Raw genomic sequence first — 288,358 nt, forward strand, 5'->3', positions numbered from 1 at the left:
TGCTTTGATCCCATGGTGACGGGGCTGTACGGGAAGGTACCTTAGGCAAACTGGGTCCTGAACAGCGTTTGTTAAAACCTTTGTGGTAAATGTCAACAGGGAGAAACACAATTTATTTTCGTGCTTTACCATCCCCGAGGCCCAGAGAAGAAAGGAAAGGAAGGCCTGTATTCCCCACCCTCCCCTTTTCCTCTGATGAGAAGACCTGTCTCAAGGCCTCTGTCTGATAGTCTGGCATTTGCTTCTATCCAGCTGTAGCTTAGGTTGATATTTCCACGGAACTGTCTGTTCTCTTATTCTCCAAAGCTGGGCCCAGAAACAGCTGGTAAACACACACCTTCTCCATACCTTGCTACTTTGCAGTCAAATCAGCTTGCTTCCTCCTTCTCCTCCACACGGCCTAGGGCCAGCAGGAGGAAGCTGATAGCTCAGGAGAGGCAGTCTCCTGCTCTCAGTTTCCAGTGCTGCAGCAGCAGTTGCAGGGGAAGTTCTGCTGAGTCCCTAGAGCCCCGGGATGGAGCATGCTCAGTGCAGCTGACAGCTTAGAGAATTTAGTTGCCAAAGTCTATCAACTCTCATATGAGCGTGTGCAAACTGCGAGTTGCTGACGGCTTGCCTTATAACTTATATCAGCCTGAACCATTAAAATCTGGTAACATAATAAGCAACTGAAAACAGGGGTTTATGATGGGATGCTGCTACCAGCCCTCCCTATAATAAGAAATAATAACAAGCTTGTGCCATTATTTGAAAACCGGAAAGTGACACTGACTGTAGACGCTAAATAAATTGAAAACATCCACTCAATGTGCAGCGACAGTCAAAAAACCAAACAGAATGTTGGCAATCTTTAGGAAAGGAATAGATAATAAGACAGAAAATATCATATTTCCTCTATATAAATCCCTGGTACACCCACATCTTGAATATTGTGTGCAGATCTCACCACAGACACCCTTGATTCCTTTGCCTAGTCCCTTCTCCTGCTTTTAATGTACCCCAGTTCTTTGGGGTAATAAAATGTTGTGGGCTGTTAGTTTATGCCCCTGGCACTGGGTGGGGGCCCTGGGCCCAATGAACCCAGGGCCCAAGGTCACCACGCCCCTGAGGAGGGATGAATAAGGGGACTCTATCGTGCACCAGGATCAGGGAGCCCCAGGACAGGGCTACATGCCAAAGCTGGGCCCTAAATATCCCCCCCCACCCCACTCTCTGGGCATCAGGAAAGAAAAACCACGGCAGCTTTTCCTGCTGCCCGCTGGCAACTGAATCAAAGTTGGTTTGGGTTTAATCATGTGACTGCAGTCACATGATATTGGGTTCCTCAATTGGCTGAGCCATGTGCTCAGGAGGGGTCTGCAGATGCCCCTGAGTTCTTGTCCCAAGCGTTGGCTCTGGGGGAAGATCTCTGGCCCCAAAGCGCTCTGAGTGGGGAGCTGCTTTGCAGTCCAAAGACACTGGCGGGGCATAGCAGGCTGGCATCCCCCTTCCCAGGAAGGCAAGAGCAGGGGGATGAGGAATTGTTGACCGAGGGCCCACTGGGAGAGTGTGTTCCTGTGGGGATGAAGGCTGCAGGGCCCGGCCAGCCCTGCTGTAGATGTGATAAGCGTCCAGGGGTTGGCATGTTTTATCTGAAGTGAACCACAAACCTTTGGAGGTCTCTTGCTTTCATGCCTATTTTTCATAGGTGAACTATCTACTGGGTTTTTTTAATGCAGTTTTGCAGTGGTAAGGCTGGTTTCCTGGGTGATTTTTCTCTAGGTTCTGCAAAGCTTAGGTGGGGTTTGTGGCCTGCTTTTGCCCATAGTCCTTCTGCATCGCTGTGGGGTCGCATCTGTGGTCCCCTAGAGAGAGGAGGCTCGGGCCCAGGGCATTACCAGTGTGCTTTGCTGAGCCACATGTGCCGAAGTGGTTAGCGAGCAGGCCTGGGGCTTAGGAGTCCTGCGTTCTGTTCCTGGTGCTGGCACTGACCTGCTGGGGGGACCTTGGGCAAGTCATGTCACCCTCCACCCCCCGTCTCCCCTGTCAGTGGGGTCAATCATATAATGACTTGGCTAGGGTGGGTCCCTGCTGCCCTCTACTGGACAGAAATCTGAACAGCTCATCTGTGTGTTATGGGCCCTGTATTGCTATCAGAGATTCTCCTTTAGCTTTAGAGGCAAGAGCCAGCGCTTTGAGAGGAGCTCAGTTCTCTCCCTCATCCGTGAAGTTCCTAGTGGCCATGGGTTGCCACACAGTGATGACCGCAAAGCACTCAGGGGGCCACAGCTTGGCTACACAAATGATCTATAATCAATGTCTGGAGAGCACCTTGAGATCCACAGATGAAGGAGGCTGCAGAAGGGCCGAGTATTATTGACATTGTCCAATCCTCTGGCTGCTTCGATTTCAGCATCGCTTCCTATTGGGCCCCATAGCAGAACAAGACCAGGACTGCATCTCCCAGTCCCCACAGTGGTGGCTTAAATTCAGAGCTGTCTGTCTCCCCCGACACAAACAGGCACCCACTCCTCCTTGGTGATATCTCTCAGCGAACGGACAGCTGGCTCAAGCAACCAGAGCCCTGCAATGCTCAGCTGCTTTCCCCCTCCGGTCCCGGGCTCCGGGAATCCCCCGTGCCTGGTTAGCTGCCCTTGCTGCTCCCCGCTTCTCCCTACTGAAGAATTATGTAGCATGAAGAAGCAGTTGCCACCATCTTGAACTGCCAGTGAACTTTGCTTTCTACATATAAATACAGATAGCAATCACACCCCAATCAGCGTGCAGGCTTCGGGGCATCATCTCGGCAACTCTAACTTTCCCATTACGATAATGTGATTTTCGCTCCGTCTATAATATCACCAGCCATGAATAAAACAACTGGCTCGCTCGCTCCCCCTTCCCCCGCCTCCTTTGGATCACATTCTTTGCATACTAATGACGGCTGCACGCCGCTTCCAGGATCAAGCGCTCGGAGAGCTTTCCCGGAGTTTCCCGAAGAGGATGGATTTGGGGTGTCCTCGCTCTCCGCTGCGGGGCTGGCCTGACTGACCTCCGCCCCTCTTTTGACGTCGGTCTAGGTGACATTTGGCCCAGTGGAAGGGCGGAGGTTGGGTCCTCGGCATGGAGCTGTACTGTTGGGGGCTGCCCAGCGGCCGGTGGCTCAGGCTGCGAGAGCGAAATCTCCTGCAGTCAGGGGCGTGTCCATCTAGAATGCTATGCTCCCCGGCGTCTCGGCATGAAACACTAGGAGACATACAGCCTGGGAATAGCCCTCTCCTGGGTAGGGATGGAGGAGTTGCCCAGCAGGTCTCTTCAGCCACTAACTTCTACAATGTGGAGTCCACCAGCTAGCAATGGGCAGGACCCTGGACAGTTTCTAGGCCTTCAGTTTGGATAATGGTCTGGATCAATGCAGACCATGCTGGGAGCCAGCATAGGAGCTGCCATAGCGGATCAGAGCTAGGGTCCATCGAGACCAGGGTCCTGTCTATCACAGTGGCCGTACCAGCTGCTCCAGAGAAAGGAACCCTGCAGTGGCCACTCAGGGAATAAATTTCTCCAAGGGCAGGTTTCCTCTTAACCCCAGTAGTTGGAGGTTGTGGTTTAATGAGGCTCGGCACCACCCAAGAAAAGGCAGTCGTCAGATTCCTAGCACTTCCTGGTATCCGCTGGAAAGGCAACAGTTATGTCTTGTGGTAGCCTCCAGAGTCTCCAGTCAGGAGCAGCACTCAGTTTCACCAGTTGCTGCTCAAAGAGCCCTAAGGATTTTGCAATCTAGAGCCCCTCCCGGGAAGACCTCATAGCAGGATCAGGGCCTAGGGAGTCAAGGAGGGCAGAGGGGAACAGTCAGGTATATGCAAGTGTTTATTTTTGTAATTAGCTAGAGCAAGCAGACCTGCCCCGCCATCGGTATCTGTCTGACTTCGGACCTGTGTCACTGCAGAGATGGGTCTTGAGATGGTATCACAACATGAGCAGGATGTCTTCTCCACTATACCTTGGACTCCGGCTCCAGCCCTAAAAATGGGGTGTGGAAAGGAGAGCAATCAGTTTGCTTCACACCTCAAAAAAGGCCCAGTTTGTGGCAGGAGACTTGCAGGTGTTTGGGGTGGGTCTTGTTTTCTCCAAATTTCTTTGACCAACCGTGCTACAGTCCCCAGCCTGTTGTGATCAGTGACTTCCAGAACAGGTCTCCCTCGGCCTCCCACAGGCTCTGGCCCTTCTTGTGAGTCAGCGGCCCACCTTAGAACCCAGGAGTCCTGACTCCCCTCGCTCTAACCAATCAATCACACTCCCCCTTTCCCCCCTGAGCTGCGAATAATAGAACCCAGGAGTCCTCCCTGTTCTATCCAATAAACTAATCGTATTCTCACCTATCGGCTCTTCCTTGATGTATCACTTGTTACAGGGCTGTCACAGGTAAAAGACTGTGGGCCTGTTTCTCATTTACACTGAGGCCTGTTTACAATGTTCCAACAGTGTAAAGGGGCCTTAGTGGAAACGAGAATCATGCCACTTTTAGGAGAATGCTCCCACTTTACACCAGTGCAAGCTGGCTGGCCCAAGAGGGAGTACAGGCTAATGCTTGACTCATCAGTGGCATAACTTGTCAGTTGCTAACTGAGCCACTGCCCCCTGGAGTGCCACTTGTCGTCCAATGCCTTCCCACAATTCCCCCTGTGTGCCCAGAAAGGAGAGAAGTTTTCCCACAATGCACAGGGAAAGGATCTATAGGGCAGCTCCAGCTGACTGCGGTGCTAAGAACCATGGGATATGCCCCCGGATGTCTCTGCCCCAGTGAGGACACAAGTGGTGCTGCACCGTGTGGCTGCCTGCTCCCGTGAGCCCGGCACGCCTGAGAGGAGTAACTCACGTTAAGTCTGCCGTGAAAACACCCTGAAGCTAGCCGGGTCCGTTTCCCTTTCTGAGCCACTCGCATGAGGCCGTGCAATCGGAGAGGCAGGAAAACCGGGGGCAGGCTTGGTCTTTCGCAAACATGTCGGTTAGGCTTTGCATTTGCAAACCTGTGGTTCAGATCTGACTTTTTTTTTTTTCCCTTGTCCTGTGGCCCAAAGCCTCAAAGGTTTCTAGGCACCTAACTCCCATGTAACCTACATGTGGGGCCGAAAGTGCTGTGATGATGTCTCTTTAATTTCTATTCACCCATCAGTTTGGAAGAGCTTATTATCTCAGGGTGGGTAATTAATTACATTGAATGTCAGCAGCTTGTAATAGACTTGGGCTGTGCTGGGAAGCGAAGTTGCAGAGGCAAAGATTGGGTTGTAAAATGCAGAAACACCTGTCCTTTCCCAGGATTTTCTCTCTGGGATCTGTAAAAGGTGGGACTGAGGGAAGGTGCCTGCTATGCAGTGGGGCTGGGGGAACTGGGCTAATTGGTTCCTCTGGCCCAAATGGGGTGCCTCTAGCTGGAGTTTCCACTTGCAGGTGATGAGGGGAGTGAAACTAATTATAGAGGAGAAGAATAGTCCCTTCTTTCCCCCAGATCCAGGGGAGCCGTTGAATAAAGGCCTGAAATGTCATGCCTTCACCCAGGATCATTGCAGGGGTATTGGTGCTGTGCGGAGGCTGAGGGCTAATGGGCCACGGAGCACCTGGCACATCTCGTGCTGGGGAGGTAGGCTGAGTGAAACGGACCTAGTGTCTCTGGTGAAAAGTTTGTGACAGTAAACGTATGCAGGCCACCTACACTTCTGGCAGCTGAGATCCAGCCCTGTGGGTCAGAAGCTACGCAGTGAGCGTGTCTGAGGGCTGTAGTTTTGCTGGCTGCGTTTCCAGCCCTTGAGTATGATGTGGGCGAAGGGTGATCCCAGGAGGGTTGTTGCCCCACCCTGCAAGCTACCAACTTCAATGACCTCTCCATTGTCCGGCCCAGGAAAAGACAATAGTGGACCATTCGAGTGAACGGCAAGACACTGAGACAACTGGGAATTTCCCCACTCTGAATAACCAGGAGCCACCAGGCCAGGGAGGGAAAGAGGAAAGGGAAAATGGCTTTTAAAAGCACACTTGTGTCTGAGGGGTTTTTAATCCAGAAACTGAAGGGCAGCCTCTAAGCGGGACGCTGTCCCGGAAACACTGGATTCCCCCTGTGACGGGGGTGGGGACGGGGGGACGTTCTGGAAATCTGTTCAGAGGCAATAAGTTACATATTAGAAAAGGGGATTTGTCTAATGTAGACGTGTAAAGGCTGACCTTGTGCCTTAGTTTTGATGTAACGGGTATGTGCTTGCTTTTCCTTGCTATTTCGTCTCTGAATCGGTGGTTTTTCCATTGAACTTGTTTGTTTTTCCACCAAGCAGGTCCCTAGTGTGCAAACTGGGTGGAGTGTGTTTGCTAAAGTGAACTGATAATGGGGCTGGTTTTACACCTTTGGGGGTAAGGCACCAGAGAGGAATAGTCCAAATGTCTGGTAGTTAAGAACTCAGGGTGGACAGATTTGGGGAGACTGAGGAGCGTCAGGGTGTTGGGGTCACCCTGCCAAGGAGTAACCAGGCTGGTGGAAGCCAGGGTGAGACCTTTCTGCTTGTGGGCTGGCAGCTAGCATCAGGGCTCTGAGCCAGAGCAGCATAGCGTTACTGCATCCAAACGGAGCAATGCTAACTTACATCCGCTGAGGGTCTGATTCTGCAGAGTTATACTGGTTGCATCTGAAGAAGTGGGTTTTTACCCACGAAAGCTTATGCTCAAATAAATCTGTTAGTCTTTAAGGTGCCACCGGACTCCTTGTTGTTTTTGTGGATACAGACTAACACAGCTATCCCCTGATACTGGTGCAAGTGAGAGCAGAATCCAGCCTTAAGCATTTGTCACCGGAGAGCACCCTACTCGTAAGGGCAGGGACCCTAACCCTAAATACCATCGTTACAGGGATGATCTCAGGCTATGTGGTCCAAAGCCAAGCTTCCTCTACGGTCTCGCTAATAACTCCTCAGATGCTTCAGCTGAAAAGAACTGTAAAGGCCTGATTCTCCCACAAATGCCTGCTCTGGATGCAAATTACACTTGTGCTTGCTCTAAAGACCCTCTGTCCTGCCCGAGCAGCGTGAAGGGGCCTTGGTGGAGGTGAGAATTGGGATTTAATACCCCGGTTGACTATTCCCCATTTATTCTTCTTCTCTTGCGGTGGCAGGTGGCTTACGCTTCTCTCAGCGTGGCCAATGGACCTGACATCAGAGCGACAGAATAATCTTGAACAGTACTTGTAAGATTCAGTAATGAGAGACTATATGAAACCCAAAAAATGACCGGGGGGGGGGGGAGGAGAGACTTAAGTAGCCCCTCTTGCTTCCCCTTCCCACTTTGCTTGCTAACAAACACATGCTTCCTCCCAGAGGAGAACTGAACAGGGCAACTGACCCTTGCCCGCTGGCGGGTCGCACTGCTCTGAAATGGATAGGACTGTAATGGGAGATACCTACCGGGGGGTTACCCAGGTGACGTGCTTATCTATCATCTGATTTATCCAGGTTCAGAGGCTGCGCTCAGTCACCAAGGTGGATTCATTCGGCAGTAAACAGTGCCTGAGGGTTTCCAGGACCTATTTCACTGCTAAGCACTCTCTCTTTCCAATGCTTGAATACTTTTGTTCCCTATGGAGCCATTGCTGACTGATATATAAAATATGGGGAGTCCCCATGACTCTTTTTATTTTTCCTCCCCGCTCTGCACAGCTACAAACCCTGTCTCGAATGCACCGAGCTGTGCAAAGAATGATCTGTCCAAGGCAACAGCTTCCTTCTTGTGTCCAGGGGCACAGCTGGCCTCTGCTACCCAGGACAGTCCTAATTACAATGAAACTGGGGCTGTACTGAGCAAAGTGGGAGGCAAGAATCAGGGTGTGGGGCGGGGGGGCTTTACACTCAGGCATTACTTCCCCCTGCACCACAAAGCCTGGAGCTTTTTGGGGATTCCCGGGATGGGGGGCAGACTGGGAGCTTAGTGAGATGGGCCAGAGAAAAGGCACGGGTGAGGAAGCATACAGATGGATGCTGCTGTCCCGGCAGTGCAGTAGTGGCCTCCAGGGGCATGCAAGGGGGAGGGGGGGCAAGAAGGGGCACTCTGCCCCCCCACCCCAGTTGTCAGGGGGCACAGAACTTCTCCAACCCTGGGGCTACGATGGCGGGGGGGTGTAGTGAGCTCCTGCTGGAGCCAGGGGAAGAGGAGGAAGGGAAGAGCGAGCTCCTCCCAGGCCCGGAGTGGCACAGAACGTGCCCCACCAAAAGGGATCAAAGTTAAATTTCTGCACACCCCACTTGTGGCCTCATAATGGCCCCAGTGCCGGGGGGAGGGGGGAAGAAAGGGAAGGCGGTATTATCAACCCAACCGATTTGGGTGGCCCTAATCCAGTGTTTACCAACCAGTGGGTCACCAGGGTCAAAAAAGGGTGCTGGGGAGGGTGGGGTGGCTCACAAGTCATTGGGAATTGCGTTACAACCTAAAGCAAAGAAAACCTTGTTCTCCCAGCCACCCTCACCCTTTAAGGTCAAGTACGCTGTCCACCTTTTCTCCTCCCCCCTCCCCCCACGCACTAGTTATTGTATTAGCATTGATAGAATTTATTTTTTACTCTCTTTTATAGTAAATATTGGTGTATGTGTGTGTGAGAGAGAGAGAATTTTTGACTTCCAGGAAGGGGTTGCCAACCTAACAATTTTATTACGTATTATAGAGCAAGTACCTCTTGTGATACATTTTATAGATTTCCAGAAGGCTTTTGACAGCGTACCCAGAAAAAGACTTTGGAAAAATATGGCAAGTTTTGAAATACCCACAAAAATAATTAGGATCATTAAGGACTGCTGTGATACTGAATGTGCATCCGGAGATGATGACAACATCCTCCAATGGCTTGCAGTGACAGCTGGAGTGAGGCAAGGGTGTATTATCTCCCCATTATGGTTTGCACTGGTCATTGACTATGTCATGGGGAAAGTCACCACAGCACGCAACTGAGGAATTTTATGGACACTTGATGAAGCACAATTGGATGACCTTGTTTTTGCTGGCGACATTGGCCTGCTTCATTCAACACAACACTTAATGGAAGAAAAGACCCAGACTTTTTGGGTCAGATACAGCCACACACAAAAAAAAATTGATAACCATATATTTTGTCTTCCCCTGGTTGATGAACAAACCAATGTCCCAAGAGTAACCATCAGGGGCACCGGACCAGGGAGGGGATAGGGGACCATGGCCCCATCACTTTTAAAAGTAGGAGGGCTATGCCCTCCCACTTTTTACCAGCCATAAGGGCAAGTGACAGGAGGGAGGGGGGAGAGGAGTGAGCAGGGAGCGGGGTCTTGGGGGGAAGAGGCGGAGCAGGGCTTAGAGGGAAGGGACGGTGCTCAGGTGGGGACTAGGGAGGGAGGGGCAGGGTGGGGGGGAAAGCTTCAGGTGCCGGTGGGGCCCCTGCCTTAGGGAGTTTCCCCCGCTCATGGCATTAAAGCGGATGAAGAAATGCTAGATGAAGTAATTTCCTTTATCTAAGGATGAGAGGTGCAATGTTGGTGACACCAGGCTAGATGTCAACAAATATAAAAAGCAGCCCACAATTTTCATAAACTTGAAAAGATCTGGATGATTGGCACTGACACAAAAATACAGATTTTTAACACCAGCATCACATGTGACCCTCCTTTATGGAGGAGAGTCATGGAAATCTACAACAGAAATTGATAAGAAGATCAGTTCGTTCCAAACTAAATGCCTATGGAAGATCTTCAGAGTCCATTGGAAAGAGTTTCTTGCAACATCAAAAAGTCTAAGTAGAGCAAACCAATCTAAATCCTCAAATATGGTAAGAAGAGGAAAATGGACATATTTAGGAGGCACTTTAAGGATTCCACCAGCACGGCTTCCACATCAAGTGATAATCTGGACACCACCTGAAAAGAGAGAGAGAGAGAGAGAGAGAGAGGGTGGCCTAGAGAAATATTACACAGAACACTAGAGAAAGAAGCCACGTCCGTCAACATGACACTCAAAAGCCTAAACAGACCAGCACAAGACTGAAATAAATGTCGGAAACTGGTGGACTCCCAAGGCACCTGAACGTGCGGGAAGACAAAACAACAACCCTGAAAAGGCTGAGAAGTACGTGCCCAGGGATTCCTAGCTTTCTGTGTGGCTCTGGGAATGGCTATCTAGCCTCCATGGTGTCACGTAGAGTCTTGTGGTTTCATGGCTATCCTACATCGGACGTCATGCGGACCTCTAGTGCACCATCCTCATCACCATGCTGCTGGCCAGTCAAAATGGCACAAATTTAGATGCCAGAGAATAGCACAAGATGCCTTGCCCTGATCTGCAGGCTACTGTGCACTGCCGGTGTTACACTGCGTGAGGCTAGTTAATAAAAATACTCAGCACATTTACAGATCTCAAAGCACCATAAACTCTCTAGGGAGAGTAGCCTCACCACTTCTGTGGAAGGCAGGTGAGTAGCATTATCCTCCTGTTCAGGCGAAGTTGGTAGAAGTGCTAGGAATAGAACCTTGGCGTTGCATCTACCCACTAGGTAATGACCCTTCCAGAATTGGGAATAGGAACCCAGGAGTCCTGACTGTTTTCTGGTCTAACACATCCCAACTTCTTCTTCGAGTAGGGTCCTCTGGGTGCTCCGCTTCAGGTGCGCATATGCCCCATCTGCCTTTGATTGGAGATTTTCATTAACAGTGTCCTTTCGCCCCATGCAGGCACTGCTGATATCCTCGCACCCCACACCAAGGCTACATTGGGCTGTGCGCTTTGGCCTGAGATGGAGCTTAGCATGTCCACATTATGCGTCTCTCAGCTGCTTGCTGAGTTTGTTCTACTTAGTTTGTGAGGAGGAGGAGTTACTAACTGGTTTATTGAAAGATTGTTTCATTTCCTCTGGGGAAATCCTCCCTGTGTGTTCACTGCCTGAGAGAGAAACTTTTGTGGGACGTGTGAAACTTCTGTTTAGCTCTCAAATTCAGGGCATGGAAGAACCGGGAAATCAAGCTGTGACTGTTAATGATGGAGTGCTCCCTTCATCCCTTTTCAGAGCCAGGTCAGGAGAACCCCTCCCCTGTACATCAGTCCCTGGGGGGTCTCTGGCACCCCTTCAACCTGAGCACAACACTCTCTGAGAAAAAGGATATCATCAGGAACCTCCTCTAAAGAACCTAAGAAGAGGTGCTTTAATTCCCCTCAAGGTTCGCACCTCAAAAAGACCTCACTCTCTGACCAGGTCAACAGTATCGGAGACTTCGTCCTCTAGGCTCAGTATTGGTACCATAGAGGTGAAGGGCTCCTCTGGAACCAGCGAGACCGGAAAATCCCGCAGCTCCAAGGGTAAACATGGCTCTGAGAAGGCTCCGGTACTGTCTAGCGGAGAGGGGTCAGCACAAACACAGGCGATTGATACTGTCGGACTTAACCCCTCTCCTGGTACCCTCCTCGAGCTCTTTGGTACTGTAGGAGACTACGCCTATCTGCATTAGTACCACCTGTGAAGCACTCAGAACCATCAGTACTGTCCTCCAGGGACAAGCCTACCGGTCTGCTGGTGCCACAACTCCACTCAGTGCCACAAGGACGTAGATATGCGAAGGACTGTTAGCAGTGACTGCGGAACCAGAGTCTCTATTGCTGGTCAGAGCGTGTCTCGGTACTGAGAATCTCTTGGTCTCCAGACCCTTATGCATCCCCAGTACCGTCCCCTCCCTTTTCAGTCAGGGCTCCCCTATTAGGGGAAGAAGAGGACGATGATGGAGACCTCCCTCCAGTATTATCAGGCTCTGGTTAGGGTTCTCCTACTTACCCGTACATGAACTCCCTTTCTCGAAGAGCCAGGGAAGATGTTCGGAGACCTCATCACTCCAGGTGGGAGCAACCCTGGATGCCACCCCCTTCCCTTTATGGTCCTCAATGGCCATATTAGGATGCCTGGACAGCTTACCACCGGCAGTTCTCCAGGGCCCCAACCCTCTTCTATCGAGATGATAGGGAGACTCAGGCTTCTCCTCCTCAGCAACAGGAGGAAACATTCAAGGATCAAGAGTCTAGGGCGGTTAAAGAAGCTACCCATCTGCCTACCATCTCAGCATCTTCACTGGATGAGGCGGTAATGGTGCCTCCTCCATCTGTGGCCAATGATTTTTGGCAGTTTCAAGACTTCATTAAACAGGTGGCAGACTCCCTACAGATACCTCCCGAGGAGGTCTAAGAATCCCAACACAAACTGTTGGATAGTCGTCACTCTGAAGCACCACCCAGAGTTGCGCTTCCTATCAGCGAGGATCTGCTAGAAACTGCAATACCCATTTGGCAAACTCTGGCTACCGTAACACCCATGTGGAAGAACCAATAAGAAGCATTCTGTTCCCACCAAGGACTGAGTTCTTATTTTCTCATCCTCTCCCCAACTCTCTGGTGGTTGACATGGTGAATGAATGGGGCAAACAACACCAGTATAAGTCCACCCTGTATGACGGAGACCAAAAGCTCCTGGATCGTCTAGGGAGAAAATGGTACCCATCAACAACTCTACAATTCCGCATTGTGAATTACTAATCACTGATGGCCAAATACAACTTTACAAATTTTGCAAAATTTCGCCTCTTTATTCAACACCTTTCTCCAGACCAAAGGGAACAATTTTGGGCTACCATTTGCCAAGGGACAGTTACTGGCCAGGACTTCTCTTCAGGTGGCTCTTGATGCTGCAGATACGGCAAGCCATTCCATCTCCACAGCAGTAGTGATGCATAGGGCTTCCTGGCTACAATTCTGTGGTTTCCCCAGAGAATTCCAGAATATGGTAGAGGATCACCAGTCTGATGACCTGAAGTCATTCACAGAGAATACAGACACGTCATTGCATACTCTTAAAGACTCCAGGGCCACATTACGTTTGTTAGGCATCTACGCTCCTGCAAACAAAAAAGAAATCGGTAGATCACAAACAGCTCAAAGATCTCACCCGAAGCAATTCTCTGGTTTTCAGAGACCGATGGAAAGAATGTTCCGGAGAAAAAGATCCTCTTACCCATCCAACACAAATTCATAGCAGGCTTCATCTTTGAAGCGTCAGTTTTGACAGGATGGTCAAGAATTTAGACACTCCTCTGTCTGTAGCCTGTTAGCTACAATGATTTGCCCAACTCCTCCATTTGGGGACTGACTTTCCCATTTCTGACAAGCATGGGTCCATATCATCTCAGACAAATGAGTGCTGGAAATAATATCGGACGACACCATCCATTTTACCTACTTCCCTGTCCTCCTTCATGGACCCTTGTCAGGAGCTCCTACTAAGACAGGAGATAAACTCCCTTCTTTGTTTAGGAGCAACAGAGCCAGTCCCTGCTCAGCACATTGGAAGGGGCTTCTACTCACGGTATTTCAAATTAGAGGATTGGGCCAAACAAAATCTGATGGAGGTTCAACAAAGACAAGTGCAGCATCCTGCACTTAGGACAGAAGAATCCCATGCACTGCTACAGACTAGGGACCGAATGGCTAGGCAGCAGTTCTGCAGGAAAGGACCTAGGGGTTACAGTGGACAAGAAGCTGGATATGAGTCAACAGTGTGCCCTTGTTGCCAAGAACAATGGTATTTTGGGCTGTATAAGTAGGGGCATTGCCAGCAGATCGAGGGACGTGATCGTTCCCCTCTATTCAACATTGCTGAGGCCTCATCTGGAGTCCTGTGTCCAGTTTTGGGCCCCACACTACAAGAAGGATGTGGAAAAATTGGAAAACGTCCAGCGGAGGGCAAAAAAAATGATTAGTGGACTGTGTTAGGATATAGATATTCAGGCCTGTCTGTAAAGGCCTATACTCTAAGTATTTAGGTGTATTCTTATCACTTGGCTAGTGATAGAGGTATAAAAGAAAGAATCAAAACCACTGTCTGCCAGTGTAAGGGCCTTCTCTTACTGTGACAGTTTGTGGCCCTGTGCTTAGGCTCAGGCCTTTGGCTAAGCAGCAGAGGCAGCCATAAGCTGGGAAGCGACCGGTCACATCCTCACATTCCAAACTAGTCACATTGAAATAAGGTGCTATTGGGCTGTTAGGCACTATCAGGACAGGATTGTATTCCTATCACCTCCAGAGAAAGGGAAGTGCCTAGAAAATGTAAAAGGAAACTTAGTTTGATGGCATCCTGTCTGGCAAGAACTCACTTATCAATAGCTGGGATGTGAAATCCTCACTTCTGTATTGTTTTGTCATTATAGTTCCCACTTTGCTGTTGTTTGTCTGTATAATCTCTGTCTGGTTCTGTGATTGTTCCTGTCTGCTGTATAATTAATTTTGCTGGGTGTAAACTAATTGAGGTGGTGGGATATAATTGGTTACATAATCATGTTACAATATGTTAGGATTGGTCAGTTAAATTTCAGGAAAATGATTGGTTAAGGTATAGCTAAGCAGAACTCAAGTTTTACTATATAAACTGTAGTCAATGAGGAAGTGACGGGGTGTGGGTGGGGGTGGGCATGTGGGTGTGTGAGATGGGAACAGGGAATGGGGGTAAGAAAATTGGAATCATGTTTTGCTAAAGGGGGAGATGGGAACAGGGAATGGGGGTAAGAAAATTGGAATCATGTTTTGCTAAAGGGAGAAATGGGAACAGGGAATGGGAGTAAGGAAGTTGGAATCATGTTTGGCTAAGGGTAGGAATGGGAACAGGGACACAGGTGTAAGGCTCTGTGGTGTCAGAGCTGGGAAGGAGGATACTAAGGAAGGAAACTGGAATCATGCTTGCTGGAAGTTCACCCCAATAAACATCGAATTGTTTGCACCTTTGGAGTTCGGGTATTGTTGCTCTCTGTTCATGCGAGAAGGACCAGGGAAGTAAGTGGGTGAAGGAATAAGCCCCCTAACAGACTGGAACACATGACTTATGAGGAGAAGCTGAGGGAACTGAGATTGTTTAGTCTGCGGAAGAGAAGAATGAGGGGGGATTTGATAGCTGCTTTCAACTACCTGAAAGAGGGTTCGAAAGAGGATCGATCTAGACTGTTCTCAGTGGTAGCAGATGACAGAACAAGGAGTAATGGTCTCAAGTTGCAGTGGGGGAGGTTTAGGCTGGATATTAGGAAAAACTTTTTCACTAGGAGGGTGGTGAAGCACTGGAATGCGTTACCTAGTGAGATGGTGGAATCTCCTTCCTTTTGAGGTTTCTAAGATCAGACTTGACAAAGCCCTGGCTGGGATGATTAAGTTGGGGATTGGTCCTGCTTTGAGGGGGGGTTGGACTAGATGACCTCCTGAGGTCCCTCATATTCTATGATTCTATGATTTCCTCATGGCAAGGGAAAGATGAGAGTGGAGACCAATCTTAGGTCTAAGACTCCTAAACGGATTTGTGAGGTCTCAAAAGTTCAGAATGGTGACTCTGGCATCTAGAATTCCTTCTGTAGATTCAGGGGATTTGTTTTCAGCCCTCAACCTTCAAGACTCATTCTGTATAGCGATACACCCATCCCACAGGCGTTTCAAGCATTTTGTCATAGGCCAGAATCCTTTTCAGTACTAGGTACTCCCGTTTTGGTCTCTCCTTGGCTCCAAGAGTTTTTGTTTGTTTTTGTTTTTGTTTGTTTTTTTCAAAGGTTCCAGCAGTGATGGCTGCCTACTTGCATCATCAGGCGATGGTAGTACTCCCATACCTTGATTGGTTGCTCAAGGGTGAGTCGTACCAAGAAGTTGTCTCCCACACAGAAAGCACTTTCTCTGTTCTTGGACTTGGGTCTTAATAGAACGTGGAAAAAGCCACACTGAGTCCCGTTCAGAACATACCATTTATAGGGGCATCCCTGGATTGCTTGGCCTCCAGAGCCTTCCTTCCCATGGGCAGATTCACAGCACTATTCAACCTTGTCAGAACTGTTCCAGGGAGCCCCCAGACTTCAGTCAGCAACTGTCTTCAACTTCTCAATCACATGGCAGCTTGCACTTTCTTGACAGATCCTGTGAGGTCACCGCTTCACTGTTTCTAGGGGTGGCTGAGATCAGGTTACTCACCAAACAAACACAGCGAGCCAAACAGCTGTCGGTTCCTCACAAGGTCAAACGCTCCCTAGACTGGTGGAAGGTTCATCGGTCACTGGCTGCATCTCTGTTCGGATGTGGGGGGGCACCTTGATGCTCTAACGGTACAGGGCAGATGGTCACCCCATGAATCCACCCCCCAAATCAACCTGTTGGATCTCAGAGTGGTTGGAAATGCCTGCCTTCATTTTCTGCCTCTTGTCACACACAGGTCTATCAGAGTCATGACTGACAACAGGGCCTGCAGGATCTACAGTCGCCAACTTTTCTTTTTCTGGGCGGGTGCCCCCCGCCAGGCTGCCCTTTCCATCAAATCCCTGACCTGGATCCGCCTCTTCCTGCCCCTCCCCCTCCTCCGCACCTCCCACCTGGAGCCGACCAGCTGGTTGGCGGGGGCCACCGGTCGGTGGATGGCTGCTAGGTGCTGAGCATCCCCCTTTTTTGTTTTTGTTTTTTGCCAGAGCACCCCCGGAGTTGGTGGCCATGCTTACAGTAGAACCTCCGCGTTAAGAACACCTCGGGTGTTCATAACTCTGAACAAAACGTTCTGGTGGTTCTTTCAGAAGTGTACAACTGAACAGTGACTGAACACTATGCAGAAGAAAAATGCTGCTCTCCCTTTATTTTGTTAGTAGTTTGTCTAACACCGTACAGTACTGTATTTCCTTCTTTTTTCTTTTTCTTTTTGTCTCTGCTGCTGTCTGATTACGTACTTCCAGTTCCAAATGAGGTGTGTGGTTGGCTGGTCAGTTCGTAACGCTGAGGTTCTACTGTATATCAATGGGCAGGGAAGAGTGAGATCCCCCTTCCCTGTGCGTTGAAACAATAAGGTTTTGGAACTGGTACATAAAACACTGCATAAGAATTTCAGCAATGTATCTCCCAAGCAGGCAAAGTGTCACGGCTGATGCTTTCAGCAGGTGTTTTTCTCAAGATTACAAACGGGAGTTGGATTCCCAGGTTCTTGTTGGCATATTTCAAACTTGGGGATTTCCAGAAGTGGACCTGTTTGCCACAGCTGTGAACCAAAAAATGCCATCTATTCTGTTCAGGGGGAGAGTTAGGTCGCCTTTCCTTGGGGGATGCCAAGAAGAAGCTGATTTATGCGCTCCTCCCAATGCCTCTGATTCTCAAAGTGGTGAACAAAATCAGACAGGACCATGGGTGCTGGAACTAGGGGTGCTGGGGGTGTTGCTGCACCCCCTGACTTGAAGTAATAACCCAAATACATGAGTTTGCACCTTCAGTACCCTCACTAAAAAAATTGTTCCAGCACCACTGGACAGGACAAGACCAGAGTTATCCTAATAGCCCCGATGTGGTCAAGGCAAGTGTGGTTTCCTTACGTGTTTTCACCTCGCTCTTTGTCCAGCAAGAAATCTACCCATCACTCCTCAGCTCCTTTCCCAGGGTGCCGACTGACGGCTGCATTCGAGTCTGAGCATTCTCCTCCTCAAGGCACGGCTCCTTGGTGCTGTGGCGGATTCGAGTCTGTCTGTTCTGCAGAGGGGCAACAGATATTATTAAACAGTAGGAAAAGAGTCTATCAGAAGTACTTACCTTCCAAAGTGGAGACGACTCAGTCATTGGTGTGAACTCCAGAATGCTGTCCCCGAATCTGCCTCACTTCCATTAGTTCAGGAGTAGTGGCTGCAACTAAAGAACTAAAGAAAAGTGGCTGCAACTAAAGAAAACTGGTTCTCTCCAGGTTCATTTGGCTGCCTTGTCAGCTTGACACACAGCTGTTTCTCGCTATTTGCTCACCCTGCAACCGTCCAGTTCATGAAGGGTCTGGGTAGTCTGTTCTCACTGCTGAAAGTCCCCACCCCACTTTGGGATTGTAATTTTGGTTCTTAAAAGTCTCTTGAAATCTCCTTCTGAACCGATGGCAACCTGCTCCTTACTGAACTTGTCCATGAAAACACCCTCCTTGGTGGCTATTCCATTGGCCCGCAGAGTCAGAGAGACAGGCCTTGATGGCAGCCCATCCTTACACAGTCTACAAGGACAGTGTTTCATTATGACCACACCCCGGGTTTCTTCCTAAGGTGTCTTCTGAGTTTCATCTAAATCCAATCATTTACCTACCCTTTTTCTTTCCCACCCCACACAATTACAACCTCGTGACCACCTTCCATACTCTAGATGTCAGGAGGGTGCAGTCCTTCTATCTAGATCGAACTAAATCATTTCGTAAATCTCCTAGACTGTTCGTTTTGTTTGCAGGCAGATCTAAAGGTTGTGCTATTTCTACCCAAAGACTCTCGCAGTGGATTTGGGGGTGTATTATAGCTTGTTACGGTGCTGCTGGCATTCCACCCCCTGCTGGCGTGTCAGCTCACTCGACGAGGCTGCAATCTACAGCTTTACTCTAAAATGTCCCCGTATCTGAGATCTGCAGAGCTGCTACATGGTCTTCGGCACATCTGTTCTCCAGGCAGTACGCCTTAGTCAGTGCCGCTAGTCCTGAGGCACCCGTTGGTAATGCTGGTCTTTCTTCTGCGCTGGACTCTGTTCCAAAGCTCCCTTCTCCTTACCCAGTGGTCCCCAAACTGTGGGGTGCACCCCCCCTTGGGGGGGCATGGAGGAACATTCGGGAGGTACAGTGGGGCCTGGGTCAACCCCCACAGTGGGCGGGGAGGGAGCGCCCTCCACCCCCGGACCGCGCCTTGGCCCTCGGCTACAGCTATGCCTCCGGCCCCGGCTCCATTCCCAGCCTCGCCCGCAGTTGTGACCCCAGCCTAAGCCCCTTTACCTCTCTCCGTGCCCACCCTGCCCTTCTCTGGAGCTACGGCCCCAGGCCTGGCCCTGGCTCGGGGGGGGGGGGGGGGGGGCGGTGCAGACAGGGGCAAGGGAGGGTGATACCCTGAAAAGTTTGGGGACCACTGCCTTACAGGGATGTTTCTCGAGACTCACTGAAGAGAAGCACCCAGAGGGACTCTACTTGGAGAAGAGAGAGAGGTTAGTCACCCTGTGCAGTAACTGTAGCTCTTTGAGATGTGCTCCACGGCCCACCCTCCTTCCCCTCTGCTTCGGAGTTTCCTTCTGAGACTCAGCAGTGGAGCAGGAACGGAGGGTGGTTTTCCCGCGCAGCCTGATATGCCCCATGCTGAGGCTATGAGGGTATCAACGGTGCATGCGCAGGCCGAACAGACGCGGCGAATGAAAATCTCCAATCCAAGGCATATGGGGCACGTGCACAGCTGAAGCGGGGCATCTATAGGACACACCTCTCAAAGAACTACCATTACTACGCTGGGTGAAGAACCTCTTTCTTCCTCTCGAACCTATTAAGAGAAGGGTTTCAGTGACTAGGCAGCAGTTATGCCAAAAATGCTCTTAGATGACAGCGCTTCAGACTCATTTCTGTGTTTAAATTCCTGTAGCTACAAGTGAAGGCCAGGGGATGGAGATGGTAAATGCTCTACCTTCTAGTAGCTCTTCTTTTAAAAACACAACAAAACCCCGACCACACTCACCTTTCAGGAAACAATGAGAGTGTCAGATCGGGAGAAAAATAGGCAAGAAACTTTTTTTTTTTTTTCTTTTTTTGCCACTATCGATTTTTAGTGCTTTGTGGCTTTAGTTCTCCATTATGTGTGAGAGCAGAGGGGCAGGTGCCAGGATCCTGTTGCAGTTCCCAGATCCTTGGCCATCCAGCCCTGGCAAAAGTTAGAGGAATAGGGGGTCTGCTGTGAATTCCACCCAGTCATGCGATTGGGCGTAGTGAAGCTCTGTTCCACCACTTCTGCCCATGCCCCACCCATGGAATACCCCTTTGCTTCCCTTCGGCTGGGAGCGAAGGATGTAGCTGGCATGGGAAAAGGCAGAGACATTCCCTGCCATGCTCTCCATTCTGAAGAGTCCAGCCTTGCAACTATTCATCTAATCAATGGGCTAGATCCTCAGCTGGGGTAAATCACTGGAGCTTTATTAGGGGCCTGCCAATTTATACCAGCTGAGGGTCTGGTTCTGCATTAGAGCTGGTCTAAATCTGTTCAGAAATATACATGAAAAGGGCTTTTCTTAAAACCAAAAAACTTTTTCAAAGGTTTGTTTAGGAGCTTTCTCCCCCCCACCCCCATCCCTTTTTCTTGAGCATCTTCTTCCTTTCTGCCACTGAATGCAATGGAGCGTTTTTTTCCTTGTTTCCATTTTCCTTTTGCTGCTCTGCAACTTTTCGGAAGGCAAGACAGCTTTGAAAAGTCATAGAGTAGCCCGAGGGAAAATGAAACAAGCTAACTACGCAGCTTGGATGTGAATTTGGACATGAAACTGTTTTAAAAAATTCTTTGAAAAAATGAGAAACTTCCATTTTAAACCCAGCAAAATGGAAAGAACTTCAAAAATGTTTGCAAAACTCTTTCCCCTCCCATTTTTGCAGCACTCTGTTTGATGTTTACACCTGAATTTGGAGGGGGGGAATCCCTGGGAAGAAGCCTATGATAAAATAGCATTTCCTTCCATTATTTTTAGCTTGTCATGATCCCTTCCCAATTAAAAAAAACCCCACAATGTATTGACACTGCCCAACTGTCAGTGATTCTGTAGCATTGCTCATCCTGGGATCCCAAAGCACTTACTGGCATCATTATCCCCACTTTACAGATGGGCAAAACTGAGACACAGAGGGAATGAATCAGTCGATGGCAGAGTTGGGAATAGAACCCAGGAGTCCTGTTTCCCACTCCACTGGACCATGACCCTTTGTATCACCAGGCCTGTAGGGCACCTGTTCTGCAAAGTGGATCAGACCTCTTTTTCCCGCATCGTCGCTTATTAAAAGAGTCACCTAAATGTGGATCCAAGTCTATCATCAGAAATGGGTTTGTTAATTTCCTCCCCCTCCTCCTGTCCCTAATTAGATGTAGAGTGAGGAGCTAATGGAGTATCACTACGAGTGACTTCATACGCTTCCCAAAGTGCTTACCTAAGGGGAAAACGCTTGGTGACAAATAGATACGCTTCAAGACAATATGTCCTTTTGATCCTTCAATTGCTAACGCTGTCGCTTGAGCCCAAACCAGAACTCCAGACCTCAGTATCCCTGAACCTTTGGGGTGGATCAGAACTCTGTGGCTTGGGCCCATGCCCAGGTGGTGGCTGAAGCTAAGCATTGCGGGGTAGGCTGACTTTCGGCTCCCGCTGGGACTTGGAAGAGGTGTAGCTTGGTGGGCGAGGCTAGGAGGCTGATTTAGGTTGGCTCTTGCCTGTTCTTGCATCGCAGGGAGGCTTGAAAATGGCATAGCGGGTGGGGAGTGACCAGAACTCTTCCGGAAGAGCTCAGGTCATGAGGCGGCTGATGGCTCATAGTTTATCCAGATCTTTCCTCCCGCCCCGGCTCTGCTCTCTGCATAAGGGGTGGTCTTGGCTTCTGCTGGTACCCTGAGCAAGCTAGAAAAACATTGGGCAAATGGTCTTGTAGTATCCTGAGTATATCCATCCTAGGACTGATCACAATAAACCGCTCCTGCCAAGGGTCAGAGGGAGACATGGAATCACCTGCTACAAGGGTCTCTGTGGGATGAGCTCCTACTTCCAAGCAATTGTTCCTCTGCCCTGGTGCTTTAGCAGGATGGGTCTTTGTTCCTTACAAGCCCATCAGCTCCTCCTGCTTATCCCCTCGCTGGGAGTCAGAGTCCTCTGGTGGAGAATAAGCAGCCAAAGCGGATGAGCTCCTAATACTTAGCATAACAGCCCCCTTTGTGAGTTGTCAAGGTTCCTCCCCCACTTTGAACTCTAGGGTACAGATGTGGGGACTTGCATGAAAACCTCCTAAGCTTACTTTTACCAGCTTAGGTTAAAACTTCCCCAAGGTACAAATTAATTTTATCCTTTGTCCTTGGAATAACCACTGCCACCACCAAACTCTAACTGGGTTTACTGGGAAACGTAGTTTGGACACGTCTTTCCCCCAAAAATTCTCCCAACCCTTGCACCCCACTTCCTGGGAAAGGTTTGGTAAAAATCCTCACCAATTTGCATAGGTGACCACAGACCCAAACCCTTGGATCTGAGAACAATGAAAAAGCATTCAGTTTTCTTACAAGAAGACTTTTAATAGAAATAGAAGTAAATATAAGTAAAGGAATCACCCCTGTAAAATCAGGATGGTAGGTACCTTACAGGGTAAATAGATTCAAAACATAGAGAATCCCTCTAGGCAAAACCTTAAGTTACAAAAAAGACACACAGACAGAAATAGTCATTGTATTCAGCACAATTCTTTTCTCAGCCATTTAAAGAAATCATAATCTAACGCATACCTAGCTAGATTACTTACTAAAAGTTCTAAGACTCCATTCCTGTTCTATCCCCGGCAAAAGCAGCATACAGACAGACACAGACCCTTTGTTTCTCTCCCTCCTCCCAGCTTTTGAAAGTATCTTGTCTCCTCATTGGTCATTTTGGTCAGGTGCCAGCGAGGTTACCTTTAGCTTCTTTACCCTTTACAGGTGAGAGGATTTTTCCTCTGGCCAGGAGGGATTTTAAAGGGGTTTACCATTCCCTTTGTATTTATGACATGAGTCATTAGTGAGCTTTGTACCTGGGAATCCTGGCACCCAATCTTGGACATTTACCACTTGTGCTAAGGGAGTAGCTCCATTAGCTTGTTATGGCAGTAGGCTTTTATCCTCTGGTGCAGACTGCCCCTACTGGAGAAGGGTGTAACAATCAGCATTTTATATTCGCTCTTGCATATATTTATTTTATATTCGCTTTTCATCTGTCAGTCCTTCTTTGTCACTAGTGATAAAGGACAAAAGGCGAGGGGAAAGGCAGCGGGTACATGACTGAGACGCTGAGTGCCGTGGAGGATACTAACAAAGTATCTGCACCTACACTTCCCTGGGATGAATCCAACAGTGAGCGAGAGCTTTGCCTCTCTGGCTCTTTGGGAGCATGGATTCTAGTCTCGGTACTTAGCAAAGCCAGACACCATCCTGAACAAGTGACCTGCTGGAGGAAACTGGCTCTTCTCAAGGGCCCCTCTTTGCTGATGAGAGCGTGGCCGGGAGATGAGTCTTGTGGGTGCTGCTCTGTGATGTCCTACCTGAAGCTGAATATCTTCAGGGGGAACCTGGGTAAGCTGTTCTGTGACCAGTAGAGGTATGTACCCCCAGCCAGCCCCCTCAGGCTGCCATCCTGCAAGCAGTGGTGGTTCAGGATAATTTTAACGTGTCACTCTTACACAGCGTTCTTCCCGACAAGGGGATGTCCTCTTAGCCTGGGAGTTTGGCACCTGGATGAGCCTAGATGGGGTGCGAGCAGTCCCACTGCAAAGCCCTGCCCAAGTTACTGCATCCTCATGGGTGCTGTGCTTTCCTACGTGTGTCACTAGGACGTCTGTGGGCACAAACCATGGGTCACTTCACTGAGCTGAGCTGCTCGGCTACTTTCCCACTGAACTGTGGGAGAACTTGTGGGCACGTGGGGGGAGTTATGGGAAGGCATTGGAGGACGGTCAGCACTCAAGTGGTTTAGCCTGTGTCCTCACGGCAAAGTGGGTGGGTTACCAGACCCAGTGAAAGTGGTACCTGGGCTCTTTCCCACATCCCCAGCTGGGCCAGCTAGCCTGGGGTGAAAGCACCAAACTCAGGTGAGAGGCTTTTGCATGTGGACGGGAGGGGGTCTGGGATGTCAGCGTAGCGAGAGCCTGAGCTAATTCCGCAGTGAAGACTAAGAGTCATCAAAGGAGAACCGAGGTGTGGCGGGACGTGGGACTGGGGGTTTCCTGCTTTGCAGGGTTACTTCCTTTGGATATCGCTGAGTTCCTGCAGAATTACGCCCTTCCTCTCCGGCAGGGCAGACGGAATTCCAAGACACCAGGGACCAGATCCTCAGCCGGGGAGTCAGCTGGGGCAGCTCCATTGAAGTCAGTGGCAGGCCTGGCCACAAGATTGGAGCAAAGGGGGCAAAAGTGTTTCTTACACCCCTCTGGTTTTCACATGCTGGTGTAACCCCTTTGGGGTTTAGAGAGCATGGCCCCTTTAAATCTTTTTCCTAGGGGAGAGGGGGAGCAGTGAGAGAAAGGAGGGAAACTTGGGGGTGGCTCTGGAGCTCCGGGGGAGAGAAGGGCTGCAGCCTGGAGGCCCTGACGAAGTGAGGCAGAGAGAACCTGCCTGAAGCCTGGGAAGGACAGGGCGGCCGATCGGGGACACCCCAGGCCAGGAGCCTGGAGGAGCAGTGTGCCAGGGAGGAATTGCCCGATACTGGACCCAGTATCACTACTGCCCAGAGGTGCATGGGGCTGTGAGTCCTGGGGCTTGTGACTCTGCATAGGGAAGAAGGAGGGAGGCTGCTAGGTAGGTAAGTGGGGAGGTGGTCGCTCTGTGTGGCTTTGCAGAGAGCGGCAGAAGAGGGCACCAGAGGGGTTTGTTGGGGAAAGTTCACTGGCTCCGAAGATGACCAGGAGCACCCAAGACTCACTGCCAAATTGAAACTTTGCTCAGGACTCCTGAACTCTGTATGCAGACACATTGCTCAGCGTCTGCCCTTTCAGACTGTGCTACCACTGGGCCTTGGGGCCTTGGTTTGGATGCAACCCTGTTCTACTGCTCCCCCTGTACTTCCCCTGGTTGTTTTTCTCCTCTCGTCCCTCTGTAAATAAATATCTCCCTTTGTTATATCCATTGTACTTGTCCTAGGGGGAGGGAGGGGGTTCACTCTGGGAGGTTTGGAACAGATGGCCCTGGGGTGGAAGGGATTTTTCCTGCTGCGTTCCTGCGCGTGCCGTCTCTTGGCCAGAGCTGCCTGCAGAGCAGACTCCATCTTGGCCACGAGGACGCGAAAGTTACACTGGTAAGTGTCCTGCTGTCATAATCTTCTAGCAGTGACTTTTGCCATCACTTCCACAGCAACTGGCTGTGATGTCCCAAACACGATTAGCACACCAGGTGGGAAGTAAAAGGATTTATAAGCGGCTGCGTATCTTGTTTTCATGCTACTCTCTCTAAGTGACTTTTTCTTTTTAAATACTTGGGGACGTCGAATGGGCTACACGATCTGATCTGTGCTGGACTTCGCTTCTCCTCAGATTTCCTGCCGTTGTGGCCACAGTTTCAGTTGCACTGGTGATGAACGTGGGGCAGAGGGGAGCAGTAACACTTCCTAATATCCCAGATCAATGGTGGCATTAAACCAGATTTTGGCCCCAGTTAGAACACTCAGCTTCTGACTAAGACTAGGGGCGAAACTTTGCCTCCAGTACTTGGTAAATGATCACTTTACCAGCTGTCAGTCCTTATTGCGAGCTCTTTTGGGCAGGGATCATCTTTTGTTAGGTGTTTGTACAGCTCCTAGCACAGTGGGGCTCAGATCCCTGATTATGCTGCTAGCCATTACTGCAGTACAGATAATAAATAGTAATGTAGAGACATCATGGTGTTTTAACCACTGGGTTGTCATAAGAACATAAGAACAGCCATATTGGGTCAGACCAAAGGTCTATCTAGCCCAGTATCCTGTCTCCTGACAGTGGCCAATGCCAGGTGCCCCAGAGGGAATGAACAGAACAGGGAATCATCTAGTGATCCGTCCCGTCACCCATTCCCAGCTTCTGGCAAACAGAGGGTAGGGACACCATCCCTGCACATCCTGGCTAATAGCCATTGATGGACCTATCCTCCATGAACTTATCTAGTTCTTCTCTGAACCCTGTTATAATCTTGGCCTTCACAACATCCTCTGGCAAGGAGTTCCACAGGTTGACTGTGTGTTGTGTGAAGAAATACTTCCTTTTGTTTGTTTTAAACCTGCTGCCTGTTAATTTCATTTGGTGACCCCTAGTTCTTGTGGTATGAGAAGACATAAATAACACTTCCTTATTTACTTTCTCTACACCCGTCATGATTTTATAGACCTCTATTATACCCCCCCCCCTTAGTTGTCTCTTTTCCAAGCTGAAAAGTCCCAGTCTTATTAATCTCTCCTCATATGGCAGCCGTTCCAGACCCCTAATCATTTTTGTTGCCCTTTTCTGAACCTTTTCCAATTCCAATGTTATTTTTTTGAAATGGGTCTACCACATCTGCACGCAGTATTCAAGCTGTGGGCGTACCATGGATTTATATAGAGGCAATATGATATTTTCTGTCTGGTTATCTATCCCTTTCCTAATGATTCCCAACATTCCATTTGCTTTTTTGACAGCCGCTGCACACTGAGTGGATGTTTTCAGAGAACTACCCACAATGACTCCAAGATCTTTCTTGAGTGGTAACAGCTAATTTAGACCCCATCATTCTATATGTATAGTTGGGATGATGTTTTCCAGCGGGCATTGCTTTGCATTTATCAACATTGAATTTCATCTGCCATTTTGTTGCCCAGTCACCCAGTTTTGTGAGATCCCTTTGTAGATCTTCGCAGTCTCTTTGGACTTAGTTATCTTGAGGAGTTTTGTGTCATCTGCAAATTTTGCCACCTCACTGTTTACCCCTTTTCCCCAGATCATTTATGAATATGTTGAATTGGACTGGGCCCAATACAAACCCTGGGGGACACCACTATTTACCTCTCTCCAGTTTGAAAACTGACCATTTATTCCTATGCTTTGTTTCCTATCATTTAACCAGTCACTGAGCTATGAGCAGATCTTCCCTCTTATCCCGTGACAGCTTACTTCGCTTAAGAGCCTTTATCCAGACTTGCTTTGGGCATGGTTAGATATCAGAGTGGTTGAAATGCCAGTGCCAGATCTAGGCTAGAGCTCCCATCACGGGCGTGCTTCACCAGTGGTAGCAATGGGGGAGGCCTGGTGTGGGGACAACCTAAATTAGATGCTTTCCATGAAGCTTCAGAGGCTGTTCTGTCCCTGCAGACTCCTTCCTGGGGGTAGGTTTTCCCAGCCCCTTCCGCTTTTCCTTTGAAAGTCTCTTGGGTATATCATATGGAGGCTGCAACTAAAAGTGTGGGGTGGCAACAGGAGCTGGTGCCCCAAACTGCATTCCCCCCTCTCTAATTCAGCTGGCGCGACACAGCCCCGTCTCGTTAGCTTTCAGAATATGCCAGCAAAAGAGGGGGAGATTTTTTTTTAAATGATTGCTAAAATGCAGCATCACTATCACAAACATCATCCGTAACCTTCAGCTTCATCTCCTCTGCTTCCCTGTGGGCAGTTCGCTGACATTTTAAACCCTGCCCATGACAGTAGTGCTCGGCGCGCTTTGGGAAGACGTGAATTCACTCTGACCTGAGCATGCGCATTCACAGACACGGGGATGTGTCTGTGGGCCCATAAGTGCATGCCGACGTGCAGATGTGAGCACGTAATTTAGCCCTTCTTTCTGCCCCTGAATCATTCACCAACGGGCCTTCTTTTTACACAGCAGCTTGATATTCGTAACCACTCGACTGTCTTTAAACCAGCAAATTTTGGCTGCTGGGTTGCTCTGGGGCTGTTCCTATGATATTGTTCCTGCTCTGGATTGGAAGATTGGAATGTCAGACTGGAGCACAGCGACTAGCCACTAATGAATAACAAATAATGATCAGTGCATGCCCTTTGTCTTACACGTAGACTGGACAGTTCAGGCAAAGGACAGTCATTCAGCCAAGAGTCATGGGAACAAACCTTTCTGGGTATGAATGTTAGCCCATTTCAAAAGGGCACAAACCCGTTTGAACCAAGCAGGTGCTCAGAACTTGAGTACAGGTGTAACCTACTGGGGCATGTGTGTAACCAGTGGGTTTCCTGGCTAAGATACTGATCTGGCCCCTATCCCCACAGCATCTGAGCACCTCACGCTCTTTATTGTAGGTTGCCTCACAGCCACCCTGTGAGGAACAGAGGCAGTTTGATGAGGGGGAACTGAGACACAGTAAGACTAAGGTCCCACAGAAAGTCTGTGGCAGAGCAGGCCCCTGGTCTCCCACACACTCACAAACATGGCTTTGGTGGGTTCCTCCATCTCTAGATGCACTAGAAATCTGACACAGAGAACAGGAGTGATGAACCACATGGTTTCTGGAGGCTGGCCTGAACCAAACCCCAGCTCCAGCCATCCTCGAGTGAGGCTTGGATCCCCACTCACGGGCTGGCCATGGCTCTGTAAAAGTCCAGATGGAAGGCCTCGCTCCCTGCCCCTGAGCTCTTGGGGAGTTCAGGTCCAGGCTCGTACTCAGCTCTGTTGTGGTACAAGGCTCTGAGGTGCCAGACAGTTTGGATCAATTGCTTTGGGAAAAGAACAGAAGAGGCCAAAATCTCTCTCTCTCTCTCTCTCTCTCTCTCTCCCTATTGTTAGGCTTTCCCTAGGAGGCTTTTCACTGCTGCCTCCGCCATTCCATCCCCTGCTGGAAAACAGACATGCCCTGTGCCTCCAGGGAGGCCATGCACATTCTCTCTTCCTGTCCCACCACAAGCAGGCGGGTCGCAGGGGGGACCTGCCTTCGGAGAACGTCAGCCCAGATTTGCAGACACAGGCTGTTTGGATAAGCGAACTTCTGGGAGCTCATCTGAACTGACCCGCCAGCTCCACGCCGTTGGGGATGGCCCAGCGCTAGTGTGCGTGTGGAGTGAGGGTGGTGGGCACACGCTGAGGGGGCCGCAGAAGCGGAGTGAGGGTGCAGAAGACATTTTATTATTCTTTTGGAGCGACAACCATGCAAGGGGCATGGCAGGGAATGCCCTGCAGTTGGGTCTCTGCTCCAAAGAGCTTGCAATGTAAATGGCGGGTCTGAGAACGGGATGAGGCTACAGCAGACTCCAGGAAGAGGGGGGAAGGAATGACCTGGGTCACAGGAAGAAGCGAGTGAGTAGCCTGTTCAGAAACCCAGAGGGGTGCCTGGGTGGCTCAAATGTGGCAGGATTTGGTTTCTGTTTAACGCTGCCGTTGCCTGGCAATAGCGAAACAGTGCAAGCAGCAACGTGACTGCCAGTTTTGCCATTGCTTTGCTGACCATGGGCCTTTTCAGGACATTCGGTCGCCAATTTGACGACATCCGTGGTGCATACGCACGGAGCGGAGGCAGGGTGACCAGATGTCCCGATTTTACAGGGACAGTCCCAATTTTGGGGTCTTTTTCTTATATAAGTTCCTATTACCCCCTACCCCCTTCCCGATTTTTCCCATTTGCTGTCTGGTCACCCTAAGCGGAGGAGACCGTGAGCAGGTTGTCATCTCCTCCCCCTCTGCAATAACAATCCAGACACTGATGTCCCGGGGCTGCAGGATCTGGGTGATCAGAAGGCGGCGAGGGGCCGATATTGGAAGGGTCCGGCAGGGTTAGAGGGCAGTGAGGGGCGCAGCAGACACACTTGGTGCAGAGCGATCAGTGGGCGCGCAGCGGACGTGGCTGGTGGGCGCAGGGCACGTGGCAGATGTGGCTGGCGCAGGAGAGCAGGTGGGCATGGCGGCGCCCCATTGCTAGCTGAGGAAGGGCAGACCACTCGAGAGGGCGGTTTTGGGGCAAGGTGTAAACAAGGAAAAGCAAGAGCTACCAGAGCCAGGGCTGCAAACTCGCGGCCAGCGAGAGTAGCACGGCCAAGCGTCCCTGCAAGTGAGGGGAACAATTACAGACGTGCTGCCCTTCCCCTACAGGGAGCAGTTACTGCTGCCCTGACCCTCTCTCTGCCAGGGTCCCCTTTCATCTTACTTTATGCTGCAGCTGGGGAGGGGTAGATCAAACCTCCACCTGGCCAGTTGCCACATCCCCCTGCCCCTCGAAAAGGTGCAGAGCAATCAGCGGAGCGGCTGGTGAGCCAGGGTCACTCCGTAGCGTTCCCACCAGGGTGGAATCCTTTCAGCTCTCCAGCAAACCCCTAGTGAAAGACAATCAGGCTCGCTGTCACCAAGCTAATTCCGACCGTATAAAAGCAGTAATGAAATTCACGGCAGGATTAGCCTCTCCATCCAATGGGCCGGTGCGGCGGTGACATATCTCGCTTATTGCCCGAATGTAACACACCATCTAATTTACGTCGTGTAGCGAGCGGGAATGAAATGTTCATAAAGAATTGCTGCATCTCGTCACCTTAACTGCGGCCCCGGGCTCTGAGGCATCTGTCAGAGAGAGGCGAGCAGAGAAGGAGACGCCTGCCTTGCAGAGCTGAGACCGGGGGTCTAGGAGTGTGAAGATGAGTGTATTAATCTTCTGGGGCCATGTGCGTCTAGCTGCATGTGTGCTACTAGGAGCGCAGAGGGCCGGGTGGATGGGGCATTAGGAAGCCGCGTGTGGACTGCGGGGTCGGGTGTGCGGGAACGGGGCAGGTGTGAGTGCGTGCGTGTGTCAGGGACTGCATGGATGTGTGTGTAAGAGATGAGAGTGTGAGTGAACATCGGTACGGTCACAGGTGTATATGTGTTTCCGTGCATCTGTCTGGCTGTGGGGCATATGTACGGCTGGGGGTTACCATGCATACGCCTTGGCATGCGTGTGTCCGGTATGCACGCGTGTCTGCGTGTGCAATCCCCTGGATTGCACATACATGTGTGGCTGGAGGATGCTGCGTGTTCAAGGCCCGGTGTGCGTGTGCAGTCCCCTTCTGCCCTCCGCTTTTGGCTCTGCAGTCTCCGGCGTGTTGATTTGCAATTAATTTTCCTGGATTGTAATGGCTCGGATCCTGCCAGGGGTTTCTCTTCCTTGACTCTTCAGCAAGAAAGTTTGCAACAGAAAAATAGCCCTTCCCGTTGTGTTTGGAGTAATAGCATTTTGGTGTCCGGAGGGGAGATGGCAAGACAACAATAAACTTTATTAAGGGGAAGAGATTGAATTTCACTGAGCTTAATTGAAACTGCACGGGTAGGCGGGGAGGGTCCTCGGCTTGGCCAGGCCTGCAAGGGGCTGCTCAGGAGGCATCTGGCATCTCCCAGGCTTGGGCCTGTGGTGTCCTCACAGCAGGATCTCATTGGCTGATTGTGCTCCGAGGGGGTGGCTCACAAATTAACCCTTTCAGGTGTGTCTTGTACGCTGCCATTTCCCATCTGTGCCTGTCTCTGAACTCCTTGGTAGTTGTGATCTCCCACGCCTCAAGCTTTGAACCCAGCACCTGCGGCTTCCCCACGCTCCCTCCGCCTCTCTGAGTGGAAGCGAGGGTCCAGGGCCATCATGCAGTCTGCCTTTCCCTCCAAGAGCTCCACTTGCCTGCTTGTAGATCCCCTGGGCTGCCTCTGAGGTTTTTGCCTATCGGTGCCTAAAACCCAGTGCAGCTAGTCTGGCTTCCTATCCAAAACGGACCAAATGAGGTGCAGCTGGTGGGCTGACAGCGTGCGGGGAAGGCAGAGTCTGGAGTGGATCTCAAGTTGCAAGAGCGTGTAGCGCAGGACAGCGGCAGATCCGTCTCCTGATCCGGCATTTTGGAAATACAGGGCCGTTCGGCACACTCCCCCATTGACGACGAGTGCGCAGCACCCATGCATGGGAGATGCAGAAGGTCAGATTCTGCCCCCGCTAAGCCGCTGCCATGGCAGGAAGAGGTCCACAGGCGTTTCCTCAATGCGCGCCCCGTTGCGGGCTCAATGGGGGAGTAAACGTAGCGCTAGGGGCTGTGCTTATTATGGGCTGTGGTGCAGCTGTTCGGAGGGGGAGGGCTGCCGTAAATTGAAGTAGCCCCTAGAAATGCCGGGGGCCACACTGGAGGCAATATAGATTGAAACCACCTTTGTGTCCCATTTCCCACCCCTTCCTGGGCTGTGTGGCTGAGGCACCAAACACAAGCTAGCCTCGAGAGTGCAAATTGTACCTGGTGAAGCTGTTCACTTGGCCTGGAAGAACGCTCCACAGAGTGAGCGGAAGAGCCTGTCTCCGCAGGTACAGCGTTCAGACAGATGCAAAACAATATGTGAATGCAGCTTTGTGGCTGAGAAATTAACTAGAGCCCGAAAGGTGAACATTCATATAGTGAACCCCTCGCTGCCTCCAGAGATACCCTTACCACTAATGACACTTCGGGTTGAAAGTGACAAATTTTAAACAACTCACTCTTTTTGCCGGCTTGCTGTATCACACTCATCTTAGAGAATGGAAACCGATGAGGCTAGCTGGTTTCACTTTTCAAACTCCCTGACACTGGCAAAAGGCTGCAGTGTTTGGGGGGTTGCAAACGCTACTGGGGAATATTTAAATCTAAAGCGCACACAAACCTGCTTTAACCGAAATGCTCCAGGGCTTTTGGGTTTTGTGAAACCCAGCTTTTTCTAAAAACCTCCATTTCAGGCTTAGACTGACCTGATGACTGACTAACTGGGGGTCTGTGTGCCCCACTGAACACCCAAAAGTCAGGAAATTCATATTTGCTTCCCAACAGCGACCCTAACTCGTCCCACTCACGAACAAGGTCAGCTCCCAGACTGCTGTGCTGGGCATCACAACATAGGGAATAGATGGCCAGCCCTCTGTGGAGAAAGAGGTGGTTAGGGACTATTTAGAAAAACTGGACGTGCACAAGTCCATGGGGCCGGATGAGCTGCATCCGAGAGTGCGAAAGGAACTGGCGGCTGTGATTGCAGAGCCATTGGCCATTATCTTTGAAAACTTGTGGCGAACGGGGGAAGTCCCAGATGACTGGAAAAAGGCTAATGTAGTGCCAATCTTTAAAAAAGGGAAGAAGGAGGATCCTGGGAACTACAGGCCAGTAAGCCTCACTTCAGTCCCCGAAAAAATCATGGAGCAGGTCCTCAAAGAATCAATCCTGAAGCACTTACATGAGAGGCAAGTGATCAGGAACAGTCAGCATGGATTCACCAAGGGAAGGTCATGCCTGACTAATCTAATCGCCTTCTATGATGAGATTACTGGTTCTGTGGATGAAGGGAAAGCAGTGGATGTATTGTATCTTGACTTTAGCAAAGCTTTTGACATGGTCTCCCACAGTATTCTTGTCAGCAAGTTAAGGACGTATGGGCTGGATGAATGCATTATAAGGTGGGTAGAAAGTTGGCTAGATTGTCGGGCTCAACGGGTAGTGATCAATGGCTCCATGTCTAGTTGGCAGCCGGTGTCAAGTGGAGTGCCCCAGGGGTCGGTCCTGGGGCCGGTTTTGTTCAATATCTTCATAAATGATCTGGAGGATGGTGTGGATTGCACTCTCAGCAAATTTGCGGATGATACTAAACTGGGAGGAGTGGTAGATACGCTGGAGGGCAGGGATAGGATACAGAGGGACCTAGACAAATTGGAGGATTGGGCCAAAAGAAATCTGATGAGGTTCAATAAGGATAAGTGCAGGATCCTGCACTTAGGACGGAAGAACCCAATGCACAGCTACAGACGAGGGACCGAATGGGTAGGCAGCAGTTCTGCAGAAAAGGACCTAGGGGTGACAGTGGACGAGAAGCTGGATATGAGTCAGCAGTGTGCCCTTGTTGCCAAGAAGGCCAATGGCATTTTGGGATGTATAAGTAGGGGCATAGCGAGCAGATCGAGGGACATGATCGTCCCCCTCTATTCGACATTGGTGAGGCCTCATCTGGAGTACTGTGTCCAGTTTTGGGCCCCACACTACAAGAAGGATGTGGATAAATTGGAGAGAGTCCAGCGAAGGGCAACAAAAATGATTAGGGGTCTGGAACACATGACTTATGAGGAGAGGCTGAGGGAACTGGGATTGTTTAGTCTGCAGAAGAGAAGAATGAGGGGGGATTTGATAGCTGCTTTCAACTACCTGAGAGGTGGTTCCAGAGAGGATGGTTCTAGACTATTCTCAGTGGTGGAAGAGGACAGGACAAGGAGTAATGGTCTCAAGTTGCAGTGGGGGAGGTTTAGGTTGGATATTAGGAAAAACTTTTTCACTAGGAGGGTGGTGAAACGCTGGAATGCGTTGCCTAGGGAGGTGGTGGAATCTCCTTCCTTCGAAGTTTTTAAGGTCAGGCTTGACAAAGCCCTGGCTGGGATGATTTAATTGGGTATGGGTCCTGCTTTTGAGCAGGGGGTTGAACTAGATGACCTCCTGAGGTCCCTTCCTACCCTGATATTCTATGATTCTATGATTCTATGATTCACTTATGTATATGCCGTGTCCTGGATTGCAATCTATGCTGTCACTCCAGTGCTTTAGTGCAATGTGGGAGAGTTAAGAATGCTGTGGGAACCTACTGTTGAATGTTCTGACATTTGGATATTTAAAATCACAACCTTCGTGTTGCATTAACACAGACTTTAAGGCCAGAAGGGACCATCCTGATCCTCTAGCCTGACCTCCTACACATCACAGGCCACAGAACCTCACCCGCCCACTCTTGTAATAAACCCCTAACCTCTGGCTGAGTTACTGAAGTCCTCAAATCACAATTTAAAGACTTCAAGGTACAAAGAATCCACCATTTATGCTGCTCATTTTAAAACCGCAAATATGGCCTGGATGCAAGACTTTTACCACACACTTCAGCGGGAGCAGGATAAACTCTCATAGGGTAGGATTTGGCATGCATAGTTTGAAGGAGTCTGGTATCTAAATAGTTCAAACCACCAAGTGACCCCGTGCCCCATGCTGCACAAGCTCTACCAGGGTCTCTGACAATCTGATCTGCAGGAAAGTTCCTTTCTGACCCAAAATACGGCGATCAGTTAGACCCTGAGCATGTGGGCAAGACCCACCAGCCAGACAGCTGGGAAAGAATTCTATAGTAACTCAGAGCCCTCCCCATTGAGCGTCTCGTGCCCCAGCCATTGGAGATATTTGCTAATAGCAGTCACGGATGGGCCATGTGCCATTGTAGGCAACCTTATCATGCCATCCCCTCCCTAAACTTATCAAACTCAGTCTTGACACCAGGTAGGGTTTTTTGTTCCCTCTGCTCCCCTTGATTTTTGTTTAGAAAGAAAAAATTTTTGCTCTTGTGGCTAAGGCAGTGGGTTGGGACTCAGGAGATCTGGGTTCAGTTTAGGGGCTACCCTAAACTTCTGACTACCAGAAGCAGGCAGGGGAAGACAGGAGCAGATCACTCCATAATTGCCATGTTCCATGCACTTCCCCTGAACCTCTGGTATGGGCCACTGTTGAAGACAGGCTACTAGGCAAGATGGACCGTGGTCTGACCCAGTACAGCAGCTCTTATGTTCTTAATTCTTGGGTCTGCCACAGATGCCCTGTGTAACCGTGGCCACATCATGTATTCTCTCTCTGCCTCAGTTCTCCATCTGTAAAATGGGACTAATGATCCATCCTTTGTCTGCCTAGTCTATTGACATCCCAACCCTGCAAAGACCTTCACTTCAGCCATGTGAGCAGCCCCCCAGGAGTCAATGGAGCATAAAGTTAACCCTGTACATAAGTCTCTGCAGAATGAAGGCCTTCAATCGTAAGTTCTCTGAGGCAGGGACTGTCTCTCCTATGTATTTGTACTGCACGTGGCAGACTGGGGCCCCATGCTAGGTTGGGGCTCTGAGGCACATGTGCAAATCGACGTTTACTGTGTGCTACTTAAACGTCCAATCACTGCAGCTGCTTTAATTCACCGTGTAGCTATCTAGATAGACGCATGTCGGGGCACAGATACAGCTGAGGCATTGCACCTTGGCAACTTGTAAAAAAACCCCATATTTTTTCAAAATAGCGTAATGTGTAATGCAGCTTTATTTAGACACCCGATTCCTTCATACCGTTCATGCCAAATCCTACCCAATGAGAGCGCATCCTGCTCCCGCTGAAGTGTGTGGTAAAAGTCTTGCATCCAGGCCATACTTGCAGTTTAAAAATGAGCAGCATAATTTTTAGTTGTCTGAAAGCCAAGGATGGGTCTGGGACTCTGAGCAAATGCAAGGGCCCACCTGCATGGAGCTGGGGATTGCAAGATTGGGGCCTAAATTGCACTTTTTTTGTTTTTTCACACTTAGCTAACTGGAATTCTGTCCACCTTTGCAAAATGAAAAAGTGAGCTTTGAGAGGAAAGCAAGAGAGATTTCAGCACAAACTATCTTGTGTGCATGTGTTGGGTCGTTATAACAGCCAGAAAATTCCAGCTTATAGTGGAAGTGCTGTCTTGGTCGTAACCAGAGAGGTGTGTTGTTCTAACAGATGGGGTCAGCAAGAGGCTGTATGCTGGCATGGGAGGATGGTGGGATTAGCAATGGTGTTTGTCTTGAGGCGTTTCCTCTCAGTGCCATTTGCTGAGATTCATCCCAAATCAGTGGTGGATGAAAATTGTTCCTGTTCTGTTCAGTCTAGATTCTTATACCGCCCTCCTCACCGTAGTCTCTGTGTGCCTGGTCTGTGGTCTGGCCTTTGTGTGAAATGAGGAGACGGTCTCAGTCTAGAACCTTCTAGACAACGATCCAGGCCACATTGCTACCAGCTCAGGTGGTAAAACCACCTCCTCACGGGCAGTCGCAGCGTAGAAGTAACGGATTGTCTGGGCCTTGGAGACTGAACTGCTCCCTTCCCTTGTGAATGGTCCTTCCTTGTGGAGGTTTGTTTCATCTCTGGCTCAGAGGTCTTGTCGATACATCCTCCAGTGGTGACCATAACAGCTGTGGGTGACCTTGTAAGGGCAGACCCATGATGGAGGTCATATTTAAAAGGCTGGTTTGAGGACCAGGCAGAGAAGGTTTCATCAGTGTGCTCAGTGTTGCTCAACACACAGAGGGAGACTTGGTGAAACGTGCTCCAAGGAATTCTGGTTCTAAACAGGGCAGATAGAAGAGTTAATACATGGATAAGCAGATGCAGCTCTAGACTGTGGGAGGTTTCCTCGGTTTTTAATTGTTGATAGCTGGTCCTTTTTTCAAAGAGAGATTGGACTTTTTCAACTGGGAACCCAGCTCTAGTTTGCAGGAGGATTTTGAATGAAGAGAGAAGGCAGTTAATGAAATGCACAAGAAAGGAAGACAGCAGAGGGTGGGTAACATAAAATCCCACAGGGCCCAGCCCTGAAGCTTCTTATTCAAGCATAGAAATTAACAGGAGTTTTGCCTGATTAAGGACTTTGGGATTGGGTCCACAACCTTGATCCCCTATAATGTCAAGTAACTAACTAATTCTTACTGTCCCAGTCATGCAGCAATTACTTTTGGACCTGAGAAGTATAACACACCTCCAAAGGATTCGGCAGAGATGTGATCACTGCATAGTGAGTGGGTATTCGCCAAGCAAACCCTCTTGTGTAGTTATGATGTAAGTCAAGAGTATTTACAGGAGATCTCACTGCCTGTAACTTAAAGCTTTAGCGAAACAAATTGGAATTGCCTTCTGGAGGCCATTGTTATAAATTACAGACCCAACATCTGCAATGTCTAGACAACCCGTCTCGGATACAAGAGTGAGTCTGGGAAGGGAGGGGTTGGAGTAACAAAGGGACTACACCAGTGCCATGTCAACCGCCTCCCCAACCTCCCCACTGAAACCTTCAGCTTCTGATCAAATCAGGGTCTGGCCCCCTTTGTGCCGAGTACAAGAACTCAGCACCTGCACCAGCCACGAATGGAAGCAATTTCACAGGGCTCAGAATGGGCGACATGGCCGGAGAACCCCCTCCACTAGCGTAAGATCCTTCCTTGTTGTGAGACCCACTGCAGTCGGTGCACCAAAACCAAGGATGGATTTGTCCTTTGTAGCCTCTGTTCCCTTATTTATTACATGTTTGGCGGATGTCAAGGAAGCCAGTCCTTCAGGCCGGCTTGTTCTTTCCTTCCCCTGGCCCCTGGGCAGCGCTTGCGATGGGACCGTCAGCTAAGCGAGAGTATTTTTTTGTTTTTTATTTTTTACAGTTCCTAGCACAAACCTTCTCATTTATATGTAAAGCAGCCATTAGTCATAGCTCCGTTCCCTCACACTGCCTGATGTACAATCACATTTTGCAGTGGATGAATCTTTCCACACAGCTGCTCTGCTATGAATAATCCGTCGCTGGGTCCATAAATCAGAAAAAAATCATGCCCCATCTTCGCCTGATCCTTACACAAAGTCATATATTTTACATGAGGACAAGCTAAATATTTATGAGGCTTTACAAGGCCTTTCTGACTCCTAGGTACTGGTTGTTAGGGTTGTTTTGTTCTGTTGGGTTTTTGGGGGGGTTCTTTCTCCTTTGCACTCGTCTAAACTAGGGATGGTAACCCTGTGCCCTGCCCTTGTGACTTTCATTGAAGGATCTTGGATAATGCTTGAGCTAACCAGGGAAGTGGTGAAACTGACTCAGGGCTGAGGTATGTCAGCAGAACCACATGTGAAGGTGGCCTGGGACTGGAAAAGCGAAAGGTGCCGTAGATTGGGATGGAGGGAGCGTTTACAGAGCTGCGTTTGGGAGACTCAAGCCTGGAAGACCAGGAAGGTCCTCGAGTTAGGATTGAGGTGCATCAGCAAACCTGTGTGTGTGTTTGTGGCACCTAGGATCTGACTAGCAGAGGGCTGTGGGTCAGTACCGCAGCCCATTGGCCATGCTATGTGTGGGAAGCTTATAGCGCACCCAGCTCTCGCCAGCACTATGACCCGCGCCCTTTCAGGGGCATTAAATTCATTCTCAAATGTTAAAAATTACAGACAGTGCCAAGGAGAGGGAATTTTACACCCCTGTGGGATGGTCAAATTAATTCAGCCTGAAACAGTCCTGTGAGGTTGGTATTCTCAGCCTCCCTTTGTAAATGGGGAACGAGGAAGAGACATGCTCAAGGGCACGCAATAAGGCAGTGGCAGAACTGGGACAAGAACACAGACATCATCCCCAGAGTCCTGCCTGAATCCTCTGCTCCTTCCGTGGCTCTGCAGTCACATTCCCCAGGCTTTTTCCCTATCATTTCACACCCCAAGGAGTTAAATCTCCAAGGGGTGCAAGAGAGAGAGAGATCACAAGTAACTGGGAGACTGTCCGCCTGGCTCTCCCTAAAGATCTCAGCCAGCAAGTCTGCTGGCTGACTGTAAAGTAGGCAAAACCCCAAAGCAACCCTTTGTCACCTTCCTCCCTGCAGCATCCAATACAAATACATGGCTGCTACAGCGCTGTGCTGTGCATGCCAGCTTCCTGCTCAGACCCTGCATCTGCTGGGAGTTAGCAGGCGCAATCAACTGCCCTGACAATAAAATTTGGTGGTGAAGAGGGTTCTTGGGAGCCTCCCACCCGCAATGGAAGCACCACTAACCTTATGAGAAAGCTGATGCCTCTGCCAGCCCAGACAATTGTGCCAATCCTGCAGTCACAAGGCACCTCTAGGACAGGGGGACCGCAGAGCTCAAAGACTGGTGTGCCACGTGCTGATGATTCTGCAGAGGGCAGGATACGCTGAAAGCTTTCTGCTACTACCAGCTAAACCCCTGGTGAATCAGGACATCTCCCCTGTTATCACAGCCCTGCCTGAAGCATCTCACAGCTTCCCCCCTCTTTTCTTTAACTGCTACGAGTCTCCTGTAGACACGTGTGTTGTTCCGGACTTTCCCTTAGTGCCTCTCTGAGCCCAGCCCAGTGGGCAGGCAGAGCTCTTTGGAGCAGATGTCAGGCGGAGGAGAAGTCTGCCCATGTAACACCCGCTCCTACTCAAGTCCGTGGGAGCTCTTCTGCTGAATGGACGCACACACTGGCCCTGAGTCTTGAAGCTCAGGGTAGGGGATGTGGCTCAACTGAATGGCTTTGCGGGAAGCCCCCCGACATATTTGAATTGCCCCGGGAGATTTCCAGCTCAGTCTCACCGGGCCCAGATCCTCCAAGCTCTGAGAACTGTGCTAGGCACAGAGCTGGAAGGGGGAGGCCAGAAGGGACCCAGGCCCCAGCACTAGAGAGGGCATCCTTCGTCCTTCATCCTGCTCTATCTTCCCCTGGCAGCCAACAGCCCTGTTCTGGCAGCTGGGGATCACTGTGGTGTAGGGATGCTTCGACTAATGCTCTTTTTCTCCTGGCAATGCACCCGGCAGCTGGTGGCAGGGGGCAGAGGAGCTACTATTGCAGGGCAATGACCCTGGAGGTTTCTACTATACAGGCAGCATCCAACTGGGATTACCGGTGCTTTGGGCAGCAGGGGCAGTGGAAAGTACCCAGAGGTCCCTGCAGAAGCAGGCTGAAGAGGTTGAGCTGGAAGAGAGGGGACATTTTGTTCACACTGCCCTTTTCAAGGGAGCGGGGGGCTGGACTTGATGACGTCTCGAGGTCCCTTCCAGCCCTACATTTCTATGCTAATCCATTGAGGCTTCCCAGGCCCGGCTGTCCAAGTCTAACCTTGGCCTCTCCTCCACCAAGTGCTAGGGGGCAGGGCTGTATAATATGGAACATTGACAGTCCTTGCCCCAAAGATCTTGCACGCCAAAGGGAATAACAAGGCCTTCTCTTGCCAATTTTCTCCTTCCCCCTCAATTTCCTTTATTTTTATTTTACTATGGGAATAATTAAGGCCAGGGACTGCCAAATAAGTCCAAACACACACAGATGGCAAGCCCACAAATTTAATTTAAAATCATCCTTTATTATTCAAAATATGAAAATTCAGACACTAATGCCCAAAGGAACTGCTCTGATTAAAGCTCCCAATGTCTCATGGCTGGCTCCTGCTGCTTCCTCCGAGGGTCACTGGGACAAGAAATGAAAACCCTCTGGAATGCGGAGAGAGGTAGTGAAATACCTGCGGTAGATCGTTTAACCAAACGTTTATTTACTGACCCAATCATCTTCACTTAAAGCAAAGCACCAGCTGTTCCTTATCCAATTAATGATTGCCGCAGCAAATTAACATGGAGTTACACTGTGGATGTGGTCCACAGAGTCTGCAATGCACAGAGCAATGTGACAGCACAAAAATAATCCCAATGATAACTTTACAGTAAAGCAGCATCTTTCCTCTAGAATGATCCCAAACTCAGTACATGGCCATGTGGCCACCATAAAATGCAGCCACCCCTGCAGCGCTCAGGACAGAATATTTTATCCCCTTGAAAACTGAAGTTGTTAGAGTTTTGGCCAGGACAAACATGCTGTTGTAGAAAAAGCCATGGGCTCATTGATCACAAGTGGCGAGGACCTCACTAACGGTGATCCAAACAGTATGTTATAATGTACTTGTTTAAGATTTGCTGTGCTTTATCTTCTTGAGTAATGAGACAGGGTGAGAAAGGAGGGATGAATCCGTTTTCACTTCCCCTTCATAACTCTGGGTCCCTAAATCAGGTACTGAGATCACTGTCTATCATGTTGCCCAATATTAAGAAAATAAGAATGGCCATATGAGATCAGACCAAAGGTCCATCTAGCCCAGTATCCTGTCTTCTGACAGTGGCCAGTGCCAGGAAATGAACAGAACAGGGCAATTATCAAGTGATCCATCCCCTGTCATCCACTCCCAGCTTCTGGTTGCTAGAGGCTTAGGTCACCCAGAGCATCGGGTTGCATCCCTGATGGTTTTGGCTAATAGCCATTGATGGACCTATCCTCCAGGAACTTATCTAGTTCCTTTTTGAACCCAGGCCTTCACAACATCCTCCGGCAAGGAGTTCCACACGCTGACTGTGCGTTGTGTGAAGAAATACTTCCTTTTGTTTGTGCTGCCTGTTAATGTCATTGGGTGACCCTCTGGTGCTTGGGTTATGTGAAGGGGTAAATAACACGTCCCTGTTCACTGTCTCCACCCCAGTTGTGATTTCACAGACCCCTGTCAGACCCGCCCCGTAGTCATCTCTTTTTTTTTTAACCTGGATTTGTGCAGGAAATAGCCCAACTTCATTATCATGCACATTGTGTAAAGAGTTGTCACTTTGGATGGGCTATCACCAGCAGGAGAGTGAATTTGTGTGGGGGGGTGGAGGGTGAGAAAACCTGGATTTGTGCTGGAAATGGCCCACCTGATGATCACTTTAGATAAGCTATTACCAGCAGGACAGTGGGGTGGGAGGAGGTATTGTTTCATATTCTCTGTGTATATATAAAGTCTGCTGCAGTTTCCACGGTATGCATCCGATGAAGTGAGCTGTAGCTCACAAAAGCTCATGCTCAAATAAATTGGTTAGTCTCTAAGGTGCCACAAGTACTCCTTTTCTTTTTAGTCTCTCCTCAGTGGAAGCTGCTCCATCCCCTAATCATAGGTGCCGACCCCATGGGGCTGGAGCACCCACGGGGAAAAATTAGTGGGTGCTCTGCACCCACCAGCAGCCAAGCTCCGCTCCTCCGCCTCCTCCCCTGAGCATGTCGCATCCCCGCTTCTCCACCTGCCTCACAGCAATTCCCGCCTGGCCACCGCCAAACAGCTGTTTGGATGTTCTGGGGGCAGGGGGAGGAGCGGGAACGTGGCACACTCGGGGAGGAGGCGGGGAAGAGGTGGGGCCAGAGCAGGGATTTGGGGAAGGAGTCAGAATAGGGACAGGGAGGGGGTGGGTTGGGGTGGGGACTTTGGGCAATGGGTTGGAATGGGGGTGGGGCAGGGGCGGGGCCTCATGGAAGGGGTGGGGGTGGGGCGGGGTTGGGGCAGAGGAAGGTCAAGCACGCACCGGTGGGAGCAGAAGTCGGCGTCTATGCCCCTAATCATTTTTGTTGCCCTTCTCTGAACTTTTTCCAATTCTAATATACCTTTTTTGAGATCTGCAGGCAGGATTCAAGGTGTGGGCGTACCATGGATTTATACAGTGCATTACGATATTGTCTCATTGTTTCCTTATATTCCCTCCTCTATCTGCATCCAGCTGTTGTCTCTTGTCTTATACTTAGATTGTAAACTCTTTAGGGCAGGGACTGTCTTTTTGTTCTGTGTTTGTACAGGGCCAGGCACAAAGGCATGTTGGGCCATGCTTGGTGCTTCTAGGTGCTACAGTAATACAAGTAATTAATAGTTTTAATAACTCACTTCTGCTGTCCAGGCTAAATGAAGTATCTGAACTCTGACTGTGTCTGGCATAAGCCCCATGTTAGATTCTAACTCTTTCTCCAGGTCTGTGTTTATGATGATCAAAAGAACTTGAGCTAGTGTAAATGACAGTGGCTACAATCCAGATAGATTAACCAGCCTTAAGGGCCTTGGGACAGTGGCATATGCTCCTGTAGTATTGCACTTTCCAATTTTCCTACAATTAGGCTTGCATCAAACAGCATTGTCACATAAACCACATGATCAAAATCATTGAGCCTTTCATGCTGTTGCAGAAAGGTTCTAGTTACACAGTGGCCAACTGCATCCAAGTTTGCATTGCGGCTGGAGCACTGACCCAGAGCTTGGGGCGCGAGGGCTCTAGGGCCTGATATGGTCGTGACCCCCTTGTATTACACCCTCATTCGTAATGACGATTGTTTGTATAATGCTGTAAGTGTCCACAGTGCTATACAGAGCCAGGAAAATACCCAGCCCCTACTTCAGCTGCTGAGTCTTCGCCACTGACAAAGATTCCCAGGAGTGGGTTTAAGCAGTGCTTCATTTGTGTCGGAGCTTGCTGGGGCTGAGCTTCAGCCCCGCCAGGCTTGGTAGTTCATAGCTCTGGCACCTCTGGGCCCCCAGCCAGCAGCCACGGCTCTCTGGCCACCCAGTTCTGAAGGCAGCACCAGCACCAACACAGAAGGGTAGCAATACACCAGACCAGGCCACCCTCACTTCCGCGCTGCTGCTGGCTGCGGCGCTGCCTTCAGAGCTGGGCTCCCAGCCAGCAGCCGCCGCTCTAGTGCTAAGCTAGTGCTTAATTTGTGCTGGGGCCTGTCGGGGCTAAGCCCCAGCGTCTCTTTCATTACAAATGAAGCACCGGTTTTGAGAAGGGGTTCAAAGAAGAGGGAAGTGACTGGCACACAGGTTGTTTGAGGCTGTTCAGCTCATAAGGGGAGGCATGAAGGAAAGCATGAAACTAAGAGGGGGAGAAGGAGGCAAAGGGCGTAGTTAGAAAAGATGATCTGGAGAAGTTATAGGATGAAGTGGCAGCAGAGAGCGATGAGGAGCAACCGAGCAGAGCAGTGCAGAGTTTTGAGAGCCAGCCAGCGTTGCACTGTGACGTTCGGGCTGCTTGTGTTCTTAGAGCTGTTGCTTTTAGGTCTTGTTCAGCCGACCAGATGTACCTACGATCAGCTGACAAGATGGTAAACGCCATTTGTCCCTGTCTACACCGACTGCAAAGTCATGTTTAACATCCTGTTACTTCTACTGTAAGTTCTTTGGAGCACAGACTGACTTGTTCTGTGTTTGTACCGAGTCGAGCACAATGGGGTCCTGGGCCATGACTGAGGTTCCCAGGTGCTACCTCAGTACAACTAGTAAGTCGTAGCTACCACACCTCCTCAAAGTCGTGTTCTAACAGGATGTAGTTTTCCAGTGAAGACAAGTCCTTACACAAGTAGTTAACAACCCCTTCTTCTTCCTGTTTTTTTAACTGGGGCCAGGGCAAACTTGATATGCTACTCCAGGAAACTGACCTTCTGCATCCTGAAGTTCTGGAGCTCTACTTCTCCTCCTCCACCGTCTCCATAACAATCTGGTCTCACCATTCAGTGCGTGTTGGCTGCTGCTGCTCTGAGAATTGATCGAACAGGAATACCTGACTGGCATCAAAGCAGGGTTTCTCCTCTGGTGACTTCCTCTGCTTGCGATTGTTCTAGCTGGTGCCTTGGGGCCAGTCCAATATAGCAGAATCTGACCTCATAATGAACAGGAATGGTTATTCCTCTGGGCCTCATCCATACTGGTGGGGAACAGTCTGGAAATGACAGGGGCAACAGTTCAGTCCTAGGATACTGGGAAAGAACAGGGATGATGAGTGTGTGATGTCTGCTCCCCAAATTCCCTTGCAAGTCAGCAGGTATCCCACAATATGCCAAGAAAATTGCCCAAAATCCAGGGAGCCTGGAGGCAGTGCAAGGGACTCTGGGATACCTACCTGCACTGCACCCTGCTTACAGCGTGGCACTGTGTGGACGCAAGTGATGTTGCTTGCATGGATGCAAACACAATGGTGTGAAATACTGAAACGAGGGTTTCATCAGTGTATTACAGGGGTAAGTCACAGCAGGACAAGCACAGTTTTCCACCAGCGCAGTCTGCCTGCATTAGCTACATTGACAGAACTGCTCAGCTGTGTGTCATAGGCCCTATACTCTTCAGCGACCAATGGAGATTCCCTTTTAGCTCAGATGACAAGGCTCTGGTTCTAGCCATGCTGTTGCAGTGAAGTTCTCGGCAGCTGTGGGGTGCACCATACTGCCATTGAAATCCTCTGCGGCCTGGCACTAGGCTGCAGAACTCATCTGTAGGGCCTTAACCATCCCCCCCACAGGGGCATCATTTCAGAAAAAATCAGGTCAAGGGGGGTTAGCGGGCTGGTCCCATCTCAGAGGGGGCAGGGAGGAGGCAGCCTGGTCTTATCCCTGGGAGGTGGGGGGCATTCTGGGGAGTGTCTCACTCATGGCCAGCAAGGGGCAGAGGTCAGGGCTTAACTCACGCTGTAGTCAGCTCTGGCCCATGCTGCTGCTGCAGCTTCCTGCCTGCCCAGGGGGAAATGAGGGTGATGCTGACACTGTGGCACTGCAGCATGGGCTGGTGAGGAGCTATGAAAAAGCAACTGCCTCTCCCCACCCTCTAGCAAACAATGCTCCCAAGCACTCCACCCATTCAGCCATGGAGCAGGGAGGCCCTGGGCACGATGTCGTACCCCAGTGCCATGCTGGGTCACTTGCAGCCACATCCTCCTAGGCAGCGGCAGCTACTTGTTTTAGTTTGCAAGGCCCTTTGTGGTCGATCCCCACCCCACCTGTCAACTCCTACACGCGACTGAGAGATCAACTTCTGCCTCTGCTCTGCCAATGCCTTGAGCCTTCGCCACCCACTCGTTAATGTTTTCAGATGAACACCTTCACGTTGTCTCCTATACCACCTCTTGCAGTCGGGAGGAGCACGTCATAAACCTCTACCAACCTACTCACCGCCCTCCTTTAAAATCCTCTTTTGCTGCAACAATTCGCTACAAATCACAACACCTGCTGCCCTGCGAGACAGCTGCCCAGCGCTCCGACCAGCATCGTCTCATTGTTTCCTTCTGCTCCCCCTCAGTCTGTCTGTAGCCACCCGTTGGCTGTCGATTGCAAGCGGTTTGGGGCAGAGACCAGTTCTTTGTTCTATGTCTGTACAGCGCCTAGCGTAACTGGGGGCTGGGCCCTGCCGAAGGTCCTAGGCTTTAGCACAGTGACGACAGTGAGGATAATGGGGAATTGCAAACTTGGGAGCATCAAAAATTCTCGAGTCAGACCTGGTAAAACCCAAAGACAAATGTTGGGCTGGCACATGAGCCACCAAGCTACACCTGGGCCCGCTTCCAACCTCCCTCTGCAACCACCAGAGCTAGAAACTTCCTTTAAAAAAAAAAAAGAAGAAGCCAAGGGCCGCCCTCATCACATGACTCCAGGAGACGAGCCTGTCAGAGAAAGATCAGCAGACTAATGGGACTCCTCGCAGTGATACTGCACAGGCTTGCCCACCTACAGCCCAAATAGACTACAACTCCCATCAGCCACCGCTGCCCGCCGTCCGGCCTGGCATGCGCAGAGCGGCTGCGGGGCGCGGATGGGCGGTCGCCGCGCGGCATGCCGGGAGCTGTAGTGCCTCTATGCCTCCCAGGCGCTTGCCTGTGCCGCCGCTGGGGACTACGTTTCCCGTGGGTCTGCGGGCGGCGCGTGCGCCCTGCCAGGGGAAGCGGCGGTTCCTGCTTGCGCTGGCTGCGGCCTGCCTGGCACTGAGGGAGGGGGCGGCCCAGGCCCCGGACCGGCGGCGGCGGAGCGGGGCTATGGACCCGGCGGAGGCCGTGCTGCAGGAGAAGGCCCTGAAGTTCATGGTGAGGGGCAAAGGGCCGGGGCCCCTGGCGGGCTGGAGGACGGGTGTGGGGCCGACTAGGGGGAGGGGCAAGTGGGGGGGCGTGCTGAGGTTGGGGGGCAAAGGGCTGGGGGCGGGGGGCGTGCTGAGGTTGGGGGGCAAAGGGCTGGGGGCGGGGGGCGTGCTGAGGTTGGGGGGCAAAGGGCTGGGGGAGGGGGGCGTGCTGAGGTTGGGGTGTGGGGCCGACTAGGGGGAGGGACAAGTGGGGGGGCGTGCTGAGGTTGGGGGGCAAAGGGCTGGGGGCGGGGGGCGTGCTGAGGTTGGGGTGTGGGGCCGACTAGGGGGAGAGGCAAGTGGGGGGCGTGCTGAGGTTGGGGGGCAAAGGGCTGGGGGCGGGGGGCGTGCTGAGGTTGGGGTGTGGGTCCGACTAGGGGGAGAGGCAAGTGGGGGGCGTGCTGAGGTTGGGGGGCAAAGGGCTGGGAGAGGGGGGAGTTGGGGGGGCGGGCTGCTGAGTTTGGGGTGGGGGGAGTTGGAGGGGCGGGCTGCTGAGCTTGGGGCGGGGGGGCCTCCTGGGAGGGAGGGGTCAGTGTTTGGGGGAGCCAGGCGTTGGGGGGACAGGTGAGCGCTAAGCTGTGGGATTCCCAAGGGTGGGGGAGGGTAAAGGGCTGGGGAACAGGGCATGGGGGGGTGCTGAGCGGCGGGAGGCAAAGGCCTGGGGAAGGTAGGCTTGGGGGAGGGGAAGGGATGGGTGGGCACCTGAGGGGGTAGGAGCAGGTGGTGATGGTGAAGGCAGTATTGGGAGTCTCAAAGGGTGAACACCAGAGTGTTGAAGCACGGGGGGCACTTGGGGCAGAACTGGGTGGGGAAATATGCCACGGTGCTGAGTCAGGAAGGGGGCAAGTTCTGGAATATGCGAGGCAGGCGCCTTGGAGGAAGAGTGAGTGCTGGTATGGGGGGAAGGCACCTGAACAGTTGTAAAGTTGGCCAGTGTTGGCAGTACATAGTGAGACAAGTAGTAGAGCTTGGGGTATCTTTTGGCTGGGTTGGGGGATGCTAGTGATGGGAATAGGGCTTACCTATAGGAGGTGGGGTTAAATGTTGGGCTTTGGGTGCAAGAGCATGTGGACAAGAGACATTGCACTGGGGGACAGGGGGGCACCTGCAGTATGGTTGCAGTTCTCTGGTGGTCCTAGAGATTCTAAACAAGATTTCTAGCCTGATTTGGTGGTACGAGGTGACCCATCAAGCACTGGTGCCTGAGAGAGGTGAAGATTTTGTTCTGCATGTAGTTTGTGGGGTGTATTAGTTTCATCTGCACATCCGCTCTCCATAGTGGGGTTTCTTTTTAATTTTTCCCTTATGCCCCTTTTTATCTTGGGTGCGGAATTGTATATAATGATGTTTTAATCGGTTATGTTTTCCTGCTACATATCCTTGTTAATAGAGTGGATGTAAATAGCCATTATACTGTCTTGGTTTATAAATGGGCCTGTGGCACAGAAAATAGCTTTGGGCATCAGTAGCCAAATCAGTTTTCAAATTTGACTGTTTAGATTTAAGATAATATACTAAATGAAGCAGTTATATTCTTTTTTTTACCATTGTTGATATTTCTAGATTTTTGGTTGGAAAATAGCATCAAGAAACTGAAGCAAACAGTGATGCCAGCTTAATTAAATGCTAATTTTAGATGCTCTAAACTGTTCTGCTTCTAAGAATACATTTCAAGTGACTGGCAACATTTGCTGAAAGTTTATTTGTTGTGGATTAATGATTCAGTGGCACAGAATTAAATCTTTACTCATAAAGAGTCTAAAATACAGCTAACGTGGAAATATTGAAACACTAGATACAAATCTTGGCTTTCATTTGCACTTCAAAAGGTAGTAGAAAGTCTAAACTCTTAATTAGCTTCTATTTTTTTGTCTTGTAGAATTGATATCGGTTTTTAAATCTCTTGTTTCTGTTCAGATCATTGAATTCTTTTGCCAGTTCCTTGTATTTTTGTCAGGTTTATGGAATCTCAGGTTGAAGAGGTGAAAAAGATATTGGATGTCAAAATATCTTTGGCAGCAAAAAATGCCCTCTCCATATGTGATTGACATGAGGAGTATGCCATATCCCGTTGGATATATATCTGGCCATAATAATCCACTCATCTGTGACCTACCTCTAGGCTTGATAATTACAATTTATTGTAACTAGGAGTCATGAAGTCTTGCACCTTGAAAAAATTCTAGCTGTCTACTTAGTAGTACAGAGCACCATGTTGATGCTCCTGATTCCACATCGGCTCCCAATTGAATAAAGAGTCCAGTTCAAGGTCTCTGACCTGATATTTGGAGCCCTCCATGGTATTGACCCTAGGTATCTGATGGAATACCTGACCTTCCATGACCACAGCCAGGCTATGTTCTGCTGGAACAATGAAACGTCAATGAATTGGGAGAGGCGAGTCAGTGTGGGAGAAAGAACTTTCACAGGAACAGGCCATAGACTGTTGAACTCACTCTGAGTGTTGAGTGACCAAGGACTTCACTGAATTGAGGAATAAATGACAGAGTGCTTTGCTTTTTAGTTTTCCCTAAAAGAGTTCTTTACACACAGACATGCAAAACACACAAAGAAACAAAAGCAATCAAATAAGAAAAACGATAAACTAAGCATTTTATTTTATAAACTGGAAGGGAAGAGAGAGAGTCTTTTATTTGAAGATTTGTGAGTGCTGTGTAGCCTGTCACTTAAATCAGCTTCTGTACCAGTTGACTGGAGGATCACTAATGTGATGCTAGTTTTTAAAAAAGGTTCCAGAGGTGTTCCTGGCAATTGTAGGACAGTAAACCTAACTTCAGAAGCAGGCAAATTGGTTGAAACTATAGTAAAGAACAGAATTATTAGCCACATAGATTAACATGATTTGTTTGGGGAAGTCAACACAGCTTTTGCAAATCATGCCTTGCCAATCTATTAAAATTCTTTGAGGGGGTCAACAAACATGTGGACAAGGGTGATCCAGTGGATATAGTGTACTTGGACATTCAGAAAGCCTTTCACAGGGTCCCTCACCAAAGGCTCTTAGGCAAAATAATCTGTCATGGATAAGATGGAAGGTTCTCTCATGGATCAGTAATTGGTTAAAAGATAGGCAACAAAGGGTAAGAATAAATGGTCCATTTTCAGGGTGGGGAGAGGTAAATAACGGTGTCCCTCGGCGATCTGTACTGGGACCAGTGCTGTTCAACATATTCATAAATGATCTGGAAATAAGGGGTAAACAGGTGGCAAAATTTGCAGATGATACAAAATTACTTAAGATAGTTAAGTCCAAAGCTGACTGCGAAGAGTTTTGAGGGGACCTCACAAAACTGGGTGACGGGGTAACAAAATGGCAGATGAAATTCAATGCTGATAAATGCAAAGTAATGTGCATTGGAATACCTAATTCCAGCTATACATACAAAATGATGGGGTCTAAACTAGCTGTTGCCACTCAAGAAAGTGATCTTGGGGTCATTCTGGATAGTTCTCTGAAAACATCTGCTCAGTGTGCAGCGGTAGTCAAAAAAGCTAACAACGTTATGAACCATTAGGATTGGGATAGATGGTAAGGCAGAAAATATCATAATGCCACTGTATAAATCCATCGTATGCCCATACCTTGAATACTTCCTGCAGTTCTGGTCACCCCATCTCAAAAAAGATATATTAGAATTGAAAAGGTACAGAGAAGGGCAACAAAAAAGTGTATAGAACAACTTTGATATGATGGGATATTTAAAAGACTGGGACTTTTCAGCTTGGAAGAGACAAATAAGAGGGGATACGACAGAAGTCTATAAAATCATGAATGGTGTGGAGAAAGAATAAGGAAGTGTTTTATACCCCTTCCCATAACAGAAGAACTGGAGGTCACCCAATTAAATTAATAGGCAGCAGGTTTAAAACAAACAAAAGGAAGTACTACTTCACACAACACAGTCAGTCTGTTGCCAGGGGATGTTGTGAAGGCCAAAAGTATAAGTGGGTTCAAAAAAGAATGAGATAAGTTCATGGACGATAAGTCCATCGATGGCTATTAGCCAAGATCATCAGGGATGTGATCCTGTGCCCTGGGTGTCCTAAACTTCTAACTACCAAAAGCTGGGAGTGGATGATGGGATGGATCACTTGATAATTGTCCTATTCTGTTCAATCCCTCTGAAGCATCTGGCCCTTGCCACTGTCAGAAGATAGGATACTGTGCTAGATGGGCTGTTGGTCTGACCCAGTATGGCCATTCTTAAGTTCTTATCTTATTTATATCTGTTTTTGGGGGGGAGGGGGAGGATTTATATTGGCACCCTTCACTATAGTTTCTGAGCACTTCCCACTTTAATTAGATTGGCAAAGCAAGGTCCCTAATTGGATTTCTTGGGGTCTTCTGCTCTTCTCACATCCCTGATTATGGGGGCTCTGCATAGAGCAGATTTTGGAGTAGGTACAAGGGGCAATTGTACATGCCAACCAGGTCATGTTGGAAAACTGGTTTGTTGATTTCTCTCTCTAAATGCTTGGGAGTTGCTTAGGTATCGTGGTGATGGCAGCCATATAAGTATCTACATAGATCTGGAAAGATGTATTGTAGTTCATCCAGTGGTGGATCATCCACAGTTTACTCTCCCATATGTCCACATGGATGATATGCTTGGTATACCATCACTCTGACTGACTAAGTGGGTCATAGATTGGGCCGAAGTGGGATATGCAATTAATTATTGATTTACATGGCATCTTTCACAAGAGCCAAAGTGTGCCTTTCCATATCAGATATTGAGAAACTCTTCATATCGACCAGACCCATTATCTATCTGGCTTCTGGTATTTTCGTTTTTACTACAGAGTCACATGTAATGACTGTTTGAAAACAGTTCAGTAGGTGGTGGTATCTCTGTCCCTGTCTGTAAGATTGTTTTTCATTTTTAAAATGTTTTGTGACTAATCATCAGTAATGACATTGGATCAATTGCTAAGCCACTAGATGTCAAGAAGAAATGCATGCTAATTTTGTTGTTGGTGTTTTCTCACCTAGCCAGTGATGGAAAATGTTATATTGAAACCTCATCCAGTGACTTAATGGATGAAATGAAGCCTTGTGTAAAAACAGGAGCTTATTCTTTTTCTGTGTGTCAGAAATCAGTTTATAGATTTGACATTTTGAAAAACGAAGTGGGCTCATATTGGAGTTGTTTTTTGAGCAGATGAGGATAGCAGAGGAAAGGAAGCCCTTGTCCCTGCTAGTTGGTAGTAGCTTGATTACCTGTCAATGATATATTTATGTTGCATCCAACCTGTATCTCTCATCGATTTATTAGATAAGTCTGATCATATGTAATACATATTATATAATTAATTTTAGGTAATGACATTCTACCTACCCAAATTACTCCTACAGTTTCAAGTAGACATAATATTCACTTACAATCCTAAATTATTGTTGTACTGTTAAGCAGCTCATCCTCAGAGATATTTTAGTGGTGAGTTAAGTGATTCCCTCTGTGTAGTTTATGCATCAACCTAATCTTGTAAGGATTCTCTTGGATCCTTTTGGATGAAAACTACTGTATAAATGTAAGGTATAAGGCAGCATGAATTGTATAGGCCAGTGCTCTGTAGCAAGTGCAGGAGGGATTTTATAGCACTGCAATCTACCTGTGTTCCCATCATCCATTTTGTGGTGTTTCTTAAATACCCTGGATAAAACAGCAGTCATCAAAAGGTTTAAGTTATAAGAGATATGGTGCCCTATTAATGCATAAGCTTAGAGGAGAATTACATATGCTCCTTTAGTATTTGAAAAAACGTCTTGTTTTAAATAAAGCTCTGGGTTTTTTTTTGTTTTGTTAAAGAATATGGAATTTTATTGTCATAACCATTTTCAAAAGTACTAAGAATGAGGAGTTCAATAAGTAACTTCCCTATTTGAATAAACTGTTTAAAAATGTAGATACAGTGCTTAAAGAATAAATGTAATAGGCTCAGCTGAGACTTTGATTAAATGTCATATAAACTAAACTATGTACGCCTGCATAGAATAGTAGATATTTTTTTCAAAGTAGCTTCAAATGGTTCTTTTAAGTGTATGAATGTTCTGATGATTATCTTTTTAATTAAAATGAGAAATCTTTGTTTAAAGTGGCATTCTTTTTTTTACAGCCTGTTACAGTCTCCGTAACAATCATTTCTTAAGTCTGAACGTTTTTAATTCCAGGAATCCATTTATATGAAACTATGTTGAGACTTAATTAAGGAATGATTCTTACAAAGCTTGTAAATAGCCAGGAAAAAAGGGACAGAAAATAAAACTGACAGTCACACTTAACAAAATGATTGTTACAAGGTATGTAATATGCTATAAAAATACAATAAAGGCCTTTTTATAAGAGTTCATATTTTTGATCCTCATTCTGAAAGGTATTTAAGAAAAATATCAAGGCTCTGTGAAGCAACATCTGTTTTCCTGAATGGACTAGTGACAACTTCAATTGTATTTAATTAGCAGTGCATGGAGCTGTACCTGATCAATTTAGGATCCTGTTTAAAATGCCTCTGCAGGCAGTATTTTAATATAGATTTAAGTTTTACCTTCTGTTTTTCACTATATGTGAATGAGGCAATCTCTGCCCACCGGCATTCCTGCCGTGGTTCATGGATGGGAAGATGTTGATACTGTCATTCTTCACTGATATAGTCTGTCTTCCACATACAAATTTACATTTCCCTTCCCTGGAATGGAGAGATATAAGGCCTGATCCTGGGAGGTGCTGAATACCCTTTAGTGCCATAAGAATGTCAGGCCATTAGCTTTTTCAACAGCTTCTGCCTTTGTGAATCTTCCAGTACTGTTTAATAAATATACACATTTGTTTCATCCCCCATTGACTGTATTGGCATTGATCCTCCAGGACTCTAAAGACTTTGAGATCTATGGATGAACAATGCTATATAAGAGCTAGGTTTATTTGTTGTTGTTAAGGTGCTATGTAAATGCAAAGTGTGTTATATTCCCTTGCCCATCGCGTATGGTTTACAGCAACTATGGGAACATGCTATCATTGCATTGCCAGAAAAACCCTGTGTTTCCTTAAATTTCGTGATTACTAGATTTGTAGTGACTTTTGACCTCCTCCTAGTAAGCCAGCCAATAAGCTAAGCAGGATCCAACATGATTTGGATCTTAAAGGAAAAGTGAATCCTGAGTTAATTAACTGTTTTTCTCTGGCTGCTTTAGTAAAGGCATTTGCAGTGAAAACAGACATTCAAATTCTTAGCCTCTGTGGTGGTCCAGTTTGTATTGACTACTTCTAGCTTGGGTGTTGGTAAGAACGAACCTTTAATATCCCAGAACTTAATAATTGTTTTAATAGTTATTTTAGATAAATTGCTTTTTACAGGTAATAGTATGCTTGCATTGCTTTCATTTTGATAGAGAATACCAAGTATCCAAGACAAGGGAAACATAAGGAGACATGTATCTAAGGAATAAAGGAGTTCAGGAGAGCTAGCAGTTTCTCAAAGAGACTGTATTAAAGGCACAACTGCAAACTGTGCTGATGAAAAGAAAAGATAGGAAGAATAGTAAGAGGCCAATATGAGCTCTTTAATGACCTGAAAAACAAAAAGGAATCCTACAGAAAGTGGAAACATGGAGAGATTAATAAGGGGGAATACAAAAAGAATAGCACAATTGCTTGGGGACAAAATCAGAAAGGTGTAACTTATTTTGTGCTTTAGCCTAGCAAGGGACATAGAAGACAATAAGAAGAGATTTTTAAAATACATTAGGACCAAGAGAAAGATGAAGGAAAGGCCTCTACTTAGTGTGGAAGGGGAGCTAATAACAAATGACATCAAGGAGACTGAGATGGTTAATGCCTGTTTTGCTTCAGTCTTCACTAAAAAGGCTTATGCATTGAATATTTGGTCACCAATCAATGTTAACTACAAGGGGGACGCAAACCAAAACTGGAAAATAACACATTAAAGAATATTTAGATAAGTTAGATTTATTCAAGTAGGCCAGGCCTCATGAAATACACCTGTGGTACTTAGGGAATTAACTGAAGCAATCTTGGAGCCATTAGCAGTTACCTTCGAGAACTCCTGGAGGACAAGTGAGGTACCAGAAGAATTGGAGAAGGGCAAACATAATACCTATCTTCCAAATGGGGAAAAAAGGGCACCTGGGAATTTATAGACCAGTCAGCCTAACTTTGATACCTGCAAAGATACTGGAACAAATTATTAAACAATTTGTTGGTAAGCACTGGGAGGGTAATAGGGTTCTAAGGAATAGCCAACATGGATTTGTCAAGAAGAAATCTTGCCAAACCGACCTAATTGCCTTCTTTGGCAGGGTTACTGGCCTGGTGGATGGGGGAAGCAGTAGACGTGATAGATCTTGATTTTAGTAAGGCTTTTGTCACAGTCCCACTGAACATTCTCACCAGCAAACTAGGGAAATGTGGTCTAGATGAAATTACTGTAATGTAGGCGCACAACTTGGTACCACATGTCATTTTGATTAAAAAACTAGAACAATATAAAATGAATGTGGAGCACACTAAATGAATTAAAAACTGATCGGTCTTAATATAACTGTAAATGGGGAATGATCACTGAGCAGATCTCTTTCCAAGAGTCTCAATTCTTGGCCCCGTGCTATCTAACATCTTTATCAATGACCTGGAAGAAAACATAAAATCATCACTGATAAAGTTTGCAGATGACCCCAAAATTGGGGGAGTGGTAAATAATGAAGAAGATGGGTCACTGATTCGGAGCAATCTAGTTTGCTTTTTAAACTGGGCACGAGCAGACTATGTGGTTTAGTACGACTAAATGTAAATGTGTTCATCTGGGAGCAAAGAATATAGGACATACTTACAGGACGGGGGATGCTCCAGGATGGTGTGGATTGCACCCTCAGCAAGTTTGCAGATGACACTAAACTGGGAGCAGAGGTAGATACACTAGAGGGTAGGGATAGGATACAGAGGGACCTAGACAAATTAGAGGATTGGGCAAAAAGAAATCTGATGAGGTTCAACAAGGACAAGTGCAGAGTCCTGCACTTAGGACGGAAGAATCCCATGCATCGCTACAGACTAGGGACCAAATGGGTAGGCAGCAGTTCTGCAGAAAAGGACCTAGGGGTTACAGTGGACGAGAAGCTGAATATGAGTCAACAGTGCGCCCTTGTTGCCAAGAAGGCCAATGGCATTTTGGGCTGTATACGTAGGGGCATTGCCAGCAGATCGAGGGACGTGATTGTTCCACTCTATTCGACACTGGTGAGGCCTCATCTGGAGTCCTGTGTCCAGTTTTGGGCCCCACGCTACAAAAAGGATGTGGAAAAATTGGAGAGAGTCCATCGGAGGGCAACAAAAATGATTAGGGGACTGGAACACATGAGTTATGAGGAGAGGCTGAGGGAACTGCGGATGTTTAGTCTGCGGAAGAGAAAAATGAGGGGGGATTTGATAGCTGTTTTCAACTACCTGAAAGGGGGTTCCAAAGAGGATGGCTCTAGACTGTTCTCAGTGGTGGCAGATGACAGAACAAGGAGTAATGGTCTCAAGTTGCAGTAGGGGAGGTTTAGGTTGGATATTAGGAAAAACTTTTCCACTAGGAGGGCAGTGAAACACTGGAATGCATTACCTAGGGAGGTGGTGGAATCTCCTTCCTTCGAAGTTTTTAAGGTCAGGCTTGACAAAGCCCTGGCTGGGATGATTTAATTGGGGATTGGTCCTGCTTTGAGCAGGGGGTTGGACTAGATGACCTCCTGAGGTCCCTTCCAACCCTGATATTCTATGGTTCTATGACACAGGGACTCTGAAAGATTTGGGGTCGTGGTGGAGAATCCCAGTGGGACACTGTAGCCAAAAGAGCTAATCAGATCCTGGGATGCATAAACAGGGGACTCTGGAGTAAGTTATTTTACCTCTGGATTTGGCACTGGTGAGATCACCGATGGAATGCTGTGTCCTGTTCTGGTGTCAACAATTAAATAGAGATGTTGATAAACTGGAGGGGATTCAGAGAATGATTAAAAAATTAGAAATCATGCCTTACAGTGATAGACTCAAGGAGCTCAATTTAGTTAGCGTAATAGAGAGAAGGCTAAGGGATGGCTTGATTACAATCTATAAATACCTACTTACAGTAAATCTACATTGCAGTGTAAGCCCGGGGTTAGTGGGACTTGAGTCAGCTGACCTGTGTTAGAGAACCCTGGGCTTGATCATCTACACTGATTCTTAACCCTATGCTAAGATTTTTCAAATCTGGGCTTGAACCTGGGGCTCTGGTGTCCACACTGCAGCTTGTTGACCGGAGTCAAACCAAACATATCCCAGAGCCTCTAGCACCTTCCTGAAATGTACCCACTCTAGCCCTTTGACCATGATGCACTGTGGGAAATCTTTACTGCCCACCCTGCATGTTACAGGAAGTGTGACCAGCCTGCCGAGCAGTCATTTTGGTCTGTGTTCTCCCAGATACTGGAGCCAACCTTTTGAAGAACTTCTCTTGCTTGCACTTCACTCCTGTGTCAGGAAACAGGCAGATCTTCCATGAGATGCTGGTGGACATTTCCATGGCACTTTCTGACCCACCAAAGGTACCTGATGGATTTCATCATGGAGGAGGAGGCAGAGGAGGAACAGTACCCTGGCATGGCAGATTTGCACTGGCAGATGCTGCTCAGAACAACCAGTGCATCTGGTGCAGCACTACAAGACCTAGGATGACCAGCAGTGGGTCTAGAACTTTCGCGTGAAGAAAGCTACATTTCTGGAGCTTTGTTAGCAGCTTTCCCTGACTTTCTAGTGTAAAGACACACACGTGAGGCACTCTTGCCTGTCCATAAGCGGGCTGCTATGACCGCCTGGAAGCTGGCTACCCCAGACTGCTACAAGTCTGATGTCTACCAGTTTGATGTTGGAGAGTTGACTGTGGTTGAAGTGGTTGCCTCAGAAACCTCTGCTATCAGGCATGTGGTGTACCCCAAGGTGGCAGGCATTCAAGATATTCTGGAGGCAATTGCTGACTTTGAGATAATGGGGTTTCCAAACTGCACTAGGGCCATTGATGGGACTCGTGTTCTTAGTTCGCCCTCCTTAAGGCGCATGTGAGGAATAGACCGCAAAGGGCACTACATTGTCATGCAGGCCCTCATGGATCACAGAGGCTGATTTATGAATGTCAGTGTGGGCTGCACTGGAAAGGTTCACAGTGTCAGTTATTCGCCATTCGGGAGTCTACATTTATGGACAGGCTGGCATGCTAGTCCCACTAAATGATACTATAAATGGAGTTGCAGTCCCCACTGTTATTCTGGGGGACCGTGCCTACCTCTTTTTGCCTTGTTTTATGAAACTACACCCTGATTTTAGAGGCTCTGGCAAAAGGAGGTTTGTTTACACTCTCAGCAGGTGAAGAGTGGTTGTTGCATGGTAGAGGTTATTGCATGCATAAAATCCTGGTAGAGGTGTCCACAGAGCCATTTGGATGCCAGTGTCATCAACGCTGTCTGCATTACTATGGCTTGCTGTGCTCCTCGCAACCTTTGTGAAGCCAGAGGTGAGTCATTTCCTCCTGAATGGACCTATGACCGTGAGGGGCCGCTGAATCGTTATGCTCAGCCAAACAGTGCATCTGTCTCGAGCTGGCACCCAGGAAGCAGAGGTCGGGGATGTTTTGAGTTCTTACAGTATGGACTTGTACAGCCCAGTGGAAGAGGGGAATAGTACCTGTATGAATGTGCTTGTTGGGGGGAAAGGAGCTAATGGATTTTGGGGAATGTTTGCTTGATTGCTGTGCAATATACTTATGCATGACATGTTGAATAACGGATTTGGGGGTGGCAGTGTAGGTTCATAGAAGGAAGGTATTGAAGGGTGAATTGCTGTACCTAACCGCATAGAGGAATAGTGTTGCTTAGTCATGTATAATTGCCCCGATCATGTTTTTAGTTTTATCCCAAATCATGATTGTATGAGGTGATGCACTGATAGCAATAAACTTTTAAAAAAGGCTTTATCTGTAGACGAGTTAAACCTGTACGACAGTCGCCTATTGCTACTCAGGCCAGCTGACATTACAACACCCAAAAACAACTACCAGAAGAACCTTTCCAAAACAAAAATATAAAAGAGCAGGAAACAGTGCAAAGATGACATAAACCCTCTACCGCTACTTGTCTCTTGGCTCCATGTTCTCCATTCCCTTCTTTCCCCATTTTCTGCGTTCTTGGTGCCAGGCTGGGGGTGGAGGTATCCACAGGAGAGGGGTTCGAAACCCCCAGTAGCCTTCCTTCTTGTTGCTCTGCCCAGCCTTTTATGGGCTTGAACGCATGGGCTGCCCCAACATGGAGTTGTCCAAGGTATTTTTAGACTGAGGGTACGTTGCAGGGAGATCAGGTCATGGTGTGGGAAAGGCAGCAGGAGCCGGTGCTCCACCCGCCATGGTGGAGATGAGTCACTCAAACAGTTCTTTGGGCTCTGTCCTTCTCCCTTAGCCACCATTCCTGTTCTAGGAACTGTGTTGCAAGTGACTGCTCCACAGCTGAAACCCTGTCCTCCCCCCGAGCGGCAAGCCTTAGCTTTTCCACCTGCCTCTCAGCATGCTATTGTTCCAGTCTTTCATCTCTCTGCTGCTGGTATTGGACTCTCAAGAACTTTGAGAGCCCTCTCAAGAACTTTGACTGTAACTTCATCTCAGAAATGCTTCCGTCTGGAACGGTCCACAAAGGTTTATTGGGCCAAGCGTCAAATTCTGGATGTACAGCAACCAATGGAGATTAAGGGGCCTGAAATAGGACAAGAAATAGAGGGTTATTGTCTAAAGTAGCTCAGTGAAGGAACATAGAGTTAATTCTTGTGGAATCTCAAGGACATAAAATGTTACATTTCAAAACTGAACCAAAATATATTGTGAAAGGGATGCTTCTGTCCACAGAATCTCTCTGGATACAGCCTGGTTAATCACAGTTCCAGAAGTGCAGAGACAATGGTAAGTTAAAATTTATAAGCTTTTTTGGTTTTATAAAAATTTCATAAGTAATTGGATTGTTGGGGGTTGGCAACAAGTGCACTGGCAACAAAGGCTTTTTCTATCATTTCCAGCCTTTCATGTTTTGGAGGACATAACTGTTGTTTGTGGTGCCCTCATCGAAAAAGGAGATGTTATTCCAAGCTATTGGTGGGAAATCTACACTATACGCAGCTGAAGTATTCAAACGTATAGTGATTGAACAGCACATCAATGAGTGTAGTGAGCTAGTCAGCTACCGAGGTGGCCCTGGAAAATATGCTTTTCCCGGCAATGTAACTACCTAGCTGGAGTTCCTGCTTCAAGAAGACTTTGCAGCTATCAGCAACCAGGCGTGTGTCAGAATCCATGAAGGAATTAACAGGATGCTGCCTTAGCTTACCCGTGGCTTACCCTGTTATGGCTTCATGCAAATACACAGAACTCCACAGCCTTCCTCCTTCCCGCTCATGGCACATTTCTGGACAAAAATTGACACCCCAGTCGTACTTGGAATATTTTGTTACCCACGGACTGCATGGACAACCTCTAATTGAAATGGACTAGATTTGGAAATATAACAGTTTTACTTACACACACAGACACACACACACACACACTTCACTGTTTCTGGGTTGCTCCATAGATCACTGAGCAGTTACAGTGTGGCAGACTTTAGGACCTGTCAATGTAAGGTTATTAACTGTAAGAACTAGAAATGGCCCTAGCAAAAATTTGAGCTTTTCAATTAAAAATGCTCTTTAAATCTGTCCTTTATCGCAGTGATTCTCGACCTGCGGTCTGAGTCCATGGACTATGTCTTAAGGGGTCTGCAAAAGACTTTGGCAATGTTTACACTAGAGAGATTACAGTGGTGCAGCTGTGCTGCTGTAGGATCTCTTGTGTAGCCGCTCTATGCCGATGGGGGAGAGAGCTCTCCCGTTGACATAATCCACCCCCAATGAGCACACTAGTGCTCATGCTGACATAATTTGTCACTCGGGGCGTGTGTGTGTGTGTAATATTCACACCCCTGAGTGACATAAGTTTTGCTGACAGGGGAGGGATAGCTCAGTGGTTTGAGCATTGGCCTGGTTGTGAGTTCAATCCTTGAGGGGGCCATTTAGGGATCTGTCCATCCCCCCCACACACCCCCAAAAAAAGGAACGGTATTTGATCTGGTCCTGCTTTGAGCAGGGGGTTGGACTAGATGACCTCCTGAGGTCCCTTCCAACCCTGATCTTCTGTGATTCTATGACATAAGTGGTAGTGTAGACATAGCCTTAGCCTGAAAACTGACTGAACAGAATTCAGTTATATGCAGTACGCGCCCTCTCTATAACGAACCCCTTGGTTCGTTAATCTAATCTCAGAACTAATCTGAGACCTTCCTTTTCCTCTCTGTCTCATTCAGGCATCTCCCAGCAATGGAACCAACAGCCATTAGGTCTCACAACCACCCTAGGAGATACAATCTGTAAGAGAGATTTACTTTCCCCTCAATGGGATCCAAGCCATTTGTTTGTTATAGCCAGGGGTTCATCATAGCAAAAGAGACCTGCCGCACCTGCGGTGCGGGCTGACAGTTCCTCCAGTCTCGGGACTGGAGGTGGGATCCAGGGACCAGGTCCATTATATCTAAAGGTTTGTTATTATGAAGGATGTTACAGTGAGGGTGCACTGTACACAGACAACAGGTTTCCAAAGGGGTCCACAAATTAAAAAAAAAAAAGGGCGAGAACCACTGCTTTACTGTTTGGAATTCCTGGTTGCTGGTTTGAGCTCAACATGGGTCAGGGAGGGGAGACACCAAGGTGCTATGTTACAATCTGCCATTTGCAGATACACACTGGTAGCCAGGGCATTTCATAACTTTTGCATTAGTTCTTAGAGCTGAAATCCCTTCCATTACTGTAGTAATAAACTTTTCAATTGGAGTCAAACTTACTGGGCTCAGGGTCGGCTTCTGTCTCCTCTGGGTTTGCTCGGCCACGGGGTGGTCCTTGATGGTTGCGGTGGGGAAGAGCCATCAAACAGCTGTTCCTGTTGATCCTGTCCCACAGCCTGATCTGGGACTGGTTTCAGAAACAGTCACTTCATGCTCCTCACTCGGAGCCTCTTGCTGACTCTCATCATTTACCAGCCTGGATTCAGGGAACAGCAGGGCACCAGCCTGGCTAACCAGGTTGTCATGCACTATGGTTGGCTCTGTGCTGGGCACAGTTCCCAGCACCAGGTCAAACCCCTCATAAAACGGGCATGTGGTTGGCAAGCTGTCAGGTACTGTTCTAGTCCCTGGTCTGCCCGTACCCGTCTTAAGCAACTTAATCCACTCCCTGCACTAGTCACCAGTCTGGAGAATTTGCAGAGCTGCCAGCTTTTTAGCTATTTGCTGGTATGCATGGTCATTCCTGGCACTTCACTAAAGTCCACAGTTTTACTGGCCTCGCACCAGAGATTCACCAAAATCTGGCTGTGCTCCCGTGACCATGAAGCAGCACGCTTTGCAGAAGGCTTGTTCTGTTCGGTTTCCATTGCAAACACAAAAGGATCTCTGAGGGGTGTTTGCAACTCAGTGATCAGAAGACAAATAGAAGGGTTAATGCTGACTAACTGAGCTGCAGCTGTACATCAGAGGTGGGTAGCTTCTGTTTTCAGTTGAATCAATTGGAGACTGTTGGGATAGATTTCAGAGTAACAGCAGTGTTAGTCTGTATTCGCAAAAAGAAAAGGAGTACTTGTGGCACCTTAGAGACTAACCAATTTATTTGAGCATGAGCTTTCGTGAGCTACAGCTCACTTCATCGGATGCATACTGTGGAAAATACAAAAGATGTTTTTATACACACAGACCAGATTTGTGCTGGAAATGGCCTACCTTGATTATCATACACATTGTAAGGAGAGTAATCACTTTAGATAAGCTATTACCAGCAGGAGAGTGGGGTGGGGGGAGAGAAAACCTTTTGTAGTGGTAAACACCCATTTTTTCATGGTCTCTGTGTATAAAAACATCTTCTGTATTTTCCACAGTATGCATCCGATGAAGTGAGCTGTAGCTCACGAAAGCTTATGCTCAAATTGGTTAGTCTCTAAGGTACCACAAGTCCTCCTTTTCTTGTTGGGATAGAGAGGACTAAGGAAGTTCGCTACTTCTGGCGGACTCCCAGGACACAAGTCAAGCGGTGTTGCACCAACACTGCAAAGCAACAGGGCTTGACCTTGGGTCCCAGCTTGACTCTGGCTCAGACCCTCTACTCCCGCAGGGTCGCAGGTCCAAGCTGAGGGTTAGCATGGTTCATCTGTAGATGTAAGGGGGGTTAGGCTTGAGCCTGAGTCTGAGCCCGAGTGCTTATTGCATTGTAGACATACCCTCAGGGAACAAATATTTAACAATGGGCTCTTCAGTCTAGCAGAGAAATGTCTAATATGATCCAATGGCTGGAAGCTAGACAAATATAGACTAGAAATAAGGCATACATTTAAAACAGCGTAATTAACCATTGGAACAATTTACGAAGGGCCATGGTGAATTCTCCATCACTAACAATTTTTAAATCAAGATTGGGGGTTTTTCTAACTGATCTGCTCTAAGAATTATTTTGGGGGAATTCTGTGGCCTGTGTTAGACAGGCAGTCAGAGCAGATAATCAGTGTCCCTTCTGGCCTTAGAATCTATGAAAGTGGTTGAAAGACTGTACTCGGAGTAGCTATCAATTGTTTGCTGTCAAACTGGGAGGGTGTATCTAGTACCAGATTCAGGACTGACCCCTCTGGGACACCACTAGTCAGTATTTTTAATGACTTGGATCATGACTTGCACATTTGCGGGTGACACCAAGCGGGGAAGTGTTGCAAGCGCTTTGGAGAACAGTATTAGAATTCAAAATGACCTTGACAAATTGGAGAATTGATCTGAATTCAACAAGAATCAGGCAGCCCCTGGGCCAGCCGCATTGGCTGCTGCTGTGGGAGGGGGCTCAGAGGTAGGGAAGGGGGTTGGGGTGTGGGCTGCGGTTCCCAGCCAATGGGAGCTGCAGAGCTGGAGCTCATGGTGGGGGCAGCGCATGGAGCCCCCCATGGCCTGCCTTTTCCCGAGGAGCTGCAGGGACACGAGGAGCCGGGTAGGAAGCCTGCCAGCCCTGCCAAGCCTCCCCCTTCCAGCACCAGCAGGATTCCCGGGCCACACACCACTGCCCGCCTTCCCCCACCTCGCTGTCCCTCATCAGGCATCCCGGGCCATGACCCCCAGCACCTGTGGAGCCCCCAGATGGCCCACCCACCCCCACCCCAGAGCACCCGCAGCCTCCCTGGCCCAAGTTTTAGTCAGGGCCATATAGTACAAGTCATGGACAGGTCATGAGCCGTGAATTTTTGTTTACTGCCCATGACCTGTCCACGACTGTTACTAAAAATAACCATGACTAACTCATAGCCTTAAATATGAGTCAGCAGTGTGATGCGATTGCAAAAAAGTCTAATATCATTCTGGGGTGTATTAACAGGAGTATCGTATGTAAGACATGGAAGGTAATTGTCTTGCTCTCCTCAGAACTGGTGGGGTCTGACCTGGGGTAATGTGTCCAATTCTGGGTGCCCCACTTTTGGAAAGATGTGGACAAATTGGAGACAGTCAAAAAATGATAAAAGGTTAAGAAAACCTGATCTATGACAAAAGGTTAAAGAAAAACTGGGCATGTTTAATTTTGAGAAATAAGACTGAGGGGGGGGGACGACTTGATAACTCTCTTCAAATCTGGTAAGGGCTGTTATAAAGAGGACTGTGATCAGTTGTTCTCTGAGTCCACTAAACGTAGGCCAAGAAGTAAGGGAGATTTAGGTTAATCTGCAGTAAGGGAGGTTTAGGTTAGATATTAGGAAAATTGTTGTAATTATCAATAGGTTTCGAAGGATTAGATTATTGGTAAATGTCAAACGTCCATCCCCCCCCGTACGCACGCAAAAGGCAGAAGGAAATACTTCCATCAGTAATGGAAGTTTACAGGTAGGCAGTAAGAAAAACGGTGCCTGAGAGAGTTTTAGGGTTTGATTTAAGGGAATGTACGTGGTGTATTTCAAAGCGATGCTGACAGTTTGTGTTTGAATGGTTAGCAGGTTTTAAGGTTTTGAATCTCAATGTCTGTCATTTAAATAATTGTCTGACTCCCCCCCCCCCCCCCCATAATTTAGTGCAACTGTGAACATTTACTTAAAAATAGAAAATAATCTTAAAACCCATAATTTTGTGCAACTGCAAAAATTACATTGATAAAAATCTTTTAAAAATGCCTAAAATAAACACTGATATCCTGCTGGGCCTAACAAAAAAGGTAGTTACATTCTGGTATAGGCTTGCAGGGGAGAATCCTCATCATTGGATGTTTTTAAGAACAGGCTAAGCAAACACCGATCAGAGATGGTCTGGAGTTACTTGGTCCTGCATCAGCCCAGGAAGCTGGACTAGATGATCTCTCCAGGTCCCTTCCAGCCCTACATTTGTATGATTCTGTGATAAGTATAATAGAAGCTGGTTGTTAAATACAGGGTTGCAGGGTTTTTTTTGCATTTTAAATGACTACTTAGTGGTTTAAGTTAACTACACCGTAATCACTTTTTCCCTTCAGTTTGTGGGTTTTCTGGAATCAGTATATATGTGAATATAAACCTTGATTTCCTTTCTTCTACTCACACTGTCTGCTTTTGGCTGCAGTTTTTTCTATGGTATAGGCTTTAGGTACTTCACTAACTCACCCCTACACTTCTTTTAATTTTTCATTTTAGCCACTTTGCTCCATTAAATGTATGCAATTATAAAAGCAAATGGAATATTTGTTATTGCATCGCTGAAGTATTTTGTTTCACAGACTTAAAAGCAGAATTTGGTGCTCCATGCCTTCCCCCTTATTATATATACTACAAACATCAGAGAGAATAGACTGACCTTAATATTTGCCTCCCATATTAAATCACCGCCTTGCAGCAGTTATTTCCCACTGAATAAAAAGTTTAATTTCACGCCCTGATTAGTGCTAGAATGTGCAGGTGGATATTTGTTTTATGCAGATAAACTAATCTGCCTTGGCAAATGATTTGCCAGTCAGCAGAGCTATAATTCCTCATGAGTATTTGGTGCTAAATTATAGTTCTCTTTAGTAAGGTAAATCAAAGCATTCAAACCACAAAGCTTTGGTTAGGCCAGGGTGTTATATATAAGAGTGGGGATAAATTGAGTGACAAGGACACAACATAGGGTCAAACTGGCATGGGATACAGAAGCGGGTAAGGAAGGTTTCTAGGAAGAATAAAAGGAGTGAGTGTTGTGGTCCCGCGCCCGCAACGCCACGCGCCGCCTGGGGAAACGCATCGGCTGCCGCTGGGAGTGGTGTGAGGAGCGCCAGGAGCTGGGTGTCCTGGTGCCACAGATCGGGTCCGAGGGCAACACCATCGTCACCCCGAGCGCCAGGGGCCTGCTGGAAAAGACCCTGAAGGCAGCCACCCACTCGCTGTACGTAGAAGCCCTGAAGCGCAAGCCGGACCAGGGAAAAGCCTTCGAACTGACCAGCAAGTGGGACGCCAGCAACCACTTCCTCGCCGGGGGCGGCTTCACCCGCTTCGCCGACTGGCGGTTCATCCACCGCGCCCGGCTCAACTGCGTCCCACTCAACGGAGCCGTCCGCCACGGGAACCGAGACAAGCGTTGCAGGAAGTGCGGCTACTCCAACGAGACCCTGCCCCATGTCCTGTGCAGCTGCAAGCCCCACTCCAGAGCCTGGCAGCTGCGCCACAACGCCATCCAGAACCGCCTGGTGAAAGCCATCTCACCTAGCCTGGGGGAGGTCGCCGTGAACTGCGCCATCTCCGGTACCGACAGCCCGCTACGACCCGACGTGGTCGTCACCAACGAAACCCAGAAAAAGATCATCCTCGTCGACATTACGGTCCCTTTCGAGAACAGGACCCCGGCCTTCCGAGAAGCTCGAGCTCGGAAACTGGAAAAATACGCCCCTCTGGCCGACACCCTGAGAGCGAAGGGCTATGAGGTGCAGCTGGACGCCCTGATTGTCGGAGCCCTGGGCGCTTGGGACCCCTGCAACGAGCGTGTGCTGCGGACCTGCGGGATCGGTAGACGCTACGCACGGCTCATGCGGCGCCTCATGGTCTCGGACACCATCCGATGGTCCAGGGACATCTATATCGAGCACATCACCGGCCACCGACAGTACCAGGAGGAGTGAGCCGGTACGACACTGTGCACACACTGTGGGAAAGAGACTGAGAGGCCTTCCCCATCGGACCGTATGAACTGGAACCGTAAACCCGCTGTACATTAAACCCTACCAAATGAGGGTAGACCCATCCCCACCCCCGTATTCACTCACTATACCCAGCATACCGAATGTAGCTGTTGTGTGGATAACTTACCCCATATCTCGATGTCTGTACTCTGACCGGTTAAACTTTTCCCCCAGTCGGGGAGTTTGCAGATTATTATGTGATCCTTGCTCCACCAGCTCCTAAAACGCATTTTGCACCCCTCGATAATCTGTACCTTATCCCCTGACGACCAGAAACTCCTATGCTTGAACTCTGTACCGTTCCTTATTTCAACATTATCTCTGTGTATATCCCAGTGAGACCATGCAGATAATGTAAACCACTCTTAGGTTGCCTAGTTCAGTAGTTCTCACTGAATAAAACAACTTAACTGTGGTCTGTGGCGGACTTATTAGTGAGCCTCAAAGAGCTGGCTGGTTGCATAGTGCTGACTCCTTGTTTCCAGATGCTATTTCACATTAAAAGAAAATAAAAATACCCTACTCAACTGTCTTATTATTCCTTTTCCATGTAAACATTTGTCACAGGGATGTTACTTGATTTCAGTAATTGTGAATGGCAAGAGAGGTGTGAGCTGATATTTCTATTAAGATGTGGTCCACATTATCAAAGAGTTTGAAAAGGTGATCAGAAAACACTTCAGGTTGCAAATATCTGTTGGCAGTTGGATGGGTCCCAACAGCAAGCTCTTATTCCAAGATGTTCCCATGTTAGCAGTTTGGTTTATGTCATCATGCTTTTTATTGAAAAAATACCTATTTCTGATCACAGTGGAGCCCATTTATAGTTAACTTGGAAATGATGAAACTTTGGTTACAGTGATGTGAGTGGTGGAGGAATTCCACTTTCTTCTCATTTGACAAGTGGCATTGTTGACTATATTAATTGGTTCGTTAAAAATGTGTGTGTGTACAGCACATCTGTATTTGCAGTAAAATATCCATTTGGAAGGCCAGCAAAGTGTTCAGCAGCTTGATTTGGTAGTCTTAAAAATTTAATCCCAAATGAGAAGGGGAAAGGGGAGGGGAAAAAAAAAAAAAGCTGGAACCAGCTATTGCAATTTCCTTATTCACTTGTAATGGCTGCCATAATCTATGCCTGTGTGTGATGGTGGAATTTTACGTGTAAGGTGTATGTGGATAGCTGTATTCAACCAGTCTGGCTGCAACCCTCCTAGTATTTCCCCAACCCGACCTTTTTCTCTACAATAGTTTTTTTCAGAGACTGCTCAGCCAGGTCACTTATTTATACAGAATTTTAGGTGCTCATACAGACTTGCTGAATGTAGTATTTGTGTGTCTAGGGAAACAGAAGAGTTAAAGGAAAACTATAGAGTTTCTAAGTGCTTCATCTAAATATTAAGTGTTTAAAATATAATTAATAACAGTCAAACATGAAGTCGTTATCTTGACAGCCTCCTGTGGCAGATTAGGACTGAGAAAATTCTGGACCCCATAGAAACCACTGAAAATCAGACCTTTTCAGAGTTCGTGTTAAGATATGTTCTGTATCTTAAACAACAGTACTTTATAGTGCGTCTTTGAGGCTCTCAAAGCACTTTACAGGAGTGGGTATATATTATCTGTGATTTGCAGAAGGGGAAACTGGGTCTCAGAAAGGTGAAGTAATTTTCTTAAAGTCACAAAGTAAATTGATAATGGAGAAGAGTGGAGAATCCAGATCTCCTAACATCCAGTCGTCTGCTTCTAACCATGTTTGGGTTAATTTTACAATTCGCTAACAACCTGTTAAGGTAACACATTTTATCCTTAAAATTAATTTTTAAAATGGTTTGAAACTGTCTGTTTCGAATGGGATCTGAATATTCTTAGTCCTAATCTGCCTCATGAAACTTGTCATTCTTCTAGGAAGTAGTGTTACATCATTAAAATATCACCCCCTCCCCCTCCACACACACTGAGACACATCAGTCCCATTCACTAAATGGGGATACTGAAACAATGACAGTACTTCTAAAACATGTATTACAAATTCCTTTATATTTTCTTCCACAAGACCCACAGATCTGAGAGCTCACTGGTTAACAATCTCTCAGTCACTGATACAGGGGGATGTGGCCAGCTACACTGAAGAGCTTGCCAGTTTTTTGTTCTGCTGCCATAGCTTCAGGATGATCTACCAGACTGCCTGCTGCAGAGCAAAGAACCATCATTTAAAAAAAGATTGGCTATAAATTTGCTTTCTGTAACTGTTTCTGGTCTTCCCTCTCATTGCAAATTTAAGGGTCTGGTTTCTCTTTACTCCTGAGACACTAGATATGCCCCCTATCACCACTCACTCCTGTGAGCGCAGCAGGGAGAAAGGCAAGAAGAAGGGGAAAGCAGGTATGTGTGTTCTTGGAATCACTCTACTTGTGGAGATCCTGGATGCGGATCTCTGCAAATTTGTGGCAGGGTGCAGGCAAAGGAATCCATTATCTGCATCTGTTTCACAGCTTTCTGATGCTGATTCTCCAGAGAGGGACAGGTCTAAGAGAATGAAGCACAAATCCAGATCTTGCAGGCCCAGGAGTCCTTAGCGTTCTCCTAGGAGGAGGGATAACTTTTTTAGATTTGGAACAGGAACCGCAGGAGGAGGAAAAGCAGGAAAAACGTTTCCAGTTAGACTTCTTCGAATCCAGGGCAGTTTCCAGTTTAGCTCTACCCCTTGAGAAAAGTCTGTGAAAGATGAAGAAGAGGAACCAGCTCAGAAAAGCAGTGACAAAACTCAAAAGTATTCTCTCAGGATCCAGAACCAAACCTTCTGGCCCTGATAGATGTGATTGAGGAAGAATAGGGATCGCCCGAGAAACCTGCGAGACTAAGCAAGGTGGCTAAGAACTGTCAGTTTTACAATGTTTAAATCAGATTTTGTTTCTATTTCTAAGATTGGTGCCACCCTGACATACCTACTCAAGGAAACTGCAACACCTGCTGATTGAGAATTAGGATCTAAGGACCCCAAAAACAGGAGTTTGGGCACCACACTCAGGAGAAACACGAAGGCTGCCTTTGTATCCCAGGGAATATAAATCCTATTTAGAATTCAAGTAATCCTTTTGAGGCTTCCAAACCATCAAGCTTAGCAGATGAGAGAATCCCAGCTATTTTGGAGAAAGTGATCTAGAACCGGAGTTGGCCAATCCAAGAATGATACATCCACAAGACCATCTGGTCCTTCCTACCAAAACTCATGATTCTCAGTCAAAGCAAACTGGGATGGAGTAGCACATAGTGCATGGTCTATTTCAGTTTGTGGATATTAAGCCTCAGATCATCTCTGGCAAGTGGGTTCTGGAATTTGTCCTAAGAGGTTATGCATTGGATATACTTAACTCCCCTCCTCCCATTCCCAGGAACCCTCAAGAGTGGGGAAATGCAGCCAGCAAACCTTCATTTCCTGCAGATTAGAGCAACAGAATGAGTTGCAGCCCAGAAAATAGACCAACCTTGTACTCCATTCTGTGCCTGGTCAAGAAGAAATCAGGGATCAGCAGGGCAGTGCTTGACCTGAAACACCTCAATAGGTTCTTGAAAAAGTCCAGATTCAAAATGGAAATGTTAGTTCATAACAGTGACAGTCTGTTTAGATGAAATCAATAGATTTGAAAGATGCAAACCTCCACATCCCCATTCATCTGTCTCACTGCAAACGTATCCATTTTTCACCGTTGGAGTCCAACACTTCCAATATAGTTCATTACCACCTGGCCACACCACAGCACCCGAGGTATTTATGAAGGTATTAGTTGTCTTGGTAGCTGCTCTTATGTTGGAAGAGATTTACCTCTGTCCATTCCTTAATGACCTGTTAAGAGCTCCATCCAGAGACAAGTGGTACAAAGCGCTGAAGGTAGTCCAAGCAGTAATGGGCTTAATCTGCAGCAAGGAAGATTTAAATTAGATATCAGGAAAAACTTTCCAACTGTAAGGGCAGTTAAGCTCTCGATTAGTCTTGCAAGAGAGGTTGTGGAATCCCCATCATTGGAAGTTGGACCAAGAGTGGTCCTGCCTCAGCACAGAGGGCTGGACTAGAGGACCTCTCAAGGTTCTTCCAGCCCTATGTTTCTATGATTCTGTAAAATAATCCTTTCTCTGAGTTACAAGATCCACAGATCCAACTCTCTCGTTTGGAGTATTTCTTTGGCCACTACAATAAGACGACCTGTTTGGGCCATTCAAATGGGGTCGTAATGTTATGCTTTACAGTAGGAGTTCACCTTATTACTGTAGTATATATAAACTCATTAAATCCCAGTCCACAGGGCTTATCGTTCTGTGCTATGGAAGTGGTCTCAGTTGGAGGGCTCTTCAGTGCACTTGGGCATGCCCTTTCCGATCAGTGACGGATCGGTCTAATTCTGCCATGCAGACTGAGAGTCTGTTGGTTAAGGGGTATGTGGACCTTGAAATTCTGAGGAAATTTTCAGAAAGTCAGTTTTCCTGTTCACCAGATGAGGTGGTACAACAAATTACTGCACAGAAATACTTAAGATACTATTTAAAAGGAATTAAAAGTATAACCAACCCAGCATTTGTTCTGTAGTGTCATGAAGGAGATGTGGGTTCAATTTCCAGCCTTCTTGATTTGAATTGCATGGAGTGAAGATGCTATAGAGGCTGCTGTCTCCTCTTTCTATTACATGCTTTAAAAATATTATTTAATCAAACCCAGTAACTCATTCTGCGGTGTTAAATAATTAGCACATATAGATTCCATGCTGATACAAGGACGTTCTTTTTTTTCAATGCACTTCCCCTGCTTCTCATGTGATAAGATATACAGGTGTGGCAACAATCAGATTTTGTCCTAAAGATTTTGTCTTTCATGTACCATTCATGTACCATTTCATTTTATAATGATCCCACTGTGGTATAGTTATCCTTTTTTTTTTTTAATCGAAGTGGAGGTGCAGATATTTAAGAACCCTTCTTGCACAAGGATCACTGTACCTGCTGGGTACTTAATTAGCACTTGTTTATGACACTGTGTCTGATTTGATTTTTAAAACAAATTGCACTGTGAAGTGGTGGATATTTAAACTGTGTCGTAACCACAGCTCCAGCTGTGACTCAAATATTGTAAGCCTTCGGGGGTTGTGGTAGGCTTAGAAAATAGGAACTCGGGCCCATAGTTTAATGTCCTCTAAAAACCAGCCTTTTGGAGGGTAAAGAAGCGGCTTCCATAGGATTTTAAAGTCTTGACTCATTCTGAGAAGTCAGCCATTCCAGACCTCACAAGGGACTGTTAAATCTATTAGGTTAAACCTGGAAAAGAGGACGAGGTAACTAAAGAAGAATACAGTCAGCTAATGCTTGTAGGGAAAAGACAAGGGCAGCAAAAAACAAAATGAGTTATTCTGGTCCATTGGGTTATGGCGAATAACAAGAGTTTTAATATAGCTGGGGGTTGGGGCAGGAAGAAGTGCTAGAGAGAACGAGGGCCTACTAATAAATACAAGTGGAGATTAAATTTGACTCAGAAAAAGGCTGAGATAGTGTGAACTCCTTTTAAAAATCAGTCTTTGGTGATAATGATAAGCCGCTTTCAAAGCAAGGAAGGCGTTACAGGTAAGGTACTGATACAGGGCAGATAACAGGTTTGTGACACTGCCATTAATGGAGTTAGCAGTTACTGTGCCACCGGCAGCTGTTTTTTAAAGTACTGTAAGATTAGAGGAAAAGAAAAAGTAGCACCAGTCATCAAAGGAAGAGAGAGAAATTATTTTGGCAGGTACCACCCCGGTAAGACTATCTTCTGTCACATGTACAATAATGGAGCAAATATTAAGATAACTCATTTAGTGGAGAATAATGAAACCATGAGAAATAAGTAGTATATATTTGTAAAAAAAAAAAATAGATCTTGCCAAGCGAATTGATTGCTTTTCTGATAGAACTGCAACGTTATTGAAAAATAATACATCTGAAAGGTTTGAGTGATGATTGGTTTAAAAGGTGATTTTAGTGAGTGGTGCAGCTGTGTCTTGTAGACAAGGCCTCAGCCCATACTTAAGCAACTAAATAAGCTGCCTTTTTCCAGAAGTGCTAACCGCACAGCTCCCACTTGAGTCATTTGGAGCTGTAGTTCTGTTATCGCTCATAGGTCTTTCAGAATTGCTGTTTTCCAGGCCTCTCTACTTAAACTGCTCATTTATGCTGAAAATGCTAAGTTTGGGGCCTCATTCTCATCTGTATTGTAACAACTCAAACACAAAATAGATAAACAAATAGCCCATCCTTTATTTTAGCACCCAACACCTCCTCCCAAATATATTAAATTTCCAAAAGTCAGAGCTGAAATGCTTTGACCTAACTATACTCTTCCACCAGAGTTTGGACTTCGAAGTTAACAGGACTTGAGTGCAGACAAGCCCTTAGGAACACGAGTTGCACCAGTTTAGTTAAAGTGGTACAGAGCCCCTAGTGTGGATGCAGTTATACCACTATAAAGGTGTCTTTTACTGGCATAGTTTATTCCCATATAAGGTAGAGGAATAAGCCATATTGGTATGAGGCACCTTGATAAAACTATCCACAATAGGAGTTTTACCAGTATAACTACTCTGGTAGAAGATCACACCCTGCCAAATGAGTTACACTCTTACAAAAGCTGTGTACGCTAGGCCTAAGTCACTTAGATGCTCTTCTGCCAAATATGGGCTAGGAACTGAAGTTTAGGTTCCTATTTTTGTAAATTTAGCCTGTGTCCATAAAAAAAGTTTACAGTAACTTTGTTAATCCTCTGGAAGTCTAAATAACTTTCTATTAACACCTGACGTGACTTTGTCACCTCAAAATAAAGATTTTATGCTACTAAGAGATGTTAACAAAAATAAAATTTTAGCTTGGTGCTGCAGACACTTGTGTGCATGCGTAGTTAAGCATGAGTAGTCCCACTGAAATCAGTAAGACTGCTCATGTAAATAAAGTTAAATGCCTGAGTAAGGGCTTGTCTTCATGTACAGTGGCACAGCTGCAGCGCTTTGGAGAAGATTCTCCTGTGTCTCCGGGAGAGCTTCTCCTGTCGGTGTAGTTAATTCGCCTCCGTGAGAGGCGGTACCTGTGTGACTGGGAGAAGCTGTCCCGCCGACATTGTGCTGTCTACAAGGCGCGGGGTTAGGTCAGTGGATTTTTTACACTCCTGAGCAATGTCGTTATACCGCTGTAGGTATGTAGTGTAGACCCAACCAGGCCTCCGTGTTTGCAGGATTAGGCCTTTAATTTTCAGGGTTTATTTTTTTTTTTTTTGCTTATAAGTTTTATAAAATTCCAATAAGACACTCTACCAGTGGCAGCATTTTGAGAACAGCATTTTTAATTTAGTTCATTTATATATTTTAATCAAAAGTTTCAATAGTGTGTATTTTCAAATTAGTTTTTACAAAAAGAAAAGGAGTACTTGTGGCACCTTAGAGACTAACCAATTTATTTGAGCATGAGCTTTCGTGAGCTACAGCTCACTTCATCAGATGTCGGGAAACATCTGATGAAGTGAGCTGTAGCTCACGAAAGCTCATGCTCAAATAAATTGGTTAGTCTCTAAGGTGCCACAAGTACTCCTTTTCTTTTTGCGAATACAGACTAACACGGCTGTTCCTCTGAAACCAGTTTTTACAAAGAGAGTCTTAGCCTGAGGTTTTTTTTTTAATCCAAGTAGTTTAAATAATAAATTTATATTGGTTATTTAAATTGTCCCATCCTGATGAGCTTTATAAACATGAAGCAGCATGCCACTCCTAAGTGGTTTCAGAGGAACAGCCGTGTTAGTCTGTATTCGCAAAAAGAAAAGGAGTACTTGTGGCACCTTAGAGACTAACCAATTTATTTGAGCATGAGCTTTACAGCTGTAGCTCACGAAAGCTCATGCTCAAATAAATTGGTTAGTCTCTAAGGTGCCACAAGTACTCCTTTTCTTTTTACTCCTAAGTGGTAGATTAGTATTATCCCCCTTCTACAGATGAGGTGACTGAAGTATAGAGAGAAGTGAAGCCATTTGCCCACGTTCTCACTGGTAGTGGTAAATCTGGACTGGTATCCAGGCCTGACTCCCAGCACTGTGCCTTAGGGCTTGTCTGCACTTACATTCTATAGCGCTCTAACTTGCTGGCTCAGGGGTTTGAAAAATCATCCCGCTGAGCGCAGCAAGTCTGAGCGCCTTGAAGTGCTAGTGTAGACCGGCTCCGAGCGCTCTGAGCTAATTCCCTCGCAGAGGTGGATTATCTGGAGCGCTGGGAGACCTCTCTCCCAGCCCTCGTGCGCGACCACACTCGCACTTCAAATCGCTGCCACGAGAGCTTTCCCACGACAGCACTTTGAAGTTTCCAGTGTATCATAGAATATCAGGTTTGGAAGGGACCTCAGGAGGTCATCTAGTCCAACCCCCTGCTCAAAACAGGACCAATCCCCAATTTTTGCCCCAGATCCCTAAATGGCCCCCTCAAGGATTGAACTCTTAACCCTGGGTTTAGCAGGTCAATGCTCAAACCATTGAGCTATGCCTCCCTCCCTCCCCCCACCCCCCGATGTAGCCATGCCTTTAGTCATAAGATCATTATTTTGGCTTAATTATGAGATTTTTTTGATTCTTTAAAGGAAAAAGTGACTACAGTACTTATATAAAACAAAATGTGGTCCTGTACAGCAGTGGTTCAACCAGGGGTCTGGGTCCCCCGGGGGGCCGCGAGCAGGTTTCAGGGAGTCCGTCAAGCAGGGCCAGCATCAGACTCACTGGGGCACAGGGCAGAAAGCTGAGGTCCCACTGCATGGGGCTGAAGCCTGAGGCCCTGAGCCCCACCACCTGGGGCTGAAGCTGACTCCTGAAATAGCTTAGCTGCATGGGGCTCCCTGTGGCATGGGGCCCCAGGCAGTTGCCCTATTTGCTACCCCCTAACACCGGCCTTGGCTTTTATATGCAAAAAAATCAGTTGTGACACAGGTGGGCCGTGGAGGTTTTATAGCATGCAGGGGGGGCCTCAGAAAGAAAAAGCTTGAGAACCCCTGCTGTACAGTGCTTTCTTCTTGATACTTAGCACTTACATTGAATAGGTCAATAGCTACGTGTATAGAAACATCAGCTAAATGTAACCGCCCTGTGAGACGGGTTAAATCGGTATTATCTTTGTTTTACAGAGACGAGCGAACCACCTGCCAAGCTGGTGGCAGAGCTAGAGTTAGGATCAGGAGCACCCTGCTCCCAGCCATGCACTCAGTCCATTAAAGCAGGGGGCTCTTAAGCAGGGGTATGCGTACCCCTGGGAGTACACAGGGGTCTTCCTGGGGGGACATCAACTCATCTGGATATTTGCCTACTTTTACAACAGGCTACATAAAGAGCACTAGCGAAGTCAATACAACTAAAATTCATACAGACAATGACTTGTTTATACTGCTCTATATACTATACATTGAAATGTAAGTACAATATTTATATTCCAATTGATTTGGGTAAAAACGAGAAAGTCAGCAATTTGTCAGTAATCGTGTGCTGTGACACTTTTGTATTTTTATGTCTGATTTTGTAAGCAAGTTGTTTTTAAGTAAGGAGAAACTTGGCGTACGTAAGACAAATCACACTTCTGAAAGGGGTACAATTGTCTGGAACGGATAAGAGACGCTGCACTAAATCATGTTGTGTTTCTGCTATCCAATTAGTGCATTAAATATTGCTAATGCAGAGACTCAGCTGCCACGTTTGCCAGCGATCTATGCTTGGCAATAGCTCACCAGCACAGTTTCGGTTATTAAAACTTGTGCTTGACAGGGATTGTTGGCCAGGACACTGGGGTTAGTCTCTCTACTGCTTTTGAAAGGTGTTTAATTTCCACCAGAGGTGAGCAAAAGGAACTTAGTATTAATAAATCTCTTTTGAACTGCTAATGTTCAGGCTTCTGTTCAGCGGTAGAACTGGAGCTGAGTATGTCCTACTCCCTAGGGTCTGAAACAAAAACAGGGATAACCACCTCCTCCCCATTTCGTTAAAGGTTTATTGGTCCACTGTGACTTCATTTTCTGCTTCACCCATTCTGTGTATATAATATTCTACACTCAAGGCAGAAACAATTTATGTAAGATACAGTTTTGTCAATTTCTTTACATCTCCCACATTGGGGGGCACTGTTGAGTCCATTAGATTGTAACGGTTCCTTTGGTTTGCAAAATAATGTGATGGCAGACTGTTTATAGCTGGCAAAAATACCAAAAAATTGCCATGTCCACCTGTAGTATATTGGGACCAACCTAATGACTTGTGTTTTCCTAGACTCGACAGGGGAGGAAACAATAGTTGTGTATAAAATGTGGTGGAGAGGGATTGTGTTCGTCTTTAACTTATACATGTAACTTGTTTGGTGCTAATATTTACCATCACCACCGCCAGCCAGGCTGAGCCTTCTCTGCACTGGTGTTTTTGAGATGTCTCACCATTGTGCTATGGCTGGAGCAGCTCCCACTAGGGGGGTAGCAATGGTGGAAGCACTAGTGTAGACTAGCTGCTGGCATTTTACCACTGCCCAGTGGGAAACGTGCCACCGGCTGGTCTATACTAGTGCGCCTGCCATTAGAGCTGCAGTTGTAGTAATTTGGGGGGGATTTTAAGAGAAGTGCCAGTATGCACAAGGCCGTAATGTAAAATAGTGGAAAATGTTGGTTTTCTTTGCTAATGAGGAAAAGTATCAAGCCCTCAGGGAAGCTGAGGCTAGAATAGTGATTTTTAGCAGGAGCTTATCTGGGGACTGAAACTGCATGTGTGGCTAAAAACATTTACATTGCTTAAGATCATCCAGAAATTAGGTTAGGTTAGCCAGGTCCAAATGTAAAAGGAGGTCTCTCTTATGTTTATTCTCTCCTAGCCCCGAATACATATGCCCAAAGATGGATTCCAACTTACATCTTCTGGATACCAAGCATGGCTAAAGCAGGTTGGATTGTATTCCTGTTTCTCATCTCTTGTGAGGGATTGTGCCAGACACTTGTGCTTGTCTCAGTAGTAAAGTACATGTAAAGGCCCTATTAAGTTACAGTGCTGTGTAAGCTAATATCTTGCATAGTCATATATTTGTGGGTTTTGTATATGTGCATGTTATGCATGCATCACCTTTTCTTCACAAATCTTAGGCATTTATACTTCTTATGAAGGAAAGTTCAAAACAGAATTGCCATAAGGGGGAATGGATTCGAGTCTGAAAAGAAATCTGCAGCAACAGCTCAAATTACAGAATTAAAATGAGTCTTCAAATGTAAGGGTGTATGGTGGTGGTAATAATGTGAAGGCCAGTGGGTTAATACACCTGAGACTCACAACATCTAGAGCCTAATTCAGATTTGATTGGGTGAAACAAGTGTGGACATTTGCTCACATCACATAACAATCCTGTAGTTTGACACAATCTGACACTATTGGGAGTCCCTGCTCAGAAGGCCTAATGCTATATTACTTGAGCTATTATTAAAGGCAAAGCTTTTGATGTCTCGGCAGCTGGGCTCTAGCGGTTGCTGTCAGCCTCTCACTTCGATGAGTGTAAAATTCCCTTCAAAAGAATCTTCTAATTTTAAAATTGTGGGTATAAAGCTAATCCTTGCCCATGTATTTTCATGGGAGAATCCAGTGTCCTTGAGAAGACGGAGTTAAAGTTGCTGTTTTTGTAGGAAGCCAGAATGATTGCGTTGTTATGGCAACGAAAACTGGAAAAATGAAAACAGCACAGATAAGCTGCATCCTGTTGTCGTGGCAACTAGAGTTGTGAAAATGATTAAGGGTGGTGTTGAAAGAATCTGTGGTACTGTGAGCCCAATAGAAACAGACAAAGAGACAAGTCACTTGTGGTGGATGGGAGAAAATAAAAACCAGAATAAACTTAATCTCACATGATCAATTTTATAACAGGTTTGAGTGGGGTTATTAATGGTCTTGGGTCTTTCAAGTCGTGTCTCACTATCTTATGAGTAATAACCGAGCACCTGATCCTTCAAAGTTCATTGTACTCTTAACTCCTATTGATTTCAGTGGAGTTAAGATTGCTTGAATGCTTAAGAGGCAGTGGAGATTGGGTCCTATATTATTAATCCAAAGCAGTGGTCTTTAATATAACAAATGCACCTTTGTAAATTTCTAATATTCCGAAAGAGTTCTCTGGGGCTTGAACCCTGACTGTCTGAGAAACCATCTCTTTCTCCATAGTCCTTCACACTAGCGAAGGTCAGCTAGGGCACTGACGCTAATGTTTTCTTAATTTAAACATAACTGGGGAGGAGGCAGGTTATTTCAGTAGAGGGACCTCAGCTTTGCAGTTAATGTCTGTCTCCCAGCCCAAATTTGTTGTCCTACAGGGCACAACATCCTTTTTGTCCGAGGTGGTGGCCTGGGAGGGTGTGGTAGGGAAAGGATTATCTAGATTGTGACTGAGGTAGATTTTCATAAGTTTTTACCAAGTGCTCAGGTACATATGGAAGGGTGCATTTTATACATGCAAAATATAAATAAATGTATAAAAATTTACCATGTTCAGAAGTGAGCCTTTTATATGGAGTCTTTCACAGTGGAGCAAATTAAAAAAAAAAAGAATCTTTCAAAAAATCAGTGTCTGTGGCTGGTATCTTTCTGATTTCACTGTGCCGCTGTTGAGTATTAATAAACATCTTCCTCTGTTTTGCTTCTCCTTCTGCTTGATCCTTCAGTGAAATTACAGACCTATTCTTGTGCCCGCCCCCGTCCCCCCTCCCCCCGATGGAAATAGCTGTCACAAATTCAGTGCTATGATTTCACAGTAGGAATTACAGGAGTAAAGTGGCTCGTGCATGTGTGTGTGTGGTGGTGTTGGGCGGGGGAGAAGCCTTTTTTTAAACACATAGTTCGGGTAAGTAGCAGAGATGGTAAGAGATTGAAGTGAAATGGATTTAGTTTTAGGTGACTTGTTATAATGGCCTTTTTAAAAATAGGATTTGAGTCAAAAAGCTACTTTAAAAATATGCACAAACCTAAATATTTATTCAGATAGAATGGCGCTATGGTTATGCATCAAGTTTATTCCTCTAAGTGTGCTTTTAACAGGATTCCGCGGTAATGGTTCGTTTCCTCAGTGTAGCCGGGTATTGATCTGCTGCCTTGCTTATACAGAATGAGAAGTATTCCAGTAACACAATGTATTAATGTGGGATAAAAGCAGTTTATATTACAAATGAGATGGAGGAAGATGGAGTTCTGCAAGACTGGACACATACTATAAATATCCATAAAACTGACAATTTTATCTAAAAACCGTGCTGGCAACACTTGCATATTTTCAGCCTACTTGAAGTGGAGTTAATAGTTGATCACTACCTGAGCATGGGTCGCCCACACTAATGCCATTACCCTCTGCCCTTTAATAGCAAGTTTTTATATTTAATGTTGCTGTGGTGTAGCAGAGAGCTGTGTTATATACATATGTGGTCTAGAGGAAGTACAATACAGATGACCAGAAATACATTTTGATTTAAAGAACAGACTTTTAAGTAATCTGTAAAGCTCCATTTTCTGTCTGGGTTCCTATAAGTTCATCCTTTGGTAAAAGACAAACACCTGCAGTTCTTTTGTTCAGCCCTGTTCTTGATTTAATCTTCTTTCTTCAAATGGCAGCATTGTGTTTTCCAACAGTGTGGAACATCCCATCCCCTTAAAGCTGAGCCTTTTGAAAACTAACTAAAATTGGCTTCCACAGGGAAAGGTTTTTTAGGTTTAATGTGTACATAAATAAGATCGATAGAAATATTTTGTTCCCATTCCTGTTTATATATAGAGATCCTATATGTTTTAAATTGAATTGTGAAGTCAGATAAATTAAAGCTGTTAATTAGCTTAAATGTCTTTGATTACATTAACAAGAAAACTAAATATTGTTTAGGTGACTGGTGAGAGCAAGGTAATTCAGAGTTAAAACTGACCCTTGCCCTTCATGTACCATTGTGCCTTAGTATTGTATCACATAAAGAGTTTAATATAATGAGCTCATCTGACCCTCCCTACCACCCACAGTATCCTGGAGTAGAATTTTTAGAGCCAAGTTATAAACCTGTACAAATATTTTATACTGGAAACTCCGGTGCTTACCTTAGCTAGATTGGCGCCAGGAAAGGCCACTATAATCAGAGAAGGCATTTGAGATATGGATCGGCTATACATCAGTCAAGTCAGCTGGAAAAATGGGTATAAAAATCATGACCTCAGTGAAATCTGGATCCGTCCTTTTAAGCTGAGCTTTCCTCGAAGAAATGTCCAGAGAGATTGTTTCTGTCCCTGTTTTGTAATACCGTCACTGACATACCTTCCTTACCTTCTGAAAGATATATTCTGTATTTCCAGTGAGTACCTAGAGACTTCAGATTATTTGAATTTAAAAATGCATACACTGGTTTTTTGGGGAGGAAAGTTAATATGTGGCACTCATACAGAATTTTGAAAATGTACAGTGCTGTGCACGTATTTAAGTAGTCCTCAAAACATTCGTGTGTGGTAGTTGCATAACATAACAATCTCTCAGCATATGCTCAGTGTGCCCAACTGATTGTATAAAATTATACAAATTGGAAATAGAAAAGACAAATTATCCGGTTCCTCTCTCTATCAGTAGAGGTTTGTTCCCTGTAGTACATATTTTTGGAGCTATAGAACTAGGGTAGATAAAAGTCCCAAGTGTGGGGTTCCCCTTAGAGCCTTGATATGTCTTCATAGTAGTTTAGAATCCAATGTGGTTAGGCAGTTGATGTGTCAGGGCTTCTGCTGCTTATTCTAAATGTGATCATTTCACTGTTTTCTTCTTCTCCTTCTTGGCCACTTGCATCAGTCTAGATTAGGTGCTTATCTGGCCCCCAGCACCATGGTATCTGAGCGCCTTACAATCCTGAATATATTTATCCTCAGTACACCCCGTGAAGTAGGGAAGTGCTGTTATCCCCATTTTGCAGAAGGGGGGACCGAGGCACAGAGAGACTTAAGTGACTGCTCAAGACCACAGAGGAAGTCTGACACAGAGCAGGGAATTGCATTTAGTTCTCCTGAGTCCCAGGATGACACCCTAACTGTTAGGCAATCCTTCCTTTCAATTCACTTACTGTCTCTTGTCATGTATTAAGATTTTAAGCTTCTTGAGGCAGGGACTGTTTTTTGTTTTTAAATTACATGTGTGTATAGCACCTAATGCAACAGGTCCCGGAGTGGGGCCGATAGGTGCTACTGCAGAACAAATAACAAAATGGAGAGTAGTTGCACAATACTTGATAACGAATGGCTGGTACTTTACACATTCAGTTACCTGTGTAAATATTAATCAACTTCCAGGGTTAGTATCCTGGGCATCACGGCATGGAAGAAAGTGTAAAAGTGTTGGGGAGAAGTGGACAAATGGAGGCTGGTGGTGAGGAGGAGGCACAAGGAGGGGAGACGGTAAGATTTGAGAGTGCAGAAATAAGCAAGTTGTGAAGGGTCAGCAGTTAAAAACTGGGACTTAGTCATAATCATGAGTTCACTTTTTGAAAAGTTTAATATTTTTAGCCTACTTAATACAGAATGTTGATCTAGGAACTTCAAATACCTCCATGCTTCAGACCTTCGTGAGAAATCGTCCATAGGCCTGCTTTTCATGAGCTGGAGCACAGAAGCTTTTTATTCATGTAAAAGTCATTTTGAACGTCTAGGTCCAGTCTGAAAGTCTCTACTTCTTCCAGTCTCAGGGGGTAGCCGTGTTAGTCTGTATCCACAAAAACAACAAAGAATCCTGTGGCATCTTAAAGACTAACAGATTTATTTGAGCATAAGCTTTTGTGGGTAAAAAACCCACTTCTTCAGCTGCATCACAATGTTTCTTCAGTACCTCTAAAGAAGGGTATGGCATCTGCAGTCGTAAGAGCCACAGATGCACTTCATGGTATTTATAAGCTCTGTGGAACAAAAAGCAACAATTCATGGGAACATCAGTATCCACTGGCACAGACAGTAAAGCTTGTAAATTCCAGGAGAGTTATTTACTCAGTTTCCAACAATTAAATTGTAATATTCCTTAAGTAAGGTGTAGTCTCTGCTAGGTGTTTGAAGGAATTTGTAACCATCACTGGAAAATCTTGTGCATGTTTCAATTAGGACAAGCTAGCTCCTTTGGTTAAGAAACCTCTGCTCACCTTTAATCTCAGAGACTGAGGGCATGTCTACACTAGAAATGTAAGGTGACCAATGTTAGGTCGATTTAAAACCACTGCAAGTAATTACTGTAGTCACTCATGTCCACACTATCCTCCTCCTGTCGGTGGTGCACGTCCTCACCAGGAGCACTTCCACTGACTTAAGAGGGGCAGTAGAGGAGGCTGAGAGACTGGGCTCTCAGCTGCACATGCAGCCTCCTGCCGGGGGCCCGTTTGCTCTCTGGGCTCTTGGCTCCCCGCTGCCAGGGACCCGGCTGTGAGCTCATCACCTGGCATCTGGGAAGATCCTCGGAGCCTTGGTGCAGGGAGGAGCCGGACGCCTCTGGGCAGCTGCCACGCTGCGTCCGCCTGGCTCTCCACTCTGAGCCGGGCTGCATCCTGGTCTCCCAGTGGGGAGCCTGGAGGCTGTACTGAGGATCTCAGCTCCCTGCCAGGAGCCTGGGATCCGCCAAGACTCCGGGCACGCGGAGATGCCCACCAGGAGCCCTGCGCTGGGGAGCTGAGAGCCGTGGGGAGGGATGCAGCTAAGCTCCCGGCAATAGGGAGTAGGGAGCATCCGGGCGGCACCTGGGCTCCCCTTGGGGAGCAGGGAGCTAGGCAGGCAACAGCCCAGCTGGGAGCGGGAAGCCACCCACTTGCCTTGGTGACAACCCAGCTTTCTTGTCAGTTTCATGGCTGGAGCCGTGAAATTGACAAGAATGACAGCCAACAGCCTATGTAAGTAGTGCAGTGTCTACACAGACACTGCGTCGCCCTAACTACGCTGACATAAACCCAACACCTCTCATGGAGGTGGAGTTATGATGTTGCTGTAGTAAGGCACTTACATCAGCGGGAGGAAGGCCGTAGAGTGTACACTAACATAATTAGGTTGACGTAAACTGCCTTACATCAGCCTAACTGTAGTGTAGACCAAGCCTGAGAAAGTCTCATAATGACTCTGGGTGGGGAGACACTCTCCTCCGCCCCATCTAAAACTGACATTCTCCTCCTGGATCCCATGCAGGTAAAGAAATATTTGTATAATCTAAACATATACAAATCAGTCCATTCAGATTGCTATCAGCTTTGGTTATTAAGAGTATTACCTAACAAACTTGCTATAGCGCTGGAAACTCTTGAAAATGTATGGTAAACTGGGAAGGTATCAGGGCATTAGGCCTCGTCTACACTACACAGTTTTGTCGACAAAACAGTGGAAGTGTCTGCAATGCTCCTCCCGCCGATTTAACTCTCCTGCTACGCAGACATAATAAAACCACCTCGATGACGGCATTGAGCATTTTGTGACAAAGGTAAAGCAACACAGTGTCAGTGTAGACACTGCATTTTTGTATGTCGCCCTAAGTCATCTCCAGGAGGTGTCACACAGTGCCTGTCATGACTGCTCTGGTAAGCAGTTTCTACTCTGCTGCCCTGCACTCAGGTAGACAGGCATGTGCCCCTCCCCTTTAAAGCCCTGGGAATTTTTGAAATTCCACTTCCTGTGGAATGGACATGCAGCAGTGCCATGCTCAGATCAAGGAGCTGAGGTAGGCGTACCAGAAGAGAAGGGAGGCCAACTGTCAGTGTGGTGCCAAAAACATGCTGCTTCTACAAGGAGCTGCATGCCATCCTCCACAGCGACTCCACCTCCACTGTTAAGAGCTCCATGGATATGTCATGGCAGCGGCCAGCGGAGTCAACCCTGAGGATGAAGTGATGGACGAGGAGGTCGAGTTCAAGGAGAATGTGGGACAGGCTCCTCTGGCAGCATGGTGAGTCAGGACCCCTTTTTTGACTCCAAAGGGGTCTAGCCAGTCCCAGCAGTCTGGTTCTGGTGTGCCTGAAGCAGGAGAGCGGAGTTCCGGTAAGTACTAATTTTTCTTTCATAGTGCAGGGTTATATGAGGAAGAGATGTCCTTATTTTGTTACATGGTGCACATGGGAGAAAGGATGGAGATTAACAACACTAGGTTCTGTTTCCATCTGCTTCTCTTTCCTCTGTGCAGCTACACAGTGGGGGCCCTGCAGAAAAGTTTGTTGATGAACACCAAGGTCTCCTAGGAACCGTCCATAGAGATCTCTAGCGAGCTTTTCTGCAGATACTCTGCAGTCCCTCTGCTGAAGGTTCCTTGGTAGAGCTCCTTTGTTTCTTAGAATCATAGAATCACAGAATATCAGGGTTGGAAGGGACCTCGGGAGGTCATCTAGTCCAACCCCCTGCTCAAAGCAGGACCAATCCCCAATTAAATCATCCCAGCCAGGGCTTTGTCAAGCCTGACCTTAAAAACTTCGAAGGAAGGAGATTCTACCACCTCCCTAGGTAACGCATTCCAGTGTTTCACCACCCTCCTAGTGAAAAAGTTTTTCCTAATATCCAACCTAAACCTCCCCCACTGCAACTTGAGACCATTACTCCTTGTCCTGTCCTCTTCTACCACTGAGAATAGTCTAGAACCATCCTCTCTGGAACCACCTCTCAGGTAGTTGAAAGCAGCTATCAAATCCCCCCTCATTCTTCTCTTCTGCAGACTAAACAATCCCAGTTCCCTCAGCCTCTCCTCATAACTCATGTGTTCCAGACCCCTAATCATTTTTGTTGCCCTTCGCTGGACTCTCTCCAATTTATCCACATCCTTCTTGTAGTGTGGGGCCCAAAACTGGACACAGTACTCCAGATGAGGCCTCACCAATGTTGAATAGAGGGGGACGATCACGTCCCTCGATCTGCTCGCTATGCCCCTACTTATACATCCCAAAATGCCATTGGCCTTCTTGGCAACAAGGGCACACTGCTGACTCATATCCAGCTTCTCGTCCACTGTCACCCCTAGGTCCTTTTCCGCAGAACTGCTGCCTACCCATTCGGTCCCTCGTCTGTAGCTGTGCATTGGGTTCTTCCGTCCTAAGTACAGGACCCTGCACTTATCCTTATTGAACCTCATCAGATTTCTTTTGGCCCAATCCTCCAATTTGTCTAGGTCCCTCTGTATCCTATCCCTCCCCTCCAGCGTATCTACCACTCCTCCCAGTTTAGTATCATCCGCAAATTTGCTGAGAGTGCAATCCACACCATCCTCCAGATCATTTATGAAGATATTGAACAAAACCGGCCCCAAGACCGACCCCTGGGGCACTCCACTTGACACCGGCTGCCAACTAGACATGGAGCCATTGATCACTACCCGTTGAGCCCGACAATCTAGCCAACTTTCTACCCACCTTATAGTGCATTCATCCAGCCCATACGTCTTTAACTTGCTGACAAGAATACTGTGGGAGACCGTGTCAAAAGCTTTGCTAAAGTCAAGAAACAATACATCCACTGCTTTCCCTTCATCCACAGAACCAGTAATCTCAACATAGAAGGCAATCAGATTAGTCAGGCATGACCTTCCCTTGGTGAATCCATGCTGACTGTTCCTGATCACTTTCCTCTCATGTAAGTGCTTCAGGATTGATTCTTTGAGGACCTGCTCCATGATTTTTCCAGGGACTGAGGTGAGGCTGACTGGCCTGTAGTTCCCAGGATCCTCCTTCTTCCCTTTTTTAAAGATTGGCACTACATTAGCCTTTTTCCAGTCATCCGGGACTTCCCCCGTTCGCCACAAGTTTTCCAAGATAATGGCCAATGGTTCTGCAATCACAGCCGCCAGTTCCTTTCGCACTCTCGGATGCAACTCATCCGGCCCCATGGACTTGTGCACGTCCAGTTTTTCTAAATAGTCCCTAACCACCTCTTTTTCCACAGAGGGCTGGCCATCTATTCCCCATGTTGTGATGCCCAGTGCAGCAATCTGGGAGCTGACCTTGTTAGTGAAGACAGAGGCAAAAAAGCATTGAGTGTATTAGCTTTTTCCACATCCTCTGTCACTAGGTTGCCTCCCTCATTCAGTAAGGGACCCACACTTTCCTTGGCTTTCTTCTTGTTGCCAACATACCTGAGAAAACCCTTCTTGTTACTCTTGACATCTCTCGCTAGCTGCAGCTCCAGGTGCGATTTGGCCCTCCTGATTTCATTCCTACATGCCCGAGCAATATTTTTATACTCTTCCCTGGTCATATGTCCAACCTTCCACTTCTTGTAAGCTTCTTTTTTATGTTTAAGATCCGCTAGGATTTCACCATTAAGCCAAGCTGGTCGCCTGCCATATTTACTATTCTTTCGACTCATTGGGATGGTTTGTCCCTGTAACCTCAACAGGGATTCCTTGAAATACAGCCAGCTCTCCTGGACTCCTTTCCCCTTCATGTTAGTCCCCCAGGGGATCCTGGCCATCCGTTCCCTGAGGGAGTCGAAGTCTGCTTTCCTGAAGTCCAGGGTCCGTATCGTGCTGCTTACCTTTCTTCCCTGCGTCAGGATCCTGAACTCAACCAACTCACGGTCACTGCCTCCCAGATTCTCATCCACTTGCTTCCCCCACTAATTCTACCCGGTTTGTGAGCAGCAGGTCAAGAAAAGCGCCCCCCCTAGTTGGCTCCTCTAGCACTTGCACCATAGCACTTTCTTCTCCCATTGTAGGAAACTTTGCTGTGCCAATTGGCAATTGGTTCTGGAGGAGCCAAAGCAGCACAAAGATGAGCAACGTACAGACCCAGTCTGAAGCCACACTCATGTAGGAGATGCAGCTTTGCATGTTTGGTTACCCTCAGTAGTGTGATTTTAGCATCGATTGACCCCGCCTGTGGAAAACAGTGCCAGTATTCCGAATAGTGGCCTTAGGCACTTGTACGGATCCCCTTCTGAAACCACCCAGATCCTTTGTCCCATCTTTCACCACCCCCTCCTTGGGCTGATCTCACCACGTTTAGTGCTCTGGCTGTGCTGCGTTTGCCAAGGGAAAGTGAGAAAGAGGTGTATGTAACTTTTACGGTTTAGGACTGTGACAATACTGACTGTTTTTGTTTTGTGTTTTTCCTTCTGCAGATGTGCTCTTGAGGGGCAGCTCCTACGCATTGGTGGAGCGCCTCCGTCTGATAAGGAGGCAAACAAGGAGGACATGCTTCACAAAATGCTGCAATCATCAGATCTGGCTGATAGCGAGCACAGAGCATGGAGAGACACAATAAACGAGAAACTAGAAGTGGGTAGCCAGGAGAGGAGACAAGGTCAGGAGTGGATAATAAAGCTCATGGAGGACCAAACAGAGACGCTAAGGTCCCGATTGCACTGCAGGTGGAACACGTGTGCTCGACTCGCCCTGTAGCCCATACAGAACTTCCTTCCTTGCCCTCCCCAAACTCCCCACACACCTTCCTCTCATATTCCCAGTACATTGCAGTACCTGTTGCGCCCCGCCCCAGGGATATTTTCCATAATGACATTTGAACTTACGTGCAACTGAGAGATCCTCACTTCGGAGAGAGTTGCTCACTGTCACTGTCCCTTGTGAGAAATGTTAAGCTGTGTATTGCTGTTTAATAAAAATTCTGTCTTACAGAGACAGTGAGTCTTTATTTGTGACCTACACAGGGTGTTTGCCACTGTGTGTGAATTTCTATTGCAATCAGCCCATTTGCAGACTACAATTAACGCTCAGGCAGGAATCATTATGGGGGTCATTCAAGGTGGCAAGTAAACAACGCCTGGCTCAATGCATTACAGAAAGACATGTTACTGGGGCTCATTGTCAAAATGCTGCTTCAAAGCCTCCCTTATTTGAATAGCGCCCCCTGCTTCATTGAACCCCTCAAATAGCCCTGGTGTCTGGCTTGAAATCAGCCACCAGGCGATCCACCTCAGTGCTTCATTCCTGTGGAAACTTTTCTCTCTTGGCTTCACAAATGTTATGCAGAGCACAGCAGACTATGACCATGGGAATATCTTTCTCATTGAAGACTAACCTGTCAAAAAGGCAGTGCCAGTGACCCTTTACTCTGCCAAACGCACATTCTGCAGTCATTCTTCACCTGCCAAGCCTGTTGTTGAAGCATTCCTTGCTGCTGTTAAGGTTTCCGGTGGAAGGCTTCATGAGCCACGGGACTAAGGGGTAGGCTGGGTCTCCCAGGATCACTTCGGGCATTTCCGCATTCCCTGTTGGAATCTTCTGGCCTGGAAAGAGTCCCTGCATGTAGCTTTTCTATACAGGCCAGTGTTCCTGAAGATGCGTGCGTCATGCACCATCCCTGACAATCCTGCGTTGATGTCAGTGAAATGACACTGGTGATCCACCAGCATCTGCAGTACCACAGAGAAGTATCCCTTTCTGTTGATGTACTCTGTCGCAAGATGGTCTGGAGCCAACATTGGGAAATGTATGCTACCTGTCGCAATTAGGGAATCCCATTGCTGCATAGCCATCCGCTATTTCCCACTCATTGCACAGAGTCACAGTCATTCTTAGCAGGAGGCGATTTATGGCCCTGCATACTTGCATCATTGCTACCCCTAGGGTGTAATTACAGTGGTTTCTGATCGTTCACGTAACTGAAGTTGACTTAACTTTGTAGTGTAGACATGGCCTTAGAGAATATTCAGTATAATACAGGAGAAGGGAGAGTTAAGAGCAACTACAGCAATGAATAGGAGACCGGGGGAAATCACTTTGATGGATTGAGGTTCATAGGTATAGCAGGGAATGTAAAATTTACCAAACACCTACTAGTCAGAGGACTAAACCTACTAGCTATAGGTTGATCTGAAAGATGAATGGGGGGAACCCACCACTGACATCAATGATATCAGGCTGCGGTTTGTCACAGAGGTCACAGATTCTGTGACTTCTGCAGTGCCCGGTGTGTCTGGCTCAGGGACAGCTAAGGCAGCCCCTGCGCCAGGCGCACCGGCTGCTGCTGGGGCAGTCTCGGGCCCCTGTACTGTGCCCCCCATCCCCCAGCAGCAGAGTTTGGGTGTGGGAGGGGACAGGGGGTTTGGGAACAGGACAGGGTGAGACCGGCTCAGGGTGGCGTTTATCTGGGGGGCTCCGCAGAAGCAGCGATATCCCCCTTGCTCAGCTGCTTGGCAGAGGCAAGGCCAGGCAGCTCTGTGCCTCATGCTGCCACCCGCATACCCTCTCCCAGCACCTGCGGGGTCCTGGGCAGCCCTCCCCCCAATTTTATTCACTGGTATTTTTAGTAAAAGTTATGGACGGGTCACAGGCTGTAAATTTTTGTTTACTGCCTGTGACTTTTACTAAAAATGCCCATGACGAAAACGTAGCCTTAATGATCAGTGCTGAGGTTGAGAAGTCCAGTACTCACTCCCAAGTTCTTGGAAGTGGGAAGGTCCTAATGAATGTGCTGTTACTGAACGTTGCTAGAGGGCTTCACTCTCTGGTTAATGGGAGCCAATCATTCTGAACCCTTCCAGTCTCCTAGGATCTGGCTCAGTGCTTTCATAAGTGAAATATACTGTTATCCTTTTGTCTTGAAGACTGTTTGTTTTGTGTTTTTTGCCTGGTGAATTGTGTTATTGCTTAAATGCCCTTAATTGTGGTGGCCCAAAGGGTTTCACTATAGTTGGTCAGTGAAGTAGAAGCATGGAACCAACTCTTTTCTAATTCCCATAGATGTTTGTGGGATGGAGCTCGGGTATGGAGGGTTAGAGGGGTTCTGGGTGTATGGGGTGAGGGTTGGCGGGGATGTCTTGGTGTGCAAGGTCCAGATGCACAGGAGTTTGGCAAATGGGGTAGCAGCTTCCCCTACAATGACCCCTCCCCCTGCAGCTGAGGAGTGATGGGGACAGGAAGCAGGGGAGGATGCTGAGCTTCCTGCAGCCAGGTGAGGTTTCTGGCCCCAGCCACTTCTTGCAGGGGAAAAGGAAGTTCTGTCCTCTCCTGCCTCCAGCCCAGCTGCGACCAGCGGCTGATTCCGGCTCAGGGCAGGAGCCACCTGCTGGGATGTCCCCAGCCCTGCGGTGATTTACCTCTCTGCCGGCTGCTCTGGGTGCCTGAAATGATGTACCTGCACAGCTACGGAATGGTGCATGACTGCTCTTGCAGCTTCCCTTTGCTTCCCTGTCAGAGAATCATTTTTCTGCAGGGAAGCAAAGAAATCTGCGGGGCACATGAATTCTGTGGACGTGCAGTAGTACAGAATTCCCCCAGGAGTAAAGGGCAGAGAAGTAGTACTATATTATCAGCCAGTGAGTTTGAGTACCTGTACTCGTGCACCACCACCACCCGCCTCTCCCCGGTTCCTGGTGGTGTCTGCCGCAAACAAGCGGGACAGATGGGGTAGTCGAGCATAACCCCCAAAAATAAAGAGGCTAAGAGATTGGACCTGTTCGGACACCATGTTTATTTAGTGGGTAGCCTCCAGTTACGTATCTCTAACCAGCATGGGTCATGGCTCCAGTGATTGGGCTTCTCTCACAAAGTGCAGCAGTCCGTTCAGGACCTCCCCTTCAAGTGTGCATCCATGTTCTCTAAACAAACAGACTCCAAGCTTCATGGCCTCAAAGACTTGAGGGCCACGCTTCGCTCTCTGGGCCTTTACATGCCCCCAGCCTCCAGGAAGCACTTAGGCCCCAGCAGCCTCCCAGATTCCCGGTGCCTCCTTACAAAAGAAAGGAAAAGGACTGTACATGTCTTCAACCCCTACCTTCTGTCTCATCTTCCCAGTTGGGCTCACACAGATGCCCCGGCGGGGCCAGACAGGCCTTTTGAAGGTGTGCCCAAAGATGACATACCAGTCTCGACTCTGGATCCATCCATCCTTTTGTCTTTGGACCGCCTGTCACACTTCCACCCATCATGGTCTTACATAACATTGGACCGTTGGGTGCTCAGCACTATAACAGTCGGTTACACCCTCTAGTTTTCATCCACCCTGCCATCCCTACCCAGTCCCTTTTCAGGGACCCTTCTCACAAGCAGCTTCTTGTCCAGGAAGTGCAGGCCCTCCTAGGTGTGGTGGCTGTAGAGGAGCTTCCTCAAGACTTGAGAGGGAAGAGGTTTTAATTCCAGTGTTTCCTAATCATGAAGGCCAAAGGCGGGGTGGGGGGTCTATGGCCCATCCTGGACCTGCATCACCTCAACAAATATCTAAAAAACCTGAGGTTCTACATGGTTTCTCTGGCCTCCATCATTCTCTCCCTGGATCTAAGAGACTGGTACGCCACTCTCAATTTCCACATCTCCATCTGCCGCGAACACAGGAGATTCATCAGTCTGTGGTGGGTCAACACCACTTACCAATTCACAGCATTTCCCTTCAGCCTGTCTGCAGACCTATGGGTTTTCACAAAGTGTATGGTGGTGGTTGCAGCCTTCCTCAGATGTTGAGGCATACGGGTCTACCCATACCTGATGACTGGCTGATCAAAGGCTTCTTGCAGGCTCAAGTCCAGCACAGCATTGGCATAGTATGGGCCACCTTTCAGGCTCTGGATCTGTTAATAAATGAGCAAAAGTCAACTTTGGTTCACTTCAGAGAATAAACTTCATTGAGGTGGTGCTCGATTCCACCCAGGCCAAGGCCTATTTACCGGAGACCAGATTCCGAACTATGCCAGACGTGATCTCCCCCAGGTCGCAGCCCACTCTCTTACAACCTCCTGGGTTTGCCTCAAACTGTTGGGTCACATGGGGGCATGTACCTATGTGGTGCAGTACATGTGGCTACACCTCCGAGCCCTATAGTTGTGGCTGGCATCAGTCTACTCCCCAGGCAGACATCACCTGGACTCAGTACTCACAATTCCATCGTCTGACGTAGCTTCACTGACTTGGTGGAGAGACCCAGGTTCCAAATGAGAGGGATACCCTTTGCCGTGCTGTATCAGTTGGTAAGCTTGGTTTAGGGCGCCTCAGACCTGGGGTGAGGAGCCCACCCTGACAATCTGCGGACTCGGGGCCTCTGGTCCCAGGAAGAACTCTCCCAGCATATAAATGTCAGGGAACTGAGGGCAGTATACTTGACTTGTCAGGCGTTCCTTCCCCAGATCTCAGGCAAAATGGTGCAGGTCTTGATGGACAATTCGGCCTTAGTGTTTTACATCAACAAGCAGGGAGGAACTCAATCTTCAGCCCTGTGCCAAGAGGCCCTCCAGCTGTGGGACTTCTGTGTGAAACATGCCTTTCACCGCGAAGCGTCACATCTCCCAGGAGCCTGGAACACATTGGCGGATCACCTCAGCAGGTCCTTTTCCTCATCATGAGTGGTTTCTCTACCTGGAGGTTGCCAATGTCATCTTCCAGAAGTGGGGCATCCCCACATGGACCTATTCGCCACCAAACAGAACAGGAAATGCCATCAGTTCTGTTTGCTGCCTGGGCTCAGCAGGGGTTCTGTCTTTGATGCCTTCCGGCTCTCATCGGCAGACCGCCTGCTGAACGCTTTCCCACCAATCCCCTGGGTTCACAAGATCTTGCAAAGATCAAGCAGGGCAAGGCGAGAGTTATTCTGATAACTCTGGCGTGGCCATGCCAGCATTGGTTCGGTACACTTCTGGACCTCTCAGTGGCCATTCCACTCATGCTCCAATCCTGTCCGGACTTGATTTCACAAGACCATGGGCATTGACCTTTGGCTTCACCCGTACCTCGTCTCCTTGCACTTGATGGGATGATTGCTGCGTGGCTGAACCCTGAAGTCAAACCTGTTCCGAACAGGCCTGCTCAAGTCTTACTAGGTAGCAGAAAGCCTTCCACCAGGGCCACTTACTTGGCTAAGTGGAAACATTTCACGTGTTGGGCCTTTAAGCAGAATCTGTATCTATCCCGGTCTTCTCTGCTGTCTATCTTGGACTATTTGCTCCACCTTAAACATTAAGGTCTGACTCTCGCCTCTATTAAGGTTCACTTGGCAGCCGTCTCAGCCTTCCACCCTCCAGTGCAGGGCCAAATCAGTGTTATCCCACGAGATGATGCTCCGGTTTCTCAAGGCCCTGGAAAGACACTCTACCCTCAGGTTTGTGACCTGATCCCCCCCATGGGATTTAAACCTGGTCCTGTTGACGCTCACTGGGCCTCATAGAATCATAGAATATAAGGGTTGGAAGGGACCCCAGAAGGTCATCTAGTCCAACCCCCTGCTCGAAGCAGGACCAATTCCCAGTTAAATCATCCCAGTCAGGGCTTTGTCAAGCCTGACCTTAAAAACCTCTAAGGAAGGAGATTCTACCACCTCCCTAGGTAACGCCTCCCTTCAAGCCAGATGCTAGCATCTTGTTTCGTGCTACTTCTCTCTCAGAAGGTTGCCTTCCTTGTGGCGATTGCCTCAGCCAGAAGGGTCTCTGAGATCAAAGCCCTGACGATAGAACCCCATTATACAGTGTCTTCAAGGACTAGGTCCAGCTGTGCCCCCATCCGGCCTTCCTTCCAAAGGTGGTGTCGCAAGTCTAAAACAACCAGGATACTTTTCTTCTGGCCTTCTTTCCAAAACCTCAAAGACCACCAACAAGCGTTGGCTCCATACATTAGATGTTACGCAGGCCCTAGCCTTCTACACAGAGAGCACTAAGCCCTTCCTAAATCTATGCAACTCTGTGGCAGCAGCGGAAAGGATAAGAGAACTGCTTGTATCCAGGCCTGTTACATGTAGTTGAAGGTTCCGCCTCCAGCCATCGTGACCGTTCATTCCATGAGAGCTTAGGCTTCATAAGCAGCATTCCTCACACAAGTACCAATCCAGAACATCTGTGGAGCCACACCATGGTTGTCAGTCTGTATCTTCACGTCCCACTGTGCCATCACCCAGCAGGTCCGTGATGATGCCAGTTTCGGAAGAGTGGTGTTGCAGTCAGCAGGTCCAAAAACCTTGATCCCACCTCCGAGGGTACTGCTTGTGAGTCACCTAGCATGGAATGGACATGAGCAAGCCATCAAAGAAGAAAAATGGTTACTAAACTTTCGTAACTGTTGTCTTTTGAGATGTGTTGTTGCTCATGTCCATTCCATGACCCTCCATCCTACCCCTCCATCAGAGTTATCAGCAAGAAGGAGCTGAGATGATGTGGAGCCAGCAGCGCCCCTTATACTGGCACATACATGCATGGCTCCAGGGGGCGCTAGAGCCAGTCCTACGGATACCACTAAGGGAAAAATCTCCGACAACTGTGCACAGAGCGTGCACATCTAGCCTGGAACAGACATGAGCAATACATCTCGAAGAAAACAGGTACGAAAGGGTTGAAACCTTGCTTTCTCCATAGTTCTGAGGCAGTATCCTCAGTTGAGAGTTGTCAGCGTGAAAGCCGATTGATATGCTCCTAATCATTACCTTTTGAGGAGGCGATTGTTCTCTTTTCATTTTAGAAGTTTGATCTTAAAATAATAAAAAAAGCTCCTCAAAAAAGGCATCAGCTAATCAAGTCTGAATTATTTGATTGTTTGTTTGTTTAAAATAACTTCCAGGCACAGCATCCTGCAATAGCAAGCGAACATCGGCACTAAATGTGAATTTTCTGTGTTTTCCTGTTGGCTTAATTAAGACCTCCAGTTATTTCTTACATTTTTTCTAATTTCCAAACAAAAACAAACAAAAAATAAAATAAACAACTTTCTCTACAAGTTATAAAAGTATTAATTTGCTCTGGGCCCTTTTAGTCTCTCTGGTAAACTCATAATTAGGCAGGTTTGTTTGTTTTTTTAAGTGTATTCTCATCTCTAGGGTATATATAACTGTTCCACAACTAGTAAATCTATAGTTATATATTAAGGTTTTTAAAGGCATATTATTTACACAATTCACCGGAATGGCTCCTGTGGAAGTTGGAGGTGCACTCATGTAATTATGTATTTAGAATGCCTGGTATCCACTGTTTGTGTGTGTATAATATATATTTATATTTATATATTTCAAAATTTAATGGAGAAGAATTTACTGTTCATTAATTGTTTTGCAGATATTTAAAAAGGACTGTGTTGGTTTTCTTTTTCCATAAATGATCAGTTGCTTGCCAAATGCAGTTAATTTTTAACAGGGCTATTTTTGGATTGTAACAGAGCAAAATATGCACTGGAAACTCCTTGTTTTTCTGTCTTCGAATGTTCAGATTTTTTTCTTTGATCCAAAGGTGCAGGGATGTGTGTGCTGTTGTATGGGTATGAGAAAGGTTGAGGGGATGAAAACTGTTCTTGGGCTTGAAATTGGTACATCCAGTTTGAGCCAAAGTGCATATCTATGGCTGTTATAAATCCATGGGAATAGCAGTTTATAATGTAAACACTAGCTGACATGTAACTGATATGTTGCCTAAAATGAGCTAAGTTCCATGGTTACATGAAAGGCGTAAATTGGGTGCAAGTGGCAAAGTGATGGAACTTGTACCGTTTTGACATTGTTGTGATGGCAAAAAGGCACAGTTGAGCAGGAGTGAAGGGATATGGATATGTGTGTTCTCATGCTTTTATTGTGTATGATCCATAAAACAATAATTGGCAATGGCAAAAAATGCTTCTCTCCGCTGGTAGATCACAAGCGGGGCCACATGACCTGTTTAGTCTATTATGTCGTCACTGGAATCTGTCAACTGATGGCCTTGTGACTGTTAACCTCAATGTGTGTGCTTGATATAACCTTAAGAGACACAAAGTGGGGAAGATAATATCTTTTATTGGATCAGCTTCTGTTGGTGAAAGAGACAAGCTTTTCCAGCTTGCACAGAGCTCTTCAAATCCTGATCTTACACGGGTCAAGACTCCTAAGCCATGTTGCCTTCATTTTATTTTTAAAAAGGATACAAGCAGTAATACTCTAAAAAGAATATTATATTGGAAGAGCTTGCTTCCCTGCTGGCCAAAGGCCACAGTATTCTGTTTACAAAGTGACATCTTCTCACAGAATCAGAAACTGGAGGTGTTTGGTTATATCTAGTCCAATCCCAGCCATTGCATGCATGATTGTTCTCCTGCAGCCAAGTCTCCAGGGTCTTGTTTCCTTAGTTTTAAATGATGGAGCTTTCACCGCTTCCTTTGGGACACAAGTGCAGCATCTACTTCAGATAGAACTCATTGTTAGATTTTTTTTTTTTTCCTGGTATTCTGCCTTAATTTCCCTCTGCTCAGTCTTATCTCATTCCCCTTACTTACTTTGCGCACTGGTCCAGTGGGAACAATTCCTTTCCTTAGTTAGCATTTACACTTTCCAGACCTTAGTAGGCTGTGATCATATTCTCTCTCCACACTTCCAGTATGTGTTTTGGGAGGTAGGAGGTAAGATTACACTTTCCCAAGAGAAGCAGAAGCCCTATTGCTTAATCATTTAAAACTGAACTGCACAAAGCACTGGACGCTACTACGGGAGAACAATCCTGCTGTGGCTGCAGACGGAACTCGATGTGGAGAAGCAGCTCCTGTCCCAACCTAATATAAGATTATACTGACCAAAAATCAGGACTTGGAATAAGGCGATCTGGGTTCTATTTTTGGCTATGCCACTGACTTGTTAAGTGATGTTGAACATGTCCTGTAAAATGTAAGGCATTGTAGCTATACTAAAGGGTCACACCTACTATAGCAAGAGATGCTGCACTGTGAACTTGAAGTATAGATTGTTGCACATTAATTGTTGTCTCTTTTAGGTTGCATCAACCTTCTTCTTTACACAAAGGCCATAATATTTCTTCCCATTGCCTCTCTTAATAGCTTTAATTCCCCAAAACTTGCTTTTTCAAAAATCTAATCTTTGAACTACTATATCCTACTTTTTCTTACTATAGTGGATTCAGATTTCAGTTTTCACACACTTTGGGTGCGCACTATATTTGTAAAACACATTGTGTTTCTGGAAATTATCTGCTTTTTTTCTCCAGGTAATAACCATTCGGTTTTGCAGGCAGGGATGCATTTCTGATCTCGAACAGAATTTAATAAAATAATATTTAGTAACCTCTGACATGACACACATGCTGAAAGGACCCAGAAGAGAGCAAATCTGATAAAACAGGTAGGATAGCTTTGTCAAGGTAAAGCATTGTTGCCATGGTTTAGAACCTGGCTAAGAGACGACAAAGAGCAGGAATAAATCATCAATTTTCAACATGGCAAAAGTTAACAATGAGATTTGTATTAGAACTGGTTTTGTTTTAATATGTTACATGATTTAGGAAGGTGGAGGGTGAACCGATGACAAAAATCTAGGTCAGTCTTCGACTGAGGATCTTCAGAGGGACCTACCAAAGGTAGGTGAATGGACAACCCACTAGAAAATGAAATGCATTACCTAGTATTTATTCAGAGATAGAAGACCAAAAAAAAAAAGAAAGAAAGAAACCTAATGATTCCCTCTCTGAGGAGAAATTGAAAAGATTGTGACTGTTTCATTTAGACAGAAGATGAATAGGAAGGCACATGAGATGGGAGTATGTAAAATAATGAATGGCCTGGGGAAACTGGGTGCTCTTGTTTAACCTTTCATAGAATACAAGGTCAAGGGGCTGTCCAATGAAATTGAAAGGCAGCCAATTTAAAACAAAGGAAATAGTTTTCTACACAATTTCTAATTAGTCTGTGGCTACCTTTACCACAAAATATAATTGAATCTAAGGTTTAGCAAGATTAAAATAAGAAAAGAATTAGACATTTATATTTAAAGGACATTCAGAATTATAGTAGATGTGATATGTCAGATATAAAAAACCATCATGCTTCTGCATTTAAGCCAACCACTAAAGGTATGTCTACTGCATTGTAAACCCAGATTTGTGGGACCTGTGCTTGTGGACTCGTTGTTTCCAAACTCTCCCTTCGGTGTCCACACTGCATTGTAACCCTGGTTTTACAGTTGCTTGATCCAGGTCCCACAACTGTGCTAATTCATCCTTACTGCACTCGCAGACCTTCTGACTCAGGGCTGTGGCATGAGCTGCATCCTCACTCCAAAATGACAGGGCTTAGACTGAAGTTTCAGCAGGACTTGGGCTCTGACCTTGACCCACCCTCTTAGGAGGAAGGGTCTAAGGACCCGGTCCTGAGGGTTTGCTGATCTGCGTCATACTGTTTTGTATGTGGACGGAAGTGGGGCTTGGGGTCAAACCTTAGTCAGAGCCCGGGCTTAGTGTGCAGTGTAGATATACCCTCAGTGTTGGGAATGAGGAAGAAAATTCCCTTATGGGAAAGTTGGTTTGTAACTGTCCATTTTGGGATGACTTACACCTTCCTCTGAAGCAGTTGGTACTGACTGCTGTGAGAAAGAGGATTGTGCAGTAGATGGACCACTGGTCTGATCTGATACTGCATTTCCTACATTCTGGAGTAGTGGAGCATGTTCCTGTGTTTAAAGCAGAGGACTGGGAATGAGGACTTAATTTCTATTTGTCTGTGTTGCGGATGTGCTTTGTGACCTTCTGCAAGTCTCCTTCCCCCCACCTCAGTTTCCCCTTCTATGAAATTGATATAACTCGTGTTGAGGCTTACTAATTTTTGTAAAGCACTCTTGGGTCCATCAGGTATGCAGAAATCCAAAATATTAGTATAATTAAATGTTAGATGTGCAGAGAAACTACTGTGGGTTAGGACCAGTACCTTGTGGCAATACCAAGTTTCCCATCTGGCTACAGTCAAAATTCAGTGCTTCTTGCGCCTTTTAAAAATAAATAAATATAGATGTAGATTGACATGGGTTCAAGAGAGGGTTTTGTCAGTCAGCTTCAAATAGTAAATGCTGAGGCCAGCCCCTTGTTGGTGGAGCTGTCAATACAGAAGTGAGTATTTGACATCCAGCTTGGTTGGTGGCTGGGGATGGAGGATGTTGAGTTTTTCAGAGATCAGGCTGTAAATGAAGTTGTTCTATTGGGTCACTCATCTGATTTACACACAAGCTGTTTCTATTGAAACACCTGAGGCCTTTTGTTCAAGCTTGTGAATAAGCTTTTTTCAGTCCCCAATTGTAATTTAGAGGCTTCGTTTCTTTCAATGGGCAGAAAGCAAGTACAGGAATGACATTTCCCCCCAATATGTGAACCTTTGCTCTTTTAAAGACAAATGCTGATTTAAAAAAAAAAAAAGGAACAGAACTCCAGTGGTAATGTAAATCTTGTTACATACATGAGAAAAATCCTAGCTGACTGGCTCAAAAGTCACAAAAGGAGTTGGTTATTTTCTGTTGTGTACTTCCTCACAGATCAATAATAACTGAGGTCTGGACCAATATTAACGAACTAGTTTGCGTATGTAAATAAGTACATCCTGATTAGCTGCAAGGAGTTCTGTGACACTGATCTCTTAACTTTTCTGGACATAAGAGCTTTATAGATAATAAGAGTAGGTTTTGTTTTCTGTTTTTGTATTGGGATTTAGAATTCTTCCGTATGTTGGAATACTCAAGTATTGTCTGGTAGGTTAAAACAGCAGACTGAGAAATGTGACTTGGGTTTCTATTGCTTGCTGTGATACCTGGTCCATAATTCCTGCTCTCTCTCGACTTAAGTTTGCCTGACAATAAAATAGGTGACACTTTACTATCACACAGGGGGGTTGTGTTTTTAAAGTATACAGATTCTTGAATTCTAGATTCTTTATCAAGTGTAGAATTTATTTATAAAATTGAGGTGAGATTATATTAGGGTAACCAAAACTTTTAAAAAGCACTTTTTCCTAGGTTAAATTCTCCAGTGAATTTGAAAAATATGTGTATATTTGGAGCGGAAGCATAAATTGGAGCAAAATATCCCAAGTGACATGATGTAAACTGGTGATAAGGTTAATTCAAGTGTGGTTTACTATATGGTAACAAATTATGAATTTAGGAGGCTGTCCTCTTTCTGCCCATTTCTGGATTGGTCACATGGCTCCCACATATTAAATTTAGTGCAGGACTTTCCACTCCTCCCAGAGCAGTGAGAAATAGCGGCTCAAAAGGCACCTGCCATTTCACACCGTTACAGCTGTCCCTTCCACTCATATTTTCTCTCATCCCCCTGCTTCTTAAAAAAAAAAAAAAAAAAAAAAAAGGCTTAATATGGCATGGGGGTGTGGAGATGAAGAATATAATGGTGTGAGATTTCCTGTAACTAATCTGTCATATCCTACTGTGTTTGTAACTAGCTGCCCATTTAAAATGCATTGGTATTATACCACCATGCCAGTGATACAATAAACAGCAAGTTCAGGCTCAAAAGTTCTGTAACTGATCAGAACAAGGTTGGTGTCAAAATGCCAGTAATATTTTTAACCTGCCGTGCTAAAGATTTAAAAACTATGGATATCAGAACGAAATAGTTTTAAATATCAGGTTTCAGAGTAGCAGCCGTGTTGGTCTGTATTCGCAAAAAGAAAAGGAGGACTTGTGGACCTTAGAGACTAACAAATTTATTTGAGCATAAGCTTTCATGAGCTACAGCTCACATGCATCCGATGAAGTGAGCTGTAGCTCACGAAAGCTTATGCGCAAATAAATTTGTTTGTCTCTAAGGTGCCACAAGTCCTCCTTTTCTTTTTTTAAATATCAGTGACTACTATTTTCCTTTTTTTGATGGGCTGACCCCCTCTTTTTTATTTTTGTTTTTGATCCATTTGGAAAGGTGAATTATCAGTTTGCTATGGTAACTGTAGTTTAGTTAATGAATAGCAGAGCAAGTAGAAACAGAAAACCTTTGCAAACAGTAACTGAGTTATTATTGTCCTTGGGCCTAGGATCTTCCCCACCCTTTTCCCACTCACTCTGGTGCAAGGGTGGGGTGGGAGTGCATGGAACAAAATCCACAAAATCTTTTCTGTTTCCCTGACACTATCCGATGGAATTTGTTGTTCATTTTTCTGCTTACCTTGTAGAATCTTCCTCTCTGTGGTATATTTGAGAGGTGACTATGCATGGAGGGAGAGAGAACTGATTAATTGGAAAGAAATAACTTTGTTTAGTGCAGTACCACGAAAACTGATGCAAAAAGTTGATTAAATAATTAATTTGTTGGACCATAACCTCTTTTTTTCACTTTTTGCTACTGTGTCGTCTAAGAGTTTCTGAGGAGACAAATCAATCCGTAGTGTTTCTTGAAGCTCTTTCAGTCTTAGAGGCCAGCTGCAACTGTGTTGATGCAATTCAGCTAAGCCGTCAAAGTTCCTGTAATCTGTGCCATCCTGTCTCATACAGTCCCATCTCATAGTTGTCCTTTCTCTGCAGTGCTCTATGCCCAGATCTCTGTGGCTGGGCTGCTCCAGCCTGGCGGACAGCATGCCCTCGCTGCGATGCCTGTATAACCCAGGGACTGGCGCACTCACAGCTTTCCAGGTACTTTCTTTCTCTCTCTCTCTCTCTCTCTCTCACTCTGTGTGCATGTCTGTTTCTTGCTTGCTTACATCCATTTATTCTGCTTCAAACTGTGTGCTTCCTTATGCCATTCAAAACTCCTACAGTCATAAACTCATCTCGTGTAGATTCTGAGTGTATCACTCTGGGGCATTTTCATTGCTTTGTTTTTAATATCATTTTGCCTGAAGTGGTCTGGTACCATCAACTTTTTGCCATTGTTTCTCAGGTCTATCAAAAGCATGCAGCTGAAGTTTAACAAGTGTAACTCGCACACAGTATTCATCACACAGTCTCTGATCTGGGCCTATGTATAGCCAATTGCCTTAATTTTGCTATCAACATTTTTCTTAAAACTGTTAGAAGAATTTGCAATGGGCTGGTGCAGTGGCACTGATAACTGATGCCCTGTGTTCATATTTATTTTGTTAAATTTAATAATGGCAGCCCACGAGCTTCAGTTACAGAAAATTGGAACATAGAAAAGTTAATCAGATGCCACACAAAGCAAGTGGATTTTGCTCTGTACTCTGAAGTTTGGTAGGTTTTGACTCTGAACTCTCAAGGGCAATAATTCCAAGGATGGGAAAGGGTCTACTGCTAGACATGGAGTATTCAAATCTTCAGTTCTGATAGCAAGCCTGTCCCACCCAATCTTAATTGTGTCAATTTGGAGTATAGAGTGAGAGGCAATTCTTGAATAACCACGTCCCAGACCATTCAGGGCTTCAAAATCATTGCCAACACCTTGAATTACAGCTAGACATGAACATGGAGGCAGTGCAGATTGAGCTACACAGGTGTTGTCTTTGTTCTGGGCACTACTGGAAGTTGATAACTGTTTCTGCACTAGCGGAGGCTTCTGCGGTACTTCAGGGGTAGAGCCTTGCAAATCAAGCCTTGGAGGCTCAATGGCATGAATAAAGAAAAGGAGTACTTGTGGCACCTTAGAGACTAACCAATTTATTTGAGCATGAATTGGTTAGTCTCTAAGGTGCCACAAGTACTCCTTTTCTTTTTGCGAATACAGACTAACACGGCTGTTACTCAGAAATGGCATGAATGATTGCTTCAAGGTGCATACTAGAGAGGAATAGCTGCAGTCTGTTATCCTAGGCAGATGTTGGCCACTGGGGCTTTTCCCCAGCAGCCTCTGGGAATCGAAGAGCAATCACTGATCCAGTATGCCCCTCAAGTTGTGAATCATTTTGACAAAAGTCAGTTACCTGCCTTCAAGAGATGGCGTGCAAGAAACCTGCATTTTCCTTTGGATCTGGTTTCCTGCTCCCAGGATTGGCAGGACGAGGGAGTGCTGTGGAGAGATGCTCTCAGTCCCAGGGGCCGCTTAAGTGTCTTACATCATTCTGCAGCAACCCTTCTAGCTGACCTAGCACTAGCATTGATGGACTCTGGAAGGTGTCTTGTCAGCCCTCCTTGGCTGGAACAAGCTTGTTGCAGAGCTTTCGGTGGGGGAGGGGAAGAGAGCTTTTATATCCTTCTAAGAGGACTCTGGAGACACGGGCAGTATTTAGATTCCTACTTCTAATCCTGATTTGCATAATTTGACTGAATCAGATGGGCCTCTTTTTGGGTTTGTGTTGAGGAATAAATATCTGACATGTGTAAGCTCTGCTTTAAGGGCAAGCCCAGATAGTGTGTGCGGTGCAGTTTGCATACGGAAACCGGTACCCCTCTTTCTTCTTGATCTGTTTCCGATAGCACAATATATACTTCTGTTTTTAGAAAAATCATACATTTATGTAGTACCTTTTATCTCAGGATACCCCAAAGCACTTTACAAACTACTGATATTCAAGAATCATTTCACTACTAACAAATTGTATCCCCATCTGAAGCTGAACAAATCAACTGTATAACAGGAACACGGCTGCTACTCTGAAAAGGAACACAACAGTTCAGGTCTGGAAGTGATGATGAATACCGTATCCATTTGAAAGTACAGTGAGAATTTGGGATTTAGCTATACTCAACTCCTGTGAGAAATTTCTGAGGCTATTTAATGACCACGAGTGATGGGGAACTCTGCCTCACGTGCCATCCGAAACACCTCTCCAGCAGCACAGTATCCATGCTGGGGCATTGATTCTGTACTCACTGAGGGGAGAAACTTTGAACATCCAGCACCAGTTTCTGCAGCATTTGCATTTGTCTTTAACCCAATCAGTTTTTGAATAGACTTTGACCTTTATTAGCTTGCAAGGTCTGATGAGGTTTCTTCCTTAGGTTGCTGTCTATTTTGTTGCAGTAATCTGAGTGGGTGTGGGGTTGTAACACGTCAGTGACTAGGATATCGAGAGATATTTCCGCCTTTTTTGGTGCTATAAGAATTTTCAATGTAGCATTTTAAGATCTGTTTTTGTAGCCCAGCAAATTTTCTCATATTAAGCTACTTTTTTTTTCTTTTTTTTCTTTTTTGTTTTTTTTTTTGTTTTAGCAAGCTTGAAGTAACTGGAGAAGAATATCAATTTTCTTTGCTTGTGGCAAGAAAGAAGATGCCATCTGGAATGCCACTTAGTCACTGCTGAATTTGTCTAGTTATTTACATGCTTTGCCATGAGATGCTCAGACAGAAATGGCAGAACAGGCACTTTCTGAATAGTTCAGCTAACAACCTGCTGACACCTCATGGGAAGCGTTGGCAAATATTCGAGTTAGAGAACTCTCTTGTTACGTCAGATGACATCCAAGTTTCTCTTCCTGTGTTTGTTTTACTATCAGAAACATTTGTTTGAGAACAGGCTCGTACAGGCCCTCGATTCAATTTGACAACGCTTTGTGACATCACAACAGGGAGCAGCAACGTCAAAACTGGAGTTCTGACTTTGCATGGGGGATTAAGCAGCAGGAGCGATATATTTCTCTAGTGCCTCTTATCTCAGAAGATCCCAATGTGCTCACAAACCATGATTGACCATATAAGTGAAAAGCAACCAGCTCTTGATGGAGAGCAACAGCAAACTGGTACATGACATGCTGCACAGCAGTGTGGGTAGGAGATGAAGACGAAATTTTAGCATAGGATGACAAAATGACTGATCCCCTACTCTTAAGAGCAAAACTACCATCAGGCCTTTAATGTTCATGAAGAACATGCCATTCCAAACTGATGGCAAATTTTAGCCCACTGTGACCCTCCTAAGCAACAGAAATCCTGTTTACATGTAGATGTTCTTCATAATAAAAATAGTCACATGCAGAGTTGTCTCTGAAACTGAATATTTTTAAGTTTCCAGGACACACACCAGAAGGTGTATTTATATTCTAGTGAAATTTTTCACTTTGAATAAAATTGTTTACTTCCCCTATCATAAAATACTTGCCGGAAAAGGAAGGATGCAAATTCAGAAATCAGCATATGTCATATTTAAGAGCCCTACCTGACTGTGAACCATGACTTACAGTTAAACTTGGTGTTAAAACACAAGAGTGCAGTGAAAATGGAATGTGTCTCAAGACATCCAAGGTTGCAAGGTCTGAATGTGTAAAAAGTTAAAGTAGTCTGGGTTTTCTGCCTTATTATTTGGGTAACAGACGTTTGGTGGTAATAGGATTTAGCACACATCTAGTGATGGTCATCTGTAGATCTCCAAGTGCTTCACAAAGGTGGGCAAGTGTGATTATTCCCACTGTACAGGTGAGGAAACTGAGCAGTGAGTTTAAATGACTTACCCAAGCTCACACAATAAGTCTGTGGCAGAAGATTTCCACACAAGTGCCACATCAGATATAGACTGTAAACTCTTTGGGGCAGGGACCATGTCTTTGTTGTAAGGTGCCTGGCAAAAGTTTGGGTGCTCAAAAAGAAGACAAAACAAAATAAAGCCAGGAACAGCACTGTCAGTTGTAGGCTGCCAGTTCTGAGATCCAATAGTATGGTGATGGGTAGCATAGAAAACAGAGAAGGGTTAGATTCCCCATGGTAGAGTCAGAAGCATCCTGTTGGGTGAAGGGGAGGATTGAGACACTGTAGTCTTTCTAGACTGCTTTACAGAGTATTTCATATAAATTCCCACAATCTGCTATAGTTGTGGCAGGTTGAATCGAGTACTTGAGCATGAAGCAGTACACACAGAACGTCACTTCCACAGGCTGTAGCTCCTTATTAAAGATGAAGGTGGTTGTGATCTGTGCAGTTTTGTGCAAATTAGTGTGACCACCTTATTGATGACAGAGGGTGCTGTCTTTTGATTGGGCAAAGCCCTTAGAATGAAGTATACGCGAGAGTAATTTTAACGTTAGCAGATCGGACAGGGTTAAGTTGCTGATGGCATATGTGCACCTTGTCTTCTGATAGAGGTCATTTTTTGGAGAAGGGTGAGGGATAAAGATACGGGATGATTGAGATGCATGGGCCACAACCCAGTACACACAGGCAGCAAAGAGAAAGGGGCAGCTGTTTTTGTTTTGTTTTGTTTTGTTTTTTTGCTTGCTTTCCACTTTTCACCATGGCTGATATTGGTATATATGAAGTGATTTTTCTTAAGAGGGGCATTGTCAGTAATTTATATCCGATGTTCAGCTTTCTTTGTAAATTTCAAAGCAAGTTTCCTTCGGACTATTCACAGGTTTTGTTTAAAAAGTTGAGTTTTTCATTACTGAAAATTACTGTGTATATATAAATCTGAGAGGGTATAATGACGATATTATTGATGGCCTTAAGGTAAGTAACCCCTACAAAGCAAGCTGTGCATGCTTTCCAGTCATTGTGTTGGGTGCAGATGTCTCTTACAATTTGTCTAAATGAATTATTCAGCCCTGAAAAGAGCAATTATTAGTATGATAGTTTTTGTGTCTAACTGGAGGTGAAATACACTGCGTGGTCAAGAGATTCCATCGGCACAGAGAAATAGCTGCACTTGACCGACTCCTGCTTTGCATTTCCTGCTCTGGTTCTGTTCCAGTGGCCCTGTGAAATGTGCCTGCAGGCTATTTACAGTGAGATTATAAAAGTGAATCATAATTTTGGTGACTAAGATCCAGAGCATGTGGCTCCGGCACCCCCCAGCTGGTGGCAGGCTCACCCCTGTTTATGAATGTAGTTAGGTGGCCCCCAACTGTTTACAAGACAGCAGAGGTGAGATTTTTGATTGACAAGTCAGAAATGCATTAGATCATTCCCTCTGCCAGTCTCTGGTTCATGCTGTTAAAAATGTCAGCCTCTCCAAGTTTGAATGGCAGCCCGAGGGCCTCAGAAGCTTTTTGTTTTCTGAGATGGAAACACAAATTGGATGTGTGCCTGAGCGCTTCATCCTGGGCTGTAATTTCATCTTTTAGCTAAGAACCACAAGGTACATGAGCAAAGCACCCTGTAAACAATAATACTGGGGAAAAAAATAAACAAGGTCGTGTTTCTGGTACGTTGATCCACCAGTGTCCTGACCTCTATCACGTTGAACATCTCCACTCTGATTGCTGTTCCCTTTGGCATTACAATGAGAGGGAGAGAGACTGACAGAGGAGGCAAAGATTTAAAGTTGCAGTGTTGCAGTTCCTTGTATTGGCTATGAAATATTGAACTGCCACAATGTGACGCTTGGATTTTTAAGCAAAGTTTCTTATATGAGATGTTCAGAGTCCACTCCTCCTGCTTCCTTCACCCTGGCTCATTGATAAGCAGGGCCCTACCAAATTCATGGCCATGAAGAATGCTTCACGAACCGTGAAATCTGGTTTTCCCCTGTGAAATCTGGTCTTTTGTGTGCTTTTACTTTATACTATACAGATTTCACAGGGGGAGACCAGTGTTTCTCAAATTTGGGGTCCTGACCCAAAAAGGAGTTTTGGGGCGGGGATTCAGGTTATTTTAGGGGGGTTGGGGTATTGCCACTCTTACTTCTGCACTGCCTTCAGAACTGGGCATCTGGAGAGCGGCGGCTGCTGACCGAGGGCCCAGCTCTACAGGCCGCAGCGCAGAAGTAAGGGTCGCAATGCCAGACCAGGTCATCCTTAGTTCTGTGCTGCTGCGGGTGGTGGCTCTGCCTTTAGAGCTGGGCTCCCAGCCAGCAGCCGTAGCTCTCCAGCTGCCCAGCTCTGAAGGTAGCAGCACATAAGTAAGGGTAGCAGTACCACAAACCCCCCTAAAATAACCTTGCGACCCCCGCCCCAACTCTTTTTTGGGACAGGACCCTTACAATTACAACACTGTGAAATTTCAGATTTAAATAGCTGAAATCATGAAATTTACGATTTTTAAATCCTATGACCATGAAATTGACCAAAATGGACCCTGAATTTGGTAGGGCCCTGTTGATAAGATTGAAAGCAATAGCAATTAAATGCATGAAAGGGAATAAGAGAAATGACAGAACTGCAACCAAATTACCTGCTTGATATTTAGTGGTGTGACAGAGTTAGAGGTTCAGGAGTCCAAAGTCCAGTGGAGTGAGATGCGTGTGCACCCTAGTCTGTGATTTTTAAATGGAGGGATGCTGCAGAGCTAGTCTAGCTGTGTGTGTCTGTGTGTTGTTGAGCTTTGGTAAACAGATACAGTGCTATAGGGCAGTGCACACAACAAAAAATATGAGAGAACCTACTTATCACCCTGTTGCTTTAGTGACCTTGCCATCTAGCCGGTTCTTTAGATCCTCAGAACCAGTGCTCCATGGTCTCTGTCATTCCATGGCTGGGGAATCTACTACAGAATCCGCTCTCTGCTGCAGAATTGTGCTCTAGGATCTAAGCTTCCATTTTAAAAAAATTGTTTCCGGTCTGTGTGATTGCAAAGGAAGCGTTCCAAACATGGCAGTGGATGAGTAAGTGGTGTGGCTTTTCCTGTTAAAAATGCTATTACGAGGGTGAATTACAATTTAATAACCGGAAAGCTGTTTCTTTTCCACCTAAATGTCTAACGTTTGTAACTGTTGAAAATATAAATATCTGTTTCAGCTCTCCAGCTGAAGGCCTGGTCTCCACTAGGGGATTGTCCACACTGGCCATTTACAGCACTGCAGCTTTCTCGCTCAGGGATGTGAAAGAACCACCCCACCCCACCCCACCCCACCCCACCCCCCCCAGTGTCGACCAGCCCAAGGAAATCCGATCAGTAGAGCTGCATCGCTCAGAGCTGTGAAAAATCCGTACCCATGAGTGATGCAGCTACACTGACCTAACCCCTGGTGTAGACAGTGAGTGGAATCACAGAGTTCACTGGGGCACTTCCCGTGGCTTTAACGGTTTGATTTGGCCACACGCTCCAGCTCGTCCTTGATAACGTAGGAGTTAGAGGAGCCCTTGGCAGCGTTGATGAGTTTGTTGGCCAGGCACTCGGCGACGGTCTTGATGTTGCAGAAGGCGGCCTCGCAGGCCCCAGGGCACAGCAGCCAGACGGCCTGGTTGACACGGCACAGCGGGGACACGTCCACGGCCTGTCTCCGGACAGTGCTGGTGCGGCCGATGCGGGTCAAGTCCATCCTGGGCCCACTGTTGATGATGTCGTTGACCGGGACCTGCAGGGGGTTCTCCCCGGTGAGCAGGTGGATGATCTCAAAGGCATGCTTGATGATGCGCACGGTCATGAGCTTCTTGCCGTTGTTGCGGCCATGCATCATCATGGAGTTGGTGAGGCACTCCACGATGGGGCACTGGGCCTTCCAGAAGCGCTTGGCTGCGTAGCTGTGGGGCAGGTACTTGGCCTACTTCTCCTTCACTGCTATGTAATCCTGAAGGGAGATGTCCTTGATCTGAATGTCATCCGTGCTCCATTTCCCAAAGAGCTTGATGTCAGGGGTCTCCGCCACAGCGGGCACAGTCTCCCATTCGGTCATTATGGTGGCAGCTCCAGTGGCATGCTGCCTCTTGGGGAGGTGGATTACCTATGCCTGTGGGCGAACCCTCCCGTCAGCGTAGGTAGTGTCTTCACTGAAGCGCTGCAGCTGCAGCCGTTTATGTGTAGACAAGCCCTAAGTAGCAAAAAGAGTGGTACAACAGAGCCTACACCATTCAACTGTTCGCCCCAGCATACAACAATCAATGTGATCATTAGCATAAAAATGCATTGTCACCACTAAGCTGCCACTGCTTCAACTCCGCATTAATGATCTCGTGTTACTGTGTCCAACCCGGTGCTGTTCCTGGTAAGCAGAGTGGTGAGGTCTAGTGAAGCAGCATTGGTTTGTTGATCAATTTAAAAAAAACCCAAAAACCGTTCTGCCAGCCAAGCCTGGATTTTCTTCCCTCCCCTGTTAGAAGTCAGAAAGGTGTATAAAGCTGTTTTGACAAATGGCATACGTAGTGCCACACTGAAGGGATACAGGTATTTTTAAAGCTAGCTCCAGTTCTTGAGGATTGTGAACATCTGCTTAGAGGTAGTGTAGAGCTCCACAATGCACTAATTGAATTACTCTTTTCTGGAGTTGCAGACTGCACTAATTGAATTACAATCAGCTATTGTGTGTGTGTGTGTGTGTGTGTGTGTGTGTGTGTTGAAATGAGCAGAGCGGAAGCCTTGGGGAGCAGGAAGGTAGTGGGAGACATGACAGATCATGTGTACTGTGCTGCTATCTAATGGCTACTTGTGGTACTGCATGGTCTCAAGGGAAGAGACAGTATTTCAGTCCTTTGCATAACCTAAGGCTAAACTCATCCAATTTAATTCTGGTGGTCCCAGGACATTTTTTTAAAGCTTTAAATAATGGCAAGAAGGAAGGAAGTTTCATTCACTAGAATTTCTAGTTAACAATTTGTTTTTTAAAAAGCTTTAAAATAACTTAATTTTAATAGATACATAAGATTGAGGTTCCAAATATTTTTAACATAGGTCTTATTTAATATCAGTCTTTTTGCAGTGCCTCTAATGGCAACTTTAGTGTCCCGTATTGGGGGAAAGAGTGGATTAAGTATGCTGCATCAAAATCCCTCTTTTAAACTTTAATGCCTGCCTGCATCTATATATTCCTGGTGAAGTTAGTACCAGGATAGACTATTGTAAATCACAGGGCTTTGCTATAATTTTGTGTTTGAAGAACTCTATGGGAAGGGCTTAAAATGTAGCCAGTTCCACAAGATCAGGTTCTATAAATCTCTGCTGAACTGGCAAAGAGTTAAAGAATATAATTTTACCACAAACCTGGGAAAGTTTTGAAACAGTGAAAAGTGCAATAAACCTTTCTCATCCAGTCTTGTAAGTCTCTGTTAGTCACAATTCAGTGATTCATGTAAAACAAATATCATGCATTCATAATCCCAAGGAAGAGGAACTTCAATGCAAACACATGTAGGAGAACAGAACAAGGGCTGTCCTTTTGTAAAGCAGGAATTTAACTAGGCACATACCAGTTTGAAAAAAAGCCCTAAAGAGAAATGTGCTTGCAGAATCCTAAAATACAGAGGTAGAAGGGAGACTTAAGTCACATTTTTGTCAATTTCTCTTCTATTGAAAAGTTGTTCCCCGCAGCATATGAAAACTTCCTGGTTTATGTACAAAAACAATCAAATGTTCTATTCTTCATGCTCTTTACTATTATGAGAACCCAGCAGCTAGATACAATACCTCACTAATAGATACCTGACTAATTTCCACTATTCTGTTTCCGCCTGTTCTCACAAAATAATTTCTCACGAGAGATCTAATAGCAGAGATAGCACTGTAGTGAGGTCTCGTTAGTAAGACTTCATTACTTTTCGAAAGATGCTAATGTAACTTGCTAGAATGCTATTTAGTGTAACTAAAACTAAACGACACTTGTCAGAATAAACAAACACCATATACAGCGATATGTGAGATCTTTTTCTATTGCATTTGTTCACTTACTTGCGATCTCTTAATATCTGGTCACCTAATGTGAATCAGCAGGGTTCCACTGTATGTGCAACTACTGTGATGTCCCCGGTTTCATTGAGATCTGCAAAAAGACAAAAGAATTCTGCAGACTAATATTTTGTATTAAATGCCACTTTTTGAGGAGGTGTTAACCAAATCAGTCTGCAGAATTTATTTTGGTTTATAGTTGCTTCTCTTTAACATGGTATCAGATTGTCTACCTTCTTGGGTTCCTTTTGTGAAATAGTCAAGGAGACTGTTTCCAGGAGACATTGCCAATCAAATGTTCAGATAATTAATTGCAGTCCTAATGTTCTTGTCCAAATGTTACATTGGGTGGGGGTTATTTTTAAATGATTGTCAGTGTAATTTGGCACCATTGTCAAACGTTCTTTGACTCTGTCTGTGAACACCGCAGTCATCAAGCCAGCCACATACATGCAGCTTTGTAGAATAGAACTTGAGATCTAGGTCTCCTGAAACACAGCTATATATCCAGTAACCAAAAGGAGGATATCTCTTAGTCCAGCCAATGAAAGGAACCAATAAACGTAGGAACATGTCTGGTATCTCACAAGTGTATGCTTTGCACTCCGATAGCACTTTAGAAGTGATGAATTAAGTCTACAGTGACCCCATGAAGTAGGCGATACATGTTTGTCCGTGCCATACTCTCACAATACCTTTCCTTGTCAAGTTTTAGAAAAATAACGCATTGCTGTTTTGGATTGTTCATAATAAAAATCCTTATGCTCAGCGAACCCCTTCTTACAGTGCCTCCTGTTGGGAGAGCCTGGAATTGGAGGCTTTTTTACAGAGTGTGAGTCACCTTCACGTGGCGTAAGAGTGAGCTCAGTGCTGCTTTAGGAAGCTGTAAGTGGGAATGAATCCATTCCATACAGTGTATAAAGCGCTTTTTTAAAACAATCTATTTCTAGAACCTAAATTGTCCTGGGACCAGCTCTTGATATAAAAATTCACAGAAACCTGTTTTTCAGAGTGTGGTAACTTCTTGCCATAGTGCTGTAGTGTTAGAATTCACATTGGCCAGGTTGTTCTGTAAATTAAACACTGACAGCTCCCCTCAGGGGAACAGCCAATGTATTTATGATGATGTGCTGATTACACAAAATACACTGCAAGCAGAAAACAGCTGCAGAGAACAAACCTCTTAAAAGAATACAATTACAAATAGCACCCTCAGTATTTCTAGTGGTGAGAGTAAAATACAGCATGCTAATGGAGGTTTTCTAGTCTGCTTCAAAAGAAGAAAAGGACTATATGAAGGAAAGGAGCTACATGCAGTGCCTATATAGAATGGTATATAATCCTGTTCCTGAAAGCGAGGGTCAAGAAAATACCGCAGGGCCTTGTCTACTGTAGACATCTCTTCTTAAAACGTCTTTCTATTGTAGCTCCACCAGCATTGGCAACAGTGGGAGCACTAGTGTAGGCCAGCTGCCAGCATTTTAACCACCACCACAACCCTGTTCCGAATGGCTCTAAGCAATGTGGTGGTTAAAATGCCAGCAGATGGTCCACACTAGCACTCTGACCATGGCTAACACCAGAAGAGCTGTGACTGTGGGAAACTTCATGGAAAAGAAAGTCTTAGTTCAAAAATAACTGACCCTGATTTTATGGCTAATTGTTTTTTATATGTTTTGGGAGACTCAGTGGGAACGAAAGAGGTGTGTTCTCTTCTGTCTCTACGTTGCAGATTTAAATTGTTCTGTTCTAGATGGCTGGGGAGTTTGTGTTTTATTTTTTCACCACTCAGAGATGTGGTAGGCACCTCCCCTGTAGGCAAGGCCTTTGGGCGGAGAGCTTACCATCCAATTTAGATATGACAGAATCAAGGCTGCAACAAAACCATGTGGGGAGGATGGTAGAGGAAGAACTTGGGATTATTCTGCTTAGAAAGCTGATGGGAGTTAGAAGAGGTTACTCTGAAGCGACTGTGGTGCATCGGCAGAGTTGTGTAGGGGGAACAAAGGATGAAGATAGCGGGGGTGCTGTGTCAGTACCTATGTGCAATAGAGAAGTTGTGGAACGGCTGATGCAGCCAGATTGTGTTAGGGTTTGTCCAAGTTAACAGAACATGGCTGTAGAATATATTTAGGACCTGCATCTATGAAACATGTTTCAAACACCAGGCACATGGTCTTCTGTTTACAGCCCTAGAAAATGTGTTGAACTTTCAGTGTATAAATCTGTTTTTACATCTAGCTAAGGAAACAACATTGGGATTCTGTGATGAGGAGCACTTCAGTTCACTTGCCTAAAACAAAGAATCAGTTCTTCCATCTGCAGATCCCTAGCATGTACTAATCAACTCTTATACATCTGTCCATCTCTTTTAACTCAGTTTTGAGCCTCCCTGCATTGTGCTGCTCTGCTGACATCTATCCCATGTGGCAAAAGGGAGTTTTGTATAATCACCCCACTTTAATCAATAGAATAATTGATAAACCAGATAAGATTTAAACTGATTACCTCCCGAGTAGAACTCCCCAGGGGCCTTGGACTCTCTTAATTTTGACATGTGTGTTGTGTACCCTGCGGATGAAGTGCAGTTTGAATTATCTGTTTTTATTTGCTTAATGATGGGGAGGGTGTTAAAGTCAAATGTTTAATTAACCCAGCAATGGGCTGCCCTGTCACTTACACACACATCCAGCTGATTGAGATATCTCACCAAGAATACTGAATAGGAATGATAATGTGGCACTGAGACGGAAGATTGCTTTTTCAATCCATTTGCTGGGTCACTGCTTTGAATGTCTTATTGGATGAAAGGCATTCAGCCTGGAAAAAAATCAGCATTTAAGTACATTTTGTTTCCTGGCCCCCTCCCCACCAAGAAGTTAACTAAAACAGATATGTTGTAGGTTTAATAAGCCATTCATGTCCTAGCAAAAGGCTGGGAAGAGTGGATCTCAATAGCCAGTGGCTTAGAGCTGTATAATTTCCTTTAAAAACTAGCCCCAAGGTATCTAAATATGAGCTATTATATACACACACCCTTACCCTTCATTCTTTGGTTGCTCGATTACTCACCTCATTTTATAGTTACTGCAGCAGTGGCATCTCTTCGTCCCCAGTCAGCGTATCTTTGAACGCCCCCTCCAGAGAGAGCTGTTTCAATGTTGGATTTTTTTATAGCCTAACCCAGTAGTAGGGTTTTAAATTTAAAAGTGTTCTATAGGGGTGTTTCATTATTTTGTGCATATTTTGTTACGTCAAAGCATCAGAATAGCCCATGGGCTTTGCTCCTTGTGTTGCAGCCATTGTTCCAGCACAATGATACGGGCCAGCCAGATTTATACAAACGATCTCTAGTCCCGCACCCTCATTTTCCATTGTTTCATTAGAAGGGGTACTTTAGTTGCTTGCTATTGCTCCGAAGACTGAGGCACATTTAGACACATGCATCCTTACAATGAGTTTGTCCTTGGTAGTGTGTAGAAATGAATACATAATAATGTACTAGAAGTTAGCTGAGTTTGACCCGTAGTCCAAAGTTAGATGGACCTCTTATGTCCATCTTAGCAAATATAACTTTGTTACTCTTGGTTATCACTGGGAAGGAAGTACATTTAGAGTAGAGAACCACTTTTACTTAATCAAATATTTCCAGGAAGGGATGTGGTCTAAGGGAGCAGAGCCAGGGAGTCAGGTGTTCGGGGCTTTGTACCTTTCCCACCACTAGCTTGCATTTCAGCCTTGAGCAAGTCACTTCTCTCTTTCAAGGGACAACATGAATGAAGGTGTGAAGTTGAGCATAGGGGGAGAAAATCAGAGCAGAGACTAAAAAAGGGGTAAGATTATAGAGGGGTGTAAGGTGAGGGTGAGGAGCTTGAAGCTCCTGCTTTTGGATTTAAGGAGCCAGTCAAAGGGTTTGAGGAGAAGAGAAGACTAGTAGCATTTTTGGTCTCTATTTTGGGGAGAGCTGGGAGTGGGGAGACTAAAATCAAAATAAAAAAGGCCGGAGACAGTCATGGTGTGACAGGACTTTTAGTATTGGGACAAGTGAGGCTGTATTTTTTCCTTGCTGAGGGCTTTTGCTGTAAGAAGTTAGGGCTGGTCTACATTTGAAAAATAGATCAGCCTAGCTACATCGCTCAAGGATGTGAAAAATCCACACCTCTGAGCAACGTCCTTAAGCCGACCTAAGTCCCCATTTAGACAGCACTAGGTAAATGGAAACTCCCGCCCCTCGTGGAGGTGGATTTACTACCGCAATGGGAGAACCCCTCCTATTGCTGTAGTAAGTGTCTACATGAAGCACTGCTGTCGTGTTTTAAGTGTAGAGTCGTTGTAATGTAGAGTTGCTGTCATGTTTTAAGTGTAGACATACCCTTAGAAAGCAGTGCTTCAGCAAAGGACACAGAATCTACCGTGAAACTAGCCAACCTTACAGTCCATTTATCAAAGCACTTGCAGTTCCCATGCAGATGAAGCCATAATAAATATTGAGCGAAGAAAGTTAACCTGTGTCTAGAGAATTTTAATAAATAAAAAGTTCAAAAAAAAAAACCTCTCCCCAGACCTGTTGGCTCTTGCTAACTCTTGTTAGTACTAGAAATATGTTTTTGACACCTCTTTGGGATGTTAGCTTATGTGCACAATCTTTAACGTCTGACTGTGATATTTTTCCCCCCATGTGGGGAAAATCAAGAAAGCAGCTGGTTCAAGAATAGATAAGCACTAGTAAAAGCTTTGATTCATATATATATAAAAAAAAAAAAAACCAACAGAATGAAAGTGACTAATGCTAAAATTTGGTGTTTCACATGCTGAAATTCAGTGTTAAAAATGCATTTTTGTGTTCATCAAATGAAGGAATGCAGTAAAGCAAACCAGTGAGGAACAGGGCCAAATCATTTGATTCCCCCTCCCCTTTTGAAGTGCATCTGTTTCTTGATAAATCTGCCTCCATGAATCGTGCGTGGCAATATTTTCCAATCTTAAAGACAGATTAACTAAAGCTGAAATCGATGGTGGGAGATATTAACAGAAATTTGAAAGATCAGGGAAATCGTTACGGGTGTCTTAGAGAGTGGGGACAAAGCCGATTTGTTGGGGGGTGGGAAGGGGAGGCAAGTGCACATAAGACACTGGAGTGAGACTGACCAAAGCAGAGGGTGACTGCATGGTACAAAAATACTCTCAAGGCCAGTCCTTGATAAGTTCACTTGTGTGGTCTTCAGAAGTTCACCCTATATTATTGCTAGCATGAGTTGAATTGGTGTGCGTGCATGTGTGTGTACACACACACACACACACACACACACATACATATGCGCGTGCACTTTGGAAACATGGGCTTTTGGATCCTAAAAAGATGTAGATTGTCTTGATATACCATAAAAAACTTGAAATATGAAATGCAAACTGTAAATACCACACTTACACCTGCCAAGGTGCTAATTGATTTTATCATTCAGGAAAGAGATTCTAAAGCAGACCCTGGCTGAGCAGGGGGTGTCAACATGAACCCTTAAGGTTTCTTTTGCTCTAACTTTGTTATGAAGAATGGGGAAGTAGCGCTGCCTAATGTAGATGTCTGGGAGTTACAAAAATAACCAGATGTCCTGATTAGCAGAAGCAAATGTTCTTTCCTTAATCCCTTAAAATTATATTCAAAGGCTGTCCGGATGTAATGCTTGTTTAAATAAGGCACCAACAAAAATTGGAATATAAAGGGCCTTTGGCCAACTGGCTTGAAGGCTTGAATATTAAAAACAAATTTACCACTGTTGACTCTCTTAAATTCATACAACAGAAATGTGAAGCTGCTTCCCAGGGAACATGGAAAGAGTGTTCTCATTAGCCATATTTTCACTCTCTGTTTTGAGAAATTTCTGGTTAAGCAGAGCTAGCTATTTAAATTCCCATGAATGGTGTGTTCCCACCACCTGGATCCCTGTTTATGTTAAAACAAACTTAATATTGTTGAAACTATTTCATTGTTTCATAATATCTTTGAATAATATTTGCACCGGCTTTTAAAGATCTATGTGTTACATCAAATTCTCTATTCTGCTGGTAGTGTTAAGACATCCCACAACTTTACCTTCATCTTTCTAATAAATTAATAACTGATTTAATTAAAATAATAACTTGGTCTGAAAATTCTCCTTCATTTCTCGAAGTTTTGATATGTCATGTTGCTGTGGGAAGACATTCATTCCAATCTGGCATTTATTGGGTTGAATACAAAGCAAGGAAAACCATATATAGAGTCCACTTCTGTGTATTTGAAGGGTAGAATTGTATCAAATTTTTCAACAATTTTTTGGGTAATTTTGTATGTGGAATGTATTCTAAGTGCAGGCTGAACTTTGTTTATACTTTCCTACCTTTAATTGCTAAATTGCTCAAACCTTTGATTGAAAAATTGTTTGTATTATGATAGCATCTAAGGGACCCTCCCCAGTCATGGATCAGGGCCCTGTTGTGCGAGGTGCTGTACAAATACACAAACTGTCCCTTCTCCTGAAGAGTTTACAGTCTAAGAAATCAAACACCTCACTCTGAGCCCGCTTGTGTGTGGGGGGGGTGGAGGGTGAGAAAACCTGGATTTGTGCTGGAAATGGCCCAACTTGATGATCACTTTAGATAAGCTATTACCAGCAGGACAGTGAGGTGGGAGGAGGTATTGTTTTATGATCTCTGTGTGTATATAAAGTCTGCTGCAGTTTCCATGGTATGCATCCAATGAAGTGAGCTGTAGCTCACGAAAGCTCATGCTCAAATAAATTGGTTAGTCTCTAAGGTGCCACAAGTACTCCTTTTCTTTTTTCTTTTCGCTTAACTTGTGTCTTTCTCTCTGACATTAATGGCTGCAAAAGAGGGGAATGAAAGCATCAATTTGCCCCCACATCCTACTTCTCCTCCCTGTATCTCCTTCCTTCTAATAATTAAACCTAAGCCCCTTTCAAAAATACCACTTAACTTTAAACTTTCAAGAGCAAGGAAACTTAGTTCAGTCATTCCATGCTTAAGTCACCCCCTTGTGCCTACATACTGCAATACTGTGTTTTCAAAGAGGATCTCATAGCAATGAATGTTCAGAGCTGCAAGTGCCAAAGACGGCTGAGGTATAATCCGTACCTCTGCATTTTCATTGTTGTAGATCTCCCTGTGTGTTGCAGTTGTCATTTGTTTTATTTACTGACCATGTAGCGGGTATGACTTTCAAACTTGCCCTTTTCATACTTGTTTTCCTCACAGTAACTTAGTTCACTTTAAGGACTTGCTTTACGTTGGGTAGTGACTAGTCAAATAAGTGTGAATCTGAGCATGTGTGCCACTCAGGAACAGCTCAAAATGTGTTAACTGGGTGTTCAGGCTATAATTTTAAAATGAAAATATTGCTTGAAGTCTGAGGATGCCTGTGCCAGGTTTCATCCTAGCACTGTTTGAAATGGCTGAGATGTTTATAAACTGACACACAGCATTTATAAAATCAGGATGCTGACAGTCCCTTAACAATAACCATGCTCTTGAACTCATCTATCACTTACAAAGGTTATTGGAAAGGGAATGTAGGGCCTTTGCTATCACTTATTCCTCTTCCTCCCTCTTTTTAAATCCATATTCTGGCTGGCAGAGGCACAAAATAATTCAGGCCAGTTTTTCCATCTCTTCCATCATTTCACCTATTCCCACAGGCTGATGCAAACTAGGAAAAATCCTATTTTCTGGCATCATGGGACAACCAAAAATCCAGATTGAACAAGTGAAACTTCCTGTCTGCCAGGCGAGCTGCTGGCCTGAATTTGAACAGAAAACAATATGCACTGACTGGCAAATATAACCTGGGGCTGGATGGGAAAATGGGTCGTCATCTTCATTTTCCTTGTAAATTACACCAATCAGCAGACAGAATGCTGATGTATTCACCTTGTTAAAGTGTTCCCTCTTGATTAACCCAAGTGCAGTGTGGGGTGATTGGATAAGAGTACTCATAGCTAAGTATGCACATTCCCCAAAGTGCATTATTGGGCTCAACTACTGTTTGATGACCTTTACAAGGAACCAGAAACAGGTGGTCAGCTTTCACTTTCAGTCTCTGGTCACTCAATTTAACTATGAGTAAGGATATGTTTTAATCATGGGTATTTTCAGTAAAAGTCATGGACAGGTCACGGACAGTAAACAAAAATTCACGGCCCTTGACCTGTCCATGATTTGTACTATATATCCCTGACTAGAACTTGGGCCGGGGGGGGTGAGGCCCGGGACCCCCGCAGGTGCTGGGGTGGGAGCCTGGGACCCCCACGGCTGCTGGGGGTGGGTCGGGGCAGGCAGGCAGGCTCTCTACCCAGCTCCGCATGTGCCTGGAGCTCCTAAGGAGAGGGAAGGCCAGGGGGGCTGCGTGCGCTGCCCCTGCCAGGAGCTCCAGCTCCGCAGCTCCCATTGGCCAGGAACCATAGCCCATGGGAGCCGGGGGGTGGGGGGGCGGTGCCTGCAAGCAGGGACAACACACAGAGCCCCCAGCCCCGCCTAGGTCAGGAGCTGCAGGGTCATGCCAGCTGCTTCCAGAGAGCTCCGTCCCAAGTGTTCGGGCAGCCCCTGAGCCAGCTGCACCGGCCACTTCAAAAGTCATGGAAAGTCATGGAATCCGTTACTTCCATGACAGACATGCAGCCTTACCTATGACTTCAAAGTGGAGCCTCCTCTGAGGAGCTTGTTCTGGAGGGAGGGAAAATAAAACATCTCACTGCTTAATGTTAAAAATGTATAAAAATGGCTACAAAAATATCTGGACAGCTAAATTTGACATCCAGGTTGTTCTTGAACTGGCAACTAATCTCATCTCAAGTTGGACACAGTGCTTCGATTCTTTGCTAATGGAACTGATGTGCCCAGGAAGACTCAGGCCTTGTCTACACTACCGCTTCAGTCGACGTAAGTTATGTTACTCAGGAGTGTAAAAAACCATCCCACTGAGCGACGTAACTTACATTGACTTAACACGGTGTATAGCTCCCACCTCTCGTTGAGGCGGATTAATTATGTCGATGGGAGAGCGCTCTCCCATCGACTCATCTCGTCTTCACCAGACCCACTAAATTGATGCCGTGGCACCGATCACAATGGCACCAATTTAGCACAGTGGTGAAGACAAGCCCTCACTCCCTTGCAGTGGATATGCTTATGTCACTAACAACCCACGCAGCTTTAGCTTTCCACTTCAACAAATATGTGTACACTCACATTGGCTGGAACAAGTGTTAATTGATTGGAAGGGATCTATTTGTCTGAGAGCTCTATTAAAATATAGACTGGCACATAGCAATGCATTTATAATATTTTTTTGCAAAGCAAGCAAGTGCTTTCTGTATTGGATGCAGATGTTAAAGCAATAGTTTGTTTTAAGGGCCAGTGCTGCACAAATTCTGGCCTTTGGGATAATGACAAGTGTTTTGCCTGCATAAACAATACATTTTTCCCCCCTAAGGTCCACGCACACCTAGTTTCCCTCAAGCACATCATCTCTGTCAGGTTAATCAATAGGCACCGTATGGCAGAGGGTCAGTAATCAGTGTCATCGTGCCTTTAAATCGTGTTGAAAATTTGCTTAAAGCCTGGGCCAATTAACATCGAGATGATGAATGGATGGGTAGATGGGAAGAGCCTGGCGCTCAGGGGCTTGTGAGAAGTAGATGCTCAGCTGTTGAGCAGCAGACACCAGCGAATAAAATCAGCCATTCATGTTAGCTCAGTCCACCCACTCTTAATGATAATGTCAATCTAGCAAAATATATACACATTGGAGTTGTCATGAGTTCATAAATCAAAGGAGTTTGTCAAAGGCATTCAGATTAACGAGGCAGCAGCAATAACAAGTCAAATTTGCATAGAGAATTGCCCGAATCTCAGTAAATTATGATCCTGTTTTTCATTTGATTATTTGCTAATGTCTCAAGAGGGAGAATGATTACATTAGCATGCAAAATCTACTCTAGAAGTAGAAATCTGAGGTATAGCAGACCAGCACACGATGACAATTAATCAGTTTCTGCATACTAGCATAAACGTGCAAGGCCCAGAAATGAACTCCGTTTTTTATTATTATTTCTCCTTGCTACTGATCCAAATGGTTCAGCTTGACAGAGACTTTATATTGCTTTAACAGTGTTCTGAATTGTGCCTGCAGGCAAGACATAGTTATGCAGCTATAACCAACCTATCCATCTGCCAACCAGATTGGAATTCTCCTATCCAAGGCTTCCATTAACCCCCACTGACAGCTCCAAACAGGATTAAGAATTTGAAAGCATAAAAAATAGTTGTACACAGTTCTCCCCCACCTCCTCACACGTGGAAGAAGACTGCATCTGTACTGTTTTATAATTAGTGTTGGGCAACCCATCATCAAAACAACTGCCCAGTTGGCAGGTTTCTGATCTTCACCATGAGGAGTAAGGCCGTGCTAAAGGTAGCTCTGTGCAGTTGGTAGCCCGAGTACATTCATCCATCTGAATCCCAGTATTGCTTTCATGTGTTATATACAGAAAATACTGCATGTCATCACACTTCAGATGCTTTAGCCTACAGACTCTGTGTGCTGTGTAACACAGGGCGTGTTTGAGATAGTGGGGACTTCATGTGGAGAGTCAAATAATGAAACAAGTTTGTGGTGGTTACTGGGATGATAACACGCTGTGGAATTATATCCTGTTAGTTACAGGCTGAAGTTTTAAATCCAAATTGTATTTGGAAAGAGTCTCTTGTAAAAGACAGTTACCATTTTAGGGCAGATAAACTATGAAAGGCAAATGCCCTCCATGTGGGCCTCAGAGGGGAAGGCTAGAGAGGAGGGCTAAAGCAGAGATTTGGGAATCAGGATTCCCAGTTTCCATTCCCAGTATTGCCACTGACATTCTGTGTGACCTTGTGTAAAACCTGTGATCTCTATTTTATCAATCTAGGCAAATAGAGGTGATAATCTCAGGGGTGGGGAGATGGGAAACTTAACCACTTAATGCTTTGTGGGGCTTGAATGAAAGATGCAAAAGGCAGGCTAGTCCTAGTTTGTAGAAGATGCTCCGTGCACTCCAGCACAAGCACTCTCTTGCCCTATCTGGTTTTGGTAAGGATGGTGGCCAAGAAAGGCACTGCCACTTAGAGGAAATGGGATTTCAGAATTTGCCCCAATTCAAGAAGTTGTTTGGGATTTCAGCCTTATGGTTGCTGATTCTGTCCCCACCCCTTCGTCCAGCAGATTCCATCTTGTCTTTGCTACACATCAGTTGCAGTTCCTGCAAACCTTTGACATTTCTAATGCACCATCTTAATATATGAGCATTAAATGCCACATTCTAGAGCTATGATTGCAAAACACCTTTTTGATAGCCTTTTGTCATCCTCCCTCGTGGCTGGAAGCCATGCTGAAGCAAACTTAAAATTCTGCCCTCAAATAGGGGAGCAGACCTCCCTTGCATTGGTTCAGCAATGAGACACACGTACAGATGTTGTTTTCTGGTCACTGTTATAATAGACTAACTTTAATACTGGAAAGCTGAGTGGTGACTAATACTGGGCATTGTTCTATTAAGTGGAATTCACTTTAATGCAGGTCTGACTATTTCTGAACTATTTGGAGGCTTGTAGTACACCTGGAATGGTGATTTTTCCTATTCCTGAGAAATAAGCGGGAGTTGGAAACATCTGGGCTTTGTTTCTTAAGTGTAATGCTTTCCAGTCATTCTGTCTTCACCAAGCGTAACTTACTTGCCAACAAAAGTGCATGAGCAGCGCTCCTGTTTAATAGTCTGCTATTGGAGCTGCTGTGTGGGTACTGTAGAATGGTGAGACACCAAGCTGTGAACCACCATATGCACTTGGCAGTCTTTGTCTGGTCTTTGTTCAGCCAACCTCGTAGCCTTGCCACCTATAAAGATAATGAATGCAAAAAGGTCTTCTGCTCGCTTTTAAAATTAGATCTTTAGTTTAAAGAAAAAGAAACTGGAAAACTTGTGACAGGTTGCGATAACAAGGAATTTCAGAATAAAGGCTGTTTTTTCACCTCAGCATTGAATTTCTTGGCTTTTGACATTGGTGTAACTGCAATGACATTGAAAGGCAGTTTGAGAGGCAAGGGGAAGATGAGATTTCACTTTTAAAAACTGTTTTCTAAAACACACAACTTGAGGAAAAATAGGATTTTTGATGCTATTATGGGAGGGGGGGGATTGAATATTCAAAATGCATCTTTAAAATAGATAAAAGCAGTTCCTGGAATTACTTTGAAATTCTGTATCTCCAGCAATTAATCTGTTTTCAGAAGTATCAAAATTGAAATCCCTACTTGCATTATTAAAGTGTGCAGATGAGTACAGAGCAGTTTGTGCAAAGATGCATCTTAATTTCCTTTTCACACTCATACAGTTTAGCTCTCTCTAAACCAGACTTAGCAAATAACTTTCTCCTAGTTGAGGCCCTGTGTGAAAACTTCTCAAAGATTTGGGTTGTTTTACTGAGTTATCAGGCCTGTTTAGGATTGATTCACATTATAAAACCCTCGCTACAGCTGCTCAGACCTCATTGTGCCTCCTGAGTTCTGTGTCTTGTAAAGCTCACTAGCTGGTCTGCAGATCTTGATTTACTTAGAATCCTCAGGACCAGTTTACCTTGAGGGTTTTTTTCCTTCTCTTCCATCTCTCAGCAAACTTTGCTGATGTCCTTGCCATCTTCCCGCTCTCTTCTTTTCCTTCAATGAAACTAGAAGCTGTAACCTACCTAGACCCTTGCTGATCACACAGCACCTGCTGTAGGCACCCAAACACACTGCTCCACTGATGGCTTATTGCAGTCTGCTTCCTCTCTACAGTCCCCACTCGACCACGCTGCTTGCAGTGTACCAGCTCTTCCTAGACTGACAGATGCTCCAGCCAGTGACTGAAATTTGGGGTTGGGAGCTAGCTCTAAGGGGGATCTGGATATGTTGGGAGCACTGATGGGTGAGGAGGATTCTGGGAGGTGATGATCATAAAGGGGATGCAACTTCCACCTTAAAATCCTATCCTGATCCCATCTGCTGTAGCCAGAAACTCTTCCTGTTACTGGCCTAGCACTCCCTAATGCCTCTCCCTTATGCCTTTATAAACTGAGTAGTCTTCCAGGTATTGAATGCATGGGTTTGTGATTTAAAGGCTATTACTACTATGGTGTTCAACACTGACTTTACATGTGTGTACAGAATTCCTCCAAACCTTTTTAAGCAACGCAGTCTATCCTTAGCCTATCAACATGGTTGTTGAAAGTGTGATAGCAACCACCATGTTTTAGTATTGCTTCCCTGGCCAGTGTGGACAGGATTTTTTTTTTTTTTTCAGATAATTGTTTGCTGAATGTGTCCCAAAGAAAGCCTCTGTCCTTAGATAAACAATCGCACGATTCCCAGACAAGTAATCCGTAGCTTAGGAGGACAGAAGAGGACAGCGTGAAGAGGACAGAAGTCTCCTGCCTAGTTTTCTGAGCCTGTCATCAGCTGAGGAGCATTTCTGGAGCAGCCTCTAATGGCTCGTCCTTCCTCCTCAACACCCTATATTCCCAATATAAGATGTGGTATTAGTAGTGCAGGATACTAGTCAGCTTTTCTGGCGAGAGAGAGCACACACCAAAACCAGCCAGCCACACAAACAGACATTGGAAGACACAGCAGGAATGGTGCTGTCACTGATATCACAGAATCTGATGACGTGGTTCACCACAACTTAAAGGTGGGCCAGACAAATCTGAATGTTGGTAGTCCACTAAACTCCTGTGCAATCAGTCAGTAATCCTGTTAATATAAAGATACTGGAATATAGGGGGACAGTTGAATTTTATTAGCTACATTTACTCTTTATAAAATGGAATCTTTTGAAAACAAGTCACTGTAGGGAGTTCAGGGACATAAGCAGTGGTATATTAAATCAGGCCATCAAGTCACCTGCTTGGCATCCTACCTCCAACAGCGGTCAGTACTGGCTGTTTTAGAGGAAAGTCCTAAACAAACACAACTTCTCCACTATACCTATCGAATGGTGCATTATTTATTAAGAATGAGAAAAATTCTGTCTTAGTCCTAACAAGCCAGTTGGCTTACACCTGAGGCTAGCTTTTTCATGTATGTATAAAATCTAGCTTGTGTAGCTTGCAAATATTCAGTTTCCTTTCCTCCCACAGAATAACATTGGGGATAAGAACTGAATTAAAGCTTACTTTCTTTCGCAGAATTCCTCAGAGCGAGAAGACTGTAATAATGACGAGCCCCCTAGGAAGATCATTCCAGAGAAGAATTCACTTAGACAGGTATGCAACTAGTCTCTTAAAAATACAATAAAACTTCCTAACAGCTTGAATCTTAAAGCACTTCAGGAAACTAGAGTTAGGTTCCTGACTTTTATCTGGAGCACTTGTCATGCTTGAGCCTGAAAGTTCTTTCTTACTCTCCTTAGTGGGAGAAGACAAGTAGCATTGTACCTGGGAAAATCAGATAAGTTGGGCTTTTGTGAATATGAACAGGGATATCCATTTCTGAGCAAGTATAGCGCCATCAGCTGGGACTTTGTATCTGAGTTTTGTTTACTTGCTAATCATTGGGAACTCTCCAGCCTTGCTCTGTAGTACTCCCTCTGTCTCATTTATGCCTTTCTACAATACCTAGAATCTCAAGGTGCTTTACAAAGAACTACTATACTTAGAAGGCAGGCTTTCTTAGAGCCATTGTCCAGACTGATAACCTAAAAGTAGAGCTACTTTAATTTCCCTCAAAAAGTTTAAGATGGGTCCTTATAGATCTGCTCTGCCCCTGCACCCCGCAAAAGTTTTAACGTCTCTTTGATCCCTTCTCTATATTAAAACAAATTCCTAACCATCTTAATTTAAATTAAGCTCTATGCAGCAGGGAGTGGATCTTCCTGTATGTATTGTACATCACTGAGCACCCTGGTGTTCAACAAATAAATGTGTCAATATCCTTTAAAGAGAGCAGATTTTTCCTCCCGCCACACCACCCCACCCAAAAAAGTTAACTTGCCTAGCACCATCAAAAGGCCCATTTCAGCAGTTCCCCCATCCTGACTGAGAAAAGAGGACAGAGATTTGTAAACTGGCTATGTGCGCCTGTGGTCAATTTTATAATATGTGTTAGGTACTTCAATACAACAGTAGTAGATACAGCATAGATAACTAGGCATCAATCCCTTCAATAATACTGTCGAAGGAAAAATAAGATTTTATTGAAAAAGTACTTCTTTCCTCCCCCCTCCCCCCCCCCCCCCAGTTCAGGGGAAAGGGATGCTTGTCTTATACCTCAAGATCCAGCCATACAGAGTGTTAATGATGTATTCTGTGGTGTACATGATGCACAGTCCTGCTGTGAGAAGCCTGTGATCTAAAAGACAGAGATAATACAAGGTATAGTGGGATCCCCAGAAGGGATGTTAGATTACATTGGTGCATGCCCCCTCCTCCCGCTTTCCTATCTTTCTCGTTCCCTAACCTACTGTCCTTACATAATGTTAGACTACATATTTTCTATGAGGGAGAGCCACAGATCCTAGCAATTGATCTTCAGCCAGCTTGCAGCTTTGGGATCAGAGCCAGAACTGTCTGTTGTAGACAGAGTTGTGGGGCTTCACCAGAGAGCCTCCTGGTTTAATTCTGCTTCTTCAGCTGAGGATGGGCTTTTCCAGGCCTTCCTACTGCTTCCGCAAGGTGCACAAGCATGCTGAGCAAGCCCAGAAAGAAGAGAGAGGAAAAGATTCACTCATCTGGCAAATGTCCTATCGTTAAATATGTTAACGGGGTCTTCTGCATATTTTGTATCCTGCTGACTCATCAGAAAAGGGGAAGAAAACTGCAACCAAGCAATAATGATTGCAAAGCTTCCTACAAAGAATGTCACTCTCCTTGTGGTTCCTTGTCTTCTACATACAGCCGACAAGTCACTGGATACAACAGCAGAACATGGAATAACAGCATTGGGGGGGGGGTGAATGCAATGATGATTTCTCTGCCTGGGCGTATGCCAAGAAATCGGCATGATTCCGACTCAGACCAATCCAGCATGAAAGCGAGATTAGCTGTAAGCTTCTCCAGTTAGCACAGAACTGTCTTTCCTCCTTAAGACAAATGGGCCCTTGACTTTGTTTAGGAAGAATGGTTGTTAGAACTGATCAAGTGTCTCAAACACACACTGACGGTTCTCCTAACCTCCAGCAACACCAACAGGAGCCAGCATAAGAGCAGCCATCAAATACCTCCTGTAGATAAGGTCAGTAGAATAAGTCCCTCCATCAGAGAGAGGACTGGCTCTGACTCCATTGTTCTAGTTCCCAAAAGGATCAAGAAGGGATAAGGCTATTTGGAATCTAAAATTCCTGAAAAAATGCATCAGCAAACCAAAATTGCAAGTTGAGACATTGATATCTACCGAGAAGTCTGTCTCCAAAGGGGGCTTCTTATCGTCTCTGTCTCAAGGCAGTGTGTCCACATATACTAATATGATTATCCAATTGCAGAGCCCTTCACTTCACTTTTGGAAGCCAGTATTTCCAAACTTCTTCCTTACTTCTTGGCCTGGCGGCAGCTTTTGCAACTGTTAGAAAAGTGCTGTAACGCCCTAGATGTGTGTAGGACTCTGTCATCCTGCAAGTTTGGGGAATTGAAATTCTCTGATCTTTCTCCTCGGTTAGAGAAGGGCAAGAAACTGTCAGAGATTTCCAAATCTAGGTGCAGCATGTCAGAGGCATGCACAGCCATATGTTTTATTCTGTCCTCCAGTATTAGGGCACACTGAATAAGGGCAATGATGGTTTGGTTTTGTGGGTGGAAACATCTTATGCCTTGCACAAGGAGAGAAGCAAGGTGGCCAGTTGGTCTTTCATCCCCCTTCATCTTCGCAAAACACTACAGATTGGGTCTGTAAATTAGCTAAAGCAACAATTAGCAAAAAGTGAGGCATACAGTAGTAGTACCCCAGTGAAAAGAAATTAACTCTGTCATTATTGTTTGTATATAGTTTTATTTTTTCTTTTCCTCCTTGGAGACACTGCTGATAAAATTCCGTTGTTGGGAACTGTGGACCTTCCTACATAGAAGACTAGGAAAAATTATCCAAGCTTGAGAATTTCATGTCTTCTGATAGGAATGTCTGCAAATCTAACCCGCTCAGGATGACTTAGTTTTAGATCATGGCTCAGATTCACTGGTCGGTTTCAGTGGCGGTGTAGTCTTTACATGCCCTGCAGTAGATAAGCTTAAGTGAGTTGCTCCATTGCTTTACACTTGACTGCTCTGATTTTTTTTGTTGTACCGAAGCACAGCCTTTGCTTTGAAAGGTATCTCAGGCTGGCGGGCTCTTTTGGGGCTGGGGGCCTGTGATGGTTAGATTCATAGACTCCAATTCCAAAAGAGACCCTTGTGATCACCTCATCTGACACAGGCCAGAGAACTTCCCCAAAGTAATTCCTAGAGGAGGTCTTTCAGAAAAACATCCAATCTTGATTTGTCAAAATTTGTCAGTGATAGAGAATCGACCATGACCCTTGGTAAATTGTTCCAATGCCTAACTACTCTCACTGTTAAACTACTCTCACTCTCACTCTCACCCTTATTTCCAGTCTGAATTTATCTGGCTTCATCTTCCAGCCACTGGAACGTCTTAGACCTTTCTCTGCTAGATTGGAGAGCCCATTAGTAAATATTTGTTCCCCATCTAGGTACTTATAGACTGTGATCAAGTCACCCCTTTGTTAAAATAAATAGATTAAGCTCTGTGAGTATCTCAGGATAAGGCAGGTTTTCCAATCCTTTAATCATTCTCGTGGCTCTTCTCTGAACCCACTCCAATTGATCAACTTCCTTCTTGAATTGTGGGCACCAGAACTTAGGACACTAATCCAGCATTGGTCTGACCAGGGCCAAATGTAGAGGCAAAAATAACCTCTCTGCTCCTACTCGAGATTCCCTTGTTTATGCAGCCCAGCATCTCATTAGCCCTTTTGGCCACAGCATGGCACTGGGAGCTCATGTTCTCTAACTATCCACCATGACACCCAAATCTTTTTCAGAGTCCTTGCTTCCCAGAATAGTCCCGTGCCCTATAAGCATGGCCTATATTCCTTGTTCCTAGACGTATATATTTACATTTAGCCATATTAAAACAAATATTGTTTGTGCCCAGTTTACTGAGCGATTCAGATCCCTTGGAATCCGGGACCTATCCTCTTCATTATTTAGCACTTCCTGAAATTTTGTGTCATGTACAAACTTTATCAAGGATGATTTTATGTTTTCTTCCAGACCAGACAGAAAAATGTTAAAGATCTTGTTCTGCTTCCAGAGCTGTACGTAGGCTAAAGACCATTTGATTCAGTCCTGTGGACTTTCCTACTAGAAGAAATGACATTTTCCGGTTGACTGAAATGAACTTTGTGAGAAGTTAGGGAGTTGAATGAGTGTAGTTTGGACGCCTAACATACTGGGGCTGGGAGGGCTTTTCACCCATGGTGAGCACCATGGAAGAAGTTGTGGGGTTTGGAACAGAGGAGAAAACAAAGTTGGGGATCGAAGCTATTTTTGTTGGCAAGAACATGACCAAAAAAATGAGAGCTGTGCAGAGCTCTGAAGCAAGGATTTGAAGGTTCTATTCTTGACAGCTGTTTGATATGATCAAATAAAATTTTGAGATGTAAAGTGAAAGTCATGGTAGAAAAACAGCCCTCAGAAAAACAATGACAAGTGGCAAAAGTTTTTGGCAACTTTATTTACGCTAACAAACGAATTTGCACACTGCAAAGTTATAAATTAATTTTAATAGGCTGATCCAGATGGTCCATTTGGAAAATGGATAGCTTGAGCTGTTGAAAATTAAACTAAATTTATCTCTCTCATACTTCAAACTGAAGCAAGCGTGAGAGGAGTGCCCAATAAGTCCAGCACATACAGATGGACCGGCAGGTCACACATGGGACTAATCTGATTCATTTTAAAAATAAATGCATGAGTTATTGAATCAGGTTCCTGTTTCAAGCCGTGTGCGTTTGTATGTGTGCGCGCGTGCAGCCTTTTCAAAAAGACTCACAAATGCTTCAGTGCCTTTTTAACCTGTGTGTTTCAATTTTAATTCAACCTCCTTGCCAAAAAACATAATTAGTTTTCGGGGCCTATCATTTAGTGTTAGACCCAAATGCTAGATTGATTAGGTCAGGCATTTGTTATTTTAAGGGCTACATCTCCATTCTTAATTTATGAAGAACATGAGCTCAATAGTCTTGGGGAGAGAACTGGCCTTTAGAAACTGTGAAGCTCTCTGGGGGCCCCTCAAGCCTTTTAGCTTCTGGGTGTTTTAAACAGAGCCATGAATGCAGATTTGTAAATTTATTGCAGTGCCATCTGGTTTTTTTGCAGGAACCGTATTATTGTTGGCTTGTATCTGTCTATTGTGGTGGTCACTCCCCGGGAGCTTGCCCTCATAGTCCTAAGGAAAGTGATGAATAGTGGGGGTCAACATGAGTAGGTCACAGGGCAGCTGTCCAGGGCTGCCCTGAACTTGATTACCCCACTGTTCTTTAAAAAAGACAGGCACAGTGCAGGTTGTTTAAAAAACCTCCCCTCCCTCTCTTGAATGGAGTAATAATGAAGTGTCTTTTGCTGCCTTGATTCCTTCTGTGGGCGGGCTGCGTGCAGGGAAAGCTGTGTCAAAGGTGCCTTGTGGGGAAGTGCTGATGGCAGCGGGATTGCTGTCATGTATGTCGTGCTGCAAACCAGACTCCATCATCTTCCAGATGGAAGTCAAAGGAAAAAAAAAAACCTTGCCTGCCAGGCCACTCCCCAAGTCCCTCCGCAGTTTCAAAAACTGCCCCCTTCGGCTTTGCAGCATAGAATATTACTGCAGTTCGGTCTCATGGATTTGAGATGATTTTTTTTTTGTAAATGGGTGAAGCACCCCCTGAAGCATATTGTAGGCACTATTCAGAAGGTAAAACAGGAATGGTCCCTGACCTGAAGAGCTTGAAGTCGAAGTGTAGACAAAGCACATCAAGGGAAGACAAACAAAAGAAGAGCAAGGGAATGGGAAGACAGGGGACAGCAACAATCGGACACCTTTCTTTTTAGTCTGTAGCTTTCCTTTTTGGGACTTCTCGCCAAATGAATCTCTGATGTGCAATTCTTAGTCCCATGTCTCATCTACTTACTGACTGTTATAAAGGGAAGCATACAGGTGCTACTCACGATGCAACTTCCTCTCTTAATCTAGATCAGCTATGCTGTAGTTCAGATTTTCGTTTTTCTAGAGAGTGGATGGGGCAGGGGGAGGAGTGATGTTCATTTTATAGTATCATATTGAACTTCTCTCTCACTATTGCGAATGTTCGCTAGGAAAAGGTCGTGGGGTGAAAAGCTTTGTCAGAGTAATAGAAATACTTCATAGTCTATAAAAACTGCTTTTTTTATCCTGTAACTGTTGCAAAACTAAAATGACTTCTTGCCTTTAATTCGGATTAAGCATTATAAAGTGTTAGTGAAGACCATGTTTGTGCTGAAGTCCAAGTTAAAATGAAAAGGTTGCCTTATGGCATCAAAGCCACTTGGTTCTTCCAACATTAGTGCTAATAGGAGCTGTCAGCCTTGCTGCATTTCTGCATTCCTCTGTAATTGAGTAAATTGCAAGTGTTGTCTACTCCCCCTGCCCTTTGTGTTTGTGTCCACTTACCATCTGAAGAACGTGGGCAGTGATAAATAAAGCACTGAACAGGGCTCTCTCAGCTCTTTGAAAGCAGCATGTTGCCAGCCCCCTAGTTGTATTTCTTTAAGTGTTTACGTTTTTCTGTATTCTCTCTCTTGTGTGGCTGGAACCCTGGGGATCCAAAGCCATGAGAGAGGCCAAGGAGCTAACAAAGTAGCTGTCCCCTTGTTAGCTTGTTCCTTTCTTCTTTAAAAAACAAGATGAAAACCATCTGGCTCAGGGCATTACATTTTCCTCCCCCATGCACCTCTATAGATGAAGAGTTTCACCTGCAGCGAGGGTTTACATTGATTAGGGAGGGAACCGTAATTCAAGCCTCCATCCACTTCAGTGATACTTTGCAGTCTTTAAAGGTGCTGACCCATTGAGTTAAACTGTCATGGGAGGATAAAAAAGGAGCTTCGTCCCAGGAGGTAACAGCTGCCAGGTTTTCAACACCTTGCGCGCTGCTGGAGAAATGTCACAAATTGTCAATGGAAAGAAAAATCACTTGGCTGCCATCTTCTCTTAATGATGAGCCCGATAAAATGAAGGATTTAAACCTTTTAAGATCAGCAAGGAGTTGTCAGAATAATCACTATATAAATCCAGAGGGATTTTGAACAATGGCACGGAAAAACCTTACCCCGAGAGGCAGCAAACGAGCTATCCGAGTTAGAATAACCTGATGTGGTTGGGGGTGGGCATGTGGTTATCTTTGCACAGTTGGACAAGAGGGAATGAAAGCAGCAGCGCAGAAGTCCAACATTAGTTTGTCTATATTAAAAAAAAAAAAAAAAAGCCTGATTCATAACCCAGTGAGCTGAGAGAAGATGTGCTGTATCTGTGCTCTTTTGAGGACAGTTTGTTTTCAAACAGCTACCAGATGGCTAAATAGCACGACATTTCTTTCTTTCTTTTTTTTTTTCCACAAGACATCCCGTTTTCCTTGCTCTTTTGTTTTTGTTTTTTGTTTAAATGCTTTTACTCCGTTGAATAGCCCTGTGGTGCTTGGACATTGTGACGTACCCTTTTCTCCTACTTTGATAGATGAGGAAACCAGTGTAAGATTTAATGAAGATTCTGAGAACAGGCAGGGTGGGGTTTATTTATTTATGTGCTGTTTGTTATGGGTTAGTCATTTTAATTGTAGTGAGTAATTAGGAGGTACATGCAACCACAGGAGCTTTGTTATGGTAATTGCTCAAGAAAACCCATTCCCTGTCTACCATGTGTTGAGATACTTCTTCCCTCTAGTGGCAATATTAAGGACTCTGGCTTTGCAGTAGGCAAGGTGTAATTGCAATATGACAAACTATGCTTTAGGGACAGTCTTGCAAATGTTCTAGTTTTTTGTTTGGCTATCCTATGTTTTGTCTTATCACTTCCCACAGAGACCCCCTCCCCCAGCACAGTGGGCTTTTGGTAGCAAAAATGTAGTCTTAAATGTGCTTTAAAAAAAACCAAACACCTCCACAATGGATTCTGGGTAATGTTTTGCAGCTTGACTTAATTTTAGTCTTCTGTTTCTTTAATTACCTATTTATAAAAATGCATTTAAATTTGTAGACATTATTTAATACTTTCAGGAGGAGCACCTCATTTGAAATAAATAAATAAATTTGCGTTTATTTTAGATAGTCCATGTGAAAGACCTTAAGGATAATTAATGCAGGTCTCCGAAGACCCTGTAAGTGAGATGAAACTGATCTTTCCAAATCTTCTGGAGTGATTTGTTTACATAACTTCCCACTTCTGCTGAATCCTTCAGAGTCTAATAACCTTTTTTTTTAACTGTTTGGCAATTTGTGCTTAGCTACAAAGCCCTTGTTTGAAAAGAAGCAGTTTAATAATCTGCGCTCTGAAAATGATTTGGAGGAAGGCTATGGGTTTTGTCTTTTTGTTGTGTTTTTATTAGTGTTAGCTTTCTCTGATAAATCATGTAATTATTAACTAGTGAAAAAAATCTTATTGAACTTCTGGGTTGTAGTGTCTATTAAAAAGTGGAGTTTCATTCAGAGACTGGGGATTCTCTGGATAAATGGCCAAAGAAATGACTTTTCTACTGGTTGAGATCCTTATGAACACAATTCCACTTTGCGTTCAGTACTTCAGTCTGGCATTCCTTGCTCATCCAAAGCTCCATTGACATCTGCACTCCTTTACACTGGGGTCATGCTCTCTTTTTAAAAAGGCAGAAGTCTATCAGACCCAGTCATATAAGCATTAGAAAAATCTAATCTAAGATACTCATGGAGTGAGATTAGATATGTTTAGTGAACTATGGTCTAGCATCTGTGTGGCATTTTAAGCCCTTGGCTAAGAATGAATGCAGCTTTGTGGTTCCCGTTTTCTGCACCACATTCCTGCTCCTGACATGATTTGATGCTGCCATATATTTGTAGACTTTTTTTTTTTTATTAGAGCTGTTTTGCTATAGGGCTGCTTAACGTTCTTCTTGAACAGCTTTTGCAAGGTTAAGGGAATGCAGCTTGGTAACAAGTTTGTGTCATTTTAAATATATACCTCCTAGTAAATAAGGAGGAGTCTGGCAATCAATCCCTTTTAGTGTGTTATATGTTTCACCTGACAACTAAACCCTCTATTGATTAGCCATTACTTTGTTAGATAATCCCATGTCAGTGAAGCCACTGTAAAAATTAAACTCTTTAAAATGTTTTACCCTAGCAGCAGTGTGAAAATTGAAAACTTGTTCAGAATTACAGCCGGCTTTCGCAAAGAGGGTAGCTTTCAGCAAACTGGTTTATGTTTGCATGCTTTATATGCAATATAAAAACATATTAAAGCACTCCAACGCAAAGCTATATGCCTCTGGCATAGAACCAGGCTACCGTTTCCAAGTGCTCACTGTGCAAAGAACCCTCTTCTAATGACTCAAAGTGAGGAGAGACTGGAACAGGGTGGGTTCAAACTAGAAAAGATTCTTACTAGGGTCCAATTTTAAAGGTGAACTGAAAAGGTTTTTATCTTTCAAGACCTGGGTTCAGGGTTTTGTTTCTCCTGGAACAGTAGCTGATCGCCAAAGCACCTCAAACAGTGAAGGGAGCTGTAATACTAGAGTCCCTCAAATTCAGATGTCATGGAATCATAGAAGATTAGGGTTGGAAGAGACCTCAGGAGGTCATCTAGTCCAACCCTCTGCTCAAAGCAGGACCAACCCCAACTAAGTCATCCCAGCCAGGGCTTTGGCAAGCCGGGCCTTAAAAATGTCTAACGATGGAGATTCCACCACCTCCCTAGGTAACCCATTCTTAGGTTTACATGTGTTTCAGTTGAAACATAGCGCTCTGAACTTGGGCATGGGTAAATAAGTGAAGGAAGAATGAATGTCATACGGTGTCATAAACTGTCAACATAAGTGCATGCATTGCTAGTGATTTAGTGTCTTAAACTCTTTGTATTGATTTAAAAGAATACATAGATCACTCCTAAAGTTTAGCCTGAGACCTTGTTGAACGTGCTGCTGGCATGTATATACCTTCTCCAGGTTGCAGTATATTTGTTCATTGCACAAGATGAATGCATTTCCACATCCTTAACAAAGAAGTTATATACTCCTTGAAGTTTCATTTTCTTTCTCATCTTTTGTGGAAAGGTGAGGAATTATATGGCTGTTTTATAATTTAGCACTTACATAGTGCTTTATGCTGTCAAAGTGCCATGAAAACGGCCATTTGAGATACGTAGTACTATCCCTATTTTATAGATGAGGAAGCTGAGATTCAGAGAAATTGGATGACTTGTTGTCCAAGGCCACAGGGAGTCATTGGGACTAGAAACTTTTGAGTGTCCCTGTCCCTTGTGTGTGAATAAAAATAACGGGAGTTGTGCAATGCTTTGGAATAAGTGTTCATTTATACACTGCCTTGCTCACTAGTGGTTCTGTGTGGTTATGATAGAGGTCACCCTTCCTACTGAGCCAGTTCTAGTTTTTAGATTCTGCTTCATGGACTCAAAATGGAATGTTGCTGATTTTGTATTCAAACAATCAGTTCTTTCCCATCCCTATAGTTATTAATGTGGTTATTGGGTAGAATATTATTCTAAGGCTGACTTCTGAAAAGTAGGCTCGTTCAGCAGGCTTGTATACTTTGCCTGGAAGAGAGATGATTGGACCAGGACTCAAGAGCAGGGTTCAAATCCTAGTTATGCTACAGACTTCCTTTGCATCCTCGGCAAATTACTTAATCTCTCTCTTTCTTCTTTCCGATCTGTAAATGGGGAATAATGCTTTTTTTGTTTGTTGTCTATTTAGATTGGGCCAGGGACTGTCTTTTAATATGTACCTAGCACTTAATCTATGCAGTGCCTAGTAATACATTCTATCATGTATTCCTATACATAATCATGGATTTATAAATTTGGGGGGAAGTCAGAATGGAGGAGATGTAAGTATAAAACACTGCAAATGCAAGATGCAACAGAAAATAGTGAAAAATCAGGAGGGTAAAAAAAATGCTCAATTGTGAATGATGAGGAAACAAAGCATCTCTCTTTTTTTCCCTCTCCCTCTCTCAAGTTTTGGATTGAATTTAGTGAATGTTGATGCTTGTAAAATGAGGTTCAGATAACAGTGGCTGGAGCAATACATAGAGCAAGAAGGTGCTGTGCAAATTTCCTCATGGCAGTTAGGTCAGTGCATCTAAATCATGATTTATAATGTTTTTATTCATTCTGATCTCTCTCCTGAGTAGGAAGTGCTAAACATGCCAAAGTGGTGGTTTTATGATGTGGGGAAATGTCTGCAAGGAATAGTTTGAGGCCATCAAATGCCTGTTTGCTTGTGACTTTGTCCCAGTTTGAATCTAGACATCCCACTCACTGCTGAAAGACCTAGTGCATTAGTCCACATAGCAGAGAGCCATTTGGAAGGATTTGTGTGTTTTGTTTTGTTTTTCAATTTCTCCTTTTGGATCAAGTATCAGAAATTGCTGAATTCTATCTATACGCTAACCCCAGCCACTCTCAACAGATATTGGTGTTATGACTTGTGAGGAGAGCGGGGTGAACCAGGCCATTCTGTATTCCTTTACTTTAAGCTTCTACTTAAAAATAAAAATATATCCAGGCAGGATGGGGGGGAGGGATGTTTTGTGTCACCCCCCCCCCCACACACACACACATACTGCATAGATTTATTTTATAGACTAGTTTGAGTGGGTTTCGAAACTTCATTTCACCCTGTTTTCCTCTTTTGTTCAGGAAAGACAAGTGATTCCGAAATGTAGTAGAATGGTTTCACAGAGTTGTTAGAGTATCTTGCACCAAAAATCTGATGCCTTACAGCAAATTGTGTGCCTCCATTCAGAATTTTTTTAATCTTTCCACAGACCTACAACAGCTGTGCCAGACTGTGCTTAAACCAAGAAACAGTATGTCTAGCGAGCACTGCTATGAAGACTGAAAATTGTGTGGCCAAAGTAAGTAATGTTGTAGTTCTGTTATCTTTGTGTCAATTTTGTGAGCAGTACCTGTTTTTTTCAAAAACTAATTTTTAACATACTTTAAACAGAAAACAAGTAGTTTGCTCAGGCCTTCTGTCTTTCACAATTGTACCATAGGCTGACCTGGCAGTGTGCCGCATTCCTAAGACTGTGATAATGGGAGTATGGGTCCCCAGCCACCCAGATCAACGGGCTGGATGTCCTGTAGAAGCAGTAACTGTTCCCATTGTGCCGTTGTCTCCAGTACCCTCTGCTGGTCAATACCCAGAGTTACATGAACATATGTGGATGGAGGCTCTTCGCAACATGGGGCCTTTTGTTGGTTGGTGAAGAGGAAATACAGAAAGAACATTGAAGGAAAACCTTGTAATTAAAAGAACAAACCTAACACGATATTTGGAGGGAAGGGGAAAAGAGAATTGGAAGAAAAAATGAATATGTTCATTTTCACATCACTACATCAGATAAGATACTTTTGTAGGGCAATATAATAACTGGGTAGGGGAAATGTCAGTAACCACCCAGCTCTCGGTTTGCTTTTCCTAAAACTAAGTGTAACTAGCATAAAATAAGATGTATACATGCGGGATTGTCAGTGAGCAGAAAACATCCTAGCCATGACACTGTATGTATAAAAAGGGCTGCATAAAGGATCTGTTCAGCCTTGCATAAGCTCCATGTTTCCGCTGGAAAGAAGTTCGGTGGGCATGCAAGACAGATCAGAGCATGCAGCCACCTGTTACTGAAACCAGCTGGCATTTTGTTGCTCTTCTGTCACTATCAAGCGACCAGTAGAAATCTTGCTCCCTCTTCTGACTTATTCCTTGGATCTTCTTGAGATTCCCTTTTCTTGGAGTTAATTTTGAATGGCTGTTAAATCTGCCCTGTCTGTTCAGGACTCACATTTCTGCTGGCCTTTGAAGGTGCTCCTGTCGCTCCATCTGTGAACTGTTCCACTGCACAAATGTTGGCTTCATGTTGCACACAAGTGACCCAAAGGGCAGCTTGCAGTGATCCAAAGGGCAGCTTGCAGTCACCCTCTGTTAGAGAGGGGCAGCCTTGTGCAAGCTACAGATCCTTGCTTGCCCCTTGCTGCCCAATGACCCTCTTTGATCAAGAGGTACAGTATTGCATTCTGCCACCTGCAGTCATGCCCGTTGTTATACAACAGGGGTCAGCAACCTTTCAGAAGTGGTGTACCTAGTCTTCATTTATTCACTCCAGTTTAAGATTTCGCGTGCCAGTAATACATTTTAACGTTTTTAGAAGGTCTCTTTCTGTAAGTCTATAGTATATAACTAAACTATTGTTGTATGTAAAGTAAATAAGGTTTTTAAAATGTTTAAGAAGCTTCATTTAAAATTAAATTAAAATGCAGAGCCCCTGGACCGGAGGCCAGGACCTGGGCAGTGTGAGTGCCACTGAAAATCAGCTCGTGTGCCATAGGTTGCCTACCCCTGTTCTACAAAATGGGTGAAACACTCCTGACAAGATACCAAAGTACACGATTTGTAGCCCTCAGCAAAATGCCCTTGGTATTTAGCATTTTTCATCCTGGGGTCATGATGCCGATCACAAGCATCCTACAAATGAGCCAGTGTCCAACTACTACCAAGATAGTCTAAGGCTTCCATTCAGGGCCCACCTACTATGCGACAGCTCCTTTTGACCTGATCAGCTGGTTTTGAGGAGGGGGTGTGGTAGAATCACAACCATTAACTTCATTTGAGCCCCTCTGAATTGAAATTGCCCCTTCAAAATGGTAGGGACAAAAATGAAATCACTCCTTACAAAAATATGTTAAGCGGGCTACTGACAAGCCACGAAGCGAGAGTGCCAGAGATTGCAAGACTCATTTTATGTTGTAGAGATGGAGCTGAATTCTGGCCCCAGACATGGAAAAGCACATGTTCTTAATACTGCATCTCCAGGATATATGTACCCTGGAGATGGAGTATTTATATATATTTTGCATTGGTTTTGCATCAGCTTAACAGGGGCTTCTTTGAGCACGTTTCCCTACTACGTAGGGATAATTGCTTTCCCTTAGTAGTGGTTTCTGTCACTGACAGATTACTGATGCTGTTGTTTTGTGGTTACAAAACAAAGTGAACTTGGCTTTCTCAGGACCGCTTATGCTCCAGGTGTAGCAAAGGACTTTATAAATTCTCTGTTATAAATTCCCTGACCAAAAAAACCAAAAAACTTCATTAATGCAGAATTAAGGTTGTCTGGTGGTATCTTGCAGCTTTCCAGAATGTCAAGTTCAGTAAAACTCAAAACTATGGAAATTGGGTAATAATACAGAGATAAGGTACACACCAATGCAATCTTAACTCTGCCCTCCTGGAGCTGACAGAGGCCACTGGGAATTATCTGCGTGCACTCTAGCTGCATTTTCTGTGTTAGGTGTAGTTGTACTGAATGGAGGAGGCATTAGTTGGAGCAGATTGGCAGAGCTGTGATTGTGATATGAGGGGATCTGGTCTGAGACCCCATGTGTGATGAAAGGAAGGAGGCACTTGTGTACCTTGAAGGATCCAGTATCCATCATTGCATTGCTGTTGTGTAGGTTGTCAGTAGCAGGACATAGAGGCCTTCTAACCATAGGTATTGTCAGCAGTGAGGTGGGATATGAGAGCTGTGTGTTTGTTGGAATCCTGTGTGTAAAGGCTAAAGGATTGTAAAAGGAGTGAAGAAGTTGTAAAGTTTAACACATGCCGGTTTGTTTCTGGGGAGGAGACTCAGTGTTTGAGTGTAGAACAAGTGTAGGTAGCTCTTGTTCTATGCAGCTCACCTAAAAACAAGTTTTGCTTGGCAAAGAGAAGGTGTTTAACTGTGCTACAGTTCTCATGTGCCCTGTTTCCTGCATGAGATGCACTATCTGCAAAGGCAGAATGGGAATGTGTGCGCTATGGGTGTACTGTGTCATCACTCGGGGGCAGAGTTAAGGCTGCATTGACCTGTACCTTAACTCTATATTTCTTTGTTTTCAGAGGTTTAAGTTTTGCTGAACTTGACCCTCTGGAAGGGCACAAAATACCATCAGGCAGCCTTAGCTCTGGGTTAACAAAGGTTTTTCTCAATTAATTTGCTAGTTTTTTTTAAGAGAAAGAGAAATGTATGTTAGAGTTAGTGGTCATTTAGGCAATTATAGTTCTCATTTAGAGTTCCATTGGACACATACTGTAGCTAGGTAATAACAGAAAAAGCTAGCATTTACATAGCACTTTTCATCAGTAGATCCCCATTTTAGAGGTGAGAAACTTAGGCACAGAAAGCTGAAGTGACATGCCCAAGGCCACTCAGGAGGCCAGTGGCAGAGCCAATAATAATCCTGGTGGTTTCTCCATTAGGCCCTATAGTTGCTATGGGATTCCTGAGTGCTCTTCCACACTCCTGTACATTTTGTTCGACTGGAATGGAGATAATGGTCGTGCTTTGAAATATTTGCACTGTGTGGTGGCTAACAGGGCCAGAGAAAGAAATCTCCCACATGGTCTGTGTCACAGAATCTTGACCGTTTTATTACAGGATTGCTACAGTAACTTTAGGCAGGAGAGAGAAGACAAGTGTGTCTCTCTCCTTTTCCGCCCCCTGCCCCACCATCTTCTGCAACATGTAGCGACCCCACCAACATTTGCAGCTCCTGCTCGCTTTCCTGTCCCATTAAGCCATTAGTTAGCACTGTAAAAGGCATGCTGAGCAGTTGTTCCTTGCTGTCTCCTGCCTGGTGCTGCTGCGTACACACATCACAGGCAGCAGCTTACTTGAGGGCTGTGCATTTCCTTGATTATGTCACCGAGTCCATGTTGCACATCAGGCCGGGCCCCTCACCCACACTACGCAACCCCAACTGGGCTTCCTGCCCCTGCTTCAGCCAGGTTTCGTGGGCCATGCCTTAGCTCCACCCAGTTCACCCCCTTCCAAACTGGTCCACTCACACTCTGGCCAGCCACCCCACTGACACACTCCACAAAGAAGTGATATGTACCTTAATGATTCATTTCCTGGTTTTCAGTTGTTTACATTTATATTACCTTCCCCCCCAGCTCCCATGGAGAGGGGCTCAGACACTTCAAGAGGAGCAGGGTCCCCCAAATCCCAGCACATACAGAAGGGAAGATTCAGGACTGACAGGCTCCCACCTCTAAGCCCCCAACTTCCCCTGCCACCCTTCCCATTGTCCAGTCCCTCCTGTTCCCTCAATCCCCACCCCTTCCCCCTTGCGTGAGGCCCCAACCACTTTTCCTTCCCCTACCACTTTATTGCATTTATCTCCCTCCCCATAATACCCCCAACCCTCAATACAGACCCTACCCCTATTCTCACCTACTCTTCCACCCCTAATCACCCTGCTCCACCCAGTGAACATTCACGTGTATAACATATTTTCTTTTCAGAATAGGTTGAGCACTTTCTGAATTAGTTATTCTACTCAGGTTACGTTTCTCACAAAAACAAACCTTGACAGAGGCTTGTTTTTCCCAAACATTAACAGTTCATTCTCAGCTTTCTGCTCAGGGTGGGTTTCAGAGGTCAAAGTTGCTAGAATCTGCAAACATTATGAAATGCTGTGGTGTTTTTTTTTTCTAGAAGTATCTCGGCAACCTCTTGGTCAGCTGGGTCCAAAGTTGGGTCACTCACCCTACCCTCATTCCCATGAGACACACAAAATTTCAAGACAATCCAGGCATGTGGATTTTAGAGCACTTGGAAGAGTCACCCTTTAAACAGAAAAGTCTTCTCAAACTTAGTAGTAGAGCTGGCACTCAATAATATTGTATGAAATTAGTCATCTGCTGTATCCAGATCATCCACACCGGATAATACTGAAAGGATAGGAGGCTCTGCGAGGTGTGATGGTCTCAACCCCATGGAGAAAAATAAAGCCTGAAACAAATCACTCTGAGGTGTGTACTGCTCTGTTCATGTCCGTGGGTGTTCCCCATCCTCCCTCCCCAGTGCTTGAGAAATCTGTGATGTGCATCAAGCATGCCCGTTCTTAGCTCCTCACTGCAGTCTCAGCAGTGTGTGGTGCATGCTTCCAGCTTGCCTGTTCTTGGCTTCCCCAGATGCTGACTCTCATGCAGGGCTCAGGCCCCTTCAGAGGGAAGCAGCAGCCCCCCAGATCCTGGCTCACAAGGAGAAGGGCTTTGACCCCCTTTAGCATGACAGGGCTCCCCAAATCCCCTGATGCGGGGCAGCAGGGGGCTCAGACACCCCCAGGGGGACAGGGCCCCATAGATCCCAGCTCATATGAAGAAGGGGGGGGGGGAAGGGGGCATACTACCATATAGGGGCAGGGCCTACTCCCTGATCCCAGCACACACACATGGGAGATCAAGGAAAGAGGCAATGCTCCTGTCTTGTAGTTCATATGTAGAGGCAAGGAGGGAGGATCAGACCCTCCTAGAGGGACAGGTGGCCCCCACCAAATGCCAGCACACACCCGAAAGTGGAGAGAGACACTCGAACTCCACAAGAGAGGAAGGCCCCCTCCAGATCCTGGCGCACACAGGAGGGGAGAATGTGGGGCTGACAGGCACCCTGCTCCTATTCTCCCCCAGTGCCCAGGCCATTCACATCCATGTCCCCCTTCCCAGTCTCCCAACCCCTCTCCCCTCCCCACCCCATTTTCATTTAACCCCCATTCTTCCACCCCCCAAACTCCCTTCCCTTCCAGCTAGCATTCACATGCCTATTTCTTCCAAAAATAGTTTAATTACGTTCCCCCAAATTTAAAAAAGAAAAAAAAATAAGGCCGACAGAATGTAGCATTATGCCTTCAGACCTTTTCCAGATTTCTGTCCTAAGTGAGACTTGACGTGCCACTGGCTGAGCTCCTTGAGCTATCCAGCTGCGGCGAGACACTTCTAGATGCAACCTATAGGCTCTATAGGCTCCTCTGTCTGCATGCTCAGTGTAAGTCATTCACTCGTGAGCATTAGCTATGTGCCTACAAGGAGAGCTGAACTCTGGCTAGTGGGTGGCATGCTCTCTTTGCGGGTAACTTTCGAGCAATTGAGACCCTGGTGTGTTGATCCCTGTCTGCGAACAAAAATATTTTGGTAAAATCCAGGAAAACCATTGAGGTATGGGGTGGGGTGGGGGGACCATGTCTCAGGAACCCCTGGGTCAAATTACCCAGGTACACCAAATTTCAAGACAATATGAGTAACTGCAGATTTCAGAGCACTTTGAGTCAAGCTTGAAACAGAAAGCTGATCTAAGCCTTAACTATAGTAGACGTGTTGGTCCACTATAATCCAGTTAGCGCTATACCAATCGCTTAGTAACTGCATGGCAGTGGTGCGACTGTTAAGTGCACTCAGGGTGAAGGACTTAAGTGGGACTTAAGGAGTTCATAGGCCATGTGCTAGCTCTCAGCACGGGAGTGGATTTCATCCTCCATGATTGATATGTCTCATAGCCTGGGGTGTTACAATGTGTTTTATGGAAAGGGGAATGTTGGCAAGGTTGAGTGGGGTTCCTGCATGTCAGCACTCTGTGCTTAAAGTCCCACAGGATTTTCAACTTCCGTTTAGCCATCCAGTGGTGAAAGACAGAAGGGATTAACATCTGATTCCGAGGACTGCACCTTTAACTGTCTGATTACCCTTTCTAGTCCTGCACTGTAATGTCAGCACTGGGTAAGAATCAAGTCCTAGGCTCCACGTCAGCATCATAATTCAGTCTCTCATAAGCTTTGTCATTCATTTTTTATCTTGCTTCTGCGCTATTCAACAGGAAAGTGGTCTGTGCACCACTGCTGCTGAACTTGACCTTGTTTGCTGGGTTTGCACTTGATGTTTATCTGATCTGTGCGGTGGCTGATGTGCAGTTTCATCTAAGATTGCAGGTAGAGTGACTTCCACCTCCCAGAGAAGCTTTTGTTTGCCATTCTCCAGCAAAATCTGTCTCTAACTGGTATCTTCTGTGCAGCCTTTCCGCTGTAATTGACCTAGTCAGTGCTCTTCTTCCTAATTCAGAGAAAAACACAGGAATTTTTTTAAAAAGCTTTAGATCTTTTTTTTTTTTTTTTTTTTTTTTTTTTTTTTGGATGTGAGGCGCTTCAGCATGGGGATACCACCTCCAGGCTCACCCAGTGGGCTGTCTGGATCTATTTTAAGACCTTGGGTACTCAGTGTTCTGTATAGTGCAGAAGGTCTCAAACTTCATTGCACTGTGACCCCCTTCTGACAACAAAAATGACTACACGACCCCAGGAGGTGGAACCGAAGCCCAAGCCCACCCAAGCCCTGCCGCCGTGGATGGGGAGTGGGGCAAAATCAAAGCCCAGGTCAGGGGGCTAAAGCTGAAGCCTAGGGGCTTCAGCCCCATGTGGGCGGCATGTAACCTGAGTCCCGCCATCCAGGGCTGAAGCCAAAGTCTGAGCCCCACCACCCAGGGTAGTGGGGCTCTGGCTTCGACTTTGGCCCTGGGCCCCAGCCAGCTCAGGCAATCACATTAAAACGGGGTCGCGACCCACTTAGTGGTCCCCACCCACAGTTTGAGAACTGCTGGTATAGTGATTTTCTCACTGTCTGTACTCAAATAATCCATAGGCTGATAAGGAGCAACGATTGTTTTTGACAATGAAATGCTCTGAATCTTATCTTGCATATGGGAGTTCATTCTACTCTTCAAACAAACAAGCCCTGGTGATTTTACTGCTGCTGAGATTCTGCTCCTGGCCTCTGTCCTGCTTTTTTGCTATGAATTTGTTTTGAAACTCCACCATGTAGGAATTTGGCCATATTTGGATGCAGTGAATTAAATAAAGAGCAGACGTGGTCTTTTTTTAGATGCATTTGAAATTGAAGCACTACTAGTAATTGAAGCACTACATTTCAAGTTGCAGTGGGGGAGGTTTAGGTGGGATATTAGGAAAAACTTTTTCACTAGGAGGGTGGTGAAACACTGGAATGCGTTACCTAGGGAGGTGGTGGAATCTCCTTCCTTAGAAGTTTTTAAGGTCAGGCTTGACAAAGCCCTGGCTGGGATGATTTAATTGGGGATTGGTCCTGCTTTGAGCAGAGGGTTGGACTAGATGACCTCCTGAGGTCCCTTACAACCCTGATATTCTATGATTCTAGTGGAGTAAATCACAGTTTACTGTAAGGCGTTTTCAGTTTGTAGCTGTTACCTACAGTCCACTATTTGTTACTTTGGTTCTCAGGAGTAACTCCCATTGATCTTTGCCATCTAATCCTCTTCCGTTGGGTACATTACACAAAGGTGGTGTTGATTTAGATACATTTTTTGCAAAGGATATTTGTGTTAAAAATTATATGTGACACTTGCTTAGAGTTTAGTCCCCACACAGGCCATAACATGATTGGGAAACAATTCCCCACTCCCAAACCTCTCACGCTGCTGCTACTGGTGTGCAGCTACAAGTGGACAACCTCCCCAGGAGTTGCTGATATATGGTTAAATAAGGTAAAGACCTAGCATGAGCTGCAGCTCCAAAGACAAGGTGTTGATTTATAATGAGGTTTATTGAAAGTTGACCAAATGAGCATCTGTTCCTATTGTTCGTTCCATATTTTGTAAGCCAGCATCTCTGAGCCAGATAGTGATGCTGATGTGCGCTTCACCCTCTACTAGAGTGATGCATGTTAAAAATTCCCTGGCATCTGGTATGCCACCGTGTTTTCTGTAATGCATTTGGATGTGCAAATAAGGTTTCTCATCGCTGTTCAGCATCCTTTCTCACTTGCTTTCTGCTGCTGACCTTCACTTCTTATTCACTACCTTTGTCCATTTTATTCTCCCTCTGCCCCAGGGGTGATCTGGTTTAGTTTGGCTCTTCAGGCTTTTACCAACTGCTGGCTAACTTGGAAGGGTCCACAATCTCCCTGGCTGCACCTTTACTGTAGATGGCGCATTTCCCTTACTCAACAGGAAGGTCTTGTCTTTCTGCCTTCTCATAAACTGGATTGCACTAGACCCAGCTCTCAACCCCTTCCCTCCCTCGCTCTGGTAGCTTCCCTTCTAATTTGAAGGGTTCTTTTAATAAAGGGTTTGCTTGTAAGTTGATACCACAAGGTCCCAATTCCACCATTAACCCATTTTTCTGTGTTCAGTTGGCAATTCCTGGGCTTTAAATGATCGGCAGCTAGTTCAGCCTCGTACATGTGCTGTACCAAGTGTTCACTCTATTTCATATTCCATGGTACTTCTTCCTTCCTAGCTTTCTAGAACATTCTTTGCTACCCACATGGTATCACTCGTTCTTTTCAAGGTCGCTTTTCCAGCCCCATTCTGGCACAAAACAAGCTTGTATTTGCACTCTGGGTTTGGCCTGCTTATGATGGGGAAAACTCCAGTTTAGACAGTGCAGTAGAAGGAATATGCTTTCTTTCCACCTTCCTGATGTCCAGAGTTTTGCTGTACTACATTGATTGTGGGTTCTTGATTTCATATACAGCCTATTAGGTTGTAGTCAGTGGTTTTATCCCAAAGCATGTTATCTGTTCTGGGCATTGTCCTTACAGGCTGACGGTCATTACTTTTTTCAGAACCTGAGTGAGTATAGTGGTTGATCAAGGGACTAGGTGTGAGGATTCCTGCATTCTGTGTCCAGCTCTGCCATTGTTTCTCTGAGACCTGGGACAAATCACTTCACCACAATGTCTCAGTTTATCTCCCTCTAAAATGGGGCTAACTGCCTCATAGGAGTGATATGAGGTTTATTAATAAGATGCTTTTGAGATCCTTGGATGAAGACACCTACCTATGCACAGAGTAGTATTTGCCAGCTCAGCCAGCCCGTTTTCTGCATACGGAGACCTAGTTATCTGTTCTGGCTCTGGAATAATACAAGGCTGCTGGATGTTTTTATATGACAGTTTTCTTTTGGGAAGGCTTAGTTTTAACTAGTTAGTTTCACCTCCTGTGTTCTGAAATGACCCAAGAGGTGAATAAACAAAAGAAGCGAGGAATGGGGATAGACTCGCAAACCGCCATCTTTTTCAGGCTCTGTGTACCACCACCTATTTAAAACCTTAAGCAAATAAGTGTTCTCCACTGCAATCTCCTAATGGTCAACTCTTAGGCCTGGTCTGCTCTAGAAGTGAGCTGTAGCTCACGAAAGCTCATGCTCAAATAAATTGGTTAGTCTCTAAGGTGCCACAAGTCCTCCTTTTCTTTTTGCGACATTTAACTATGTCAGTCAGGGGTGTGAAAAATCCACACCTTGAGAAGTTGGAGTAACCACGCCGAAGTCTCCGGGCATTGCTACACTTCCAGATGTAGAGCGCTTTGAGTTAAACCAGACTTCGTAGCGCGCAGTAGGGAAAGTGCTGCAGTCTGTCCACACTGACAGCTTCAAGCGCACTGGCGTGGCCACATTTGCAGCACTTGCAGCGGCATTGGGAGGGATGCATTATGGGCAGCTATCCCAGCATGCAGGTGGCTGCAACGCGCTTTTCAAATGGCCGGGGGGGGGGGGCGGGGGGGTGGAGTGTTACAGGGAGTGTGTTGTGTGTATGTGGGGGGAGAGAGAGTGGGCTTTTTGGGGGGCTGAGACCATGTCAGCATGCTGTCTTGTAAGTTCAGACAGCAGCAGACCCCCCTCCTTCCCCCCCACCTCTCTCTCTCTCACACAGCATTCCACAATAATGGTTGCTTTGTCTCGGAGGAGCTAAGCAGCTGGCTGTCAGAAATGGAGCTTTCAACGCAGCAGCCGTGTTAGTCTGTATCCGCAAAAAGAACAGGAGGACTTAGACTTTGTGTCTCTAAGGTGCCCCAAGTACTCCTGTTCTTTTTGGAGCTTTCAACGGGCGTTTCCACATTCCTACAGCCGATTCCAAACAATGACAAGAGTGGCCACTTGACTTAAGGGGATTATGGGAGGTTTCCGGAGGCTGATCAGAGCGCAGTAAAGCAATGCCTCGTTCACGCTGGTGCCGCAGCAAACGTTATTCCACTCACCGAGGTGGAGACCAGCAGCGCTGTGGCCATGGAGTCAGAGCGCTCTACGTGCCTTGCCGCTGTGTACGGGTAGTGAGCTAGTGCGCCCGGGGCTCCTTTCCTGCGCTGTAACTCGCAAGCGTCGCCAAGCCCTCTGTGTAGACAGCACTAGGTCAACGGAAGAATTCTCCCATCAGCATAGCTACCCTCTCTTGGGAATGGATTATCTACGCTGATGGGAGAACGCCTCCCATCTGCATAAGTAGTGTCTACACTGAAGCACTACAGCAGTGCAACTGTGCCACGGTAATTTTTTAAGTGTAGATAGGCCCTTAGGCCTGACCTACGCTACAAGGTTAGGTCAACGTGAGCTGCCTTGTGTCGATCTAGCCGGGGAAGCGTCCTCACTCAAATTTGGCTCCCGCTGATGTAAGTGCCTCTCTACACCGATAGTAACACCTCCTCAAGTGGTACAGAGTCATGGTCAATGTAGTTAGGTTAACACAGTGTCCGTGTGGACACCGAGTTGCTTACGTCAACTGTTACTGGCTTTCAGGAGCCATTCCACAATGCCCCACACTAACAATACAATCAATATAAGTGCTCCTGGTGAGAGCACGCAGTGCCAATCCAAGGAGCCAAGTGTGCACACGCCCGCGATTTAATCACGGCAGCGGCTGCGTGCCGACATAAGTTAGGTCAGCATCATTTTGTAGCGTAGACAGGGCTTGAGGCACAGACGTTTTTCTTGCATTCCAAGTTGAGCTGCAGGTACTCTTTAAAATGGAACATTTAGGGTTCCATGCTGAATGCCCCAGATAATGGCAGAAGGGCTTGACCTTGTATATGTGAAATTGCCCTTTTGTATTGTTTCTGGTCCCTTTAAGTCACAGATGGATAACTCCTGTTCTTTGAGACTGTCCGAGCATTCATTATACTTGAGACATCACAACAACCACCACAGAATTCTGCTTCACCGTTCAGGGAGGTCTTCTGCAGTTTTGCAGTATTGTTAAATCTTAAAATACGTAAGAATCAGAGTAGAGAAGGTTATTCCTGGATGAATTCAACTTGAATAATTACATTTTTTCCCTAATATTCTCTTAGCAGTTTGAATCAGAAAGTATATTCTTCAGCTTCTTAAATTTCTGTCCTAAACCCCTGTGTAGTGTTGGGTGCTCAGCCCTGACTGTGGCTGTATTTACATGGTGATTAGTATTTCCTGTTTATAGTTTGGATACAAAGTGTTTTGGGATGAAAGATGATAAAATCGTCACGTGAAAGAATGAGGATAGGGTTAGGAGTTGGGAACTGAGTTAATTCCACCTCTGCCATTGACTTATGTGATCCTGACCAAGTCACTTTGCCTCTGGGTGCTAGACTCCCCATCTGTAATGTGTATCAGAGTGGTAGCCGTGTTAGTCTGTATCAGCAAAAATAACGAGGCGTTCTTCTGGCAACCATGGGGATGACATGTGCTGCCTACTTTACAAGTATGTTGCTGAAGATTGATTAATGTTCAAACAGTGCTTTGAAAACATAAAGAGCAACTAAAATACTGAGATTTTTATAATCTTTGAATAGCAAAGAAATTCAGAGGTGCGTATAAAAGCTCTGATGTGATAGTGATCTTCCTTTCATGACCATGTGTCTGCCTGGGATTTTTACCTTAATTTGGACTTTCCTACCCTTTGTGAGGTCAAGGCAAGTTTTTTCCTTCAGCTTCCCCCCAGTCTAATAATCTCTTTGCAAACGACTGACAGAAATGTGTGATATTCTCCCTCCCGCCACATACCCATTCTCCAGTTTTTGATAGACTTGTTTTATTTATTTCCAAAATTATATCCGCAGGAAACAAGCTGTTTAAATTCAGATTATGCTGAAGCAAAATGGTCCTAGTATGAGAAGCGACGTGCTGTTTTATGAGCGCAGAGTCCCTTTTCTCATAACTGATTGATAGTAAATATTTTCCTGAAGAATTATTGCCAGCTATGAACAGTGCAACTGTTTCACTTTTTTTGCCCTGCTACTTGCTGTACCAGCCATTGTCTGTAATTAAGATCTACAATTCACAATGCAGACGTTTGCACTTCCTCTGGGTCTGAGCTATTTATAAGGCATTTCAGCTGTTCAGAGTTTCTTTTGAGTGTTAAACTACATGTTAACAGGCTTCTTTAGTCTCCAGTGATGCAAACACTGTCAGGCAGTTTCCTCTTCCCCCTCTCCCCCCGCCATTTTAGGTCAGCAAAGTTATATATCAAATAAGAGTTAGAAGTGCCTTTTTGAATAGTCTTTGAGAAACATTGAAGCAATATACTAATATAATACTTAGCACTCAAAAATCGTCTCTCAGCCAAGGATCTCTGAATGCCTTACAATTATGAATCCTCCTAAACTCTTCTGTGAGGGGGAACTAACTCTATCTTTTGGGGGGAGGTTAATCTTGATATAATACGTTCAGTCATCTCTTCGGGGATGGCTTACTGGTTTTAGCATCAAGTTTGAAACCTCTAGAACTAGAAGTTCAAAATGCGTTACCATCAGCTCAGCCCATCTTTCCATTGCTCAGATGGAGAAAAACTGAGTGTTCTGCTATAAACTATTGAGTCTTCCTCATGAGGTCTTAGAAATTGAGCTTCTGTCTTCTCTGCCTGGGCACCAAAGATGCAATGGCAATTTTGTGAGAATAAGAATTTAACCCTGGTATCCTTGGCCATAATCTCTGTGTGTGCATATGGCTATGCAATATGATGTGCACTGGTGGTTTGAACCACTCCACCCCAGAAGTGACTGCATTAGACATGTAGTCACATTGAACTAGATAGGGCTACTCACCTGAATAAGAGCTGCAATCTTGGGCCTGTAGTTTTAAAGTGCTTTGGGATCCTTCAGGATAGAAATGTAAAATATTATGAGTACATTACCGAGCATTTTAAACCCTAGGTGGCTGTAGAAGCAGACAATACATGTCAGTTCAGGGGACCCGAGAAGCAGTGCCATTTCTGAAGTTCACTACAGGGGCCGTGCCAAGACAGGGATTGCCACCACAGATGGCAGTCAGGGTCTGTGCCAAGATGGCAGCATCGACCAGACTTTTCTTACTATGTTACCCAATTTAAGGCTACAGAGTAAAACGTGTTTGGAAAACATGAGAACTCCTTATGAATGTTTTCAGCATGAACACCACTAGATACATTTGAATGAGGTGCTTCAGAAGCTAAAATTACTTCTGATTTTAATCTAAACAAAGGAGCTAATCTATTTGAGCCAGTCTTTGTAGACTGGTCTAGATTAGTGTGGAGGAGGCTCTAGTGTCTTCTTTGCTGGGAGGGGACAGGGAGGAGAAATAGTCTAAAGCAAATTCATCATCAAGCATGTACTGCAGCATTGCCCACTGATGCATGCCGGATCACCCGCACACCGAGATCACATGGCTCCTCCAAAAGTCAAACGATCAATTCGCCTCGTTTTGGCTCTGTACTTAATGCACAAACAGTGCGATCTGCAGGGCTGTAATTGCATTGTTAGGGCCAAGGAACAAGCCTGTGCCTTTTCAGCAGACAGCTGGCAGGGAAAGAGGCATGTTGTTAGGAAAGAGAGAGGCAAGGCAAATAAAATTACTGCTAACGCTCAGAGATCGGCAGGAGTCCTACTTGCCTAATCTTACCGGTGGGAGCAAGCGGCTGTTGTAATCCAATTATAGCAGCATAAGCAATTTGTTAGACACTCCGCATAATGTAACAATTTCCCAATAAACTCTGACTTGTAATAACGTCGGCAAGAGCCCACATAAATCTGCCCGAATGGTGGGGGCTGGAGTGTTCGGCTGGGGGCTTGTAATTTGTGCCATCAGCACGTTTTGCAGAGAGTAGTATGGTGCAGGCTTTCAGTGCAGGAATTTTAAGGAGAAAAGCATGGCACGCCCCTCAAAGAGAGATCCATTAGAAGGGGGCCAATAAAAAAAAAAAAAAAAAGCCAAGCAAAGCAGGGACTTAGCTCATAGAAAGGAGGAAAAATTAACCCAACAAGCTAAACTCTGTAGCAATTCTAAAGAGTTTTTAAATATATATTAAAAACATTAATGAAAATTATCATGTAAATTACAGTAAGAGAAGTGAGGAGAAGCCAGATTTCCATCACTTTTGGAGGGGGAAATAATCCTTTTTTATATAAAATCTGCTTAATGATCTACAGGGGTCTTAGCACTGTGCAAGACACACAGGAGTTCAGTTCCTGACCAGAGCAATTCATAATTGTCAGAGGCAAACAATTAAACCTTACCTGGTAGCCAGTTACCTTTTTGTCCCCTTTCTTGCGATTTCTAGCTCGCCTCATGTATACTGGCACAGCATCTTGGCAATAAGCCTGAGGGATAAAATGTAGGTCTAGAACTAGTCACTTTGAATTTACCCCAGTGGATCTAATTTAGATATTTATTTAAATGTAGAAATCAGTCGTCTGAGCTCTGCCCATCACTCCGAGGGCATAGTGAGAGTTGCAGGATAGCAAGCACCAGTTTGGAGTTTATATTTAGCAGGGTTTAAGCTATCATATACTTGTTAATCCCCCATTTAGCATTTCCCTATACTAAGATATAATAAGCAGCTGCCAGAACAATACGAATCCTTTGCAAGCGTGAAGGCACTCTATATATACAATCTAGACCTCAAATGTTCTGAACTTGAGACCCCTCGGTATAAAAATAATGCCTGACTTACCACCACTAAAATACTTCATTTATTCATTTAGCTGCAGAGTCCTTGGAGGCTCAGTGTAAAATAACATTTTCTGCACTGACTGACTCATTCCCAAATTGTAGCAGCACGATACTTTTCTGTAGGAAAAGTAGTTCCTGGCTACTTTTGAGACCATGTCTCTGTATCATATCATCTGGAAATCCCACTAGCAGACCCTATGTTTTGACTCTGTTGACCTTCAGGGAACTGTTTAGGCTCCTCTGTTTACTGAAAGCCAAATCTTTGACCTTGTGTACTGCCCATATAATCATGGACCCACCAGCCTTGCCTCTGTGCACCCCTTTGAACTGGTAAATAGGATTTAAGTTGTATTTGCGTATGTGTTCATAGTCTTAGTGATGGGCTTGTTTCTGTGTCAATTGTAAAGTAGCAGCTGAGATATTCAGACACCCTTGTGTACAGATACACTGTATGTTCTGCCCTTCCTAATGTGTAACCTAGACTTCCATTGTTTCTAGTCTGCATTGCACACCAAGGTCCCAAGATAACTGCAACAGGACAGCAAGCATCCTATTGCAAAGAGTAGTATTCCAGTACATATTTCCTTTCTACATAAACGTTAAAAAAGCATGGTTAGAAAAGGACGATATTATCTTAGTTTCCAGAAGCTGCATCAATAAACTGCAGTATTCCTAATAAAGCCACTCAGTGTCTAGGTTTAACTAATGGCTGATTTTCATGGCTTTGACAGTGAGCTGTGTGAGTTATTTTCTCCTGATATTGTAAAAATAATGAGAGCAAATTAGAACAATCAGTTTACACAGATAGCTCCTGATTGGAGGTGATGGGCAATATGGCAGCGGGTAATCCATCTTCGGGCTCCTGTCACATTAACTTCAGCAGTGTGGAAAAGATCAGGCGGAGCAAACCGGATTCCTGCCCAATCAGAACACTGAAATTAATGAGAAGAGCATTGTTCTGTGATCAACCTTTTAATTAGCAAGACTGGCGACGAAGGGAGTGATGAAGCTGGCAGCACAGCTGCACAATGGCAGGCATGTTTTCTGTGAGGGGGGAGGAAAAACATGGGTTTTAAATTATCCCTTCTGTGCTCCCTGTACACCAGCAGTGTGTCTCCATTCAAACCCCTTTACAGATCTTAACAGACAAACAGCCGCATCCAGGGTAATATTGCAAAGCATGGCTGTTACTAATGAGTGGTTCAGTACCAGGTCCTAACCTGGGTCAGTCAGGAAAATGTTGATCACTGTTTTAAAAAAAAAATAATTAAATTCAGTAGGTTACATGAGAGATTTCGAATTTCACTCTGTTTCTAATGAGGAGGGGTAGAGTAGATAAAGCACTAGCAAGGGTCTCCCTATTTTATCCCCTTCCTCTTCAGTTTCCCTTTAAAATTCGATTCCCCAGCCAAGAGTATTACTCTGATTCTGTCCCTTTCGGTAATCAAAAAGAGAGTAGGAATCAGATACTGCATTAATTTCCTAATGCTCTCTTGTTCTCTCTTGCACCTGCATGGTTTTGTTCAGCTGTTTTCACTTTTCAGTGTGAAATTATTATTAAAGGGTTTTGACTTCACTTCATATGTAAGCTGAGAAGATCAATTTGATATTTTATGTAGAGGGAAGAGAGAGAAACTCAAAATGGTTCTGAGGTGCACACTAAAAATCAAAACTAAAATTAATGATTGTTCCAACTGCAGGACCCACCTTTAGGATTGACTTTTCTAAAAAGGGGGAGAGTAGAATCTTGGTGAGAGAGTGAATTCAGAGAGGGGTATATTTCTGAGGAGGAAGATAGCAGGAAAATATTGGAAAATCGTATTAGCGTTGGCACCAAGGTGTGAAAACTGTGGCATGAAGCTGTAGATCTCGAGTACTGTGCCTGTCTTTCCCTAGTATCTGCAAAATGTTTTCAGACACTGTTTTACTCCTTACACCTCACCTCTGAAGAAGGCCGAATGATGGAAAAAGCAATGCTAAAGGTTTGTTTTCAGTGTCTGTGCTAATTCTCTTTTGATTTGCAATCCTTCTGTTATTTTGCCACATTTAAAGTAACTGAAATTATTTTTAAAGCAAGTGGAAGTTTGGATATTCTGTCACGGTATTGTCCATGATGTCATTTCCTGTTACATACTATATTATAACTTCACAACACAGTGCAAAAAGAAAATATTAAAGGCACCTGTGGTGTCAGGTTATTTGGGGCAATGATGCTGTATTTGCAATTTAATTATAGAGGGGCTCGGAATGACACCTGTTGTTAAGGTTTCCTGACACTTCCCTTTGTCTTCAGTTGCTTATAATTTTGCCAAATTTTCATATTTGGGCTGAAATGTTCCTTCTCATGCTGATTTTTTTTTTCCAGCCTGAGACAGAGGTAAAATTCAGTGCGCAGAATGGAAGATGCTCACTTAATAAGCAGCTATTCAATATTTTGTTTCATCATCATTGTTTAGTATGTGGCCCCATGCTTTATTTACTGCACATTATTTCAAACCCTGCTCTGAAGACAGGATTATTAATTTCCTCATGGGTATTCTGCGAGGTTTATCACTTTAGTATTTGAATGCTTCACAAACGTCAATTAAAATTATCTTCACAGCACCACTCTGAGATGAGGGAGTGAATTATCCCCATTTTACAGATAGGAATTGAGGCACAGAGAAATTAAAGTAAAAAGTTTCTACTGATTTTGGGTCCCCAATTTGAGACACCTAGAACCTGAGTTTTCAAATGACTTAGCATTATATGGCATTACATATACTCAAAGTACATCTCCCATTGACTTCAGTTACAGCTGTGAGTGCTCAGCACTTCTGCAAATCAGACCCAAGGGTTTTCAATCAGGTACTCAAAGTGGAGCACGCCATTGGTGATCATCTGTGAGAAGTTTGATTTAAATGACTTGCCCAATATCCCTTAGGAACTCTGTTGCAGAGGCAGGGATAGAATTCATTTCTCCAGGGCAGCATTCAAATGCCTTAAGTATGAGACTGTCCTTTTTCTTCTTGCAGTTTTCTGCTTTTTCACTACACACCTTCCAACTTCTGCAACAAATAAGGCAAGGGTCCTATCAACAAAATCCTCAATCATTACACAAACCTAAGGCCATCCTATATACTGAATGAGATGGGGTCCTGTGGATAAAATAGTATGTTATCATGTAATTAAAGACTGAAACATAATACACACAAAGGGACTGAATTAAGGTTGCATAGGCAACCTTAATGCTGGTATTTCCTAACTTTGGAGTACTTGACTTTGCAACCTTAATAATAATCTTTTAACATAGTTTTGTGTGTATGTAATTTATAGATTCTGTGAAATTGAAGTTTAGAGTAAAAAATCATTGGCCCATAGGTTGAAAACTGACCTGTGGTCAGTTACAATTCTTGAAGTTATACGATAATAGGTTCAAAAGATTACATGTACTGATCAACAAGTAAGTCAAAAGACGTTCATTTACTATTATGATGGACACTACAGACGTTCGTGTAAGTACAGTAATTGTTCCTCCTTTGCATGTAAAAATTCAACGTCCTTAACATAAAAAGGTGTGTTTGCCCTACACATATTACAGCTTCAGTTGCTCACAGAATCATGTGACCATGTTGGCCAATTGCAAAACTGCAGTGATAGTGGCCAGCATGTTGGATCCATATTTGGTCATTGTTCTCAAATTTTACATTCCTCTGTCCTTTCATATTCACACTGAAATTTCCTTTACGCTAGCTTTGCTGGGTGCACACCATTTACTATTCCAGGAATGTTTAAAAGGCTGCATGTTTTATTTTTGTAGCCTGTTTTCACTTTTTCCCATCAGGACTTTTTATCCTACATGGTGTCTGAGAAGCCTAAAAAACAGCATGAGGGAGAAAGTATGCCCAATTGTTGCACTGAGTGCAGAATAAGTGTAAATATCTTTGTTCTCGATTACTGTCTAGAGCATCTGCTTTAAAACAATCGTGTGACCCTGTGTCGGCCAATTACTGATTTGTTTGGCTTAGATTTGGATGCCAAAAAACAGTTGACCAATTTAGGAAGGCAGCAATACAAAACTATTCTGGTGGACATGTCTCTCTCAATTAAAACCCAAGAATGTAATAGCGTATTTCTAATGAGAGGCAGTGTAGTCCATGGGCACTGAACTGCGAATTAGGGGACCAAGGTTCCATCCCCAGCCCTGCCCAGTTTGATGCCTGTTGTGTCCTTGGCTAGTTGTTTCACTTCTCTGCCTCACTCATTTGTAAAATGGGGATAATGATTCTCAACATTTCTTTATAAAGTCTTTGGAGATCTAGGGGAAAAAAAATCTTACATAAGAAATAAGAAGTAATAGTATACTCTAGCATGGTCGTTGGTAGCGCAAACCTAAAGCGGCTTTCCACACACACCCCTTATGGAGAGTTATATGAAAAATGTGTAACTGAGAAACGAGTCCACCTGAAAAGGCTAAAGAATTTTGTTTGTTTCTTAACCTTACATGGCAGGCTAAGTCCAAGAAAAATTAGAATTTTTCAAAGCCTGCCATTTTTTTTAGCTGAAAGCACAAAATGGTGGGGAATTTTTTTTATAAAACACACAGCCTAGTAAATTGGCCCTTTAATTCAATTTAGAGAGTGACAAAGTGATTCAATTGCGGGCTAGAACTAAATGAGAAATTTTCTGCCCAAAAGTAATTTTTATTCAGAGAAGATGCTAACAGGCGGGGAGGAGATATGTCCTAGAATGTACTGGCTCCTGACACCATAAATGTGGAGTCACTACCGTGACTCCAGAATGGAATATGCTGGCATGGGGTATAATAATGTAAATAGCGTGAATATTTCACATGTGAATTAATAGGCAGCCTAAGGAGTGTTAATATTTACATATATGTGAAACTGCACATTTGCAATTCTTGCTCTTCTTTCTCTTATGGATCAAGTTTTCCTTGTCTGACTTCTGTTTAGCTTTAGCATCTGGCTGATCGGTCACTGTTCGATATTTTTGGTGGTTTTTCTGAAACCGGGTTTTCTATAATTTGTCTGAGATTGTGATATGTTTTGCATGTTTAATCTAGTTGGAACACTGGCTGTACTTCCAAGATAACTTTTTTTGGTGCTGTTTCCCCCCCAGGGTTTGAATGTTGCTTTGAGACTTGTATATTTCTGCAGTGTTCCGTCAGGCTGAGGCAGGACGTTTCTCTGTGCTGTTTTGTGTTCTTTTCCTGGATAGTTCTGAAGTTTTTCTCTGCTTTACTTTCCCTTTTCTTAACTTCATTAATTTATTTTAAGGTATGTGGAGTTTTATAAACTAATGTCTTTCATCCCAGGATCATGCTTGCTTAACAACATGCTTAACAACAAAACCCTCATGAGGTAGGTATGTAGAATTCCAAGAGGGGAATGGTGACTTGACCAAGGTCACACATAAAAGTCTGTAGCATAATAATAATAACAACCACCTGTAGGTCTACAGATACCCCAGTCTTTTGCTTTAACACCTTCTTTTCCTTCTGGGTACATGTCAGCTTTCATTAGTACTATGCACCTCAGGTATCTGTAACTATTATCTGATACAAGTCATTTTGCATAATATAAACAGTGTGGATATGGCCAAACTGGCTATTAAGCTACAAAAGGCCTGCTAAGATTTGACAGTGTTCTTGAGATTTTCCTGGTAAGATTGTTTTAGCAGTTGTGCTGGTTCTGGTTGATGCAATTAAGGTTTCAAAGCGGTGTTCATCATAAGCCTTTTCTTCACAAATTTTTAATACCTTTTTGAACAAGTCACTTGGTTAAATTTAATTTTTCCAGCATCTTTTGGAAGATGGAACAAAAAACAGTCTAATTTTTTTCAAGATGAGAAAGGGGAAAAAATATAAACCTAAAGTTAAACTGTCAGTCAGGAAATTCAAGAGTTACTGCTGAACATGCAAATCTTAACTCTGTCCCAGTACATAAACATTATAATAGTCTTTATACTTAAGCACTGTCTTAGATGATATATGTATTTAAGATTGCCAAAAAAAATTAATTTGAGAAATAGCAAGGGATTACATAATTAGCCTATCAAAATGTGTATATTCAACCTTAACTTTCAGATTTCCTGACTTTTGAGGCTTAACTTGTGCAACTGTGATATTGAATAACATAGCTTTTTGCACTTCAAATATGTTGCATGTTATTTGAACATGTGCTTGTTTTGACATTATTTGAATTTCCCCTTCAGTTGAAAGATTGCAACATTATTTTAAAACATAAAAACAAAAGTAAATTTAGAGTATGTTTCTAAAAAATGCTCCTTTGACTCTAACATAGAAGACTAGAAGATCACCACAAAAGCTGCTTTTCTCACCAGCCTTATAATGACAGATTTCAGAGAAACAGCCATGTTAGTCTGTATTCGCAAAAAGAAAAGGAGTACTTGTGGCACCTTAGAGACTAACCAATTTATTTGAGCATAAGCTTTCGTGAGCTACAGCTCACTTCATCGGATGCATACTGTGGAAAGTACGGAAGATCTTTTTATACACACAAACCATGAAAAAATGGGTGTTTACCACAACAAAAGGTTATAATGTCATGCATAAATGTTGCAATTGATAAGCTTTTCAAAGGGTTGACAATCACAGTAGTGGGGGAATCTTGTATCTCTTATTTATTTGAGCGTAAGCTTTCGTGAGCTGCAGCTCACTTCATCGGATGCATGAAGTGAGCTGTAGCTCACGAAAGCTCATGCTCAAATAAATTGGTTAGTCTCTAAGGTGCCACAGGTGGTACTCCTTTTTTTTTTGCGAATACAGACTAACACAGCTGCTACTCTGAAACTTTGCAAAAAGAAATGGAGGACTTGTGGCATCTTAGAGACTAACCAATTTATTTGAGCATGAGCTTTCGTGAGCTACAGCTCACTTCATCGGATGCATACCGTGGAAACTGCAGTAGACATTATATACACAGAGACCATGAAACAATACCCCCTCCCACCCCACTGTCCTGCTGGTAATAGCTTATCTAAAGTGATCATCAAGTTGGGCCATTTCCAGCACAAATCCAGGTTTTCTCACCCTCCGCCCCCACCCCCACACAAACTCACTCTCCTGCTGGTAATAGCCCATCCATTACCAGCAGGAGAGTGAGTTTGTGTGGGGGGTTATTTGAGCTCATGCTCAAATAAATTGGTTAGTCTCTAAGGTGCCACAAGTACTCCTTTTTGCGAATACAGACTAACACGGCTGTTACTCTGAAACCAGCAGGAGAGTGAGTTTGTGTGTGTGGTTTTTGGAGGGGGGTGAGGGAGTGAGAGAACCTGGATTTGTGCTGGAAATGACCCACCTTGATTATCATACACATTGTGAAGAGAGTGGTCACTTTGGATGGGCTATTACCAGCAGGAGAGTGAGTTTTTGTGTGTGGGGTGGGGGGGGGGGGGGCGGAGGGTGAGAAAACCTGGATTTGTGCTGGAAATGGCCCAACTTGATGATCACTTTAGATAAGCTATTACCAGCAGGACAGTGGGGTGGGAGGGGGTATTGTTTCATGGTCTCTGTGTGTATATAATGTCTACTGCAGTTTCCACGGTATGCATCCGATGAAGTGAGCTGTCGTTCACGAAAGCTTATGCTCAAATAAATTGGTTAGTCTCTAAGGTGCCACAAGTACTCCTTTTCTTTTTGCAAAGACAGACTAACACGGCTGTTACTCTGTACTCTGAAACTTGTATCTCTTGAGAGCTTCAACACCATAAGATGGGTATAGCAGCTTCATTTCTTAAGTTCTTGCTTGTTGTAGATTTGAATGAGACCCATAATACATTAATGTTAAGAAGGGAAGAAGCTGTCCAATTTATATTGGTCCTTAAGGATCCCATGATGCCTATCGCAAGAGTTAGGGTTATTAACCCTGATGATGTGGCCAGAATCAATTCCGGTGATTTCAATCAGCCAACCTAAATTACATATTTCACATGTTTCAGCAGGAGAAATTCACCTTCTCCGAACGCTAGTGTAGCTCCCGCTGCAGGTGCACACGCGTGAAACCGGAGCTGTTCTGTGTGGTAATGGCATCGGGGCTGCACGTGCACCCTATGCCACTTCACGTTTCCATGCGAAGGCGAAAAGAGTAGCCACACCATCTGATTTTCTTGTAAAACTATTTCCCCATGTTTATTGCCCCCCCCCCCCCCCACCCCCGTTCCTCAGAAGTTCTTGTCAACTGCTGGAAGTGGCCCATCTTGATTATCACTACAAAAGGTTCCCCCCCCCTTACCTGATCACTCTCTTGTTACAGTGTGTATGGTAATACCCATTGTTTCCTGTTCTCTGTGTATATACATCTCCCCACTGTATTTTCCACTGCATACATCCGATGAAGTGAGCTGTAGCTCACGAAAGCTTCTGCTCAAATAAATTTGTTAGTCTCTAAGGTGCCACAAGTCCTCCTTTTCTTTTTGTGGATACAGACTAACACAGCTGCTACTCTGAAACCTTTGATTACCTTCGTCTTCAACTATTGTGCTCATGTTGATCCATCTTGACCAAGTCTTGATGGCTAGACTCCTCCTATGTAGGCCTCATTAATATGGCAGACTCAAACCTGTAGGCTTCAAGCCCTGTCCATGGATGGATTAGTTCTCTCAAAGAGGGACGCAGTAGGTGCCTCTTTCTGTTTAGGGGAATCTTACACAGCTAGCAGACACTTACAGTGTCAAAGTCTAGCACTGACAGGGACCATTGTAAGCACAGAGGCAGAGACTCCAGGCAAACCTGGGTGTCCTCCCATAAAGACAGGCAGTGCAGAGCCTCCTGAAAGAAATCCATCAGGCCCTGTACAGAGTCAAGCGATGGGGAGAACATGCAGCCTACAGCATTCGACACTCCACCTGGCTGGCTCTGGGACTGCCCCTTTCAGCATCAGTGATGACTATGGAATACTAGGAGAAAATGGGATCATCCACCAGTGCCAAAATATCTGCTGATACAGACCCTGGAACCAAGAGTGCCAGTCACATCAGCAGCACCTTTACAAGACATTTCCTCATCATCACCACCGGAGCTTGGGTTCTCCCCATCTTCAAGCTCTGGAGTCCTCTGCTACCCCTGGTTTCGAATTGCAAGGGACCTGAGGGAGGGTTGTGGCTGCTCTGCCCTTTAAGCCCTCATATGGGATCACAAGGAGGCCCAGGGCACATGTGCAGCCCAGATGGATACAGCTAGAGAAGCATGGGATCTAAACAAACTAAATCATCTTGAAGAGCCATGGTTACTGGCATTATGATCTAGTGGGCAGAATACTGGACTGAGGCTCCGGCGGCTTACGTTCTATTCCCAGCCCTGCCACCTGCCTGCTGGGTGACCTTGGGTGAGTCTCTTCACTGCTCTGTGCCTCTGTTTCCCCCCTGTAAAATGGGAATAGTGATACTGCTCCCCTTTGAAAAGCGCATTGAGATCTAGTGATGAAAACCACTATCTAAGAACTGGTTGGTATTACTATTATTATTTATTAACCAGTCATTCTTCATCATGCTGTGGTCCGCAGATCAGCTACAGTGGGTACTTCAGCCTGCTTGCAGGTGGGGCAGAACCAGACCTTGCTGCTGCTCCCCCAGCCCTTGCTGCTGCAAAGCTTTTCTGAGGGAAAGTCTGCACTAGATTTCCAATTACTGAGCCAAAAAGAAGTGTCTGATTCCCAGCCGTACCCCAGGGCTGCCTTTGCCTTTAGGTGGTTATGTCTCCTCTGCTCCTCTTCCCCTTCTGAGGTGTTTGTAGCAGCTGGTGCGCCTAGAGGCTTCAGAGTGGGAGTTAGGCCAAGAAAAGCCAGAGGTAAAAGGATGGATCTGTGTCCCCTGCTCCCCCACATAGAGTGCCTCACTGGGGAGCTTGGATGACTCTGTGAATTGAGCTCAGTTCTCCCTATCCCCCGTCCATATGGGGCCAGCTCAGCCATGCATAATCTCGTACAGAATTCATGAGTTCAGAAAGATTCCCCAAATTGTCATAGTGGACACTGGCATTGGCAGCATCCCCGCTGAGAGTACAGTAAGTTGCCTTTAGGCCCAGCTCTCTTTCACCGTTGCTACCTTTATAGCAGACTTCCCGGGGGATTCTGCCAAATGATATAGGGAAATGCAAATCCATCTCTGGTCCTTGTGAATCCCATGCAATAGAAAGGGGTAGAGTGGGGAGTTCCTTCCATGGATAACAGACTTGTTCTGGTTCTGATGGTCAACTTGTCTGTTGGGTTTTCATTTAGGAGAAAATAAAAATGAAAAATACCTCAATTAGCAGCAACGCCACAAAAAGTTAAATTGTTAATTGAGTGAGGCTTGTAATTTCTTAGCAGAGCTGTCTGATAAGCTTTCCTTGTAAGGCTTTGGCTGCAGGTAATAAAACTGTTGTTTAATTAATGCCAGTGTATTTTTCTAAACCTCTGCATTTTACAAAATTGAGTGGTGGAATGTGTGAACCGAAAAGTGGAATCAGATTGCTCTTTTATCATGTTAATTTAGGTCTGTCACTCCCATTCTAGATCATGATTTACTGTCCCAACAGTTAAGTGGGTTGCAAGAGAAGCACTTTACTACCATCTGAATTCTGACTTAGGAGAAACCAAACATGATTAGTTTCAGAGTAGCAGCCGTGTTAGTCTGTATCCGCAAAAAGAAAAGGAGGACTTGTGGCACCTTAGAGACTAACAAATTTATTTGAGCATAAGCTTTCGTGAGCTACAGCAAAGCTTATGCTCAGATAAATTTGTTAGTCTCTAAGGTGCCACAAGTACTCCTTTTCTTTTTGCAAACATGATTAGGCTCCACAGTAAGTTAATGTATCATTGTTTGAGATCTGGATTTCAAAATTGGCTTAGATCACAGATGGAGATGAGTTTGGAGTTTAATGTTTCATAGAAGACATTAGTCACAATACTGAATCCTCACATATAATTCAACACAATTAACAGATCTGAAGACTTGAATAGGAGGGGATGTTATAAGTCAAGACCCATTCACAGAGCTGCCTGGAGGTCCAGGTATGGGTCAGGAGAGGGTGTTTCTGGACAGGCCTGAAGTTCATTAGCAGAACAGGTTTCAGAGCAGCAGCCGTGTTTGTCTGTATTTGCAAAAAGAAAAGGAGTACTTCTGGCACCTTAGAGACTAACCAATTTATAAATTTGTTAGTCTTTAAGGTGCCACAAGTACTCCTTTTCTTTTTATTAGCAGAACAGTTTGGAGTCGAATATAGGAATAGCAGGGCTGCTGCAAGGAAGGGTTGAGATGCATTGGTGGAGCTTTGTTCGGCCCAAATTGGAGTAGCCCAGTATCTTTTTTTCATGTATTATATAACGCACCTTTCAAACACAAACCTCCAAATTCACTTATTATTAATAAAATAAAAACATCATCATACAGCTGATAAGCCAGTTTCAGTCAAACAACCTAAATAACTTTTTGCAGCACTGTTGGTCCCAGGATATGAGAGAGACAAGGTAGGAGAGATAATATCTTTCGTTGGACCAACTTCCCTTGGCAGAAGGTACAAGCTAACAGAGTTTTTCAGGTCTGAAGAAAGGCTCTGTGTAGCTCGAAATCTTTGTACCTTCCAACAAAGGAAGTTGATCATAAAAGACATTACCTCCCCTACCTTGTCTCTCTCAACCTAAATAACAGTAAGGAGTCCCCCTTCCCTAAAACTTGGGTAAGCAGATGATCTTTGACCTTCAGGGCATGCTGCAACTAACTTGGGCTCTCTAGGGCCAAGAGAATAGTAAATTCCAGAGTTGAGTCCTTCATTGAGAATGATTTGTCCCTCCCAAACCAAGCACATCTTAGGAACTGTCAGCTCCCAGCTGACCTCAACTGCTAGGGGGAAAAAACACAGACAAACAGGTTTCTGTATCACCTGCAGCTTTCAATTCATCTCTCCCTGTGTAGCCCCCAGCAAAGCACATTGCAGTAACTCAATCCAGAGGCAACAAAAAGTGGGGATAACTGTGTCAAAAGCCACATCCAGAAAGAAAGGCTATAACTTCCTTGCCAGGTATGGATGGGGAAATGCACTGTTGCTGTCCAGATATATAGAAGCAGTCAAGGATCCAACAAGATCCCACATGAACATGAGTAATGAGAAAGGAATTCAGCCCTCCCAAGATAAAGACTATGCCACATCCTGCAGTTGTGACTATCAGTATTATAAGAGCAGTGGCAGGACTGTATGAGGGGAGCCTGGATCTCGAATATCAGAGAACTCTCCGTCAGGCCTGAGGGGCATTGATTGACAGGGTAGTGTGAGAAAGCTTTAATGGTTTCTGTGCAGCACCCCATAGCACAGAGGTTCTCAACCTTTTTCTTTTGGAAGCATCTCCCCCCACCCCCCGATGCTATAAAACAAACTCCACGGCCCACCTGTGCCGCAATAACTGGTTTTCTGCATATAAAAGCCAGGGCCTGCATTAGGGCGTAGCAAGCAGGGCAATTGCCTGGGGCCCCATGCCACAGGGTCCCCTCTCAAAGCAGTATTGCTCAGGCTTCAGCTTCAGCCCCAGGGCTCAGGGACCTGGGCTTCAGTCCCATGCAGTGGGGCTTTGGCTTTCTGCCCTGGGCTCCAGCGTGTCTAGTGCTGGCCCTGCTTGGAGGCTCCCCTGAAACCTGCTTGAGTCCCGCTATGGGGCCCTGGACCCCTGGTTGAGAACTGCTGGCATAGTATACTTGGCTTTAGTTGTTATTTTCAATCAGTCTTTCTCACTCCATCAAATTCTTAGAAAAAAGAAAAGAAAAATGTAATTGTGGTTATCGTAATGCATCCTGTTATATTTATCACCTTTGCTATCTCTCTGAATGGCAGTAATATTAATCACTAACTTCCAAAATTCAGCAAGTCCCCTTGTGGTTAAATATTGAACTTACTATGATAAGTAAGGTGACTTTACTGAAGTGAACCCTCTCGAGGGCACTTCTTTGGATTCAAGGAGAATTTGTTAGCTGGCTTCGTATTTGTATTGATTTTAAGGCGGTTGTCAGGATACAATGTGTCTTTCAGAAAAAGTCAGGAAACTTCAGCAGCAACAGTGTTGGGTTTTTTTACTTTGCGGTTTTGGTCCAAGCTTTAAAGGCTGCTTAAATGGTTGGCATGATTCAGCAGATTGACTGCAAAGTACAGTGGTAATTTAAATAAAATATTCAGATAGTCTAGGCCATGCCACTGGTTAGAGTTTGGAAGCCTTCATAGATGGTTCTTGGTACAAATATCAATGTACCAGTTGGTTTATAGTGCTTGAGGGGAAGATGCACACTTAGGGGTATGTGTGAAATGCTGTTTGGTGATGCATGCCCTTCTAGTGGGAGCACCTTTCACCTGAGTACTACTTATCTGCCTGTGAGATAAATGGTTTTATGTCATGGCTGTTTAACAAACGGACAGCTGAAGCAAGGAGAGGTGAAGTGATTGTCCCAGGCCATGCAGCGAGTCAGTGTAGTATAACTCGGGAGACCTGACTCCCAGGTCCCTGCTCCGGATTGCTACACCATATCATGAGCATGGAGCTTATCCGTGATCAATAAATAATAGCCTCTTACTAGAAAGATCTGCTTTTGTTTCTGTCGTTAGCTATCTCCGTGTACAGAATTAAACGTAATATGGTTGTACCTTTCTAGTCTCACTTACCCGAGGCTACTTAAAGCTCAGTGTTGAAACAGAAGCACCTAATTTGGAAACCATTCCTGGACTGTAGGTGACCTGCCATCCATCTGTGGAGGACGTTTGATAACCCGTGAGAGGAGAGTCGGTGATGACAACAAGTATGCTTTCCCAGTCGTGAAAATTAAAGTTTTTAATTGTCTGATATTTTTTAAAGTAACTAGATCTGCATGACGCACATGGCTGACGTGATCAAAACAGATCGTTGAGCAGCCCCTGAATCATGGGATTTGAAAATGCGCTCCTGTACCTCTAATAGCAAGCTGAGTATTTTTAAGCTCTTTTACTTTTAGAAAGAATTCTCATCTGTCATTTGGTTTGCCTGAACTTCAGAGAAACTAGGGGGGCAGCTTATTAATTATTCATGTGCCAGCAACACTTAAAGCCAATTAAAATTAAAAACAGCAACATTGCAGCTAGCTGTAGGCATCACCAAATTGTCACAGCTGTGGCTGTGACTCTTCTATAGTGAGAGTGCTAGAGGGAGCTCTAACCTTGTTCAGAGGAACAGTATAGGAACCGTGCCTTCTATTTATCTAGCTGGCTCACTGTCAGCAAAAGCTGGATTCTCTTAATGTTTAATTTTGTTTTGTACCAGAAAGTTGTGTGCATCTTTCCCAAGACTGATCATTTAATGCTGGAGCCCTACCAAATTCACGGACCATGAAATCTGGTCTCCCCCCGTGAAATTTGGTCTTTTGTGAGCACAGGAGGCTGGACTAGATGATCTCTCCAGGTCCCTTCCAGCCCTACATTTGTGTGATTGTGTGTGCTTTTTCCCTGTACTGTAGAGATTTCATGGGGGAGACCAGCATTTCTCAAATTGGAGGTCCTGACCCAAAAGGGGTCGCAAGGTTATTTTAGGGGGGTCACGGTATTGCCACCCTTACTTCTGCACTGCTGCCTTAAGAGCTGGGTGGCCAGAGAGTAGCGGCTGCTGTCTGAGGCCTCAGCTCTGCAGGCAGCAGCGGAGAAGTAAGGGTGGCAATGCCAGACCAGGCCATCCTTACTTCTGTGCTGCTGCTGCTGCTGGCGGCGGCGCTGCCTTCAGAGCTGGGCTCCTGGCCAGCAGCCACCGCTCTCCGCTGCCCAGCTCTGAAGGCATCGCCACAACAGAAGTAAGGGTAGCAGTACCGCAACACACACCCCCAACTTCTTTTGGGTCAAGATCCCTACGGTTACAACACTGTGAAGTTTCAGATTTAAGTAGCGGAAATCATGAGATTTACGATGTTTAAAATCCTGTGACCATGAAATTGACCAAAATGGACTGTGAATTTGGTAGGGCCATACATATGCTCTTCCTAGCAAAGGAGAGTCAAACTGTGTGTTCTCCAATATGATGGTGCCAGGCGTAATGCATTAACTGCCCCAAGACAGAGAGGAAACAAGGGAGAGATGATAGGATAGAGGAGGTATTTAAATGAATAGTGCAGAGAAGGTAAATTGAATGGTTCTGTTTACTCATTCTCACAATGCAAGAACAAGAGCACACCCAATGAAATTAAAAGGCAACAAATTTCATATTGATAAAAGGAAATGCTACCTTACTCAATACATAATGAATCTTTGGAATACGCTACCTTAAGATGTTTAGCCAAATACCATGATAGATTTTGAAAAAAAAGGATTAACAATTCTTGTGAATAACAACACGTGGAGTTGCACGAGACAGGATAAAAATGCATGAGCGATACCAGCCCTCTTGTTTTAGGGCATAAGGCACCACTTTACTGTCTGGGATGGATGAAACTTCTCATATGGATTTGATGAGCTGCATGACTTAATTTAATCTCATTACTCTTGGTACAAGGGAGTATAGCTAGGAGGAATGGGGTGAAATCAGGAAAAGAAAAGTGTAGGCTGATTTAGAGACGACAAACTTCCAGACTGGAGACCATTGCACAGTCTAACAGATCTCCTGATCTAGGCTGAACGTAATCCTAGACAATAGAGTATGGTGAATAATCCTGCTCTGACTACCAGGGGAGGGACTGAGTGGGAGCTGAGAGGTCCCTCCCTGTCCAATTTGATTCTGTTACAAGGCAGTTGCACTAAAGCTATCTCAGTTTGACTGACTCTCTTGAGGTGGGTATAATTCTGGAAGGGTGACTACCTCCTCTGCTTCGGAGTGTCTTGATTTATTTGTAGTGAAAAGATAGGAGTCAAGGAATATAGGGAAACGTGTGATTCTCTAGGCCAGAGATAGGAGAGATCTGTAAGATTTTCTGGTTGCGAGCAGAGGTTGCTTATTGTTTTAGCTATGTGAGGGGGACCCCAAAGACCCACTGGCTTCATCGCTTAAATTGTAAACTCTCTGAGGTAGGGGCCATCTTTTTGTTCTGTTGTACAGCACTTAGCACAATGGGTTCCTGGTCCGGGACCATGACCCTTAGGCCTACAGCAGTGCAAATAATGAATAAGGATGGTGATGGAGGGAGCCCTCTTTGGTCATGACGTTTGGTTATGTTTTAGGGAAGGAGTACTCTGGAAAGAGATGCTTGCTGATGACTGGAAGCAATTCATCCCCAGCCTTTCTCAACCTCTACGCTTCTTCCTTGCTTACCGTAGAGCTACAGTCTACATGCTCTTCTTGTCTAGTCTTTAATTCTTTTGTGATCTGGCATATCCTGGACCAACGTATTCCTCTCTAAAGATATAGGGGAAATGGGAGAATTTCCTTTTGCCCACCCATTTGGAGGCCAGAACTCAGGCCATCTTCTATCAAGGAAAGGATGTGTCTAGTCCTAGGTAATCCTGAGAAATGAGTGGTAAAGCCAGCAGAATGACTGAACAAGCAAGATACCGTGTATGCTGGTGGATAGCAGGTAGGTGGCCTCATCTGGTGGATGAGCAAAGGCTGAGAGATCATAGAATCATAGAATATAAGGGTTGGAAGGGACCCCAGAAGGTCATCTAGTCCAACCCCCTGCTCGAAGCAGGACCAATTCCCAGTTAAATCATCCCAGCCAGGGCTTTGTCAAGCCTGACCTTAAAAACCTCTAAGGAAGGAGATTCTACCACCTCCCTAGGTAACGCATTCCAGTGTTTCACCACCCTCTTAGTGAAAAAGTTTTTCCTAATATCCAATCTAAACCTCCCCCACTGCAGCTTGAGACCATTACTCCTCGTTCTGTCATCTGCTACCATTGAGAACAGTCTAGAGCCATCCTCTTTGGAACCCCCTTTCAGGTAGTTGAAAGCAGCTATCAAATCCCCCCTCATTCTTCTCTTCTGCAGGCTAAACAATCCCAGCTCCCTCAGCCTCTCCTCATAACTCATGTGTTCCAGACCCCTAATCATTTTTGTTGCCCTTCGCTGGACTCTCTCCAATTTATCCACATCCTTCTTGAAGTGTGGGGCCCAAAACTGGACACAGTACTCCAGATGAGGCCTCACCAATGTCGAATAGAGGGGAACGATCACGTCCCTCGATCTGCTCGCTATGCCCCTACTTATACATCCCAAAATGCCATTGGCCTTCTTGGCAACAAGGGCACACTGCTGACTCATATCCAGCTTCTCGTCCACTGTCACCCCTAGGTCCTTTTCCGCAGAACTGCTGCCTAGCCATTCGGTCCCTAGTCTGTGGCTGTGCATTGGATTCTTCCATCCTAAGTGCAGGACCCTGCACTTATCCTTATTGAACCTCATCAGATTTCTTTTGGCCCAATCCTCCAATTTGTCTAGGTCCCTCTGTATCCTATCCCTCCCCTCCAGCGTATCTACCACTCCTCCCAGTTTAGTATCATCCGCAAATTTGCTGAGAGTGCAATCCACACCATCCTCCAGATCATTTATGAAGATATTGAACAAAACCGGCCCCAGGACCGACCCTTGGGGCACTCCACTTGATACCGGCTGCCAACTAGACATGGAGCCATTGATCACTACCCGTTGACCCCTGCAGATGAACCCCTGCAGATTTTTGTCCATAGCCCGTTGACCAGCTTTAACCTGAAACAATACAATGGTTTGGTAGATGAGCAACCCAGCTCCATGCTCCCCGTGCAGTTGCCCCAGCACAGTTCACACCATCCCTCCTTTTCATCCCCGTTTCTCAGTTGTTCCTTTGCTTCTTCCCTCCCTGTTTGTCCAGCTCAAACAAATGCTACATGCTGCTCACGGCAAGGTGGAGACGTCACGTGATGCCACCTATGACTAAAGAAAGTGGGAATAACATGAACAGAGAAGAGATACTTAAGCTGGCTAAGGTGCAAAGTGAATGTGAGCTGTTCCTGCAGCTAACTGAATTAACTGGCCATTTCAGGAGCAGGGAAGGTGATGAATTTCACTGAGCAACTTGTAGGAGCGTGTTTGCAGTGGGAGGAAGTGTGGATCAGGAGTCGTGCAGTTTTCTCCTAACCCCACTGCTGTTTTTGTTTGTTCTATGAAAGGAGGAAACCCTGGGATTATCTGGTGTTTAAAAGGCCTTGGAGTGTCGTGGCCTCTAATCCGAGATGGGGCACTAACTCTCATTGTGACCTTGGGCAAGTCACTTACATTCTTTTGGCCCCATCATTGCAAAAAGTGTTCAAAAGCAGGAAAGTCAGTGAAAAGTAATGCCACATCTGAGCTGTGCTCTCCTGAGTAAACTATGGGGAGAAATACCCAAGTATCTCAGAGAAGGCTGCAGTCTCTTAATGCTAAAAGTGTATTAAAGCTTTCCATTGACAAGACCAAAATGTTCCATGTATCTTGATCCTTTTATCCAGTGCACCCAGCCATGGACATTAGACCTATTAGGTCACCCCCTCTTTGAATGTGTTGTCTCGTCTCATTTAAAATTATTTATGTTGGCCTGCCCCCCAGTACACTGTTTCCTGGTGGCTTTCTGTCTGGGTTAAGGGAGTACACGAGGGAAAAAGGAAACTCTTCGGTAACACCCATAAAGGGAACTGCCACTCAGTCAGTAGTGTATGTGTTTACAAGTGGCTGTTTTAGAAAACTAGAAACCTGCTGCCTGGAGCATAGCCTACTCCTTGCCATCCCATTAATGAGCCCTTTGCTGCTACTGGTAAAGGCTGACTTCAGTAGATTGTTCTCCAAGTAATAATGTACATTTTGCTGCTTTCCCTTAACAGTAGTAATGTGTAGTAGTCCCAGCTGTCCAAAGCTGGGTCAGGTAACTTATGCGAAAGGGGAAATGTTTCTGTTTAACTAATTTAAGAGTCACTCTTTACCTGTCTAAGAGTGCCTCTAAAGTATGTGTAGGGTTTGGTTATTTCTAACATACCCCTCACCATGGATTCTCAGTGTTTATAGGGAAGAGAGGAGGGTTATTAATGCTACTGATTTGTTTTGCTCTCAGTAACTTGGTTTCTTTAACCTGGTGAAAGTGTGGCATATGCCAGCATTGTCCAGGTGCTGCCATCACAAGATGATTCCTCACCAGTCCCAGTTATTTTCAAAGGAATCCGACAGAGACTGATCAAACTTACAGTTAAGGTAGGGGGGAAACTCCCCCTTCGCTTCCATTTCTCCCAGCACAGAAATTTTATTTTGGTGGTTTTACCAACATTTAAAATCCAGATGTGTGAGACCTATATCAAAGGAAAGGTATAAAGTCAGAGCCACCAGATTCCAGACAATTAAACTTTATCAGTCTGTCTGACACATTAAGTATTAGCTTAAAAGAACAGTTTTTCATCTGCTCTCCCTGTTGTGGTTTACTTTTTAGCAGTGTGGGAGAGGAGCTTCTTCTCTATCCAGCATTATTATTGCTGTTCTTTGTGTAGCAGGTGTGCAAGCATGCATGGCTCAGTCTTGCCCTCCCCAGTCCCTGGAGAGATTCAGCACATTACATCGGTGGTGCCTGCAGCTTTCTCTGGTCCCAGAAGAACACAACCTTTTCTCTAAATGTCACTCCTCTGATTTGGAGGTGAAGTCCTTAGCCAGGCACCCCTTAGCCCAACAAAGTATCGTATGTCGTTAGATGGTACCTCTGGGAACTTTTTTCAGAGAAACAGCTGTGTTAGTCTGTATTCGCAAAAAGAAAAGGAGTACTTGTGGCACCTTAGAGACTAACCAATTTATTTGAGCATGAGCTTTCGTGAGCTACAGCTCACTTCATCCGATGAAGTGAGCTGTAGCTCACGAAAGCTCATGCTCAAATAAATTGGTTAGCCTCTAAGGTGCCACAAGTACTCCTTTTTGCCCTCTGGGAACTGTTGCCCACACCGGACCTCAAGAAGCACAGCAGCCTGAGCTTCTCATTCCACTGACCTTCCATCTAAATGTATCTTTTTTTCCTACCGAATTTGCCGCTGTGAAATTAGAAGCCGGATGTGAGCAAGCAGCTAACAACCAAGTACAGGCAAAATTGTTACTTCTTTGGATATCCAGGGGGCTGTTCATTTCAGTTGGTGTTTTTTTAATTTCCTCCTGGAACTAAAATCCTGGCTCCTTTGTGTGGGGCTTTCTTTTGACTCAGATGTGGTTGGTGGCGATCTGCTCCCGGGTTGTGTTGGGTTTTGAAAATGTTCCAGCGAGCTTTGCAGTGGAGAAACTGTAGTCCAGTACATGGCAAGTAAGCCCATGTATGTGCTAAACTAATGGTTAACTTTCCTGGAATCTGTTGTGCGAGATGGAGGCAGACGAAACGGGTAGCTTCTAAACTGAGCTTTTAAAATAAAAGTAAATGGACTGAGGTGTTTAATGACCTAGTGTTGTAGCTTTGAGTTCTATCAAGTCAAATATAGGAAAAACAAGTTCCAGCAAAAGAGGGCATCATGACAAATGGACTGCCCTTCTGGTGTAATTTCAGTTCTGTGGCTCATTGGCCCTTGGTTCTTTGTGCTAATCCCTCTTATGTGGGGATGGTCTTACAGTGTGGACGTTCATCCACTGGGAGCTGGACGGAGCCCTGCCTCTTCCAACCCCGCCCTTCAGAAAACCCCATTTTTTGTTTGAAGAAGTAGATTGTTAATTTCTGTCTGAGCCTTACAGGTCCCCATGGGGGGAGAATAGCTCAGTGGTTTGAGCATTGGCCTGCTAAACCCAAGTTGTGAGTTCAGCCCTTGAGGGGGCCATTTGGAATCTGGGGCAAAAATTGAGGATTGAATCATAGAATCATAGAATATCAGGGTTGGAAGGGACCCCTGAAGGTCATCTAGTCCAACCCCCTGCTCGAAGCAGGACCAATTCCCAGTTAAATCATCCCAGCCAGGGCTTTGTCAAGCCTGACCTTAAAAACCTCTAAGGAAGGAGATTCTACCACCTCCCTAGGTAGGAGGTCCTGCTTTGAGCAGGGGGTTAGACTAGATGACCTCCTGAGGTCCCTTCCAACCCTGGTATTCTATGATTCTATGTTACACCCATGCTCCCAGGTCAATCTTGGGCATCCTCCTTCCAGCTTCTCAAAACAATGTAGTTAAAGAGATTACTGGTAAGTGACTTCAGAACATGTCCATCCTCTGTCCCAGCCCACTAGGGCTAAGCAATCTACCTCTGCAGCCCTTGGTAATTACAGGCCCAAGGAGGAAGACACAAGCCATGGGACTTGGGCCTCGGTGTCCTGCCGCCTCTGCTGTGTGCTGCTGTTAGGTCACCCAAGCAAACCCTTCCCAACTTGACTTTAAAGTACTAGTTCTTATTAGTTTAGGGGTCACATGAGGGGCATCGGGGCACATTCAGATGCTCCAGTACATCAGCATGCACTGAGTGGTATGTGGTTATGGGCAAATGATTTTGCGGCCACAAGGTGGCTTGAAAACCCAACAGTGCTGGAATTGTTCAGCTGACAGTGACTTCTCCAGATATAGAACCGTGAAGAGAGACACATCTCGCTGCTGTAGCTGCACCATTTAATTCCTCTGCCTTTGCCACCCAGCTTCTAAAGTGCACCAGAATATTTGAGCATGACTTGTACTGCTGTTTAATTCAGTTATTTGTCTGGATTCATTAGATTTTTTGTAATTGCTTAAACATGCACATTGGCCATGACTTTCCTTTCAATGTTGTTTGCTGCCCTCTCTCTGTTTCCCCCCATCTGCCCCTCAACCCCCCACGTGGTACCACTGCTTTGACTTTCCCCAGTGTCTTTTATCTTGTGAGCAAAGTTTGAGCAGTACGCAGAAAGTTAACTGCCTGGAGTCTTTTAAATATAAGTAACACGCACCCAGTAATAAGCTGTCGGTTGTTTTTTTGCTGCCTGCAAAGAAACATAAACACAGCACTCGTTTCTGGCAGGTTTTTACTGTCAGAGTTTCTCCTATTATATTTATCTTACAATTTGCCAGGGGGTGAAGTTATTAAGTTTTAGCAGCAGCCATCGATCAAGTTCACAAGTTAACACGATAAAGGCTTTGAGCCGCTCCGATCCAGGAAAATGATGATCCTCACTCGGTAATTAACTAAATGAGAAAGTTAAATCTTACTTGAGAGCTGGGAGAGATGGAAGAGAGGTGTTTGTCAGTTTCTCAGTGGAAATTAGAAGCAGTTTTCTGCAATTCCCTAAGCTGCTGCTCTGTCATATTTTACATAAGCACTGGGAAAACGTCTTGTAATTAGTGCTGTCAAGGAGGATTTTTTTTGCTGAAGGATGTTGGAATAATTCATTAGATTATCAAGAAAGGCTTGTGTCCTGAAATGATTAGCACAGTGAAATTTAAACCATTAACGATAACAAGTTTAGAGCTTGCTGCAGTGCAGAGGCACCCGGGGTATGTCTGTGCCTATTTCAATCATTTCTTATAATTAAACATTATGTCCTTTTTTTCCCACTCCCCTTCAGTAGGACCCATCCAAAAATGCTGTTAAGGTGGATCAGCGAGTTTACCAGCACTGGTGGTGCACATAGTTAGTAGTGAAAAGATGCAACTGCAAATAAGCAAGACAAAGTATTTGAGTTTGAGAACCAAAGAACACATGACCCCTGATGCTCTTTCGTGCCCACGTAAGTGACTAAGACATATTAGCGCTGGAATATCATGGAATGCCTTTTCCTCCCCTTTGGCTGTAGAGAAACTCAAGTGAGAAACTTGCAGCATTGTTTTATTTTCTCTGAACCATTTTAGAGCTTCACAGACATGTAGGTGCATTTCTTGTGGCACTAGCTGGGGTTTTTGAGCATCCATGCTTTGCAAGAGACAGGACAGTTCCTACCACAAGAAGCTTATGGTCGGAGTCAATATGTACACAAAAAGAGCTCTAACATGGTTTTCTACAGTGAGTAGGGGACATCTGTGTTACAACCCTTTTCCCAAAAAATAAATAAATAAATAGATTGCTGGTGTGGCTGAAAAAATGGATTCTTGTAATAGTAGCGGAGAGCTGTGCCGGCATTTGGCTTTTCCCATACTGAAGAATGACCCATAAGCCCCATCTATACAACAAAACAACTTCTGTTACTAAGTTGGTGGGCCAACCATGTTATACCATGGTTATTTTTGTTTTGTTCACACAAATTTAGACTGATCCAACCTTTGTTTATCCATACTAAAATGTTGCCCCTTCTTGTAGACGTAGGCAATTCTTTAGACTCAGGTCCTTCGTTATATTAGTTCTCTCCTACCTCCTCGTGCATACAAATAGGCTCTGTTAATTGTAGCCACTCAGAAAAATGGCCTTGTAATTGTTGTTTGCAGTGTTACTGTCGCTGTGTTTGTCGCAGAATACGAGAGAGACAGGGTGGGTGCGGTAGTATCTTTTATTGGACCAATTTCTGTTGGTAAAAGAGACAAGCTTTCAGGCTCCACCAAGCTCTTCTTTGGGCTTGACTGTCTGACAGCTTCTTCAGGCCTGAAGAAAAGCTTGTAATTACGGACAGCTTACTAAACCAGTCTGTTCAGTGCCAGGATGTCTGACTAGAATTGATGGAATGCCTTCACTATCTTGAGTATTGTGTTCAGTGCTGGTCACCCCATCTCAAAAATGGTATCACTGAAATAGAATCCCAGAATATCAGGGTTGGAAGGGACCTCAGGAGGAAATAGACCTCTGCAAGTATAAAGGTGCCACTCACAGAAGCTACAGGTCCCAGCATGTCACGCTGCTCAGATCAAAATGAAGCACTGAATGGTGGCCCCTATCGTCTGCAGGGTCATGCCTCCACATTCAAACCTGGGAGGGAAGAAGAAAAAGGTGGCGGACTGTGATCTGCTCCACTTGGGCTACATTTGGGCGCTTTCCCATGCCATACACAGATGCATCTTCTTTGGGTAACATGCAGTGATTGCGGTTCCTGTTGTCTGTGGTTATTTTTGATAGTGAGGCAGGTAATACATCTTCATCCCAACAAACAGTAGAAAGCTCTGGGCTGAAAACCTTTTGGGTGGTACATTTGTATGAATATTTAACTTCATTTTATTATCCATATGTCTGATAGCACTGTCTCTTCTGGAGGGGCTTCTTGATTGCAACAGGTAAGAGGGCATTTAATGCTCTAGCAAATAGTGACTGTTCTCACTGAAAGGAGGACACAAAAGGCAGAAGGTACAGGTTTAAAAACCATGCTCTATTGAGATAGCCTGCTGTAAGATTGGCTGTGCAGCAAATGAAATGAGAAATGAAATGAGGTCAGGCTTGTAAAATACACCATTTGTCAACTATCTCCAGCATTTCATGGGTTTTTCTGTTTTGCAAACAGCTAAACTGCAGTAAAAACAGCCAGAGTCCCTCAAGGCTGATGTTCAATACAGCCCATCCTTAATCTTTGTATGCCATGCCATTGCCAGGAAAAATCCAACCTTTCCCGCCATGGAGTTCATTCCCACAGTTGCCTCAGAGATGTCAGCATTCTCTCTATATAAAGAGAGTGTCCAGAAGAAGAGTGTGTGTTTCTCCTCCCTCCAAATATCCCATTTATGGGACACTATTATCCACATGATGAGAGAATATAAAACCATTGTACAAGGGTTTTATACTTTGCTGTTAGTTTGCAACTCTGCCACCAGCTATTAGCTATCTTTGATGATCCTTACTGAATGCTCCCAGAAACATTCCCCAGTGTTTGAGGACTCTCAGCTCCATTTTGAGGGGAATGAGAAAGGAAACAAAACAAGTGTTGCAGACCAGTTTGCTCGTGATGCAAAGTTGAACAATGATACAATCTGTTATCCTTGTACCGTACTATGGTCTCAGAAAGTCAGAGTTAATTCAAACCATAATACAAAGCCAGAATATACTTTTTGTTAAAATGGCTGCCACTTACCAGGGCAGTTTTGTAAGAAAATCTATCCAGCCATCTCTGTTAGATGAAAAATTAAGTAGATTTTAAAGCATTCTGTCACTTTTGGTAATCCAAGGTGTGGGTAACACAGGTAAGGATTTTAGGTGGACAGGGAGGTGTAATCTGGGGTACAAGCCCGGGAGCTAGAAATTCCTGAGTTCTTGTCCCTGCTTTGGCAGGCACTTTCTATAGCCTTTTAGCAAATCACTTAACATCTTTCCATTGATCCTTCCTCCCAGTAAATAGATTCTATGTATATTCCTCTTAGGTACAAATTACATGTAGAGCGTGTACAGTCTGGTTATTTTCTTTTAGATTGACTAAAATATCATTAATTTTGTTAATACACATTGTGGTATAGCAAGTCCGTGAAACTGAAATACTACATCACAAAATATAACTTGTATTTATCATGATAGGTGCAATTTGGTTTTAATTGATAATTCATAATGCAGTAGCAAATGTAGACTAGAGTGTTTTTGTAAAAGAAATGATCTAATAATGTGAACTGTCATTACAGTGCCGTCTGTTATTAAAGCTTTGCTGTGACGTAGGGCTAGACACCACCTTTTAGTAAGACTTACCAGGTTTGCAGATTACTAAAATGAGACTTATCAAGGTTCCATGGTACATGGATATATCTTGACAATGTCCCTTTAAAACTTGTCTTGGTTAAATGTAAGACCATTGTACTTGGTTTTATTTTTTATTTTTTATTTTTTTTAAGTTGGGGCAGTAGAATCCTAAAAATAAACAGACATTCCCTTAGTTTAGTATTTAATAAAAGCTATTTAGTAACCAGCATGGGAAAACATAATTTCCCAGTTGACAGCTAATTTGGCTTGGGATGTGCTCATGGTACAATACGTGTGCTTTTCTTTCAGTTAAATCATTAAAAACAAAACTTCCGTGCATCTTGCTTTTAGGCGATAGAGTGAAGAGTCTGTTTTCTCCTGTCCCTGAGATCCCTTCTTCAAAATCAGACTATGTTGAGACCTTCTGGCAAAATATTAACAGTGACTATAAAGTTTAGTATTTGATTCTTTGCATGAAGTACAGATGAGCACCAGATGTTGGGGTGTTGATTTAACAGATTTTACTGTATACTATGTGTGTTATTAAAATGATCGTTGTGCAGTTTCTTATCCATCTCATGTATTTTCTATTAATTTTAGCAGCAGTCCATTGTAGCCCTGAAGCAAATACTTTAGAAGAGAAACAAAATACAAATGCAGTCTTCTGTGGTGCACTGAAGTAGCTGATAATGGCAAATTAGGAATCTGTCAGCATTTTACTGTGTGTAAAATGTAACTAAAATGTGTTTGTATTAAGCTGCCACTCTTGTTCTCCATCTAACCACAGTCCTTTGCGTACAGCTCCAGCATGAACTGTACTGTCCTCCAAGGTTACCAGTTTCTGGGGCCACTTGCGGACTGACAGCAGCAAATGGGATATGCAGACTCAGAATGTTAGCATCCCAAGCTTTATTTCATGTTTTCTTCTTTCCTTTCAAGACAAAACTTGCCAATGGCACTTCCAGCATGATTGTGCCCAAACAAAGGAAGCTGTCTGCAAGCTATGAGAAAGAGAAGGAGCTGTGCGTCAAGTATTTTGAACAGTGGTCCGAGTCCGACCAAGTGGAGTTTGTGGAACATCTCATCTCCCAGATGTGTCATTACCAGCACGGACATATAAACTCGTACCTCAAACCCATGTTACAGAGGGACTTCATCACTGCACTGCCAGGTATTTCCACCCGGTTGGGGGAAGGATCTTCCAGGTTGTCCTTGAAAGAGCTATGGTATTTGGGTTCCTCTGACAGTGGGCGTTCCCTGTGGGAGAGTGTTCTTCAGGGAGAAGTTTTGCGAAGTAGGTAGCAGCAGATTGTGAATGAAAGGCTTTATAGAAGTGCACAGTAGTAGTAACATTTCACTCAATATCACTACCCTTTTGATTGAAATAAATGGATGATTTTACCAAATGTCTAGGGCATGTGACACAGAAAACGGAGCATCTGATTGTCATTAAGACAGTAACAGTGTCTGAATAACAGAATTTTAAAAAATTGTAACTACCTTTTATCGTCTCTGGTTTTCCCTTGGGATTTTTTCATTCAGAATTTTGACCCCTTTTTATTAATAAAATATTTTCCTGTAGCCACGGATTTGAATATTAATTACCTACAGTGAACAACATGTCAGGATAAAGAGTGGACGTGATAACATATTCATATTTTGTACTTCTACAGTGCTTTCCATCTGAGGACATTGGCCCCAGGTAAATGTTTGGCTATTGTGATGAATGGGGGTCACAGAACTACCTAAGTAGAGGAAAGCACTGAGCAAACAATTCTGTCAGTACCCCTGTGAGGGAGGTACCATTATTTTCCCTGTTTTACAGATGGGGAAACTGAGGCACGGGATAGTAAGTGACTTGCCCAAGGTTGTGCAGCAAGACAGTATCAGAACCAGCTTTAGAATTCTGGCTCTCAGTCCCATTCTCAAACCATTTGATCATACCTCCATAGACGATATTATAATTCAGATGGCTTGGTTCCTGAGTCTCTGATGGAATTAAGTAAAATGTGTTGCCATCTTTGCTGAAGACTCTGAACACTTAGTTGAAGAGAAAATTGCTTGGAAGAATTTCTCACACACATTGTTTATCCTGTGCAGACCTTTGAAGAGCTGCTCAATTCCTACGTGCTCCTTCTTTCCAAACATTTGACTTCTAATGGGATTGTTCCACATGATACTTAAATTCTAGGGCTGAAGAAGGAGAAAACATGTTTGTTTTTTAATTGTGGATCTTATAAAGAATAACGCCATCATGGGAGTGTTGCTAGGAAATTAAATACACAGATTCCTGGGATTTTATAAATTATAACTGCCTCGTAATCAAATGGCGCTGGTAGACCTTGAAAAAAATCTTTGTTGTGCTAAGTGTGTTATTGTGGTAGTTTTTAGAGGTCTAATGGCAATAATCTCATGTACCAGAGCAGCATTATAACGTGTGGAACTCTTCTGTTACACAGACATAGGGAGCAATTTGAAGAGGCATTTGCCTTTCCATAGTTAAGACTGAAGCACGCTCACTTTCTGTTATAAACCCAATTTTTTTCAGTCCTTTTTCTGCCCAACTTCATCAAAGACAAACGAATCCACCTCATATTTCACCCCTTAATTTCACCCTTGGGGCCTTTTTCTGGAAAGTTTTGGCAAGTAGCAGAAGTCGTTTCAGAAGGGATTTAAAAAATTTTCTTTGGGTGGTTGCAGACATATTTTCCATTCAGGTGTGCGTGTGCCTGGTGCACCCAAGCCAGAGAACTTTGCCTAGTAGTACCCTGAGGGGCAGCACCCATGCCCTGTGTCTCTTAGCCCCTCCCCAGGCTATTTAAAGGTAGTGTTCCTCCGAACCCCCTCAGTTCCTTCTTGCCACTCCTGAGTAGACTCAGAGCACTTGGTGTGGTATTTTCTTCACACTGTTCCATCTCGGTCTCTCTTGGATTTTGTTGTCCATATAGTAAGTTAGTTTAACAGTATTTATGTTTTTAGTTTATAGGAGTTAGAATAAATATTCACTCACCAAGGTTTAACTGTTGTCCATTGTTTGGGGTGGCTGTTCCCAGCAGTGACTCCCCATATATGGTACTTGTTGCTCCTGGGAGAAGGACACATTAAGGAAAGAAGCTTCATCTGCAAATCATTCAAGAACAGAGGTGGTGAGGGACTTGCACCTCAAGCAGCACCTTGTGGAGCTGGCCATGAGGCCCGCTTGGCACTGGAGACCTGTGTGGATCGTTCATCCTCTCAGACAACTTTCAGAGTATCAGCCGTGTTAGTCTGTATTCGCAAAAAGAAAAGGAGGACTTGTGGCACCTTAGAGACTAACCAGTTAGTCTCTAAGGTGCCACAAGTCCTCCTTTTCTTTTTTCAGACAACTTTGGAACTAGAGCGAGCCAGTGTTCTGTGACCAGACTCTCATGCCTCCCCCAGGAGCCCCAGGAGGTAGAGAGATCATTCTCCTTCCTCAGGTCCTCCGGACTGCAGAACCACTCCAGAGGTTGGGGAGATTCCACCTTCTCTTCCAGGTGGAGCGAAGACAATCACCATGATTCTTCTGATATGTGGGATGGAGCTGGGCCATCCACTCGCTCTCTGGTACCGAGGCGGCATCCGTTGAGCACTTTACCATTCATGCGATGCCCATTGAGTCCATTACCAACAACATTGGCACCAGCTATTTCCATGCCATTGGTATACCAGGCAGTATCAGACTTGCTTTGCCCCTCTGTTCTTGCTCCCCAGTTATTCAGGAGCATTCTGCTGCCAGGAGTACTTCTGTGTGGTCCTCTGTGCCACCTGAATTGACTGCAGACTTGTCTCAGTCAACAGCACTGTCTTCAGTACTGCCAAGACTCAGAGTAGGCACTCGAGGTCAACCTCCTTATGGGTACCGTGAGGCGTGTTACCACAGCTGCTATCTTCGGCACTGATGATGATTGCAGTGCAGACCACATCTATGGCATCGATACCAACCCTGACTGCAGCGCCATCTTGTTTTGCTGCCAAGTGGGAGTACAGTGCCCTTGCCTGTCCTCAAGGCATCAGCTTCTCTCTCTGCTTTGGTAACGATGCAGCCAGCATATTGGGCTTCAGACAATGCTGGATGTTTGCTTGCTGCACCTGGGGTGGATCCCCCATTGTCTTCAGATGACTTGGGGGGGGGGGGTCATCGAGAGCAAGTTCGGAGGCACCATCTCCCTCATTACCAAGACATCATTCTCAAAGATTGTTGAGACCTCCTATAGATCACAATCAGTACCAAGATCAGCACTGCTCCTGCACTAGGGACCGCGGGTCTTGGCCCAGTGCCTACTGCCCACCTATGCCGTATCCCTATATTCAGTGTCTGCCTTGGAATCTCTGGACTGTTTCTCAATCTGTGAAGTCCCAATTGTCAGCCCACTCCAGGGCAAGGTCTCCTGGCCATCCCCGGTATTCTCTCTTCAGTCACCTACATTGCTGACTCAGAGGTGGCTTCCTCAACCCAGGTTCAGCCTGAGACACTCATACAGGGACCTCTGCTGCCACAGAAGGTTCCACAGGCTCCACTTCCTTCATCTTTATCACCAGCTGGTTCTGCAATACTAGACTCTTCCTCTCCAATGGCTGAGGATTTTAAATCACATCAGGATCTCTTGCAATGAATGGCTTCAGCCTTGGGTATTCAGGCTGAGTTTGTGCAGGAAAATATACACAAGTTGGTGGAAATTCTTCAGTCCTCGGACCCAAGGAGAGTGGCTCTCCCTATAACTTGAAGCGTTGTTAGAACCTGATAAGACTTTGTGGTGTACCCCAGCTTCCTTGCCTCCTATGGCAAAGTGTACTGACAAACGATATTGCATTCCTATGCAGGATTTTGAGTGCTTCTATCCTCGTATGGTCCCTAGCTCTCTTGTAACAGCAGCTCATGAGAGATGATGTCAAGGGCGGTACAAGTCCATGCCCAAGGACACAGAGTACTAAGAGATTGGCTCTCTGAATTTATTCGACCTCATCCTTATAAGTGGGCATTGCAAATCGGCAGGCACTGTTATTGAAATATGATTTTGGGAATTGGGAGTCTATAGCCAAACTCACAGACAAGTTGCCCGAACCCTCCACGGAAGAGTTCAGAATGTTTATTGCATAAGGTTGTCTGGCTGCCAAGACATCTTTGCAGTCGGCACCAGACATAACAGATGCAGCTTCCAGAGTTATGGCTTCAGCAATCACGCTGAGAAGGGCCTCATGCGTGCAGCACTCTGGCATAGCTTTGGAGGTCCAGCTGGAGTTGCCAACACTCCAGGATTGTCCTGGAGTCTCCAGGAATTAAAGATTAACCATTAATTAAAGATTATATCATGTGATGAAACTTCCAGGAATATGTCCTGCCAAAATTAGCAACCGTAGGTCCAGCAGAGAACAGAAGACCTAGTTTTCAATGATTGATTTTTTTCTTCTCTGACAAAATGGATGAGACTTTACATTCATTTAAGAACTCAGGAGCAACTCTGCATTCATTGGGGGCTTTACCCCAGCCATAGAAAGGTGCCAATTTCTGGGTCAGCCATGGCAGCCACAGTACTGTCCGCAATGGTCCTTCCAGGAGACATCTTACCTATCGAGGCAGCAGGACTACTCCAGGAAGGGGCACAAGTCGCACAGAGGAAGACCTCCTGGGTCTAACTTTAATGAGCCAGCCTGTCCTCCCCCAGCTTTGGGCAAGCAGCCATTTTGACTCGTTGATCGACACCAGTTGTGAACTTCCCACCATTCGGGGACAGGCTTCCTCACTTTCACAGTGCTTGGGAAGTGATAACCTCAGACAAATGGTCCTAAGCGTGTGGGATCAAGTTATGCCATCCAATTTCCACTCCCCCACACTGTCCGTTTTCAAGGACCCCCATCACGAGTCACTGCTCCTACAGCAGGTCCAGACTAAGTGAGCTTTGGGGGCATTAGAGGAAGACCCCCTGCAGCATTGGTGGGCTGGGGTGGGAGGAGAAGGATTCCACTCACAGTATTTCCTGATTCCCAAGTCCAAGGGGGACATGAGACCTGTTCTCAAACTCCAGAGTCTCAGCAGGCACATCAAGCACATGAGATTCTGCATAGTTACCTTAGCTGCCATCCTCCCAGATTTGAATCACAACCACTGGTTTGCTGCCCTTGTTCTTCAAAACTCCTATTTCCATGTGGCGATTTTTCCCAAGCCATGTCTTTCCTTACCTGGATGATTGGTTAGTGAGGGGCAAGTCCCCAGATCAATTCCTCAACCATGTCCGGTTCAGACTGGGTCTCCTCGATGGGCTGGGTCTGATAGAAAACAAAGCAAAATCAACTTGAGTACCACCGCAAAAAATCGAGAGTATTGGGGTTCTACCAGATTCTGTGAATTTGAGGGCATTTCTGCTGAACTGTGGTTTCAGACAGTTCATTGTCTGGGACTATCCCTCCAATCACTCACTTCCATTTGGATTCATGTGTGTCTGAAGTCGCTAAGTCATATGACCGCAGGTACTTGCGTAGTTCAGCATGTGAGGTTGCCCCTTTGTCTCTTCAGACCTGGCTCAAGTTGGTATATTGCCCAGATGGCCAGTTGTTGGAGTGCCTAGTGTGAGTGCTGCCCCCTGTCCTGTGGTGAATAGATTGAATCAGTTTTGTAAAGGTATTCCCTTCACCCGTCCTCTGCTTTTCATAACAGTTATGACTGATGCCTCCACAAATGGGTTGGGGAAGCACATCTGGGGACTTTGAAAATTCGGGGACTGCGAACAGATCAGGAAGCCTCTCTTCGTGTGAAGGTCATAGAGCTTTGAGCCATTTACAGTGTGTACTGGAGATTTCTGGTGCACATCAAAGGCATAGTGGTTCGTATACTCACCAGCACCACCACAGTGTATTATGTGAACAAACAGGGTGCAGCCCACTCCAACCAGCTTTGTCACAAGGCAGTAAAAAGTTTTGGCAATTTGGCTAAGCTATTTCACATCCCCAATAGGTGAATGGCCATGTGAATGATGTTCTCCCGATGCAAATCACCTCAGCAGGGGTGTCTTTCAGCATCATGAATGGTCCCTGAAGAATAGATTGTTGAGGCCCATCTTGAAAAATGGGGCATTTCAGCTGTCGACGTGCTTGCAACGAAAGACAAGTGTAGTCAATTTTGTTCCTGAATGGGCCTCAGTCCAGGCTCCTTCCACCTGAGTGGGGATTGGTGACCTCGTAGGCCTTCCACCTGATCCCACTCATCCCGCAGGTCATTCTCAAACTGAAGTTGGATCTTGCCAGACTGATTTTCATTGCACTAGTGTGGTCAAGACAGTGTTGGTTTTCCAGTCTCCTCAATCTGTCGGTTTGACTGCCCATCTCTCTTCCTCTTTATCGTGACTTACTGAACCAGCCCCACAGTCAGATTTAGCATCCGGCGCTGAACAACCTGCACCTCACAGCATGGATTCTTCATGGCAAAATTAAGAGGAGGACTGGCGTTCAGAAGCTGTTTGACAAGTGTTACTTCATGGGAAACCCTCTGCTACGGCTTCTTATTTGACAAGTGGCAGCGCTTTTCAGTTTGGTGGCTAGCATGGGGAATTCAGCTCGTGCTGGCCTGCATTCAGGACACCTTGTAGTACCTGTTATACCTTCAGTCTTCTGGTCTGTCGCTCAGCTCATTGAGGGTTCTCTTATGGCGATCTCAGAGTTTCATCTGCTCATCCAAGGGAGGTCAAGTTTCTCAAACTCCATGGTGGTGAGATTTCTAAGAGGAGTCATTTGTCTCTACCCACCTGTGAAAGAGCCAGTTCCCTTGTGGGACCTCATTATTGTCTTAGCTGCCCTTATGGGGTCTCCAGTCGAACCCCTGGCAACCTGTTCTCTGTCGCTCCTGTGCCAAAAGACAGCTTTCCTTGTAGCTATAACATCTGCAAGGAGAGTAAGCAAGCTGCAGTCCTTAATGGCAGAGCCCCCACACACTCAGTTTGTCAGAGACTAAGTGACCCTAAGGCCACATCAAAATTTTTTGTCTAAAGTGGTTTCACTGTTTGCCCTTAACCTCATGATTTACTTACTGGTGTTCTCTCCTAACAATGCACACTCCAACGTGGATGAGCAGAGACCTCACACATTGGATGTGAGACAGTGCTTGACATTTTACCTAGAGAGAACTTAGCTTTTTGGGCCCTTTTTGGGTCATCTTTTCATCTCCTATGCGGATCCAATGAAGGGTCAGGCGGTCTCTGTGCAGACGATTTCCAGGTGGATAACTTCCTGCATTACAACTGCATGTGAAGTAGCTCAGATGGTGCCTCTTCTGAGATTACAGGGTCATACAACGACGATAGCATTCCGCAGAGATGTTTCAATATTGGACACCTGCAGGGCCAGTGCCTGGTCTTCTGTACGTACTTTTACAAAGCACTGCGCAATTACCACTGTGTCTAGGTCAGATGCAACCTCGGGGAAGGCAGTCCCGCAGTCGTTTTAGTAGACTCCAAGCTCCATCTCATGTAAGTACTGCTTGTGAGTCACCTGATTGGAATACACATCTGCAACCACTCGAAGAAAAAGCAGTTACTTACCTGTACTGTAGATGTGAGTGCAGATTTATATTTCGTGACCCATCCTCCATCCGCTCTGCATCAGAGTCTGTACTCTTGGTGTGAAGGATCTAAGGGGGTTGGGATGGCACTGATTTTGAGTAGCCAGAGGAGGGGAAGGGCCACAGGGCGTGAGCACCACTCCTATAAGTTGGTGAGCTGGACACACGCACACCTGAGTGGAATGCTTGTCTGCGCTCACATCTCAAAGAACAACAGTTACAGTACAGGTAAATAACTGTTTCTACCTTGTCATTCACTGCTTGTATCCATGAAATAGAGCTACCTTCAAACTTCACTTTTTGTGTGGTACTGAATGGATGGGAGGGGCCTTTCTCTAGTTTGCCGCATGTAGACAGCAGTTATTCCGTGATTTAAATAAGCGCACAGTGGTAAGTGGCATGTGTGTGCATCAATTTGCATGTTTCCAAAGTGTGTATATCCCAACACATGTGGCCTTAATGACAAGGAATCTCAGAGGGGCATGTAGTTGCAGGCTGTACAGTGCACATGCAGAAATGTCACATGCAGGGCAAGGATTCCAGTAAGGAGAATAGGAGGTGAGAAGCCATATGAGTAGGCAGAAGGTTGTCTGGAATGGAATTGTGTTAATCTGTGGGCAGCTTGCAAGGACTGCGGTGACTCTCCTGATCAGACAATTGTTAAACATTTTTTAAAGCCTAAGGAAATTTTCAGAAAAAAATGTGACTCACCTGGAATTATGAATATGTCACCTCAACTAAAAAGAACCCACAGGAGAGCTTTGTAGCTTTCTCACAAAAACACATGTTAAAAAGCCTGGAAGTTAAGTTCAAGCTCTACTTTATCGCTCTCATCCCCTTGCCCCCACCACACACACACAAAATACACCCTAAAACCCTGAAAGTTGGCAAATTCTCATTCTGGTTCTCCAGACCACCTACTCTGCCCACATAGTACTGCCTCTTATCCATCAATCAGACACATTTATTAAACTTGGAGTAAAATTGTTTGATTTTTATCCTGGTGCTGTGGAGGTCAGAGTTAAGGTTGTTTGAGTAACTTTAACTGTGTATTTATTTGTGTACTTTGTTCAGATTTTGAAAAGCGAAGCCTCAACTTTGAACTTCCAGACTGTTTAGAATATGTGTGTGTGGTGTTTTGGGGAGGGAAAATGCATTTTTTGCATCAGGTTTTTGTGTGTGAAGTAAGTGAAAGATTCTTTCAACTTCAGGAAGACAAAGCTTTTCTGCCTAGGACTATGTTGTAAAACCAGTACTGTCCTGAAAGATAATTTGAAAAGGAAGAATAGACAGCTAATCACATTTCAAGTTAATTTACCATAATTTTTGGTGAAGGAAAATGTCCATTTTAAAGTGGCTTCTCTAAATAAGAAATTCCTTAAAATTTATATTATAAATTAATTGTACCGTTTCTTGGGAACAAATGATAACATTGGATTTGTAACCATGCCACTTGTTAAAATAGGTTCTGCCTCTTCTCCTGCTCCCCAGGCCCCCCCCCCCATTAGTACTAGAGGCAAGGCAGGGGGGTTGTATGATGGTAGTTTTCTCTGACAATGGTCCGTTATCTCTGTATAAAAATGGTCTAAGATCAGTGATCTGAGTCAACTACTGTGATTGAAATACACCTATCACAGCAATGAAAATAAAAACCAACTAAAGATGGCTCCATTTGGAGACTGAGAGTCGGGGGAGGTGGACAACTAGAGGGATGATCGGTGAGGATTGATTAGGAATCGGCAAGCAGAACTTCTACAGCGTGGGCCCATTTCTTGCCATCCTTTCTCCTTCCTTCCTCTTTTCCTCATACAGAATTCCTATGGAGCTCAGTATATTCACCTGAAACTACTGGTGTCAACTCTAGGGATGGGCGCACAGTGTCTAAGGTGTCAGTGAAAGCTTCAGGCCGTGGGAAAGCAAACTGACATCACCTTTCCCCACTAGATGAAGTTTGTGACACATAAATAAGGGGTGGCTAGAGGAAACACTCCCCATCCTGCACCTGCTCAACTGATAAACAGAGGACTTCAGCCTTCAGAACTATCAATCCAGCTTCTTTCACAGAGTTTGTAAAGCTATATGTGTAATATCTATGTGTATAAACTGAAACTGTACAATTGGGAACCCTGGTGGGTTAATACTGCAATATAGCACCCAACTCTGCATCGGTGTAGACACGTTTGGGTCTCTTTCTCCACCACCTGGTACCTTGTGTCGTCATCTGCATGCTCTTTTTTGCACAGTTGTAAATGATACAAGGCGTTGGGCGGTGGAGGATTGGGCCCAAAGCATCATAAAATTGTTTCTCTGCATGTGGCTACGTTTTAAACTGTTGCATTAGGAATAAGGGAAGGAATCAGGAGCCATGCTGTGTTATATCATTTTCATGCATGAGGAGCCAATTTTGAGATCTCTTTTAATTTATCAGTCTGACACAAAAGCTAGAATAGATAGTGTCCTGTGAACTCTGATAAGAATCAGCTGATACATGCTTCCCTTTCCATCTGCTTAAGTATGGACATGTGACTCAACCAGTCACAATTCATTTACTGCTTCCTACTTCTGTGCTGCTGACAAATGGGGCTCAGTCTTTGAGGCTGTTGTAATAAGAGTAAGAAAAGAGGTATTTAATCCCACTCCGGATGTTTAGTGGGTTTCGTTAGGGAGAGGAGGGAAGTTGCATGTAATACCGATCTGGCATGCTTGCTCTTTGTTGGGCAGAACTTTGTGCTTGGGGGAGGGCGGACTCCTCTGAACTACAGCTTCTGTGAAGCCTCTGAAATGTGATCTGTGAAGAGCAATAACCCCCTCACTGTTGCTGTCTCACTTGTGAATTAGAACAGCAGCCAAGAGAAGCTTTATTAGTGTAACCATGTTATTTTATAGGCATCTTATTCCTCTGAGGCCTCTGTGCAGATTAGGTTTGAGGGGGTGGTAGAGAATTGTAATGGATAAACCCGTCCACTTTAAACAACACAGGGTGAACCCCCCACTGTAGTCCAACATTTTATCCTATTATATATCCACTGGGGTGTTAACCAGGCTATTGGTCGAGTGCCCTTTTATTTTTTTGAGTCAATTGTCTTCCATTTGACTGCAGCACTATTGAAACACAAAGCAACCCTTCTGGTATTCACACTGGAAAATGTTTGCAAATGAAAGTGTCAGCATACGCTTTCTTCCACCTACTGAAATAAATGATACCAGCAAACCTGCTTCACTCTCTCCTTAGACTGTCTCTCCTCCATGCATCTGCATATACTTCCCCCCTCCCATGTCTAAAGGTACCACTACCCTTCAGGGTACACACTGGGAATATATATTTTTTTCTTCATTACGTTCAAAAGCTACTACTTTAGCAAAAACAGCTTTTGAGACATTGGAACATGAGAACAGCTGTAGCAGCAAGATGAGAAATGGTCCTAATATAGAGATATTTTGGGGGCTGCATCGCTGCGTTGGAAATGCCATCCATAGACTATCCCCCTAGTGCTAAAACCCATAGAAATAGATTGGAATGACTTCCTGGATTCTTTATTATTTTTAATGCCTTGTTGTGTTTGATCCAAAACAAGTTGGGAAAACACTGTTTGTTCCTGAACTTAGCAGCAAATACTCTTCTGTGAACTTGGTCCAGCTCTGCATACAGGGGAATGGATGAGCAGTGATAGGAAAGAGACTGCATCTCCATAATAGACAAGGGGAGTTGTTTAAACTGTCTTACGATCTCCCCAATGACTAATGCTCTCTTTTTTTTTTCCCAGCTCGGGGTTTGGATCACATTGCGGAGAACATACTGTCGTACCTGGATGCCAAATCATTATGTGCTGCTGAGCTGGTGTGTAAGGAATGGTACCGGGTGACATCTGATGGCATGCTGTGGAAGAAACTTATTGAGAGAATGGTCAGGACAGACTCGTTGTGGAGAGGGTTGGCAGAGAGGAGAGGATGGTGAGGGAATTGCAAATTCAGCTTTCTTACCCATCTAGGACAGTGGATGGTGTGTGTGTAATGCTACATTTGTAGTCAGCCCCTGTTGTTTCTAGTTTGACATTTGTTTACAGCAAAATTCAGGGATTGGGGAGGTTGGTCGTTTTTGGTTCTACCACCAATTTTTCGCGTGTTTTTCCCTGCCCCTCTCACTGGTGCTCCAGTATCTCAGTAATGAGTGAGAGATAAAACTGTAGAATCTGTTCAGCCTCTCATTCAGTTTCATAGTAAGAAGCTGCATATGCCTAAGAAGGTCAATAAACTCACCAGCAGTTCAGAGCAGAAAAACATTTTTAGGATTAGGAGCTGGGGCGTGTGGTATGAATTAGTGTTTCCTCAGCAAACTTTCACTTTACGCTGTATCTGTGCAATCCTCAAACTGGAATCCGAGGGTAGGTACCGTGGAGAGTAGGGGACTCTAGAAATGCAGATAGATGAGTTAATAATCAGCTGGAATAGCCTTCCGAGGGTCTCCCTTGAGTTTGAAGCTGCTCTGTTAACACTTCATTAGAACTTTCCCTCTCTAGGGTAAGCCCTTTAATACATAATTTTCTTTTCCAAGGGTGTCCCCAGGATGTTAGCGGCAAAAAAGCTGGGTATGAATATTTCATAAACAAGATAAAAGTGACAGCTTAGGCATTTTAGTTGCTATTAAGAAGAAAAAAAAGATACAAAGTTGCAAACAAAAATTCTGTTGTGTGTTGAAGTTCATTTTGTTACACTGTTTGTCACAGATTACAAAGACAAGTAAATCATGATTATGAACTGTCCTTAATACTATGCAAATCTGCTTCCAGAAGCATAGTGATTATCAGAAGTGTTCAGTACTCCTTTCCATGACAGTATTAGCTGCAGACACAAGGGGAAATGTTACAGAAGCCCCATGATTATCTTTCAGAGTAGCAGCCGTGTTAGTCCGATGAAGTGAGCTGTGGCTCAGGAAAGCTTATGCTCAAATAAATTTGTTAGTCTCTAAGGTGCCACAAGTACTCCTTTTCTTTTTCCCATGATTATCTGTATTTCATTCTGTATTTAGAGAAACCCCAGTCCTGTATTTCATTCTATATTCAGAATTTTACATTGATGCCCATTGCTGAGCGTATGGGTATTTGAAGGTCAGCAGTATACCCCTCCACCCCCATCATTATGCTGCTCCCTCAGGATTGCACTGTGTCCTGTTTAAGTTGGTTGCAGGATGGAATTCCCCAAGCATGTATTCCCAGGGAGAATATCCTCTGATAGGGAGGAGGGGGTTAACCCTAGGAACAGTTGGGTGGGGAAAAGAGGCAGGCAATATCTAATTTAACTTGGGGACCTGCCATATAGCACTTTGTAGCTTGGAATCAGTGCTTTGGATGGCACAGGGAAGTGAATAGATGGACAGTTCAGAATGATAGATGACTGGTGTCATTCGCTTAAAGCTCTTCACTTAGCTCGGTGCATGGACCACTTGATTTCATCACTTGCTTCCTGGTACCTTACGACAGGAGAGCCCAAACTCTGCAGCACAAAGGACCACACTGACAACTTGCCAGGAATGAGTGGGGTCATATGGATTGGCACAAGTATTTATAGAAAATTTACTATAAAAAAACAAACATACCTGGGCACTGTTTGTGTCTGTCTCGATAGTGACCAAAAGACATTCAGTTTTCTAGTCGTTGAGTTCCTTTTACCCTACAGTCATATATATATAGAGAGAGAAAGTACATGGTTACATGTCCCTCAGGCTCTGTCCTTGGGGCACCCCTGCAGTGTCCGATTGTCCTCAGCTGGGGAGGGGACATGAAATAGTTACTTCTATATGATTCCAAGCACTTCTTTAGCTAAACCGCAATTGATTCTATTTGAAGACCAACCCAGATGTAACCTAAATGTTCCAGGGTCTGGGTCAAGCATTGTCCCCACCTCCAAAGCATGTGCAGTTTCCAAGAGCCTCCAGGACTCCCCAGGAAGTCTTCAAAACATTGCCCCTGTGATTAACCTTCACTCTTCTAAAAGCACTCCACATGTGCAAATACTGTATCAACTTCTCTCTGCAATGATTAGGACCTGGACCCACAATTGCCTGCTTGCATGCATGTGCCTATCTGGTCATGTGCACACATCCTGGAGAGTGAGACCGGAAACACAAACCTTTATTCCAGTGCTGTTAATGGCTGATGCTTCTTGTAGTCTGAAAATCTGCAGCCTTCTAAGTATGGAGCTGAAAACTGCTCTGCCCCAAAACATGTGTTTAAACTAATTTCTTAGGGAATTTAAATATATGCCGTTCCCCTTGTGTGCTTTCAGATGCTTGTTCAGCACTCTATTTTGTTGTCCTTATAAACTAAAAACTTCAGATCATTTTTGTAGCTTCTCTGATGCAGGTTTCATGGTATGTATAGCTGAGGCCCAAGCTGTCAAGGTGCACTGTAGTTTCAAGGTGTACTGTGAGGAAGGGACAGACAAGAAAGGCACATGGGGATCTGGAACAATTAATCATGCTGTAATGGAGTAGTGGAGGGGAGGAGCAGAGAGCTGGCCCAGTGTAAACGCCATGCCTCTGATGCCAGGATTACACTCCGAGGCATTTGTGCCTATCTCCACTTCGCAAGGCATGTTGCCAGGCAAAACAGCAGTTAGTACGCCCATGGTAGGGTTTACTAGCTTCCACACCGTGTTTGGTGACTTCTTAACTTCAGGATGAGGAATTAAAGTTCTTTACACAGCAGGAAGTGATTGCCGTTTACTGAATTTTTTTTGAAGCAAAAATCTAGCTTGGGATATGAGTATTCCAAATCTGTGTTGAAATGAGGAAGGAGCCACTAATGAAATGTTGCTTACCAGAATCTAGCAGCAGCCGTAAAATGTCCATGTGCCAAAGCAGATGTCACTCCTGCTAATGCAGCTTTCAAGCCTTGGGCACGTAACATATTTTTGGGGGGCCTGCCTTCCTTAGTTTTCTCCCATTGCTGGCCTTCCCTGCAGACCCTCCCCCACTTCACTGGCAGTTATGAAGGTTTGATCCCCTTCTTTTAAAAGTGACACACATAGTAGCTACAGAAGCCAGGGGACGTATGAACCACTATTACTCACATACTGGGCAATAGTGGCTCATGACCTATATGCATTACACATTTGAAATTCCCTAGGTGTCTGCTAATACCTGTTTTGAATTTGTCACATATCCGAATTTGTCACGTATCCAAATACAACCCAGTCACAGAGCAGGTCAAACAGTGCTTACTGAGCCCACCATGCCTGAATGCTAATCAGTCCCCTGCCCCTACGGTCAGCAATGCATCTAGTAAAGTGCCTTAGAAACCTTTGCCCAACACTGCTGAAAAGTGGACTGTGTTGAATGGGAAATGTTTCTTGTGTTCCAGGGGACAGTATCTATTTAAAAATAAGCCACCTGATGGGACTGCCCCACCCAACTCCTTCTATAGAGCACTTTATCCAAAAATTATACAGGACATAGAGGTAAGAAACAAACGTTTCATTTTGTATGGTTTTTAACTTTCTGATTTGTTAAAATGTCAGCAAAACCCTCACACTGGTTTTGATAAATGTTGCACATGGCATACATATGTTTTGCCCCAAATTCACGTGTTTTGGAGTTGTCAAATAAAGATCATAGGGCTTAGCGACTCCCTTCCCTGAATGTAATTGCATGAGCTGTCAGATGTATTTAAAGTAGCAGATTCTGGTGAATCTGCACAGCATACATGGTGTCATAGCAGCAGCTGGACAGCATTCAGGCATCTCATGGCTCTTTCTATGAAAAAATAGTGAGGCCTAGTGAGAGGTTGTGGTGAGGTGCCAGAGCTGAGCCAGGGAGACCTGTGCATTGCCGGAGAGGACAGTCCGTGAAATTCAAAGAGAAGGGCATCAAACATGTGGCACCAGTTCTGTGCAAGGTACCAACTCTTGTCTGTGCTTGAACTCTTAATTGCAGGAGAGGTGCTCAGCTGCTCTGATCACTGAGGCCATATAACCACCGGCTAGATCTAGATCTTTTTGCTTTTCTTTAGTCACTGAGCGTCCTCTTGTTGAACGCTCCACAGAGTCACAGAAGTTAGAGATGGAAAAAACCTTTTAGGTCATTTTGTGGATCCCCAACATGGCCCATGCAACAACATTCACCATGCTATACTCTCCAGCACTTTGTCATTATAAATCACTCTAGCCTTAGTTCCCCCACCACCACTTCCCTTGGGAGCATGCTGTATCATCTAATGGGCTGCCTTGTTGGGAAGTGTAACAGGACTTTCTCTAATTTGCTTCTCTTTCTTCTCTGCTCCCCGTCCCCAAGACAATAGAATCAAACTGGCGGTGTGGAAGGCACAGTTTACAGAGAATCCACTGCCGGAGTGAAACTAGCAAAGGGGTTTATTGTTTACAGTATGACGATCAGAAGATAGTAAGTGGCCTGCGAGACAACACTATCAAGGTGAGAACTCCCCAAGGTGGCCAAGCTAGGGTGTGTAAAGCAGGCTTCATGAGCAATATTAGATGGGGTGGGATCTGAGTTATCCAGGAAAGAATTTTCTGTAGTATCTGTCTGGTGAATTTTGCCCATATGCTCAGGGTTTAGCTGATCGCCATATTTGGGGTCGGGAAGGAATTTTCCTCCAGGGCAGATTGGAAGAGGTCCTGGAGGTTTTTCGCCTTCCTCTGTAGCATGGGGCACGGGTCACTTGCTGGAGGATTCTCTGCTCCTTGAAGTCTTTAAACCACGATTTGAGGACTTCAATAGCTCAGACATAGGTGAGAGGTTTATTGCAGGAGTGGGTGGGTGAGATTCTGTGGCCTGCATTGTGCAGGAGGTCGGACTGAATGATCATAATGGTCCCTTCTGATCTAAATATCTATGAATCTATGAATATTGTGTCCTAATTTCAGTGTGGGAGGAAGCAGTTGGTAAGAGACTTTTTAGAAGGTGCTCTAGCCCAGCAGTTCTAAACAACGGGTCCGTGGACCAGCGCCAGTCCCTGCAATCTCCCTGACACCGTTCAGGAAGGCAGCAAGCTGGTCCCTGGTGTCACAAAGGTTGAGAAACACTGGACTAGCCCAGGCGAGTTTTTCTTTGGCGCACACAAGGTAGCCTTCCCCCGGAAACGTCTGTAAATCTGTCTCACCTGGCAAGAAATGCTCCGCTTCCTTATAGAACGGACTTTGCTAGCAGTGTTGTTGGTCCTCCCGTCATGACAGGCGACCCTGTTCCCTGATGAGAAGCGTAGAGCCTGTATTTATATTAAAACCAGAGATATTAAGAATGTTTTATATTGCACCAAAGCTCCCGTGGAATAACAAAGTGCATTCTGTGCTACTAAGGAAGCTCGATCCGCAAACAGTATGTAATAAAAACCGAAACAGCCAGCCCAGCAACAGACACCGTTTATACAGTGATGAACGTCTTACTTACCAGGCTGTTTGTGGCTGTTTGCCACCCTAGATCTGGGATAAGAATACATTGGAATGCAAGCGAATTCTGACTGGACACACAGGTTCCGTCTTGTGCCTGCAGTATGACGAGCGGGTGATCATTACTGGATCTTCTGATTCAACCGTCAGGTATGTACTTCTGAAACTGAGCTTTGTGCCCTCAGACGGTACTGAAAAGATTTTTTTTACTTGTTCTCTGTTCAGCCTTTTTCACGGAGTCGTCCCAGTGAGCTCCTTTCTAGCAAGAAGCCCTACTTGTTTAAAAATCAATTTGCCACTCAAGTGTTGCTGCCTATTACAGGGAAATGGAAAATAAGCAAAGACTGGAGATTTCCAAGCTGGGTTAAGGAGACTTTTGTGAATTTTTACTAAGAATTTACTAAGAATCTGCCCTGGGGTAGAGATTTTTTAAAGACCTTGGTTAGGTTTTCAAAGCCATGCAGGGGTTTTAGCCACACCTCTTCCATTAGATTTAACACAAGATGCCTGGCTAGATTCCCTGTGTGTCTTTATTAAATTTCAACTAAATGGTTTTTTACCACTCTATGACCTTGTTCTCTTCGCTCATCGCCAAACCCATGCTGCAAGGCTGGACAGTTCAAGTTAGAATCTACTCTCCAGATGGGAAGGTCACAGGGCCTAGTTCAGGAGACTAGAGTGGGCAAAATTGTAATGAGATCACTTCACGAAATGAAAATATCTGGAAATACATGTTCAGCTGTTGAACTAGAGACTCACCAGCTCACTATTGTGTAGAGCAGGAAGGGGGGAGGGACATTTCTCCCTTGGCTGGGGAAGAAGGATAGAGCTTGGCCAGAAGAATAGGTCTCCCTGTGCCAGTGTGAGTAGGAGGTCCCCTCTTTCTGCTTGAGTATGAACTATGCAGCTCCAAGCAGCACTGTTGAAAGCAGGCCAAAAGTTATGTCACTTGCCTTTTCTGCAGCATTTGCACTCATGCTCCTGTTCCCGTGGCTGCAGGCTCCTCCTCTCTGTTGTTGCCGAAACTCATTTTGAAGCCACCAGTCATAAGCAGGTGACCCTAAAATTCAACCCCTGCGTATTGCGCACACAAGCTTGTGGCGCTGGGAGTTCTGTTGGTTCCTACTATTTGCATAAATCCAGAATTCATGCCACATCTCTTACTGGGACATTTAACCAGCGCTGAGATCGGATGGGGCAGCATTATGTTTAACTCTGAGTACAAAAGAAAAGGCTGACCGATGTGAAAGACTCTGTTGTTTCCCAGTCCATGGTGGGAAGGTCAAACTGCAGACTGGGTACTGCCTAGAATACTTCATTTCCCGCTGTATCTATAAATATGTGCACTGACCCCAGAGGCTCAACGATGGAACACTTTTAGCCCTTGAGAAGGAGGGCTTCATCCAGTTGGCTGTACAGATGGACTTTAACGTTTCTCCAATACAAAATCTCAGGGACCCGCCTGACCAGGTAAGTCATTAGATCACTAGCTCCTGCTCAGTTTGACAGCCCTTTCTGTATACTGCTGATTTTCTAATGGCACATTTCTGTAGTCCACAGCCTTCGTTCCTTCACATACTGGAGTCGGCCGTCTTTGTGCTTTCCACCATGAACGGGTGTCTGTCTCCGCAGCCTGGGGCTCCATGATTTTCACTGAATTGGTTACTCAGAACTACTTACCAATCTCTCTATCTGTGCAGGGCTTTGGGATTGGGATTCTTGACCTCCAGATGATGTACTAGTACGTGAACTTCAGGCTGAGTTCTTCAGATTCACTTGGGCCCTAGTGCATAGCTGCGACCCCCTACCATTCAGCTGTGTGCTCTCTACCGAGCAATAAAGTGTGGGCTGTTTATGGACGGATATAAAGGTGTACATATGCACACACATGCACAGTGCAGTATGCCTGGCTCCCCACGAGTGCAAGAGAGAGGCCTCCCCTGGAGAATATACTTACTGCCTAGCTCTTCCTGGCATTTTTTGGATGTCTGCTGGATGGAGTGAGATTCTTATGTTGTTCTGCAATGTGAGGGTGTGATTTTCCCAGGAGGGTTTTGTAATGCCAATGCCTGGTGCTCAGATAACTCAGCGATGAGCACGGTAGACATGCCTTTAAATAAATGCAGTGGGAAGGCGTGTGGTTTCCGTAACTTTGTGCGGAGATGGGAACGTTGTAAGTTGTGCTTTCAGATTGAAAAGAGTGGGCACAATGAATGTGAGACTCCAGCTGTGATGTGCGTTTTCACCAAATCGCATTTCCTTTGAGGTGCAGTGACTCAAAAGAAGGTGGGAGTGAGTTCATCCCCTCTTTCTTTCTTACTGTTAAATTTTCCAAGCCAGCAATAACTCTTATCCTGGGCTCATGCAGAGCAAATTTTGCCTTTGGTAGGCACCAAAGGTATTCTGCCACAGCAGCTAGTATACTTCATGGCATGGCCACAGCGGTACAGTCAGCGCTTCAAACTACAAATATGTACCCTGGGAGTTGGGGGAGTTTGTACTCAGGTGGCTAGCCCAAGCTGCTGCCGAGGCCATTGTGGCCTCCCTCCTATTTTCAGTGTGCGACCTCAAGGAGAGCTCGCGTGTCTGCCTGCCTGCACTAGGAAGCACCCTCCCAGAGCTGTGTGGACATATCCCAAATGACAGGTGTAACGCTGCCTGAAGTGGCTCAAGAGCATGGGTACCAACCTCCGGGTACCCTGTCAGGAAGCAGGGCACAAGCCCCAAATTGGCTGTGCGTCCTATACTTAGAATTCACCAACTTAAATATCAGAGAGAAACTCTTCAGGTGCTATAACAGCCTAAACATGGAGTCACAGACAGTCCTCTTGGGTGCTCTGATCCAGCTCCCCACCCAATTGAGCCTGCCTTTGTTTTACACAACGGATCACAGCAATATTCAGATTACTCCATCCCAAAGGACCAGTCACTTACCCGAGGTCAGTCGCACCTTAGATCTCACTGACTATGCTAGTAGCCAATCCTACAATAAACTACCTACACATTTATTAAGTAGGAAAAGGAAACGAGTTATTTACATGGTTAAAGCAGGTAAATATAGATGCATAAATGTGTTGCAAGCTTAAGTGTCAAAAAGTAATAGAAAAAAGAAAAGGAGTACTTGTGGCACCTTAGAGACTAACCAATTTATTTGAGCATGAGCTTTCGTGAGCTACAGCTCACTTCATCAGATGTTTACCGTGGAAACTGCAGCAGACTTTATATACACACAGAGAATATGAAACAATACCTCCTCCCACCCCACTGTCCTGCTGGTAATAGCTTATCTAAAGTCATCAACAGGTGGGCCATTTCCAGCACAAATCCAGGTTTTCTCACCCTCCACCCCCCACACAAATTCACTCTCCTGCTGGTGCTAGCCCATCCAAAGTGACAACTCTTTACATAATCAAGTAGGGCTATTTCCTGCATAGATCAAGGTTTTCTCACATCCCCCCCACCCCCATACACACACAAACTCACTCTCCTGCTGGTAATAGCTCATCTAAACTGACCACTCTCCAAGTTTAAATCCAAGTTAAACCAGAACATCTGGGGGGGGGGGGGGGTAGGAAAAAACAAGAAGAAACAGGCTACCTTGCATAATGACTTAGCCACTCCCAGTCTCTATTTAAGCCTAAATTAATAGTATCCAATTTGCAAATGAATTCCAATTCAGCAGTTTCTCGCTGGAGTCTGGATTTGAAACTTCAAATCCAGACTCCAGCGAGAAACTGCTGAATTGGAATTCATTTGCAAATTGGATACTATTAATTTAGGCTTAAATAGAGACTGGGAGTGGCTAAGTCATTATGCAAGGTAGCCTGTTTCTTCTTGTTTTTTCCTACCCCCCCCCCCCCCCAGATGTTCTGGTTTAACTTGGATTTAAACTTGGAGAGTGGTCAGTTTAGATGAGCTATTACCAGCAGGAGAGTGAGTTTGTGTGTGTATGGGGGTGGGGGGGATGTGAGAAAACCTTGATCTATGCAGGAAATAGCCCTACTTGATTATGTAAAGAGTTGTCACTTTGGATGGGCTAGCACCAGCAGGAGAGTGAATTTGTGTGGGGGGTGGAGGGTGAGAAAACCTGGATTTGTGCTGGAAATGGCCCACCTGTTGATGACTTTAGATAAGCTATTACCAGCAGGACAGTGGGGTGGGAGGAGGTATTGTTTCATATTCTCTGTGTGTATATAAAGTCTGCTGCAGTTTCCACGGTAAACATCTGATGAAGTGAGCTGTAGCTCACGAAAGCTCATGCTCAAATAAATTGGTTAGTCTCTAAGGTGCCACAAGTACTCCTTTTCTTTTTGCGAATACAGACTAACACGGCTGTTCCTCTGAAAAAAGTAATAGAAGCTTCTATAGTCAACAAGCTCTGTATGACCATTAGGGCTAACCCAGGCTGGGCACTGGGGACCTCTTGCTTATGCCTAAAAACCTTGCCACCAGAGTCCAAGTAGCACAGAGATCCAGTTCCTTCTTGTTAGGGATTTATTATTCCCTCCCCCACCATGTGTTCTGAGCTGCAAGCTCAGCTGATGGGAGGAATCCACTTGCATGGCTCATCTTCATGTAGGGTGGGGGGGATGCGATGGACAACAAACATCTTTTGTATTCTTTATAATCCCACAGAAGTCTGTCAGGTGTTGATGGACCTCCTAACACCTTCCTTGGAGATCAGCATTTCACACTAGTTAATGTCTCTCTCCTGTCTGGGATTTACAGAGTCACAGAGCCTCACAATACAACCACTCAAATATTACCTTACAATAAGGGATACAGATGCTATAAGTAAGATTAATTTCACTCACAAGCATTCAGTAAAGTCTAAATACATTCTTACAATTCTAATGCCTATTTGAAAAATACTAACACACAGGTGAGCCAGACTGATTCCAGGTATATGTTTCAGAGTAGCAGCTGTGTTAGTCTGTATCCGCAAAAAGAACAGGAGGACTTGTGGCACCTTAGAGACTAACCAATTTATTTGAGCATAAGCTTTCGTGCGCTAAAGCCCACTTCATTGGATGCACGCAGTGGAAAATACAATAGGAAGATTTTATATACACAGAGAATATGAAACAATGGGTATTACCATACACACTACAACGAGAGTGATCAGTTAAGGTGAGCTATTACCAGCAGAGGAGAAGGAGGAAAAAAAAAACCTTTTGTAGTGATAATCAAGATGGGCCATTTCCAGCAGTTGACAAGAATGTGTGAGGAACAGTGGGGGGGGGGGAAATAAACATGGGGAAATAATTTACTTTAAGTAATGACAGATCCACTCCCAGTCTATTCAAGCCTAATGTAATGGTGTCCAGTTTGCAAATTAATTCCAATTCAGCAGTCTCTCGTTGGAGTCTGTGTTTGAAGTTTTTTTGTTGTAATATTGCGACTTTTAGGTCTGTAATGGTGTTTATTCGTTCACCTGCACATCTACCAAACACCATCATAGGGCCTAATCACATCAGCCACACTATCAGAGGCTTGTTCACCTGCACATCCACCAATGTGATCTATGCCATCATGTGCCAGCAATGCCCCTCTGCCATGTACATTGACCAAACCAGACAGTCTCTACGTAAAAGAATAAATGGACACAAATCAGACGTCAGGAATTATAGCATTCAAAAACCAGTCAGAGAACACTTCAATCTCTCTGGTCACTCGATTACAGACCTAAAAGTTGCAATTCTTCAACAAAAAAACTTCAAAAACAGACTCCAACGAGAGACTGCTGAATTGGAATTAATTTGCAAACTGGACACCATTACGTTAGGCTTGAATAAAGACTGGGAGTGGATGTGTCATTACACAAAGTAAAACTATTTCCCCATGTTTGTTTTCCCCCCCTTACTGTTCCTCACACGTTCTTGTCAACTGCTGGAAATGGCCCATCTTGATTATCATTACAAAAGGTTTTTTGTTTTGTTTTTCTCTCCTCTGCTGGTAATAGCTCACCTTAACTGATCACTCTTGCTGTAGTGTGTATGGTAACACCCATTGTTTCATGTTCTCTGTGTATATAAAATCTTCCTACTGCATTTTCCACTGCATGCATCCGATGAAGTGGGCTGTAGCTCACGAAAGCTTATGCTCTAATAAATTTGTTAGTCTCTAAGGTGCCACAAGTCCTGTTTTTTTAGGTATATGTTTGTCAGTGTTCAGTTCACACATGGGGACCTTCACGTGAGCTGGCACCTGCTCTCCCAGCATCACAGTAGGTATCACTTTGCATTTTCAAATAAGCTTGCCCTGTGACAGGAGGGAGGCATCCAGAGCCTACTCGAAAAGCTGTCTCTTTGAGAGGGGTTATGGGAGGTGGCATGCACTCTTCAGAAACCCCTGGTTTTTAGGACTGAGAGTTGCTGCAGCCCGAGTTTCATGGTGGGTTAGAGCACACAAAACAGAATTCAGAGGAGCAGCCGGGTTAGTCTGTATCCACAAAAAGAACAGGAGGACGTGTGGCGCCTTAGAGACTCACCAATTTATTTGAGCATGAGCTTTCGTGCGCTAAAGCCCACTTCATCGGATTCATAGAATGGAACGTGGGCATTGTTACTGTAGCATATGAAACAACCGTTTGTATTTCATAACCATGAGTGACATTTTTCCTCTCCTTCACATCCTGCCGTGTTTAATTGCAAGCTTCGTTAAGGGAGGAGGGATTCAATTTCCACAGCCTTTTGCTATTGGATAATACAGCCATTATGCTGCTGGAGTTTAGTGTAGCTGGGGTTCAGGGGATGAAGTGCTGCAGGAAGCTGCTGAACGGAATTTTGCCTTGAGGTAAAGACCTTCACAAACAATGCACCAAAAGGAACTGTGTCGCTTTTTAAACTTCAATATCCCCGACGCCTGTCCTAGAAGCTCTTTAAATTGAGCACGTTCCTGATTCTTTTAACCACAAGTTATCCTTTGTGTGTAATAGACTATACCTATTAATGGTCAATTGACATAAAAACTCTGTATTAATTTCTGCCTTGTCAACAAATTCCTGAAACGTAGTAGTGTTCCTTTGTGTGTTTTCAGGATAAATAATTTGCTGCTGTTAGAACCCCATCTAACCCAATAGTGTAATTTTTTTAATGATTCTTTTAGATTTGCTAACAAAGAAAAAGCACACTCTGGTCTTCTGCTACTACAGAAAATTGTCCCCTTTGTTGGCAGTCCCAGCAGCAAGGGTGAAGTTTGAATGGACCATTGGGGGTGAACTTGCCTCTAGCACTGGGTCTCCCCAGGTCAGGGTAGATAGGCATAACTTTGGGGGTGGAGAGAGCTGCCGGCAGAGCTAACAGGGGACTTCAATCTCCAGGGCTGTCAGTCTGGTACCTTTCATCAGCACTACACAGTCACTTCATTACAAAACGCTTTGCTGTGTTGTTGTTATGGGGCTAATTGCATTGCAGGTTTTTTGGTTGCTGGACTCCTTTAATATTTTCGTAATCAGCTCGTTTATGTGATATATCTTGTCGTGAACTATTCAGCAGATTCTAGGTTTAGTATGTGATGTTTGCTTGTAATAAAACCAAAGACTTGATTTTTCTTTTCCTGCAGAAAAATCAAACGTAATTTCTTTTTCACCCTCTTTCCCTTCCATTGGTTTGAAATATTGTGTGGATTTCAGGGTGTGGGATGTAAATACCGGCGAGATGCTAAACACGCTGATTCACCACTGTGAAGCAGTGCTTCACCTGCGCTTTAACAATGGCATGATGGTGACTTGTTCCAAAGACCGTTCCATTGCCGTCTGGGACATGGCTTCCCCGACAGACATTACCCTGCGGAGGGTCCTGGTAGGACACAGAGCTGCTGTCAACGTAGTGGACTTTGATGACAAGTACATTGTGTCAGCATCAGGTGACAGGACTATAAAGGTAAGAAATTTCAGAGGTTGCTTACTTACAGCACTTGTCATTGTTAACCAGAAAGAATGACCAGATTCCTGAGAACGTAAGAGTTGGCGATGTTAAAACTCAGAAAAAAGCCAATTCATACATAAACTATTAATCAGTTTCGAAAGTGATATGGTTTAGTTTGGGAACAAGTCCTAATATAATACAATAAAAGCTCTGTGTATGAAGAGTCAGTCTGTTAACTGTAGAAGTCTGTAGCCATGTGTCACTGGTAAGGTAGTGTTCCCTACGTCAGCAACAATGTCTTGAATTTGACTTGTGACCTCGAGGTTGTGATGACTTTTTGAACATTCCGGACACACCTGTTTCTCCACAGGTCCCTCCCCTCCGTTAGTTACCTCTTAATAATTAGGCCCTGTGTGTTTTCTCTCCCCATCTCAGGTCTGGAACACTAGTACCTGCGAGTTTGTGCGCACCTTAAATGGCCACAAACGAGGCATCGCGTGTCTGCAGTACAGAGATCGGCTAGTAGTGAGTGGCTCTTCAGATAACACTATCAGGTGAGAGGCAAGTTCCCATCAGGGAGTTTTGCGCACGGTGTTCTCGTTTCCTGCAAGGCCATAGTCTCCGGTTCACTTGGGACATGCCGAAGTTAGATAACCGAAATAACAGAGCTGATCCGAAATGATCTGTGCCCATTTTCCCTGGAACAGGGCAGCCTTTGCTGTAGAATGCTGTGAACTACTGAAGGGGGGTATAGAAAGCCATTTTTCTGCATTGCTTTGTAGCCTCCCTATCTCACGAGTGCCATACTAATCAGCAAGTCAGGCTGGTTAGACAGTTTTGGTGAGTGAAATAGCTGGCAAGCTGGGTCAGACATGCAATACGAAGCATTTAATCCTCTGCAGAAATCTCCTGGGCTCACACCAAACTCCTCTTGTGGTGCTTGGCATCTGGTATAGTTTGGAATAGCTGGTTGAGAGCATGAAGTTCAGTTTTCTCCCTCTTGCACTTTCCTGGCTGCCCTAATGGCAGCCTGAGATGTAACCCATTTCATGCCGGGAGTCAGGATTTCTTGGTACATCATGCAGCTGCAACTAGAGGGATGTACCATTATCTCCTTAACTAGCGTTGTTCAGTAAACTTGAATCGACGTGAAACTGACTGTGGTAAGTGCCTGGATCATACAAATGAGTGGTTGGGTTGCCTCCCTTTTACCTGTCACCTGCTGGTTTAGAGGAGAACTTTTCCCTGCAGCTGAAACTTGGGAATGGACTGTCTGCTTTCTTGTTTTACCAGTCCTCTGTTGTCAGTGGTGAATACAGAGGCTCTTGTTTGCTGGGCGCCCTTCCCCACAAGCAGCCACCTTTTCCTCCTCTGAATTCCACAGGAAGCTGACACTCCTGTCTGTGACACCACAAGGTGATTGAACCAATTGTGCTGTGCCAAATTTTGCATGCTGTCTGCTTGATGACATGACCTAGTAAAAGGACCAGCCAGATTGAGAGAGCACTGACTCCTGCTTCCTTTTACACAGTGAAATGGGGGGTGATTACATTGTGCTGTTTTTCTAAAACACTCTTAAGTGTGGCAAGAAGATTGTGCACTTGAATTTGAATAAATCCTTTTTTGTACGGTACTTTGAAACTCAGAGCCAAAAGAAATGGGAGTAGAAAATAGTTAAATATCACAGCATTTAGAAAATCAGCTAAAATACCACTTGTAATAACCAAGAAAAATTTCAGTACAGTAATCAACCTAAAGAGGAATACAGTTACTCTTATTCTTACACTGAATAAAATTCCTAGTTGATAGATAAATTGTGCTATAATTTCATGAAAGTTGGCAGTGAATCTTAGCTGAACCCAAGTCCAGTGGCCCTCAAGTCATGGTGAAAGGTTTACCTGCTCACTTACTCTGCCAGCCTTCCACAAGCATTGGTTGAGGGTGGGTATCTGTGGGAAGGTGATAAGAGTGCAGCTTACTAAGTAATCTATGTGGATGTCTTGATGTATGTTTGATTTTAATTTACATGAGATACAAGATGTTGGCCTTCAATTGGGTGAGGTATGATGTGAAATTTGAAGTTTGTAACTTCTGAAATTTGATGTCCTAGAGGCTGAAAACCTTTAGACTCCCTAAGAATTTTTTTTCAGAAGGGAGTGTTTTAAAAGATTTTCCAATTCTGTAAATATAGAGTGTACAAAAGAGTAGGAAATTAAAGTTTGTCTTCCTTAGAGATATAGTCTGTCTGAAAATTATTTGGGTGGGATTTCAGGTCAGTTCTTCAACTGATGCAAGTCAAATTTTCCAGCTGAGGAATGGGCCCATCATGTTTCAAGGCATTTAAACCCAAAAACTCAATACAGGGAGCCATTGAGGCCAGGGTGTTTCATTGTTCCAAATATAAACTATCAGTAGAGAAAAGAGAAGAAAGATCAAGTGGTGACTTGATCATGGTGTAGGAGTCCCTTCACAGGGAGAAAATAATGGATATTAAAGGACTCTTTCTTTAGTACTGAAAGGCATAACCAGAACCAATTGCTGGAAGTTCAAGCCTGAAAAATTCCAATTAAAAATAAGACACCAGTGTTTAACCGTGATTAACCATTGGGACAAGCTTCCAAAGGAAGCTGTGGATTCTCCATCTCTTGATGGCTTCAAATCCAGACTTGGATGCCTTTTTGGAACTTGCTTTAGTCAAAAACAAGTTATTATCCTCAATACAGGGTAACTGGGTGAAATTCTCTGGCCTGTGTAATACAGGAGTTCAGGCTTGATGATCTGTTGGCCTCTCTGGCCTTAAAACGTGAATCATTCCCCCAGCACCCCTATGCACTAAGGCTACACCTCTGCCTCTGTGTAAAACATCCCACCAAGCTGAGCCCTTCTCAGGCGGCAGCTGCTTCCGGGGCAGGGAGGCGCTTTGGAGCAGTGCTGCTGCGCGTCCTCCCCCAGAACAGCAAGGAGATTGCACAGGTTAGGAGCCAGGGCCGACTATTCAGAGTCACTGGTTTGCCATGTGTCAAGTCACTTGACCTCGTGCCCACTAGAACCTGAATGTAACGTAACAGGGTTTTCTTTGAAAAATATGCTCCAGCTGAGCTGCAGGAAAAAAGTGGTGGGGTTGTGGGGTGATGAATTCAATACCTTCCACATTTGCGCCATCAGGATCTTTATTTCCAGAGAACCCGTTGACCAATTATAATCTGAAACCAAATATTTCATTGCAGTAAGGGATTTTCAGACTTTCTCTCCTCTTCTTCCTAATCTCTTCCAGGTTGTGGGATATCGAGTGTGGAGCGTGTTTACGAGTACTGGAAGGCCATGAGGAGTTGGTGAGATGCATACGCTTCGATAACAAGAGGATAGTCAGTGGGGCGTATGATGGGTGAGATGGTTAACGAGGTTCAGACACCTAGTATCCCTCTTCCTCCCCCTCAAAAAAATTAGACCTGTTGTCAGTTGTGCTATTCTCACATTTATGGCCAATATATGAGAAGTGTGTTATGTTCACCTGGCCTTTCCCTTTTCTGGATCGGGTCTTCTGTGGTGTGTGTTCTCCAGCAGTTTCACATGGCAGATCCATGCAGAACTCCTCATGCTTAAATCACTGACAACCAGATCAGCTAGTTCTCTGCCCAGGAATGTAGTAGATCAGAGCACTGAGTCCATAAGGTCAGTGTCTCTTGTCTAGCAGCTGCTTTTCCTACAGCTCCCACAATTCCTGCTGTTTGTTTTGTTCCACATAAGTGTGCGTGCACATCTACCTACTCCCTTCCCCCACATAACTGAGTAGTATAGAGAAGTGAACGAGCAGACACACAGCCAGTCAGAGAAGGCAACAAAGTACAACAGGCGGACTGAAAAGCACACAGTGAGTGTCCTGGTCTGGAAACTCCTGTCGATAATCTAGGGCAATGTGCTTAACCAAGCATTGCTGCTTGCGCTGTGAAAGGGACTCCAAAGAGCAGGGTCCTTTTCCAGCACTCTCCACTGCAGCTAGCCAGATTTCCGTGGCACGAGGAAGAGGCTTACTTCACTCCGGAGGTTGTATATGCTATGGTGGGCTAGCTTCCTGGTACATTGCTGGTGTCCAGGCTCCCTTGGGGAAGAGCTGACTTTCCTTTTCCAGGCTTGAATAACTCTGAGCTACACTGGGGTCTTGTGTAACTAATTTGGATAGCATGTCCCCTGTGCTAGCAAGTCAGCTTCTTGCTCCTGGGCAGGGAGTCCCTCTACTAGTGTATAGAATCCCACTCTCTTCCAGCCCTACACCTGCAGACTGGTTTAAATGAGGGTGCGTGGGTTCCCACACTTCATTCTCCCCATCCTGTTGTTAGCACCCTTCATACTACAAGATAGTCACTACATTGTACAAGGGAGGAGGGCATGTGACTGAACTCTAGGGGTGACCGTACGGCTTAAGGGTGAGGGAAATCTCCAGCCCAGCCCTGTTTGATTTTCTGTAATAAATCCCACATTACGATCTGGTGCAGTCTAATGCTAAGACATGGGTGTCATCACCCCAGCTTTATAGCTAAACCCCAAACCTCTAGCAAGCTGGATACCAGTGCAGTGGCATGCCTGGGCTGTGGAGCAATGGAGATGCACCTTTTCCTCCCCACTGAATGTGTCCTGTTTTCTGAAATGCTTGAGCTCTCGTGGTTCTTGTGGAACCTGCCTGTGGCTGCCCATGGCAGTAGTTTGCCCTGGTAGAGCAATCCTAGCCTGCCTGCCTGCCTGCCTACATTCTAGGAGGAAGGGACGCGCTTGTACCAGTTGAAGGAGGGGATGAATCCACACTGTGGAGACTTAGACACGCTTTTCTTCTTGTCCAGCAAGAGGCTTTATATAATGTGTCACATTATCTGAGTATAAACCCAAATGCATTCTCACAGCTGTGATCACTCCGTTTCATTGCCTTTGGCCTGTTTGCCATTAAGGAGGAAGTGTCTACATTAACCTTCACCCAGGTTTCTACATTAGTTACTGTCACCTGCTTTTTTATGTAATTCATTTGTATGGTAACCATATACTTTCACCTGTAAGATCAGCAGGCTTTACCCAAGAGAGCATGTGAGAGCCAGGTGTCAAGAGCAAAAAGGTTTCTGTATGTTTCCATGAGCCGGATGTATTATCTAAGCTGTTAACTTTAATTGCTGATGAACCATTTAAACTTTTCTCTGTAACAAAGCTTTGGTGCTTGTCCCTCTTTCCTCTCCAGGAAAATTAAAGTGTGGGATCTTGTGGCTGCTCTGGACCCACGTGCTCCAGCTGGGACCCTCTGTCTGCGAACCCTCGTGGTAAGAGCTTTTGGTTGGGGGGGGGGGGTTTCAAGGTGGGGGCGGACAGCCTTTGTCAAAGCTGTATTACGCCATGAAAGCTTGAGCTGTTGTAGACAAGTTTCAGATGAAGTAGATGATGATAGGCCCCAAAGGGCAGGCTTGTAGACGTGTCTGAATGTAAGGTATTATGGGATCTTTCACCCAGAAAGACTTTCAAACCAGAGCCTTGCAAAAAGAGCCATGGGACCTTTAACACAGTAAGGAATCCTCTTCGGCAGCCCCTAACGATACACCAGGGCATCAGCTCAGTGCCAGTCCCAAGGGAGAATGTTCCGCTCCTGAACACCCCTGTCACCACTTCAAACATTGGAAGTCAGTGGAGCTGTGATACTTTGCACCAGCTGAGGGTCTGACCTCAAGGGCATGATACCCTCCTCTGAGCATACCTATGGAGTCTGCATAATCTATTAGAGACTAACAGATTTATTTGAGCATAAGCTTTGCTGTAGCTCACGAAAGCTTATGCTCAAATAAATTGGTTAGTCTCTAAGGTGCCACAAGTCCTCCTTTTCTTTTTGTGGATACAGACTAACACGGCTGCTAGTCTGGAACCTGCATAATCTATGTGCTGCTGAGTGACCAGGACTTTTCCTGGACCTCTTTCTTCTCTCTGGCAGTTTTTTAATGTTGCCAGACTATTGTTGTTAAAAGGGGTAGTTAAAAGAAGTGCTTTCATCCCTTTTTAAAATTGATGTTAAGTTCATAACTAAAATCTATTTGTGACATTTTCTCTTTAGCACCCACATGCTGGGTTGTGTTTATTGTAGGGTTGCTTGTGAGGCCGAGTTGCTGGCATCGATTATTAGACACAGGACCAAAAACATCACAACTGGCACTAATTGGCTCCCTTCTTGGAAATCTAAGCAGAGGTGCCTCGGATAGAGTGGGCCGCAGGCGCTGAACCCTTCAGCCTCGTCTACACTAGCATTTTTCTTCTCCCACTGGTGCTCAGTGTGGGTCTAAATGATGATGGTAAAAGTGCCATTGGCTATTGCTTTCAGCAGAGTCACACTAGTTGTAGAGCAATAGGGGAAGGTTTTCAAGAAAAATGCCAGTGCAGACAAGGTCTTAGGGGTGATCCCTCTAGGTCAGAGTTGAGATATATTAGCAAGAGGCCAGAAGAAGCTTGGCCTACTGCTGTGCTTTTTCTGTGGCATTCAGCATCCAGTTCACTTTGAAAAGTCAGAGAAGAGGACATTAAAGCACTGGCTTTGGGGAGAGAAACACTCAGGCTTCAGTGGCGTTAGTGTATGTCAAACCTGGTCATATTTCTGGGGTTCTATGGCCATTTCCTTGGCTGTAAACCTTCCACGTATTGAAGCTCGCCAGTTCTCGAAGTTAGTGTTCAGAGGAATCTCCCGTGTGTTGCTGAATGGCATGTCTTCAAGCAATACATTGGAAGCCCCACTTGTTAGCACAGCAGAACTGCAAATAGTGCAATGGCTCGTACCCAAAAAACCCCTTTGTCATGTATCAGCTGCAAACCATGGAGCGGCCCTGTGCCTGTGAATATACAGACCCAGAGAGTCTGAGACTTCCATACATTAACAGTAAAAAGAAAAGGAGGACTTGTGGCACCTTAGAGACTAACAATTTTATTTGAGCATAAGCTTTCGTGAGCTACAGCTCACTTCATCGGATGCATTCAGTGGAAAATACAGTATGCATCCGATGAAGTGAGCTGTAGCTCACAAAAGCTTATGCTCAAATAAAATTGTTAGTCTCTAAGGTGCCACAAGTACTCCTTTTCTTTTTGCGAATACAGACTAACATGGCTGCTACTCTGAAACCATACATTAACAGTGTTGATCCTGTTCCAATCTTAGACCCTGCTTGGGCACTGTGGTTTTTCTGCTAACCTGGGAGGCTTAATTTAACTAGTGCAATTCCATTTGCATTTTCCGGCAGTGAAAAATACAGGTATCCTGAATAATTGCATTATAAATCAGAAATTGTGGGATGAAAACATTGTAGGAATCTGTGAATGGATGCCTAGAAATCCCCGTTTGTAGGAGTGAGCGAGCTAAGGGGAGAAGATAGGGCATGGAGCATTACTTTTAGGGTCTTTCATGCCTGTAACTGCAGAGCATCCTAGTATCTGATTATTCATGCTCTTTTTTCTTCCCTTGTCCTCCAAAATGAAACCTCTCAATAAACGTTGCAAGCCTCCTGCTGTTTGTGTTCAATTTTCAAGCAGTAGGAGAAAAGTCTGCAGATAACAAATGCTCGCTGCGTGCCAGTTCCTTTCATTTTTCCCTCCTTTGGATGGAACAACAGCCTCATAAGCTTGACAGCAGCTTCCCAAGCTGAGAAATAAGTATGGCGCAGCTTTACATTTCAAGCTAAGGAGGCCAGGTTCTTTTGGCTTTAACTTACAATGGGAAGCGTGCATCACACCAGCTGCCCCTGTGATTTTAAAGGGCAAGTAGAGTGATCAGTGCGTAGGATCTTTAGGTAGAGGGATTTCATTTAGTAAACACTGATTGAAAAGTTCATTTTCAAAGCAGTCTTTCAAAGTACCTGTCTCTTTCAGTCTCCTTGTGGCACCTGCTATTGTCGTGACTTTCCCCAGCAGGAGCTCTAGTCTGTTGGGCACACGAAACACCATTCCTATTTGAATACATGCCAAGCCAGACTCCTGGAGTATCTGTCTGTTTAATTAACTAGAATTTTAAAACTAAGGATGCTACTTGTAAGACAAACCTTATTTAAAACAAAACAGAACTTGCCTTACAACTATGAAACGGTCCTTTTTCCTTGCATTCAAAAAGGAGCTGCATTTCAGAGTCCTGCTCTGTCAAAACAGTAGCTTCTTGTTCGGTGGGCAACTGTTCTGTTGATGAGTATATTTGAGAGACCTTTCATTTTTTTGTGATTTACCCATCTTAAAACTAGCTGTCGTGGTTAGAATATCTTATCACATTTGGTTTTCTTTACACCACGTCTGGCAGCGTGGAAGGCATAACAAGGAGCCACGTACTGATACTAAAGTCAGGAGGCATTGCGCTGGTTTTGATTGCAATCCCTTTTGACCAGGGAAGCTGCTGCCCACGCCTGCAGCAGGGAGCACCAATAACAGCTAGCCAGCACATGTAGGAAAGTGTAGTGAGTTGTGCTTTACAATGTGCAGGATCTGGCATAGATTGCCATACTCTTTCCACTCAGCCTCCTAGAAGAATACAAACTGCCTCTAAAGAAGGGCCTTTCCTGCGGCTACGTTTAGAACTGCTTAGGAGGAATCATTACAATGTCATTTTGACTTTATAATGGTCCCCTTTGTCTCTTCCATTTTAAGCTGTTTCCTCCTTCAGCAGTAGCAACAGTGCCAAGCAGGAGACTCAGGATCAATTCATAGATAGAATCATAGAAGATTAGGGTTGGAAGAGACCTCAGGAGGTCATCTAGTCCAACCCCTGCTCAAAGCAGAACCAGCACCCACTAAATCATCCCAGCCAGGGCTTTGTCAAGCCAGGCCTTAAAAACCTTTAAGGATGGAGATTCCACCACCTCCCTAGGTAACCCATTCCAGTGCTTCACTACCCTCCTAGTGAAATAGTTTTTCCTAATATCCAACCTAGACCTCCCCCTCTGCAACTTGAGACCATTGCTTCTTGTTCTGTCATCTGCCACCACTGAGAACAGCCTAGATCTATCCTCTTTGGGGACCCCCCTTCAGGTAGTTGAAGGCTGTTATCAAATCCCCCCTCACTCTTCTCTTCTGCGTCAGCCTCTCCTCATAAGTCATGTGCCCCAGCACCCTAATCATTTTCGTTGCCCTCTGCTGGACTCTTTCCAATTTGTCCACATCCCTTCTGTAGTGGGGGGCGCAAAACTGGACAGAATACTCCCGATGTGACCTCACCAGTGCTGAATAGAGGGGAAAAATCACTTCCCTCGATCGGCTGGCAATGCTCCTACTAATGCAGCCCAATATGCTGTTAGCCTTTTTGGCAACAAGGGCACACAGCTGACTCATATCCAGCTTCTCATCCACTGTAATCCCCAGGTCCTTTTCTGCAGAACTGCTGCCTAGCCACTCAGTCCCTAGTCTGTAGCAGTGCATGGGATTCTTCTGTCCTAAGTGCAGGACTCTGCACTTGTCCCTGTTGGACCTCATCAAGTTTCTTTTGGCCCAATCCTCCAATTTGTCTAGGTCAGCCCGGAACCTATCCCTACCCTCCAGCGTACCTACCTCTCCCCCAGCTTAGTGTCATCCACGAACTTGCTGAGGGTGCAGTCCATCCCATCATCCAGATCATTAATGAAGAAGTTGAACAAAACCGTCCCCAGGACCGATCCCTGGGGCACTCTGCTTGATCCTGGCTATCAACTAGACATCAAGCCGTTGATCACTACCCATTGAACCCTGATCTAGCCAGCTTTCTATCCACGTTGTAGTCCATTCATCCAATCCATACTTCAACTTGCTGGCAAGAATACTGTGGGAGACTGTATCAAAAGCTTTGCTAAAGTCAAGATATATCACATCTACCGCTTTCCCCGTATCCACAGAGCTAGCTATCTCATCATAGAAGGCAATCAGGTTGGTCAATTGCCAAACTGTCCCTGTTCCCCTATAACCCACTGCTGGTGGAAATGCTATGGAGGCAGTGCTGAGCTGCATAATAGGAGGTATGAGGCTATCGCTCTGTCAGCCACACCTAGCCGCTCTGGAGAAGAGCTGTCCTATGAGGAGTGCTCGGTTTAAGGGCATGGGGCTCAGGGAGCAATGTCTCCATGCAGGTGTCTGCTCTTGTGTGTGTTCCCTGCTGAAGGGCCAGGTTCCAAATATGGCAGATGTACTTTTACGCAACTAGCTTGTACCACAGAGATAATGGCACACAGTAGCCATATAGGGTTTACTGACCAAAAACTGAATCAATTATTAATGTTCACCATGCATTCCCAGCAGCCAGGCAGTCTGTAAAGTAATCCCTGCTGTCTCTCTGACCCTCCCGGTTAGGAGCATTCTGGGAGAGTCTTTCGACTCCAGTTCGACGAATTCCAGATCATCAGCAGCTCGCACGATGACACAATCCTCATGTGGGACTTCCTGAATGACCCAGCTGCCCAAGCAGAATCGACCCGCTCCCCATCCAGAACATACACTTACATCTCCAGATAAATAACACTACACTGTACCTCACGCGCACAGGTAAAAACGGGGCACAAGGGCATGTGGGCACTGGGGAGAAGAGGCAAACGTTGAGCTGGAATGATTTGTTTGGGTGGTCAGTATCTCCCATCTTGGCTGGTGGTAGTTATCCCTCCAGGAGGCAGAGAACCTTTTGGTACCTTCGAGCAGGAGTTGTTGAAGGGTTCCTGGCATGTGGCACCTGCAGTCCTTATACCCAGTTCCCCTTTTGGCACAGCTTCCCCTCAACAATTAAATCAGCAGTTGTTGCCACCCAGCCAGGAAGAGGGGGGCGGGGGGAGGTTCTTCAGAGTGAATGGAGGAGCTGCTGCTTAACATGGGGGTGCAGGTGGTTTGATACTGGGCAGTTGTCACCAAGCTAGAAGGTTCTGCCAAATCATGGCAATTGCACTTCCTCCTAGGTAGTGACGGCTCCGTTCTCCCAAAGTTGGGGAATGCAGGATAATGGATTTGGCCAGTGGAGGAGGTGCAGACGAGCGAGTCCAGCCTGATTAAATGGAAATTTGCTGATGTATAGTATTATCTATTCATAAGGCCCAACGCCCTAGCCGCATGAGTTGTAGGCTGCTAAGACCAAGCTTTGCCTGTGTGTGTGTAGTGTTAACCCTCTAGCTTTTATCCCAGCAAGGAGAGTTACCACTTCTAGGCTGTTATGGGGGATCTTAATGGATGACCAGATTAATCATCAAGCTGGATTTGACTTGGAGGTGTGTGGGGTATTATGGAGGGTGCTGCTTAGGATGGGCTTGGGTTGTACCCTGTGGTTAGCGTATCTGCCATCCTTGCCTTTGCGCCCTGGGTGGCAGTTTAGTTTCACTGGCGGGGGTGAGGCAGGTTCTCTGTGACAGGGCGTGGGAGCAGCAGTTGGTGTCAACACCTGCACTGTGCGCCCCCTGTTCAGTGTGTAAATACACCTGGACTCTCCAGAGCTCTCAACCCAGCACCAGCCACCTCCTCAGAATACACGGGAAATGAGAGAGGTGTTCCTTAAAAGGATGAGTTTGGTGCAAAAAAGGGCTCTTCTTGTTCCTTTTTTTTCAGAACTCGTTTAAGCTGCAGTATTTAAATTATCTGCCAATGCCGGGACAAAAGAACTATCCACGTAACCAATCCTTGCGGAAGAGAGAGGCGCTCAGATTCATTTCTAGAACAAAGTTGGCCTGCGGTTGATCTCCGACAGGGTCTGCTCAGCGCAGCTGACTGCTGAAGTGCTGCTATATCAGAAGATGTCTTTGGTCTTTCATGAACGATTAACGTTTTTAAACCAGCCCTCTTCCTTTTCCCCTCTGCCTAGCCACTCCCGTCCTCACTCCCCTGTTTTTCCCTCTTGCCCCAGTCACAGATGTCCTATAAATATATTTAACGTGTTGCCAGAATTTGTTGCTTTGGTGTTAAACAGAAGACTCATTGCCACTGTGCATCCTGCTGAGAGTCACTTCCGAGGGGGGGGAAGGGGCTGCTGCTTAGAATATTAAACAACATCATTGCTGGGCTTTTGTAAGACCATGTAACTGCTGACTCTGAAAAGCAACAAACGCCGTGTTGGAGAGGAGGTGAGAGCCCCTGCTGCCTTGGGCGTTCTGTCCGGAAAGTGGGGCTTGTGGAGCTATTCGGCATCTGAAGCTGACAGTTTGGAGCCAAATCCGCCTCTTGCTTTCATCTCTTGCTTGTCCCTCTAACTCTTTAGAGGCTGGATGTGTATTGCAATTTCCCTCCACAGTCATTGGGCTGCCAGTCTGGGCAGTGCCAGTCCACAAAAGGCTAAACTGGCTTCTGCCCAAGTCCCATATTGCCTAGGGGTGGGAATCAGTTCCAGGAGGGCAGGAGGCAGTATTTCACTGTCAAAGACATTCTCTGTACCCAGGGCAGGGGTCTGTTTCTCCTGCTACTGGCCCCGAAGGCCGTGCGGATTTTGTTAATGGTTTACGATTTCTACTTCTGATCAGATAGAAACGTGAGGCTGGGGTGAGGAGAAGACTCTGGCTCCCTCTTTCCTCCTCCCCCAGGAGATGCCACCGCCAGAGGGTGGAAGAGGGAGCCGCAGAGGACCTTGTTAGCCCAGCTTTGGGGGGCTTTTGTGGCTGACCACATCCCTAAATAAGAATATAAGAGCTGCTGTAGTGAGTCAGATGAGTGGCCCAAGTAACCCAACATCCTGTCTCTGGCAGTGGCCAGCATGGTGTACTGTGACCCAGGAGGGCATGGCCGGGTTGGGTCCTGTGGCTGATAGGGCAGATACAGCCAGTTGGCTGGGACAGGCATGCGTGTTTTCTCATTGGTTTAACCAGTGGGATGGTCTATCTTGGCCAGCTGGCTGTACCTCTAGGTCAGCTCTGCAGTAATTCTGGGGGCTGGCGCTGCCAGTCCCCACTGCGGGCGAGGGAGATGAGCCTTGTGACCTTCCTGAGCCCCAGCCTTCTCTGCACTACAGTTTAGGAACAGGACGATAATTAACCCATGTCTGATAATCACCCTGACTCTTCACATGCTAGCTGAGACCTTTGAGAACTACTGTGGCTCAGAATGGAGAGCATCCCGCTGGCAGGCAGAACACGAGGAGCAATTCTCCACGTCTCAGCCAGTCAGCTAGACCAGAAGGGCCAGTGGGGGACCCCGCAGGCGCTGGCTTCCCCACTGCAGCAGGAACAGCAATCCGAAAGGCCTTGCTTTTGGAAGAGGAAGGGTTAAATGAAATACTCTCCAGTCATTCCAACCTCAGTTGAGGGTCTGTCAAAATTTCTGGTACAAACCTTAGGCCCAGTTCTCCCACTGCAGGTCTTGAACGACACCCATTGCCTTCACTGGGAGTTTGTCCTGTCCTGCACTGGGAAACTAGAACCCTTTATCTCCTCAGCTCTAAGGTTGGAACTTGGCAGATGGGAGATTTGACTGGTACATTCTCGCCAGCCTTGTTCTGCCGGTGGTCACGATTGCATCACTCTAACTAGCTTTGCTGTCCTTTTTCCACCAGCGACGTTTTTGCAAGTGACTAGCCCAATATACGAGACTCGCTCTCGGTGACTTGAGGAGCTAGCAGATGGGAAGGCAGTGGAGACGTTGGAAGAGCTGGTAGAGCTCAGAGTACTCAGAACAGCTCCAAAGGAGCGTGAGAATCAGTGCAAAAAGAAACACCCAGCTCTCGTATGTCTTCAGGAGGGCCTAGGACCCAGAGCGACTCTAAAGAGCCTCTTAGTCAGAGCTGGTCATTGACATGCCTCTGACTTTCTATTTGTTTAAATTACTATTGTAAAAAGAGCAAAATAAACTAACTCCGTTCAGATAACATTCATGGTCTGACTCAGACGGGCAGAGGCAAAGAAATGCTGAGTCAAGACCAAAGGCTTATCCTTAATACTAGGCTGAACTATTGCCGAGGTCACTGGGTGATCAGACATGCTGGATCCCCAAAGCATGGGCAGAGACGGGTGGATCATTTTTTTCGCTCTGAATTGCTCCGGCTGAAGTGGAGTTCCAAGTCTCATCCTTAATGTTGTTTGAACACAGCTCCTTTTGGTGTAGTTGTTACAAAACTGCAGTGTGGCTGTGTGAGAGTGGACATATATATGGAGCTGGCTGCAGACTCAACAGCTTTTCTTTCCTCCATTTGTCTTGTCGCTTTTCGGCTACAGGCTGTGCTAGACGATCATGACTCTTCGCCTTGGATACTAGAGATGTTCTCACTGTTTTATCACTGTCCTTGGGGGCGGTGCCTGCTAGTGTGGAGTTTGTTTTGCTAGTTATGAGGACTTCGGGAGATGCAGAATGCTTACTGGCCAAACATGGAGACAACACTGTTGCAAATCATCATTGGTTGTCCTAGCCCTGCTGTTCCATGCTGCTATTTTGAAACTTCTAAGCACTGTTGGGTTTTTTTTTATTTTTTTATTTTTTATTTTTTTTGTATGGTGTATAGTAGAGTGGTGGTTGACTCTTCAGGAGGGACTATGTCTGGGTACTTAAATACAGAATAGCTCAATGGAGAATCCTACCCCAATCCCAAGTTCCTTCTGATGTCTAAGAAGGAAACTGATCTAAGAAACTCAAATCTGCCACAGCTCCCAGCCTTGGGGTCATCTGCTGTTCAGCATAGGAGGAATAATGTGGTTATTAGACCTTCATGTCAAGACCAAGGTGGCTTTCTACCTTCTCCACTAAGGATCTGTGTGTGAAGATTTCAATGTGAATTGGCTGCGTAATCCCCAACAGGGCTGGAGTAAATGCAGCATTTAAAAAGAAAAGAAAAATGAAATTAGCCTGCTGAAAGGAGCTAGAAGCAAGGGCTAGAGGTGTCCATGGACTTCATGTGTTGCACATCCATTTGAAATGAGATACATCTGCTGCATGGACTGTCACTTCTCCCACGAGAGTCTTGCCTTTTGGACTTGGGGACTGGAAACGAGGTGGGACGTAAGAGCAAGACAATCCATTACAGTGTCACCAACGCCAGTTTGCAACTCCAGGGCAGCTAGAGGCCAGGAGGGAGTCTTGCTGCAAACCCGCGTGTTTCTGATCCCAGGAGGAAAGCTGCTCATGTCAACCTATGCAAACCCCGAGAACCTTTGCAGCTGTTTCTCTGCTCCCTGTTAACTTCCAGGGATGGACACATGCTGTTGGAACTGAGGGTTTCAGGTGGTGAAAGTTGAGGTCTGATCATTGTGAACATCAAAATACTTTAAACTTGTTTCTGAACTGGAAGACGATGTGGCCCGCCGTGCTTCCCCTTCCCATCCACCTGTCCCTGCATTGAAAGGATCCTTCAGTCTGTATTTTAATCCCTGTACACTCAAAAGCTGGAGAGTATGGTGCATATTTTTCCTCTTTCTCCTCCCCGCACTGTCTGAACAGAACATTGGGCCTGATGCTGAGACTCTCATCACCCCGAAGTCCGGTTGGGAGTTGTGGGTGTTCAGCACCTGTCAGGATTGGGCCTGTCACTCAAGTGTCCGTTGATTTCCTTCAGCTCCCTTTTAGGTCTGCTTTTGTGACCCGGGATTCCTGAACTGGTCCATGGAGCATTTGGGGGGATGATGCTTAGCTGCCCCTCCTCCTCAGCAGCTGATAATGGAGCAGAGGAGCCAGCTTGGCTGCTGCAGGGATATGGCTCTTTTGCAAATGAGCTCTCCCCTGCAGGAGGGGAGGGGAGGGGAAGGGAAGGGAAGGGAAGCAGCCCAGGGGATTGGAAAGGGGAGGGGAGAGAGGCCCCTCTGCGAAGGTGGGGACTACACTGAACAGATGTCATGGCCCTGGTCTAGATTGTGCACTGCTCTACAGTGTGCAGCTGGTTTAGAAGGAAGGAGATTCTTCTGTGTAGGAGAGGGTAAAAAAGCCTTGTCAGAAACAACTGCTTCCTAGAATTGCCGGATTGGTTGACTCCCCTTTTTTTGTACCCTTTCGGGGTCGGGAGGACAATCTGAAATACAGTCATTGGGAATACCAACGGCCAAAGAGAACTTTACCAGGGGCCTCTTGCGGCATGCAGGATGCGTTTATCTTGCTGAGCTTTGCCTTGTTGTTACTCCCACCTCACCACAAGCAACAAGATTTGCAGAGAGAGGGTAACTTCAGGTGACCCCAGCTGCACCTTCAGAGGCAGGGCCTGCATGTGAAATCTCTCCTGTGACTGCCTGCTGGTTTTCGTCCATGTGGTCCACGGTCACCCTACCCTCACTATGGAGGAGTGCTGCTCAGGGAGACTACAGGTCCCAGCATGCAATGCTCCGTCTTGAGCCAAGCCTCCAGCACTTGGGTTGAGATGGAAGATGGCCTGCTGGGACTTGTAAGCTCTGACAGCTGCACCTCTTTGCTGAAGATACTGCCAGCTGCATTCTGAGGCTTTTTTCACGTAAGGTTTGGTCTTTCGGCTGCTGCTGGCAGGTTCCCAACTCAGCCCTCAGTTGGTCCGAGGTTGGGCACCCTGTCATACCGTGTGATACCTAATCTGGCTCAGGAATCTACCCACTTGCTACCTTTTAAATCATCCTCTAGGTGCCCTGCCAAACAGCCTGGTGGCTAGCTCCTCTGTCTGCCTAGGACCAGGAGCACCCTTCCACGCAGCTAGATTTCAGTCCCCATTTGCTCGTGCTGTTACAGTTCTGTTCAACACACGTCCATAACATTAGTGACACTTGGTCTGCCCTACCAGCTTACACTGGTGTAACGACGTCACTCAGGAGTGTGGGAAACCCACCCCCCAAGCGACGACATTATACCCACCTCACTATGTTGGTGGGAGGGCTTCTCCCATTGCCCTAGCTGCTGTCTCTTGGGGGGTGGAGTCCCTACGCTGGTGGGGGCTGCCTAGTAGCTGCACCGCTCCAAGTGTAGACAAGCCCCGTGTGTGTGCACACCCGCTGACAGGTTTAATTCTCAGCTTGAGGGGGACACACGCACTCCAGCCATGCCTGAGCAGACCCCCCTGGGTACGGTCCCGCACAGCTAGCCCGAGCCACCTCCCATGCTGCTGCAGCCAGGCTGCCACTTTTAGGTACAAACTCGAGCAGAGCTAGTGTATCCATCTACCCAAGCTGGGAATTAGAACTCCCAGCGGCTCCGTGGATGTAACCTTAGGGATGCATTGCTCACCGCAGGCCCCTTACAATACTGCCCCTGGCTACTGGTTACATTTTAGCAATGGGCCACCCTGAGAAGTTTTCAAGTGACTCCTAAATTATTATGGCCAGAAGAGTGACTTGGTAAAATTTGGTCCTCCTTACTCAACATGACTGCTGCCTGCATGTCTTTGAATCCTAGTTGCTGACTTCACTGGTAAAATGTGTTGATCCTGTTAGCAGTGCAGAGCTAATTATTAGTAAAGTTCTACTTGCTGAATCATTACTCCTGGAAGAGGGTGACCCACCTCTGTTGTCAGGTCCCAAGTTGATGTCCGTGCTAGTGAGCTGGCTGGTAAAAAGGATTTGTCCTGCTGTGAAACTAATTGAGACAACCAATGTGGAACTCTATGTTGTCACCTCTGAGTGTAACCCCACTTTCAGCTCCTTTCCTTGGTGTTCCGACATGAGACGCTGGGCTGCTAATTCCATCCATAGTCATGATGCAAAAGTCACTGGTAACCGACAAAAGGTAATTGATCCAGTAACTTGTAATTACTTTTACAGTGTAGCTGTTTAATACCCCTGAGCACCCAATTGTCCAGCCTGTGCTGCATCACTTTTAAACGGCTCAGATGGAGGTGGGCGTGAAAGTGGAAGGGGTAGAAAGAACATGGTCTCTTCAGAGTTTTCTGTTTGTTACTCTGCTATATTTGTTCTCTAGATTCTTAAGTAATGAGTGCTTTGAATTTTGTGATTATGTTACCGTGACGTGTAGGTAATGTACTAATGTTCACTTGAACTAGGATCATGGTAACCGTGTGGGTTTTTTATTATTTTAACTGTTCAGAAAATAAGTTAAATACAAGTGTAATATTAAGCTGTGAATCTGTTGTTTTATTTCTGGTATGGAGGATGTAACCCTAAATACAAAAAGTCTCAGTTCTTCTTTGAATCTTTGTCCATGTGAGTCCCTCTTATGTTCTGCTGATGAACAAAACATCTCAAACCACAGTTACTGTAAGGTAAGTAACTGTCCTTTCCCGTGTTGCCCTGCAGTCAGGATAAATATGGCCTCTTATGTAGCACACAAAACCTGTGGTTAGCTAGTTACTCAGCAGCCAGTTGTCATTCATTGATGAATGAAGCTTAAAAGTCTGCTCTGCCAGTCAGAAAACTGCATATTTGTAAAACCACAGCATACTTTTTAATTAACAAACTGCCCATTCATGGGTGATGGCCCCTGGCTGGGCACACCAGTCCATCCTGCAAGTCAGAGAATGAATGCATGAGAGCTGACACCCATCCTATCCATTTAAAAGAGGGAACCAGAGTGGGGGCAAACTATAAAAAATTCGTGCTTTTCTAGATAATCTTGCAAGATCCTGGTTGGAAAAGCACAAATTTCTTTTATAAGCTAATCAGAATCCAGCTGTTCAATAATGAGTGAGTAATTGACACATCGCAGCACCAAGGTAGGATACAGTGGTTAGGATGCTGTTGTCATTATAACTGGCCTAAAATTTGACTTTCACACCCTCCCCCTGAAAATACCTTTCTTTTTTACATGTCCCTTTGATAGTGGCCTTGTATCTCTGTTTTACGTAGCAGCCCCTTTTAAAACAAAGGCTACATGGGTTTTAAGACCCTAGCTCCTAGGGTGGTGAGAAAAGAAACACACACTGCACTCCTTGCTATCCATCTCCCGCCCGCCTCCATTCTTGGGAGCCAGCAGGGGATTTGAAATTGCTAAGACTCCTGCTTTCTGAAGTGCTGGGAGCAGGAATCCTGTCAATTTCAATCCCCTTCTGTCTTTGTGACAGAATTCCCAGTGGTTCTTTATTTTATTTTATTTATTTTGGGGGGTGGGGAGGGTAGACTTACACCATTTTAACCCTTCATATTTTTTCTGATCTTTCACTTACAATATCAGGTTTGGAAGAGGAAACTACTGTCGTCTGTTTAAACGACTTCCAATCACTCTGCCACTCTGAATGCGGGTTGGCAGTGTACCTGCCACCCTGGCATGCAAAGAATCAATGCTCTTCTAGTTACTACACTACCCCTTCTTTCTTTCAAAGGTTCTATAGGGGTCCAGCACATTTTCCCACTGATTGCCAGCCCTGCATGTTTCACATCTATGTCAGGTTTCAGAGTAGCAGCCGTGTTAGTCTGTATCCGCAAAAGGAAAAGGAGGACTTGTGGCACCTTAGAGACTAACCAATTTATTTGAGCATAAGCTTTCGTGAGCTACAGCTCACTTCATGAGATGCATTCAGAAGTGAGCTGTAGCTCACAAAAGCTTATGCTCAAATAAATTTGTTAGTCTCTAAGGTGCCACAAGTCCTCCTTTTCTTTTCACATCTGTGTGCATACTATCACCCAGCACCAACCACCAAATATCAAGCCAGGCCAAATTGCAACAAGTTCTCACTCTGGAGCAAACTCCTAGCAATTCCAGAGTTAAGATCCTATATTACAAGCTGTGTTTTCATCCCTTCTTCTCATCTGTATAATTTTAATAAATCTTTTTGGCTTGAAAATGGGTAGACCGGAGTAGTTTTGTTCTGTTTTGGAGGGAAATGATCAAACTGGGGGGGTTTGATTTTTTCTTTTTTTTTTTTTTTAAGGCCAGCAGGCACCATTGTTACCATGTGGTCTGACCACCTACATAACACAGGACAGAAAATTTCACCAGAAATTCCTGCATCAAGCCCGGAAACTTGTGCTAGATCATGTCTTCTAGAAAGAAAATCTCAATTTTAAAGATTTCTAGTGATGTAGAGTCCACCACAACCTGTGGTACGTTCCAGTGGTTAATGACCCTCACTGCTAAAAATGTGTCTTATTTCCAGTTCAAAAGAATAAGAATAAAGTAAAATTTACCCTGGCTTCAAATTAACATAATTTGGTGTCCTTATCACTAAAAATTATTTCAAATTTGCGTGTTAATTGTCTCTGAAAACCAGCATGTGGGGTAGTTCTTGGGGAAGGGGAAATTGGCCAGATTCAGACCTGCTATATAAATAAGTGTGACTCCCACAAGAAAGTTGTTAGAAATAAATTGATCAGTGATGTGAATGGTGCTGTAATTCATGTCAGTTTGAAGTGGGTTGGGGAAACAGCTGTTTGTTGAAAAAGCAGTGTGATGTCTAGGAATCCATGGTTCTGTTTTCTGCTCTGCTTTGTAACCATGGGCTAGTCCCGCCCCCCCATGCCTCAGTTTCCCCTCTCACCTTTTGGCTGTTTTGTGTATTTAGACTGTAAAGTTCATGCTATGGTTATGTGCAATGCCCAGAGCAATGGGCCCCCAGTCTTGGTTGGGGCTTCTAACTGCTACCGTGACACAAATAATACATGCAACAATAAACACTTCAGTGGCAATATGGTGAGACTTGTGTTGACTTGGCTGTCAGGGTTGTGAAATTACAACCCTGGGAAAGGACTTAAGTAGCACAAGGCCTGGAGGTGTGTCCACGGGAGATGTCAGTGGGGTTGGTGCGACCGTGGTGGGGTAATGCCTTCAACTTGCTCTTTGGCTGGAGGAAAGAATCGGCCCAGCAGATAACTACAAGGTCAGGTGAACACAAGTGGCTTCCAGGGATCTTGAGACTAATTCATTTTCTGCCACATAGGGCCAGCCGGATGAGGATCTCTGCAAAGCATCCACAATTCTGCTCCGGCGTCCCAGTGTGGTGCCAAACAAGTTGGTTACACTGGGGCAGAGAATGCATGTCTCTCGTCCCCACTGAGGATTCAGCGAGAAAGGCCGAGTGATTCTGGCTGTCCCTGCATGGGCTCTGAGGTGTGACTCTCAGTTATGTTAGTCCTATCCAAGGGCAAGCCCTGGGTTTTTTCCTCCTGAGCCTGGATTTCTCACCGCAGCCGTAAGGTCAGGGCCTTCAGCCAGCCCTGAATACTCGTCGTCTGACAGCCTGGTCTCTGGGTTGCTCAAAGGTCCCATCTGCTCAGTCAGTAAGGTTTTCATAGCCCTTTTTGCAAAAGATTGCCAGCTTAGGTACCTGCAGCAGAATCCCATTGCCATCTCAGTTGGGTACAATGTTCCCCGTTTCTTCCCGAACTGGTTGTGCAGTGTTTGGGTCCACTGTTGAACCAGGTTCCTTATTCCACCCTAGAGGTGGCTACACTTCAGTTTTGGATTAAACTATCCCTATGTAGAGAGAACTTAAGTGCTTCAGGGTCCTTCTGGATGGAAGATGCAGACGAGTTTCGTGGGAATGTTGCCTTTATGGGTTAATAACTGCAAAAGCATCGCCAGGAGCCGATTCCTGGGGAAGTGTCTTTCTAATAGAAAGACTCAAACAGCATCTCTTGCTTCCAGGACCCGCAAATCTAAGTGTTCCTGGCCCCCTGTCACACCAGCAACACCGCATGCCCTAGGAGAGTCCCTGAGTTGGTGGAGGGGTGAGATGGTTTGAAGAAAATAGCCCTCTGCTTGTGTAACTTCTCTCTGCCCATCAAAGTAACCAGCGAGGAGGCTGCTCTTCTCCCCTCTCTGCTTGGCAAGAGCAGCTGCGGGGCTTTGGAGCAGAGATCCTACACTGAGAGCACCAGCCGCATGTCTGCAATCACGAGCCTCCCTGACAAATGAGTGAAGGACAGGCTCCGGGATAGTGTAATCTAATATGCAAGTGGCGTTCCAAGCATGCGAGCGGGGATTGTGTTGAAGCAGATACCGGTGGCAGATGAGTGTTTTTCTGCCCTTACAACACCTGACTCCTTTTAAGGAGAACGGAAACGCTTTGACTTCTTAGCAATCCAGAGAATTTAAGGTGGTTATAGGAGAACAGCCAATAAATCTGTGGTGCTTTAAAAGGGCCAGTTTCATAAGGTTGGGAACAATTACCAGCCTTGCTGGGAGGGAGAATGTAATCAGAGAAATGGGAATGATAATTGGGAATTGCTTAAGAACACTTTGCTAGATGCCCAAAAATCCATAATCAAGGAGGAAGATTATACTGGTTAAAAAACTTACCTGGTTTTAGAGGGAAGTGAAAGCAGCTGTAAAAAGAAATTATGTATAACAAATGGAAGAAAGGGGAAGTTGATTGTAATGAACATAAAACAGAAGCTAGGAACTGTAGAAAATTGATAAGGGAAGCAAAAGGACACAAGGAGAAGTATATGGCCAGCAGAGTTAAGGACAATGAGAAGTTTTTAAAGTATATTAGGAACAAAAAGTATCATAATCATGGTACTGGTCCATTACTAGATGAAAATGGTAGAATTATCAATAATACAGAAAAGGCAGAAGTGTTCAATAAATATTTCTGTTCAGTGTTTGGGCGGGAGGAAACAGAAAATGTAGTCATTGTATGATAACACTTTACATTCTACGGATATCTCAGGATGATGTTAAACAGCAGTATTAAAAATAGACATTTTTAAATCGGTGTGTCCACATAACTTGCATCCAAGGGTTTTAGAAGAGCTGGCTGAGGAGATCTCTAGACCATTAATGTTGATTTTCAATAAGTCTTGGAACACCAGGGAAATTCCAGAAGACTGGAAGAAAGCTAGTGTTATGTGACTATTTAAAAAGAGTTTATTTAAAAAGAGTAAACAGGATGATCTGGGTAATTACAGGTCTGTCAGTCTGACATTGATCCTGGACAAGATAGTGAAGCAGTTGATTCAGGACTCTATTAATAAAGGAAAAGTAATAAAATGTTGCCAATCAACATGGGCTTATAGAGATTAGATCCTGTCAAATTAACTTGATTTTTTTTATGAGATTAGAAATTTGTTTGATAAAGGTGGTCATGTTGATGTAAGACACTTACACTTCTGTAAGGCATTTGACTTGGTACCACATGACATATTGATTAAAAAAATAAAAAGATATAAAATAAACATAGCACACGTTAAATAGATTAAATGCCAATGTAATTGTAAATGGGTATATTTCTAGTAGGGTCCCGCAGGGATCGGTTCTTGGCCCTACGCTTTTTAACATTTTTATTAATGACCTAGAAGAAAACAAATCAATGACAAAATGTGCATACGACACAAAAATTGGGGGAGTGGTAAATAGTGGAGAGGACAGGTCACCGATACATCAATCTGGATCGCTTAGTAAACTAAGCGCAACCAAGCAAAGTGTGCTTTAATATGGCCAAATGTAAATGTATGTATCTAAGGCCAAAGAATGTAGGCTATACATACGGGATGAGGGACTCTACCATGTGACTCTGAAAAAGATTTGGGCGTCATGGTGGATAATCAGCGGAACATGAGCTCCCCATGCAACACTGTGGCCAAAGAGTACTTGGATACAGAAATGCGGATCTCAAGTAGGAGTAGAGAGGCTATTTTATCTCCACATTTGATGTTGATGCGACTGCTGCTGGAATCCTGGGTTCAGGTCTTATAGTCACAATTCCAGAAGAATGTTGATAAATCGGAGAGGGTTCAGAGAAGAGCCACGAAAACGATTCATGCCTCACAGTGAGACTCGAGCTCAATCTGTTTAGCTTGACACAGGGAAGGTTGAGGGGTGACTATCACAGTCTATAAGTACCTACATGGGAACAGACATTTAATAATGTGCTCTTCAGTCCAGCAGAGAAAGGTCTAACATGGTCCAAGGCTGGAAGTTGAAGCCAGACAAATTCAGACTGGAAATAAGGCATGGAATTGGAATACTGAGAGTGGTTCTCCACTGGAACAACTTACCAAGGGTCATGGTGGATTCTCCATCACCTGCTGTTTTTAAATCCAGATGGGATGTTTTTTCTGAAAGCTCTGCTGTTGGGATTATGTGGGGCTGGTCTCTGGCCTGTGTTCTACAGGAGGTCAGACGAGATGATCACAATGGGCCCTTCTGGCCTCGGCATCTCTGAATAGAAGATGGAAATGACATCCCCTTCCCAAGCAGCATGCTCACGGGGTATGTAACACCCCTCAATAGGGTTTGAACCTGAGACCTTTGGAACCACAGACCCAGCTACCTCTTGAGCTAAAGCAGTAGCTCCGTTAGCTGGTGGCAGTAGTAGGCTGTGATTCTCTAGTGGACCAGCTAGACACATGCTAGGCTTTGTCAGGCTCTTACAGACGCACGATCAGTATATCACCCACCATTATCTGTTCTGCGGGACCTCAAGTAGACAATGTCCACCTCAGTCCCCCAGCTCCCCTGTGGCTGGGCCATGCAAATACGCTCCATGCTGGTGAGGCAGGAAATGATGTCAGCTCTCCCAGCTGTCAAAGAAGTTGGCTGGTTGTGGAGCTGGCCTCTGGGGGCTGGGTAAGGGACTCAGAGCAGAGAGGTGCTGAGCAAATAGGTCTGGGGTGAAAAGGACTCCCCTGTGCAGGTAAGTGGCACTCCTCCTCGGGGCCAGGAAGTGGAGCTGGGCGGAGGGCGCTGTGGGACAGCCAGTTACTGCTGTTCCAAACCATTGCGTGGCATTGCTGGATACTGTTAACAGCCACCACGTCCCACCCTAGAGGTGGCTGCATTCAGCTGAAGGACAAGTTTCCTGGATAGTTTGCATAGGGGGCTTGGGAGCCTTCAAGCTGCACGGTGCTGTGAGAATGGGGAACAACATCCACCGTGCGTGCAATATTTCGCAGGGAGCACAGCTGAGTTCTCACCGGAGCCCAGCATTTCTGAGGCAAGCCATGGGCCCTAGGTAGTTCATGCAGCCGATGTGGTCCAAGACCCCGTGTCATTCTCAGGGCATCCTGCCATGCCTTGCAAAGAAAAATCAAAGGGCTCCTAATTGCATTTAGCACAGTGTGGATGATGCTTGACGATTCGTCACTTTCTGGGCCTCTATTAAAAAAGGCAGCTTTGGCAAACTCCAGGCTGACCTTTTCACGCTGCTCGAACTTGTCCGTCGTTAGCTCTGCTTGAAGATCAGAGGCATCTGACGCTCAGCACGTCCTCCGCTGCTTCACAGCAGAAAGCAGAAGCCCCTTTCTCTTCCAAAGGGGCCTAGGTTTCCTAGGGGAGTGTAGCAAAGTGACAACTCACTGGTGCGGCACCTCCTGCTGATCGACTGGGAATTAGCTCTTGTCCAGGTCCGGAGCGCCTCCTTCTTGCCAGTGTCTTGCCTGCCTTAGGCCCCGGTGCCCTTTACCTCAGGGTTCTGCCCCACAGTACCCCCACGCTCTGGGTCTCCCCTCCCAGGGGAACCCCCAACCCTCTATCCCCACCTTGCCTCAGTAACTACTGCCAGTCGTCATCTAGCTCCCTCTCACTGGGGCAGACTGCAGTCTGTACTGGCCACTCATCATTGGCAAGGGGGTCAGACCAGCTGCCTCTGCCTATCCCCGGGCTGCCCCTCTGCAGCCCCGGTACCTGCATAGGCCTTTACCACGGCCTCAGCCTGGGGAGTAGCCTGGCTGGAGCTCCCCAGCTCCTCCTGCCCTTTTCCCCAGCACTGCTCCACTTCAGGTACCCTGCTCCCAGGCAGCCAGGCCCTTCTCACTCCTCGGCTGGAGTGAGACTCCTCCGTCTCCTGGCCCTACAGCCCTTTTATCCAGGCCAGCTGTGGCCTGATTCAGCCAGCCACACCTGGGGCCAACTACCTCCCCAGCCTCTTACTCCCTTTTGCCTTGGAGTGGGGCAGCCGCCCACTACATGGCGAAAGTGACTGAGTGGGGTCTCCAAGTCACAGCCGACACTGCTCAGTGTATTTGAACCTGCCAGGTTTGCTCTGACCAAACACCACCTTTCGGCTAAGGGCCAGGGTAGTAACCGTCTAGCGTGTCCTCCATCGGTGGTTGTGCCCCATCCTAGCAGGGCGATGGACTCTGTCTCTACTGGGTCTCTTCCCCCTAATGCCACTGACCCTTGCAGGAAGCCCTCCTGGTCGCCAGAGTGCCTTCGCTGGCCATTTACATTTCTTGGCAGCTGTTTTAGCTCTTCGCCAAGGGGAGCCCGAGCCTCAGGTTCATAGTCTGGCCATGCCGAGTCTTGGAGGGGCAGCCTGGGCTGGGAGCCAGGACCTGGGTTCTATTCCCAGCTGTGCTACTGATCTGGTCATTGTCCGTGGGCTGCTCGCGCTGCTTCTGCACCTCCCGTTTACTCGTGCCCTGTGTCGGTCTTGCCTATGCAGGCTGAGCTCTTCAGGGCAGGGCTGTCTCTCCTGCTGGCTGGGCAGTGCTCACGCTGCGGGCCCTGAGCTCTGCGGGGGCCCCGACTTGCTCCTATAATACAAACCTATTACGCTGTTGACATAGGTCGGGGAAGCGGGACCCTGGCAGGGTCTAGAACCGGCAGGGTCCCGTGTCCATGCAGCGACCCACTTATTCATGGGGCCCTGTGGCCTGGAAAATGCCACAGCTCAGGCCGTGAAATTGGCAAACTGGGAGGGGAGCGGGATTCTAGCGGAGCAGGCAGGCTGAGGACACTGCCGCCTCCGAGGCAAGGCTGAGAACCTGGAGCCTACCGAGCAGCCCCGCTCTGAGGTCTCTGTGGGTTTGCCCTGCTTTCTTCAGCAGCGCCCCCTACCCGGGCCGCGGCAGGGACTGGCTCAGGTGTGATGTGCTTTTGCCCAGAGCCAGGCTCCGGAGGAGCCGTGACACCTGTAAATTATCCAGATGAGCCCCCGTTCAGCAGGAAATGGCAGGCGTTTGCCACGGGCGCTCGTCAGCCTCCTGCCGGGCGCTGGTGTCGGAGGGTCAGGTCGCAGGAGTGTCTCCAATTATCCACGTTCCCTTATGGCCCCGAATTGTCACCCCGGGCCTTTCCGTGCTCCGTGTCCCTCACCTGAACATCTGCTCATTATGGCTCCTGCTGGGCACAGACACTGATAACCCAGATTCAGCCTCTCCGCCACCCCTTCTGCGTGCTGGCAGGCGGCTGCCTTGCAAGGCCTGGTGGCCCCCTCCTCTCTGGTGCTGTCCGTGGGGGGGCTGCCTCGCGGGGCTGGTCTGGTTCTGCTTTCTGGCACTCGCCCTCAGCCTCTGCCCCATCAGGGACCCCCCGAGCAGGCTGGCAGGAGTTCAGAGACAAGCGAGGAGCATGGAGGAGCGGGTCTTCAGTGAGGAAGCCACAGGCCCCGCTCTTGGGTCAGGTTCTCCTTCGTGTCCACCTGGCCCGAGGGGAAATACTCCACCCCCCTGCGGGCGCCAAGCGGGGGGGCACCTCACGCCGCACACATGCCGCTGTCTTTACACCAGCCCTTCTCCAAGCGTGAGCCAACAGCGAAGGTTGGAGGACGCTCTTCGGGTGGCAAAGACGAGCCCTCCGGAGTGAGGAAGCCCCAGAGAAGGTCGCCTTTGCCACCTAGATCCGGCCCCCTCGTGCGCGTGCCTTCTCATATGGTCTGCGATGCCTTGAGCGCAGGCGATTTCTCCACAGGCCCCGTGCCCAGGATGGCCGGTGCTCACTCAATGAGCCAGTCCGTGTTTCGGTTTCTCCTCATTCTTACCAGCGCGGGGCCCCAGGCCTGATTCACGGTGCGCTATTCGCACCCGGCTCTGCAGGCAGTATTCCCTGCCCCAGGCTTTCCTGTGGGGCTCATCCCTACAGTACCTGAGGGGCTATGAACAATGAATTTTCATACCCCTCCCTCCCCCCCCCGCCCGCGCGAGGGGCGAGAGTCTCCATTGGGCTGATGGGCAACTGAGGCACAGAGAGCATAAGGTCAAAAATTTCCACTAATTTGGGGGGCCCAATTTGAGGCTCCTACATACGCGACGTGAGTCTTCCGTTTGGGGAGGCCGGATGTTCCCTAGAAATGGAGGGGCCACCGGTGCTTGGTCCATGGCCCCGCCCCCACTCTGCCTTTTCCCCCAAGACCCTGCCCCCGTTCTGCCTCTTCCTGCCCCTGCCTGCCCCATCCCCTGAGCCCCCCACAGCCCCTCCCACCTTCCCCTCTCCGCCTCCTCCCCCAAGCCCCCCCCCACTCACCCCTCTCCACCTCTTTCCCCGAGGCAGGCCTGCCTACCGCTCGCTCCTCTCCGTGGTGGGAGGGGGCGGGGCCTCTGGGGTAGAGGCGGAGTGGGGGCGGGGTCAGGGTCCCGGCACCAGTGGCCACTTCCGGCGCTCCAAAGGTGGCAGGCCGGCACACCTCCAAAGGGAGGTAGCCCATGCCACATCCATGGCATTTGCCCCCCCTGCATGGCCAATCCTTGGCATCCTATAGCTCTGTGTATGTTCAAAGCACAGCTCCCGTTGACTTCAGCTGCAGCTGTGAGCGCTCAGCACTTCAGCAAATCCGACCCCAGGGTCTCCAGTCGGGGACTCAGTGTGGAGCACGCTGGTGGCGATCACCTGGGAGAAGCTGGGTTTAAGTGACTTGCCCGGGATCCCATGGGAACTCTGTGGCAGAGGCCAGGACAGAATTCAGTTCCCCAGCACAGCATTCGCCTGCCTTGGCTGTCCTTTCTCTTCCTGCTTCGCTCATTACAAGCCAGCGGCAAACAAAGCTGGAGATCTACAGAGAACAGCCTCCTTCACTGCACCACCTGAATTCATCCCCAGAGCAGGTCCCGCCCGTGTGCTGAAGGAGGCAGGAGAAACTCGCATGCGGTCCTGTCATTCCAGACTGCGTCGTAATCCACACACACGATGCACCAGAAGTCTTAATTCTGGCATTTCCTGACTTGAGTGCTTGACTTTGCCTCCTTAATAATGTTCTTTTAACCGATTTTTTGTATGAGATTTCCCTAGGTTTTTAACAAAGCCAACGGAGAAAACAGCAATTCTGCCCCGAGACACTGTATTCCCTGCCCCGGGGTCGGCACCCACCGATTGACCTGGGCCACTTGAGCGAACGGAGGGCCTGTCAGCAGTGGGGAGTTGTCACCCTCGGTGCGGAGCAGCGCTCGATGGGGATGGGACGCTTTGCCAGTGGGGTTCGTGGATATTTGCTGCCAGGCGAGGAAGTGTGCGACTCAGGAACTCCGTTCCAGGACTCCTGTCCGTTCCCCACCATGCCCGACTCTTCTGCCCTATCCCCTCCAGCCAGTCCTGGCTCTGCCCCATACCTGGCTCTTTGTCCCATTCTCCTACTCAGTCCCAATCTCCCCTCCTCAGGCTTCTCTCTCCTTGCAGCCAGGCCTAGTCTCCCCCCCACCCCACAGGGTCTCAGGTCCAGATCTCCCCCTGCTTGCCTCAGGCTCTCTCCCTGCCCCACTCCCAGTTTGTTTCCTCGCCCAGCCACACCCAATTCTCCCCCATAGCCCTCCCCCCACTGCTTCCTAGTCCCAGTCTCCTCCCCTTCCCCGAAGCTGCTCATCTGATCTCAGTGTTTCCGTCCTCCCAGCCCCACCCGGGTGGCAGATACATTCCCATTGTTCTGCCTCTCTAACTTCCTCCGGCACTTTTAGATGGCACCAATATTTGTCTTAACTTCCTGCCTCGCACTGTCTAGGGGGGTGCGTGGCACCTGGAGGTGAGCGCTGGGGCACCGCTGCTTCCCTCGGGGAGGCTGTTCCACGGCCGGGCGCATCGCACCGTCGGGCTCCTCCTCCCAGGAGTCAGCCTGTCTAATTTCACCCCATTCCCCCCAACTCGGTCCCCTTCTCTTTGCTAAGAACCCCCCCCCCACACACACACACACACACTTGGTAGTCACACCCGTCAGCTATTTGCATCGCCCCTCGCTCGAAGCGTATTGTATTCGATTCATGCCCTCAGTCTTTGCCCCCATCCCCTCCCTCTGGGCCCGGGTCATGCTCACGGCTCGTCTCTGAACTCCGGTCGGTTTGTCTGTACCTGGGCGTTGCATTCTGGGCCCCTCGCTCCCCTCTTCACAGCGGAGCTGGGCAGAGAGGGGCGGTTTCTGACGCCAGTGCAGAGCCGCTAGCCCGAAGCAGAGGGATCCATGACCTGACCATCCGTGTCCTCCTGCCCAGCGCTCTCTAAGCTGTATGGTGCCCAGGAAGACGGTTGATAATCGGGTCTTTGTCCTGCTATGCTCGGTAATGAAGCATTACCTAGGGTCCAGCTTCCTGCCTGCATCTCAGCTCTGTGTATTCCTCAACCCTCCCTAAGGCCACAGCCTGAATCCTGCTCTCTCTGGGCCCTGCACCTCCCCTGGTATAATGTGGCCTGTCCAGTAGAGAAAGGGTTAATTAGATTTCGCACCTAGGTTGTCCCCTTCAGCTGAGGATCTCAAAACACTTGACCAGGATTACTGATAGCTGTCAGCATGCCTGTCGCAGGAGGAGGGGGTACTGTCCCCATTTAACAGATGAGGAAACTGAGGCATAACATGGTTAACTGGTATTTGTGCACATCAGAGGTGCCCACCTGTCCTCAGAAGGGGCTGCCAGGGTGTATGAGCAGACTGTAGTGCAGGGCTCGGGATCGGACGGGATTTGGAGCAGCAGGAGGTGCTGCAGGGCTGGAGTGAGAAGAGAAGACAAGAAAAGCAGGGGCTGGGGGCTGCACGGCTGGGAGTGGGACCCAGGAGTCCGTCCGCCCCGTCCGCTGGCTTTAGGCAATAATCCCGCGGCTGGGCTCAGGAAAGGCCCTACCCTGCCCTTACCCTGGGAGGGTCCCAGCCCTGGCTTCGCGTGCAGCACCTTGTTTACACGGGGAATCGGCCACTTTGGAATTGAAAAGGCTCCAAGTTGCAGGGTGGGTGTATCCGTCACAGGAGGTCAGAGGCTGGAACTTATTTGGATGGCTCTGGGGCCTGAACCCTTTTACACCCTTCAATCCCGACCCCCTTCCCCCCACTGGTGCCCCTCAATCCCAACGCCTAGCCCCCTGCCTCCCACCCTCTCTCTGCTGGTGCCCCTCAATCCTGACCCGCAGCCCCCTTCTAGCCCTGCCCTACTCCCCACCCCCCAGCTCTGACGATGCCCCTCCAGGCTAGACAGAGCCCTGGAGCTGGTGTGTAGGGTATGGAGGGGTCCGTCCTAGGTGGCTGGAAACCCCCATAGGCAGGCATGGAACTGGGACACTGTCTGCCCTGAATGTCCCCTCGTCCCAGCACTCCCCAAACACCCCTCCCAGCATGCACTGGGCTGGCTTCTCTAGGGCCGTGTCCTCCCGCCGGTGACTGCACCCGCCTGGGCTAGAAGGCAGAGAAGAGGGTTGGACCCCGGCTGCCTGGGGCAGGGGACAGGCCTGGGCCCGGCAGGGCTTTCGCCCTCTCACTCCCAGGGAGCGAAGGCGGTGGGCCAGCCCGGCTGGGGCCTGTCCCTTTTAAGCCTGCGGAGCTGCGGCTGACGCTGGCTTGGTGGGGTCCCCGTCCTTTGGAGGGGCTGGTTGGAAATGAAGCGATTTTGATGAGGCTGCTAATTAAAGACACTTCATTAGCAGCAGGGGAGGCGGCTCCTGGCTGCGGCTGCTGCTGTCACCAGGAAATTGGATTCCTCTGAGCCCCACGCGCCTCCTCTCCCCTCCCTGGGCAGCGGGGAGCGTCTGTGCAGTACCCCAGCAGGAGCGGGCCCGGGTCTGGCTCTGCCTGGGGCCCTTCTGAGCTCAATTCCTGGTGGTCCCAGCCCCAGGCCACGGCCTGGGGGCATCTCCTCGGCCTGCCGTCCCCGCTGACCAGGACAAAACGCCCCCAAGGAAGACCCGAGACACAAGGACACAAAATCCTGCTCCCCCCTCCAGGCCTGGCTACCGCCGGTCCCGGCCCCTCTGCCTGCCAGCAGCCCCCTGCATGCTCCCCTGCCAGGCCCAAGCAGGGGACCCAGCTTCTCCTCTGTATTTCCTGTTGTTCGTTGGTTGGCGATGGAGGTGCTGGGGGGCAGGAGATGCCGGAACCACATTTCCCCACGTTTCCATCGTATTTCTGAAATGCTTGTAAATTGGTGTCTGCATTAATCCCACTGCTACTATCTTCATCACCTGCTACACGGGAAGAGTCCAGGTTTTGCTTTGTGACTGTAAAAAACAGTTTGCCCTGAAACTGTGAACCCCACCCGGAGGGATCGTCTCCCACCCATCAAGCAGGCCGATCAAAACTCAACAGGCCATGGTGGGACATCACAATATGATGTTATGATGTTAATATTTGTTAATTGCCCCGTTACACCCATGAAGAGGCTACGTGCAAAAGGCCTCGTCCCATCAGCTTGAATTCTGGAAGGAAGGAAGAAAGTGGACAAGAAAATTGTCCATCTACTGCTGTTAGGACTCTCCCGGGGCTGGAGCTATGAAATAGAAGCAGAGATCCCCAGGTCAGCCTGGGTTAGCCCTGAAAGACGTTCGGTGCTGATCGATTGCTACAACTGTCACCTTTTGAAACCATAAACCATAACTCATTTGTGTGTATACGTTGCCTGCTTTAACCTGTAAATAACCTGTAAACTCACATTTCTTTTTCCTAATTAATAAACCCTTTGTTCATTACTATCGGACTGGCTACAAGCAGTGTCTATGGTGTGAGATCTGAGGCACAAACTGACCTGGGGTAAGTGACTGCTCTCTTGGGACTGGAAGCAACCTGAATCTTTTGTGATCATAGAATCATAGAATATCCGGGTTGGAAGGGACCTTAGGAGGTCATCTAGTCCAACCCCCTGCTCGAAGCAGGACCAATCCCCAGTTAAATCATCCCAGCCAGGGCTTTGTCAAGCCTGACCTTAAAAACTTCTAAGGAAGGAGATTCTACCACCTCCCTAAGTAACGCATTCCAGTGTTTCACTTTGATCTTTGGTGTAAGTGACCATGTATCACTTAGTCCAGCTTGTCTGGGTGGCAAGATAGACTGGAGTGCCCAAGGGGACTCCCTGGGACTCCAGGGTGAGTCTCCGAGTGCTTCTGGAGTTCATCTTCGTTACTGGGTTGGTGAAATCTAACTACAGACCATATCACCAGTTTGGGGTCTCAGCCCTGCATCCTGACAGTTTCCCCTGAGGTTGGCACCCCCAGTGGTGAGCCCCTCATGACGGGGTGAAGCTGTGCTTTAACCCACCCTCCTTGATGTGGTTTCAGTGGAAAACCTGCCACATGCCCCACCCGAGCTCTGCAGCGAAAGGCGCGAGCTGTCGGGGGAGAGCATTGAGCAGTGTGTTGCTTGCAGCCCCAAGATGTGAAGCCGAGTCGGGGGGATTCAGGCACTGTGGAATAGGCATTGCTTGGGGCAGAACAGAGAACTGGGGTGTGATGTTATGAGTGTAATATATCTCATTGAAAGGTGACAGGGCCAGAAAGAGTTAATGAACTCCCAGACTGGCCTGACCCCCAGCCGAACTTTAAAGCCTGGTTAGGAAGAGATGGAAATGGAAAGAGCTGTGAAATGCAGCCGGCATGGTGAGAGAGAGAAGGGGAGCTGTGTGCTCAGGGCTTGTGATGTCAGCAAACGAGGCTTGGCTATGACTTTGATTCAAAGACCAAAAAAGGAGGATTAACATTTAGGAAGACACTTGAGTGACATAGTATTGTTGTCTATGTGCCTCTTTGAAGGTTGTGGTAACCTGTGTCTGAACTGTTAATGGATAAATGACCCTGTGCTAATTGCCAGGGTGTTTGGGAGAAGGAAAGTGAAGCCGATTGTCTTCTCAGGCCAAGAGGCTGCTGGAAATGTATAAAAACCTTGGGACACGATCCTTCTTCATCTCAGATCTGCTTTGGGTTTCAAGAGGGGGAAACCTTAAGCCATGAGGATTGAGATCCCCAGTCACTGACTGGAGTCACCCTGAATATGGACATTGGACTGTAACCTGTAGACTATTTCTAAAAGGACTTTTGGCAAATACAAGCTCATCTTTGCTCTGTATCTGAACCTCAAGAATTGAATTCAAGTCTGTCTGTATACTGATCTTTCAACCAACTCTTTTCCTTTTTAATAAATTTTAGCTTAGATAACAAGAATTGACTATAAGCGTGTATTTTGGGTAAGATCTAAGTTATCATTTGACCTGGGTGTGTGGCTGACCCTTTGGGATTGGAAGAACCTTTTCTTTTATAGGATGAAATAAGATTTTCAGAATTTATTATCGTATGGTTGACAGGTGTGTCTGGACGGAGGCCTGAGGCTGGGCACTTTAAGGGAAGTGCGTTATTTGGACGTCTGAGTAACCAGTGAGGTGCTATAGAAGCTGGTTTGGCCGGCTGGGTAAATCTAACTATTGGAATATCCACCAGCGTGTGGGGTTTGTCTGCCCCGGTCTATTTGCAGTTCACCCTGATTGAGTGAGCTCAGCCGGCTCCCACGGGCAGCACCGTCACACGGGGCTAGGGCGAGGAGCAGCCCGGACCTGCGAAGAGACGGGCTGAGCAAATGACAAACTTTGCTTCCCCAATGGGAGCATTAAAGGGCAGGGACAGAGGAAACTGCAGCGGATTACAAATGAGCCACAGCTGGGTAAACACTGGAGCCCAGCTTGGGAAAGGAAGGATGGCTCAGGCCTGAGCCTGGGGTCTGAGAGACCCATGTTCAATTCCTTGCTCTGTCACCAATTCCCCGTGTGACCCAATCCAATTTGGGCTTGTCTCCATGGGAAAACTTAGCAGCAGAATTATACTGCCTTAAATGACAGCGCTGTCGGTACCGCCCCGGGTCCGGCCTCTGGGGCGAGCCTGGCTTTTCCCGGTGTGGCTCAAACAGACCTGAGTGAATCTGGAAATCTCCACTCGTACCTAGATCTGCCCAGGGAGTGACAGCCGCATAACGACTACCCCAGTCTAATTCTGCTGGTAAATTTCCCCATGTAGACCAGCCCTCTGAATCTCTGTGCCTCAGTCCCCCAGCTGTACTGCAGGGGTAAGAGCCCTGCTTGGTGGTGGGAGATGAGAAGACGGGGGGTGGGGGCTGCTCAGATCCTGCGGGGATGAGGCCAGAGTAGCACCTGAGAGACATCTGTTAGTAACAAGCACGGGGGCAATTGCAACACAATACCCAGGTGCCCCGCACAGCAGATGGCTCCGCGCCTGCCATTGACCATGTCGCAATCGTGCGGGGCTCTTAGTGGAAATGGCAAAGCCACCTGGTAACAAACCACATCCGGGAGCGTACGGCAGATGCCCCCAGCTGCAGTGATGAAGCTGGAGGGGGGCATTTGCGCGAGTGCCCCGGTTTGCAAGGGGCCGCAGTGGGTTGGTTTGGGAGGCAGGAAATCAACGGAGCAGCTAGTTCGAGCAGAACCGGTGGGGGGACGTCTACACGAGCTGGGAGGTGTGACTCCCAATGTGACTCTAGTGTAGACGTGCCCTATAAGGACAGCTCCCATTCCATGGATGTCCCGCGTGAGCTTGGCTTGACAAGCAATGTACACGTGCAGATGACCCAACAGGTAACTTCTCTCCTGATCCGGATGCTGATGATACTTGTCAACGGTTTGATGCCGCCTTTTGTGGCCTGGTGATATGGATGCCAGCAGCCACGCGCCACCATCCGCCCACCCCCTTACTGAGCAGTGAAGGAAAATCTGGCCGTGACCCGATGGCAGGATGGGGTGTTGCTGAGTGCACAGAGCTACCCGCTGAGGGGGTGCCAGGTTTGGATAGCCCCCGCCCAGCGAGTGAGCCGTCAGCCCCCGCCCAGCGTGGCAGGGGAGGCCATCGGGTTTGGGCTGAGAAAGGCCGCCATGATTTCCTGGTCTGGGTGCAGGCCAGCGGGGCAGGTGGGTCTCGCTCGACACGTGGCACCGCTGAGCCCGAACCCAAGCGCCTCCCGCTGTGGAGACACGTGGCTCTGCGGGCTCCTCCGTAATTGAACCGGGCCCCTGGTAGCCTGTGACCCTGCTCCTCCCGCTGCTTGCAGTCCAGGGCACAATCCACAGGCAGCTCCTTCAGCCCGGTGCCTTTGACGGGACCTCAGCCGGGGGCACCAAACGAGCTGCTGAAGAAGCCGGTGGCGGCTGGCCACGTTCTCCAGGGCAGATCTCCCCGGGGCTGCCCCGGTGCCCGGAGGGTTAAACGTGGAAAGGTCCAGCCCCTCCGACTAATGGGCTGCAACATCTCCCTCCTCCCGAAAGGCAAAGCAAATCACGGTAGCCGCCATGTGATTCCCTTCTGCCCTGCAGGGTTGAACCAAGGGCACCATGCCACACCTCGCCCCGTTGGGTCAGCTGCCGCCGTGCAAGGCCTCTCGCCTCTTCTGCCCATCAATCAAGCGGAGAGGCCCCAGGGCCCACCTCTCCCTGGCCAGGAATCCTCCAATGGCCTCGCGGGCACCGAGCGATTCCCCCCCTCTCCGTCTGATTTTTCCTCCCTGCTTTAAAAAAAAGTCAAATAAAGTAAGTGCTGAAATGAGCGAGAGGGCTGCAGTCAGGCGGCCCCATCCTCTGCCTCTCTAGGGCCCGCATCGCCCCGATGGAGGGGAGACCTGCCCTGCACGCCCACCGACGGATCACCGGGGTGAGTGACCTGGCTGGGGGAAGGGGAGCTCCTGGGCTTACCTCCCTGGCCCCAGCCCACCCACTGCCTCCCTGCCAGGCTCTCTGCGCCGGCCGGCTGCCCCGGCTGGCGTTCCGGGTGGGATTAGGGGGATTAGACCTGCATGCGACTTGGGCAACCTGGAGCCGGCTGCAGCTCCCAGCTACCGTTCCTGCGGCCGGGGCAGCGCAGGGATGTCGGCCACTGGGCTAGCATAACCCCCCTGCTTTGAGGGTTTGGGGGGGATATCTCAATTTGTCAGGACTGTGGGTTCTGTCCCACCTCTGGGAGGGGAGTGGGGTGTAGTGGTTAGGGGGAGGGGCTGGGAGCCAGGACTCCTGGGTTCTATCCCGGCTCTGGGAGGGGAGTGGGGTCTAGTGGTTAGGAGGAGGGGCTGGGAGCCAGGACTCCTGGGTTCTATCCCGGCTCTGGGTGGGGTGTAGTGGTTAGAGTGGGGGCACTGGGAGCCAGGACTCCTGAGTTCTATCCCAGCTCTGGGAGGGGAGTGGGGTCTAGTGGTTAGGGGGAGGGGCTGGGAGCCAGGACTCCTGGGTTCTATCCCGGCTCTGGGTGGGGTGTAGTGGTTAGAGTGGGGGCACTGGGAGCCAGGAGTCCTGAGTTCTATCCCAGCTCTGGGAGGGGAGTGGGGTCTAGTGGTTAGAGCAAGGGGGGGCTCCTGGGTTCTAGTCCCGTCTTTGCTGTGGACTCACTGCACAATGCTGAGGCAGACCCAGCACTCCTCGGTCCTGTGACATCCCTGGCTACGAGCCAGGACCAACACTGGGCTGTGTCCCAGGGGGGTGCGAGGGTTCGCTCGCTCTCAGGAAGCAGTTGCACTAAGGAGAAGCTGCTGCCCCGGGGAGCAATAGGCAGCTTCGTGGGGGAGCCTCCAAGGCAGGCGAGGCCCGTGTCAGGCCCGGCATGGGCTGGGCTGGGGGCACTGCAGGCCCATGGCAGGAGGGTCCCCAGAAAAACAAGGTGCAGCCGGTGGGGTCTTTCAGGGACCCCCAGTCTCACCCAACTTGGGAACAAACCCTGTTGTACTGCCCCCCGCTCCTTCGTTCTGCATGGCCTCACTGGGGAGCAGTGAGCAAACCCCCCATTCCTGCGCAGTGACCAGCTGGTTCCAAAGGGACCCCCCCCCTTCCTAGAGCCACCGACTGAAGCGGGGCACTGCCCAGGGTCGGCCCGGTCCCCGTTCACACCCGCTAGCTGCTGGGACTTGGGGATGGGCCTGGCTAGAACTGGGGCGAGGGGATTAAAAGTTGTTAGAGAGCTTATTCCTTCACTCTCCCACTTCCCTGGTTCTTCTCACATGAACAGAGAGCAACAATACCCGAAGTCCGAAGGTGCAAACAATTCGATGTTTATTGGGGTGAACTTCCAGCAAGCTAAATACAAGTTCCTTTTTCCTTATTTTCGAATCCCAACTTACTTCCTGTTTGCCCCTAATTTATATAGTAATATTCTTAGCTATACATTAACCAATCATTCTACTAAAATTTAACTAACCAATCCTAACATGGATTAGCTAACCAATTATATCCCACCACCTTAATTAGTTTACACCCAGCAAAATTAATTATACAGCAGACAGAAGCAATCACAGAACCAGACAGAGACCATGCCAATAAACAATAGCAAAGTGGGAACTATAATGACAAAACAATACAGAAGTGAGGATTTCACAACTACATCTGTAAAGACATAAGAGTTTCCCAGCTGTGTCTATTGATAAGTGAGTTCTTACCAGACAGAAAACTATCAACCTCAATTTCCTTTTACAGCTTCTAGGCACTTCCCTTTCTCTGGAGGTGATAGGCACTATAAGGACAGGATTAAATTCCTAACAGCCCAATAGCACCTTATTTCAATGTGACTAGTTTGGAATGTGAGGATCTGACCATTCGCTTCCCAGCTTACGGCTGCATCTGTCGCTTAGCCAAAGGCCTTAGCCTAAGAACAGGGCCTCAGACTGTCACAGTGAGAGAAGGCCCTTACACTGGCAGACAGTGATTTTGATTCTTTCTTTTATACCTCTATAACTAGCCAAGTGATAGGAATACACCTAAATTCTTAGAGTATAGGCCTTTACAGACAGGCCTGAATATCTATATCCTAACACTCCACCCCTTTTTTTTCTTTTTCTTTTGGGATCCTCCTGCCCAGGTATCCCTGGAAAAGCATAGGACATATGGCGACACATTTCCTGATAGGGCCAGGCATCGAGGTGGAAGGTGTCGATGCTCCATCTGTCCCACTGCCCCTTGTGTAGTATAGTGCCCTGCACCTTCTCTCGTACGGGCATACCACACCTATTCCAATTAGTGTTCCAGACTTCCCAGTGTAGTGGGCCCGAGAAGGTTGGGTCCAGGTTGTCTAGTACACTTGGGGGGGCTTACTACATTACTTATAAGTTATAATTAGTGGCTGTTCTCTAGGGGGTTGTGCCCCCCTTGATCGTTTCCATATGCAATGTAACACACATATAGTTAACAATACACTAGCTGCTATGATACTCCACAGCAACACCAAGAGTCCTGACCACTGCAGTATGGTCCAACATCCTGGCCACCACCAAAAACACTGCTTCTCCTCCTTTGATAAGGTTAAAATTTTGTCAGCACCATCCTGTAGTGTGTATTGTAAGTGTGTCCAACTGTTGTCGCTTGCAGCAAGTTGCTCTTGTAATCTTTGTGTACTTTTGTCCATATTGTGTGTCCATTGAATATTCACAGTGAAATTTGGTATTGTCCAAACCAACTCAACTACTTGGTACGGTATCGGGTAGTAGGTGCTGGTTCGATTGTTTACAACGATTGAGTCCACTGATCCATTGGTGCACCATAGTCCAGGTGGCAGAGTATAGAAGTTCATAATTTTGTCATACACTGGAAGGATTTTGCCTCCTAGTGTTATATTGCAGGATTGCATACATTCCCAACAGAATACACCATACCCCATATACATTACCCCTAAATGCCCCCCCTTTGCAATAGGCCATTGATCCTGCTCCTCCATAGTCATAGGAGAGGGGCACATCCATATTCCTCCTCTGGATATACAACTGCTTAATGTGATGACAGTCCAATTTACCCCATTCCATGCCCCCCACCTATTCCCTAGTGGCTCCCAACGTGCTCCCCCTTCCCTACTTACTCCCATAGGGTACAAGGGAACCACCTTATCTGCATTTCCTTCCCATGGTATCATAGTAACAACTACACAAGAACTGTCCCCACAGGTCGGGGATATTATTTTCCAGGTAGATGGGTATGTTTTTGCAATTGTGGATAAATATGGGCTAGCTTCCCGATTCAATACTGAAGGCCATTGTTCTGACCAAGCATCTCTCATAATATCCATTAACATTATTAACTGAGCATTTTGAATACCTATGCACACTTCTCCCCATGTTAGTCTTCTGAAGCCATCTTCTACCCATGTCACCAGGTCCCCTGCCCAATGAGTTAACTGCAAGTTTACCTCTACTGCTGTCCTCCACCCTGTGGCAACTGCTGATAGTTGCTGTGCCATTAATTTATTAATTTGTTGTTGAAATTTCACATTTTGGCTTACTAATTGTTTGGTTACCCACTCGTCCCCCAGATTCCATGTACCCAGCATAGTGTTCCCAGCTGCCCACAATCCCCTTTTCCGACGACGATTCCAGGTGTGTCCCCTCACCCATGCATTGAATTGTTGTTTCAATCCTTTTATGTACATACTACAATTAGGATGGATTTGGTCCACCCACCATTCCTTGGGGCGTACCACCCATGTAATAGAGTGAAAGGACACGTTAAAAAGGTCTGCACCTGCTCCCACAATGGCTCCCAGACATTTGCTCGTCGGGGAATATTCTTGGCTCCAGGCTGTGGCCACTTTAAATTTGGATTCTTCCAACTTGGCATCCATATCACCTGTAGGGTTACATTCTGTAAAATGGTTAACTCATCGTACACCCAGCATCCCAAAGGGGATTTTACACCTAATGTAATATGTACATAACAATCACACCCTCGGGGATTATCTTCCATGGAAGTACCATTGTGGTTACATATGGTAACATCACACCCTAAATGTGGGGCCCTATTTTCCCAAGAGGGTTCATTTGCTCCAGGGGACCAGAGGGTTATATTCTTTGGACCCTCTGTAACAAACCACATAGCTGGGTAACTGTGTTTTTCACTATCGTTAATCATGGCAGCACCCAGGGAGTACCATGCAATATTTCCTGATAAATTTGATATTCTCCACCTGGTTGGGATTCCCCCACCCCCCATTCCTGCGCAGTGACCAGCTGGTTCCAAAGGGACCCCCCCCCTTCCTAGAGCCGCCGACTGAAGCGGGGCACTGCCCAGGGTCGGCCCGGTCCCCGTTCACACCCGCTAGCTGCTGGGACTTGGGGATGGGCCTGGCTAGAACTGGGGCGAGGGGATTAAAAGTGACGGCTGAAGGAACTTGCTCCCCCTTCCCCCTCCCCCCTCCCTCAGCCCCATTGTCATCTCCCACCCCTTTCGCCAGGCCGAGTTAAACAAGGGACCCCCCCCCACTCCCCAACTTTTGGGCTTCTCCAGAAAGGGCCAGAGGGAGGCGCTGCTGAGCCAGGCCCAGTTCTCCCCGCAGGGTGGCTGCAGAGCTAGGGAGTTTTATAACTGAGGCAGAGAGACAAAAACGGGGCGGGAGAAAGCGATGGAGAAACACTAGGGGGGTGGCAGGGGACGAGGGGGCTGGAAAATGCCCAGCAAGAGAGAGACTGGGTGTTTTCAGGCAGAAAGGCCAGTGGGTGCCGCCCGCTCCCCAACTGTCTAGGTCAGTGGTTCTCAACCTGCGGCCTGTGGGCCGTTTGCGGCCCATATGACATCCTCAGGGCCATACAGCCGGTCCTGGATGCGGCCCACAATGGTAAATAGGTTGAGAGCCGCTGGTCTAGGTGAAAGGTGGAGAAGCTGAGAGATGGGCAGAGGCCGTAGGGCGCACGCTGCGATTATCCAGCCACGCGTCCCAAACAAAGCCCGTCGGTGCCAGTTTTCCAGGGCGAGTCCGGCCGTGCGCTCACTGGTGAGATTTGTCTGCCAAGCCCCTCAGAAGGCAAATGGGCGCCTGCAGAAACAGCCCAACTTCGAGGCGCCGGAGGCTCTGAAGTGCCAGGGTTTGGAAGCTGGATGCCGAGGGCTGCCCGCCTCCCACCGCAGAAGAGAACCGACATGGGGGGGGGGGGCTGCAGCTGCGCTCCCCTGGCAGGGGGGCATGGAAGGGCTAGCGTGGGGGGAGCGGTGGGATGGCACTGAGCAGGTGAGGGTCAGGGGAGCGCCGGTGGCGTGAACACGATCCAGTGGCTGGAAGTTGAAGCTGGGGCTGGAAACAAGAAGTCCATTTTGAACAGTGAGCATGGCTGCGGGGGCAACCTGGGGTGATGGTGGTGCTGGGCCATTGCAGGGCAATGCAGTGACAGGACGCCTTCCCAGGGGGGTGGGGACCATGCCACCCTGCCCTCTGTTGCTTTTTGATCCTGGGCAGGAGAGATACTCAGCTGGCCACCCCCTTTCTCCATTCTGCCCGCTGGGGCGGGTTCCTTTCCTGCCTCACTGCCCTAGCTGCACCAGGCGGGCACAACTGGGCAGGTATGGTTGATGCTGCTGCTCTGAAGCCTCTGCTGGGCCGTGGCCTGTTGCTACGTGACATCTCCTCGTGGGTGTCTGGCATCATCTTCAATCTGGACCAGTCCCTAGGTCCTCAGACCCAGGCTTTGGCTAGGCCTCGCTGATTCTTTCTGCAGAATATCCCCGAGCTATGGCCCTGCCCAGCCGCCCACACAGCGAAACGCTTGGCCGGGTTCTCCTCCTCTCGCAGCTCGACTATTGCCACTGTGCTAGGTGCTGTACATACAACAGTCCCCGCCCCCCAGGAGATTATAATCACCGTTGACCAGACAGACAAAAGGTAGGTGAACCCCATTTTACAGAAAGCGGAACGAGGCCCAGAGACATTGACTTGCCCCTGGTCACCCCAGGATGTCTTTGCACCTTGCGGGGAGGGACCCCAGTTCTTGTCTGACCTGTAACAGGTTACACAGAGCTGGGCTTAGCGCTCAGATCTGCTGAGTTCCAACCCGGTACCTGAACCCCCAGCTCAGCCTGTCCGCTCCCTCCTGCCCTTTCTCCAGTGCCTGATGTTTCTTGGCCAGCGGTGCTGAGCCCTGCGGCTTTCAACAAAGTTATCGGCAGGCCCAGCGCCCCCCCCACCTCCCCCAAAACTCAGCCCCTGGTGTCCAGGCCTCAGACTCAGCTCTGTCCCCAGGTGTCCGGTGATGCCCCCCCTCCCTGCGAGGGACGGAGGCTCACTGTCTAATGCACATCCCTCACTGGGGAAAGGTTTTGCCGCACACGCTGGTCTTGCCCGCTTGGGCTGGGCTCAGCCCGTCTTCTGCAGCGAGCTCTGTAATCGGTGTCGTCCTCAGCACCTTCCTTCAAGGCCCATAAAGCTTCTGCTAACAGCTGCCCTGGTTGTTGAATTCTCCAGCCAAAACGCCCTCTCGTGCACCACGGTTCTCTGAGGTACAAAGTGTGCGCCAAACCCCGCCGGAGCCCTCCCACTGTCTTCGGAAAAGGGGAAAGGTTAAAAGACAGGCTCTGCCTGCTCCCCGCAGCGTAGGCTGACGAGTGAACTGGGATGGCTTTGGTTTCCTGCTGGAGTTCAGCTGCAGGGTGATATCTTGCAGGGTGCAGGTCCAGTCTGCCCACTCGGCCGTGCGGCTCTCTGGGGCCTGGAAGGAGTGGCTCTTTAGGGGGATCCATCTGCCTTCAGGACTCCCCCCCTTCCATTTGCAGCCTTTGCTGCTACTTTCCTTCTCTTTCTCTTCTCCGCCTGCGAGGCGGCCTTTACTTCTGACGCCATGTCATGAGTCCGATATGGGCTGATGACTGGGCTTCCAGCCCAGAGAGAGACCCCAGGTTCCTTCATGCAGTGCAGGGCAAGCTGTTGCATGCTCAGAGAAGCTATGAGAGAGGCAGGGTGCGGGGAAGGAGTATCTTTATCGTACCAACGTCTGTGGGTGAGAGAGACGCGCTTGTCTCTCTAATAGCCTGGGCCCGACACGGCTCTGCCACCACGTACGTCGCACACGGCGCCAGCCCGTGGCTGACCAGTGTAGCACCGCTGAGCACTCGGTTACTAGAGTCCCTGAGAGAGCCCAGCCCACGACAGACCAAGCCCAGAGCCTTGCATGGGACCCGGGAGTGAGCCTATGGGGCAGGGGAGCTTGCTGGGCCTCGGGGGCGCTCCAGCTGGGCTGCCAGGCATCGCTTTGGCTGCAGCCAGGTCAGGCGGCCACAGCGAAAGCTGGGAGAAGCTGGAGCCGCGTTGGGTGCATGGGAGCATCCGGTTTTCACCGCTGGGGCCAGCTGCGTGTCCCACCTGGGTGACCTGTGGCCAGAGACGCTCGACTGGCGGTGGGATTGGAGCTGCAGCTGCTCCTCCTCACTGCCCTTTCCCCTGGGCCCAGCGGGAGCCAGGTGCCCCCCATCCTGCAGGCAGGAGCTCCTGTGCTGGGCGCACAAGGATGGAGAGATGAGACACACTCCCCCCCGCAGCAGCTCATCTCACTTGTGACCTCGCAGAGAGGGGCTGGGTGCGGGGCGGGGAGAGCAGCTCGCGGCTCTGCCGTCTTCCCCCTCCTGCCGGGGCCGCGTCAGACCCCTGGCCATAGCTGCACTGACGCCTGCTCGTGTCTCTCCTCTCTCCTAGCACCTCACCTTTCCACTGCTCGCCACCACCCTGCTGGCTTCCTTCGGCTCCTCCCTGCTTTACGGCTACAACCTGGCAGTGGTGAACTCGCCGGCTGTGGTAAGAACTGGGTCCGTCTGTCTGTCTTTGTGGGGGAAAGTCGCTCCCTCCCCGGACTGGGAAATCCTAAGCCAGGCAGATACCTTGACCCAGCGGGTCTCCAGCAGGCAGATGAATTATACTGACCGCGGTGCGGCCACCTCTGGGGTGTTGAGCAGCAGGCCTAGGAGCAGGAAAAGAGAGGCAGCATCCAGGTGACGCTGCAGGGAGAAATGAGGGGATCAGGATGGGATCACCTGAGCCAGGAGGATGCCCTGCTCATACCCCGACTCTGACGAAACGCCCCATGGGAACTTTACTGACCATGACCGGGCAGGACCAACATTTACCCACCCCCACAGCGCCCCTTAGCACCATGGCTTAGTGCTGACGTGGAAGGAAGAGCCTCCCCTTACTAATTACCTTTGGGAAGTTCTCGCACTGATGCTAACAGGTCGGATCACAAAGCATCGTGGGGTCAGATCAGGGGCTTGGTAACCCAGCCCCCCCGGCACAGGGAGAAGCAGAGCGGGTTGAAGATTTCCCAGTAGAACGGTTTTGCCATTTTGTCGAAATCTAAACTTCCCAGGGAAACATGTCCTTTTTGACGACGTTTCACCGGGAAAACACTGTGAAGCCACGCATCGGCCCCAGTCGGACTGTTCGCTTTGACCTTGCCAGAATGGCCCGTTTCCGTTGGTCATCTGGAAACCGTTTTGGTTTGAAATCCGAGGTGGTTGTGGACAATATCAGATAACTTGGAAGGGAAGCTCGCGGCGTTGCTAAAACGGGAGGTTTCGACGGACCCGAAACGATGTATTTCCCGGAATTCCCTGGCGCAGGACATTTTGAAATTGGCTGTTTTCGTTCCTGGTTTGGAATGGAAGTGAAGTTTGAAATGTTGGGATTTCCCGCCCCCCAAATCCTGCATTTCAAGCCGCTCTGGTGCGAGGGGAAGCGGGACCAGCTCTCTGAGGTGTTGAGAGAGGAAGCCCTGAAATGATCAGAAGCTGGGAGTGTTACAGACACATTCAAAGACCCCGTAGGGCCGGCAATCCAAGCGCCGTGGGCACCCCGCTCTGCTAGCCCCCGTCTCTCTGCCTTGCAGCACATAAAGGCCTTCTACAATGCCACCTGGTCCCGGCGCTACGGGCAGAGCCTGAGCCAGGAGCTGCTCACCGTCATGTACTCGCTGACCGTCTCGGTCTTCGCCCTGGGGGGGCTGGTGGGCTCGTTTCCAGTTGGGATGCTCGTCACTCGATACGGGAGGTAAGATGGGTGCAGGAGGGGGGCAGGACAGGGGGCCCATAGGGGGTGCACCCGTAGCCTGGCTAGAGGAAATAGAGGGGAGGATGGTGGCTTGTCTGCCCCGGTGCCAGTCATGGGGTGCCCGCCTCTAGACCAGATGGAGCAGGGGGATGCCCAGCAAATGGAGTCAGCAGCATTAAGCTCTGCCAGGGGTAGCGGAGAGGAGAAGCCAGCCTGACACATGCCCCACTCTTATGGGGGCAGGGAGAGCTGCCAGGAATGCCCCCCCCCCAAGCTCCCCATGGGACTGGGATGGAGAAGAGCGGGGAACGGCTGTTGGATGGAGGAAGAGAGAGCACGGAGCATCCTGCGGGGGCGTCATGCCCTGCAGAAGGGGGGCCCATGCCAGGTGGAAGGCTGATGTCCTGCCTGCCCCCCTGCTAGGAAGGGCACCCTTGTGCGGAGCACGCTGCTCGTCTTCCTGGCCGGCTTTCTGATGGGCTTCAGCCGCTACCTGGAGTCGCCCGAGATGGTCATGGCTGGCCGCTTCGTCATGGGGCTGCATTCAGGTAACGCCCTGCGTGGGCTGCCCCACCGCCTCCCAGGGGCTCTGCCTGGCTCCGGCACCCAGCCAGGCCTGCCTCGGCGCTGGCCCTGCTCTGCCCCTTGCTAACCCAGCGCCGGGCGGGTTTGCATCTCCCTCTGCGGCAGGAACGGGACCCGCCGGTGCCAGCCCAGACGCGCACGTGGCCGCGGCTCCGTCCGCCATGGGGTTGGGCTGCTGCATGGGCGGGAGGAGGGGGGCAGGACGGACCCGCTGGGGCTGTGCCCTCCTGGGGGTCAAAGTGCCTCATGACCAAGAGGGGTGTCCCGGGATTGAACAGCCAGGCCCAGGGCATTCTGGGAGGAGAGGAGCTTGGCTGGAGCCTGCCCGGGGAGCTGCCCCTCCGTCCCAGTTGGGGTATTGGGTCTAGGGGGGATCCAGAGGGTGCCCTGCCTGGTGCCCAGTGTGACTCCAATTTCCTCCCCCGCCGCCTCCACATCCCGCGTGGCTGCTCCTTGCCCTGCCCATCTCCTTCTCCGCCCCAGGTATCTGTCTCAGCGTGGTGCCCATGTACCTGGGAGAAATCGCCCCCAAGACCCTGCGTGGCTTCCTGGGCCTGGTGCCCAGCATCTTCATCTGCCTGGGGGTCTTCTCCGCTCAAGTCCTGGGCCTGCCGGAGCTGCTGGGGGAGGTCAGTGCTGCTGAAATGCCCCTGAACCGCTGCTGCTTCCTCCCAGCCCCCATGAGCTCCGGCCCCGCGGGAGGGTGGCCAGGGATGGGGGCGTCTCCTGGGGGTCTCCAGGGTCCTGTGTCTGCTGTGCAAAGCGCTACGCTTGGGGAGGAAAAATCACATGCACAGCTGTGCACGGGGCCTGCCTGGATCTGCAGCTGGGCTGCTCTGACAAGGATCTCAGGGTTCCAGGGGCTCTGCCAAAGAGGCTGAGATCAGGCCGGGGAGTATTAACTGGGTGGCCGCACGTCCCACCCGGGAGGTGATCATCTCGCTCGGCTGGAGTCCTGTGTCCAGTTCCGGGTGCCGCACTTTAGGAAAGCGGGGGAGTCCAGCAGAGAGCAGCAGAAAGGATCAAAGATTTGGAAAGGCTGATCTCTGAGGAAAGGTTAAAACCCTGGGCATGTGTAGTCTGGAGATAGGAGGTCTGAGGGGGATCTGGGTACAGACTGCGCATCTGTGAAGGGCTGGTATCAAGGCGACAGGGATCAATTGTTCTCCATGTCCACTGAAGGCAGGACAAGAAGCAATGGGCTTAATCCGCAGCGAGGGAGATTTAAATTAGACATTAGAATCATAGAATATCAGGGTTGGAAGGGACCTCAGGAGGTCATCTAGTCCAATCCCCTGCTCAAAGCAGGACCAAACCCCAACTAAATCTTCCCAGCCAGGGCTTTGTCAAGCTGGGCCTTAAAAACCTCTAAGGATGGAGATTCCACCACCTCCCTAGGTAACGCATTCCAGTGCTTCACCACCCTCCTAGTGAAAAAGTTTTTCCTAATATTCAACCTAAACCTCCCCCACTGCAACTTGAGACCATTACTCCTCGTTCTGTCATCTGCTACCACTGAGAACAGTCTAGATCCATCCTCTTTGGAGCCCCCTTTCAGGTAGTTGAAAGCAGCTATCAAATCCCCCCTCATTCTTCTCTTCTGCAGGCTAAATAAGCCCAGTTCCCTCAGCCTCTCCTCGTAATCATTTTTGTTGCCCTCTGCTGGACTCTCTCCAATTTGTCCACATCCCTTCTGTAGTGGGGGGCCCAAAACTGGACACAACACTCCAGATGTGGCCTCCCCAGAGCTGAATAGAGGGGAATAATCACTTCCCTCGATTGGCTGGCAATGCTCCTACTAATGCAGCCCAATATGCCGTTAGCCTTCTTGGCAACAAGGGCACACTGCTGACTCATATCCAGCTTCTCGTCCACTGTCATCCCCAGGTCCTTTTCCGCAGAACTGCTGCTTAGCCAGTCGGTCCCCAGCCTGTAGCGGTATATGGGATTCTTCCTTCCTAGGTGCAGGACTCTGCACTTGTCCTTGTTGAGCCTCATCAGATTTCTTTTGGCCCCATCCTCCAATTTGTCTAGGTCCCTCTGGACCCTATCGCTACCCTCCAGCGTATCTACCTCTCCCCCCAGCTTGGTGTCATCCATGAACTTGCTGAGGGTGCAGTCCACCCCATCCTCCAGATCATTAATGAGGAAAGGTTAAAACCCTGGGCACATGTAGTCTGGAGACAGGAGGGAAACGTTTCTAACTCTACGGTGCTTAAGATCTGGAATAGGCGCCCGAGGGAGGTTGTGAAATCCCATCACTGGAGGCCTCTAGGAAGGAGGTTGGACAAACACCCCTCAGGGGTGGTCTGGGTTGATTTGGTCCTGCCTGAGCGCATCTCCCTGCCTGGCTCGTTGCAGGATGGATACTGGCCGCTCTTCCTGTCCCTGGTGGTCATTCCCGCCCTCCTGCAGCTCCTGCTGCTGCACTGGTTCCCCGAGAGCCCCCGCTACCTTCTGATTGAGAAGAACAACATCTGGGGGGCCACGGATGGTGAGTGGAGCCCTCCTGGCGGGGGGGGTGGTGGCTGATGTATCCCCTAGGGCCAGGCTGCTCCCAGAACCGGGTGAGGGGGGATTAGGTCTTACTGTGTCCTACCCCGTCCCAAATCCCAAAGAGACACATGATCCTGGAACTGCAGGCCCAAGAGCCCCCGGACCAGATTCTGTGCTGGTGCAAATCAGCTACGGCTCTGCTGACCATCCAGAGCACTGCCTCCCCCTCCCGGCCCAGCCAGCTGCGGGAAGGCTCCTGCCTGCTCACCTCTCCAGGGTCCCGGGTTCAAGCCGCAGTCCGTTGTGCTGCAGAGGTGGCTGCATCCTCCCCCAGCCCTGACCCAGCAGAGGGGCGTCCTCTGTGCTGGGGCTGCTGACAGGGGAAGCCGGGGAGGGCCAGGTGCGGAGGGGCATTTCCCTCTTTGTTGCACCATAAAGTGTCTGGGTGCCTCCAACCCTCCTGACGTCAGCCGCACAGCGCGATGGGGCAGGGCAGGGCCTGTACAGAGGGGAACTGAGGCACAGGGGCGCACAGCTGGGAATTGAGCCCAGATCGCCTGCGTCCCAGCCCAGTGCCTTCGCTTTGCACCGCTCTCCCCAGCGCTGCGCTGGTTCCTGGGGAAGGACGACGTGCGGGACGTGCTGGAGGAGATGCGGGAGGAGCAGCACTCGCTCTCCTCCGTGGAGACCATCTCCGCCTGGCAGCTCCTGCGGGACGGCTCCGTGCGCTGGCAGACCCTCTCTGTGGCGGTGATCAACATGGGCATGCAGCTCTCTGGGATCGATGCGGTAAGTGCTGCCAGGCCCACGCCCCATGCCCTGGAGGGGAGCTGCCCTCGGCCCCCCACGTCCCCTGCCCCAGAGAGGGGCTCCCCCAGGTCTCCCTGCACCTTCGGCCCTGGTGGGGAGCTCACCCCGTGCCCTGGAGGGGCTTCTGTCTCCCAAGAGCCTCCTGGCCCATTGACTCCTTGGCCTAGCAGGGAAATAGTCGTGCTGATCATGCAGCAGGTCCCTGCAATGGGGACCCTGGCCCAGGAGGAGCTAGGCTGAGCCCCCCCAGCTCGTCTCACCCAGAGCCAGCGAGCATCCCTGGGTCGGAACAGCCTCCAGTCCCATCCCAAGGCAGGCTTTGAACTGGCGACCGGGGGGCTCCTGCAGTGCCATGGCCAGAGCCCCCAGGGGTGCCCCCACCCCTGCTTGTGGTTCCTGAGTCCTGGGGGGGCCTCTCTCCCCCCAGCCCCACCACTGACCCCCTGCTGTCTCCCCTCCCCTCGGCAGATCTGGTTCTACACCAACACCATCTTCCAGCACGCCGGCATCCCGGGACCCGAGATCCCCTACACCACCGTGGGCACGGGTGCCATCGAGGTGCTGGCCGGCCTGCTCGGCGTAAGTGTCGCCGTGGCACCGGCAACACGGGGGGGGGGGGCGTGACCCCCACTGAGCAGTGTTAACCGGGGTCAGGGAGAGGTCACAGTGGGGGGCTGGGAGGGGATGCCGGTGGGGGAGAGGGCACCGGGGAGGGGTCACAGTAGGTGAGTTGGGGGACAGGAGGCAGTGCAGGTGGGGGGAGGGGTCACACTGGGGGAGATGGAGGTGGCAGGGGTGCAGGTGGGGGGAGGGGTCACAGTGGGCAAGGTGGAGGGGTGCTGGGGAAAGGGGTCCCAAGGGCTCATTCTGGCTCTACTAACTTCAGTGGAACAGCCCATAATAACCCCTGTGAGCTGAGGCCGTCGCTGGGCGGGGGGGCTGGTTTACGGCTTTCCCCCTCAGTGCCCAGCCGGCTGAGCTAGGAGCCCCCTTGCCCCCGGCTCCACCCCAGCCCGGCTTAGCCGGAGAGTTGGTGCCGCGCTGGGCGGATTTACAGCCCTCGGCCCGTGGGCGCCCAGCCAGCCGCTGGAGCTCAATTCGCAGGGCGGGCGGCCCCCAAGTGGCCTGGCCTGGGTGAGCAGCAACCCCGGGCAGGGACCCCAGCCCCTCAGCCCCCGGCCTCCCAGCAGCAAGCGGCCCCAGCCGGCGGGCAGGAGCCCAGCAGGCTGGCAGCGCCGGTGGGCTGATTGATCCGTGGCACGGACACCAACGGCCCCCGATGGACGCGCCGAGATTGGGTCTAAAATTACAAGCATTTGTTCTGCTGCCAATATCCCCCCTGCTGCTGCGGCTGCTCTGGCTCCCCACGCCCGCCCCACGCCCCAAAGCAGCTGCCTGCCTCCACTGGGCACTCGGGGCAGCTCAGGCCTGCCTGGGGCCAGCTTGGCCCCGCTGCTCCGGGTCACTTCTGCCCTGGGCCCTGGGATTCCAGCCCATGAGTGAAGGGGACAGGCGGCTGCTTCTCTGTCCCCTTTCAACATGCAAGGCCCTAGAATGCCGGTGGCCCCTGCTCTAACCACTAGCCTGCCCTCCCTCCAGGGCTGGGAAAAGAACCCAGGAGTCCTGACTCCGACAGTGCCCCCCCCCGCTCTAACCACTAGCCTGCCCTCCCTCCCAGGGCTGGGGAAAGAACCCAGGAGTCTGAGAGGTTACCGGGTAAGTGTCCCACCCTCACCCTCAAGCTCCTGAGTCAGCCAATGAGAACTGGGTCTGGTGACGTCATATATTGGTGCTGTGCGTTATTGACTGAGCGTGTTGTCGCTCTGTGCCCTGTGGGGCGGGTGGGTGTTGGGGGCGGGTGGGTCTCATGCCCTCTCCTGCTAACACGCCCCGTGCCGCTGGCTTTTCCCTGCAGTGCTTCACCATCGAGAAGCTGGGCCGGCGGCCGCTCATCGTCATCGGCTTCTCCTTCATGGGCATCTGCTGCGCCAGCATCACCTTGGCCCTGGTGCTGCAGGTAGGAGCGTCCCACCAGGAGGCGCCTCGCCCTGGCACCTCCCTCCCAGACCAGCAGGGCCAGCGCGCTAATCCCGGGTACCGCCCCCGCCCCCGCGAGCGCGGCTGGGCTCCTGTAGCCAGCTGTTTCGGGACACGCCGATGAGTTACATTGGAGTGAGGCTGGAGCAACCCACTGGCACCATTGCAGGGCAGCCAGGGGCCGGATCCTGCTCTGGGGCTCGAACCGTGAGAGAAGCTTCTTTAGCCAAAGCCACTTTGTGTCTGGTGCAGGCCGGGAGAGAGCTGGGTGCGAAGGGGGACTGCGGGTCTGGAGTGAGAGGCACCGGCACAGCTGGGCGGGCAGGACTGGGAAAGCATGGGGCTGTGGGTCGGGACTGAGGGGCACTGGCCGAGCTGTGTGAGGACTTTGCCTGGCATGTTGCAGCTGGTTTTCTCTCCCTCAGCCCTTCGGTTTCCCACAGAGCAGCTCCCCAGATTTGCTTTGCAAGGAGGCGGTAACTGGGCTGTTAGTCTAGCAGCGTACAGCCCCCCCCAGCTTCTGCACTTTCCCTCCCCAGGCTACGGTGCCCTGGATGCGCTACCTCAGCGTAGCCTGCGTCATCGGGATCATCGCTGGCTTCTGTATGGGACCAGGTGGGTGCCAGGGCCTCCCTTCTCTAAAACAAACAACGGAATGGCTGGGGGCTGCGTGTCGGGGCACCTGGGTGGTAGGAGGGAGCCTTAGACTGGACTAGCAAGCTGGGGGGCTGCAGGAATCCAGTGAATTGGCAGAACTGGGTGGAAGGAACTTCCCAGATTCAGCAATGGCCCAAGTACATGAAGGGTCAGGATTTTCCTTCCTCTGAAACATCAGGTGACAGCACTGATAGGGGCCGGGCCATTGAACTGACCCACCAGCGCTGGATACAGTGTGGTCGGATGCACCATGCCGGACTTGGTAGCCCAGTGGTTTGATCTGGTAGGGTAGGACGTGGCAGACTTGTCTGGACCAATGGTGGGACCAAGGATGCAAGGTCCTGGGATGAGACCCTCACACACCCAGATCCAGGGAGGGCTGCGATGAGATTGCTCCCCTCCATATCCCCCCCTACGTTTAGCAAACTCCTCAAGACCCTTCTGCACATGCTAATAAACTTCTCTTACTTACTTAGTAGGCGAATGGTTTTCCACCTTTAAATAAGCGTGGAAGTGAGAGCTCCCTAAAAATGATGAACGAGGCCTGGAATGGTTTACCCAACTGATGTATGAGTGGGGCTGCCAACAGATCTATAATTCATTCTCAGCCCAGAATTTATTTGCTGTAATTACATCTTTAATTAGGGTTTTAATGGCTCATTGTTCACAAACAATGATGAATCGGACTTAAAAATACATATATATATATATTTATTCCTGGCGAGCTGTGAGTAACAGTCCATCAGGGGCTGCTTTTCCCCATGTGAAATTTTTTTTGCATTAAGTATCTTCATTAAAGCAAAAAGAAAAGGAGGACTTGTGGCACCTTAGAGACTAACCAATTTATTTGAGCATCAGCTTTCATGAGCTACAGCTCACTTCATCGGATCTGATGAAGTGAGCTGTAGCTCACGAAAGCTGATGCTCAAATAAATTGGTTAGTCTCTAAGGTGCCACAAGTCCTCCTTTTCTTTTTGGAAATACAAACTAACACGGCTGCTACTCTGAAACCTTTATTAAAGCAGTGCATATGATTGCTTTCCTACTCTGGGAGGTTCTGGTCAAACCATCATGGTTAATATCATAACTGTACATATTGCAACAAACTCAAAGTCCCCTAGCTACTCAGGGTTTCAGGGCAACCCTGGGGATAGAACTGGCCTCTCGTGCTCCAAAAGCACAGGCCCCAACGCTTGAGTGAAAGGAGAATCTCCCTCAATTATTATCAGTATAGGGCAGATGAGACACAGTGGAACAGTTATGAGTTCACACACTAGATGGCAGTGGTGCATAAAGCCCCATCTTTTCTCTATGGTATTTTTAAATTCTTTTGAAATACTGTTTGAATTAATATCTTGTGGTATCTGGAGGTCTCAAATTGCTTTCCCCATGGGGTTGGATACAGGGTCAGTAATAGGATGCAGTCTTTCACCTTTAAGTAGCCAGTTCAAATCCAGCCACAGGTAAGCAGTGTCCAGCCGCCCTCACCTGGAATGAACAAGTGGTCTCAGCCCAGTTCTTGGTGGACAAATTGGGCCAATGAAAAATTTCCCATCAAAGCTATTTTTCAACAGCAATTCGTAGAGCTGATCAGAAAATGGTATTTCCATCCCACAGGAAATTCCAACCTCTGATAAAATTTGTTTTTGTTCTGAATTGGGCTAAAAAGTTGGACTGTTTCACCAAATGAACCATTCCAAAATGTTGTATTTGAAAACACCGAAAACACCTTATCAAAATGTTTCACTTGAATAATGTTAGGTTTCAGAGTAGCAGCCATGTTAGTGAGCTGTAGCTCACGAAAGCTTATGCTCAAATAAATTGGTTAGTCTCTAAGGTGCCACAAGTCCTCCTTTTCTTTTTTTGAATAATGTTGTTAATAATTTTATATATATGTAAGTCTAAACAAAAGTTGGAATGAAACAGAGTCGAAAGAACACACTCCTTTGGATTTTGAATAGTTTCTAAACTTTTTCTGCAGTAAATTGGTCCATCAAAAAAAAAATTTCAACCAGATCTAAAAATTGCATTTTCTACAACAAAACTTCATGAAAAGCGTCTGCTTTCTGCAGAAAACTTAGATTTTTCATCAGCAAATGGAATAGCTGAAACCCAAACTATTTCAGCTGTGAAATCCTGCCCCGGTGTCTCATGGGAGTTACAGTTCAGTTGCCCCATGGCCACTTTCTCCTCTGTGGGCTCAACTCCTCAGCTGGACTACATCTCCCATGGTGCACTGTGGCCAGGGACTCCCAAGATGCACCACCTGCCCTCCAAAAGGTGAGTCCATGGTGCATTATGGGAGATGGAGTCTGACAAGGGAACCTGGCTTATAGAGGAGAATGGGCGCATGAGAGACCTGTACTTCAACTCCCATAAGGCAACGCGGTGGAATTTCCAAATTGAATTATTTCAGTTTTCGAACTTTGGCCAAAAATCAAAATTTTAAGTGGAAAAGTTTGATTAAAAGGATTTTTCATTTTCGTCAAATTTTTCTGCGGAAGAACAAACCTGTTGTGACCGGCTCTCTGGACCAGCCCCCCCACAGCCCTATCCCCCGCCACATTAGCAGCCTCAGCAGAGAGGCCCAGCCCCGGGGCTGAGCTGGGTGCATTGGTGGGGGATGGGGAAGCTTGCCCTGCAGTAGCCCAGGCTGTACCTGCTGAATCGCTGGAGCCCGTTAGTCTCCAGGGCACCTTCGCAGGGACCAGCCTGGCGCTTGGGGGAGCGGCTGTGTGATGCGTGAGCCGTGTCTGGTTCTGGGAGGGGCAGGGCGCTGTGCTGGGGATTGCAGAGTCGCTGGAGAAACCCGTGCTTTCTCACCAAGGGCCGCTCCCCTATGGGCCCCGGAAAGGCACTTGCACAGCAGCTAGAGACTTGACCAGCCAGTTCGGCAGGCTGCTGGACCCCCGGTGGGGCAGGCCCTGGGGGCGGGGAGGGAGAGAGAGGGTCCCGATTCTGAGATCACTCACACACCTTTCAGTCCGGAGTCACTCCTGGTTCACACCCCAGACCCCGGGTTTCACCTTGGCCTTTTCCTGGGAGGCTCCAGGCTGGCACCTGGCTACTGACGCTCTTTACCCTCTTCCCCCACCGGATGCAGCCCAGAGGCATCTGTGGGACTCGAGCCCCCTGGCACGTGGTCTCCTCATGGGCACCCGCCGCAGAGACTGCTAACCCTCTCGTTGCTGGATTGCGATCCCATGCCAGCATACAAGGCATTTAACCCACCTCTCACCTGCCCAGCTGGTGTGCCCTTCCTGATGACCGCGGAGCTCTTCAAGCAGTCGCACCGCCCCGCTGCCTACATTGTGGGGGGGTCCCTGAACTGGCTCTCCAACTTCACCGTGGGCTTCGTCTTCCCCTTCCTACAGGTAATGACCAGCCATGGGTGTGGCCTGGGGTAGCACCCAGCAGCCCCAGTCAGGGATCAGGGTGCTAGGTGCTGTCCACGCACACTGGAAGATGGTCCCTGCCTCAGATAGCTAACAGCCCACCCATAGACGAGAGGTGGATACAGACAGATGGAGGAGCATGAGGGAATAATAGGACGAAATCAGAGGGCAGCAAGTTTTTAACAAGCCCAGTGAAACACAGTCTCATGCCACATGTTGTTAACCTGAGGAACTCACTGCAGCAGGAGATGAAGTCCTGATAGATCACTTCTGCTGCACCCCACTGCCCCATACACTAGGCCTGTTACCCTTCACAGAAGGAAACGAGGTTGGTTGGGCATGATTTTTCCTTGACTGTAAAGTGCGACATTCCCCAGAGTACAATCGGGACCAAAGAATAGCTGTGTCCCCTCAGTCCTCCAACCTGGGGGGTCCTTTACGCTGCTTTGCTCTGAGAGCTACCACTCCTGGTCTGCTCACATACAGCCTCCAGCATGCAAATCACTCCCAAGTCCCAGGTATACTGTCTGAGTGTTGTAGCCAGCCACTCATGAATTACACTGGAAAGCAGCACCAGCAAATTCCCAGTCCCAAACGCTCCCCAGAAATGTCTGGCTGGTACTGCCCGGCATCCTCCTGGACAATACAAGCTCATATAAAGTCTGTCATTTATTAATAGAAAATCATACACACCCTTCTTGCTACCTCAAATAGAGTTTCCCAAACACTTCAATTCAAACATGTTGCTTTAGATCAAACAAAACAACAAGTTTATTAACTACAGAAAGCTAGATTCTAAGTGATCACAAGTAATGAGGCATAAAAGTCAGAATTAGTTACAAGAAAATTAAAAGTAAAATGCAACTAATGCCAAACTTAACAAAACTAAATGAATCCAAAGCAAAGGTCACTCTCACTTGTCTCTTCAGTCCTACTGACTGAACTCTTTTCAGGCAGGATCTCTCCCCCAGTCCAATGCTTCCTTGTTCTTCAGCTGTTGCTGATGCCAGGGGTAGAGAGAAAGGTAGAGGCGATGTAGTACACTTTTACTCCTTTGCTATAGTTCCTTCCCTTCTTTGGGAGTCATCTCCAGCCAAGGTTCAGGAGACAGAAAGTCTGTGTGGGTGGGAACGGCAAGCTGTTCCTTTGTCAAGATGTAGATTTTTTTTCACCCACACCCTCTTTCCTGCCAAAGAATGGCCATTTAACCAGGTGATGGCCCATTTAATCTTGTGGACACCTGGCCAAGGCATCAGCCAGCCTTTTGTCTGTGAGGAACTGGTTTGTGGCTGTTCCCCAGACTTAGAGCATGTCTTAGCAATACCATATGGTAGAATCTTATAACTATACATACAATGTTGCCACACACATTTTACCAGAACAATAATGATCAGCAAATTATGAGTTTTCAGATGATACCTTGCAAGCCATACTTTGTACAAGATTTATCATAGGGGTTCAGACTGTCACAAAGTCCATGCTGGCAATTCCTCATAATCCTACTATCCTCCAGGGGCTTAAAACTGATTGTTTAATAATCTGTTCAGTATCTTTCTAGGTCTTGAAGTTAGGCTGACTGGTCTGTAATTGCCTGGGTCCTCTTTATTCCTCTTTTTGAAGATAGGTTCTGGGTTTGCCCTTCTTCAGTCCTCTGGGACTTCCCCCATCCTCCCTCAGTTCTCTCAAAAATAGCAGCTAATGGGGCAGAGATTGCTTCAGCTAGCTCCTTAAGTACCCTGAAGTGAACATCATCAGGCCCTGCTGACTTGAATACCTCTAACTTTTACCTCTTTAACCTGTTCCTTCCCAGTTCTGGCTCAAGATCCTTCCCATGTTAATAATAAGCGTGTTAAGCAGCTGGTCACCATTAACCTTCTGCGTGAAGAAAAATATCCTCTGGGGGGGCGTTCTATTGCTACAGGGGTCTCTCCAAGGGGCAGAATTAAACCACTGGCCAGGGACATCATGGGGGAGGCTCCACCTTCCTCTCTATCGGGTTTGCCCTACCTGGCCTCCTCACCTTGGGGCAAGGGCCCCACCCGTGGGAATGGATTTCTCCTGGCAGCCAGTCCCGTCCAGCAGGTCAGTGCCAGCACCCCATTGCGCACATGAGGGATGGAGGCACAGAGCGGCTAAGTGACTAGCCCATGGTCACGCATGGAAACTGTGGCGCAGCAGGGCCTTGAACCCAGGTCTCCTGAATCCTGGCCCAGCATCTTACCCACAAGCCCAGCCTCCCCCTGGAATTGTAAGGCACCAGCCCCTGCTGAAGGGGAGGTGCCCGAGGCTCAGTGGGGCGGTGAAACAGCCCCGTGGGGTGGGAGGCAGAGAACAGGACTAGGGGCACGAGTGGGCTGGGCCCCTCCAAGGTGGGATGCAGTGCTAGGTGGGCCCAGGGCCAGCTGGGAATCCCTTCTGAGGCCGCGTTCTCTCGTTGCTCCAGATGTCAGCCGGCGCCTTCTGCTACCTGGTGTTCTGCGGGGTCTGTGTGCTGGTGGCCCTTTACGTCTACATCGTCATCCCCGAGACCAAGAACAAAACTTTCATGGAGATCAACCAGATCTTCGCCACCCGACACCCCTTCCTCGCTGCCCCGGCCGGCGCCGTCAAGATGGTCCCGCTCGGCAGTTACGGGGCCCTGGAGAACAGCTCCCTGGAGCTCTCGGGATCCAGCCGGGAGTGACCCACTCTTCTTCCCCCTGTTGTAGCACCCCAGCCCTGGCGGGTCAGGCCAGGAGGAGGGCTGGGCTCAGATGCGGGTGGGGGGTGGTTGCTGAGGCTGCAGATTAATTCCCTTCCTTTAACCTCTTCCTGCCTGGCTCGGTCCCAAAGGCCATGAGCGGTCGGTGGGGTTGGAGGCGTCGGGATTGAGGGGAACCGGCAGTGCTGGGGGGGCGGGGAAGGAGGCCAGGGCTGCGACAGGAGATGGGCTGCGGGTCGGGTGTGAGGGTCGCTGGGCCCAGGCTCTGTCCCTCCCCATCCCACCAGTTGCCTTCTCCTCCAGGAGTCCCAGGGCAGCTGCTCCAGGTCGCTGCTCTCCAGCCCTGCAGGGCATCGGGCCTGGATCACCCTGCACCTGCCCTGCATGGCGGAGTTGGTGCCAGCCTGGGGCAAAGAGCCAGCAGGCTCAGCGGCTGCCCACTGTCCCCGTGGTCAGGGGAGAACCCCTGCTCCCCCCAGGGCCTCGGCTGCCACTGGCTGGGAGCCGAGTGGGGGCTCATCCCTGGGCACCAGCCTGGGCGTTGGAGTCTTTCCTCTCCCCACCATGAGCTCTCTGGGTTTTCCCCTTGGCACGGTGAGCCAGTGCCGTGGGTGAAGCAGCCGCAGCCGGCCCCACCTCTGGAAGCGGTGACATCACCGCGGTGGGCAGGTGTTGATTGGCTGGTGCTGCCGGGGTGTCATTCCTGGAAGGACCACCCTTGAAGAAGCGGGATCTTCTTGGAAGGTCCTGGGGCGGGGGGCAGGCGGATCCTGCCCGGGTCCTGGGTGTGACGCCCAGGGGGAGGGAGGTCCCGGGGAATTGAATAAAGGAAATTGCCTGTTCTCAGGCTGCAGTCGTGTGCGGTGCTGGGGGCGGGTCATTCCCTGGACCTGATTTGGGCTCCACAGTCCCCAGAGCGGTTGTCTCATTAAACACGGAGATACGTCAGCAGACCTATGGAACGGGGCTGCGGGTCGGGAGTGAGGGGCACCGGCAGTGCTGGGGGGGCAGGGAGGAGGCCAGGGCTGCGATAGCAGATGGGCTGCGGGTCGGGAGTGAGGGGCACCGGCAGTGCTGGGGGGGGCGGGGAAGGAGGCCAGGGCTGCGACAGGAGATGGGCTGCGGGTCGGGATTGGGGGGAACCGGCAGCGCTGGGGGGGGCGGGGAAGGAGGCCAGGGCTGCGACAGGAGGTGGGCTGTGGGTCGGGAGTGAGGGGAACCGGCAGTGCTGGGGGGTGCGGGGAAGGAGGCCAGGGCTGCGACAGGAGATGGGCTGCGGGTCGGGATTGGGGGGAACCGGCAGTGCTGGGGGGGGGCGGGGAAGGAGGCCAGGGCTGCGACAGGAGATGGGCTGCGGATCGGGATTGGGGGGAACCGGCAGTGCTGGGGGGGCGGGGAAGGAGGCCAGGGCTGCGACAGGAGATGGGCTGCGGGTCGGGATTGGGGGGAACCGGCAGTGCTGGGGGGGGCGGAGAAGGAGGCCAGGGCTGCGACAGGAGATGGGCTGCGGGTTGGGATTGGGGGGAACTGGCAGTGCTGGGGGGGGCGGGGGAGGAGGCCAGGGCTGCGATAGGAGATGGGCTGTGGGTCGGGAGTGAGGGGAACCGGCAGTGCTGGGGGGGGCAGGGAAGGAGGCCAGGGCTGCGACAGCAGATGGGCTGCGGGTCGGGATTGAGGGGAACCGGCAGTGCTGGGGGGGGCGGGGAAGGAGGCCAGGGCTGCGACAGCAGATGGGCTGCGGGTCGGGATTGAGGGGAACCGGCAGTGCTGGGGGGGGCAGGGAAGGAGGCCAGGGCTGCGACAGGAGGTGGGCTGTGGGTCGGGAGTGAGGGGAACCGGCAGTGCTGGGGGGGCGGAGAAGGAGGCCAGGGCTGCGACAGGAGGTGGGCTGCGGGTCGGGAGTGAGGGGAACCGGCAGTGCTGGGGGGGGCGGGGAAGGAGGCCAGGGCTGCGACAGGAGATGGGCTGCGGGTCGGGATTGGGGGGAACCGGCAGTGCTGGGGGGGGGCGGGGAAGGAGGCCAGGGCTGCGACAGGAGATGGGCTGCGGGTTGGGATTGGGGGGAACCGGCAGTGCTGGGGGGGGCGGAGAAGGAGGCCAGGGCTGCGACAGGAGATGGGCTGCGGGTCGGGATTGGGGGGAACCGGCAGTGCTGGGGGGGCGGGGAAGGAGGCCAGGGCTGCGACAGGAGATGGGCTGCGGGTCGGGTGTGAGGGTCGCTGGGCCCAGGCTCTGTCCCTCCCCATCCCACCAGTTGCCTTCTCCTCCAGGAGTCCCAGGGCAGCTGCTCCAGGTCGCTGCTCTCCAGCCCTGCAGGGCATCGGGCCTGGATCACCCTGCACCTGCCCTGCATGGCGGAGTTGGTGCCAGCCTGGGGCAAAGAGCCAGCAGGCTCAGCGGCTGCCCACTGTCCCCGTGGTCAGGGGAGAACCCCTGCTCCCCCCAGGGCCTCGGCTGCCACTGGCTGGGAGCCGAGTGGGGGCTCATCCCTGGGCACCAGCCTGGGCGTTGGAGTCTTTCCTCTCCCCACCATGAGCTCTCTGGGTTTTCCCCTTGGCACGGTGAGCCAGTGCCGTGGGTGAAGCAGCCGCAGCCGGCCCCACCTCTGGAAGCGGTGACATCACCGCGGTGGGCAGGTGTTGATTGGCTGGTGCTGCCGGGGTGTCATTCCTGGAAGGACCACCCTTGAAGAAGCGGGATCTTCTTGGAAGGTCCTGGGGCGGGGGGCAGGCGGATCCTGCCCGGGTCCTGGGTGTGACGCCCAGGGGGAGGGAGGTCCCGGGGAATTGAATAAAGGAAATTGCCTGTTCTCAGGCTGCAGTCGTGTGCGGTGCTGGGGGCGGGTCATTCCCTGGACCTGATTTGGGCTCCACAGTCCCCAGAGCGGTTGTCTCATTAAACACGGAGATACGTCAGCAGACCTATGGAACGGGGCTGCGGGTCGGGAGTGAGGGGCACCGGCAGTGCTGGGGGGGCAGGGAGGAGGCCAGGGCTGCGATAGCAGATGGGCTGCGGGTCGGGAGTGAGGGGCACCGGCAGTGCTGGGGGGGGCGGGGAAGGAGGCCAGGGCTGCGACAGGAGATGGGCTGCGGGTCGGGATTGGGGGGAACCGGCAGCGCTGGGGGGGGCGGGGAAGGAGGCCAGGGCTGCGACAGGAGGTGGGCTGTGGGTCGGGAGTGAGGGGAACCGGCAGTGCTGGGGGGTGCGGGGAAGGAGGCCAGGGCTGCGACAGGAGATGGGCTGCGGGTCGGGATTGGGGGGAACCGGCAGTGCTGGGGGGGGGCGGGGAAGGAGGCCAGGGCTGCGACAGGAGATGGGCTGCGGATCGGGATTGGGGGGAACCGGCAGTGCTGGGGGGGCGGGGAAGGAGGCCAGGGCTGCGCCAGGAGATGGGCTGCGGGTTGGGATTGGGGGGAACTGGCAGTGCTGGGGGGGGCGGGGGAGGAGGCCAGGGCTGCGACAGGAGATGGGCTGCGGGTCGGGAGTGAGGGGAACCGGCAGTGCTGGGGGGGGCAGGGAAGGAGGCCAGGGCTGCGACAGCAGATGGGCTGCGGGTCGGGATTGAGGGGAACCGGCAGTGCTGGGGGGGGCGGGGAAGGAGGCCAGGGCTGCGACAGCAGATGGGCTGCGGGTCGGGATTGAGGGGAACCGGCAGTGCTGGGGGGGGCAGGGAAGGAGGCCAGGGCTGCGACAGGAGGTGGGCTGTGGGTCGGGATTGAGGGGAACCGGCAGTGCTGGGGGGGGCGGGGAAGGAGGCCAGGGCTGCGACAGGAGGTGGGCTGCGGGTCGGGAGTGAGGGGAACCGGCAGTGCTGGGGGGGGTGGGGAAGGAGGCCAGGGCTGCGACAGGAGATGGGCTGCGGGTCGGGATTGGGGGGAACCGGCAGTGCTGGGGGGGGGGCGGGGAAGGAGGCCAGGGCTGCGACAGGAGATGGGCTGCGGGTTGGGATTGGGGGGAACCGGCAGTGCTGGGGGGGGCGGAGAAGGAGGCCAGGGCTGCGACAGGAGATGGGCTGCGGGTCGGGATTGGGGGGAACCGGCAGTGCTGGGGGGGCGGGGAAGGAGGCCAGGGCTGCGACAGCAGGGGGAGTTTGGCAGGCAGGACTAAGGAATCGGGGTGGGGGAGGGGGGTTGTGAGGCTGCAAATCAGTTTTGTGGATTCGCCCCTTGCTCAGACCTGATGTGGCGGCCTCTGTCCTGGGCAAGGGGAGGCCGAGGCTTGGTCAGCGGGAGCCGCCTGGCGGTGCCACCCGGGCGAATGACAGATCCCCACTCCCCCCATGTGCCCCTCGCTGAGCTGACTCCTGCAGGGGTTGGATGGGGATGGGAGAGGAGCCCGGCTCAGCCTCCTGGCCGCTCTCTGGGGACAGCCTGCCCGGGCAGTGGGGGGCCGCATGTTGCATTGGCCGGGCCCTCGGTCGGGGGTCCCTGTGCTCCAGGCTAGACACTCTCCCAGAGGGGATGTGCCACGTGGCACTTTGTCTGGTTGCTGGGATGGCACAAGCTCTGCGTCCCGGCGCCTCTTACCTGCCTGGGAGGAGGGAGGAGAATAGCAGCTCGATCTAGCGCAGGAGGAATCTCCAAGAGCCCCTGGGCGTCACTGCAGAGAAGCAGCCACACATTCAGCTCCAGGTCCCGGCCTCGCTGGGGATCTCAGCGGACGGAGCGGGATTCCCAGTCCCCATCTCTCCGGGCTCCACTCCCAGCCCAAAGCCAGATCTGCAGCCAGGTCCCGCGCAGGCTGGGGCGGGGCAAAGGGAGAGACTCCCAACTCTCTCCCCACTCCGGCGTGCTGATTTGAGCCTGGCCCCCTGTAACGAGGCTGGTTCTGGCGGGACCCCACTGAGAGTGCCAATTCAGGACAAATTGTTTCAAGTAGGGCAGTTACAGCCCAAGGCTGGGGTTTCTGTGCACACCGAGGCAAACCAAACCAGCCAAGCAGAGAAGACTTTGGTTTTACCCCACTGGCTAACCACCAGTCACACAAGCAATTCCCTTAGACACTCCAGTTTCCCAGTATCCCCACCAGTGCCACTCGTTATGGGGATGAATGGTTATGAAAACCAATACCCCTGTAAAAGAAAATAAGTTCTCTCCATCCCAAAGGACCAAGCCCCAGACCCAGGTCAATATACAAATCAGATCTTACCCACAAATCACGCTGTTACCAATCCTTTAGAATCTAAAATCTAAATGTTCATTCATAAAAGGAAAAGCTATAGATGAGAGCTAGGATTGGTTAAATGGAATCAATGACACAGAGTGATGGCCAAGTTCTTGGTTCAGGCTTGCAGCAGTGATGGAATAAAGTGCAGGTTCAAATCAAGTCTCTGGAGAACATCCCCAGCTGGGATGGATCTTTCAGTCCTTGGTTCAGAGCTTCAGGGTAGCAAAGTCCCTCCAGAGGTCAGAAGCAGGACTGAAGACCAGATGGAGGAGCTGCAGCAGGTTTTTATAGTCTCTTGCCATGTGGTCTCTGCTTTCTTTGTCCCAAGGACAAGCTGTCCCTCACACGGAAAACCTCAGAGTTCTGTCCATAGGCAGGTCCCTGCACACCTGGCTGAGTCCCAAGGCGTGTCTGCCTTCTCTCAGTGGGTCAGGTGTGTAGCTGATGGTCCTTAATGGGCCATCCAGCAGGCTAGGCAGAGCTGACACCAACCTGTCTGGGGTGTTCCCCAGAAGCAGAGCACAGGTTTGAAATACAGACAGTACAGAGCCAATATTCATAACTTCAACTACAAAAATGATACCCACATATAGGCAGCATAATTATAACCAGGAAACCTTAACCTTGTCTTAGACACCTCATTTGACCCCCTTTATAGAAGATTTGGTGCCACTACAGGACCTTGGTTGCAACGATGATCTATACGGTCCCAGCTTATGTCAATAATGTCACAACCCCCTAGAAACCAAAAGGTCAAAGGTTTTTTTCAAACCTCACACCAAGTTCTGATTGGCGTTCTGGGGCTGGGTCAGGCCCGTTCTTACCCTGCCAGCCCTGTTCTCCCACCTAGTTACACCCTCAGCTTGAGCTGGGCCCTGGAGTTTACAACCTCGGCTGCCTTGTAGTCATTGGTTTTGCAGGCCACAGATACCGGCGATGACCACTAGGTGTCCCCATCCATCAGCGCTAGGGGTAAGTGGACTGCAGGAGGGTAGGGGCTCAGGGCACGTGGTACCCGAGGGGCAGCTCATAAGGGGGAGAGGGCCCCAGCCTGCTTGCTCAGGGTCAGGGTTGGTGCATGGCAGCAGACAGAGCCGAGGGCACCAGGTCTCCTGCTGTTTCTCCCCCACATCCTGCCCCTTGGAGGCGCTGTGGGGAGCCCGGAGAGAAGCTGGGCACCCTGGCAACCCTGGTGCACGGTCTTGTCAGTGCCAGGGATTTGCAAACAGCCCCTCTGCCTGTCCTATGTTCACTGGTACAAGCGTTCATCAGGGGACAGTGCATCAGGACTCCTGGGTTCTATTTCCAGGCCCATCCCTCACTTTCCTGGGAGAAGGGAGAGATGGTGCATCCCCAGTGAGTGCTGCTATTCCCTGCCTAGGAAATGGGGATGGTGAGTGACCCACCTCCCCGGGGCTTTGTTAGTGCCCGCAAGGCACTTGGAGATCCGCAGCTGGCGGGCGCTTGAGTTGGCTTGCAATAGCCTGGCCAGCCTGAGGTGGAAGCATGCAGCTGGCTGGCTGGCGTGACCCAGCTAATACGGTGACGCGTCAGCTAAGGTGTCAAGACCCTGCAGGCTGCAGCAGGCGGCTGTCCCTATTGACACACAGACTCACCGCTCCTATCCTGGCTCCACGTCGCCCTCGCCCCGCTGCGTCTAGCGCTGTTACGCTGGTGCTAGGAAAATGAGATTCAACGGTGAGTCTTTTCTCCCACGATACGGCCTCGATCAAAGTCTGGAGCCGGTGAGTGTAATACGCGTGAGTCACCATCTGGTCCCTCTCTTCCTGGCTCAGGGCAGCCCAGCCAGACACAGCGGCCTGCCCTTGGCCCATGCCCTCTAGCGCCATTAGACTGTCTTTGCATCAGAAGCATGGGATCTTTGCTAAGGTAGGGGGTTTGCTGCTGGGCACCTGTGATGGGTTGCCCCCCTTCAAAGTGCTACCTGATGTGCTGAGATACCACTGACCTCGCCTGTTCTGGCAGCCTGGACCCCCTTTAACCTGTCTTGCTGAACCAGGCTCTTAAGCTTTCTCTAGCACACACACAGGCAGGGCCACACACAGCTGCAGAAAGACACAGACACTCAGATCAGCTCTGGTAAGACTCAGCTTAAGGGACTTGCCCCAGCACTCAGGTGCCTACCTCCCTTGGAGTACAGACCCAAAGGTATAGTGTCTTGCACTGTATAGAAAAATCTGCACAGCGCAAGCTCATAAAAATTCGCCCTCTCCCTCAATGTGAAGAGAAATGTGCACAGCTTCTTGCCCCCCTCCTCCCACCGCATTAGAAATTGCACAAACTGGGTTTAATAATAAACAAAACAAATGTATTAGTTATAAAAGGCAGATTTTAAGTGATTATAAGGGATAGCAAACAGAACAAAGCAGATTACTAAGCAAACAAAACAAAACACACAAACTAAGCTTGATTCACTAAAGAAATTGGCTACAAATAGTAATTTCTCACTCTAAAAGTTGTTTCATGCAGATTACAGAGATTCTTGAAAGCCAGCTGCACTGGCCTTCATCTTGAAACTTCAGGTATTGTTATTCACAGACTAGACACCCTTCTAGCCTGGGCTCAGCTCTTCTTCCCCCAGTTCAGTTCTTGTTTCCAGGTGTGTCCCAGTGTCTTTTTGGGCGGGGAGGCAGAGGAGAACCGCGATGATGTCACTCCCCTGCCTATAGCTTTTGTGTATGGCGGGAACTCTTTGTCTTCCAGGGGAAAAACACTGGCATTCCAAGGTGGGTCCAGTACCAGGTGACTCAGACCCATGTCTCTGCAGGGTTGTGGCAGCCATTACTCGCAGGCTGTCTGGAGCATCCACAGGCAGACTAAGCTCTTTCACAGTCCACTGTCTCTGTAATGGGCTATCAGCCCCCTCTGGCTTTTCATTGTTATACCTGAAGGGCTAGTTGTGGGTGTCACCCTAAGTAGCACATTTGAAATACTGATACATGGTCAATATTCCTAACTTCAGATACAGAAATGACACATGCATAAAAATGGGATAATCATGTTCAGTAAATCATAACTGTTCCAATTATATCTCACATGAGCCATCTTGCATAAAGTATATCTCAGTTATGTCATATTCATCTCATAAGCATATTTCCATAAAGAATATGGAGTGTAACATCACAGCATCATATAGAGCCTTTTGCACTGAGGACATCGGTGCAAATCCTGAACAGGGAGGGCCTGGCTGCATTGGGCCACAGGTGGGTTGGTTGTCCAGACCAGACCGGGGTCTATGCCACAAAACCTGAAGGGGGGTTCCAAAGAGGATGGAGCTCGGCTGTTCTCAGTGGTAGCAGATGACAGAACGAGGAGTAATGGTCTCAAGTTGCAGTGGGGGAGGTCTAGGTTGGATATTAGGAAAAACTTTTTCACCAGGAGGGTGGTGAAGCACTAGAATGGGTTACCTAGGGAGGTGGTGGAATCTCCTTCCTTAGAGGTTTTTAAGGCCTAGCTTGACAAAGCCCTGGCTGGGATGATTTTGTTGGGGTTGGTCCTGCTTTGAGCAGGTGATTGGACTAGGTGACTTCCTGAGATCTCTTCCAACCCTGATATTCTATGGTTCTATGAAACCCCTCCGGCACTAACTGGAGAGTCAGATGAGTGAGTGGTTCCGGATCTTTCAGCCATCTCCCGTCTCCCTGGGGCAGGGAGGAGGCGGGGTCAGGGTGCTGCAGCCTCTCTTCCGGCCCCCACACCTCCATGCTCGGCCTCCCGGCCCAGCCACAGCCCACAGCAGCCGGGACACCCGTTAGGTTCACCAGCAGCAGCACAGGTTGTGGCCCCAGCTGGATGAATTAGCTTGGCCTCAGCAGAGAGGCCAAGGACCGAACGGCCTGTAGAGTCTGCTCTCTGCTCCCAGTGGGGTCTTGGACAAGCCGTGGCAGGATAGGGCTAGCGCTGATGCTGCCCTTGTTTTGGGGCACGGAGCGGCCCCTGGGGCCTTGTCTACTAGCACCGAGATCACTTGTATTTAGGGCTGCTGCTTTTTTCCTTTCAAAAGGTATTTCTGGCAACCTCAGGCACCGATGCCCTGGCTGGCTGAGTCACGGGGGGACACGGGGAGCCAGGCTGGCACTCAGTGGCTAGAGGTCACCCCAGCACCTGCCTTGCCCCTGTCGTGCCTTCTGCTGCCCTAGAGAGCGTCACGGCAAAACCCCTCCTGGGTGCTCCAAAGGCATTGCAGTGCACAGCAATGTGACTCCGGCACTCGAGAGCAGATGCTGGCGAAGCTGATTACTGGTGCTGGGTGACGCCCAGAGCAGGGCACATACACCCAGCCCTGGCGAGCTGCGGGCAGGGGACCAGGACATGGATTCAATCCCCCTGTTTCAACAGCGAGGCTGCTGGCAATCAAAGTGGCTACGGAAAAGACCATGCAGTGTCAGGCTGCCCTGTGAGCGGTAGTAGCAGGGAGGGCAGAAGACAACAGCCTGGCACCGGTGGGAGCAGAACCGGATTTTCCAAGGACGGAGGAGCTGCGCGTGCAGGAGGGAATGACGCTTCGAGGCCAGACAGCCGCACGGCGTTCCGGAGCGATGCCAGTGCACAAAATACCTGCCTCGCTCCTGGGTATTGACAGCTGTCTCAGACGGGCGCAAGAGCGTTTCCTGGCCAGGAACCAATGCGCAGCTCTGCTCCTTGATAGACCGGCTTGACACAGGAGCGGCAAAAGCTCCCGAAAAGTGGGGGGGCTACCGGCATCTGAACCGTGGCCCCGCCCCTTCCCTGAAGGCCCTGCCCTTGCACGGCCTCTTGCCCTGAGGCCCCGCCCCCCACCCCGCCTCTTCCTCCCGAAACCCCATCCCCTGCTCGCTCCTCTCTGCCCCCACCCCCATTGCTGGCCCTTACAGCTCCTAAAAGGGACATAGCCCTCCCACTTTTAAAAGTGATGGCGCCATGGCCCCCTGGTTCCCCCTATTCTGGTGCCCCTGGTTTGATACCCGCCTGCCATGTGATTACCGCCAGAAGAAGGAGACTCTGGTACCACATAAGCTGCCCACCTGATCGTGGGAAAAGGTGGGAGTGGACTCCCTGAGAGCCTTCAAGGAAAACAGGACTTGATTGCTCCGGACCATGCCTCAAACTCTGAGGAGGTCGCTGTGCTGCCTGAGACAAGCAGGCCGATGGCTGGCAGACCCAAGGCCCACGCTGCGAGATACAGCATTACAGACGGTGGATTTGCCCCCGACGGATCCCAGTTTGCCTTGGAAGATTTCAAGGAATTTGTGCGCAAACAGGGGGTTGACCACCACACCTCCACCCAGCAAACCCCCAGAGCAATGGGAAGGCGGAACCAGCTGTGACAACGGCTAAGAGACTGGGACGCGAGGCTGTGCCTTGTGGCTCATTCCTGGCACACAGGGTTCCTCCATGGCAGGTCTGCCAAATGGTGCAGAACAGGCCCTGAGGGGACGAAGGACCAAAAGCCTGCTACATGTGAGGGGAGACCTGTTGCTGCCAGAAGGATGGAGATCCTGCTGAGAGACAGAGAAAGCAGGCACTGGAGACAACCGGGCAGACCAGGATGCCCCGGCTCTGGAGACAGGCCCCGCTGTGAGACTCCAGCTATTAGAGAGTCCCCAGAAGGAGTGGACTAAAGAGGTCGAGCAGGGTGCAGCATCCTGCGAGGCGGCCAGAGGGCCCATGGTCCCTGGAGGGGCTGGTGTTGACGGGACACCAGGAAATCTGGGAACGTGGGGACTTGGGCTGGAAGCGACTCAAACACAGGGGCAGAGCGGTACACAGGGTGGAATAAAGTTCCACTTGTTCGATTTAACCCGCGGCCAGAGCCGCTCTCTGCTAACGAAACAGGGAGGGTTACGACGTTTGTAGTGAAATTGCAGCGTTTTGCCTGTGATAGTTGGGTGGGGTTTTTTTCCCTGATTGTGAAAAGTGTGAAGGGCAGCACAGCAAATGGTTCACTGATCTCCTGTGTGTCATAGGCCCTGTACTGCTGAGAGAGAAACCAGCTGAATTGTTTTTTGCAACTAATTTAGCCCTATTTTTAGAGCATGTTTGTTTAATGATCTGAGAATGGGTTGTAATTTTCAGGCATCAGTTGGGTATTCTCAATTTAGCCTCTAGATTATTCATTCATTAGTCACTAGGAATTATTCACTGCTCTCACCATGTGATTGACTGCCTAAGTCTTCTCTATGCTTAAAACAGTGGTCCCCAAACTGTGGGGTGTGTCCCCCTAGGGGGGTGCGGAGGAATGTTCGTGGGGTGCAATGTGGCCCAGGCCAGCCCTCACGGGGGGCAGGGAGGGAGCCCTACCCCACCCTGCTCTGCCCCGGCCCCTGCCACAGTTCCCAGCTCCGGCTCCTGACCATGGCTCTGGCCCCATACCCAGCTCCCGCTTCCGACTGCAGCTCCCTGGGGGGCGCGGACCAGGTAAGCAGGGGGCACAAGTGAAAAAGTTTGGGGACCGCTGGCTTAAAGCATATACTGGGATAGCTATGTGGGTCAGAGGTATGAAAAACGCAGGGACTGCAAGTGACATCGCCCGGTGTAGAAGCAGCTATGCCAACAGAAGAGCCCTTCCATCAGCCGAGCTGATCTCGTTCGGGGAGGTGATGTTCCTACACCACGAGAAAACCCCCTTCTTCTAGCATTCACTGCGTCGCACAAGGACTCACGCCGCCAGAGGCTCTGTAGTGTAGACATAGCCTAAAGTTTTAGAAACAGGACGTTGCTCACGAGCTGGGAGCTTTGTAATTGTCCAGTGAATCTGTGGTGCAAACAATTGCAAATCTTTTCCAAAGGGCCGGGACAGCTCTTCCCATGCAAATACCCTTGTGCATGTTTCTTTGCACAAGTGCTCACTCTCTAGGAATGTCCATGTGCGTTCAAACACAATCACCCACTGCGCGAGAGTAGGCCACAGAGCGCACTGAGAAGTGCATCGGTGGGTTTGATGAGCTAGAATATTTGCACGTCCTTTGCCCTGCGTCCGCTCAGCCCTAGGAGTGAATCCTCGTGCGCGCCAGCTGGCAGGAGCGCCAGACCATCGGAGCAGCTGGGATCCGCGTCTGCCCAGCATCAGAATATGTGGCATAGCGACACCTACTGGCCGTTGCTTTATCACGCTGTTCTTATTGCGCTGGATGTGAATGCTGGGGTCCCAAGGGCCCAGCATCAGCCCTCTTTCACACTGGTGTGAATCTAGAATAACTCCATTAACGTCAGTAGTGACTTGGGATTGATGCTGGTGTCATGGGGATCGGGATCAGGCTGATGGGCAGCAGAAGAGGTGTGCTGGGATCTCTTGGTCCATGCTGACGGTTGCATCCTGCTCCCGCATCCCATGTGGCGACTCTCCCATCGCGTCCCAGGTCAGACGTCAGGTCAGGAGCCCTTGCCCCTGATTTCCCTGCAGCTCAAAGCATGCCAGCTTCCATCTGTAAACGCCCTCAGTCAAAGAGGGGGCGTGCAGGGGGACGGGGGGCAAACCAGAGCCGTCCCAGCCGCATCTCCCTCCGACTCAGCTCTCCTTCACCGCAGATCAGAGCGGTAAATATGTGCAGCATTACATATGTATAATGGAGTGTAAATAACCCAAAAAAGTGCATTGTAAATAGACTCCAAGTTTATCCTTTATTAATGAGCCACCGAGTGCCCTGCTGTTTTAGAGCAGCGAGACTTTCATAATATCAAAACCTAAATTACACTTGTGTCTCTCATTCCCGGCAAACGACAGTATCATTTCAGGCCTCTTTGCCGCTTGTATTTATTTATTCTTTTATTTATTTTTGCCGGCGCGTGTCTGACGCGGTGCGCTGCAGTTTAGGGCAACGGCAGGGCCTCTGCAGGCTGGAATTAGCCCCCTGGGAAGGCCTGCGTCACAAGGTCCCGGGCAATGGGTGGCAGATGCAAGCTAGCTGCCGTTCGTGGGCCTGATCTACGTTTTCCAAACGAAGTAGCATAAGACCAGCTCCTGCTGTGGATGGGAGATCCTTGGGGTGGAGACGCAGTGGAGACCGTGCCCTGGGGAGCTACTGGAGTGTTGGCTCTCGGATGAGATTGAAAGTCACTTCGGGTCATGAAAAATCCCAGGGCGCTTCTTGTATGACCCAACACAAAATAGCTGCAAAAAAGGCTCATGATTTTGGGGGCCAAGCTTGTGATTTTGAGGGGTTTGGTTCAGAATTTTTGAGCTTTGGGGGTTGGTGATGCCAGGGCAATGAGCAATGGATCTACAATCTGTCTCTCTCTCCTCCCCTTACCAAGCCTTGAGCTGTCCCTGCCCTGCCAGGGGTTAGGACCTGTTCTTCTGGGGACTTCTTTCCCCAGTGGTGCTCAGGATCTGCGTCCACTCCAAACCCTGCCCCTTGAGAGGAAAACTGGTTAGAGGGGCGACCCACAGGGTTTCCTGGTTTCCCTCTCCCTTGGGGGCAATGGGGGATTGAGCTGGACAGACACAATTGGTCCCTCTTTGCCAGGAGAGCCCCTAGCAAGCTCAGAAGCAGGCCTGGCAGGGATTGGCCTGATGATGAGGCTTGGAGTCGTGCAGAACGCGGGCAGGGCTTCGGCCGCCTTGCAGCCAAGATCGTCAAGTGACTCCTGATGCTGGGCCCTGATTCCCAGAAGGTGCTGAACCTTCGCCCTGTGAAAATCAGGCCCCTTGAGGGGTCTTAAGTTGAGCCCCCCACCAAATCACTAATCATGTTGGAAAACCTTGACTTGTTCACACACGAGCAGGGTACTGCACTCCGTTAAAATGGCATTAAGGGGCGACTCATTTAGCTGTCATGCTAGAGCAGAAGACCACGGTAAAGGGCCCTAGGAATGGCATCTGGGACCTGCTCTCACCTGTAAAGGCCTGGGAAACCACCGGGCATGCTGTTTACACAGACGGTGTGAGCCACTTCTCCAGCGTTCAGGGGCAATGAAACGCATCACGTTGAGTCTGCTTTCTGGCTGAGGAGGAGGAACTGGAGTGCTCTGAGAAGTGAGCAAATGGCAGACAAATTATTTCCAACTAGTCACTGGATTGAAAAGTGGATCAGATTCAGTTGCCCTTTGCTTCTCATGAGCATTCAGCCTCTGGGGTATCACAAACAAACTGCCGATTTCAAGCTCCAATGATCAAGTATTCGTCAGGTTCTAATTTCCCATTGCACAATCAGCTGGATCATTTTGACGGGGAATATATCTGAGAAGCATGTCGACAATTGGAAGGAAAGGCCACATTTTCTTTAGAGCCAGAAACTGGACTCCTGTGTCCAGTTCTGGTGTCCACAACATTAGAAGGATGTGGAAAAATTGGAGACAGTGCAGGGAAGAGCCACAAAAATTATTCGAAGGCTAGAAGAATTCCTTACAGGGAGAGACTTAAAGAGTTCAATCTTTTTATCAAAAAGAAGATCAAGAGGTGACTTGGTTACAGTGTATAAGTATCTTGATGAGGTGAAAATCCCAGGTACTAAAGGATTCTTTAACTTAGTGGTGAAAGATAGAACATGAACCAACAGCTGGAAGTTAAAGCAAAATTAATTCAATTTAGAAATAAGGCAGAAATGTTGAATGGTGAGGGTAATTCCCAAGGGAAGGGGTGGCTTGGATGCCTCTCTGGAAGGTTTGCTTTGGTCATAATGAAATTCTCCGGCTAGTGCTACTCAGGCAGTCAGACGAGGTCATCTTGTGGTCCCTTCTGGCCTTTACATCAATTAATCATACATCAGATAACTTATTGTGAACTATTAGCCCCATTCAAGTTCTGCAGCATTCAGTGCGACGTGTCGCCAATCCAGAGATGAGATACGCAACTCGGTATCTGCATGCAGGCTATGGAAACGACTTCTGATACTCAGTGCATGGCAGGTGGGACAGTTAATGTACGTATGTCTTCTTATTACGGGAACATCTCTGTTCTAAGTGGGCATCTCAAGCCAAGTGCTCCAAGGGGGCTCAGTTATTTAATGCAGAGTGGCTAAGTTGTCTAGGTTAGACCCTCTGCTCGTTGACTTCAATGGAATTAAGCCTGTTGACGCCCGCTGAGTTATCCGGTCCTGTGTGAGAATGGCCCAGACTGACCAGTGTGTAAATTCCTCTTCTTTATACATTTTTCCATCTACCCTATTATCTGTCCTAGAACTATGACACCAGCTTTGGGGTCAATTCCGTATGCAATACTAAGGAGCACAGTCTCTGCTGTGTGTGTGTAGCAGGCCAGGATACTACATAATATGCCAGAGCAGTCGAGAACTTGGGAGGTGACTGTCTGATGTACGCGTTGAATTCAAGAGGAGCGGGGGGGTGCGGAGCACCCTTGAAAATCAGGAGAGTGCATAGAAACAGGCACTGGGAAAAATTTATGCCGCCCACCTTGGTAGCCAGTGCAAGATTGTTCCCCGCTGCCTGTCTTGCTTTAAAATTCCCATTTCCTGAGGTTTCCACTAGAGGGTTTTAAGGCCAGGCTTGCCAAAGCCCTGGGGGGGATGATTTAGTTGGGGATTGGTCCTGCTTTGAGCAAGGGGTGGGACTAGACACCTCCTGAGTTCCCTTCCAACCGTGAGATTCTAGGATTCTCTGATATATTTTACACGTGAGAATTGTTTTTTGCAAGGACAGAGAGAAACCTGGTAAACTACTCACACTCCCCCGGTTTTATTTTTCGCTCTCTGACAATATTTCCGCTTAGGGTTTCTGCAGGGTCTTATTAAACAGGTGAGTCCCTGAGCTAAGTAGTACTGTAATTAGACACACCACAAGATGGCGAACAAACCACTATGTAAGCACATGCCTACTTGCCATGCACCACTTCTCTTGTTGGATGCTGGATTTACACCATGGAGTGAAGGGCTTGGCCGGCTAAACCAGGAGATGCCAGCAAGTGTGTGTCTACACTGGAGATTTACGTGGCATGGGTGGTAATATACAACCTTTCCCTGTTGCTGGAGAGAGCTGGTTTGACAGTCTTTTAGATGTGGTGTTGTAGCCATGTTGGTCCCAGGTTATGAGACAGGGTGGGTGAGGTAACATTGTTTACTGGGCCAGCTGTTGCTGGCAAAAGGGACCGCCGAAAGCTCTCCTTCGAAACCCTTGTCTCTTTCCCCAACAGATGTCGGTCCAATCAAAGATATCAGCTCACTCACCTCTCCTCGGTCCGTCAGGCAACACTAAAGCTAGCATTAGCTGTCCTTCGTGGAGTGGAAGAAGAGAAATTAGTTGTGCTAGACCGGAGCTGCTGCTGGATCCTGGTTTCTTTCAAACAAAACCAAGACACAGGGGGAGCGAAACGAACAGCACAGGGAGAAAACGCCGCTTCCGGCTCTCGTGCTGACTCTCACCCGGAGCCTCAGTGCTGGAGCAACGCAGGCCTAGCACCTTGTCTGATCCCCTGGCAAATGTGTGGCCTCCTGGGGCTGTTTAGGGCTTAGCTTTTGACTGCCTCTCTGGTCCCGGGCTCACGGCAGTGTTGCAAAAGATGGAGCAGGCTTGGCTGGCTCAACCAGACTCTCAACTGGCAGGAGGCAAAAGGGGAGAGAGAGGAAAGAGGAGAAATGAGCTGGGGAAGGAAAATGCCGTGCCAGGGAGGGGGTGACAGCAGAGCCCCAAGCTCACATCCCGGGTGGAGTTCAGGGTTTAGCCAAAGCCAGTGGAGGTGGTGATGGCTCCTGGGTCACCATCTCTGGCCCTGTCTGGTTGGGATCAGGATGATGAAGACCCAGTGGTGTCATGATGGGTCCCAGCATCCCAGGAGATGGTGAGGGGTGACAGCAGTCCCCTTATTGACTCCTGGTAAGCAACGGCCAGGAAGGGACGGCAACCTCATCCCGGTACCATTAATCAATCGAATCACATTTAGGTGATTTCAGCTATAAAAATTTCCTCATGTTGCTAGACCCTTTCCGCTCATTGTCATGCCAATCCGTGCTTGTTGCAGGCTTTTCAGATCCCTTCACCCAGTTCTTTTAACTTAGACTGGTGCAAACTGGATTGTTGATTTGTCTCCAACTTTTGCTGACTCTTATAAACAGCTTGATGTGACAGACAGAGCTGGACTCTTGTTACTTTGCACAGCGCAGCGTACAGGCTGCTGCACAGTAACTGTCACTAGACATCTCTGCGTGCTGGATGCAGTTCCAGGCAGGAGGTGGTCATTCCTGGTAAACAAGTGGGACAAAGCTGGGACAGAAGCAGGGTGGAAGCCTGTTTATTCAAGAAAAGAATTACAGATCCAAACACACACCTGATTTTTTAAGAAGGTCTGTGATTCCATATGTACCAGGGTCTGCCTGTGTCCAGCAGTATCAATCCCAATCTCTTTAATATACACGGCAGCTAAACTGTCTCCTCTGTGATGACACTATGGGAGGGGGCGTTTTCTCCCAGTTCCCTAGCTGCGATGACTAGGATAGGTTGACATATTTTGCAAGACATTTTTTTAACAAAACAAAACAAAAGGCTTTTTGACCAAAATGAAAACTTTTGTGCAAAATGTTCATTTTTGTTAAAATTTTTGGTTCATGGGCAAAAAGCCTGAAATCTCCAATTTTCAGTAAAAAAACCCCCAAAACCATGTTTTGATCTTTGAAAACCAACTATTTTCCCCCCCCACAATGGATTTTGAAAACTGACTTTTATTTACTTATTTTGGCTTTTCGATAAAAATCTGAACATTTTTCAAGGAAATCATTTTAAATTCCCTATGAGAAATAATTGCCTTTTGCCATCCGGCTCTAGTGTCTATGCTCCCCCGACACAAGCCACCGGGTCAGCTCAGAGAAGGGGCTTAGCTGCCCTGAAATAGACATGAAATAGATCCGCTCTGGGAATTATTTTGGGCAAGTTCTCTGGCCTGTGTCCTACAGGAGGTCAGACGAGACGATCACAACGGTCCCTTCTGGCCTTGGTATCTCTGAATTCCTTGCGTGGCAGAGGGTGTTTACACGGTGGAGTCTAGCTGCCCGCCCAAGGTTGTGTACCAGCAGAAGGCACTAAAAGAATTTATTGCTACAGCAAGCTGCCTCTTGGAGCTCAGTCATGTAGGAGATGTCCTATTATATGGGCAGTTGACTTTAATAGTCATTGTGTGCTTAAAGCACAGCAAAACAACAGTGGGGGAAAAAAATCCCTTCTCTGCTTAGATGGCCCTTTTCCCCCCAGCCCAGATAGTCTATTTGTACAGTAAATTAAAAATATGAATCACTTCTCCCTATTGCCTCCCCAAACACTCATCCTGTCAGGCGCTGTGTTGTCTTCATTTGTATTACCTTAATTTAATGTTAATTATGTTCTTCATTTACAAAGAACAAGCATTTACACTCCCCGTCTGGGGATTTTCTGCACTCACTGTCTCCACAGACTCGGCAGAGAGGGGAGAGGCAGAAACTGGCGCGTGTGTGTGTGTGTGTGTGTGTGTGTGTGTGTGTGTGGTGAGGCTCGTTAGCACGCCACTCAGAAAGCAGGGCAGGGGAGCTGCAAATGGCAATCTCTCCCCGCCCCCACCCCATAACGAACTGACTTTCCTGATCATGCCAAGCGCGATTGCCTTTCAATTTATGAATATCGGTATTGCTCTGGCTTCTAGAGCCCCTTATCAATCATTTCAAAAGTGCTCAGCCGCTGGGAAGAAATGACTTCTTGTTAGGGGGCGTGTTACAGCGGAATTCCTGTGTTTTAATGGCAGTGCCCAGTTTGGACATGGGGCGAGCTCCCCGAACAGGACTGCCAGACACCACTGATGATGGAAACTTGTGCCATGGCTTTCCACAGACGAACTGCACAAGGGTCTCTATCCAGGCTCTTCCACCAGAAACACCACGGATCAAGGCTAGGCCATCGGGTTGTGGGGCAGACAGAGGGCACAGCTTGGCTCTGTATATTTTAAACTTAAAAACACCTTGGCTGCTGTTGAGACCCGAAGTGCTTCGATGGCTTGTTTCCTTTCTGCGCTTTCACTGCCCTTGACCTGGGATGCTAATCTGGTCTGTTTCAGTTTGTTGCTGCTGTTTCACAGCTCTGCTCCCCTGTTACTCCTGGAGGAATTCTGCGCCAAAACATTAAAAATCCTGCGCACAATATTTTAACATTCTGCGTATTTTATTTTTCAAAATAATACAATATAATCACGCCAGTTTCAATTATTTTGGTAATTTATTTCAAAATATCTGTCAGCAAGTCTGTCTGTGACAATACCAACCCCCCCAAAAAAAAAAGATTCAGGAAATGTGTTTTGACAAATAGATTCCTTACTAGGCATATTAATACAGAACTTTGAATAATAATTCATTTAAACTACAATACAGAAACGTATTTCCCGCACCCCTCAGAAACAGTGCAAAGGCTTGGGGGAGCCAGGGGTAACAGAGGAGCTGTGGGAGAGGGAAGGAGCCTGGGAGTGAACCTGGAGGGTTGTTGGATGTGGGTGGGAAAAGTATGGAAGAGGTTTTTTTGCAGGGGGTGGAAAGGGGAGGGATTGTTAGGGAGTTGGGGAGCCTCCCCCATGCAGACCCTGGCTGACCCCGAGCCTCTCCCACTCAGTCAGCTGCATCTTCCCCTGTCCCCATGTGTCCCTGCACTGCCCCATGCCCATGTGTCCCTGCACACTCCTACCCCCTGTGGTCCTACAGCCCCCCCTCCAGCTTAATGCTATCACCCCACTATCTCCTGAGCCCATGCCCCTGTCTGTCCCCCCGCCACTAGCCCTTCTGAACCCCAGTCTGGGACCCCCCCCAGCAGCCCTGTGTACCCCACTCTTGCCTACTCTGGCTCTGCAGGCAGGGTGCAGTGATGCACAGAGCTGGCTGTTCTGGCCCCACAGCGGCCTCTGGTGGGTGAAAGCAGAACTGCAGCACTTCTCAGGCAAAATGTATTTTCTGCAGAAAAAAAAAATTCTGTGCCAGACATGAATTCTGCACCTGCACAGTGGCGCAGAATTCCCGCCAGGAGTACCCTGTTTTGGAACCATGCTATTCCGGTTTAAAATCTAGACACATCCCAGACACTTTTCCCAAAGGTGGGAGTTTGTCTGTTTTGTTTCAACCTTCCACTTCAGGGTTTTAAAGAGGCGTATTTCATAACAGGCCAAACCCATCCCCTGGGGTGGGGGGGGCACCCTGCAAACTGTTTTGTTGCCTCATTGTTTCATTGTTAACCCCTTCCTCCCCAACTGTCTGTAGCCAACTGTTGTCTCTTGGCTTATATTTAGATTGTGAGTGGTTTGGGGCAGGGACCATTGGTTTGTTCTGTGTTTGTACAGTGCCTTGCGCAGTGAGGTTCTGGGTCATGTCTGAGGCTCCCAGGTAATGATTAATAATAATAATAATTTACTATGTGTGATGTTTTCAAAAGTGACTTAGGAGTCCAAATCTCACTAACATTCAATGGGGCATGGCTTGGGGCCGGATTTCTAAAGGTATTTCCATTGGGAACTAGGTGCCCTCATGGCCCTTAGGCGCTTTTGCAAGGGCTGCTCTGTATGTTTGTACTGCATAACCCGGTGCCCTGTGGCTCTGACCTTATTTGACCTCCAGGTTCTGCATGCCATGCATGTTAAATAACCCTTGCAACCTGGATTCACTGGAGTTTCCTGGGGGGAATTTTGGTGTACAATCATATTATTTTTTAAAATCACTAACTCTGGGGCTGGAGCCCTGCAGGTTGAGTTCCTTTGGTCCGGGCCATGTGACAAAGCATGGGCCCTTTTGGCCATGTGTGGGTGTGTGGTGGAGAGGTGGGCAGCAGGGAACAGGCCTGATTCTGGGCTCCCTGGCAGAGCTTTCACACCATCAGCTTTGCTCCCGATGTACTCGGGTGGGAACGAGAGCTGATCAGACCACTTTGATCTCTTCAGCGCTTACGGGTCCCCACCCAGCCCCAAGGCTTAGAGCAGAGGATGGTCTCATCCCCCACTTGCTGGGGCAGGAGAGAGCCGCTTACCCCTGCCAGGGAGGAGATGGGGGCGGGGTGGGGGGGCTCTTTTTGCGATAGCAGGGGTGGGTCTGTGCTCTGCTGCTTTCAGTAGAGCATGAGAAAGCCAGGGCCCAAACCCAGAGACAGCAGCGCCAGCTGGGAATGGGGAAGCCCTCTGAGAATATAGCAGAGACTCGGGGCTCACCCACTGCTGGGGACCCCAACAGCCAAAGCAACACATGGTCTCGGAGTCTGACTGGAGTCGCTGCTGCTTCTGGGGGCTCATACAGCAGCCGTGGCCAGAGCAGCCTCCTTACACGGCCGGAGCCTTTTCCTCCCTAGGCCCCCATCCTCGCTGGTCTCTTGCAATGCACTCGGCCTAGCGGGGCAGCATGGACATTCTGACTCCCTGCCCGCTTTCCCTTCCACCCTTCGTCCAGGGCCATGGCCTGGTTCCCCCGGAGACCTTCCCCGCTCGCCTCCCCCTGCACCAGCTGAGATCGGGGGGAGGTCAAAGCTGGAGAACCTCTGAGCAAGCCTGGTTCGGCCTCGGCAGTGCGCCCTGGGCTGTGGACGTCAGCCCTGGGAATCCAGCCAGGCCCACACCTCGCCACCGAGTGGGTCTGCACCAAGGTTTGCTTGTTTCCCTGTAGAGGCTGGTGGAAAAGGTCCTGACTGGCCCAGCCTGGGCTTGCTGAGCCTGTGACATGGATCTCAATAGAGCCAAACCATCCTCTGGGACTTTCTCCAGAAACATGCCCAACAGGCAGGTTATTCCCTTATTCTCTTGCGCCCTCCTCCGATGCCAGCCCTGGCTGCAGAGAGGACACTGGGGCAGGGGGACGCTGGTCAGTGGATTCTTCTGGGAGTGGGTTCCGGGCTGAGTCTGCGCCCTCTGGACTGACCCGCCCGGCTCCCCCAGCCCAGGGGTGCTGTGTGGCTGCCAAGGCCAGGCTGTGGTGGCGAACAACTGGTGGATTGCTGTCTTACCATTAAGTGGCAGAAAGGGTTACCCAGGCAGCATGCAGGGGCTGTAATCAAATGGGGGGGGGGGGGGGACTGTGGCAAGCCCTGCCCTACGGAGGCAGTAACTAAGGAAAGGGATTTGGGGCAGGGGAAGGGACGCCGGGAGCTCTCGCTTGTTCTCTGGCCCTTTGACTTTACCACAGGCCCTGAGGACTGTGTGATCAGCCACACCAGGGCACCCAGGGCTGCAGCCTCCAGCCCTGCAAGCGGGATCCATGCCCCGCTAGCCAGTTCCCAAATACCCCCTCCCGCATCCACATGGGGGGAGCTGCTGCCTCTGTCCCTAACCTGGCGCCATGCGGCTCATGCCGGCAGCGCCCACAGGAGCCTCAGCCCTGGGCACGGGCTTAGGCAGGAGGCAGCTGCTAGCGAGTTTTGTCCTTAACATGTGTTTATAACCTGGCTCCCAGGTGGGGGGGCCTGAGCCAAGGGGGGGAGCCGCTCTGCTGCCAGCAATGGGTCTGCTCCCAGAGCAAAGCTGACTGCATTTCTCAGCACGGCCCGACTCGGGTGTCAGGCCCGGCTAAGGTGGCCAACTTTCGAATGTCTGAAAACTGGACCCCCCCCTCGTCCCCCTGAGGTCCCGCCCCCTCCCCCAAGGCCCTGCCCCTGCTCCGCCTCTTTTCCCAAGGCCCCCCCCTTGACCCACCTCTTCTCCTGAGGCCCTGCCTCTTCCCTGAGGCCCCACCCCACTCCACCTCTCCCCCTGAGGCCCTGCCCTTGACCCCCCACTTCTCCCAAGGCCCTGCTCCCCACTCACTCCCCCCCTCCCCGCATCGCTCTCTGCTCTTCCACCTCAACTGTAGCTTGAGGAGCCCGCGGGACTTGCAAACCCCAGCTCCAGCAGGCCGCCGGGCAGTGCAGGTCAGAAGAGCGCTGCAGCCCACGGGAGCAGCCAGGCAGCCCCGCACCTGAGCGAGGACGCAGCCCTCCTGCCCGGCAGCCCCCTTCCCTGCCTACTCGTCTTCCTTCCCTTCTGGGCATGTCCCCTGCCCGCTGTTAGCCCCTTACCCCGCTCGCCATGGGCCCCCGCACTGTGCCCTGCGCTGCACCCCGCCAACCCTGCTGCTCAAAGGGGTGTCCCAAGGCCCGAGCTGGTGCACAGGCTGCTGCTTCCCACCCCCTGCGCCAGCCCGCAGTAACCGGCCTTTGAGCGTCCGGGCGGTAGATCTGACCGGACATTACCAGATTCCCTTTTCGAGCAGCAAGTCCAGGCGAAAACCAGACACTGGGCAACCCGAGGCCGGGCCCTTTGCGATCTGAGCTTTGAAAGGGTCCCTGGCAGAGAGCCGGGCCGCCAGGCATTTGAAAAACAGACTCCATCAGCGTGGCTCAGGGGCCGATCCCAAAACCCCACCACCCCCTGCCCCTGCAAACAGCTTGTTCACGGAGGAGCCCTTCGACCAGGGGGTGGGTTTTGTTCTCTGCCTCCTGGTGAGGAGGGGCCTAGCAGCGGGGAGGGCCCTGTGGAAGTGGGCGGGGGGGGGGGGTTGTGCGGGCAGGGGGCATTACAGTTTTGCTCCCCCACAAGGCTGTACCCCCAGCACTGGCCTCTCAGTGAGCAAAGGGCGACAAAGGATCACTAGCTCCCCAAAACGGGGTAGGTCTGCCTGTCCTGCAACCCCCTGCTCATCCAACCCTGGGCTTGCTTCCCCCTGCCCCGCCAATGCCCCTCAATCACATCCTGCAGCCCCCCCACCCGCCCCCACTATCACAGCCTTGGCTTCCCCTCCCATGCCTCTCACTCCCGACGCGCAGCCCCTCCTATCCCAGCCCTGTGCGCCCCACCACCCCTGCTCACTTGTACACACAGCCTCAGTCACAACCTCCAGGCATGCCCTCCTCGCCCCCCAGCAATGCTGGTGCCCCTCACTCCTGACCCGCAGCTCCCTGCTATCCCAGCCCTGCATTCCCCGTGCCCCCGGCTCTGCCCCTCAAGTCCGACCCACCGCCCCCTGCTCTTCCGGTTTTAGGTTTTAGCATGAGACGCTGCTGAGCCGAGCCTGCCGACAGCTGTAAGCTGCTGACACCATGACACCAGCATGTCCCGTGCGGTTTAGCCAGAGCCTGACCCTAACCCTGCGGGGGGGCAGACACGCCACGTGCCTCACCCACTGTGCCAGGGCTGGGGGGTTGCATTAGCAACGGCACCTGGAGCTGAGGTTGGCAAAGGTGGGCCCCCTCAGGGTTCCTGAGCCCTGGCACAGACCATGATTTCCAGCTCCGTGTGGGTCTGAAGAGGAGCAAACAGCCCCCTCGGCGCCATGGGGCCAGGACAGATCTTCGTCCCCGGCCTTGGGGCTGCCACACGCCCGCTCTCCCCTTATTACCAGTGACCCGCCTACTGCATTTGCTGCGGCGTCCCCAGCCCCACTTCGCTTTTAAATGTGTTTCAGGAACGGCTCCGTTCCCTGTTAAAAGGCCAGACGCGCCCAGGCCAGGGGGAGACACGCCGGGGGGCCAGACAGACCCGCCCACAACGACTCCGCCCGCGCGAACGGTTTAATTAATGACACCGGCGGGGTTTTTTTTTTCCCCGCCTCTCCCCCTCCGAAGCTCGGGACTGCGTGTGCGCGGCCCACCCGGGCCCCACAGCCATGGAAATATTAGGTTGACGGATGTGCTCTGTCGCAGGGGCTCCCTCGCCGGGCCCAGCTGTCAGCGCGCCGCTGATGACATTAACGCGGGCAGAAAGTGATGACAAATGCCCGTTATCAGGGAACGAGGCCTGTGACAAATCGAACGGAGCCTCCCAAGCAGCCCCATTACGCTGTAATAAAAAAAGATGGATGGCTCCCCGCGCCGGGGCCCGGCGCTAATGCGATTTCGCCTGGTCTCGCCGGGTTCCAATTAAGGCAGAGAACAGAGAGCGACCGGGAGATCCGAAGGCCCAGCCCTGTGCCCCCACCCGAGGGCCCTTCCCCGGCCACCAGCTGCCCGAATGGAGGCTGAAGGGAAAGGGAGCAGCGAGCGCCCAAAAGCCTGATTACCTGGCTCGGCCGAGCCGCAGGCCCAGT

General features: G+C 47.6%; 2 protein-coding genes and 1 pseudogene across 2 annotated transcripts; 2 read left to right on the forward strand and 1 right to left on the reverse strand.

Annotated features, from left to right (window-relative positions):
* Window positions 1–46,494: 46,494 nt before the first annotated feature.
* Window positions 46,495–223,190, forward strand: BTRC (beta-transducin repeat containing E3 ubiquitin protein ligase). The gene is given in 21 exon segments (XM_048859264.2): window positions 46,495–46,663; window positions 59,638–59,691; window positions 77,894–77,962; window positions 87,718–87,744; window positions 87,746–87,782; window positions 88,123–88,182; window positions 88,185–88,279; window positions 102,198–102,305; window positions 126,337–126,414; window positions 138,187–138,276; window positions 180,294–180,525; window positions 191,688–191,874; window positions 195,282–195,378; window positions 196,211–196,348; window positions 197,354–197,472; window positions 204,956–205,205; window positions 205,626–205,744; window positions 208,465–208,575; window positions 210,412–210,490; window positions 215,496–215,687; window positions 216,729–223,190. Coding segments are annotated over 20 exon segments (2,160 nt in total). The 5' UTR covers window positions 46,495–46,615; the 3' UTR covers window positions 215,658–215,687; window positions 216,729–223,190.
* Window positions 109,511–110,118, reverse strand: LOC125640566 (small ribosomal subunit protein uS7-like; annotated as a pseudogene).
* Window positions 223,191–241,376: 18,186 nt separating the features above from the next.
* On the forward strand, window positions 241,377–263,333 carry LOC125640115 (solute carrier family 2, facilitated glucose transporter member 9-like). The gene is made up of 12 exons (XM_048858283.2): window positions 241,377–241,472; window positions 249,240–249,338; window positions 250,426–250,586; window positions 251,010–251,134; window positions 251,655–251,800; window positions 253,533–253,665; window positions 254,269–254,456; window positions 254,946–255,056; window positions 256,393–256,494; window positions 257,054–257,129; window positions 260,418–260,545; window positions 263,010–263,333. Exons 1-12 carry the CDS (start codon window positions 241,428–241,430, stop codon window positions 263,247–263,249), a joined length of 1,554 nt encoding a protein of 517 aa, XP_048714240.2. The 5' UTR covers window positions 241,377–241,427; the 3' UTR covers window positions 263,250–263,333.
* The last annotated feature ends 25,025 nt before the right edge of the window (window positions 263,334–288,358 follow it).

This window comes from Caretta caretta, chromosome 7, assembly GCF_965140235.1.
Source record: "Caretta caretta isolate rCarCar2 chromosome 7, rCarCar1.hap1, whole genome shotgun sequence".
Classification (NCBI taxonomy): domain Eukaryota; kingdom Metazoa; phylum Chordata; order Testudines; family Cheloniidae; genus Caretta; species Caretta caretta.

What these genes read in the sequence shown, in the direction of transcription:
- LOC125640115 (XM_048858283.2), top strand. Translation starts at nt 241,428, where the DNA reads ATGGAGGGGAGACCTGCCCTGCACGCCCACCGACGGATCACCGGG. An exon ending in CCCACCGACGGATCACCGGG is followed by an intron (nt 241,473 to 249,239) that starts GTGAGTGACCTG and finishes CCTCTCTCCTAG; the next exon opens with CACCTCACCTTTCCACTGCT. An exon ending in TCGTCTTCCCCTTCCTACAG is followed by an intron (nt 260,546 to 263,009) that starts GTAATGACCAGC and finishes TCGTTGCTCCAG; the next exon opens with ATGTCAGCCGGCGCCTTCTG.